This window comes from Notolabrus celidotus, chromosome 18, assembly GCF_009762535.1.
Source record: "Notolabrus celidotus isolate fNotCel1 chromosome 18, fNotCel1.pri, whole genome shotgun sequence".
Classification (NCBI taxonomy): Eukaryota; Metazoa; Chordata; class Actinopteri; order Labriformes; family Labridae; genus Notolabrus; species Notolabrus celidotus.
In genome coordinates this window covers 2,846,848-3,135,205 of record NC_048289.1, presented here as the reverse complement: position 1 = coordinate 3,135,205, position 288,358 = coordinate 2,846,848, and the positions used below count along the sequence as shown (strand labels likewise).

The following is a 288,358-nucleotide window of genomic DNA, read 5'->3' as shown; positions in this document are numbered from 1 at the left end:
TCGCCCGGACGGATGGAGCGGCAAAGCACTTTGTGTGTTAACATCCTGAACGTGTATTTTCGTAGGTGCTTGTTTAACACACGGAGATCCAGAATGGGGCGAAGTGATGTGCTCCCTTTCTTTGGGACGAGGAAGTAGCGGGAGTAAAACCCCTGTTGAGCTTCCACGTCCGGGACGGCTCTGATCGCTCGTTTGTTTAGCAGCGATGTTATTTCTTCCTCTAGGACCTGTGCCGCCTCCCCTCTGGCTACTGAAACTAACACACCGTTGAATCTGGGTGGTTTCATAGCGAATTGTAGTCTGTAACCCTTGGAAACGGTTGACAGGACCCAGGGATGTACTGCGCATGCGCGCCAGTGGTCTACCTGGGCAGAGAGTGCCGTCACCCCTGAGTCCTGACTCTGAGGGGAGACTACTCTTGGTGGAGCAGGAGCTCCCCCCAGAGGAATTAATGGGGAACAACATTGTTTTGTTTTTATTTTGTTTTTGTGGAGGCATTTCGCCCTTGGCTCTTGGCCTGGATGCAAGAATGCCCACTTTATTTTTGAACAGGGTGGAAGTGCTTGGTGACACTGAAAAACTGTTTGCCTCTGACTCTCCACTTCTAGAACTTGAGGGGAGAGAGAACAGGCAGGGACTCCTGGAGAACTTGGAAACACCAGGGTCTCTGAAACAAGAGCTCGGGGGCTCTGCTCCACCCTTCTTCGCTTTGATGGCGAGGGAGAAGCGAGGGACGTTAGGTCGCCCGTTTCTTCTTCCCTTCCCCAGGGTGGGAGGGGCGATTTTTCGCAGCCACTGCTGCAAAGGAGTGTTTGCCCCATGGACCTGGGTTTCCTGACCGGGGCTGCTGGTTAGACTGTGAGCCAGCTGTCTGCCTCTGTGGTCTGGCACCCATTGGTCTCCCCCTTGCTGCTGCAGAAGCAGCAAAGCCAGCCCTCTGAGCCTGAGGGGGGCGAGGGACTTGTTTCCTGGGCAGGCAGAGGTTGAAGGCTTCGCCTTCCTGCTTCCTGAGGGTACTGGTTTCCCTCATTTTTTCCAGAGCTGGGCCGAAGAGACCCTTGGAGGGGTCATATGCAGCATCCATAACCTCAATTTTCTGTGCGTCACCCAGGCCTGAGAGGCTCAGCCATAGAGCTCTCTCACCTGCAACAGCCAGTCCCATCACATGGCCACAACCTTGCACTGCGCCTCGTGAGGAGCGCAGGATGAGGTCATTAACAACACAGATCTCGTCCCAGAGAACCGGGTTAGGGGCTCCGGAGTCCAGCTGCCGGCCCATCTCCTCCAACATTTCTGCCTGGTATGCAGAGAGTAGAGTCTGAGCGTTCAGAGAGCAGACTGATTGTGCAGCATATCTGTACATTCTCTGCAAAACAGAGGCTGTGAGGCGCTCTGTTTTGCCTGGCAGAGAAATGCTGCTGGACGCTGACACAGAGCGGCGGTCAGGGTGAAGGTGAAAAGCCACTGAAGGCTCTACCTTTGGGGGTTCGGCCAGCCCCAATTCACCCATTCCTTTAATTTCCAGCTTAGAGTAACCTTTGGCAGGGAGTTTACTCTTAAATGGGCTGGACCAGTACCGGCTCATCTCCTTCATACAAGCAGGCACTGGTGGCAGGAGTTGTTTTGCTGCCGGCTGGGCTGGTGGCAGCCTCTTACCGTCATACAAATCTCTTTCTGCCCCCTCTGCGTCCTCAGCTGCAGGCCACTGGATACCCAGTTTTGCTGCAGCCCGTTTGCAGACCTCATAAAGGCTGCTGTCCACTTGGGGAGCAGCATCAGACGCACTTGGGGGTCTGGAGTGCTGAGTGGGGAATGTGGAGTCATCCTCCTCATCCTCCATCTCATTCAAATCAAGGAGGTCAGAGTTTGCATCGTCCTCTGCATCCTCCTCTCCACGCTCCAGGTCGAGGAGCTCCTCGAACAAAGGAGGCATAACTGGGGAGTCAGTCTCCATTATGGTCGCCCAGTCCATCTCAGCTCGCGGCTGATGGGTGCTGGTGCTGGCTTTAGGGGTGGCTCCAGACAGACATGGGTCCTGCCTGTTGGCAACCGCCACTCTCAGCCTCCTTTCCAGGATTTTCTCAGGCATGGACTCGCAGTGAGAACATGACTGAGGGTCCGCCAGCGATGCTCGAGCGTGTTTAGCGCCCATGCATGCTATGCACATCGGGTGAGGGTCCCTGCCTGAGATTGAAGACCCGCATGACGCGGGGTACAGGCGGGATACAGCCTCTTTGTCCTTCGGTTCCGGCCCTTTGGCTGGGGTCTCGGTAGAAGACATCGTGACTGGAAAGGGGAAAAAATATCCGCTGATATTTAGTCGGTATAAGGCGCGCCGTTACGCGTTAGCCTGATAAGAACGGTAGCAACAGGGGATTAGCCCGCGCTAAATATGTCCGCCTAACAGTGATGCTCGTCGTGACACGTTAGCAACACTCCGCGACTCAGCTAACAACTTAATGTCAACCGAATCCGACTCGCCGTTACGCGTTAGCCGAAAGGTACAAATCACACAGGCACCGGTACCTCGGTAAGTTAATACGAGGACCCGGTGGAACAGCTCGCCTTAACGCGGACACTGTCCCGGTAAAACCTATGTAATAATAAATCTACTTCGTATGAAGTACTTACTCAACAAATCCAGACCAAGCCCGGAACTGCGTTCGGCGACGTGATCCTTAACGGGGCGTCTAAGAACTGTTTAGCAGCTAACCAAGCTAGCCTAGATGCGCTGAGGGAGCTTGAATAGTGTTTTCTCACGGGAAGAAAGCAAGAATGACTTGGGAGGGTTGGGTCGGCTGTATTAATATGAGGGGCGGGGCCCTAGCACAGTCCGACCTGTCTGTCTCTGACAGACGTGGTGTCATTGGAGCTTCCATGGTAGGTCACGCACAAGCGATTCCCATAGTGAAACACCGAACGAAGTTAGAAAAAGAACCAACCTCCGGTCACAATTTCATTTATGCTCAGTTGAAGTAAACACAGAGTGTTTCAATACATGTATGTTTAGTGGATGCAGTCCTCCTGACATGGTGGGTGTGCGTGGACCGATGTAAACAACTCCAGCAGTAACTTGTCGACACCTCTAGCAAGCCAGCTAATGCTAGCTTAGTAATAACGTCTGTTTTCACAGTCTGACACTTTTATCCTGACAGTGTGGTGATAAAGTGTTCTTAGGTTAGTTAAGGAGAAGGTTCATATTTAGTGTTGAGGTTTGACAGTGAACTTTTGGGAGGGAGTGAAGGTTTTACAAGTCTGAATGAATGGAAGCCTCATGTAACTATGCTATTTTTTGCCCTCCAGGCTGTTGCAGGCTCAATATTCTGTCATTCACAAGGCCGTCTGAATAAGAAATAGAGGCGAATAATTGGACATGAGGTAGGCATGGAAGAGTATTATGTAGGTTAAAGCAAAAATAAAAAAAATGGTAAGTGACACGATAGGAGGAAAGTTATGCAACATGAGGTTTACAATTACAATTAATAGTGATAAAACTAAGGTTACAGTTTTTGGTTATTGGAAAACGGATGTAAGCAAATTTAAGTTTGAATGTGATGGAGAAATGTTAGAGATTGTACATGACTTTAAATACCTTGGTGTCATCATGAATTACAATGGTGCGTTTAAAAGTGCTGTTAAGGAGCTGCATAAGCAAGCTTCCCGAGCAATGTTTGCCATGTTTAGCAAATGCAGAAAGTTTTGACCTGCCTGTAGACGCCACTTTAGATTTATTTGACAAGCTTGTTATGCCGGTTATGTTGTATGCATGTGAAGTGTGGGGGTTTGAAAATATAGATCTGCTGGAAAAGTTACACCTTCCCGGCAATAACATGGTGTATGGGGAGCTGGGACGATACCCACTCTGTATTTCAGTTAACTAAAGAATGATTGGCTACTGGGGGAGGTTGATCACAGGTAAAGAAAGTAAGTTAAACCGTAGTATGTATAATTATCTGCTTAACCTGCACAACACAGGTGCTTATGCATCACCATGGGTTATAAAGGTTAAGCCAGGGGCGTCAAACTCATGTCATTTCAGGGGCCACATACAGCCCAAGTTGATCTGAAGTGGGCTGGACCAGTAAAATAATAACATAATAACCTATAGATAAAGAAAACTGCATATGTTTCCCTTTGTTTTAGTGCAAAAAAGTACAAGCACATTCTGTAAATGTTCACATTTAATGAACTGTCTTTCTACAAAGACAGCTGTTGTATTTTTCACCATGATGAGTCTCATAGTGGGCCGAATGTTTTACTCTTTAAGCCCTGAAACTCCCTGAAAGCTGTAGGTCCGCTCAAACTCTTACCTCTTCTAAACCAAAGATTAAGACTTTTTTATTTGCCACTGCCTTCCAATTTTACCTTATTTAAATTCACTTTAAATGCAAATTTTAAATTTACTTTTAATATATTTCTAATTATCCTTATCCTTTTATTATATTTGTCATTTTAATTATGTTATTTTATGCTTGTCTGAATGTTTCCAATAATTTTAATGTTTTAATGTAAAGCATGCCCTCGTGTATGATATGTGCTCTACAAATAAAGCTGCCTTGCCTTGCCTGAAACCTGCTGCGAACACACCAAACACACAGGTTACCCATTCACCTGACGCAGAGTGTAATGTTTACTGCAGAAGAACCGATAGATTATAATAATGAAGAAGGTAAACTTGATTATTTTGGACCCCTCAGCTCAAGCGTAGACAGTTCACTTGCTGGACAGTGTTGTATGCAGGGGTGTAGTGCTAGTATTGACGGAGCGCACCTGTAACAATGTTACAATGTTACAATGTCATTAAGCAGACACTTTTATCCAAAGCGACGTACATACAAGAACAAGAACAACACAAGCAAAGATCTAGACAAGAGGAAACAAGATCAGTAAGAGTAACGCATGCACATGTGTTGTAAGCATTCACACAATATGTGGCTCCTTTTGAAGATTGTGGATCCACTGCTTCTACTGTGACAAGTTTACATATATGTACACTTTAGTGCTAATTGGATTATCTTTTAGTGCTCTAGAAAGTCTTTATGAATCTCAACCGGATTCTGCAAACAGCAAGTAAACTATTTTCTCACTTTAAGAAAAAAAGTCCTGGAAAAAAAGTGCTGTTCAGGTGTGCTCCGTCAGCACTATGATTTTATGCGACCCCCAGAGGACAAATTTGAAATAGTAGTTACTTTTATTGAAAAATTACAGTTAATGTCTTTGTAATTTTCTCACTTTGCAAAGCCGTTCCGCGGGCCAGATTGAAACCTCCGGCGGGCCGGTTTTGGCCCAGGGGCCACATGTTTGACACCCCTGGGTTAAACAGATACTGGATGACTGTGGCCTGTCTTACCTCTGGATCACACAGCAGTGTAACAACATGAACTGGCTTAGATGAACTGTTAAACAGAGGCTTAACGATCAGTTTCTGCAAATGTGGCAAGGTGAACTGGATAAAATGACCTCATGTGATTTATATGTACAATTTATACGACATGTAAAACTAGAAAAATATTTGTTATTTGAAAAGCAGAAGTATAGACAGGCTATCTGTAATTTTAGAACGAATAACACCAGGATCCCTAAGGTTACTGGAAGGTATAAAGGCCTGGATAGAAAACTGAGGATTTTTCATCTCTGTAATGATGATCATGTAGGGGATGAGGACCATATTTTGTTTGAATGCAGGAACACAAGCATTCTGAATAATAGAGAGGTTCATACCCAGGTATTATTTCCAACGTCTCTGTGTTTAAATTAATTTTGCTTTTGCAATCAGATAAGCCAAAACTTATCTGTAAATTAGGAGCTTTTCTGAAGAATGTCCTTCCATTGTTTAAGTAAGATCTGTTATACTTCAAACATGCTGTGTGCCATCATTATATCGTTGTGTTATTAGGGCCCGAGCACCGCTGGTGGCGAAGGCCCTATTGTTACCCTAAGGGTTATTATTATAGGAGATTGCAGTTTTGGACCCCTGAACATGAATGAAAGCGCGGATATTTTTGCACACTCATCGGGTCTGGTGAAAATTGCAAGTTATTATAGGTCTCGCAAAAAAAAAAAACGTTGCGCCCCCTAGAGGTAAATATAACACGCTACACATCGAGTTTTTTGAGCTACATGCATGAAAAATCTTACACATATTTATGGCATCAGGACGCACAAAAAAGTCAGTGGCACCCATATTCAAAACTCAACAGGAAGAGCGCCACCTAGCTTTGAACATGAAAAATCGGGCCAAAATGGGTCTGTGCAAGGGTGCATACTTTTGCTCATTTTTCCTAGAGCTTTTCTCTGATTCAGTCCAAACTAAGCACATTCTATAGTAAACCCATTGACTATTAATACAAAGTAAAGGCATTCCGTTCAGACGAAAGTTGTGGGCCTGTCAGAGTTTGGGGCGGGGCATCAAAAAAAACCATCAGAAAATGGAATTTTGTGACTTTAAAATGCACGTAATTTCACCTCATCCAACACACTCATCAGTCCTCGGTAAAATTGTGACATTTTATGGGTTTCGCAAAAAAAGTAGAAAAAAATGTGCTCACTAGCGCCCCCTACAGTTTTCAAAAACCCCTTCCCATAAGGGTTATTTTGAGCTACATGCTTGAAAAATTTTACACATATTCATGGCATCAGGACGCATAAAAAAGCCTCTTGCATCCATATCCCAAACTCAACAGGAAGAGCGCCACCTAGCTTTGAAAATGAAAAGTGGCGTCAAAATAAGGGTGCATACTTTCGTTATCTTCTCCGAAGCCACTTCTCCGATTCATTCAAAACCAACGGCAACCTATAGTAGACACCTTTACGAGAAAAAATTATCAGAATAAATTTTGATCAGACAAAAATTGTGGGCGTGGCAGGTGTTGAGGCGGGGCATCAAACGCACATACAGCTTTGAATGTGAAGAATGACGCTCAGGGTGCATACTTTTGAGAGCTACTCCTAGAGTTTACATGTGGCAACGGCTCGCGTAGGCGGCGGCTGCTGGTGTGCGAGGGCCCGTTCATCGCCGCTTGTGGCTTTAATTTGTAATTTATGTTCTGTGGCTCCATACCATGTGATCATGGTCTGAGCATCAAATTAAAATGAATGAATGAATGAATGAATGAATGAATGAACATATAGGGATGAAGAAGCAGAAACATCTCAATGCATCAAGACAAGGACTGATGATTCTAGCTGACCTTTACAACAGCTAAGTGGACAGTTGTGTGCCTGAAGAGACAGTTCCTGCTGTTTCATGACAAAACTATGCTGAGGGTACAATTAACAACGTCTATATTCATAATGTCATCCTTGTTAGTAATGAATAGATGCCACACACAAACTTGGAAACACAGATATGACATTTAGAGGAGACTGTGGGGGAAGCTCGAATTAAAGACGAGAGAGAGGTGCTGTTCATCTCCTCCTCCATGTAAAATCATCACCATGTTGGAGGATTGATCATTTTGGAAGTCTTGGTCTCTCATCATAGTCACTGAAAAGTGTGATATTCATGATTTGGTAGGAAGTACAAGAGGTCAAAAACAAACCACGTCCATTGTCAATGCATGTGACTCAGAATTAAATTCACTACTAACAGAGAAACAGAGAGTCGTTTTAACAGAATGTGTAGGTTTGGGGTGTCCTGTCAGGAGTACATGCTCTGGTTGTTTACACTTCCTGATTGAAGTTAGCCAAAAGCAAAACCATAAATGTAAGACATGTGTGTCCCTCCACAGGATCCCCATCTTGCTATATGTTTGAACGGAGCTAAGTCAAGCCACACATCAACTAAGCAATTATATCACAATCATATGTAAAAATAATAACCTGGGATGATAAATCATACTACTGCTCTAATTGATGTTTCCCATTAATCATGGTTATCTCATGTCTCATTGATAAAGTCAGTAAAGTCTCCTGACTGTGTGATATCCTGGCTGTATTAAATTGGACTTCTGATCCACTGCGGTCCAGCTCCGTTCTCTCTCGTCTGTCAACACCCACCGGTTGTGTTTTCAGAACGCAGCACGGAGCAGGACCGTCGGACAGTTGGAGTCATGTGACCGAGGTTTTCCTGTGGTAATAATAATAATAATAATAATAATAATAATAATAATAATAATAATAATATAAATACATTTTATTTATAAAGGCGCTTTAAAAGATTCTCCAAGCGCTTTACAGGAACATAAGATAAAATTATACAATAGAAAAGCAAAAGGAAAACAGTGCAAAAAAAAAGCAAAGAAGAGCAAGGCAGCAAAATAAAACAAAACAAGAAAAAAATCAACCAATTATAGTTTAAAGGTGACATATCATGCAAAATTGACTTTTTAATGGTTCTCTACCTGAATTATGTTTCCCTGGCATGTCTACAAACCCCCCGAGAATGAAAAAAATCCATTCTGCCCCTGTTTTGATTTCTCCACCTTTCTGTAAATGTGTGTGAAACCAGCCGTTTCAGACTTCAGTGTTTTTGTTACGTAACAACAATATCCGGTCTGTCACGGAGTCAGAGCTCGGAGCTTGTTCAGCCCATAGACTGTATAAAATAATACTGAATCCCCCCTCCGTTTTTCATTACCTGCACACATGTGTGCTAACAAGGAGCTTAGGAGGGAGGCATGCTAGTTGTAGGCTGTCTTAATAAACACAAAGGTTGGTTTTACTCCCCACGTCTGCAGATTTGAAGATCTAGTGGATGATTTTTATTTGTCATGGATAAGTGCTAGCGCTAGTTAGCATAGCCACATAGCTATATGTTCATAGCTGTAGCTGTAGCTGTAGCTGTAGCTGTAGCTGTAGCTGTAGCTGTGCACCAAGACACACGTCTACATACTGACAAATAAAACAACAAGAAACACTAAATCTGTGACCAATCCTTCAGAAAAGGTCCTGCTGCCTTTCTGGCAGAGGTCGGTTTTACTCCCCACGTCTGCAGATTTGAAGATCTAGTGGATGATTTTTATTTATCATGGATAAGTGCTAGCGCTAGTTAGCATAGCCACATAGCTACATGTTCATAGCTGTGTACCAAGACACACGTCTACATACTGATAAATAAAACAACAAGAAACACTAAATCTGTGACCAATCGTTCAGAAAGGTCCTGCTACAGGCGCCTCTCCGTCAGGATCAGATTCAGAGGGTTGAAGTAACGTGATCTCTGAGCAGCCGTGTATATTCAGCCAACATGTAAACATTAGATCAACGTGCTGGAGAGCCGAGGCACATCCACTTCCGGAGGGGGCGTGGTCAGAGAGAAAACAGAGTGTTCTGATGAGGAATGAAGAAGAGGGTTTTTCAGGCAGACCAAAATCTGATTTCAAAGTGTTTTTTTGAGCATAAACTTTAAAGCCATGTTTTGGGGACCTCTTAGACCAACATATATTGATGAAAAAAGTGTGATATGTCCCCTTTAAAAGCCTTTGTAAAAAGGTGTGTTTTGAGTCCGGATTTGAATTTGGTGAGTGAGGGAGAGAATCTGAGGTGTTGGGGGAGAGAGTTCCAGAGGGTGGGGGCAGCGACAGAGAAGGCCCTGTACCCCCAGGTTCGGTGCTTGGATTTGGTGAGAGGGGTGAGGAGGTTGGCGTTAGTGGAGCGGAGGTTGCGGGAAGGATTGTATGGCTGCAGAAGGTCGGTGAGGTAGAAGGGAGCTAGATTGTGGAGGGCTTTGTAGGTGATAAGTAGGATCTTGTACTGGTATTCTGGAGGGGATGGGAAGCCAATGGAGGTTCTGGAGGACTGGGGTGATGTGGTCTCTGGAGAGGGAGTGAGTGAGGAGGCGTGCAGCTGAGTTTTGTATGTATTGTAATTTGTTGAGGAGGGTGTTGGGTGTACCGTAGAGGATGCTATTGCAATAATCGAGTCTTGAGGTGATGAAGGCGTGGATGAGAGTTTCAGCTGCAGTGAAGGAAAGGGAGGGGCGGAGACGGGCGATGTTTTTGAGGTGGAAGAAAGCGTTTTTTGAAATATTGTTAATGTGTTGTTTAAAGTTGAGTGACTGATCAAAAATGATACCAAGGTTACGGATGTGGGTGGATGCTGAAACAGTGGATTTATCAATAGTGAGTGAGAAGTCTGGGCAGGTGGAATCAATCACTGAATCAATGATTCTCCTCCTCCTCTCCTCATCCATGTTGTCTTTCTGGTCCTCTGAAAACCTCTGACCTGTTGACTCCAGGCCTGGCTCCGCTCATCATGACGGTTTGTTGTTGTAGTTAAGTGAAATACGATCTGGTGATAACATAGAGTGTTTTATTCTGAAAATTAACCGGATGTTTTCATTTTGTTTTGGTGAAACCTGACTTCCTGTCCCGCTCCATCCGCTCTGTTGAGATTGATGCGTCATGCTCCGGCATCCGGCAACAATAGAAGTCTTGTGTATCTGATCCGGAGGGCTCCGACCTGCCGGATCAGAGACGCAGCAGGAACACAACTGAGCAGATCCAGTGGAAGTTAACACATTGACTAGAATAGAAACCTATCAGATCTGGTGCTGTGACAGATCGGAGATGGATCTGGTGGCATCTGGCCGTTAGACGCTGAGTGATGGGACTTGCAGCAGGTCTGATCTTCTCGCCTGTTTGCAAACTCAGTGAGGGGGAAAGAGCTCTTTGGTGCCAGCATAAGTGAGTCAGAGTGTTAATATCCAAACAATTGGAGACAAATAGGGTAATGTATGATCTGTCTTTATGTGGTTAAGTTTGTTCTCTTAACCATTAACTATGAAAAACTAGTGATAGGCCACATCTGTGTGACCTTCAGGTGTATGGTTAGGTGTTCTCAAATCCTGAAGAGCTTCTTCTGTTTTTCCTGATTGAATAAAGCATAAAGATATTCAGGGAAGCAGATCCATTTTGGATTTTCCAATGAATGAAACAAGTCTCATGCTTTCTTTAAGGGCCTGAATAAAAAACAAAAATCCTGTTCTGTGATTTCTGAGCTATTTATCACATTTTGTAGAACCTTGCCTCCTCTTGTGTGCTGGATTCCCGGAGGGGAATCACATCTCTCACTCCAGCTGTATCTCTGCAAGCAACATGCAGTTTTTCTGTATTGATCTCTGAAGAAGGAAATGTAGTCCTCTGTTCATAAAAGGATCGGGCACACATTCATGGCCACGTCTGAATGTCCATGTGTCAGACTTTATTCCCTGTGGAGCTGCAGTCCTCTCAAACACGTTCCTTCTCATTTGCAGCTGCAGGAGAGTCATTCCCAAGACAGAGTGAAGTGTTTCAAGTGATTCTAATGGACATTAGTGTCTTCAAGTAAACATATGAGATGAGTGACAGGCTTCGGCCTCTGGTCTCACATGCCTCAGTGTGTGCTGGGTGCATGTCAGGGGCACACTCACTACCAGTGTTTGTCAAGCTATGTGAATGTCCCTGAGGAGCTCTCAGAAGCAGCAGAAAGTCTGGCCTGCATTGAGCCCTGAAAGGACATCTGCATGTCATCAAGATAATACAATCCTGCACGCATGAAAAAAGAATGAATGCTACTTCTTGTTATTTTTTGGGACCACCCAAAAACTTCATGAATTTCAAGGTATGTCCATTCTTATTACACAATAAGTATCATCAGAAGTATTGGCAGGCCAATATATCTTAAATACTTTCTTACTGATCTTCTGGTTGTGTAAGATGCTTGATTCTGATTGGTCAAAACCCCTTGACAGTTATTCACTTACATGAGCAACACCAGAGACAAACTGATCACATGTCATGTCAAATCAATCCACAGAAAGAGTTCAGACACATTTTGTTTCTGCTTGTTGACACCATAGACCGTAAGGTGAGAGGAAACCATTAGCTTCCGTGAGCATCAAAACAATTATTGTTTTGCTATTGTAGTGAATTAAAGGTATACAGAAGAGTCTGTGGTTTCCCCTCCAGCAGATACAATGTCAAAAGAGTAGGCTTCAAACTTTCCTTTTTGATAAAGGGTATAGTTAGAGCTGGATCAGGCTTGGACCAGCTCTTAGTTATGCTGCTATAGGCTATATTTCCCTCTCTCTCCTCTCTGTCTGCCTGTCTCTTTCTTTAACTCTCCCTGCCCCATTAAAGTTACTAACCATAGACCTTTCTGGAGTCCCTGAGCTCCCATGTCTCGTAAGTTCCTCTGGATCTCTGCTGCTGTGGACGTGCCAGACTCCAGCTGCTACAACTACTACTATCCATCTCACCTCTATCATCTCTCTACTACCCCTCTAGAACACTACGCTCCCAACATGCAGGCCTGCTCATTGTACCTAAAGTCTCCAAAAGTAGTATGGGAGGTAGAGCATTCAGCTATCAGGCAACTCTCCTTTGGAATCATCTACCAGTCAGGGTCCGGGAGGTAGACACCCTCTCTACTTTTCAGAGTAGGCTTCAAACTTTCCTTTTTTGATAAAGCTTATAGTTAGAGCTGGATCAGGCTTGGACCAGCTCTTAGTTATCCTGCTATAGGCTTAGACTGCCGGGGGAACTGGCACACTGGGATCCTGTCTTTCCCTCTCTCTCCTCTGTCTGCCTGTCTCTTACATTAACTCTTCCTGTTCCATTAAAGTTCCTAACCATAGACCTTTCTGGAGTCCCTGAGCTCCCTTGTCCCGTAGGTTCCTTTGGATCTCTGCTGCTGTGGATGTGCCAGACTCCAGCTGCTACAACTACTACTATCCGTCTCACCACTATCATCTCTCTCTCTCTCTTCATCTCCCTCTATCCCTCTCTCCAACACGGTCTCAGCAGATGTGTGTCTAACATGAGTCTGGTCCTGCTGGAGGTTTCTGCCTGTTAAAGGAAGTTTGTCCTTGCCACTGTAACTTGCTAAATGCTGCAAAGTGCTCTGCTCATGGTGGATTAAGATGAGACTGAGTCCTGTCTGTAAAATGGGACTGGATCTGATCCTGTCTTGATGTTGGGTCTTTGATAATAAGAGAACATAGAGTACGGTCTAGACCGGCTCTGTTTGGAAAGAGTCTGAGGAGAACATTTGTTGGGATTTGGTGCTTTATAAATAAAGATTGATTGATGACCTGTTTCTAGTTATATAGATAGATAGATAGATAGATAGATAGATAGATAGAAAGATAGATAGATAGATAGATAGATAGATAGATAGATAGAACAAGCATGTATGTATTTTTCACTGAACCATAAGAAAGCAATGATTTCTTTGCGTCCTCTGAGCAGATAACAAGAACATACAGAAACTTTGAAAGCAGTAATTTGCAGAGACCTGAAATAAATCATCCATCATAAAAGAGTGTGTCTCAAACACAGCGTCCAGTCTTCATCTCCTAACAAGGCCTCCTAACAAGCAGTGTGGCAGTGAGACAGATTATTTAGGAGGAAGGAGAGGCGCTGGCAGGGAAAGCCAATTAATTTACTGTAATTGGAACTGCAACAAATACAAAACTACACAGACAGAAAAACACATGTTGCGTGTAAGGGAATGAAACTGTGACCTGTGGTTGGCGGAGAATAAACGTAGGCAGAAAAATAATGAAGACAAACTGAAGAATAATCTGAGCTGAGGTTGATTTAAATTAGAACTGTTGTGCCGAGTGAGAGGAGGGTTATTGAAAATAAGGTTTGGGACACTGTGTCTGTCTGCAGATCATTTTTCAACAGTTTCTGACAGAACATATTACAGCAAGATGAAGATTTAACTTCAGTGGGGTGGTTCAGTCAGCCTCTCGTGACATTAGAAGATGGTGCATGTAACAGAATAATAAATGGAAACAGGTAGAAAAATATATCCCAGAACAAACGTCCAATATAAACAATCAGGTAGGGCAGAGAGGTATTTGCTTAAAGCCTCTGGAAATGTAAATGGAATATTTAAAATTCATATAGAATATCAAAATGTAATGTGTAATCAAGCTTCAACACAAATCTGAGTGAAACTAAACATCCACAACTCTGAAAAAACTCTGTTCAAAAACATCTTATTTTACAGGTCAGAGCATTTCTCAGGACTGTGTGGGCGTGGCCTAACTCTTTGATTGACAGGTCAAGAGAGAGTTCACAGCCTGCATGTTTGAGCCGTCTGACTCTGAATCTAAAGTCATCAAAACTCCAGAACCTGAAAATTATTCATTTACAATGGTCTCTGAGTGCTGAGTCACAAAATACTTCAGAATCAGGACTTCTATCATTTATTAGTTTATCACTCTGTAGTCTCCGGGGCATCAGGACCATGGGAAGCCCGGAGCAGAGGGGGCTGAAGTGTAGTATGTGGACGCAGAGGAGCTCGGCTCCGGGTGTCAGACAGAGCTGTTGGTCTACACTCTGGGCTGTTTGGGGAAAGTTAGTGGACCAGTCCTGGGGAAAATTAGTGGACCACTCCTGGGGAAAGTTAGTGGACCACTCCTGGGGAAAGTTAGTGGACCACTCCTGGGGATAGTTAGTGGACCACTCCTGGGGAAAGTTAGTGGACCACTCCTGGGGAAAGTTAGTGGACCAGTCCTGGGGAAAGTTAGTGGACCAGTCTTGGGGAAAGTTAGTGGACCACTCCTGGGGAACGTTAGTGAACCGGTCGTGAGGAAAGTTAGTGAACCGGTCCTGGGGAAAGTTAGTGAACCAGTCCTGGGGAGGGTTGGTGAACCGGTCCTCGGGAAAGTTAGTGAACCGGTCCTGGGGAAAGTTAGTGGACCACTCCTGGGGAAAGTTAGTGGACCACTCCTGGGGAAAGTTAGTGAACCACTCCTGGGGAAAGTTAGTGGACCAGTCCTGGGGAAAGTTAGTGGACCACTCCTGGGGAAAGTTAGTGGACCAGTCCTGGGGAAAGTTAGTGGACCACTCCTGGGGAAAGTTAGTGGACCACTCCTGGGGAAAGTTAGTGGACCACTCCTGGGGAAAGTTAGTGGACCACTCCTGGGGAAAGTTAGTGGACCACTCCTGGGGAAAGTTAGTGGACCAGTCCTGGGGAAAGTTAGTGGACCACTCCTGGGGAAAGTTAGTGGACCACTCCTGGGGAAAGTTAGTGGACCAGTCTTGGGGAAAGTTAGTGGACCACTCCTGGGGAACGTTAGTGAACCGGTCGTGAGGAAAGTTAGTGAACCGGTCCTGGGGAAAGTTAGTGAACCAGTCCTGGGGAGGGTTGGTGAACCGGTCCTCGGGAAAGTTAGTGAACCGGTCCTGGGGAAAGTTAGTGGACCACTCCTGGGGAAAGTTAGTGGACCACTCCTGGGGAAAGTTAGTGGACCACTCCTGGGGAAAGTTAGTGGACCAGTCCTGGGGAAAGTTAGTGGACCACTCCTGGGGAAAGTTAATGGACCACTCCTGGGAAAAGTTAGTGGACCACTCCTGGGGAAAGTTAGTGAACCGGTCGTGAGGAAAGTTAGTGAACCGGTCCTGGGGAGGGTTGGTGAACCGGTCCTGAGGAAAGTTAGTGAACCAGTCCTGGGGAGGGTTGGTGAACCGGTCCTCGGGAAAGTTAGTGAACCAGTCCTGGGGAAAGTTAGTGAGCAGGAGCGGAGTAATTTTGTTGAACATGTGTGCACGCGACTCAGTGTTTCATTTCTGATTGGTTGGATATTTATGACGTAATAAATATCAGGTTAAACCAGCCCCCTTAAAACACAGTGTGAAAACGTGTTAAAAAATGTAATAAGACATATTTGAAAATTGATCAAAGTTGAGTTCTAATATTTTTACATAGTTTTTAGTATTTACATATGGTCTGAAATATCATTGGTAGAACGTTTTTGTTGTTTGGGTTACCAGAGTCTTTAAATATTGCACTTGATGGGAAGTTTTTGCACATGAATGGCTTGCTTGTATTTGTGTTGTGATGGCTCTACAGGGAAGAAGCTCTCTCTGAGCCTGTATGATGCTGATCCCCTCATCTGCCCCCTGCCAGTAGACTAATACTGATTTTCAGCATTGTAAATTAGTTCCTTAATTGCTGCAATTTTTGACATACCAAGACATGCTGGGCAGTATTCACATCCATCAATCAATCAATCAATCAATCAATCAATCAATCAATCAATCAATCATCAGACTTTATTCATAAAGTGCTTTTCATACAATGACATTGTAACACAGTGTTGTACATGACTAGCATGGGAACATATTGGCTGCCACATGCGCCGCACAGCTGTAACGCGACGCTGCACATCCTGTGTAAATTGGGGGATAGATGAAGATCAGAACATGTTTTATGACCTATTTATGCAGAAAACAGTTCACATACTTTTTCTTGCAACTGTAAATCATGAGGGCATGAGCAACAGATATGATGTCTTTCAAAGAGCGCTGAGAGAGTAATGCATGTTTTTCAGACTGGTTGCTTACTTTTGAGAAGGCCTTTCCCAAAACTTCAACTATCTGGGACAGTGCGTCACAAGCTGAGCAAGATGCTTCCTCATCCCAGTGAGGTGAGGAGATGCATCTGTAACAATAGTAAGGTAAGGTGATGAAGTGCAAGGCAGCACAATGTTTCTGGAAGGTCTTTCTCAGAAGTGTTCTTTTCAGAGTAGAGCTACACCCTCAACTACAGCAGTACAATTATAAAAACAAAAGATTAGAAATGTAACATTTTAAAGCTCTGCCTTTGAGTAATCTCTGATGTAGAAAAGCAGAAGAAAAAAATCCATCTCACTTCATATTGTTTGGATAAATTCCTTGAACGACCTGTGAAATTCTCTGAAATGAAATGTCTAAATTTAGATTTTTTGATTCCTGAGGTTCTTCATTACAAGGATGACTCATTTGCCGGGAGCACAGAGTGATGTGGAGAAAGCAGCATCAGGGGCAGGTATGTGTTCTGTAATTAAAGCTCTGCTCTCACACCTGCAGCCCAAAGAGACAAGGTGAGGCTGAGGCGGCGAGTCTGAGAGTGAAAACACAGCGACAGGGAGATTCCTGCAGAGCGTGCTACTGAAAAATGCATGAAATTGAGTTTGGCCACAATCAGTGTGAAGAGAATTTTCTTCTTCTTTTGCCCTCTGTCTTTACAGATTATTAAAGTACACAGAAAATACTACAACAACCTAAATAATATAAGAGCTCTCTATAATTATGTGACAGTTTGTATGTGCTTCTATGAAGACCAATGCCGAGACCATCTCCGACTCCATGGCTAACGCAGGACTTTCAACAGATCCGTGTCCGTCTCTGATCCGCTGCAGTCTGGCTCCGTGCTCTGTCGTCGTCAACACCCACCGGTTGTGTTTTCAGAACGCAGCATGGAGCAGGACCTCTGGACAGCTGGAGTCATGTGGTGGGCTCAGTGGGTAGAGTCGCTCGTCTGTCAATCGGAAGGTTGGCGGTTCAATCCCAGCTCCGGCAGTCACAGTGTCCTTGAGCAACACACTGAACCCTGAATTGCTCCCTCTGTTGTTGTTGAATGTGTACAAATGAGTTTAGCTAACACTGATGGTCACCACATAGCAGCCTCTACCATCAGTGAGTGAATGGGTATGAATGGGTGAATGTGACTAGTAGTGTAAAAGCGCTTTGAGTGGTCAGAAAGACTAGAAAAGCGCTATATAAGTACAAGTCCATTTACCATTCACCGAGGTTTTCCCACGGTAATCACTGAATCAAGGATTCTCCTCCTCCTCTCCTCATCCATGTTGTCTTTCTGGTCCTCTGAAAACCTCTGACCTGTTGACTCCAGGCCTGGCTCCGCTCATCATGACTTTGGTTTGTTGTTGTAGTTAAGTGAAATACGATCTGGTGATAACACAGAGTGTTTTATTCTGAAAATTAACCGGATGTTTTCATTTTGTTTTGGTGAAACCTGACTTCCTGTCCCGCTCCATCTGCTCTGTTGAGACTGATGCGTTGTGCTCCGGCATCCGGCAAAAATAGAAGTCTTGTGTATCTGATCCGGAGGACTCCGACCTGCCGGATCAGAGACACAGCCGGAACACAACAGATTGGATCCAGTGGAAGTTAACACATTGACTAGAATAGAAACCTATCAGATCTGGTGCTTGTGAGGACCACATAGAATAGGCAAACAAATGGAAGTGGGCCGAGTACCAAGAGCTGGTGAAGCAGTGCATGAGTCAGTCAATCAATCAATCAATCAATCAATCAATCAATCAATCAATCAATCAATCAATCAATCAATCAATCAACCAATCAACCAATCAATCAATCAATCTTTATTTACAAAGCACCAAACCCCAACAAATGTTCTCCTCAGATTCTTTCCAAACAGAGCAGGTCTAGACCGTACTCTATGTTCTATTATTAACAAAGACCCAACATCAAGACAGGATGAGATCCAGTCCCATCTTACAGACAGGACTCAGTCTGATCTCATCTTAATCCACCATGAGCAGAGCACTTTGCAGCATTTAGCAAGTTACAGTGGCAAGTACAAACTTCCTTTAACAGGCAGAAACCTCCAGCAGGACCAGACTCATGTTAGACACACATCTGCTGAGACAGAGTGCAGGATGGAAGACTCGATGCGAGCCCATTGAAGTGGGGTGCAGAGGCTTTGCTGGTTGGACACTGCATATAGTCTATACGCTACTTGGGATCCCAGGGCTGCCAGGAGAAAAGCCATCAAGTCCACCATGGAGGTAGTGGAAAGCTGTGGCTCAGGAGAAGTGGGTCATGGGTCAGTCCTGCTGGGTCACCTGAATGAGGCTGTATGATGTTAAAAGACACAAAACACCAGATGACCTCAGGAACATCATTGATGATGTGTCCCAGGATGTTTCTTTGACTTTCAGAGAAGTTTGAAAACCTGTTTTTTTCATAAATAATAATCAGATACTGAATCTTTGTTTACAATGTTTACCGTCCAAAGAGCTGCAGATTTAACCACAGCTGCCATCACAGTCAGGATGTATGTTTGTTTAATGGATAAAGTCTAGTCCAAGAGCCTTTTTTCATTCATGCTGGTCTCATTATGGCCTCAAACTGAGCTTTGCATATGATTGGACAGACTAAGTATCTCCGTCTCACGTGTTTTGTTGACCTGTTTTTTTTTTTTTAAATAATGTAACCACAACGATGGAATGACAAGTTAAAAGAAAAAGTTTTAGATTGTTTCCAACTCGTCTGCGACCTGAAAACCCAAACAATATTTCTCATGCGTTATTGAAGTCTGCTGATAATTTTCCTGGACCAGTTTTGTTCAGGAGAATATGGTGGCAAAATAATTTGAATGGTCTGCAGCCAAGATAGTTAAAAACCTAATTAAAGGTGTTTCTGTCCACCAGGGAGCTGCAGGGACCATTTAAAGATAGTTCAGTATAAAGAGAAGTCATTAATCCTGAACCATAATAACTGCTCTCAGAACACCAGATATCTTACAGGACATTTAGATATGATACGTGAGAACATTCAGAGATGTAGAAACTACCCACATGGACAGATACCACTGGGACAATTGAAAACAAACATCACGCTCAAATTAAACAAGGGCAGAAAGGAATCTTCATCAATTTAAATCAAACAGGCTTCATATCAGTACCGTTACTGAATTAATAAAGAAAACAAATAAAGACATCATGTTGAGAATTATCAACAAGTGACTCAATAATTCAAATGTGCAAGATCATTTTCCTTCTGTACATTTTTCATATGCAAAATAAATAGATACATGAATAAATAAATACACAAATAAATGAATGAACAACTAACTAACTAATTAAAATAAGTAAAATAATGGATAAATGAAAAAAAACCAGATAAAAAGATTAATAAATAAACAAATTAATAAATAAACACAAATTAATAGATAATAAATAAACAAAGAAATAAATGAATGAGTAGCTCACAAAATTAATTAATTAAAAGATGAATAAACAAACAAATGAATACCTAACTAACTTATTAAATAAATAAAAAAAATAATTAAAAACAGATAAATAGAAAAATGAATAACTAAATAACTAACTATATGACTAGATAAATAAATAAGCAAATTAATAAATAAGTATCTAAATGGATGAATGAATAAATTAGTAAATCAACAAATACATAGATAAATAAACAAATATATAAGTACTTAAATTGATATATAAATAAATATAAAAAATAAATAACTAAAAAAACAAATAAACAAATGAATAGTTTAACAAATAAATAGATGAATAAACAAATGAATAACTAAATTAATGAATTAAAGCTAGGGTTGGTAGTCTCGGAAAACCAGCATGAATTTGAATGTAGCTTTTCCTCAGGACTCCGTCTAACCCCTCCCCTCCTCCCTCAGAGCTCCTCCAAAACAACGCCCCCCCCCCGCTCACATGCACGAGCGCCGCTGATTCTCGACCATATGATGGTGACTGATTCAAAACCGGTCCTCACAAAAACATTCTCATAGTGAAAGTTAAAAACACAAACAAACATGGCTGCTGTTAGTACTCACAACTATCATGCTAGCATTATCCAGTTGTACCAGTGACACGATATCAGGAGAAAAGTTATAACACATATATAATACTGTAACAGCTCTACTGTTTGTTAAACGTGTTCAGTGTAGATGTTCTTAATTCCTACAGTGTTGACGGTCAGTGAAGGCATCAGGAGAGGTGTAGAGTGTGTGAGCGGAAGAGAGGAGAGACAAGAGGAGAAGTTCTTCATTCATTCAAACATTGATTGTTGTTTTGTTGGTTGGTGTGATCACGGCCGACAGTGACCGGTTATTAAAACTCAACGTGTTCACGAATCGGCTCGTCACCCCTACAGCCTATATATTTTCTGTAGGACTTACTGAACGTCATTAATTATTCTGCTTGTTGTTGAGAGCTTTTTAGACTCTGATCCGGACTACAGTCCTGAGCAAAGCACCTCATCAGGTCAGAGGGGACAGGCCCGAGGTCGAGCGAGAGGGGCAGTAAATAGAGTCAGGGGAAGTAGAGGCAGGAGACGGGGACTCGGAGGAGTGCACGCCGGGGAAATGTACGCGCAGGAGGAGGGCAGAACGGCAGGACGGGATTTGATTGGTTTAAAATTTGGGGAGCCACAAAACGGTGATTGGTTGGTGTTTTCCCAGGCTTACTCCGGCTGTAGATAGCAGCTTTTTTTCACTCTTTTTTAAGAACACATCATGTATTGATTGCCATCAGGACATAAAGATCATTTTAACCAGTATGACAAAAAGTGTATCTAAATCTGACTACCAACCCCAGCTTTAACACACAACAGTGTTTTACAGCACACACACTGGGGGAAACAAAAACAATGAAAACAAAGTAAACAGAGGAAGAGAGAGAGAGAGTGGTGGCAGAGCAGTAGATGATGATGAAGCTGGATCTTTCCTCATGTGGCCATCTTTAAAGGTTTGGCTTCAGCCCTTGTTCTGTGTGGCAGCTTACTGGCTCTGTAAATTTGGAGAGCTCTCTTTGTGCCCCTCTGCCAACCTCAGCCACAGAATCATGGCTCCTGCACTCTGTGATGTTGACACTGTTACAATGTGGACAAAGCCTCATGTTTAGTCAGTGTGAAGTACGGAGGAGGAAGCCTGTGTGACTCAGCTTTGCACGTCAGCAGGCTGAGGCTTTGTAACTTCCTTTTGTCTGTTCTGAGATTTCTTTGGACTGCGTGGGATGGGTGACAGCAGGTGTTTCTCAAAGTGGGACATTTAGCACCCTTGCCTTGTTTTGCATGCTACAAATAAAACTGAGAAACAATCAGCTCAGACTGAACACCTGCTTGGAATATTTTGGGATATTAGCCAATACACCATAGTGAGAACATGTAAAATGCCTCATGCAATAATTCCCCATATTAGTGGAAGCTTGGAGGCTGCATGGGATGGAACTGTGTAGTGCCTGGTTCCTGCACTCTGTCCATATCTGCCTTCTGTTGCACTTTATCACCTTATCCCTCACAGTCCTCTTTTTCAATTTGTCCTCTTCCCATGGCCTTTAGCGTAACACCTCGCCCCTGCTCTTTTCCTGTTACTGTTCCATTTTATCTCCCTGGCTCATATCTGACCTCTGCAGACCTTGCCTTTATTGCTGTTGTACCTACTTGTTAAACATTAAGACTCGACTGTTTCAAATTACCACAGCTTTTGGCCTTGAGTGCTCTGTGTAATGTTTCCATGTCATGGAGTTTGACTGTCTTTATTAATCCTTTATCACGTTACCATCTTTCAAGCTGTCATGATGAGAGTTGTAAATTAAAGTTAAGTGCTGTAACCATAGAGGGCACAGAGGATGAGGTAAATTAAGGCTGATTTCTGTGTAACATTTCCTTTGGCAGATTTTCTGTTAGACAATAAAGACATTCAGATATAAGGTCTCCCCACATCGTCAACCAACCTGTTATTAATGAGGTGTCTTAATTAGCTAAGGTAATTGGTTGTTAGTTGCAATCTTTAGCTGTGTCATGCAGTCATCTGCAGCGCGGCCAGTTAGTTCTAGTGGCAGTGATAGAGGCAGATGACCTTTAAAAAACAGGTCTTTTGTCCCCAACACATCCATGTGAGCCTACATGATTATCACCTAGCGCTGGCCTCTAGTGTGTGTGAGCAGAAAGTGTCCCAATCAGTGTTCATTTAGTTAACGAAAATGATGATGATAAATGTTGGTCAACTAGTCATTTTTTTCAAGACGAAAACAAGACTATGACAAGCTAAAGTGAATCACTGATAATAAAACTCTGTATGTTTGGTTTTAAGCTGGGGAACAATGGTGTGGGTGGAGGAGGGGGAGAAAGAGAAAAAAGGGGAAGAAGGGGGGAGAAGAGAAGAGGAAGAAAAGGGAGAAAAAGAGAAAAGAGAAGAAAAATACAATTCTTTAGCCCCATGTTTAAAACTTAAGCTTTTGAAGTCTTTTTTTTTATTATTTTTCTTCTCTCTACTCTTGTCTGCATATATATTTCTGGTTTGTGTCATGTTTGTCACAAACTGTCAAATATTAATGCAATTTATTCTTGCAGCAAAAGAAAAGAAAGAAAACCTTTTTCTTCTGTGCTTGTGACTGTGTGCATGCAACCATCACCATCCCTCTTAGAACTCTGGCCTATCTTTTATTGACAGCTAATATCATGTTCTGTAAAAGAGGGCGTGCACACCTAGGTGGGCCAAAAAAAAATAAGAGAAAGTAAAAGAAAGATTACATAAGGATATACAAAGGGGCAGGGAAAGAGAAGGAGAGAGAGACCTAACACACTTAGATGGAGAGGGACCATCTCACCATGATGCCAAAAAAACTCTGTGCGGTGATACTAATGATTAAGCAACCCTTAGTGTCCACAATCATTACTGAAGCTTGGGTCGCAGAGGGTTGCTGCCGTGCTGTGTTCTATTTGTGTAACAAGACCACCACTGGTGCAGATGAAACCACCTGGGTCAGATCAGCCGAGCGGTTCGGCCCGGCACCCGGGCCGCGAGAGCAGTCAGACCGAAGGATCCAACGCGCCACGGGAGACCCAGGCCAGGGGACAAGCCAAGGACCCAGACAGGAAGCAAACAGGTACCGCCGGCGCACCCAGGGCGACCCCCTGGTCACCCAGCAGGAGGAAAGGGGGCGAGGGGGGAGAGATCCCGCAGCCCCCCCAAGGAACACCTCCACAACACCGCCCCCACAGCCCCCCAAGACAGAGCCAAAGGAGCCACCAGGGCCGAGGGGGCCCAGCACCAGGAGCAGACAGCCAGGCAGCCGGGCAGGACCAGGACCAGAGACCGCCAACCACCGCGCTGGAGTGGCGGGGCGGCAGGGCCAATCCCCCCGCCCCCCCAGCCACGCCCCCCACCCACGCCCCGCGACTGATGGAACAGGCCGCGGAGGCATGGAGGGACACCCCAATGGTTGCCGTAGTAACATCCCCCCAGCTGCGCGCCACCCCACCCCCCAAAAAGGACCGCGAGGGAACCCACGGGAAACCCGGCCCCGAGGGCGGCCGCGGACCAGGCCCCCGCAGGGGAGGGGACAGCAGGGGGACGGAGGGTGACAGGGACACCAGCCACCCACCCAGCCCGATGGACAGGGATTGGACAATTCTTTAGCCCCATGTTTAAAACTTAAGCGTTTCAAGTCTTTACAGGCTGAAGTTTTATCCTTAATGAAAATTATGTTTTTTTTTAAAATTGCTCTGCAGGGGGGGAAGATGACACGTTCATAGGGTTGGTGGATCTGCAACAAGATCCTGGATAAGAATGTTCAGGATGATATGTTGCATCTGTTTTTATAACTTTATTCAAGACTTGCTGAGTGAAGCATAATGTACTTCTAAAGAGTTTTATAATTTCTTTTTAATGATGTAATTTAGATTCTAAAAGCATCATGTGGTTATATCTAGCTGTGTATATTAATTGAAAAGTACCTGCAAAAATGAGTGTGAACATTAGTATTGATTAATATTTTGATTGTTATGGGCTGTTAGGCAGTCAAACATTTTCAAGAGGCACCTTCCTGGGCCTTTTAGAATTTTAGAATAAATGCAAAATGACCACTGCAAAGCATATGGCTTGCCAGTACCTACATTGTATTTTGAAATGCTTCATATCCCAAGAATATGTGCAACCCAAGCAAAATAAGTTATGCAGGCCATTAAATTAAATTGGTCAGAGATATTGAAATTGTGTCAAAAACAAGAAAATAGCCTAAAACATACAAATATATTAGAAATGCAGAAACATGAACAAAATATTCCTATACACTACATTTTATTTGAACACTGAACTTTATACGTTCTATTTTCAATGATGCAGTTCCCACATCGGTGATTTTGGCTAGAGGAATAAAATAAGAGCCACAACTACTTCTTTTTGATCGCTTGAAGCCATTCTTCTTCTGAGAGCGTCTCTGTTGAAGGGCAGTAAATGGTCCCTTTATACTGGCTGTGTCCTGTTTCAGCAGTCCTCTACTGGCCACACTTTCTACAGGTATTGCTCTACACTTTTTTTGTTCTTTCTTAATGAAAGTAATGTATCTGTTGTGGAAACAGAGTGAGTGGTAGATGGGACTTGTGGCAAGGGGTGCAGTGAAGGTACCGACAGAAAAGTGTTAAAAGATGGAAATATTGACGGTGAATTATTTTAAAGACAAAATGTTTTGACAAAAATAAAAGACAAAAATTGGACTACAACTAACAGGCATTTCATCTAAAGACTAACATGGGACTTCCAACAGATCAGTGTCCGATCCTTCTCTGATTTGCTGGTCCGGCTCTGTGCTCTCTCGTCCGTCAACACCCACCGGTTGTGTTTTCAGAATGCAGCACGGAGCAGGACCACCGGACAGCTGGAGTCATGTGACCGAGGTTTCCCTGCAGTAATTCCTGAATCAAGGATTCTCCTCCTCCTCTCCTCATGCATGTTGTCTTCATGGTCCTCTGAAAACCTTTGTTTTGGTGCCTGACTTCCTGTCCCGCTCCATCTGCTCTGTTGAGATTGATGCATCCCGCAGCCCGAACACAACAAAGTGGATCCAGTGGAAGTTAACAAATTGACTAGAATAGAAACCTATCAGATCCAGATCGGAGGCGGATCTGGTGGAATTTGGCCTTAAGACTGAATCTAAAATAGCTGCACAAATTAACACTGGTCCCATTAAGAAGCTCAATATCAGCAAGACTTAGGAGCTGGTGGTGAACTACCGGAGGAACAGGAGGCCCCCAGCCCCAGTCCTCATCCAGGGGGAGGAAGTGGAGAGGGTGGACTCATACATGTACCTTGGGGTCCAAATAAACAATAAACTGGACTGGTCCACCAACACTGATGCCATCTACAGGAAGGGACAGAGCTGACTGTTCTTCCTGAGGAGACTCAGGTCCTTCAGTGTCTGCAGCAGGCTTCTGAAGACCTTCTATCAGTCTGTGGTGGCCAGTGCTCTCTTCTTTGCTGTGGTGTGCTGGGGTGGAGGTATCAAGACGGGTGAGGCCAGCAAGCTCAACAAGCTGGTAAAGAAGGCCCGCTCTGTGGTTGGCCTAGAACTGGACAGTCTGGAGTCAGTGGCTGAGAGGAGGTTGATGGACAAACTGCAAGCCATCCTGGACAACCCCTCTCACCCTCTCCATAATGAGCTGTGGCTGATGGGGAGCTCGTTCAGTCAGCGCATCATTCCACCACGGTGCAAGACTGAACGCTTCAGGCGCTCCTTTGTGCCCACCGCCATGAACAGATCCATACCATCCCTGCTCTGTCGGTCACACTCCATCATCTTATCCCGAACTCTCTCTCTTGACTGCTGCTGACATTATAATGCATAATATACTGTATTATAATTATCTTGCCATATTATTATTATATTATGTTATCTTACATTATTATTCTAACTACAACTCATGGTCATATCACATACCCATATTATTTTTATTTATTGCTTAATCTGTCATTACCAACCATAATCACACCATGTCAGCCTGTCACTACTGACATTTTTATTGATTGTACTTATGTCTGGGTTGCTGTAACAACTGAATTTCCCCCCGGGGGATCAATAAAGTAATATCTTATCTTTTCTTAATATCTTATCTTATCTTATCTTAAGCTTATAAGGCTAAGTGACATCAACCTTCAAAAAGTTGATCTTTGTTTGAAAGCAATAAAACTACACCACCATGAAACCGTATCAGAGCAGCAGTCTGATACCTCTTTCAGCCTCTTATCTTGTCTCTCATGGAGCATTGACGCTTTACAAAGAAGTCTCATGTGCTTCACACCTGCAGCTCATATATAATTAACTCTGGTCTGCTGCCAGTCTTCACAGCTGCGTGTGATTTACAAATAGTCTGTGGTTATAGCAAAGAGAACGTTTTGAATGTAATTTTTCAGTTAAGGTTGTTTATTCTGTGATCCAGGCGTCCCTCTCTGAGATCTGTGCTCGCACGAGATGTTCATGATGATTTGCACGCCTGTTGATTCTTTGTTTGTCAGCGGCACACCACAGTTTCCTGCGTGTAAGCATGAACCTACATTTAGAAACCTGCAATAAACCCACCTGTTAGATTGAGCGTCTGCACTCAGGTTAGCGTTTCACTCTCACTGTGACAGCTTCAGGCTTCTTTGGAAACGTGAAAGCCTCCTTTGATTCATAGTCTTCAACTTTATCCAGGAATTAATCACCTTTCTTAAAAGTCCCTGAAGAGCATTTAATACGATCATTACCAGCCCTTATAAATACTTGCACCAACCCTCCCACACATACTTTAATTTGTGTTGCTGTTTGTAGCTTCAGGGATCAGCATGCTGCTTGTACAGAGGTTTTTTTTAAGGGGAGTGTGTCTCTCCATAAATCTAAGGTGTATACACATTCATCTCAGTTCTCCAGAGTTGCATCTTTGCATCCTTCACTTACATCCTTTCCTTGCATCTTAGTCCCCCCCCACCAGAGATCCATGGAGAGAGAGTGGCTGTTTTTGAAACGGCCTGCTACATACAGTACTACCTACTAATGTAGGAGACAGTAGGTACTGCTTACTCCATGCTTTTGAATTTAGTATGTAGTCTGACTGTTCTGTTGGATCTGTGTAGCAGGATGCTGGGCCAGACGTCACTGGATGAGAAACTGCTTCTTTAGAATCCACTTATGATTTAAAAAGTTAAGAAGTGGTTTATATGGCATTTAATAATTTTCACAGAGCCTAAAAACTGTGTCCCCCCCCATCAAAAAAATAAGAGAAAAGAAAAAGCGGAACCAGCACTGTGCATTGTGGGAAACAGTTCCTGAATCAGTAGACATCCGGGTAGTTTTGGCATGCTGCAGATTTTGCTCTAGTTCACATACTACATACTGAATTTTGGCCAAATCAGTACGTACTGCTAGTATAGTAGGCAGTTTCAAAAATAGCCACAGTTTGATGTGAGAGATATGAGACGTCCTTTCCTCTGGAGAGTCATGTGGAGAAACGTCTGTGTGTGATGAAGGTGTCAGATGATCAGCTGTCAGCTGGTTTCTTTTTTTAATGATTTACAAATGTATTACTTTTTGTAACATTCATACACAATACACAAAAAGAAGAGAATGAACCTATAGTCACATATCTGTCATCTCAAAAATAATGATAATAAATAAATAAATAAATAAATAAATAAATAAATAAATAAATAAATACAAAATTAATTAATTAATTAATTTATAAACACACTAATAAAAAAGAAAAGAAAAACAGATCAAAATACAATAACATACCCTTCCCTCCTCTCCTATGTATTGTACAGTGGTCATCTAATCATCTTTCTTGTAGCTTATTCCTGTTTACAATTTTATTTTAAATACATAAAAGAGCAGCTTTTCCCCGTCTCAATTTCAGGGCAGTTACATGCATGAAGATTTATAAAAACATTCACCCCCCATACAGTGTGTGCTGATAGAGAGATTAGTTATTCAGACATACATTCTTTTTTAACCAGGCTGTAAACATGTTTATTTCTGCTGTAAAGATCATCTTCTTTGAATGGGTGCACTGTAAAAATTAAAACTAAAAATTGTTGGCCTGAAAATGATTTTTTGGTTAAGTAAACAACAAATGTTTCATTTTGTTTCAAACTACATTAAAGTAGTTCTCTCAACTCCCTGTATGAAGTTTCTTGTGTAAAGTTGGTCTCATTTCATAAGTTAGGTTGGCAAAACTTGAAATGATGGGTTTGAGGCTCGGCTAAATTATCTGAGTCTGCTTCAGGCAAAGAACGGGGTCTCCAACTCAAATCTACAGGGGTCTTCATCCACACTTTCAATTCCCCACATGTGGCGCCATCTCTCCTGTCCTGTGTGGATTTGATCGCCCTAAAGGTGAGTGTTGTGTTTGAGTATTGTATTGAAACTCTAGCTTTACAGTTGGTCAGTTGATGGTGAGTTGATTACCAGTTAATGTCACTTTAATTTGTTTAGTTAGTTTAATAAGACATGGTCATTACCAATAGTTAGCCGCCTTGAACATAAGCTAGCTACCTTGTAAGTGTAAAAAGGGTGCAGTAACATGCAGTAACAAAGGGACATTTTCTGAACAAACAATAATAAGTTGGCACAACTTTCACTTCTTAGTATGTAGAACTCCAAACTTGAAGTTACACTACACATGAATGATAAGTTATCTCAACAAAAACTCATCAGTTGGATCAAATGTAAGATTTCTAGTTAGCCTCAAAACTCAAAAATCTAGTGCAGACAGTTGCATTGAAATTTTGAGTTTTCACAGCTTTTTCGTTTTAACAGGGTGTGTATGTGGTTACTGGTGTTTCTGCAGCCAGCCTCAAGTGGACGCTCGATGAACTGCAGTTTTTAGCGTTTCAGCATGGCTCCCCTTCTCATGGCCGGAGTTTGCAGCTTGATCCTCACGTATTGCTCCTCAATTTCCCTCCCCTCTCCTCAATCATTTTTCCTCCTCAGTCAGAGCTTGGGATGCAGGTTTGGGACGACTTTCAGTTCGACTGAGGACCAAGAAAATATCATTTTAGAGCACCGAGACTGGCCTCACATCTCATCAGTAATCCAACTTAAAGCAGACTCTGTTGAGGTAAAATGGTCTTAGCAGTTTAGGAGTGATGTTGTTGGGGTTGGCCGAGGCAGGTGACATTTAGGCGGCCCAAGGAGTTGATTAGCTGCGGCTGGCTAAGACTGACAGAGCTGGCAGAAGAATTGAAAGGGTGACGTCAGGCTGGGGTGATGTGGGCTGAAGAAATGATTTGGCAGAGAAACGGAGGATTGTAATCCTGAATCCCAGGCACAGGAGACGACGGTAGAACAGAATGAGGACAAAAGAAAGATTGATTACCACAGAACCAGATAGAATGATTTGGCAAGGACTGGATGGAGAGCAGGGTTCTTGTGATGCATTGTCATGAGAAGATTTGAGACGGGTTTGAAGATGAATTAGTGGCCAGGTATGGAAACATAGATAACTCAAAGATAAGACAGGGGAGGTGGAGGAAGAAGAAACACAGGATGGTGCCTGTGCTAGTTTTAAGGTCACATTTTGTATTCAATATCATTCATTAAGGAGCAGAAAGTTATCTCCCTTTGATACTGATCAGGAAGAAAACGGTGGTTAATTCTTCATTCAGGAAAGTTTTGGCTGATGCTTCAAGTTAAAGGACTTTCCATAGAGTTGGAGACACTGTGCTCAATGTTAGCCAGTGAACCAAAGTGCAAAGGAGGATCCTGGGGATAAACTGAGATGGATAATTATTACTGCATGGGTTGAGCATAGACCATTAAGCCAGGGAAAGAGCAGAACAGAGAGGATGAAAGGAGCAGAGCTGGATGCTGAATGTGCTGAGCAAAAGGGGAAAACTGAGCCAAACAGTGGTTCAGGGCAGATGACCAGGGTTGGTGAGGCCAGGGTTGAGAGAGGAGCAGATGGAGCCATGAGGACACTGGACAGGATAAGGCTGTGGGTGAATCAACAACGAGGAAACTAAAACAACAGCGCTGGAATGCAGAATTACTAATAAGTTAATACAATCTGCCAAGATGGGTGTTAATGAGCTGAGTGTCTACTTTACTCCGGCTACACGGAGAGGCAGAGAGAGGCTCAAAGTAAGTGTACTGCATCACCAGCAAAATCAGGCACAGTTCAATCAATCAATCAATCTTTATTTGTATAGCGCCAAATCACAACAAACGTTATCTCAAGACGCTTTTATAAACATAGGAGGTCTAGACCACTCTATGTCAAATTATGAACAGAGACCCAACTTCAAGACAGGGTAAGACTCAGTCTGACCCCACCTTAATCCATCATGAGCATTGCACATCGCAGTATTTAACTAGTTACAGTGGAGAGGAAAAACTTCCTTTAACAGGCAGAAACCTCGAGCAGAACCAGACTCATGTTAGACAGCCATCATGCCTCGACCGAGTTGGGTCTGGAAAGACAGATAGAGGGGAGTAAGAGAGAGAAGTGATAGTGATGAGACGAGTCGTAGAAGCTGTTGCCGCTGGAGTCCAGCACGTCCGTATTAGCTGGAGTCCAGATTGTCCGCAGCAGGAGGACGTCTACGGTAGCTCAGAGGAACCTACGAGACAATGGAGCTCAGGGACTCCAGAAAGGTCTATGGTTAGTAACATTAATGGGACAGGCAGAGTTAAAGTAAGTGATGAAGGGGTTGGGGGGAAGGGGGTGAGCTAGGATCCCAGTCTGTCAGTATGCCAGTTACCCCGGCAGTCTAGGCCTATAGCAGCATGACAAAAGCTGGTTAAAACCATCTGCAAATAAAGTCTACACCTATGACCGAGATGAAGTACACACAAACATTGTCTGTTCATTGTCTGCACATGCGCCAACCGTGCATGCAGCCTGTTGCAGTCGCTCCTCTTCGTTCATTCTTCTTTCTGATTTTTCTTCTCTTTCTTCATCATACTGGCAGTTTGTTGAAGTTGTGACCTCTATTGGCCTTCCATTGGTGAGAGTTGTGGACTGGCAGAGGAGGCATAGAGCTACGAGGGAGGAGAGCTGGTATAAGACAGAGGTTTATAGAAGCCATGTCTCTCCTCTCTCATCATGGGCAGCGTGAGATCTCTGGCTAATAAGATGGACGAGCTAACAGGACTAGCCAGGAGTCAGACAGAGTTTCAGGAATGTAGCATGGTGTGCTTCACAGAAACGTGGCTGCATCAGGATATTCCTGACCACAACGTCTCCATTGACGGCTTCAAGACTGTCCGGGCAGACCGGGATAGCATCAAGAGCGCTGTGGGCCTCCGACCATATTATCTGCACAGGGTAATCTCATGGTCTGGTAAACAGCTACCAGTATACTGGTAGCTGTTTAACTCCCCCTTCTGCCAACCTGCTTATTATTGTGTTTGTCTAACTTATTGTGTATAGAGCAACTGTAATTACTGAATTTCACTCCCTGGAATAAATAAAGTATTTCTGATTACGATTCTCCTCGTTGTCTGTCAATAGTTTATACATCTTTCTGCTTGATGATACAACTCGCAGCAGGTTGAGGCTTTTCTATAATTTCAAAACAACAAATGAAATAAATAAAAACCCACCCCAGAACAAACTGAGACCACCAGCTGCATCAGACCACAACACAGATCCCAAGAGAGGCTAGATCTGTTCTTTCAGTTTTTCAGCACTTTTGAATATTACACTCTTTAACCATGATCATCTGAGCAGTGGAAAGCTGTAAATAAACTATATTTAGGAAAGTGAGGATCCAGCTCTTGACTCTCATCTATACCGACTTCTAAAGTTGTCAGTGGCTGTAACCTTCGGTCCCATGGACGAATTCTTTTTGTCATTCCTCAAACTCTATTTTTGGTAAAAGTGCTTTTAATGTATTTGCTCCCTCACCCTGGTCTGAGCTACGAGGTCACATAAAACTGGATTGTTTAACTCGATTGGAGGATTTTAAAAACTAGAATAAAGGATCATCTGATCCTCTTTAACACTGCTTATTTATTAATTGACATAATAGTTACGTGTCACTGTTGTTTTGTCTTGTTCTCTATGAAACTTTTTATGCTGCTGTTTTGGACTCCCTCGTAAAAGAGACTCTATCTTGCTAAAAATAAAGGTTCATAAATAAATGAATATAAAAAGATCCAGTCCCATCTTACAGACAGGACTCAGTCTGATCTCATCTTAATCCACCATGAGCAGAGCACTTTGCACAGTAGTGGCAAGGACAAACTTATTTTAACTCTTAAAGACCTAGACCATTTCTGGGGGCACCAGACTCTCCTCAATTTATTTTGAATATGCTGAATGAGACAAATGTGGTATCAATGGAAAGATGAGAATGTACGCTGTAACTGAGTATTTAAAGCTTGTTAATAGGATTAGCAGTTCAAAAGTAATCAAACATTTAATAACAAGTAGCCGACGGCGGCTGTTTAGGTCTTTGATGGCTACCAGGCAGAAGCCTCCAGCAGGACCAGACTCATGTTAGACACATATCTGCTGAGACCGTGTTGGAGAGAGGGATAGAGGGAGATGAAGACAGAGAGAAGTGATAGTGGTGAGACGGTTAATTGCGCAGATAATTAATACGGTACAGATCCCCCCACACCAAAACTGAAATAAACCAACTGCAGAGCACCATAAAAACCCAACTCACCATTCACAGACAGAAAACCTGGAATACATTTTACAAAAAAACTCGACCAAGACACAAATCCCCAGACATTCTTTCAGAAAATCAAAAGTTTAAAAAGAGACAAGGACACAAACAACACACCACCCCTTAAATTTTCTTGATCCGTCAATAAGGACAATAAAGAAAAGGCCTCACTCTTCTGCAACCACCTGGAAAACAGCCACTCAACCCCAAACCATCCACACTTTGACAATACATGGAAAAAACTGGTAGATTCAGAAATAACCAAACAGGACCACAAGCAGACCAATACAGCCCATCCCACTGTAGAGTCCCACCCCCTCACAAACCCTGTCACAACCCAAGAAATCCAACTACACCTGAAAAAAACTGAAGAACAAAGCCCCCGGATAAGACGACATCCACACCATCCTCATTAAGCAAGTCCCAGTCACCTTCCTTCAGCACCTTGGACAGCTCTTCATCACCTGCCTCACAACCGGACACTTCCCCTCACCCTGGAAAACAGCAGTCATCACAATGATCCATAAACCCGGCAAAGACCCCCACAACCCCTCAAGTTACTGCCCCATCAGCCTCCTCAGCCACATTGGAAAACTGTTTGAACGCAAACTCACCTAACGACTCACCAACCACACAGAATCACTCGGACTACTCTCACTTCACCAAGCAGGATTCAGAAAGGCAGAACCACCAGGCAACCTCCTCTGCTTATTAGAAGTCATCCACAGAAACTTCAATAAAAAACACATCACCGTGGCACATAAAAAAAAAAAAGCATTTGACAAAGTATGGCTCATCTACAGACTTCTGGACAATAACCTCAAACTCCCAAAACCCACCCAAACCATCATCCCAAACTTTCTCTGAAAATCACAAATCAAGGTCAAAGTCTCCACCCCCTTCACCCCCCCAAGCCGGAGTCCCCCAAGGTTCAGTCCTCAGCCCCCTCCTTTTCCTCTTCTATATCTCCAACATTTACAACCCCCATCCACCATAGCCAAAGTTTCACAGTTCACAGATGATCTCTGCTACTGGTCCACATCCACATCCGAATCCCCACAGCTCGCCGCCTCCAAACTACAACAATGCATCCCTGAAATAGAAGACTGGTCAAACCTCTGGAGAATCATCCTCAACCCCGTCAAAACCCAATGTTCAACAGTATCAACCTCACACTTCACAACCAGACAGTAAACATCAGCAAACAGGCCACATTTCTCGGCAGCACCTTCCAAAGCAACATGACCTGGAACAAACACAGCAACGTGACTTTGCTCCCATCACTCTGCAGACCCTGCTCAGTACTGTGGCTCATATGCGTCCATCCTCCAGCTCCTGTTACATAATTCCCTCAAAATGTCTTAAATCCATTTTCCCTGTCTTAGCCCCTTGTCTGCTCCCCATTATTAATTACCCACTTACATCTGGCTCTGTGGACCTGCCAACATTCAACCACTTCTCAAAAAACCTTTGTTACATCCAGCTCAGTTTGCTAATTACCAGTCAATCTCAAAGCTCCCCTTTCTCTAAAAAATCCTGGAAAAACATGTTTCTGACCCACATTGAAAGCCATAACATCTCTGACAAATTCCAATCTGGTTTACGAAATAAACTCAGCACCGAGACAGCTCTACTCGAAGTAACTAATGACATCCTAATACACGCAGTAAAGGTCAAACCTCAATTCTCAATCTGCTAGATTTGACAGCCGCATTTGACACTATCGATCATGCCACGCTACTTAACAGACTGCATAACTGGGTTTTAGGGATGTAACGGTATTGTAAATATCGCGGTATTTCGGTATCAAAATTCTCACAATAATAACGTGGCGTGTGACGGTATCAAACAGGGACTCAGATTACTCCCGCTAGTGTAGTTTTTGGTAACACTTTACAATAAGGGTCCCTTAATTAGCATTAGTTAATGCATTATTAAGCATTTATTAACAGTTTAATAATAGTTTAATAATCGTTCTAATGTATTACCTAACATTAACTAACACATTAGTTAATGCATTAATAAGCAGTTAATTAATGTCCACTGCTCAGAGTTAATTAATACATTATTAAGCATTAATAAAAGTTACAAAACTTAATTAGTTAACCATTAGTGAATGCTTTCTGGACCCTTATTGTAAAGTGTAACACATGCATCACTTAAGTAACACATTATAAATGCTAAACTGCCTCATAAGCATCAGCATCAGCATAAGCGTGTGCATCACTTTTAAGTGTCCTCTGGAAACACTTCTGTTGTGTTGCTGTCTATTTGCAGCGTGTTTTTCTAATGTATTGTGTTGTGGTCTTTGCATCGCGTTTTCTAAATGCTGCGCATGTGTTGTCAAATTGATGAAGATGTTTTCTTAATTTTCTTGTGTTTTGTCTTTTTGCATGTGTTTTCTTAAGTTGCAGTGCTGTGAGCTCTCAGGGCCACCGTACTTCTCTGTGCCAGTTGAGATGTTATCTGTGATTATCAGTTTTATTCTAAATAAAATGTGTTGAATTCTTTATATGTGTTGCTTCAACTACATTTCAACTCATTTTGCTTCAGTGTATGTGTTACCTAAGGGATACATGTGTTACACTTTACAATAAGGGTCCAAAAAGCATTCACTAATGCTTAATTATGGTTAAGTAATGCTTATGAGGCAGTTTAGCATTTATAATGTGTTACTTAAGTGATGCACGTGTTACACTTTACAATAAGGGACCAGAAAGCATTCACTAATGGTTAACTAATTAAGTTTTGTAACTTTTATTAATGCTTAATAATGTATTAATTAACTCTGAGCAGTGGACATTAATGAACTGCTTATTAATGCACTAACTAATGTGTTAGTCAATGTTAGGTAATACATTATAACGATTATTAAACTATTATTAAACTGTTAATTAATGCTTAATAATGCATTAACTAAAGCTAATTAAGGGACCCTTATTGTAAAGTGTTACCTAGTTTTTTTCTGGCGCCATTGAGTGGGCCGGGCTGAGAAGCAAACATCATCTCCCATGATCCCCTGCGCAGTGAAGGAAGAGATGACGGAAAGCAGTAAACAAAGACGATCCAGCAGAAAACATGACGGACATGCAAAAAAAAAACAGTTTGCAGACACTGCCAGACCGCGATCATCTACGAGTCGGGGAATACAAGTAATATGAGAAGGCACTTGATGAATCATCCCCCTGCAGCCGTTTTCAGTGGTGGACAATGAGGGATTTAAAAGAGACTTTTTTTAATTTGCTTGTTACTTGAAACACTGGATGTGCCGGCACTGCTCATTGCACTTGAAAAGACCTGTTGGTAGTAGGGCTGTCAACGAATATTCTAAATTCGAATATAAAAAAAAACGGAGATTTGATTGTGAAAATTAATATTCAACTGTGGAAAAAAAACACATCAGCGACTGCTTTGAGAGTGTGCGCACTGCATGACGGGTCAGGGACAGGTCACAGGAGTCACACATGCACAGCGTGAAGCAGACTGTAGAGAGAAATCTTTCCATCCCCAGATCCTCAGTGCGCTCTGAACGCGTCTTTTCCTCCGCTGGGAACATAGTGAATAAAAAGAGATCTGGCCTCTTCACATGTGGACTGTCTTGTGCTTTTGACAAAGGCCTAAGACCCTACATTGACAGTGGACTAAAAGAGCCCGACAATCAGTGACACTGAGATAAAATGCAGTTTTTCCTCTTTTTTTATACAAGCGCCAAGAATGTAAGAGGACTACTTTTAGTTTTTAACTTTAACTTCAATTAATGTTAATAATTGCTTCAATCACTGAATGAAGCCTGCCTATATTAGGGACAAGAGTCAGGACCTTTAATTGCTCGCACAAGTCTTGTTCAGCACTCACTCAGCGCATTGCGCACAGAGAGGGGGGCGAGCGAGCGAGCGAGAGGTCTACGGTCTTAAAAGTGTTACGGTATAGACCATTAGGTCATTTACTTGTTTTGTTATGTGTAGGTATGTTTAAGGCATGTTAAATCTTAAATAAAAATACATATACAAGTAGTTATGTCTCCTTGTATTAGTTTGTCCACCTGTTATTGACATAATGCGCAATTATAGATATTCAAATGGTTCGAACCTCTGGGTTTTTTAGAGCGAATATTCGAACGTCATTTTGGAGCAATTTTTGACAGCCCTAGTTGGTAGTAATAAATGTGATTAGAACATTTGAGCATTATGTTTGTGTTCAATTACAGTAAGTGTGTTTATCCTTATCATTCCTGGCACTTAATTTTCCACACTATGACATTTTTTCCAAAGTCATCTTATTTTTTTGACAATACCGCAATAATACCGTACCGCGGCCTTAATACTGTGACGATACTGTACCGTGAGATTTTGATATCCTTGCATCCCTACTGGGTTTGGATTTCAGGTACTGGTTTCAGGCTTTACAAACACTGAGTAAATGCATTGAACAAATCAATGACTGGACGAGCCAGAACTTTCTTCAGTTAAACAAAGAAAAAACTGAAATGATTGTTTTTGGAGCCAAGGAAGAAAGGTTAAAGGTAACTGCTCAGCTCCAATCTGCAATGATGAAATGTTCAAACCAAGCCAGAAACCTTGGTGTAGTCATAGACTCAGACCTTAATTTCAGCAGCCACATTAAGACAATTACAAAGTCAGCCTATTATCACCTTAAGAATATATCAAGGATTAAAGGACTTATGTCTCAGCAGGATGCAGAAAAACTCCTCCATGCATTTATCTTTAGCAGACTAGACTACTGTAACGGGGTCTTTACAGGACTCCCTAAAAAGTCCATCAGACGGCTGCAGCTCATACAGAATGCTGCTGCTCGAGTCCTAACAAGGACCAAAAAAGTAGACCACATTACTCCAGTTCTTAGATCTCTACACTGGCTTCCTGTCAGTCAGAGAATAGACTTTAAAATCCTGCTCATGGTTTATAAAGCACTGAATGGTTTAGGCCCAAAATACATTGCTGATCTGCTGCTACTGTATGAACCACCTCGACCTCTGAGGTCATCAGGTACTGGTCTGCTTTCAGTTCCTAGAGTCAGAAGGAAACATGGTGAAGCAGCGTTTAGTCATTATGCACCACATATCTGGAACACACTCCCTGAAAGCTGCAGGTCTGCTCCAACTCTCACCTCTTTTAAATCAAAGATTAAGACTTTTTTATTTACCTCTGCCTTCCTATCTTAGATTATTTTAACCCACTTTAAATTAAAATTTTAATGTAATTTTTAATATAAATTCTAATTTTCCTTTTCTTTTCTGTTTTATCATATTTGTCATTTTAATTGTGTTCTTTTATGCCTGTCTGAATGTCTCCAATGCTTTTAATGTTTTAATGTAAAGCACATTGAGTTGCCCTCGTGTATGAAATGCGCTATACAAATAAAGCTGCCTTGCCTTGCCTTGCCTTGCCTTATTCAAGTGAAAGGTATTTCAATGTCTGCATCAACAATCATGTATCCTCCTCTGCCCCTCTGCTGTGTGGCATTCTCCATGGTTCTGTCATTGGTCCTCTCCCGTTCTCCCTTTACATGCTTCCACTCGGTCAGCTCTTCAGTCAATTCCCAGATGTTTCATACCACTGCTATGCCGACGACACCCACATATATTTTTCTGCTAAAACCAACAACCTGAATCAGTTGTCCTCCCTCCATAACTGTCTGACTGATGTTCAAGACTGGATGTCTTTAAACTTCCTCCATCTAATAAAACTGAAATACTGTTAATGAGACCTGACACCTTCACCACTGCACTTCAACAGTCCATTGGCCCATTAAAACTAAATATCAAACCCACTGCAATAAGTCTAGGAATCACTTTTGATCATCACATGACTTTTGACCATCATATCACCAAACTCACCCAATCCTGTCTCCTGCAGCCTAGAAATATAACCAAAATCAGACCAATGCTTTCTCTTTCTGACCTTAACACATTCATTCATACTTTCATTTTCTCCTGTTTAGATTATTTCAATTCCCTTTACACCTGCCTAAGTCAATCATCTCTACACTGCTTACCATTCATCCAAAATGCAGCTGCCAGATTACTAAACTCGTACCAGCCGTCAGTCCGTATCACCCCTGTTCTTGCATCACTCCACTGGCTTCCCGTTAGATGCAGAATTTCAAGATCCTTCTAACCACATATAAAGCTCTGCATGGTCTCACCCCTAGTTATGGGTCCTTATCTCATATTCCACCTCTTGTCCACTCAGATCAGCTAATCTCTGCCTACTATGCATCCCCCGCTCTTACTATAAAACAAAAGCCTAAAACAGCTTAACTAAGAGCTGGTCCAAGCCTGATCCAGCTCTAACTATAAGCTTTATCAAAAAGGAAAGTTTGAAGCCTACTCTTAAAAGTAGAGAGGGTGTCTGCCTCCCGGACCCTGACTGGTAGATGATTCCAAAGGAGAGGTGCCTGATAACTGAAGGTTCTACCTCCCATACTACTTTTAGAGACTTTGTTGGGAGTGTACTGTTCTAGAGGGGTGATAGGGCACTATGAGCTCTTTAAGATATGAAGGTGTCTGATCATTAAGAGCTTTGTAGGTCAGAAGAAGGATTTCAAATTCTAGTCTAGATTTTATGGGGAGCAAGTGTAGAGAAGCTAACACTGGAGATGTGCTCTCTCTTCCTAATTCAAGCTTTTTTAACTAGAAAAATGTTCCTGGTAAATTATTTTAGATTTTCAGCAGCAGTTAAGAGTGGATGTATTTATAAGAAATCTTAATCAGACAGTCGAAAATCATTATGGTGGAAAATCTATGTAAAGTTCATCAAAGCAGTGAAAAGTAGTATTGAATGTGTCTGACAGGCCTGGTGTCATGAGTCATGGAGCCCTCTCAGCACTCCATCACACACCAGTAAAAATAGAGACTAATGTATTCAGTCAGCCGGCCGGGGACACTCACTCTTCGTGACCTACCTGCTCTTTGGACGGCATAGTAAAAACATTTGGCTGCAGGCTGAAATACGACACTTCATGTGCAACCTTGCCATGACACTGATGTTGGCACGATTTATTTTAAGCCTCTTCTATTCTTGTATTCACTCTCTGCATGAATGTGGAGTTTTGCTTTTGTACTTTTTTTTTTTTGCATTTTTAAATGGAGCTCATGTTTTTAGCTTTGAAAAAACACTTCACATGTGATTGATGGAATATTATATTCAACAAAATGAGGAGGATGACATTTTCTGTTCATGTGTTACTAGCTTATAGAAAATGCCATCTCATTAGAGACTCCTGTGTGTGCATTAGCATTGCATATGTTTGTTTATAGGTCATAAACCAGATGACAGGTAATAGAAAGAGCTGCTGATGAAAATAGACATGCATATTGGCGAGGTGTGTTTTTTTTTAGTAGGCACTGCAGTGACCTACTGGGGGTCTGTGTCCAGCTGTGAGGGTCATAAAGGGGTCATGTAACTGCCACACAGCCATGATGACCTCAGACGACCCTGAATGGAGGAGCTTAGTTTTATGGTTCAGAGAAAGAGAGAGAGTGGAAGAGGCTGAAATGGGGACGTGAGCTCTGCACCATAACGTCATGGATAACTGGATGTTCAGACGACCGGCGGGTGTTAAAAGCCCTGAAGTCTGGAGGATCTGAAGTATAAACACTACATAAGCTAACATGTATGATATTCTGGATATTCTGAGACACACAAATAGTTTTATCTGGTATCAGAAGAATGTATAGTCTAAGCAAATACATCAAAGCAGTAAGATATGGGTGGTCATTTTCCCTTAAAGCAACAGAGCCGATCCTCTGCAGCCGAGAGAGGAGCTGGACAGGAAATAAATATATATATATATACAGTGGGGCAAAAAGTATTTAGTCATCCACTGATTTTGCAAGTTCTCCCACTTAGAAAGATGAGAGAGGTCTGTCATTTTGATCAGAGGTACACTTCAACTATGAGAGACAAAATGAGAAAAAAAATCCAGGAAATCACATTGTAGGATTTTTAAAGAATTTATTTGTAAATGATGGTGGAAAATAAGTATTTGGTCAATAACAAAAGTTCAACTCAATACTTTGTAACATAACCTTTGTTGTCAATGACAGAGGTCAAACTTTTCCTGTAAGTCTTCACCAGGTTTGCACACACTGTAGCTGGTATTTTGACCCATTCCTCCATGCAGATCTCCTCTAGAGCAGTGATGTTTTGGGGCTGTCGCTGGGCAACACGGACTTTCAACTCCCTCCACAAATTTTCTATGGGGTTGAGGTCTGGAGACTGGCTAGGCCACTCCAGGACCTTGGAATGCTTTTTACGGAGCCACTCCTTCGTTGCCCGAGCGGTGTGTTTGGGATCATTGTCATGCTGGAAGACCCAGCCACGTTCCATCTTCAATGCTCTCACTGATGGAAGGAGGTTTTGGCTTAAAATCTCACGATACATGGCCCCGTTCATTCTTCCCTTAACACGGATCAGTCGTCCTGTCCCCTTTGCAGAAAAACAGCCTCAAAGCATGAGGTTTCCACCCCCATGCTTCACAGTAGGTATGATGTTCTTGGGATGCAACTCAGCATTCTTCTTCCTCCAAACACGACGAGTTGAATTTTTACCAAAAAGTTCTATTGTGGTTTCATCTGCCCACATGATATTCTCCCAATCCTCTTCTGGATCATCCATATGCTCTCTGGCAAACTTCAGACGGGCCTGGACATGTACTGGCTTAAGCAGGGGGACACGCCTGGCGCTGCAGGATTTGAGTCCCTCTTGGCGTAGTGTGTTACTGATGGTAGCCTTTGTTACTTTGGTCCCAGCTCTCTGCAGGTCATTCATCAGGTCCCTCCGTGTAGTTCTGGGATTTTTGCTCACCGTTCTCATGATCATTTTGACCCCACGGGATGAGATCTTGCGTGGGGCCCCAGATCGAGGGAGATTATCAATGGTCTAGTATGTCTTCCATTTTCTTACAATTGCTCCCACAGTTGATTTATTTAGATTCACTCTTCCCAGCCTGGTGCAGGTCCACAATTTTCTTCCTGGTGTCCTTGGACAGCTCTTTGGTCTTGGCCATGGTTGAGTTTGGACTGTGACTGTTTGAGGCTGTGGACAGGTGTCTTTATACAGATAACCAGTTCAAACAGGTTCCATTAATACAGGTAACCAGTGGAGGACAGAAGAGCTTCTTAAAGAAGAAGTTACAGGTCTATGAGAGACAGACATCTGGCTTGTTTGTGGGTGACCAAATACTTATTTTCCACCATCATTTACAAATAATTTCTTTAAAAATCCTACAATGTGATTTCCTGCATTTTTTTTCTCATTTTGTCTCTCATAGTTGAAGTGTACATCTGATGAAAATGACAGACCTCTCTCATCTTTCTAAGTAGGAGAACTTTTTTGCCCCACTGTATATGTATATCCAACATCATAATAACACCGTCTGTTGAAGTATTAGATTCATATTATAGAAATTCAGATGATTATATTTACTATGGGTCGTTTGATATGGCTCAGAACTCGACTACATGCTGAAGATTGCCCTTTTGCAACATTTTCAACTAAGAGATCTTTTTAAAACATAAAGATTTAACTCTATTCTGAGAAAAAGATTTAACTGTTTCTGACATGATTTAGTAGTAATAATGATAATAATAATAATAATAATAATAAAAATAGTAATAATCTTTATTTATATAGCACTTTTCAAAATAAAAAGTTACAAAGTGCTTCACAAAAAAAAAAAAAAATACAATTTTTTGTTTTAAAAAGTACAAATTATCAGTATGCATAACAAGACATCAAGAGCAGAACATCAGATTTACACAGTTATAAAAGCCTTAATAAAAATAATGTTTCAAGAAGAGATTTAGAATCAGGGACAGATGTAGCATGCAAGATTTCAGTAGGTAGGTCATCCCAGTGTTTAGGAGCTCAGACTGCAAAAACCTGGAACCCCTTATGAGGCGTTCACACCAAACTGGAATAAAATCATTTGCGTGAATGAATTACGTGTAAAGTCAATGTGGAGACGCGAGTAGTGGTCTGGCGACACGAATGATGCAAATTATTCATGTGAATAGCGCAAATTCATCATCTTAACTCCCGTGAATCTATCATGGCGCGATAGCCATCAGCGTGCAGATCACCCGGTAACTCGAGGTGTGACGTATGGACCAGCAGAGATTCCCTCATCTGGAATATATGGGACACTTTGATTCTATATCTGAGCAGCTTCCTGAACTCTGTGACTCTACCTGTTTTTATGGGATCAGGAATAAACAGGAGCTCACTGTGAGGACAGAGAGGGAGGAGGATTATCTGCTGAGTTGAGAAAAACTTTGTCTGTCAGCTATCTGTTGTAGTAGGAAGTTAGCTCTACCCCTTTAGCATAACTGGCTTCACCATTTAATGTCCGTGAGCTCAACCTTGTTTGTGGGAACACCCTCTTGCGAAAATTTGCGTCTTGGGCCCTGGTGTACACGCGATTTTGGCGGCGAACAGAGTAAAGAGAAAGGATTTGGTGCATGTCTTCCCCACTGTGTCCCAAAAGTCCTGCCTTTCTAAAGTTGTCCTATCCAGTTAAGATTAAAATACCTCCTTGTTGCACCCAAGCTGCAACCTCTGGCTGCAAGAAATGAAGCAAATGTGGAAGTGTTAAAAACTGCAGTTCATCAAGTGTCCACTAGGGGCTGGTCGCAGAAGCACCAGAAACCACATAGACAAACCATTCAAAGAAGACGATCTTTACAGCAGATATAAACACGTTTACAGCCTGGTTCAAATTTGTATTTTATTTTTTCATAATGTGACAGTTTCGGAGATATTAAGATCACAAGTTTTCCATAATGAGAGGCACAGCTGACTTGATTGACGGGCGAGTCAATCAAGTACAGAAACCAACACAATTAACTAAAATGACGATAACCAAAGCAAGAGTTAAACACAAAGTCAAAGGCCTCAAAAGAAACCCTCCTTCCACTGAAGGCGTAGGCACAAGTCTCAGGAAGACGTCAAAGCACACACACAGCTGAAGACTGCTCCCTCTCTCCTGCTTTAACACCCTCTGTCACTGATTGAGAATCAGGTACAGGGTGCCCGATCACCAGCTGCTGCAGTGGGTTCTGGAGCACCTGTTGGAGGCACAGGGAGAGATAATCACCACAGAAACACAGAAAGAATTCATCCTCTAAGGCTGCTGTAGCACAGAAGATGTCTACCTATTGTACTACCAGGTAAACAAAGCAGCAGTTTCCAAGGTTTCCATACCAGACTGCTGCACTAACACATGCTTCTTCTACCTGGAGACATTATACAATCTGGTGAAACATACTTTTCTGTATACGCTGTTCTTATTACCCTCCTACAAACAGCCTCCTGACAATCAGAGCACCATTCACAGTGATTGCATTTCTGTGCTTCCTCTGCCTCCACATTGTCCAGCAGCACTTTGTAGCCCGTGTTATTCTGCTGCTGCATCAAAGAATGTTATTAGTGGTTAAGTCTGACGGTTCAGTCACAGGCAGAGTTGCCAAGGTTGTCATGAATCTATGTTATCTGCTCATCTGGAGTATTTCCTGGGTTAGAGACCTCAGACAATTACCAAAGGAAGCACAATGGGACTCGAGGACAGAAGCAGGGGGTTCCTCTGTGCTTCAGATAAGCCACACCACCAAATCAAAGCCCAGGAAACACAATCAATAGAGTACAGGAACAGGCACCAGGTTCTCTATGTCCCAATCTGTCAATGGGTTCCTTTTTTTCAGCTCATATTTGTCCGTCTGGCTGGGACCTGTCAAGATCTTGGACTGAGATCAGTGACCAGCTGATGAAAGATCCCCAGTGAGCCATGGGATTGAGTCGGGCCAAGTTTAGCACAGATTACACACATATGGTTTGAAGGATGAATGCATAAAGGAGGGTTTTTTTTTTATGTAGTTTTTACAGAATCACAGTTTGCTAATCAATCAGACTTTATTTGTAAAGCGCCCTTCAACATTGTAACACCAAGTGCTGTACATAAAACAACTTCAAGTAGAATACATTACAAATATTTAAAAAAATAATTAAAAAGACCCCCCATTCTAATCCCAACCCTAATGTTAAGAACACAATATGCAAAAGAATAAAAATTAAAAATATTAAAAATGATAAAATAAAATAAGTTAAATAATAAGAATAAGAAAAAATAAAATAATTCAATGAAAAATAAATAAGAAGTTGCTGAACGAACAGTGGACAGATTTTCATGGTATATTATTAGCTTGTGTTATCAGGAGTAAAAACCTACATGGTGGAATATACTAAAACAAAGTTAGACTGCATAAACAAGTGCTATCCAAGTGCACACCCTGCCCAATATTCTACAAATAACATGCCAGCATCTGCATTTTCTTACTATCAACCTTTCTGTCTAAATGAGCTTCAATCTTCTGCTTTAATACTGATCATTTCCCACACTTTGCTATGCCCAAGAGTCCCACACAGGATCAGCCCCTGGAGGGGACCCCACTTGCAAAAAGACTTGAATTCCTTGTACATTAACAGCGTGCCGCCTGCAAACCAGTTCTGGCAGACAATTCTAGCTGCACTGATTCATACTGACAGATCATCCTCTCTATCAGCTGAGCTCAACATCCTCTCATTTGGTGGTCTATATAAGCTACAAGACTTCCTGTCTCTGCCTCTGCTGCAGTGCTGCATGGAAACTTTCAACACCACCTCCTCCTCAGCATCCATCTGTAGGCCGCCTCTTTACTTCTCAATTTCTGCATATAAATTAATCTGCGAGGAGTAATCAGATTCAAATACTGTGTGCTGTATGATTAACTTCAGCTTAAAATGACATGAGTTGTCTGACTGAGCTATCACAAAAATACAAATTTGAAGAAAAGTTTTGCACATCAACTTCACAGGGCAGGTGCATAGGGGAGAAGTGAGAAGAAGCTCACAAAACTTGAGTGAAAACTGTCCAACTTGCATATAAAATAGTTCAATAATAATCAATACTTTAATCAATAAACACAGTAGGAACTTAATAACTTGTCACCCAAACTAGTAAATAAAAGATGCAAAAGCGTTTCTCAATTTTCTTTTTCCAAAAACATTTTCCCCCGCTTGGGTGACAAGTTATTCATTTCCTACTTTATACTTTGGATTTATTTATGAACCTCTTTTTTGTTTATTCAGTCGTTTAATTTACAATTTCTTGCTTGATTGCTTGTTTCCTCCAGTCAAAGGCTCATCCCCCTTTCTTCTACACTGAACAAAAATATAAACACAACACTTTTGTTCTTGCTCCCATTTTTCAGGAGCTGAACTCAAAGAGACAATCTGAGATAATCCATCCACCTCACAGGTGTGGCATATCAAGATGCTGATTAGACAGCATGATTATTGCACAGGTGTGTCTTTTTTTTTTTTTTTTTTTCTTGCTTTTTTTCTCTTTTTTTCTTTTTTTCTCGTCTGCATATATATTTCTGGTTTGTGTCATGTTTGTCACAAACTGTCAAGTATTAATGCAATTTATTCTTGCAGCAAAAGAAAAGAAAGAAAACCTTTTTCTTCTGTGCTTGTGACTGTGTGCATGAGACCATCACCATCCCTCTTAGAACTCTGACCTATCTTTTATTGGCAGCTAATATCATGTTCTGTAAAAGAGGGCGTGCACACCTAGGTGGGCCAAAAATAAAAATAAGAGAAAGTGAAAGAAAGATTACATAAGGATATACAAAGGGACAGGGAGAGAGAAGGAGAGAGAGACCTAACACACTTAGATGGAGAGGGACCATCACGCCATGATGCCAAAAAAAAAATCTGTGTGGTGATACTAATGATTAAGCAACCCTTAGTGTCCACAATCATTACTGAAGCTTGGGTCGCAGAGGGTTGCCGCCGTGCTGTGTTCTATTTGTGTAACAAGACCACCACTGGTGCAGATGAAACCACTTGGGTCAGATCAGCCGAGCGGTACGGCCCGGCACCCGGGCCGCGAGAGCCGTCAGACCGAAGGACCCAACCCGCCGCGGGAGACCCAGGCCAGGGGACAAGCCAAGGACCCAGAAGTGTGTGTCTTAAGACTATACTTCTGCGTCTCCCCTACGCAGCAGGGGCTGACGCGGACATGAGCCCCACATACTTGTGCGTCGGTGTGTCCGTGTCGCGCAGCAATTCTCCGCCGAAACCCTTGAGGGCAGTGCGGTCTCTCTGATAGCCGGCCGCCTGCTTCCGGTCCCGCTACGATCTCTGTTTCCTTTTCCACAGAGATTCAGAGCGTGTTCTGTTAATCTACAGCTGATACATGTTGCTGTTTATCATACAGACATGATTACATGAAGAATAGAGAGGAGGAGATGAAATACACGGCCGATGTGCGGCCGATGTCCGGGATCCCGGAAGTGTTGTAAATGCGGGAAAGACAAAGCCGCCGAGCGGACCAATCACAGAGCTTGCTGTCCACGTCGGCTCTACGGGGAGTTACATTTTGGAGGAGGTGCACGTCAGCTACATGCGTAGGCCATGGCGTAGGTACGGGAGCTATGCACCCCCGGCGTAGGGTACGCCGTTGATTCAACGCAGAAGTATAAATCAGCCTTTAGGCTGGCCTCAATAAAAGGACACTCTAACGTGCAGTTTTACTGTATTGGGGGGGTCCAGAGGGGTGTCAGAAAACCAGTCAGTATCTGGTGTGACCATACACTGTCGTATATGCCAATCCAGAGCATCCCAAACATGCTCAATGGGTGACATGTCACACCTACCATTGTCTGATGAGGCTAAGTGCTGCCTCCAAGGATGGATGGCATCCTCTCTGTATTTCCAGAAGGTGGTTAGCATTCAACAACTTTCAGCCAGGACTTCCTTTTCTGTCTGGCATCAACAACTGCATGTTAACATCATCATTGTCGGCCCTTCACACAGATGGAGAAGTGCACCTTAGGTAGGTCTCAGTTTCAGTTGAACAGTAGACAGCATCGCTACACAGACACTTTGCCCCTGCTTTCTCTTCATTGACTTACAATTAGCATCTTGACTTTGCCAAACTGACATCAAGATAAAGTTGTGCCAAAGTAAAACTGGAACTTTGTCAGTTCTGTCTTCAGGAGGTAAAGAAAGCAACTTTTTAATACCAAGACCAGCTGGAATGTGATTGGTCAGTACTACTCGGACCGCGTATGTACCACAAATGGAAACCAGAACACTTCTCACACTTAGAATCCAGACCTCTGAGGACTGATTCATGTTTTTAAATAGAGATTAGAGTACTAATGGAAAGATAACAAGTTGCTCTTGATTTTTATTTGGTTCCCATTCTCCCATCCACTTTCCCACAAGTTTCCGCGACCCCTGTGGTGACCCCCTCCAGAGGGTCATGGACCCCCACTTTGAAAACACAGGCTCACCCATATTTAAAGCCCCCGTCTATATTCAGTTCTCTCAGGCCTCTCTTATCTCTAACACTCTGATTGATGAGTTTTAACTGCCTGATCAAAGGGGTCTTGATTTACCACACTTAATGTTCTAACCCTAACCTCACTAACTGTTAGTGTCCTGTATTATAAATCCTTCCACTGCCACAAGTATTATAGACGCCCATACAGAAACTCCCAACGTGACAAGAAACAGGGCTGCACCATGTAATGAGAGCACAGAGTATCTTGTCTCTTTATTTTAAAATATGAAGCCCCTGCGGAAGTGCTAAAAACTGCAGTTCCTTGAGTGTCCACTTGAGGCTGGCTGCAGAAACACCAGAAACCACATACACACCCATTCAAAGAAGACGATCTTTACAGCAGAAATAAACATGTTTACAGCCTGGTTAAAAAATGATTTCAGTCTGGATAGCTCATTTCTTTATCAGCACACACTGCATGGAGGGTGAACTTTTTTATAACTCTGTATTTTTGAAGATATTAACTTACAAGTATTGCCCAAAAAAGGGCATGGCTGACTTGATTGACAGGCGAGCAGCTGTTAGTGAAAAGGGTAAACGCCTCTTTACGTCACACTAGCTCGACTGAAGTTAGGTTGAGTTCAATATTTCCAATTTGGCCCCCACCGATGATTGGCTGTTTCCGAAATGGCCTGCTACATACTACTTACTAATGTAGTAGGCAGTAGGTATTGCCTACTACATACTGCGTTTGAATTTAGTATGTAGTATGACTGTTCTGTTCGATCTGTCATGCAGCATCCTGAGACAGACGTCACTGGATTTCCGGTTTCGGAAAGCGGAAGTAAACAACGGCGAAGCCGATAAATAAAATGATTATTTAGCATCACTTATGATTTAAAAAGATAGTAAGTAGTTTATATGTAATTTGATAACTTTCACAGCACCCAAAAACAGATTTCCTCCCGTCAAAAAATAAGAAAAAAGAAAAAGCAGAACGAGCGCTGTGCATTATGGGAAACAGTATGCGAGGAAGACTGGTCTGATGCATGCTGTCAAATTTTCCCGAATCGGAGTTTTGGCTTACTGCAGATTTTGCGCTTGTTCACATACTACTTACTACATTCAGAGATTCCTCTGAGCTGCCGTAGACGTCCTCCTGCTGTGGACGATCTGGACTCCAGCTGATACAGACGTGCTGGACTCCAGCGGCAACAGCTTCTACGACTCGTCTCATCACTATCACCTCTCTCTCTTACTCCCCTCTATCTGTCTTTCCAGACCCAACTCAGTCGAGGCATGATGGCTGTCTAACATGAGTCTGGTCCTGCTCGAGGTTTCTGCCTGTTAAAAAGGAAGTTTTTCCTCTCCACTGTAACTAGCTAAATACTGCGATGTGCAATGCTCATGGTGGATTAAGGTGGGGTCAGACTGAGTCTTATCCTGTCTTGGTGTTGGGTCTCTGTTCATAATTTCACATAGTGTGGTCTAGATCTCCTATGTTTGTAAAAGCGTCTTGAGATAACGTTTGTTGTGATTTGGCGCTATACAAATAAAGATTGATTGATTGATACTGAATGTTGGACAAAGCAGTACGTACTGCTAGTATAGTAAGCGATTTCGGAAACAGCCATAGGCTTCAAAACAGCGCTTCAGAACAGATGGGTGATGTCACAGATACTACGTCCATTATTTATACAGACTATGGTTTCAGAAAGTGTTGACTTTGTTGCACCAGTCAAAACAGAGTCACTTATTCGCCTTAACTTGGCTTGGTTAAAAAACGGACCACCCTGTTAAAACAAAAAATCTGTGTAACAGGTTGAGTTAGGACCCACAAGCAGTATCGGAAGCCAAGAGATCAGTTGGTAATGACCTTTATTGAACGGTTCAATAGACACGGGCAACAGGTGAATTGTCCCTCTACCTCGAACACAGGTAGGGAATCGAGTCTCTCGGGGCTCGATGACAGCCTGACGAGTCAAGCACAGGTGACAGACAGATCCTGGAGGGAGTTAAAGAACAGACTCACTCGAACTCCACAGGAGGACAGGACACCAAACGGCCATGAGGACGGACAGGCAGAACCCCAGAAGGGCGAAGGCAGAACTCGTAGTCAGGGACAGAAGGCGTAGGTGTTTTCCTGGGAAGCGGCGAGGAGGGATGGTCACGGGCAGGCAGGGTCGGCAACGGGAGATCAGTCTGGAGAAGAACGCTGGAAAGTCTTGCATGAGGTCAAAGAACAATCTGGCAAGGAGTGGAGAGTGGCTGCTGCTTATAAACCGGCTTGATTGCAGATGAGGAGCAGGTGAGTGTGCAGGTGAACCGGGTTGCCTGATGAGGGGGCGTGGCTGGCCAGCAGAGTGGAGCAGAGGCAAGGAGAGTGGAAAATTACTGACAGAGGGGAGGAGGTGAGCAGACTGTGACAATCTGTGAAAACTCAAAATTTCAAGGCAACTGTCTGCACTAAAGTTTTGAGTTTTGAGGCTAACTAGAAATCTTACATTTGAGCCAACTGATGAGTTTTTGTTGAGATAACTTATCATTCATATGTAGTGTAACTTAAAGTTTGGAGTTCTACATACTAAGAAGTGAAAGTTGTGCCAACTTATTATTGTTTGTTCAGAAAATGTTCCTTTGTTACTGAACGTTAGTGCACCGTTTTCACACCTGCAAGGTAGCCAGCTAATGTTCAAGGCGGCTAACTATTGGTAATGACCGCGCCTTATTAAACTAACTAAATAAATTAAAGTGACAGTAACCGGTAATCAACTCACCATCAACTGACCAACTGTAAAGCTAGAGTTTCAATACAATAGTCAAACAAAAGACTCACCTTTAGGGCGATCAAACCCACACAGGACAGGAGAGATGGAACCACATGTGGTGAATTGAAAGTGTGGATGAAGACCTCTGTAGATTTGAGTTGGAGACCCCGTTCTTTGCCTGAAGCAGACTCAGATAATTTAGCCGAGCCTCAAACCCATCATTTCAAGTTTTGCCAACCTAACTTATGAAATGAGACCAACTTTACACAACACACTTAATGCAGGTAGTTGAGATAACTACTTTGATGTAGTTTGAAACAAAATTTACAGGCCAACAATTTTAAATACAATTTTTTAATGTGCAACATGTGCCACTGAAACAGCTTTACCTTTAGCTTGCTTCTACATGTCTCTGTAACTCTGCTGGAGCGTTGAATCACAGTATTCTAATGATGCTCTTGGAGAGCATCTTCTTACATGCTCACTGAAAATATCACAGGTGTTCAGTCGGAATAAATCGATGTCCGCTGGATCTTAAATCCATTGCATATGAAGCACATCATTTCCATACTTATTAAACCATCACATGGCACCTAGAGCCCGTTTGACAGGTGCCCTTCCTCCCTGAAGAGCCCACTTTCATCAGATGGGAATTTGACACAATATCCTGATGAATCGGAGTCACAGGGTCTGCTCAGCTCAGTTTAACACATGCTGCAGAGCAGGACTGTGTCAGTGTGACCGCCTGTGTGGGTGCATCATAATTGTCATGTGTTCCTCCATGAAACACACACATGTGAACATATATTCACACAGTGACAGTCTCTCCCTGCTCCTTTCATGATCGCGGAGCTGCTTCGGCCGTCTTTGTATTATATGTCTTTGACGTTAATAAATCCATGGTTGAAGTCCCCGGAGATCAGGAAGAGGGCACTCTGGTGGTCTGTCTGGAGATCAGGAAGAGGGCACTCTGGTGGTCTGTCTGGAGATCAGGAAGAGGGCACTCTGGTGGTCTGTCTGGAGATCAGGAAGAGGGCACTCTGGTGGTCTGTCTGGAGATCAGGAAGAGGGCACTCTGGTGGTCTGTCTGGAGATCAGGGAGAGGGCACTCTGGTGGTCTGTCTGGAGATCAGGAAGAGGGCACTCTGGTGGTCTGTCTGGAGATCAGGAAGAGGGCACTCTGGTGGTCTGTCTGGAGATCAGAAAGAGGACACTCTGGTGGTCTGTCTTGAGATCAGGAAGAGGGCACTCTGGTGGTCTGTCTGGAACTCAGGAAGAGGACACTATGGTGGTCTGTCTGGAGATCAGGAAGAGGGCACTCTGGTGGTCTGGCTGGAGATTAGGAAGAGGGCACTCTGGTGGTCAGTCTGTACATCAGGAAGAGGGCACTCTGGTGGTCTGTCTGGAGCTCAGGAAGAGGACACTATGGTGGTCTGTCTGGAGATCAGGAAGAGGGCACTCTGGTGGTCTGTCTGGAGATCAGGAAGAGGGCACTCTGGTGGTCTGTCTGGAGATCAGGAAGAGGACACTATGGTGGTCTGTCTGGAGATCAGGAAGAGGGCACTCTGGTGGTCTGTCTGGAGATCAGGAAGAGGGCACTCTGGTGGTCAGTCTGGAGATCAGGAAGAGGGCACTCTGGTGGTCAGTCTGGAGATCAGGAAGAGGGCACTCTGGTGGTCTGTCTGGAGATCAGGAAGAGGGCACTCTGGTGGTCTGTCTGGAGCTCAGGAAGGGGACACTATGGTTGTCTGTCTGGAGATCAGGAAGAGGGCACTCTGGTGGTCTGTCTGGAGATCAGGAAGAGGACACTATGGTGGTCTGTCTGGATATCAGGAAGAGGGCACTCTGGTGTTCTGTCTGGAGATCAGGAAGAGGGCACTCTGGTGGTCTGTCTGGAGATCAGAAAGAGGGCACTCTGGTGGTCAGTCTGGAGATCAGGAAGAGGGCACTCTGGTGGTCTGTCTGGAGATGAGAAAGAGGGCACTCTGGTGGTCTGTCTGGAGATCAGGAAGAGGGCACTCTGGTGGTCTGTCTGGAGATCACGAAGAGGGCACTCTGGTGGTCAGTCTGGAGATCAGAAAGAGGGCACTCTTGTGGTCTGTCTGGAGTCTGGCTATGGCAGCGTTGAGAACGTTGGACGCTGTAGTCTGGTTGACAGAGGGGGGATGTAAACAGCTACCAGTATGACATGTGAGATCTCCCTGTGCAGATAATATGGTTGGAGGCCCACAGCGCTCCCGCTGCAATGCCGGTCTGCCCGGACAGTCTGGAAGCCGTCAATGGAGACGTTGTGGTCGGGAATATCCTGATGCAGCCACGTTTCTGTGAAGCACACCATGCTACATTCCTGAAACTCCGTCTGACTCCTGGCTTAGACCATTAGGCCACCAGCGCCCCAAGGGAGTGAAGTTTTATTCAAATCCTAAAATGTTTTAATTGATGGGTGTTACTGAATCTTGAATGTAAATTCAGGATCACCAGAATCATAATGACTGTGGAGTTCCCTTTTCACTTTTCTTGGTGCATCAAGACAAGTTTCTACAGACTGACTGTGCATTAAGTGTGTGCCATTAGCATTTAGCTTTTGAGATTTTGATGCCGTGTCCAGTGACCCAATTTTTTATGTACTATTTTCTATTCAAACCTAAATGTGATTCAGCGTTTCTGCTCTCAGCGACCTCAACTCAAAAACACTGTTAGCATCAGCTGATTGTTGGTGCAGCACTCTCAGTTGAAGACAGTTCAACTTTTGGAACCGCCGTGCTCATCAATGTCAGCTCTCGATTGTTAACCAATCAGAATGAAAAAGTCGCGGGACTTCCGATATCAGCTTTGTTAACAACAATGGCGGTGGTCCGTACGTAACAGAAAGCCACCATGCTCATTTATTGGGGGTACAGGTTCCAAGTCGAGAGCTCCCACTAATGCTACTACACGGTTTTTATTTAGTCAGATTCAAGGAACAGAGCATCCATCACCACTCTGCAGTCTGTGTCGCAACACTCTTCATCTTTGCACTGAGACAATCTTTGGTGGCGTAAAGGTTTGAATTCTGTGTTACAGCTTCTCTTATATTAAACTGGCTTTTTTATTTTCCAGACAAGCCAAAGACCTCCTGCTCTGACACAAAGACTAATGAAAGTTTGGGTGATTGGTCAGTCATGAAATGTAAGATCTTCTTTTTGAAATCAGATTTCTGTCAGTGGAGTTTTTTTCTTTTAGTGACATACAAGTCAAACTTAAGATTGGTCACCTGTAACTTCAAACAGCAGTTTAAGAAGCATTAAGTTAAATCCTTGGACTGATGCCTATTTAAGGCTGTGCAAGTTTGTTCCCTCTAACACCATCAAAAAGCTGCTCAGCAGCTAATTTGTTTGCCCTAGCATGGGGAGGATTAACAAACTTGGCCTGCCTTGTTTGGTTTCTGAACCAGCCTTATGTGGATTAGCAGCCATCTAATCATGTGTTGGTAATTTATACACAGCCACATCCTCACTAATGACTTGTCTAAGGGCCACCTCTGGGTAGGGAGGCCAGTCATAGACTACTGTTGCTTTTTAATGTCAGTGGCTGACGGGCAGAACGGCTCTCAGGAGTCATGTCAGGAGACCACAGAGCACTCGTCAGTGATTAAAAGACATTTGATTGCAATAAATCACAGATGAAAACAGAATTAGTCTTATCTAGTAAACCGAGCTATCACTCACTGTGAAGGTTGAAACCTGCATATTAACACATGCATATAAAGAACATGCCGACAGCATCAATATTATCATATCAGTTAGCTTTAATGGCCCAATTTAATTCAACAAGAAGTTTTTACTAGGGGAGAGCCCGACTAAGGATTTGCTTAGTGGAATCTGATTCATCAGATTTTGCCCATAGTCGACGAATAGTCGAATGTTTGTTGTTTTTCCTTATTGACCCAAAGTCTGCATGATGGTGACCGCATGACAATATTACACATAACCCTTTACAATTAAGAGACTCATAGCTTAAAGTAAAAGGGACAACAGAATATTATAAGTATAAAACTTAGATTTTATTAATCTATATTGCAAAAACAACGAGGTGATGAAGAGAAAACTCAAATAAGACCACCATCCGTTAAACATGAAACAACGCGCCGTTATAGAATAATGAATCAGGAGATATTTAAACAGTGTTCACACAGCAGAGAGCAGCACTGTGGAGGGTAGTTTGTCCAACTTAAGACTAAACATTTGTATAATGTTCAAAATCAAACCTGAACCAGCTAAAGGGTTTTTAAATCTCTTAACAGAACCTTTTAAAACAGTCTTTCATCTCATCTTTGTCCACTTCAGTCTTTTCAAATTGTACGTGATGAAAACCATCGTGTGTACGGGCAGAAGTGCGCTCCTTGCTTTGTTGACTGTAAATCCTGTCTTTGAGAATATCCTCTCTGATGGTGTGGAGGTGGATGGGATGCTGTGGATTGTTTTTGAGGCTTCGGACAGTTTTGGGTATCCCTCCTCGTTCTTTTGGCCCCGTACAGTTTTTGTGTGGTCCGGTAATCCTTGATCTCACAGCCCTCTTCATGAAGCTGCTCCTCATCTTCATCACTAGTTTTTAGGATCATCTGAAGTTTTATTTCCTGACATTTTGAGCTGCCATGAACGTAGAAAGATTTAAAGGCCAGCTGAGGTACGTCTGCTCCACAGCTCCCGCTAAATGGGAGAGTCCACCTTTAATTACCAGGGGAGATTTAATTACCACTTTAAGGAGATTTAACACTTCAAGAGCTGTTCTCAGAATTACATTAAATAAGTCTATATTTATATCAAAATAGGATATATGAGACACTATTATTATTGGAAAAAGGAAGATAATGTAAAATTAGACATTGAGCACCCCCATGGGTTGAATGGAATGATCCACGTTTCATATGCAAATATTCGACTATGAGATTGGCAGTCGACTAAGGCTCGTTAGAACCAATCGTCGAATATTCAACTATTTGGGGTCACCCCTAGTTTTTACATAAACTTTTACTTTAAGCTTCTATGTTAAAGCTGGGGTTGGTAGTCAGATTTAGATCCACTTTTTGTTATACTGGTTAAAATGATCTTTATGTCCCGATGACATCAATACATAATGTGTTCTTAAAAAGGGGGGGGAAAAAAAGCTGCTATCAACAGCCGGAGTAAACCTGGGAAAACACCAACCAATCCCTGCCATCAGGAGCCAAATGATGAACCCAATCAAATCCTGTCCTGCCGTTCTGCCCGCCTCCTGCAAAGCGTACATTTCATGTTTGTTTGTGTTTTTAACTTTCACTATGAGAATGTTTTGGTGTTTTCTTACAGCTGAGTGAGACATGAGTTGACGTCGTGCAAAACACAAACCATGTGCTGAGGACCGGTTTTGAATCAGTCACCATCATATGGTCGTGAATCAGCGGCGCTCGTGCATGTGAGCGGGGGCGTCGTTTTGGAGGAGCTCCGAGGAGAGGGGGGAGGGGTTAGACAGAGTGCTACATTCAAAATCATGCTAGTTTTCTGTGACTACCAACCCTAGCTTTAAAGCATTAAATAAACAAATTAGTCACCCAACACTTTGCATACTGCATTTGTTACATGTTTATTTCTGCTGTAAAGATCGTCTTCTTTGAATGGGTGTGTATGTGGTTTCTGGTGTTTCTGCAGCCAGCCTCAAGTGGACACTCGATGAACTACAGTTTATAACACTTCTGCATGGGCCTCATATTTTGAGACTGGAGGTTGCCGTTTGATGCCGACAGGTACAAAACAGCTTAGGATTATAAAAAGAATATGTTCATTAAACTGACATTAAACACATCACAATCACATAATGTGAACCGTTAATGTTGACAGAGGAAGCAGGAACGAGCATTGGAACCTGTAACTTTACAGTCCTCTTGTGACAAAAACATGGCACATTTGGTGTGTCCATGTGATGAACTCTCTTTGATTGACTGTGCCATCAAGTTTGTTCTAGTCTAACTAGATTTGTGTTTTTTTCTGTGTCTTGTGTGGAACTAAAAACAGTGCACTGGACATAAAAATGGCATCATAAAAGGTTAAAGTTCTGCTATCAGGAAAAGTTTGGAGCCTTCTATTTCTAATAAATTTAATTAAATCAGGACAGAAAGGGTGAGCCTATTTGGAGAGGAAGTCCTTTTTAAATTCTACTTTCACAGAAAATAACCAAGGGTCTTTTTTAAGATAAGGTCCTGTTCTCATGATTAAAGCCTTCAGGGAACCAAGTTGGTTCAGGGGTGGACATCCATGAAAATCAGCCTCTGTGGTTTCATGTCAGTCTTAAATTCCCAGGTGTCGTTCAGCTTTGGGCCAGCCAGAGGAAAAATGCTGCTGCTGAGATATGATCTGTACTGCTGGCAAATTCATCAAACCCAGAGAGCTGAACAGCAGATGACAGGTTGAGAGTGTGTTAGGACATTTGACAGTGGAGGTCAGAAATATGAATGTGTCAGTGAAGTTTTTCTGAATAGTATTAAATGAGTTTAAGGTTCTGCAGGCTATCTGGACATGCATAAATCAGTTCTTTCAGTTTTTGTGGCTAGAAAAGTCAGCAATTAGGTTTCCTGCTGCTGCAGGAGGATAACATTCAGACTCAGATTCTCCCCGGGGACTTCTGAATAACACAAGTGCTAAAACATTTACGGTCTCTCACTGCACAGTGATGTTATATTAGCTGCTAGCTGCCTTTGAAATGTCCAAGCCTCTGTCTTTCTGCAGTCTGTGTGACAGCTCTCCCTCATGATTCATACATTCTTACCAAGATTTCATAATTGATCCTCATTAAAATAATAAAAAATAAGCCAAGAAATGGGGCACTGAGAGCTTTCTGATCAGGAAATAGCTTTTGGAAAGGACTAAGAAGTGATTCAGTTGATATGACTTTTAAAAAGCTCAAGTAGCTGCAGGGAAATGTCTGGGCAGAGAGACAACTGGCGACAGTTCAAGAGCTGTGATTGGCTGTTAAAGGAGGGGTAAAAGGTTTGTGAGTGTGAGAGTTGGTGGAGTTGTCACATGGAGAGAGACTCCTGCCACAGCTGACTCTCTGGGAGTGATGTCTTGTTTAGTCAGAGAGGATAAAAGACTGGAGGATGGAGAGGAAGTGATACTTTTCTTATTCATTTAAATATTATGTTCCAGTGTGATGCTGACTTCATTCAGACATGAACATGTGTTATTAAACAGATCAGTACACTCTGTGAAAGCCTCTGGGAACCCAGCCTCTTTACGTCACAATCGCTCGACAGAAGCAATATGGCTGCCGCCGACGATTGGCCTTAAAACATCACTTATTATACAGTCTATGGTTTTCACACTGGATTTTAAGGGGGCTGTTTTAACCTGATATTTATTATGTAATAAATATCTAACCAATCATAAATGAAACACTGAGTCACGTGCACACATGTTCAACAAAACTCCTCCGCTCCTGCTCAGACCGTCTCCTGACGTTTCAGCCACCTCCACTCAGTGTTGTCTTAGCAGTTAGCCTGTTTGCTAATCACGTACTGCCTGTAATCTGTCTGTATATCTGTCTGTCTGCTCTTTGTGCCCCTTTGCTCGTGTGTCCCTGTCTGCACATCCACCGCTGAAGATGACAGCTTGTTGTCATTCTTCTATTTTCTAACTGCAGAGGATTTGGGGAAACTTTGGGACACGGTTGAGTTGAGCCGTGGCCGAGTGGCTAAAGCAGTCCCGCACATACTCCACTAATTCCATCAGGACCAGTTCACTAACCGCCCCCAGGACCGGTCCACACTTACTTTCCCCAGGACTGGTCCACCAGCTTTCCCCGAGACCGGTTCACTCATACCCCTTTACGACCAAGGCAGTTTCAGGGCCGGTTCGGAGCCAGTACTCAATTGGGAACCGGTTTTTCGTGTTGCGATTGTGAGTGAACCGGCTCCCGGCCGGGGAAAACGGTTCCAGGAGTGGCTCTAACTCTTTGCTGGTCTAGAACCGCGAACCACGAACTGGGAACCGCGAACCGCGAACCGCGAACGTCAGGGGCATGGGTTGCTGTGATCAAAAACACAAATCAAACCTGTCCGCCATTGTCCTGCAGCGAAAAAATAAAAGAGACCAATGGATTCCAAGACAAAGCAGTGGTTGGCTGAGGAGACAAGCTGCCGATGTACGCCATTGTTGTTGTTGTGAGGAAAAGTTCGCGCTAGCGTTGCTGGGAAAAGCGGTCACGTAAATCTGACGTCATGACTTGCGTCTTCCACAGGCTGGAGTGGGCAGAAAAACAAACGGGTGCTGTGCTGGTTTGTGAGTTCATCCAGCTCCAAACCAAAAGAGGTGTAACTTTCCTCAGGACCGGTTCACTAACTTTCCTCAGGACCGGTTCACTAACGTTCCTCAGGACCGGTTCACTAACGTTCCTCAGGACCGGTTCACTAACTTTCCTCAGGACCGGTTCACTAACTTTCCTCAGGACCGGTTCATTAACTTTCCTCAGGACCGGTTCACTAACGTTCCTCAGGACCGGTTCACTATCTTTCCTCAGGACCGGTTCACTAACTTTCCTCAGGACCGGTTCACTAACTTTCCTCAGGACCGGTTCACTATCTTTCCTCAGGACCGGTTCACTAACTTTCCTCAGGACCGGTTCACTAACTTTCCTCAGGACCGGTTCACTATCTTTCCTCAGGACCACTTCACTATCTTTCCTCAGGACCGGTTCACTAACTTTCCCCGAACAGCTCAGAGTTTAGACAAACAGCTCCGTCTGACACCCCGAGCCGAGCTCCTGTGCGTTCACATACTACACTTCAGCCTCCTCTGCTGTGGCGTCCCATGGTCCTGATGCCCCGGAGACTACGGAGTGATAAAACTAATAAATGATAGAAGTCCTGATTCTAAAGTATTTTGTGACTCAGCACTCAGAGACCATTGTAAATGAATAATTTTCAGGTTCTGGAGTTTTGATGTCTTTAGATTCAGAGTCAGACGGCTCAAACATGCAGGCTGTGAACTCTCTCTTGACCTGTCAATCAAAGAGTTAGGCCACGCCCACACAGTCCTGAGAAATGCTCTGACCTGTAAAATAAGATGTTTATGAACAGAGTTTTTTCAGAGTTGTGGATGTTTATTTTCACTCATATATTTGTTGAAGCTTGATTACACATTTAATTTTGATATTCTATATGAATTTTAAATTGTCCATTTACATTCCCAGAGGCTTTAAATATTATGATCCAGTTTAATACTGACTTCATTCAGACATGAACATGTGTTATTAAACAGATCTGTAAACTCAGTTTGATGTCCGTGATAAAGTACAGGAAGAGACGACGGGCCGTGACTGCTCGTCTTTCCATAAATCTGCCAGCTCTGTGCTGGGCCATGAAAAAAAACCCTGACTCCTCATGACGGCGGCTCAGAGAGGAAGTCACATTTCACTGAGATCATTTAGCAGCTACAACTTCTCCAGCTGGCGGGCGGGATGGGACTGACATTTCAGGTGTGATTTAAGAAGGTTCTGATTTACAGGTCAGAGAGGAAAAGCTGTCTTCAAGAGGTCTTTGGCCCCGGAGCAGAGATCCTGAAGCAGGGTTCAGACTAGCACCAGAGACATGCTGTACTCTTCTGTCTGAGTGCTGTATGGAGACCAACAGTGTCCATCATGGAATCACTCTGAAGTGAAGACCCTTGTACGGACATGAACATTTTGTATTATTTGAACTCATCTCATTTTTAAAACATTTTATAATTGTTATGTATTTTTCCAATGACATGATTAGACTGAGTTTCAGCAACATTAAAGGTGACATATCATGCAAAATGGACTTTTTTATGGTTCTCTACCTGAAATATGTTTCCCTGGCATGTCTACAAACCCCCCGAGAATGAAAAGAATCCATTCTGCCCCTGTTCTGATTTCTCCACCTTTCTGTAAATGTGTGTGAAACGAGCTGTTTCAGTTTTCAGTGTTTTTCATACGTCACAACGCCATCCAGTCTGTAACAGGAAGTCAGAGCTCTGAGCTTGTTCAGCCCATAGACTGTATAAAATACAACTCAACTCCTCCTCTGTTTTTCATTCCCTGCACACATGTGTGCTAACAAGGAGCTTAGGAGGGAGGCATGCTAGTTTTACTCCCCACGTCTGCAGATTTGAAGATCTAGTGGTTGATTTTTATTTTTCATGGAAAAGTGCTAGCGCTAGTTAGCATAGCCACATAGCTACATGTTTGTAGCTGTAGCTGTAGCTGTGTACCAAGACACACATCGACATACTGCCAAATAAAACAACAAGAAACACTAAATCTGTGACCAATCCTTCAGAAAGGTCCTGCTGCCTTTCTGGCAGAGGTCGGTTTTACTCCCCACGTCTGCAGATTTGAAGATCTAGTGGATAATTTGTATTTTTCATGGAAAAGTGCTAGCGCTAGTTAGCATAGCCACATGGCTACATGTTCATCGCTGTGTACCAAGACACACGTCTACATACTGACAAATAAAACAACAAGAAACACTAAATCTGTGACCAATGGTTCAGAAAGGTCCTGCTGCAGGCGCCTCTCTGTCAGGATCAGATTCTGGATCAGATTCAGAGGGCTGAAGTAACGCGGGTCTGTGAGCAGCCGTGTATATTCAGCCAACATGTAAACATTAGATCAACGTGCTGGACAGCCGAGGCACATCCACTTCCTGAGGGGGCGTGGTCAGAGAGAAAACAGAGTGTTCTGAGGAGGACTGAAGAAGAGGGTTTTTTAGGCAGACCAAAATCTGATTTCAAAGTGTTTTTTTGAGCATAAACTTTAAAGACATGTTTTGGGGACCTCTTAGACCAATATATATATTGATGAAAAAAGCGTGATATGTCACCTTTAAACCTTTTAACAAATCCTGAACCAGAGTACAGTGCAAAGGACATTTTCAGCTGCATGTTACTATCGAGGAGAGTGTGTTCTCTTAAACCAAAGGATGGAGGTTGAGCTGTTCGATTCCCAGCTCCTGCAGTCTACATTAAAGTTCCTGTGGGTTCAACGTTAATTTTGGCAGCTACTTCAGATTTAGTCTTGTTTAGTCTTTTAGTCTAATTTTTTTAAACCTCCTACTGTACTAGCAGTACGTACTGATTTGGTCTAAATTCAGTATGTAGTATGTGAACAAAATCTGCAATATGACGGGGGCAAATATTAAATTCCATATAAACCACTTCCTAACTTTTTAAATCATAAGTGATGTTAAAGAAGCAGTTTATCTATCAGCTTGGTCGTTGTTTACTTCCGCTTTCTGAAAGAATCCAGAAATCCAGTGACGTCTGACCCAGCATCCTGCAGACCGGATCCAACAGAACAGTCATAGGCCTACTACATACTACCCATAAATGCAGAATGTAATATGTACTGGATACTGCATTTATGGGTAGTGTGTAGCGGGTGATTTCGATAACAGCCTTAGTCTTTAGATAAAATGCCCACTAATTTTGTCAAAACCTTTTCTCTCTTTAAGCTCATTCGTGTAGTCGATCAGATTTTGGTATCAGGGTTGTACCAAGTGTTATCATCTGCAAAATGTCTCTATTTTAACACTTTTGAGTGAAACCTTAAGTTAAATAATTTAGCCTAGACTCTCCCACCAAAGTGATGATGTCCCTGTTAATCTACTAGAGTAAAGAAACAGATAAAAGTGGTGATGTAGAACCCTGGTCCTCAGATTCTTTGTACAGTCATGGCCAAAAGTTTTGAGAATGACACAACTATTAATTTTCACAAAGTCTGCTGTTTCAGTTTTTATAATGGTAATTTGCATATACTCCAGAATGTTATGAGTGATCAGCTCAACTGCAATTCATTGCAAAGTCCCTCTTTGCCTTGAAAATGAACTTTATCACCAAAAACACATTTCCACTGCATTTCAGCCCTGCCACAAAAGGACCAGCTAACATCATTTCAATGACACACAGGTGTCACACACATTAACACAGGTGTGGGTGTTGATGAGGACAAGGCTGGCGATCAATCTGTCATGATTGAGTGACTGGACACTTTAAAAGGAAGATGGTGCATGACACCATTGTTCCTCATCTGTTAGCCATGGTTACCTGCAAGGAAACACGTGCAGCCATCATTGCATTGCACAAAAAGGGCCTAACAGGGAAGTTTATAGCAGCGAGTAAGATTGCACCTCAGTCAACCGTCTATCGAATTATCAAAAACTTCAAGGAGAGAGGTTCAATTGTTGCCAAACAGGCTCCAGGGCGCCCAAGAAAGTCCAGCAAGTGCCAGGACCGTCTCCTGAAGGTGTTACAGCTGCGGGATCGGGCCACCACCAGTGCAGAGCTTGCTCAGGAATGGCAGCAGGCAGGTGTGAGTGCATCTGCACGCACAGTGAGGCCAAGACTTTTGGAGGAAGGCCTGGTGTCAAGGAGGGCAGCAAAGAAGCCACTTCTCTCCAGTAAAAACATCAGGGACAGACTGATATTCTGCAGAAGGTACAGGGACTGGACTGCAGAGGACTGGGGTAAAGTCATTTTCTCTGATGAATCCCCTTTCCGATTGTTTGGGGCATCTGGAGGAAGGCTTGTTTGGAGAAGACGAGGTGAGCGCTACCATCAGTCCTGTCTCTTGCCAACAGTGAAGCATCCTGAGACCGTTCATGTGTGGGGTTGCTTTTCGGTCAAGGGAGTGGGCTCTCTCACAATCTTGCCTAAAAACACAGCCATGAATAAAGAATGGTACCAGAACGTCCTCCGAGAGCAACTTCTCCCAACCATCCAAGGGCAGTTTGGTGATGAAGAATGCCTTTTCCAGCATGATGGAGCACCTTGCCATAAAGCAAAAGTCATAACAAAATGGCTCGGGGAACAAAACATTAAGATTTTGGTCCCTTGGCCAGGAAACTCCCCAGATCTTAATCCCATTGAGAACTTGTGGTCAATCCTCAAGAGGCGGGTGGACCATCAAAAACCCACAAAGCATTGATTATGCAAGAATGGACTGCCATCAGTCAGGATTTGGTCCAGAAGTTGATTGACAGCATGCCAGGGAGAATTGCAGAGGTCTTGAAAAAAGAAGGGTCAACACTGCATATATTGACTTATTGCATGAATTCTGTGTAATTCTCAATAAAAGCTTTTGATACTTATGAAATGCTTCTAATTGTATTTCATTATACCATAGAAACATCTGACAAAAACACCTAAAAACCCTGAAGCAGCAGACTTTGTGAAAATGTAATAATTGTGTCATTCTCAAAACTTTTGGCCATGACTGTAAATTCACTCTTCAGAGGGTTCCTCTTCAGAGAAGTCTACGTCTGATTCATGATGTGTTCTTAAACTGCAGAACTTTTCTCACCTGTGTTCTTAAATTGATGAATGCCATGTCCTCGTAAGTTTGAAGCTCAAGCTCGATGTTCCTAATTAGCATAGATATATGCTCCTTAAATGCCCATATAAGGGCATGACACTGCAGGGCTACACACAGAAATCACAGGCTCGAGAGAGAGAGAGAGAGGAAGAGGAGACATCGGGAAAGCGCAAATTAGATTAAACTGATTGAACTGACAGTAAAAAGTTGATTTGTTTGATCTGAAACCGAGTTAGAGCAGCTTGAAGTGAAACATACATAATATTTTAACGACTCAGTAGTGAATATAAACTAATATATTCACTGATATCACTCGTTCAAAGATCGCCTTCATCAGAAACGCTGTAACCAGAAAAGAACACACAGCAGATGAAGTGAAATAAAACGTTTGATCTCAAATCTGAAGGAAAGTTTCCAGAGACAGACTTTCTCATCTTTAGTCCAATTATTGATCCAATTAGACTTAGTGACTTTATTCTGAAAGCTGTAAAATGATTGACATGTGACAGATCAGTCATTAAATACCTGTGTGTGAAGGTGAGTCATTGTTAGTGAGAATAAGTTTACCTTTCATCATATATTATTTAAACTGTAGTCTATATTATCGTCTCATGTCATCGTGTACATCGATTTATTTATTTATTTATTGCACATATAAAAGTACAAAACAAACATTGCATTATCAATAACATGAGCCAATATATAACAGATAAAATTCATTAATAAATGTAATCACTGTATCTTGTATGAGAAGGTGGGCTTGTCTTCCTTATACAACAGAAGAATGGAGCATTGGTATGTCATACTACAGGAGCTGCCGTCTTATTTATGCTCCTTATTGACTCCTAAAGTTGTCAGTGGCTGACATCTTCGGTCCCATGGACAAATTCTTTTTGTCATTCCTCGGGCTCGCTCTGTCTTTGGTAAAAGTGCTTTTAATGTCTTTGCTCCCTCATCTTGGTCTGAGCTTCAGGGTCGCCTGAAACTGGACTGTTTAATTCGATTGGAGGATTTCAAAACTAGGATAAAGGATGATCTGATCAGCTTGTGCTCATGTTTTAAAGCTTAAATGGGACATATCATGCTTTTTTCATCAATATATATTGGTCTAAGAGGTCCCCAAAACATGTCTTTAAAGTTTATGCTCAAAAAAACACTTTAAAATCAGATTTTGGTCTGCCTGAAAAGTCCTCTTCTTCAGTCCTCCTCAGAACACTCTGTTTTCCCTCTGACCACGCCCCCTCCGGAAGTGGATGTCCCTCGGCTCTCCAGCACGTTGATCTAATGTTTACATGTTGGCTGAATATACACGGCTGCTCAGAGATCGCGTTACTTCAACCCTCTGAATCTGATCCTGACGGAGAGGGGCCTGTAGCAGGACCTTTCTGAAGGATTGGTCACAGATTTAGTGTTTCTTGTTGTTTTATTTATCAGTATGTAGATGTGTGTCTTGGTACACAGCTACGAACATGTAGCTATGTGGCTATGCTAACTAGCGCTAGCACTTATCCATGATAAATAAACATCATCCACTAGATCTTCAAATCTGCAGACGTGGGGAGTAAAACCGACCTCTGCCAGAAAGGCAGCGGGACCTTTTCTGAAGGATTGGTCACAGATTTAGTGTTTCTTGTTGTTTTATTTGTCAGTATGTAGACGTGTGTCTTGGTACACAGCTACAGCTACAGCTATGAACATATAGCTATGTGGCTATGCTAATTAGCGCTAGCACTTATCCATGACAAATAAAAATCATCCACTAGATCTTCAAATCTGCAGACGTGGGGAGTAAAACCGACCTTTGTGTTTATTAAGACAGCCTACAACTAGCATGCCTCCCTCCTAAGCTCCTTGTTAGCACACATTTGTGCAGGTAATGAAAAACGGAGGAGGGATTCAGTATTATTTTATACAGTCTATGGACTGAACAAGCTCTGAGCTCTGACTCCGTGACAGACCGGATATTGTTGTTACGTAACAAAAACACGGAAGTCTGAAACGGCTCGTTTCACACACATTTACAGAAAGGTGTAGAATTCAAAACAGGGGCAGAATGGATTTTTTTCATTCCCAGGGGGTTTGTAGACATGCCAGGGACACATATTTCAGGTAAAGAACCATTAAAAAGTCAATTTTGCATGATATGTCACCTTTAACACTGCTAATTTATAAATCAATGTAATAGTTACTTGCTACTGTATGTTTTGTCCTGTTCTATTTGTGAAACTTTTTATGCTGCTGTCTTGGCCAGGACCCCCTTGAAAAAGAGACTTTGTATCTCAATGGGAATATTCCTGGTAAAATAAAGGTAAAATAAAAAAAAATAAAAAAAAACACTAACATGTTATGTGCAGGAGGAGCCAAAAAACCCTAACAGGCTTGTCGAGTGGCCCTCCATAGAAAAAATCAACACAAAGACAAAGTATCAATGTAGAAACAGAATATCTACATACAAAACAAAAAAAGATTAATAAGAGGGATTAATATTTAAAACAATGATGAAAAGAAGGGAAAGTTAAAACAACAAACAAAACACAAAAGAACAGAATGTTATTTTTAAGTTAGGAAAGTGGGGAGATTATGTGTTTGTAAATATGCATTAAAGTTGAATCAAGTTGCATTACTTAACTCACCTAATAGAAATGTTGTGGTTTGTTTCTTGAATGAGTTGAAATTTGTGTTACTTGTTATATGACCAGGTAAACTGTTCTAAAAATGAGGGCCTCTGTGTCTGATGGAAAACTGAGAAAAGGTTGTCCGAAAGAAAGCTGGATGGAGTTTATTTGCAGACCTTGTTTGGTAAAGATGGATCTGAGAGTTAAACTGAAGGAAATCCTGAAAGCTTACTCGGAACAAGTCATCAGGTTAAAATGTCATGTTTCATGTTTGTAGATCTATATCTGAACAGTAAAGCTCATTCTGATCTGATTCTGATATTTTAAAAATCTTACCTGATTGTTCATCACATATTCATAATTCAACATGTAGTAGTTTAAAATAAACAGTGAATGATTGAAATAAAAGTTGATTAAATCACGTTTTTATAAAAGTCTTAATTATATAAAAGGTGCTTACTCCAAGTCAAGTAAAAAAAAACAACAACATTCTTTATGTAGCCGCTTTGATCATATTTTGAGTCCTGTCTGTAAGATGGGACTGGATCCCATCCTGTCTGTTAGATGGGACTGGATCTCATCCTGTCTGTAAGATGGGACTGGATCTCATCCTGTCTGTAAGATGGGACTGGATCTCGTCCTGTCTGTAAGATGGGACTGGATCTCATCCTGTCTGTTAGATGGGACTGGATCTCATCCTGTCTGTAAGATGGGACTGGATCTCATCCTGTCTGTAAGATGGGACTGGATCTCATCCTGTCTGTTAGATGGGACTGGATCTCATCCTGTCTGTTAGATGGGACTGGATCTCATCCTGTCTGTAAGATGGGACTGGATCTCATCCTGTCTGTTAGATGGGACTGGATCTCATCCTGTCTGTTAGATGGGACTGGATCTCATCCTGTCTGTTAAATGGGACTGGATCTCATCCTGTCTGTAAGATGGGACTGGATCTCATCCTGTCTGTAAGATGGGACTGGATCTCACCCTGTCTGTTAGTTGGGACTGGATCTCATCCTGTCTGTAAGATGGGACTGGATCTCATCCTGTCTGTTAGATGGGACTGGATCTCATCCTGTCTGTTAGATGGGACTGGATGGGACCCTTGGAGGAAAAGCATTTTTCCTCTCCAAATTCAAAGTCTTTTCCACCAGGCTCCAGGGGCCACGTCCGGACTCACGCGGGGCCGAATATAAGGCACCGTGAGCGTGTAAAATACCTCCGTGATGACCCCTGGAGGAAAAGCGTTTTTCCTCTCCAAATTCAAAGTCTTTTCATCCAGGCTCCAGGAGCCACGTCCGGACTCGCGTGGCCGAATATTAGGCACCGTGAGCGGGTAAAATACCTCCGTGATGACCCCTGGAGGAAAAGCGTTTTTCCTCTCCAAATTCAAAGTCTTTTCCTCCAGGCTCCAGGGGCCACGTCCGGACTCAAGCGGCCGAATATAAGGCACCGTGAGAGGGTAAAATACCTCCGTGATGACCCCTGGAGGAAAAGCGTTTTTCCTCTCCAAATTCAAAGTCTTTTCCACCAGGCTCCAGGGGCCACGTCCGGACTCACACGGCCGAATATAAGGCACCATGAGCGTGTAAAATACCTCCGTGATGACCCCTGGAGGAAAAGCGTTTTTCCTCTCCAAATTCAAAGTCTTTTCATCCAGGCTCCAGGAGCCACGTCCGGACTCGCGTGGCCGAATATTAGGCACCGTGAGCGGGTAAAATACCTCCGTGATGACCCCTGGAGGAAAAGCGTTTTTCCAGGCTCGAGGGGGCCACATCCGGACTCACACGGCCAAGAATGAGGTCAACCTATTGTTCAGTATGTTCAAGTTGAATATGTTCATGTTCAGTCTTGTGCAGACATAATTTTGGAAAAAATAAAATGGTTCCTTTTGGTGCGGAAGACTGTAGAACTAATTTTTTTCCCATCAAAAAAATACTCAGGAATCGTTTGATTCGAATTGAATTGATCAACAGAATCGACAATGGCATTGACATTGATAAAATCTTATAAATTCCCACCCCTAGTCTAGGCCTGCTCAGTTTGGAAAGAGCCTGAGGATAACATTTGTTGTGATTTGGCGCTTAATGAATAAAGATTGATTGATTGAAAATCACACACGAAACAAAAGCATGAGTGGAAGTGTTTAAATGTGTGCATGGCTGTCTGCAATCAAAGAACAATTGTCACAGTGGGAAATACGAGGAAGAGGACCTGAGTGCAGATTGGAAGATAAGGTTTTACTAAACTAAAATAGACTAAATCAAAGTCCAAGGAGAAAAGAAATCACAAGGGTATCACGAGGAACAGGAGAAGACGTCACAGGGAACACGACACAACAGATCACCATGAACCGGCAAAGAAGGAAACTCAGGAAACTGTTCACACACAGGGAATACAACACAAGGCATGAAAAACTCAAACCACAAGGAAGACATGAGGTTAACAAACACAGAATACACACAGGGAGGAAACAAGACTGAAACACAACACGGTACATCTAGAGAGAAGAACAGGTAATCAATGACAGAATACAAAACAAGGAAAAAACAATCTGTCATGAGTTGATGTTTAGTTTAGTTTTGTCCTTGTATTTCATGCCTCTGTTCCTCCCCGTGTTTACTCTGTGTTAGTTATCCTTTGTCTCTCTTGTGTGTTTAGTGATCCATGTCTCTTGTTGTGTTTTCTTAGTCTCTTCATTTTGTAGATCTTGATCCTTGTGTCTGCACTTTAGTTCTACTTTCTGTTCTTATGTGTTTCCCTCCTTCTTGATTCCCCTGATTAGTTTCACCTGTGTCCTGTGTTGCTTACTCTCTGTATTTAGTTCCTCTGTTTTTGAAATGCACATTAACATCAGTAAAGTAGAGGTCAAGTGGGAGAGATGCAGCACAATCATCCAAGAGTGGCAAGAAAGGTGGGAGGCATCTACACAAATTACAGAAAGGGGTCAGGGTTACACAGGGAGTGGACTTAGGAGAGAGGAGATACTAATGACTAGATTAAGGTTAGGACATTGTGCATTTAATAGGACATTGAAAATGATAGGGAAACATGAGACAGGTTTATGTGAGGGATTTCAATAGGAGGAGGAATCTGCAGAGCATGTTATTTTGAGGTGTAGGGAGTATGGGACACAGTGAGAGAGGATGAAGAGGGAACTAGGGGAAAGTATAAACGTGTGTTTTTTAGAGTGTAAGTTCACTGACGCATACTCCGGAGCAGAAGGTGGCAGCAGTGTTGCTTTCGTCAACGATGACGATGACATTTACATCTGACTCCGGTTCAAACATATAAGGCCGGACAGTGCTGTCTCCTGCAGCCTTGTTTTGCCACACACACACAAGTTGCTTTGGTAAAACGACACTTTTTTAGTGTTGGCACACCTCTCATTTAGAGCTGGTTCAAAACCTCCTCTGGAGCTTGGTTTACATAATATTTTGACTTTAACATGGTGAGGATGTTTCATTTAGAGAACAGGGGACTGTATTAAATTGTTGAAAAGGAGCATGAGATGTCACCTTTAATTAGGACTGGGCAATATTGAAAATTATGTTATCACGATAAAATATTTCATATCAGTCGATATCGATAATTATCATGATAAATATGAAATCATTATATCATTTAAATTGAAATGCAGATTTTTGCTCCTGAGTGAAATAGTGATGGGAATTCCGGCTCTTTTTAAACAGCTGGTTCTTTTGGATCGGCTCACTACAAAGAGCCGGATCTTTCGGCTCCCAAGTGGCTCCTCAGATTTTTTTGTGTTTAAATGAATGTATTACCTAAAATAATGTAAAATTATATATAAAATGAGTAACTAATGTAAAAAACATACATTATATCAAATGTGTATTACTCAACACAGAGCAGAGTGCTACAAAAATGTATTATAAAGTACAAAAACAAGACCCATCACAATTAGACAAATAGATCCAATCTCTGATTGTATGTTTATTATTTATAAACTTTTCAACACCTTCATTAACAGCAGGTTCCCTTCACTGTCTTTATTCTTCACTTATTGCACTGATGGATAAACAGTTCTAATGTCCATGACCTGGATGACTGAGATCCTTCACAGACACTTCTAATGTGCCTTTGCAGGTTTTTTGTGGATCCTGATTGATGACATATTTTCACCTTGCACAGTCAACACTCTGCCTTTAAACTGTCTATGCCATTTCAATGTGTCTAAAGTTTACTGTGTTTCCTGCAGTCACTCGTTTTCTTACCTTTCCAGTGCGTTCTCTGTCTGTCGCGCACGTTCTCCCTCTCGTCTCCCTCCTGTTGGTGTGATCACTGTGCTGTGTGTGTCTGTAACCCCTCCCCTCCCCGTTCTGCTCAATGTAGACACGTGATTGGTCAAGACGCCACCATATGTTTTGGCCAATCATGTGAGGCTTCAATAGAAAAAACAAGAAAAAAAACAAACAAAAACGTCTCCCAGTCAGGAGCCGGCTCCCGTCGTTCACTTCAAAGAGCCGGCTCTTAGAGCTGGATCGTTCGCGACCGACACATCACTAGAGTGAAAGTTGAAGACAGTTTGTTAGTTTGTATCTGTATTTAGTTTTCTGATGAACTTCTTAAATCCACTTTTTCTGACGGTGCTAACAGGAAGCAGGTCTTTAATGTAAGATGAGATTTTTATGAAGTTTTAGTTTGTAGATTCTTATTTTTCTCAGGTTGAGGTTATTTCCATAATTTGATTTACATTTACAACAAAGATATATCAAATTGTAAACTGTGTATCAGTTTGTAGATCATGTTTTGAGTTGTGCTCTCTCCTTTAAGGTTACTAAGGGTTACGGGCAGAGGTATTTTTTCCCACAGTGCAGTGAATGCATCACGATTATTCAGTGTTGCGGTGGACATTTAACGTGTTAGAAATGCACAGCAGAAGTTGTCTCTGTGCTCTTCCTTTGCCCACATCCTGAAAGTATATTTAATGAAGTGTGTTAAGTTAATAGTTAACACAGAGTCACTCAGTGTCAGACTAACGACTCTGCTTTGAGCTGGTAGGTTTTGAGTTTCCTTCCGTGCCACTGTCCCTCGTCTCAGCTGTGTTTACATTCAGCTCCCAGCACCCCTCTCACCCCACGACATGATTGGCTGTTCAATGTCTCTTCTTCTTCTGTCAAATGTTGGGCGGCAACTAGCGTTTAAGGCTCATCAGCGCCCCCTCCATTGTAAGTGGCTGTGGGGTGTAATAACATGTTTATTTATATCGAATTTTTAACGAAAATGTTTTATATTTATATCAAGAAAAATTATATCGCGATAATTATCGTTATCGAATTATCGCCCAGCACTACCTTTAATGATCATCAACAAATGATGTATACTTTAGTGCTGATGCTCTGTAATCTATCATGGCCGTCAGGGACGCCAACACAAAACAATTTCCAGAAAGGAGGACACAACCAACGTCTGAAAAGAATGCATGAACTAAAACCCAGTCCCTTAACACCTCATGGTACGTGTGTCTGTCCTCACTTTAAAGTCCAAACTGCTTCAATATGAATATATGATCAGAGATTGTACAAACTTCAGAGCCTACAATAAAAACATGATGAGTCTGGCTGACCACATGGTCTCTAACTCTAACCAGGCTCCTAACAGTTATTATGAACTCTCACCATCAGACCTGAGATACAGGTTTTAATAAGGTCAGACTGGAGCACACATGAACCTGATCCTGAAATAGAAGAAGAAGAAGAAGCTGAACCTCAGATCAGAAGAATGTGGGAAGCCTCTGAATATGCTTTTTGATGTTTGAAAGGTTGTTTCTAACTCTGTGCATCTTTGAGTCTCGTCTGCTAAGTTGTAAATAGAGATGCTGTGATGCAAGACACACTTCAGACTCTGACAGTACAGAAATATCATCATCATCATCATCATCATCATCATCATCACTGCAAATACATAAAATATTTTGTGTCAGAATCACACGATTGCAGAAACTATTTTGAAATCCAAACTCAGCTGAGTCTACCATGAGAACCAAAGTGCTCCGGGTCTGAAGGAGTGCTTGTTGGCACAGTTTGTAATTCACACTGAATGAATTATTTAAAGGGGAAAGTTGTTTAGTTTGACGAAAGAGGGTAGTGTTGAAATTATGATGATGAAGTTATTTCTGATAACTAGCAGGCAGATTTAAAGGTGACATATCATGCAAAATTGACTTTATAATGGTTCTTTACCTGAAATATGTGTCCCTGGCATGTCTACAAACCCCCCCGAGAATGAAAAAAATCCATTCTGCCCCTGTTCTGATTTCTCCACCTTTCTGTAAATGTGTGTGAAACGAGCCGTTTCAGACTTCAGTGTTTTTGTTACGTAACAACAATATCCGGTCTGTCACGGAGTCAGAGCTCGGAGCTTGTTCAGCCCATAGACTGTATAAAATAATACTGAATCCCTCCTCTGTTTTTCATTACCTGCACAAATGTGTGCTAACAAGGAGCTTAGGAGGGAGGCATGCTAGTTGTAGGCTGTCTTAATAAACACAAAGGTCGGTTTTACTCCCCACGTCTGCAGATTTGAAGATATAGTGGATGGTTTTTATTTGTCATGGATAAGTGCTCGCGCTAATTAGCATAGCCACATAGCTATATGTTCGTAGCTGTAGCTGTAGCTGTAGCTGTAGCTGTGTACCAAGACACACGTCTACATACTGACAAATAAAACAACAAGAAACACTAAATCTGTGACCAATCCTTCAGAAAGGTCCTGCTGCCTTTCTGGCAGAGGTTGGTTTTACTCCCCACGTCTGCAGATTTTTTGAAGATCTAGTGGATGATTTTTATTTATCATGGATAAGTGCTAGCGCTAGTTAGCATAGCCACATAGCTACATGTTAGTAGCTGTGTACCAAGACACGTCTACATACTGATAAATAAAACAACAAGAAACACTAAATCTGTGACCAATGGTTCAGAAAGGTCCTGCTGCAGGCGCCTCTCCGTCAGGATCAGATTCAGAGGGTTGAAGTAACGCGATCTCTGAGCAGCCGTGTATATTCAGCCAACATGTAAACATTAGATCAACGTGCTGGAGAGCCGAGGCACATCCACTTCCTGAGGGGGCGTGGTCAGAGGGAAAACAGAGTGTTCTGATGAGGAATGAAGAAGAGGACTTTTCAGGCATGCCAAAATCTGATTTCAAAGTGTTTTTTTGAGCATAAACTTTAAAGACATGTTTTGGGGACCTCTTAGACCAATATATATTAATGAAAAAAGCGTGATATGTCCCCTTTAAAGCTAGTCCAGCCTGGACTTTGACACTGGGGAGGCTGTTGTTGTATTTGTGTTGGACTTTTCTTCCTGTCTTTAGAGTCGAGTTGTTTCTGGTGCGCCATGCTGAGTGTTTCCACCCTGTTGCATTATCCCTAACAGAAACATCAAGGCCCAGGACGTGTCGTGATTATATTGCCAGACCTGCTTTAAAACACACAGACTGTTTTTACATCCTTGGATCTGAAAAAAAATGGAACCAAAACAGTCTGATGAGAAACAGCAGAGAAATATTGAATCAGGATCTGCAGCCAGACATCACTGTTGTTCTCAATATATAGACTCAGACACATTTAAAAGATGGAGGCAACAACCTTCAGCTCTAATCCATTCAGAAATAAATAGGCATTCCAAACACGGGTCTGAATGTTGTTCATAGACTGTATAATAAATGGACGTAGTATCTGTGATGTCACCTATCTGTTTCTAAAGCGATGTTTTGAAGGCAATCATCAGTGGGTGCCATATTGGAAATGTTGAATTCAACCTAACTTCTGTCGAGCTAATAATAATAATAACTGGTATTTATATAGCGCCTTTCAAGAAACCCCAGGTGGCTTCACAGGGTCAGGTAGGGGGTCTTGGAGGTAGGTAGGGATAACACAAGCTACCGGGGAAAGGCCTTGAGGAAAAGGTGCGTTTTGACTGATTTTTTAAAAGTGTCCAGGGTTGGGGTGCTGCGGATGTCAGAAGGGAGAGAGTTCCACAGAGTGGGGGCTGCCACACTGAAGGCTCTGTCTCCAAAAGTCTGCAGCTTAGTCCGAGGGATGGAGAGTAAATCAGGTCTGAAGACCTTAGGTTCCGGGATGGAGTGTGTTAGTGGAGGAGGTCGGCCGGTTATTGGGGGGGCGAGGGCATGCAGGGATTTGTAAGTGAAGAGGAGTTTATAGGAGATGTGGTACTTAACAGGGAGCCAGTGGAGGTGCATGAGAGTAGGGGTGATGTGCTGCCAGGGCTTAGTATGCGTGAGAACCCTGGCAGCTGAGTTCTGCACACATTGGAGCCTGTCCAGGGAATTGCTGGGTACCCCAAACAGGACTCCATTGCAGTAATCCAGCCGGGAGGTTATGAATGCATAGATGAGGGTCTCAGCAACTGACTCAGAAAGAGATGGACGCAGAAGGGAGAAGTTATTCAGGTGGTAGAAGGCAGACTTGGTGACAGATTTGATGTGTGACTGGAAGGAGAGGGTGGAGTCAAGAATGACACCCAGGTGACGGATTTCAGGGAATGGGGAGATGGAACGGCCATTCACATGGAGGAGGAGATCTCCAACCTTCCTGAGCAGTGGCTTGGGGGCCACAACCATGAGCTCTGCCTTTTTACTGTTGAGTTTGAGGAGTTTGGTTGTAATCCAGGTTTTAATGGCATGGAGGCAGTTGACCAGAGACTGAGCTAGTGTGAGGTAAAGAGGCGGGCCTTTAGCCTTTTCGCTAACAGCCACAGTGTTCCAGCCTGTCAGTCAAGTCAGCCATGTCCTTATTTGGGCAAAACTTGTAAGTTAAATATCCTCTGTCTCTCTTGGTGTTTAGTGATCCATGTCTCTTGTTGTATTTTCTTGTGGTTCTTTGTCTTGCATTGTGTTTACTGTTTTATTTTGTAGTTCTTCATCCCTGTGTTTCCAGTTAAGTTTTACTTCCTGTCCTTGTGTGTTTCCCTCCTTTTTGATTAACCAGATTATTTCACCTGTGTCCTGAAACGGAGTATTGAGGAAATGCTACATTCAAATTCATGATAGTTTTCTGCACTATTAATAGTGGCTCAGGGTTAATGCATACTTCATTTCAAACAGTCTTTAAAGCCAAACCAAAACAAACATATCACCATACAGCAGAACTATGAGCAATAAGATACAAGCTGAACTGTGTCTTGAACAGATGCCTTATGTGTTATTCTTAAATTAACCAACTTGAAGTTGTTACTCAATTTTGAAACAAGTTTTGTTTTGATGAGACTTTAGGTGAGACAACCAATATATCTTATTTTAACATTCATTCACTCAGTTTAAGATTTCCAGACTAATTGAAACAAAAAAAGACATGTTCATAATCAGTTTAAGATTCAACCATACATACAAAGTGAAAAACAAGTAAATAACTCTAAAAACAAGCTCATTCATCTAACATGTCTCAATCTAAGAATTCAAATCTTGGCAAGTGACAAATTATTTGCAGTGTGCACATCACTCCCTTAATACATACTGCTGTAATACTGTGTGCATGTAGTTTGAGGATGTATGTTTTTATCTGATTTAGATTAACAGTGCCTGAAAACTGTAACTTGTCCATAAAAAAACAACTTGTCTTTCTTTTATCAATGGAGCTGTGTTCTGATAGATTCTCCAATAAAATGCATTTACTTAAATCAAGTAAAGGGTTTGTCTTAAATCAAGATTATCCATCTTCTACAAATAAGATCTCAGCTTGAAAAATGTCTGAAATGTAAAATAAACCTTGTTTCTTCTAAATTACAACTCAAAACAAGATCATTTCAAGATTGTTTGACTTAACAAGATATTTAAGGTACATTGTCTTAAAACAAGTCCCTCTATCTTGCTCAAATGTTACTTGTTAAGTAGATGTATCTTAAATCAAGTGGGAGAAGACATTTTGACTAAAAATTAGACAATTTCACTGGGTAAGATTTTGAGTTTTGCAGTGCAGTGTGGACATTTCCCTCACAAACAACCTGTTCAAGCGGTCAACATGAGGCCAGGCATCATTAATCCACCAGGTGAGGACAGCTTCCACCCAATGTGTTCTTTCTGCCACCATCACCAGCACATATTACTATTTACTGTTTGTTTTCAGTGGACTACACAAAGCAGACTGAGGAGAAACTAATGTCTCTTTTCTTCCACAGAGCCAACCCGAGCAGTGTGTGACAGCTATAGCGCTGACTCGCCGCCCCTGTGTTCACGCTGCCTGTATGTTGACTGCAGCACTAGAGCAGAGCGGGGATGCCAGCCCTGTCTTCTGTCGTGAGGAGACTTATGTTTTGTTTCATTTCATGCCTTTGTGCACATCATTTAGAATTATTTGTGCAGAACTCAGCAGCAAAGCTTTTTTACCAGAACCAAACAACACAAAGATATCTCTCCTGCTTCAGCGTCTTTACTCTGGCTCCCTGTATGTTTCAGAATTTTAAGATTTTACTGATTTAAAGACTCTGGTAACACAAATCAAAAACAACGTTCTACCTATGATATTTCAGACCATATGTAAATACTAAAAACTATGTAAAAATGTTAGAGCTCAACTTCGATCAATTTTTCAAATATGTTCAATGACGTTTTTTAACACGTTTTCACACTGGGTTTTAAAGGGGGCTGGTTTAACCTGATATTTAGTACGTCATAAATATCCAACCAATCAGAAATGAATTCCTCCATTTTCCTGACTGTGTTGATTTGGGAAAACTTTGGGACGTGGTTGAGTGGCCGAGTGGCTAAAGCAGTCCTGCACATGCTCAGCACATTTCCCTCAAGACCAGTTCACTAACTTTCCCCAAACAGCTCAGAGTTTAGTCAAACAGCTCCGTCTGACACCCGGAGCCAAGCTCCTCTGCGTGCACATACCACACTTCAGCCTCCGCTGCTCTGAGCGTCCCATGGTCCTAATAAGATAAGGTAAGATAATCCTTTATTCGTCCCACAACGGGGAAATTCACGGAGTTACAGCAGCAAACATAAAGATGTACAGTACAAGATTTTCAACAAGAATATATATAGAAAAGAAATGTTCGTCAGAGACGACAGCTTGGCCATAATTCTCCTGTCAGCCACCACCTCCACAGGGTCCAGGACTGAGCTGGCCTTCTTCACCAGTGTGTTCAGTCTTGCTCTCCTGTATCCTGTCCGCCCACAGCAGGTGAAATCCTTCCAATGTGGCGTTCATGTCCGCTGTTAGCTCTGTTAGCATGATGCTACTCTGCCAGTATTCCCTCTGGTGCTGGGTTAGCTCGTCCACCTTATCGTAGATAGATCTTACATTCCCCATAACGGTGGGTGGAAGGACATCTTTTCTTAGCTTGCACACCGGAGACTACAGAGTGATAAAACTAATAAATGATAGAAGTCCTGATTCTGAAGTATTTTGTGACTCAGCACTCAGAACATTGTAAATGAATCATTTTCAGATTCTGGAGTTTTGATGTCTTTAGATTCAGAGTCAGACGGCTCAAACATGCAGGCTGTGAACTCTCTCTTGACCTGTCAATCAAAGAGTTAGGCCACGCCCACACAGTCCTGAGAAATGCCCTGTAAAATAAGATGTTTTTGAACAGAGTTTTTTCAGAGTGTGGATGATTATTTTCACTCTTTTTGTTGAAGCTTGATTACGCATTACATTTTGATACTGTATGTGAATTTTAAATATTCGATTTATGTTTCCAGAGGCTTTAAAGTATGGGGCGCTGTCAAGCGGCAACCTCCGGTCTAAAAATATGAGTCAATGCGGAAGTGTTAAAAGCTGCAGTTCTTCGAGGATCCGCTTGAGGCTGGCTCCAGAAGTACCGGAAGTCACATACACATGAATGGGGAAAAGACGATCTTTGCAGCATTAATAAACATGTTTACAGCCTGGTACAAAAGATGAGTGTAGTCTGAATAGCTCATTTCTCGATGTCCTCTCACTGTGAGGGGGGTGAATTTTTTTCTAATTCGGCAATTTCGAAGATATTGAGATTACTAGTCTTCCAATGAGAGGCACAGCTGCCTGCAGGAACACTGCAGCTGTTGGCTAGGAGGCTCAAAGCCCGCCTCTTTACGTCACACTGGCTCGACAGAAGCAATATGGCTGCCGCAGCCGATTGGCTTCAAAACAGCGTTCAGAAACAGATGGGTGACGGCACGGATACTACGTCCATATTTTATACAGTCTATGGGCACTGTTTGTAAAGTTGTGCACACCCAAAAAATAACAACAACATTTCTCCATATTTAGCTCCAAAACATAATAAGAGCTTCATAAAGCGATACAGATTTGGAGGCTATAAAGAGATTTTTCAATGCTCAGAGACAGAACTGACCCAGTCTATGGTATGGACAAGCTAAGTTGCTATTGCTAAGTCTGTATCACTTTTTGGAGCTTTTATTTTGGTATTTCCGCTAGGCGGCAGTGAATCTGCGTATCAGCTAAATATTTAGGATCAAAGAGCAACATTTAGATTTAACATTTAAGATTTGGATTTATATTTAGCATTTATATTTATATTCAACATTTAGATTTAACATTTATATTTACATTTAGCATTTATATTTAACATTTATATTTACAATTAGCATTTATATTTAACATTTAGATTTACATTTAACATTTAGATTTATATTTAATATTTAGATTTACATATTAACATTTATATTTAACATTTATATTTATATTTTGCATTTAGATTTACATTTAACATTTAGATTTATATTTAACATTTATATTTATATTTTGCATTTGGATTTAAATTATTTTAAAGGTGACATCACGCTTTTTTCATCAATATATATTAGTCTAAGAGGTCCCCAAAACATGTCTTTAAAGTTTATGCTCAAAAAAACACTTTGGAATCAGATTTTGGTCTGCCTGAAAAGCCCTCTTCTTCAGTCCTCCTCAGAACACTCTGTTTTCTCTCTGACCACGCCCCCTCAGGAAGTGGATGTGCCTCGGCTGTCCAGCACGTTGATCTAATGTTTACATGTTGGCTGAATATACACGGCTGCTCAGAGATCGCGTTACTTTAACCCTCTGAATCTGATCCAGAATCTGATCCTGATGGAGAGGCGCCTGTAGCAGGACCTTTCTGAAGGATTGGTCATAGATTTAGTGTTTCTTGTTGTTTTATTTATCAGTATGTAGACGTGTGTCTTGGTACACAGCTACGAACATGTAGCTATGTGGCTATGCTAACTAGCGCTAGCACTTATCCATGATAAATAAAAATCATCCACTAGATCTTCAAATCTGCAGACGTGGGGAGTAAAACCGATCTCTGCCAGAAAGGCAGCAGGACCTTTTATGAAGGATTGGTCACAGATTTAGTGTTTCTTGTTGTTTTATTTGTCAGTATGTCGACGTGTGTCTTGGTACACAGCTACAGCTACAGCTATGAACATGTAGCTATGTGGCTATGCTAATTAGCGCTAGCACTTATCCATGATAAGTAAAAATCATCCACTAGATCTTCAAATCTGCAGACGTGGGGAGTCAAACCGACCATTGTGTTTATTAAGACAGCCTACAACTAGCATGCCTCCCTCCTAAGCTCCTTGTTAGCACACATTTGTGCAGGTAATGAAAAACGGAGGGGGGATTCAGTATTATTTTATACAGTCTATGGGCTGAACAAGCTCCGAGCTCTGACTCCGTGACAGACCGGATATTGTTGTTACGTAACAAAAACACTGAAGTCTGAAACGGCTGGTTTCACACACATTTACAGAAAGGTGGAGAAATCAGAACAGGGGCAGAATGGATTTTTTTCATTCTCGGGGGGTTTGTAGACATGCCAGGGAAACATATTTCAGGTAAAGAACCATTAAAAAGTCAATTTTGCATGATATGTCACCTTTAACTTAACATATTTTTCCCAACAAAATTAAATGTGAAGAAGACAAATATTCCTCAAAATGTGATTTAAAAAAGTGACTTTTAAAAATGTACTCTACATTTTTATGACGTTTTGGAGTTAAATGTGGAGAAATGGTGCTGATATTTTCGGTTTACACAACTTTACAACCGGGCCCCATATTAAAGCTCTCCACAGACTTTCTCCAAGCTACATAGCAGGCATTTTAATGGCATACAAGCTGACACATTGAGATCCTCAGTTACAGACTGAACTTCTACTTTGTATATATCCTAAAAAGAATCAACCTAAAAAGATGAAGACTCAAATTGCATGATACACACTGAAAGATTCCTCACACTGCTCATGCTCTGTAACGCAGCAGGAAGACTTTTGTCAGTTCAGTGAACAAGAACAAGAGTTATTCACTCTGTGCAGAACAATCGCTGTTAAATTGGACTTTTGTTGACGCTACGTGACTTTGATCTTCTGAAATACGTCTGCTTTCAGAAAGATATACTTTCTCTGGTTTGTTTTTCACTCTCTTCAGAGCCAATTTTGTTGCCCTTAATTGCTCAATCTTTGTCACAATCTGTGATGTTTACTCATTTAATATTTTTGCTCTGGTTCTCAGTGCATGCTCTCCTCACTCGTAAACAACTCAGGCTTATGTTTCTTAAAGTTCTGGAAGAAAAAAACTTTTTTCTAATTCAAAGCAAAATGTGTGTATGCATATGAGGACTGCTGAATGAATTACCAGGCTTACAATTTTTCCTCTCTGCCGTTTCAAAGCCATTTTTGCACACACGAGTGAATTCCAGTGAGGTAGGTAAATACATCGTGTGTCCTCGCACCACAGTGTGGATTATTTCTGGAAGATTTGTGGTGTCATTTGCAAGATGTGGTGAGGTATGCTGTGGTTGGTGGACCTGAATTCACAGGGCCATGAGAATGAGGTTTCTTCTGCATTGGACTTTGTTACTTTGTTACCCCAAGCAACACTAGAAGAAAATAAAACCTTAGTAGATGCTGACAGATCTGCCTAATTCTTCTTACTAACAAGGTTTAAAAACAAAAACTAAACAGAAAGTCACCTGCAGCTTATATAGCACCAACTCCCAACGAAGACTCTTTCCAAACAGAGCAGGTCTAGACTGTACTCTATGTTCTATTATTAACAAAGACCCAACATCAAGACAGGGTAAGATCCAGTCCCATCTTACAGACAGGACTCAGATGGTATTTCACTTAACTACAACAACAAACCGTCATGATGAGCGGAGCCAGGCCTGGAGTCAACAGGTCAGAGGTTTTCAGAGGACCAGAAAGACAACATGAGGAGAGGAGGAGGAGAATCCTTGATTCAGTGATTACTGTGGGAAAACCTCGGTCACACGACTCCAGCTGTCCGGAGGTCCTGGTGGAAGTCCGATGTCAGTCTGATCTCATCTTAATCCACCATGAGCAGAACACTTTGCAGCATTTAGCAAGTTACAGTGGCAAGGACAAACTTCCTGACTCCAGACTCATGTTAGACACACATCTGCTGAGACCGTGTTGGAGAGAGGGATAGAGGGAGATGAAGAAAGAGAGAGATGATAGTCGTGAGACGGATAGTAGTAGTTGTAGCAGCTGGAGTCTGGCACATCCACAGCAGCAGGTCGTCTAAAGCACTTTGCAGCTTTTAGCTAGTTACAGCGACATGGGCAAACTCTGTTTAACAGGCAGAAACCTCCAGCAGGACCAGACTCATGTTAGTCAGACATCTGCCTTGACTGTGTTGGGGTTAGAAAGAGGGATAGAGGGAGATGAAGAGAGAGAGGGATGATAGTGGTGAGACTGATAGTAGTAGTTGTAGCAGCTGGAGTCTGGCATGTCCACAACAGCAGAGATCCAGAGGAACCTACGAGACAAGGGAGCTCAGGGACTCCAGAAAGGTCTAAGGTTAGTTACTTTAATGGGACAGGAAGAGTTAAAGTTAGAGATAGTGGGGGGAAAAGGAGAGAGAGGGTATCTCAGTGTGTCAGTCTAAGTCTATAGCAGCATAACTAAGAGCTGGTCCAAGCCTGAGCCAGAAAGTTTGAAGATAAAAGTAGATCACTTTTCATATTTTCATATATATCCCCTGGCTCTAGGTCTCATATCCAAGAACAAAAAGATAGACACATAATATTATAATACAATCATAACCTTCTGTTTCAGGTCCTCAATACCTGGTCTCTGCAGTCCAGCTGAGTCCCTTGACCTCGTCCTTAGGTTCAGTTCAGAAAAACGTTGTCCATCCCCGGGGGGTCGATTCTATATGTCTGATCACTGCCGTTTCGCTAATCCAAGGACAGACAATATTTGGAGATCATTAGACTCGTGTGTTTGCCAGCAGTCAGCTGTGCACTGAGCAAAGAAACGCAGATAAGATCGTACCCTTGGGAGCTCCTGAGTCAGAGAGGGTGATGTCAGGGACGCGATTATTCAGGCTGGCACATGAAGTCGAAAGATAAGGTAATCCTGGAGACAAGCAGGGTTAGAACTGTGAAGGTAAACAAGACTTTCAGTGGGGTGAAACAAGCTCCCACTCACTCTCCCCAGCTCTTAAAGGAGCTGCTGTCACAATCTGAAGGGAGGATACTCAGACAGACTTTAGAAAAACAGTCTGGTGTGAGGGAGCATGATTAAATCTTTCTCAAAAGTCCTGATTCTCATGATTTCTTTATTGATTATTTTCATTTCTGTGTTAGTCATCGGGGTGAGAAGAGTCGCGCCCTGTTTCTGGGAAACTGTGCACATTTGTTTGTCATGTAATTTGTTTATTTAACCATAAATTAAGGAAGCCCTTATCATGTCAACCTGACTCTGTTCAAGAGAAGAACATCAATCAATCTTTATTTATAAAGCACCAAATCACAACAGACACTATCCTCAGACTCTTTCCAAACAGAGCAGGTCTAGACCATACTCTATGTTCTATTATCAACAAAGACCCAACATCAAGACAGGATAAGATCCAGTTCCATCTGGAGAGGTAAAGTAAGAGACAGGCAGAGAGAGGAGAGAGAGGGAAGGACAGGATACCAGTGTGTCAGTCTAAGCCAAGCGGCAAACTCCGGTCTCAAACGATGAAGCCAATGCGGAAGTGATATAAACTGCAATACATCGAAAATCCGCTTGAGGCTGGCTGCAGAAACACCGGAAACCACATAGATATGAATGGGAAAAAGACGATCTTTGCAGCATTAATAAACATGTTGACAGCCTGGTTCAAAAAACGGCTTGGCCCTATGAAGCTAATCTCTCTAATGGCACACACTGTACGGGGGGTGAATTTTTTTCTAACGTGACGGTTAAGAAGATATTAAGATTATGAGTTTTGCCCAAATAAGGACATGACTGACGTGACTCCCGGTCGGGAACACACAGCCATTGGCTAAGAGGCTCACACTACGTCACACTCTGCCTAGTTGAGTTCCGCATTACCAATATGGCTGCTGCCGTCGATTTGCTTCAAAACAGCTCTCAGGAACAGATGGGTGACGTCACGGATACTACGTCCATATTTTATACAGTCTATGGTCTAAGCCTATAGCAGCATAACTAAGAGCTGGTCCAAGCCTGATCCAGCTTTAACTATAAGCTTTATCAAAAAGGAAAGTTTGAAGCCTACTCTTAAAAGTGGAGAGGGTGTCTGCCTCCTTGACTCTGACTAGTAGATGATTCCAAAGGAGAGGGGCCTGATAACTGAAGGCTCTACCTCCCATACTACTTTTAGAGACTTTCGGTACGATGAGCAGGCCTGCATGTTGGGAGCGTATTGTTCTAGAGGGGTAATAGGGCACGATGAGCTCTTTAAGATACTCTTCCTCGTTCTAGTCAGTACTCGAGCAGCAGTGTTTTGGACCGGCTGAATAGTCTTTAGAGATTTATAAGTGCAGCCTGATGAAAGGGAGTTACAGTAATCTAACCTGGAGGTAACAAATGCATGGACTAGTTTTTCTGCATCGCTCTGAGACAGGATGTGTATTGAACTATTTTTATGAATACAAACCACATTTATAAAAAAAGATTTATCTACAATTCATGTTATTTATATTTACATTGTATTACACATGTTGATGATTTGCCAACTTATAAACCCAACTGAAGCGTTTGACTCAAGGTTTTCTGAGCTGGGCAGCTCAAAATTGTGTCTGTGGGCCAAAGTAATCTGAATGCTGTTAAGTAAACTGAGACAGTGGTTCAACTTACTCTGCCACTGTGCACTGAAGTCCTGTTAAATCTCTAAAGCACAAAACTGAGTATGAGACCCCTTGTTTGGTTTATCTTATATTTAGATTTTGACCATCTTACCCTGACTTTTGGTAACTTTGAAACAAAAAACAAACAAATTTGTAACTTGCTAAATGCTGCAAAGTGCTCTGCTCATGGTGGATTAAGATGAGATCAGACGGAGTCCTGTCTGTAAGATGGGACTGGATCTGATCCTGTCTTGATGTTGGGTCTTTGTTAATAATAGAACATAGAGTACGGTCTAGACCTGCTCTGTTTGGAAAGAGTCTGAGGAGAACATTTGTTGTGATTTATAAATAAAGATTGATTGATAATGTTACATATTTTCCGTACGTGTTATTGTTGCAGTTAGCAGTAAGGCAGGAGAACACTCTTCATCAGAATATTTCTCTTTATTATTTGTTTATAAAGAACATTTCAACAACAAGGCAACTCAAAGTTTTAACACAACATGAAGAGAATCGAAAACAGACTGAAATACAAACTTTAAAAATCACTTCTTATTAACAACATGTGATTTGATTGAACAACATCAAGCTCTCCCTCCTGATCCCACATGTCCCCCTTCTCTATGAGGACTCAGCAGGTGTCGGTTCTCTTCATGCAAATGAAAGGTCTTGAAGTACTGCAGACGCCGTTGGTCCAGCCCGCTGCAAGACAAATGTCCAGCCATTATTACAAACCCTCTACTTTACAGGGTCAGTATGAAGACCTTTACAGGGTCAGTATGAAGACCTTTACAGGGTCAGTATAAAGACCTTTACAGGGTCAGTATGAAGACCTTTACAGGGTCAGTATAAAGACCTTTACAGGGTCAGTATGAAGACCTTTACAGGGTCAGTATGAAGACCTTTACAGGGTCAGTATAAAGACCTTTACAGGGTCAGTATGAAGACCTTTACAGGGTCAGTATAAAGACCTTTACAGGGTCAGTATGAAGACCTTTACAGGGTCAGTATGAAGACCTTTACAGGGTCAGTATGAAGACCTTTACAGGGTCAGTATGAAGACATTTACAGGGTCAGTATGAAGACCTTTACAGGGTCAGTATGAAGACCTTTACAGGGTCAGTATAAAGACCTTTACAGGGTCAGTATGAAGACCTTTACAGGGTCAGTATGAAGACCTTTACAGGGTCAGTATGAAGACCTTTACAGGGTCAGTATGAAGACATTTACAGGGTCAGTATGAAGACCTTTACAGGGTCAGTATGAAGACCTTTACAGGGCAGTATGAAGACCTTTGCAGGGTCAGTATGAAGACCTTTACAGGGTCAGTTTGAAGTTGATCGTTTTTGAGCCCAAACTAAAGATGTGAGTCGTACTCTGACATCCTGAATCATCATGTTTCATGAAAACTGTGTTTGAGTGGAGGTGTTGTGACTCACCTCTGGACTGCAGGTAGACGCACGGGTAGCTGGTGGCGCTGTTCAGAGAGGAGTAGCTGAAGTAGGTGAAGCGGCTCTGGTCCAGCCACCTCCAGGTCTGCACGAGGACACACAGAGAGTTTAACACCCGGCACACGTCTCAAAGGTTGACCTTCAGCGGTCAGACACACAGACACAGTTGTCTTTTAAAAACGAGTGGAGCTCTCTAACCTGGAAGTAGAACCCTCCGGTCCAGGCCGTGCTGCCTCCTGCTTGTCTGATGAGCGACTGCAGGAAACTGTATTCAAACACATCGTGGAAAGTAGCCAACGAGGCTCCCTGCCTGGCACAGTGGGTCTGAAGGACACACACACACATGCTTTCTTAACCTTCCTTTTTTCTGTCACTTTCTTACCAATGAAGCATTGATGACGTTAGCTTACCTCAGCACCGCTCCAGGACAAAGAGCTCATGTATAAATAGCAGCCGGTCTTGTATCGGACCCAACCGGAGGGACAGACGAACATACGATCTGAGAGAGACGAGCAGATCATCACTGAGCGAGAGGACGCAGAGTCACAGAGTCAACGCACAAACTGAATACAAGAAGAAAGGAAACCTGTATCTGGTGCATCCTGGGCTGCTGCAGCAAACATGGCCGCTTCCTCTTCTGAACTGAGAGAGAGAGAGAGAGAGAGAGAGAGAGAGAGAGAGAGAGAGAGAGAGAGAGAGAGAGACATTCAGAGCTGATAGGAGACTCACGATGAGGAGACTCATTACTACAGCTAGCTTAACTTCTTACCTTCAGGGAAAGGAACTTCATCTTCAAGCACTGAGACAGAAACAGAAAACACAAGCTCAGTAAGGCACACACACACACACACACACACATAAACACACACACACACACACACACACACACACACACACACACACACACACACACACACACACACACACACACAGAGTACAACAGGTGTTTTCTGTGTGAGAGAAACTTACACTGTTTCTCCTCCTGCAGCTCGGGCACTACATCTGCAACACCTGCAGCGTCTGCAACTTCTGCAGCATCTGCAACCTTTGCAACATCTGTAAAACATGCAACAACTTCAGTGTCTGCAACATCTGCAACAGCTGCTACGTCTGCAACATCTGCAATGTCTGCAACAACTTCAACGTCTGCACAGACTTGTAGAAGTCTGTGTTCACACTCAGAGTTCTCCAGAAGCGAACCGTTACACTTCCTGCTTCATGAATGTGTGTGTTAGGGCCTCAGCGTACTCGTTCTTGATCGACCAACAAGGTGTGAAAATATCAAAACAAACTGACCTGCTGCTGCCGAGAGAACGAGAAGAGAGAGGAGCAGGAGAGCCTTCATGATGAAGATGTGGAGGATGATGAAGAGTGACTGAAGGTGACTGAAGGCCTGCTGGGAGTCAGACAGTCTGTTAGAGGACATGATAATACAGAGAGAGAGAGAGAGAGACAGAGAGAGAGAGAGAGAGAGAGAGAGAGAAGCAGTCTTACCTGTGAGGTGAATATCAGCTGATGCTTGAGTATCAGGTGAGTGATGAAGAGGAAGCTGTCCTGCTCTTTATATACACACTCCTGGACATGAACATTGACCTGCGGCTGAACAACAGTGTGTTTGTGCCAAAAACAACGTGACCCAGTTTGAGGCCAATAAGGAAGCACTGATAGACCTGACCAAATGCTCCACTCAGGTTTATAAGTAGGCAAATCATCAACATGTAGAATACAAAGTAAATAATATTGATTATAGCTGAAATATTCTTATAATACCAACCACTTCTCCCATGTTAGCTCTTCCTGTCCCATTAAACCTTTCTGGAGTCCCTGAGCTCCCTTGTCTCGTAGGTTCCTCTGGATCTCTGCTGCTGTGGACGTGCCAGACTCCAGCTGCTACAACTACTACTATCCATCTCACCACTATCATCTCTCTCTCTCTTCATCCCCCTCTATCCCTCTCTCCAACACTGTCTCAGCAGATGTGTGTCTAACATGAGTCTGGTCCTGCTGGAGGTCTCTGCCTGTTAAAGGAAGTTTGTCCTTGCCACTGTAACTTGCTAAACGCTGCAAAGTGCTGAGATCAGACTGAGTCCTGGTTTGAAGAAGTGAACAAACAGAGGTCATGTCAGACTCCGAGGCCCGAGGGAGGGTTTGTTTAATGATTTAATAATCTCTATCAGAGCTGATAACACACAGGATGTAAGTCAGGGTTAAATTCTCCTCTTTTGTTCAGCTTTTAGTTTCATCCTTTCATTTTTAACCCTTCGTGTATCTGGGTCAGTGGCTCAGGTTCGGTCTGACAGCCTGTTAGCTAGCTTCCTTTAGACTCTGTAGGAGTCGTGGTCCACCTGACTCTTTGAGTTAGTATTATTATGAGTGTGATCAGAGGATTGTTTGATGAAGGATGATCACAGACCGATGGAAGTTAAATCAGGGTACCGAAGCATTAATAAAACATGTCGTCCTGCAGGGTCAAGTGAAGCCGGTCAGTTTGTTTATGAAGTATGAAGTTTAAATGATCACCACATTCAGTCATGTCATTAAAGAAAGGTTTACTCCATAAACTCACAGTCTACGGTGGCCCAGAGTGGTCAAACTGGGCCGTCACTCAGCCCGATGACCTTCTATCTCTCCACACTGTTCTCAGAGACATTTGAAACATGTGAGTGCTCAAACATGTTTTCACCAACAACACAACAATTCATTGAATCCTGATAACATCAGATCTCCTTATCACTGTGATAACATTTATATCAACCACTAATGGAGGCCAAGGTCTCACATAAACACACGCACGCAAGTGCCCATACACACGCACACACACACCCACACGCACACACACACCCACGTACGTTCCATTATCATACCATACCATACCATACCATACGATGCCATGCGATATGATACGATACAACACAATACCATGCCATGCCATGCGATACAATACAATACCATACCATGCCATGCCATGCCATGCGATACGATACAATACCATACCATGCCATACCATGCCATGCGATACGATACAATACAATACCATACCATGCCATGCCATGCGATACGATACAATACCATACCATGCCATACCATGCCATGCGATACGATACAATACCATACCATGCCATGCCATGCGATACGATACAATACCATACCATGCCATGCCATGCCATGCGATACGATACCATACCATACCATGCCATGCCATGCGATACGATACAATACCATACCATGCCATGCCATGCCATGCGATACGATACCATACCATACCATACCATGCCATGCCATGCGATACGATACAATACCATACCATGCCATGCCATGCCATGCGATACCATACCATACCATACCATGCCATGCCATGCGATACGATACAATACCATACCATGCCATGCCATGCGATACGATACAATACCATACCATACCATACCATACCATGCCATGCCATGCGATTCGATACAATACAATAACATACCATGCCATGCCATGCGATATAATACAATACCGTACCATGCCATGCCATGCCATGCGATACGATACAATACCATACCATACGATGCGATACGATACAATACTATATTATACCATACCATGCCATGCTATGCCATGCGAGACGATACAATACCATACCATACCATACCATACGATGCGATACGATACAATACAATACCATGCCATACCATACAATACCATACCATACCATATGATGCGATGCGATACAATACCATACCATACCATACCATACCATACCATACCATACCATATGATGCTATGCGATACAATACCATACAATACCATACCATACCATACCATACCATACCATACCATACCATATGATGCTATGCGATATGATACCATACCGTACTATACCATACCATACGATATGATGCAATATGATACCATACCATACGATGCGATATGATACAATACAATACAATACCATATCATACCATGCCATGCCATGCCATGCCATGCGATACCATACCATACCATACCATACCATACCATACCATACGATGCGATACGATACAATACAATACAATACCATGCCATACCATACAATACCATACCATAACATACGATGCGATACGATACAATACAATACCATACCATACCATACCATGCAATACCATACCATACCATATGATGTGATGCGATACCATACCATACCATACCATACAATACAATACCATACCATATGATGCGATGCAATACCTTACCATACCATACCATACCATATGATGCTATGCGATATGATACCATACCGTACTATACCATACCATACGATATGATGCAATATGATACCATACCATACCATACGATGCGATATGATACAATACAATACAATACCATATCATACCATACCATGCCATGCCATGCCATGCGATACCATACCATACCATACCATACCATACGATGCGATACGATACAATACAATACCATGCCATACCATACCATACGATGCGATACGATACAATACAATACCATACCATACCATACCATACCATACCATATGATGCGATGTGATACCATACCATACCATACCATACCATACCATACCATACCATACCATACCATATGATGCTATGTGATATGATACCATACCGTACTATACCATACCATACGATATGATGCAATATGATACCATACCATACGATGCGATATGATACAATATGATTCAGTACAATGCGATGGGATGCAATATGATGGGATACAATGCAATGCGATACATATGATACATTACAATACAATGTGTAGAAATACGATACAATGCAATGCAATACGATACAATACGTCTTGATACGATACGATACACTTGATACAGTACAATACGGTTCAATAAGAAACAATATGATATGATACAATACAATAGGATATGATAGGATACGACTTGATACAATACAATGCAATACGATACAATGCTAATTGATTCAATACAATATGGTTCAATAGGATACGATACAATATGATATGATACCATACAATACGGTTCAATAGGATACGATACAATACGATATGATATGATACAATACGATACAATGTTGGGGTTGGAATTGATAAGATTTTATCAATGCCATTGTCGATTCTACTTATCAATCCAATTATTTATCAATTCTCCTAACGATTCATGAGTATTATTTTGAGGGGGAAAGAAGTAGTTCTACACAGTCTTTCGCACCAAAAGGAACCATTTTATTTTTTCCAAAATTATGTCTGCACAACAATGAACTTGAACATACTGAACAATAGGTTGACCTTATTCTTGGACGCTTGAGACCAGACTTGGCCCCTTGAGCCTGGAGGAAAATACTTTGAATTTGGAGAGGAAAATGCTTTTTCTCCGGGGGTCTTTTTGTGTCTCATGTAGGATGTTTGGTAAACTCATGACACATGACACATTTGTGAGAACTGTTTTCACTAACTGGAAAAAAAACTCTGGATCTCCCTGCCCAAAAAATGTGTGTGTGTGTGTGTGTGAGGAAGGGGATATAGTAAGGGGCCTGTGCCCTAGTAGAGCTTTATGCCTAGCAATGCCCCTGGGATACAATATGTTATGATGGGATACGATATGATACGATACAATACTATATGTTGCGATTAAATCAATACGATAAGATACAACACCCTGAGAAGTGAAACAAAATAATAGGATATAAAAAGGTTTGATGGATCGTAATACGTGAGGTTAAGAAACGTCCCAATATACGATACGTCCCGATACAATACATCAAGTTATGATACATCTCATTACGTTACAAAATTGCCAAAAGTATTGGTTCACCTGCCATGACTCGCATATGAACTTAAGTGACCTCCCATTCTTAATCCATAGAGGTTAATATGACGTCGGTCCACCCTTTGCAGCTATAACAGCTTCAACTCTACTGGGAAGGCTTTCCACAAGGTTTAGGAGTGTTTATGGGAATTTTTGACCATTCTTCCAGGAGCACATTTGTGAGGTCACACACTGATGTTGGACGGGAAGGCCTGGCTCTCAGTCTCCGCTCTAATTCATCCCAAAGGTGTTCTATCTGTTGGGGTCAGGACTCTGTACAGGCCAGACAAGTCCATCCACACCAAACTCTCTCACCATGTCTTCATGGACCCTGCTTTGTGCTCTGGTGCTCAGTCATGTTGGAACAGGAAGGGGCCATCCCCAAACTTTACTCTTATTTTTATTTTTCTGTAAAGCCACTTTAAAAGTGCCATAAAAATCCTATCAGTTATTATTGTTGTTATTATCAGAGGTCAGAGTCTGCTCACATCCATCGTAAACATTCATGAGCTCCATATTTTCACATCAGCGATAAATCAGGTCTATCAGTGCTTCCTTATTGGCCTCAAACTGGGTCACCTTGTTTTGGACACAAACACACTCTCGTTCAGCCGCAGGTCAAAGTTCATGTCCAGGTGTGTGTATATAAAGAGCAGGACAGCCTCCTCTTCATCACTCACCTGATACTCAAGCATCAGCTGATATTCACCTCACAGGTAAGACTGCTTCTCTCTCTCTCTCTCTCTCTCTCTCTTCAGTCACCTTCATCACTCTTCATCATCCTCCACATCTTCATCATGAAGGCTCTCCTGCTCCTCTCTCTTCTCGTTCTCTCGGCGGCAGCAGGTCAGTTTGTTTTGATATTTTCACACCTTGTTGGTCGATGAAGAACGAGTACACTGAGGCCCTAACACACACATTCATGAAGCAGGAAGTGTAACGGTTCGCTTCTGGAAAACTCTGAGTGTGAACACAGACTGCTACAAGTCTGTGCAGACGTTGAGGTTGTTGCATACACTGAAGTTGTTGCATGTTTTACAGATGTTGCAAAGGTTGCAGATGCTGCAGAAGTTGCAGAGACTGCAGGTGTTGCAGATGTAGTGCCGGAGCTGCAGGAGGAGAAACAGTGTAAGTTTCTCTCACACAGAAAACACCTGTTGTACTCTGTGTGTGTGTGTGTGTGTGTGTGTGTGTGTGTGTGTGTGTGTGTGTGTGTGTGTGTGTGTGTGTGTGTGCGTGTGCCTTACTGAGCTTGTGTTTTCTGTTTCTGTCTCAGTGCTTGAAGATGAAGTTCCTTTCCCTGAAGGTAAGAAGTTAAGCTAGCTGTAGTAATGAGTCTCCTCATCGTCAGTCTCCTATCAACTCTGAACGTCTCTCTCTCTCTCTGTCTCTCTCTCTCTCTCTCTCTCTCTCTCTCTCTCTCTCTCTCTCCTTTCAGAAGAGGAAGCGGCCATGTTTGCTGCAGCAGCCCAGGGTGCACCAGATACAGGTTTCCTTTCTTCTTGTATTCAGTTTGTGCGTTGACTCTGTGACTCTGTGTCCTCTTGATCAGTGACGATCTGCTCGTCTCTCTCAGATCGTATGTTCGTCTGTCCCTCCGGTTGGGTCCGATACAAGACCGGCTGCTATTTATACATGAGCTCTTTGTCCTGGAGCGGTGCTGAGGTAAGCTAACGTCATCAATGCTTCATTGGTAAGAAAGTGACATAAAAAAGGAAGGTTTGGAAAGCATGTGTGTGTGTGTCCTTCAGGCCCACTGTGCCAGGCAGGGAGCCTCGTTGGCTACTTTCCACGATGTGTTTGAATACAGTTTCCTGCAGTCGCTCATCAGACAAGCAGGAGCCAGCACGGCCTGGGTCGGAGGGTTCTACTTCCAGGTTAGAGAGCTCCACTCGTTTTAATAAGAAACCTGTGTCTGTGTGTCTGACCGCTGAAGGTCAACCTTTGAGACGTGTGCCGGGTGTTAACCTCTCTGTGTGTCCTCATGCAGACCTGGAGGTGGCTGGACCAGAGCCGCTTCACCTACTTCAGCTACTCCTCACTGAACAGCGCCACCAGCTACCCGTGCGTCTACCTGCAGTCCAGAGGTGAGTCACAACACTTCCACTCGAAAACTGTTTTCATGAAACATGATGATTCAGGATGTTAGAGTACGACTCACATCTTTAGTTTGGGCTCAAAAACGATCAACTTCATACTGACCCTGTAAAGGTCTTCATACTGACCCTGTAAAGGTCTTCATACTGACCCTGTAAAGGTCTTCATACTGACCCTGTAAAGGTCTTCATACTGACCCTGTAAAGGTCTTCATTCTGACCCTGTAAAGGTCTTCATACTGATCCTGTAAAGGTTTTCATACTGACCCTGTAAAGGTCTTTATACTGATCCTGTAAAGGTCTTCATACTGACCCTGTAAAGGTCTTTATACTGACCCTGTAAAGGTCTTCATACTGACCCTGTAAAGGTCTTCATACTGACCCTGTAAAGGTCATTATACTGACCCTGTAATGGTCTTCATACTGACCCTGCAAAGGTCTTCATACTGACCCTGTAAAGGTCTTCATACTGACCCTGCAAAGGTCTTCATACTGACCCTGTAAAGGTCTTCATACTGACCCTGTAAAGGTCTTCATACTGATCCTGTAAAGGTCTTCATACTGACCCTGTAAAGGTCTCCATACTGACCCTGCAAAGGTCTTCATACTGACCCTGTAAAGGTCTTCATACTGACCCTGTAAAGGTCTTCATACTGACCCTGTAAAGGTCTTCATACTGACTCTGTAAGGTCTTTATACTGACCCTGTAAAGGTCTTCATACTGACCCTGTAAAGGTCTTCATACTGACCCTGTAAAGGTCTTCATACTGACCCTGTAAAGGTCTTCATACTGACCCTGTAAAGGTCTTTATACTGACCCTGTAAAGGTCTTCATACTGACCCTGTAAAGGTCTTCATACTGACCCTGTAAAGGTCTTTATACTGACCCTGTAAAGGTCTTCATACTGACCCTGTAAAGGTCTTTATACTGACCCTGTAAAGGTCTTTATACTGACCCTGTAAAGGTCTTCATACTGACCCTGTAAAGGTCTTCATACTGACCCTGTAAAGGTCTTCATACTGACTCTGTAAGGTCTTTATACTGACCCTGTAAAGGTCTTCATACTGACCCTGTAAAGGTCTTCATACTGACCCTGTAAAGGTCTTCATACTGACCCTGTAAAGGTCTTCATACTGACCCTGTAAAGGTCTTTATACTGACCCTGTAAAGGTCTTCATACTGACCCTGTAAAGGTCTTCATACTGACCCTGTAAAGGTCTTTATACTGACCCTGTAAAGGTCTTCATACTGACCCTGTAAAGGTCTTTATACTGACCCTGTAAAGGTCTTCATTCTGACCCTGTAAAGGTCTTCATACTGACCCTGTAAAGTAGAGGGTTCGTAATAATGGCTGGACATTTGTCTTGCAGCGGGCTGGACCAACGGCGTCTGCAGTACTTCAAGACCTTTCATTTGCATGAAGAGAACCGACACCTGCTGAGTCCTCATAGAGACGGGGGACATGTCGGATCAGGAGGGAGAGCTTGATGTTGTTCAATCAAATCACATGTTGTTAATAAGAAGTGATTTTTAAAGTTTGTATTTCAGTCTGTTTTCGATTCTCTTCATGTTGTGTTAAACTCTTTGAGTTGCCTTGTTGTTGAAATGTTCTTTATAAACAAATAATAATAAAGAAAAATATTCTGATGAAGAGTGTTCTCCTGCCTCACTGCTAACTGCAACAATAACACGTACGGAAAAGATGTAACATTATCAATCAATCTTTATTTATAAATCACAACAAATGTTCTCCTCAGACTCTTTCCAAACAGAGCAGGTCTAGACCGTACTCTATGTTCTATTATTAACAAAGACCCAACATCAAGACAGGATCAGATCCAGTCCCATCTAGACACACATCTGCTGAGACTGTGTTGGAGAGAGGGGTAGAGGGAGATGAAGAGAGAGAGAGATGATAGTGGTGAGATGGATAGTAGTAGTTGTAGCAGCTGGAGTCTGGCACGTCCACAGCAGCAGAGATCCAGAGGAACCTACGAGACAAGGGAGCTCATTGTTTGTTCTGCGACACCTTGGTTTTTCTATATGTAGTATATTACCTTTTCTACCTACCTGTCTTGGTTGGATGGAGTAGAAGGTGCACAGTGTCTCCTTTAGGGGCAGATCTAGGGTCAAATGATGCCTCCGATTTATTAGATCATAAGCTGAGCCTGAAAAAGTACGATGGCGTATTAAGGCAAATGTTAAAAAAATGAAAATTAGAAAGGAGAAATATTCCATGATTAAAGTCGCAAATTTGTATGACTTTAAAGTTACCTTATGCCGGAGTAAGGCGGTCAGAGTAAAAAAACTAAACGTAAGATAAACCAAACAAGGGGTCTCATTCTTTATGAAAACAGTTGTGTTTTGTGCTTTAGAGATTTAACTGGACTTCAGTGCACAGTGGCAGAGCAAGTTGAACCACTGTCTCAGTTTACTTCACAGTATGAACACAATAAACAATAAACATCCACCCAGCCTCACAACAATGGTACACCTCATCTCACATATGTACACACTGGACACTTATATGCACATCGTACACCTATAAACACACCGTACACATATATGCACACCGGACACATATAACACACCGGACACATTACAATGGCATTTTATTTAGCAGTGCAATGGCCGATGGGACAAAGCTTCTGCCAAACTGGGCTCGCCTACAGTATGGGGATCTGTATCAGCGACTAGAACAAGGTAGAGTATCTTAAAGAGCTCATAGTGCCCTATTACCCCTCTAGAACACTACACTCTCAACATGCAGGCCTGCTGGTCGTACCTAAAGTCTCTAAAAGTTGTATGGGAGGTAGAACCTTCAGTTATCAGGCCCCTCTCCTTTGGAATCATCTACCAGTCAGAGTAAAGGAGGCAGACACCCTCTCTACTTTTAAGAGTAGGCTTCAAACTTTCCTTTTTGATAAAGCTTATAGTTAGAGCTGGATCAGGCTTGGACCAGCTCTTAGTTATGCTGCTATTGGCTTAGACTGACACACTGGGATCCTGTCTTTCCCTCTCTCTCCTCTCTCTGCCTGTCTCTTACTTTAACTCTTCCTGTCCCATTAAAGTTACTAACCGTAGACCTTTCTGGAGTCCCTGAGCTCCCTTGTCTCGTAGGTTCCTCTGGATCTCTGCTGCTGTGGACGTGCCAGACTCCAGCTGCTACAACTACTACTATCTGTCTCACCACTATCATCTCTCTCTCTCTTCATCTCCCTCTATCCCTCTCTCCAACACAGTCTCAGCAGATGTGTGTCTAACATGAGTCTGGTCCTGCTGGAGGTTTCTGCCTGTTAAAGGAAGTTTGTCCTTGCCACTGTAACTTGCTAAATGCTGCAAAGTGCTCTGCTCATGGTGGATTAAGATGAGATCAGACTGAGTCCTGTCTGTAAGATGAGACTGGATCTGATCCTGTCTTGATGTTGGGTCTTTGTTAATAATAGAACATAGAGTACGGTCTAGACCTGCTCTGTTTGGAAAGAGTCTGAGGAGAACATTTGTTTGGATTTGGTGCTTTATAAATAAAGATTGATTGATTGATTGATTGATTGATTGATTGATTGATTGATTGATTGATCGATTGATCGATTGATCGATTGATCGATTGATTGGTCGATTGATTGATTGATTGATTGAACAAAAATATACGTTTGTTGGTTCATATATTTATTTACCTCTATATGTATTTTCAGTTCCAAACTCAAAGGAGAGCAGGGATCATTTCTTAAAGCCTCTTTGCCCCTCCGCTCAGAATCTCTTCAATCCTCAGTCTTCCACTTTGACCCAAACTTAAAGGTGACAAACATAAAGTGAATATCCTCATCCGTCTTTCAGAGCCACAGTCGTCTGGTATTTCTGGTGGCGCCGTTTCTTCAAACACTTCAAAGTTACAAGCGTTGATCAAAGACATCTTGACAGCAGCGACTGAGGGAGGAGGATGACTTGTCGTTTATTCTGTCTTCCAACAAAAGCTCCATGCGTGGGTTGTTTGGCCCAAATGTACCTGCAAGTCTACCTCCATGTTCCTGCGTAGAGTCAGGATTATATGTGCAGATTATATGAGTACTGAAGTTACAGATTTGTTGGAGCAGACTGGAGGTCTGGACATTTTGTTTCCTGGCACAGACGATGTGGTCTCTGGATGTAAAGCAGCTCATTAAGGCTGGAGCTGAACAGTTTCTGGTTTCCACTCGGGATCTGCATGAACAATCATTAAAATAATCTCTTTTTAGGTTTTATAAAAAGATTGAATGTAATTTAAATCAAAAATCTTCATTCGCATATATAAAGTGAAAACTTAACCCTCAGTGAATATTTACATTTTGAAGCAGGGAATTAATTAACAACATTGTGTCTCTGTTTCCTGTTTTTGTGCTTTTTCCTTTAGGTATGCTAATTGTCCAGGACAGCGTGTGTTGTACTGAGCTGCTGATCAGCAGTGGATCTCCTGGGACTCTGTTTCAGACTGCACTCAGCTCACAGAGAGCACTCAGCTCCTGGCACCGTAAAGTTTAGCACACGTTGCTCGATGCTGATGTTGAGCTGCTGGGTTTTGTTTCGCTTATGCCTCAAAAACTAAAAGTGAAATGCTTGATCAGTGTCTGCTGCCAGGACTTTCCATATTAATTGTGTCTTTACTTTATGCTGTGTAGTTTTTCCACTCATCAGCATATATGTAAGGGATAATGTATGGTTTGCTGGTGGTTATGGGAAATAGAATCCAGACAGGGTTATTACCCGGCTACTAACTTAAGATACAAACACGTTGTTAAAAACATTGATTAAAGATGATTTTATTGATTTAAATGATTTATGTTTACAGTTTTTAAAAATAGTCCCAGTGATTCCTCGTCAGTGATCGTTCCATGGTGATGGATTCTTCTCGGCCTGTTGTGGTGGATTGAACATGAACCTGTCCTCATTCAGCTCTCCTTCTTCTCTGAGCTCTGTGGTTCACACACCTTTACAAAGAAACTAATGTCACAACTTTGAACCCTGCTGCTATCATCACCACTGCTCATGGTTTAAGTTTCTTTGTAGAAGTTTCTCTCATCTGCTCCGCTCCTTCATCATATTGATTCAATATGAAAAAGTCTGTAGCCTGCTGATTTAGCATGCTAACCAAACTGTATTTTCCAATATAATGCTAACAATCTAGTCAGTTGTGCTACTCACAATCAAAAACTTGTAGTCTTAATATCTTCAAAATTGATGCGTTCTGAAAGAATTCACCCCCGTACACTGTGTGCCATTCGAGAAATAAGCTATCCAGATTACACTCATCTTTTGCACATCAGTGTGCAATCAGAATGATCTCAATAACTGCACACTACATTGACACTGATTGGACGTTTGCATCTGTAGTTCTGCATATTTCTTAATGTGTGACAGTGGTATCCTTTGAAAAATAAAGATAAAAGTAAACATTGATTTTCACAGAATCAGCACTTTAAAGCTGTCTCCTACGTCTGAGTCATGGCTTCAGACACAGTGCAGTGCAGCATGTATTTGAATAATGAATCTAAAAGTCAGGATCATAAAGAACATTTTGTTAAATTAATTCGATCTACAGATCAAACCCTGGTAAGACTGACTATATAGCGTTAATGCAGACTTGAAAACTGTCTCTAAATCCAAATGAATTTAATTTTAAATATAAAAATGCAAAGTCGCCCTGACAGCCATCCGAGGAAGTATAATTCAATAATGACAAAAATTGATTTCTTCTGTAGGGGACACAGAGACATTGATTTATATTTTTTTAAGGATTGCACATATTTTAGATCAGGCAGACTGTTTCCAAAAGCAGAAGAAACTCCTCATGACTTGAGCTAACGGACTCTACCTGTGATCTCTTATTTTATCACAATACAAGCTAATATAGCATTTGTAGAATCACAGTGTACAGAAAGTGTTTTCAGCCACAGTTTAAAACCACAAACAAGATTTATGTTCTGTTCGCCTCCAAACACACAGAGCAGCCTAATGATTTTCATTGCTTTGAGTCGACGTATAGCCATACATGGATTTTCAAATAACCTGGCTGTGCATTTTTATTTGAGACGTTTTGGCTCAGAGCCTCGTATAGATGGAATTCAGCTATAAAAAAAGGTTTCAGCATGAAGAGCCAAGACCTCTACTACTCTCTGCTGCAGTCTGCTGCACCATTCTCAATGCTTTCATTTGTTATTCCATTTTAAATATGTGGGGGATGTTGTTCACTCAGATATACACTACCAGTCAAAAGTTTGGCTTCTCATTCAATGGTTTGTATTTATTTTAGTTATTTTCAACATTGTAGATTGTACAATGTAGAATCTGGTTTTGTCTTAATTTGGATTATAACAGTAGTCAAATAGAGCTATCCATTGTGTACTAACCCTACCTCTGAACAACACAACTGATGGTCTCAAACACATTAAGAAGGCAAGTCATTCTACAAATGAACTCTTGACGAGGCTCATGTTCATTAGAAACCATTCCAGGAGACCACTTCATGAAGCAGACTGAGAGAATACCAAGAGTGTGCAAAGCTGTCATGAAGGAAAAAGGGGGCTACTTTACAGAATCTAAAATATAAAACATATTCTGCTTTATTTATCAATCAATCAATCAATCAATCTTTATTTGTATAGCGCCAAATCACAACAAACGTTATCTCAAGACGCTTTTACAAACATAGCAGGTCTAGACCACACTATGTCAAATTATGAACAGAGACCCAACTTCAAGACAGGGTAAGACTCAGTCTGACCCCACCTTAATCCATCATGAGCATTGCACATCGCAGTATTTAGCTAGTTACAGTGGTGAGGAAAAACTTCCTTTTAACAGGCAGAAACCTCGAGCAGAACCAGACTCATGTTAGACAGCCATCATGCCTCGACTGAGTTGGGTCTGGAAAGACAGATAGAGGGGAGTAAGAGAGAGAGGTGATAGTGATGAGACGAGTCGTAGAAGCTGTTGCCGCTGGAGTCCAGCACGTCCGTATCAGCTGGAGTCCAGATCGTCCGCAGCAGGAGGACGTTTTTAAAGGTGACATATCATGCAAAATGGACTTTTTAATGGTTCTCTACCTGAAATATGTTTCCCTGGCATGTCTACAAACCCCCCGAGAATGAAAAAAATCCATTCTGCCCCTGTTCTGATTTCTCCACCTTTCTGTAAATGTGTGTGAAACGAGCCGTTTCAGACTTCCGTGTTTTTGTTACGTAACAACAATATCCGGTCTGTCACGGAGTCAGAGCTCGGAGCTTGTTCAGCCCATAGACTGTATAAAATAATACTGAATCCCTCCTCCGTTTTTCATTACCTGCACAAATGTGTGCTAACAAGGAGCTTAGGAGGGAGGCATGCTAGTTGTAGGCTGTCTTAATAAACACAAAGGTCGATTTTACTCCCCACGTCTGCAGATTTGAAGATCTAGTGGATGATTTTTATTTATCATTGATAAGTGCTAGCGCTAGTTAGCATAGCCACATAGCTACATGTCGTAGCTGTAGCTGTGTACCAAGACACACGTCTACATACTGACAAATAAAACAACAAGAAACACTAAATCTGTGACCAATCCTTCAGAAAAGGTCCTGCTGCCTTTCTGGCAGAGGTCGGTTTTACTCCCCACGTCTGCAGATTTGAAGATCTAGTGGATGATTTTTATTTGTCATGGATAAGTGCTAGCGCTAATAAGCATACCCACATAGCTACATGTTCATAGCTGTAGCTGTGTACCAAGACACACGTCTACATACTGATAAATAAAACAACAAGAAACACTAAATCCGTGACCAATGGTTCAGAAAGGTCCTGCTACAGGCGCCTCTCCGTCAGGATCAGATTCAGGATCAGATTCAGAGGGTTGAAGTAACGTGATCTCTGAGCAGCCGTGTATATTCAGCCAAAATGTAAACATTAGATCAACGTGCTGGAGAGCCGAGGCACATCCACTTCCTGAGGGGGCGTGGTCAGAGAGAAAACAGAGTGTTCTGAGGAGGACTGAAGAAGAGGGTTTTTCAGGCATGCCAAAATCTGATTTCAAAGTGTTTTTTTGAGCATAAACTTTAAAGACATGTTTTGGGGACCTCTTAGACCAATATATATTGATGAAAAAAGCGTGATATGTCACCTTTAACACGTTTTTGTTTATTCAATAATTCCATATATGTTCTTTCATAGTTTTGATGTCTCCAGTATTAATCTAGTGTTAACAATAATTTAAATTAATACAAACCTTTGAATAAGAAGGTGTTTACAAACTTTTGACTGGTAGTGTATCTGTGGGGTTTATTATTCACGGGCCATGTTAAACCAAATCTGATTAACTCATGGTTTCTCCTGGTAGTGACCATTCAGTCCGTTTTGAATTGCTGTAGATGCTCAATATTTGCTTTTAGTAAAGAAAAAGTCAAAACAATCCAAAAGAATTTAGCCATAAACCCTATTAGTACAGGATTAGTATTACCTGGGGACCTCTGGTGATTTGTAATAATTGTGAAGGACGTCTATTTTAAATCCATTTTGAATCAACCATGTCTGTAAAAGTAAAAATTCCAGGGCAAATTACCGACCACATTTCAGGACACAAAGATGTCCTCTGATAATATTAATCCAGTCTGAATCATAGACTGTATAAATAATGGACGTAGTATATGTGACGTCACCCATCTGTTTCTGAAGCGCTGTTTTGAGGCCAATCATCGGCGGCAGCCATATTGCTGCTGTCGAGCGAGTGTGACGTAAAGAGGCGGGCTTTCAGCCTCCTAGCCAACAGCTACAGTGTTCCCACCTGTCAATCAAGTCAGCTGTGCCTCTCATTGGAAGACTTGTAATCCAGACTACACTTGTCTTCTGTACCAGGCTGTAAACATGTTTATTTCTGCTGTTAAGATCGGCTTCTTTGAATTGGCGTGTATGTGGTTTAAGGGCATGGCTAACTTGATTGGCAGGCAGGAAGACTGTAGCTGCCAACAATTGGCTTCAAAACAGCGCTTCAGGGACAGATGGGTGACGTCATAAACACTACGTCCATTTATTATACAGTCTATGGCTCAAACTGAGATAACCATAATGAAACCATGAAGTGGAATGGTCCTTTAATAATTATATACTGTACCAATAAGTAGACATAGATGTAACAAGTGTTGAAATTATACGGCTGTCTGCCTCACACCTCTGAGCCCTGCTCTCCTTTCTGTGCCTGAAGCTTTGGATCCCTCTGCATCCACTGCAGACAAAGAGGTTATTATTGGTTTGTCATTACAATGCAAATTTTAGTTATGAGAGTCTGAGGTGAAATATAAAATCCCACTTTCAAGTGACGGAAGTTTACGTGCAAGCTTTAAAAACAGCAACACTCACTTTAACTTGCTTATGAAAATGCAGACGATGGGGAGCAGCTCTATTATACACATTCCTGTCATAATTTCCTTTTCTCATATTCCAAGTAATCTTGTGCTCAGTCAAAGGGGACAGAAAGCAACCAAACCTTTTCATGCTGTTGGCTGACAGACAGTTCTATCTGTTGCCAGTAAATTGGTTTATTTATGACATCGGAGACTGAAGCACAGGGTATGAATTCTGGCTTCCCTCGACTGCTCGCACATTGGCCAGCATTGATTACTCAAGAGTACATGAGAACAAAGGTAGGAGCAACAAATCAAAAAAATCCCCAGATCCCAAAGAAGTGAGAGCTGTGGACAAATGTCTTACATATTCTCGACTCCCGCGTGTGAAACCTCCCAGATCGAAGAACAATATTTCTTCTGAGGATAGTCTGGTTAAATATGCATCACACAGGCGGTGTTCAGCTGCTCTTGGAGTCAAATCAATAGAGATGTGACAGACTGTATCCTACCTGAGACTCTGCTTACACACAATCTTTGTTTCTTTTTTTAATAAAAAAAGAAGAAGAAGAAAAAGAAGCCTTAGTGTGATCAGCTGGTCTGGGATTATAACAGCGTCCAGCCATCTCACAGATCTAAGAGACTCTGTACAAAAGCTCTCTTGCTTTGTAGTCTTTTGTACGGTGGCCCTGAAGGACAAAACACATTTTACAAAAGATGAAACACTTTTACAAAGTTGGAGACAAATTCACATTTTGGATTTTCTTTTTACATTTTATAAAACAAAATTACGTCAGCAACACACTTTTACCAAGGCCAAAACAAATTGACATTTAAGAAAACAAATTTACATTTAAGAAAACAAATTTACAAAAGATGAAACACTTTTACCATTTCTGAAACAAATTAACATTTCATTTTTATGGAAAGGGAATGTACCAAATACCAGAAGTGATGGAGTGAGGGGTCATTTAGTTTGTTTTGATGGAGAGAAACCAAACAGAGATGGACATGGTTTACGTATTAGGACTTCCTGGGGTCTCAGAGTGATGCGTCAGACCACAGCTGAAAAAGCATCATGTCTCGGTAAAAGCTCCATCATATCTCCGCAAAACCTTCATCATGTGTCAGAATTCAGACGAAACGGCCTCAGACCACATAGCCTCAGGTAAAACGGAGTCAAGCTAAAAGGAGTCAGACTTAAAGGTGACATATCATGCAAAATCGACTTTTTAATGGTTCTCTACCTGAAATATGTTTCCCTGGCATGTCTACAAACCCCCCGAGAATGAAAAAAATCCATTCTGCCCCTGTTCTGATTTCTCCACCTTTCTGTAAATGTGTCTGAAACGAGCCGTTTCAGACTTCCGTGTTTTTGTTACGTAACAACAATATCCGGTCTGTCATGGAGTCAGAGCTCGGAGCTTGTTCAGCCCATAGACTGTATAAAACACAACTCAACCCCTCCTCCGTTTTTCATTACCTGCACACATGTGTGCTAACAAGGAGCTTAGGAGGAAGGCATGCTAGTTGTAGGCTGTCTTAATAAACACAAAGGTCGGTTTTACTCCCCACGTCTGCAGATTTGAAGATCTAGTGGATGATTTTTATTTTCCATTGAAAAGTGCTAGCGCTAGTTAGCATAGCTACATGTCGTAGCTGTAGCTGTAGCTGTGTACCACTTCAGAAAGGTCCTGCTGCCTTTCTGGCAGAGGTCGGTTTTACTCCCCACGTCTGCAGATTTGAAGATCTAGTGGATGATTTTTATTTATCATGGAGAAGTGCTAGCTCTAGTTAGCATAGCCAAATAGCTACATGTTGGTAGCTGTGTACCAAGACACACGTCGACATACTGATAAATAAAACAACAAGAAACACTAAATCTGTGACCTATCCTTCAGAAAGGTCCTGCTGCAGGCGCCTCTCCATCAGGATCAGATTCTGGATCAGATTCAGAGGGTTGAAGTAACGCGGTACTGTGAGCAGCCGTGTATATTCAGCCAACATGTAAACATTAGATCAACGCGCTGGAGAGCCGAGGCCACATCCACTTCCTGAGGGGGCGTGGTCAGAGAGAAAACAGAGTGTTCTGAGGAGGACTGAAGAAGAGGGTTTTTCAGGCATGCCAAAATCTGATTTCAAAGTGTTTTTTTGAGCATAAACTTTAAAGACATGTTTTGGGGACCTCTTAGACCAATATATATTGATGAAAAAAGCGTGATATGTCACCTTTAATGGTGTTCCGTCGTTTGTAAAATTGTCTCCAACTTTTTAAAAGTGTTTCATCTTTTGTAAATTTGTTTTCTTAAATGTAAATTTGTTTTGGCCTTGGTAAAAGTGTTTTGCTGATGTAATTTTGTTTTATAAAATGTAAAAATGTGTATGTATGTGTGTATGTGTATGTGTGTGTGTGTATGTGTATGTATGTATGTATATATATATATATATATATGTATGTGTGTATGTGTGTGTACGTATATGTAAGTGTATGTATATATATGTGTGTAACTGGTTATTATCTGAAAAGATCATTCAGTTTTGCAATCCTTTTTAAGTATTTACTGTGTTCCTGCTATTAAAAATGTGTGTCCGTAAATAGTAGTCATGTTAATAATTTAAGACCAAAGTTTACAGTACAGAAGCCTGTGGCTGCATTTTTTAGAACTGTTTACACACGGCACCAGGCCACACTTTTGTTTGTTATACCACTACTTAATGTATGTTGGGCTGTTCCTTGTACTCCCTGATTTAATATGTGGCCAAAATGTTATCTGGTCAGGATTGTACATTTCTTGTGAATTTTTTATGTCTTTGTCAGGAGAGGAGAGGGGGGAAGTTTGAAGGATCTTGAAAAAAAAATTTAAAAAAAAGTGCTGTTTTTGTCTAAACAAAAGTCAAGTTTGACTTCAAAGTATACCTGTTGTAAGGAATAATAATGTAAATTGAAATGTGAAGAATGTTGTTTTTGCAACACTCTGAAAAAAAATAAAAATAAATGTAAAAAATTTTTTCAATATGTAAATTTGTCTCCAACTTTGTAAAAGTGTTTCATACTTTGTAACTTTGTTTTGTCCTTCAGGGCCACCGTACTTTTGTGATAAATAGAAACATTGCACAGCAGCATTCGGTAACAGACGTGCAAAAGAAACTCACTTTTTACAACATGGAATACTGTACAACATGTGAAATACATCAGCATTGTTTTTAACAGGGAAAGAACTCTCAGACGTTCCCTTCTTCTTGTTTTATAAAGGAGGATTAGAGGCGCATTAAGGAGGGGAAACATTTACATTTTGAGATTTTACCAGGAGAAGTGAATTTACGAGAATAAAGATTGAAAAAGAAAAAAGTCAGACAGTAGTGAGTTCTCTTTTAAATTTAAAAGAATGAACGTAAACATTTATAAGATTAAAGTCACAATACGATGAGAAAGAAGTTGTACATTTTTAAGATTAAAGTAGAAATCTATGAGAATAAAGTCGTAATCTTAGGACTACAAAGTTTCAGCTTTATGAGAAACAAGTTGACATGATGGACTATGTTTAATCTATCTCTAGGTTCAAACACTATCATCTCTCTCTCTCTCTCTCTCTCTCTCTCTCTCTCTCTCTCTCTCTCTCTCTCTCTCTCTCTCTCTCTCTTCATCTCCCTCTATCCCTCTCTCCAACACGGTCTCAGCAGATGTGTGTCTAACATGAGTCTGGTCCTGCTGGAGGTTTCTGCCTGTTAAAGGAAGTTTGTCCTTGCCACTGTAACTTGCTAAATGCTGCAAAGTGCTCTGCTCATGGTGGATTAAGTCCATCTTTGTGTTCTTGGATATGAGACCTAGAGCCAGGGGATATATATGAAAATATAAAAAGTGATCTACTTTTCTCTTTAAATGTCCTTTTTGATAAAACTTAGAGTTAAAGCTGGCTAAAGCTTGGACCAGCTCTTAGTTATGCTGCTATAGGCATTGACTGCCAGGGGAACTGGCACACTGACACAGTGGGATCCCCTCTCTCTCCTCTCTATGCCTGTCTCTTACTTTAACTCTTCCTGTCCCATTAAAGTTACTAACCATAGACCTTTCTGGAGTCCCTGAGCTCCCTTGTCTCGTAGGTTCCTCTGGATCTCTGCTGCTGTGGACATGCCAGACTCCAGCTGCTACAACTACTACTATCTGTCTCACCACTATCATCTCTCTCTCTCTCTTCATCTCCCTCTATCCCTCTCTCCAACACGGTCTCAGCAGATGTGTGTCTAACATGAGTCTGGTCCTGCTGGAGGTTTCTGCCTGTTAAAGGAAGTTTGTCCTTGCCACTGTAACTTGCTAAATGCTGCAAAGTGCTCTGCTCATGGTGGATTAAGATGAGATCAGACTGAGTCCTGTCTGTAAAATGGGACTGGATCTTATCCTGTCTTGATGTTGGGTCTTTGTTAATAATAGAACATAGAGAACGGTCTAGACCTGCTCTGTTTGGAAAGAGTCTGAGGAGAACATTTGTTGTGATTTGGCGCTTTATAGATAAAGATTGATTGATTGAAACATGTGATATCGGGTGATGTTAGAAGAGAAGCCCTCTGCCTTTGTTTACATGAAGAGCATGGATTATCTTGTGAAGTTAAACAGAACCGGTTGCAGAAGCCGCCCCTCTAAATAAACACCTGATTCTGTGGTGCTGGTGCTCTAAAAGATCTGGTATTGAATTACTTGTGAAACCTATACTAAAGTATAATTTCACAAGATGCTCCACATTGCTCTTATAATCTGTCCTTTCAAAATAAAATAAAGGTTAACAATAGACTGAAATTTTGACTTTATTCTCGTACATTTATTGCTTTAATCTCGAAATCTCCATTTGTTTCTTTACAAGGTGTCCCCAACACTCCTTCATGCTTTTTAAATTATTTTCAGAGTTAACTATGAATCATACATGAATCTTTATACAATTTATCTTCAAAATGTCAGATGCCGTGACGGATCAGAGACAGACCGGACACGGATCTGGTGAAAGTTGGCCGTTACATACGTGGAACCACACACCTTTAGTATCTGACTGAATGACATCACATGAAGTTGGACACATTCCCCTCCTCTATCACACGCAGTTTCATTTCTGCTCAGAGATGTAGTGGTCCCATTCAAATCAATACAGTGACCGTGTTTCCACATGCTGCTGCTGCTCTCAGTCTGACCCTGGGATGTCCTCCAGAACTGAAGCCTTTCATGCATTTTTTCAGATTTAAATATTAACATACCAGACATCTTTTTTTTTTCCAGCATCAGTAACATCACGACACATCCCCCCCCCCCTTTAGTTTTTAAATCAAACCACTGATGCTTTAATGATGTTATCCTTTCCTAACCTGTGCATCAGCAGTCTCAACCTGTCACCGTGAACACCACTCCTGTCAATCACTGTGGGAGAAACCTTCACATCTCAATGTGACAGAATACATCAGGAGGTGAAGAGACAGTAAAGAAAGGGAGAGGACTTAGAAATGTCTTTTTGTTTTTTACAGAGTCTTTAAAGCAGCAAACAGTCTCGTTCAGTTCTTGCTGTTGCTCATGCAACACTTTTGTGTCCAACTGCAGAAACAAAATGTAAAACTTCTTCATCCTCCTTCAGCGGTGGTGATGTGGACTTTTTGGACCGTCTCCAACAGGTTCTGTCCTTTCTTCCTCTTCCAGTGTTGCTCAGTCAGATCTATGAGGGAGAGAAGGGACAGGCTATTAATACTGGGGTTGTAAATACTCTGAGCACACACACACACACACACACAAAGAAACACACTGTTAGCATAACATGTTCCCTGTGGAAGCGGCATGCTGATAAAAATAGCAATGAAGCACTGATCGGCTCCTGTGTGCATTCAGAAAGGTAGGCAGGGCTGTTTTATGAATGCCTGAGATATGAAGCAGGAATATACAGTACAGATTCAAACTCAGTCACAATAACAGGATCAAGAGAGCGTAGCTAACAGGATCGCCTGTTATTATCCGCTCTGCTATGAGCAGTGTGAATACAGTCAACTGTGTCTCTGATTTCACCACCATTATCCATCAGGTGTCATTTTATACAAACAGAAAGCAGTCATGTAGTTTGCATGACATCACCAACTGGTTTCATACAGAAGAGGATTAGGGTCAGGGAAAAAAAGACTCACTCGGAGAGCAGGGGATTAAAAAATTGTATTACAGTGTTTAAAAAAAAAAATCTCCTGAAATTCAGACTTTAACCTCAGAATTCTGAGTTTGCCCGCCTGTCAGTCATATATCAGCCACGCCCCTAATTAAACAATACATGTAACCTTAGTATCTGTACAGTGTGTGAGGATCAAGCGGCAACCTCCGGTCTAAAAATATGAGTCAATGCGGAAGTGTTAAAGCTGCAGTTCATCGAGGATCCGCTTGAGGCTGGCTCCGGAAGTACCGGAAGTCACATACACATGAATGGGGAAAAGACGATCTTTGCAGCATTAATAAACATGTTTACAGCCTGGTACAAAAGATGAGTGTAGTCTGAATAGCTCATTTCTTGATGTCCTCTCACTGTGAGGGGGGTGAATTTTTTTCTAATTCGGTAATTTAGAAGATATTGAGATTACTAGTCTTCCAATGAGAGGCACAGCTGCCTGCAGGAACACTGCAGCTGTTGGCTAGGAGGCTCAAACTCCGCCTCTTTACGTCACACTGGCTCGACAGAAGCAATATGGCTGCCGCAGCCGATTGGACTCAAAACAGCCACGGCTTTTTGAGTTCAAAAGGATTTTAAAGCCGTGTTGAAATGTCTTTACTACTCGCGCTTATCTCCTCTCACGTGTTGATTCAGTGAATCCATCTGTGATGAAATATAGCACCATCTAAAACAGCACCAGCTGAGTCTCTTCATGCTAACATGCTAACTGTTGTGTTGCTCATAATGATACCTGCTTGTCCGTCTGCTTCTATGGTGTCATCTGTGATGAATGGCATTCCTCTTTGTTTTACTGCCCTCTACTGGTCTGGTGGTCTTGAGGGTAAAGGAGTTCTGGGTAAAGTAGTTCTGGGGGCTAAAAGACCCCGGAACTCTTGGTCGAAATGCACCTTTAGTCTCCCAGAGTTCTCTTCTAGTAATTACTTATTAGCCAAAGTCAGCCAAAGCAGTTTTTGGGCTCTAAAAGTATTCTTTCCACCCCACACTAAAAAAAAAAAAAAACAAAGCCCTCATGGACCCATTCTGTCTTTAAGAAGAAGACAAGGAAGGAAGACAAGGTCCATGCTTTATGACGAAGCACATACAGATCATTTCAAACCACCATGGTAAACAGTTTTATCTCATAGACTTCACTGAAACCTGAGACAGTATGCTTACAAAATATGAATATAGATAATCATGTACATTAGCCACATATAGCTGCACTGCTCCCCCACACTGTTTACATCAAAGAGCACAAACAGGAAGGTCTTATCTCTTATCTCATGTGTAATGTCTCCATGTTCTGTGCAGACTTATCATCTACATTGTAACCATTCATGCCTCTATTACAGGTTATGCAAGCTCGTCTGTTAAAAGCATCCTGCTGCCTGAAGTGTTAATCTGTACAACATCTTTAAATGTCTTTAACAGCTCACTTTAACACTGCGTCTGCGTATTACAACTCCACCTCCCTATATATTCACTACCAAGCAAGTGGGTCAAGATGCAAATCCATTCATCCAAGCACCATTCATATAACTCGGGGTTTATCTCAGTCACTCAAATAGTATAAACAGTTACCATGAATACACACACACATATGTCTAATCATAGCACAGTACGGTAAATACTTGCTGGATCTGTGAGAAAGCAGCAGGCATAATCTGTTTCTGTGCAGAAGGAAAAACAGCTCAGATTGCAGAAAGGTTTCATCAAGATGAATCTGATATAGATACAGTTTGTGAAAGCAGGCACATCACAGATCACAGGTACATTTCTCTTTCTCTGGATGGCTCTTTGTGACGATGATCGGTTACATGTGACATCACTTTATATCAATCTTCGTTCTTTTCTTTGACCTACTGTTTCAGTCTGTGATGAACGGTTCAGAGTCGGCACATTATGCCAAGCTCAATGTTTCTGACAATAGGAACTATCTTGTCATGTTCGGTTAGTTCTACGTTTTTTTTTTAGTGCCTTTTGTTTCATGCTTTGGTGTTATATTTAGTGTTGTTTTTATGTTCTCCTTCTTTTTTGTTACCCTCATGCCTGTGTGTTCCTTTAGTCTGTAGTATTCCCTGTTTATTTTGCAGTTCTTGCCCCCTGCACTGCAAAAACTCAAAATCTTACCAAGTGAAATTGTCTCATTTTTAGTCAAAATGTCTTCTCCGACAATTTAAGATGAATTTACTTGACAAGTAACATTTGAGCAAGATAGAGGGTCTTGTTTTAAGACATCTTAAATATCTTGTTAAGTCAAACAATCTTGAAATGATCTTGTTTTGAGTTTTAATTTAGAAGAAACAAGGTTTATTTTACATATCATACATTTTTCAAGCTGAGATCTTATTTGTAGAAGAAGGATAATCTTGATTTAAGACAAACACTTTACTTTACATTTTATTGGAGAATCTATCAGAAAACAGCTCCATTGATAAAAGAAAGAAAGAAAGAGAGAAAGATAAGTTGTTGTTTGTAAGGGTGGGTTACAGTTTTCAGGCACTGTTTCTTCTAAATCAGATAAAAATATTCATCCTCAAACTACATGCACACAATGAAACACCTGCTTTAGAGCATAGCTCTAAAAAACAACATGACTGAATATTACGGTGCAAGACTGAACGCTTCAGGCGCTCCTTTGTGCCCACTGCCATCAGACTGTTGAACAGTAATGGAGGCCACAGACTGCACCATGCTGACCACTGACCACCCCCCCCCCCCCCCCCCCCCCACCCCCCCCACCCCCCTCCATCATCCCATCCCGAACTCTCTCTCTTGACTGCTGCTGGCATTATAATGTATAATATACTGTATTATATATTTATCTTGCTATATTATATTTTGTTATATTACATTACTATTCTAACTACAACCCATGGTCATATTACATACAAATATTATTTCTATTTATTGCTTAATTTGTCATTACCAACCATAATCACACCATGTCAACCTGTCACTACTGAAACATTTTTTAATACTGCCTGTAATTACTTCTATTTAATTTAAATTCCATTTGTAACATTGTATATATCTAAATTGTACTCTAGCTTTATTTATCTATTTTATTTTATTTATTTTTATTTTTATTTTATTTTTTAAAATTTTATTTTATGTTATTTTGTTTTATTTTTGTTTTATTTTTATTTTGTACTTATTGAAACTTCTTTCTTGATTGTACTTATGTCTGGGTTGCTGTAGCAACTGAATTTCCCCCCCGGGGGATCAATAAAGTAATATCTTATCTTATCTTATCTTATCTTATCTTAGTATATGCAGCTCACTATGAGAAGACATTATATCTCAAAATGCTCAAATTAAACTTTGTCATCTCATTTCAAGTACAAGATGGTCTTAAACCTAGAGAAGTGCCGCTATAATACAACTCAAATGAAGCTGAATATATCTCAAATGAAGACGTTGACATGAAATGTGTTCATGCAAAAATATTTTTTGAGTGAAAAAATACTAATTGTTATCATTCCTGGCTTATTCTGAGACACTAAGCTTTAAAAAACTGGTAAAATATTGCTTAAAAATAAGTTTTCCCTGCTAATTTTAAGATCACAGTTTTCTAAATATTACGTCTTATTTTAAGAAACCCTATCAAGCAAATTTCACTTGTTCTATTGGCAGATTGTTTTGTTTATTTCAAGGTAAAAGTACCTTTAAATAAGTTCATTTTTCTTGTTTTTTGGAGGGGCATTTTTCCAGTGTATCTGGATTAGTTTACCTGCCCTAATGTTTCCCTCCACTTTGATTGCACCCTCATTAGTTCCACCTGTGTCTCGTTGTCTCACCTGTGTCTGATTGCCCCGTCAGTATTTAGTCACTGAGGCTGTTTTCAAACCTCCTACTGTACTAGCAGTACATACTGATCTGGTCTAAATTCAGTAGTATGTGAACAAGAGCAAAATCTGGTGTATACCAAAACTACCCGGATGTCGTACTGATTCAGGAACATGTCTCAGTCTGCATTGGAGCAGTCTCCCTCACATACTGTTTCCCACAATGCAAAGCGCTACTTGTTTTTTAGCTGCTTTACCGCCACCTGTTGGGGCAGTATCAAAACGCTAATAAACGCTGGTGAATCTTGTAACTTCCAGTAATTACAGAGTCGATAAACATCTCACAGCTAACTCTTCATCCATCTATCATCTTGACCACTATCCTGTGTGGGGTTGTGGGCGGCTTGAACCAATCCCAGCTGACATTGGGTGGAAGGCAGGGTACACCCTGGACAGGTCACCAACCTATCACAGGGCAAACATGGAGAGACAGACAACCATTCATGCACACATTCACACCTACGGGCAATTTAGAGTGACCAATGATTCCTTCAGAGCATGTTTCTGGACTGTGGGAGGAAGCTGGAGTACCCAGAGAGAACCATAGACTGTATAAATAATGGACGTAGTCTCTGTCACGTCACCCATCTGTTTCTGAGCGCTGTTTTGAAGCCGATCGTCAGCGGTAGCCATATTGGAAATGCCGAAAGAGGCGGGGTTTGAGCCTCCTAGCCAACAGCTATGTGTTCCCGCCTGCCAGTCAAGTCAGTCATGTCCTTAAATGGGCAAAAACTTGTAATTTTAATATTTTCTGAACCATCACGTTAGAAAAAAATTCACCTCCTTCACAGTGTGTGCCGATAGAGAGATTAGCTATGTAGACCCAAGCTGTTTTTTGAACCAGGCTGTAAACATGTTTATTTCTGCTGTAAAGATTGTCTTCTTTGAATGGGTGTGTATGTGGTTTCCTGTGTTTCTGCAGCCAGCCTCAAGTGGACGCTCGATGAACTGCAGTTTATAACACTTCCTCAATGGGCTTCATATTTTGAGACCGGAGGTTGCAGCTTGGTCATACTAAATACAACCTACGAATGCAGTATTCAGTATGTACTGCATAGTACATTCATAGGTAGTATGTAGCAGGTGGTTTTGATAACAGCCCCTGTGTGTCAGTTCATTGTCCAGTCTTACTTGTGTGTTAAAACGTCTTCCTGTGTTCAGTGCGCTCATGTTTTCTGTTGATTTGTATTTAGTGAGTTTTATTTTCTCTCCTGATGTTTTTTCTAAACCTTTCTTTTAGTCTGCATTTTTGATCCTCCTCTTTTTTGATCCCCTTGAACTGTGACATATCTGCTCCTTATTCCACTTCAAAATGTTGGCTTCTGTATGCCGCAGCCACATCTCAAAACACCACGTTTTATATTCTGTGTCTACATCAGCATTCATTATCCTTTCCAAGTAAAGACAAGAATTAAAAATGCAACTGAGGAAATGAACTCTTGGCTGCACGGTGATGGAGGAGCACATGAATTAAAAAGGTTGCATCTGTGATATCTGCAACGAAAGATGATGAAGATTTAATCTGTACTCCTTCAGGCCATAAAGGAACCACAGAGACTTGAGTGACAGAGCTGATCACGATGATATAACAAAGAGCAGTAACTGAATATTAGGATCCCTGATCTAATATTGATTGCTGGATTTCATCACCCCATTTAAATGATTCTCACAGAGTTGGAAAAAATAAATAAAGCATCCTTCACCATGAAACTACAAAACTCAAAGGGGAATTTTATCTGAAGGAAGTAACAACATTTAAATTAATTAAGTTGTGTTTTGCAGGGTTCCCACTCTTTTCCAGAGATCATTTTCCAGGACATTTCCAGGACATTTTCAGTGATGATCAAGCTGGTATGACAGTCTAAATTTAGTTCCTAAATAGTCTAATATGTTCCTCTCAGTGGAAGTCTACATTGAAGACATGCAGTCTATGGCTATCGATGAAATCATCTCTTACATGCTTAAAAATGATGGCAAATTGATTATAGAATAATGTAACCGCAGATGTACAGCACTTCACTTTATTAGTGCATACAAGCAACAATGATGGGCAACATCTCAGCTTTCTCTTTTCTCAAAAAAAATTAAATTAGCAAAGTAAAAAACAAAAGAGCCTGCAAAGGACTTTGGAAGCTGCCTTGGTGAAATAAATAAATAATAATAATAATAATCAGAGGATCAGTGCATAAAATGACCTAAATAGATCTGAATGACAAAAATGGCCACAAATGTTGAATGGGGATGTGTTTTTTTTTTAATTTGTCAGGTCACACACAGTCATGTTGGAATAATTTTCCAGGACAATCTGTGATTTTCCAGGACATTTTACTTTTTCTCCCATTTTCCAGGTGTTTTCAAGTACTTGAAAACTGGTCAACTGTTTTCCAGGTTTTCCAGTTTTTCCAGGACGCGTGGGAACCCTGGTTTTGGATGGTTGTTTTAGTTAATGCATCATCTCATTACAGCTGTCCTGACTCCCTCTACTCACACTGTGTTACTCTGCATTCAGTTCTGGGCACATCTATTCAAATCCTTCCATCAGTAATATCATAATACAGCATGGTTTCATTTTAACTCAGGCATTCTTCAGTGCTATGCTTATTCACTTTACTTCAAAGCCTTGAAAGGGGAAACTAATATGTGGTGCAGACAGCAACAACTTAGCTTAACTTGGTGCCAAGAGTGAAAACAACTCTCTGTCTACCTGCTCCTTCTCAGCTCACCTCTTAAGATTACAGAATTGGATACAGGACTCAAAGACGGTGCCAACTTTCCAAACACTTTCACTGAAGCGTCCAGCACACAGATATGAGAGCGCTAATGTGGGAGCCTTATTAGTGAAGGAACAGAATAAACACTTACACAAACATGCATACACACACACAACTTGGCAGACGACACAGGCGCTGAAAGACTCTCAACACATTTCTGTAACTGAGTTTATTTGATGATCACTGCCAAAATCAGAGTGAAGGGATTCATTCCATGTTCTCTGGAGTTCATTGATTACTTCACTGATTAAATCAACAGAGTAACTCAGGCCAAAGCCAGCTTTTCTGATTCATCAGTGTTTGAATATTAGTACCGTATGCTACAATTAGCTCTAAAAACAGCACGTGCATGGGGACAGTAGTTGCCCACACACAGTCACAGTAATGCACCCAGAGCATTGCTTTGTAAAGTGATACTGTATGACCCAATGCAAGCTGCAGTAGGTAATGTGCTGAGCATCACTGTACCAGCTGTATTAATGTCTACACGGGAAGTTAAGCTCACTTTTGTCTCAGAGAGAATGAATGTGGATGATAATATTTCTCTCTTTTGATCCAATGTTCATCTGATTTGGGTTCTGACCAATAACTGAAACACAAATACAACCCTCCTCCTGCACAGCTCCAGTGAAGTGTTATCAGCAGTAATTAGCATGCTTTCCAATCGAACTTAAATGGTGAGCGTGGCAAAATCTTCTTCAGAGCATCAGTATGTTTCCATTGTCATTTCTAAGCATGTTAGCACTGTTGATTTTGACAGCTGTGTCAGATTCCTTCCTATGTCTCAGTCTTTAGTTTCAGACACTTTTTTACCCTCTGTAGTTTTATAATGTAGCTTTCCATTTTTATGCTGATGACACGCAACTTTAACTTTATTTACACTACCGTTCAAAAGTTTGGGGTCACTTAGAAATGTCCTTATTTTTTAAAGAAAAGCACTGTTTTTTTCTTTGAAGATAACATTAAATGAATCAGAAATACACTCTATACATTGTTAATGTGGTAAATGACTATTCTAGCTGCAAACGTCTGGTTTTTAATGGAATATCTACATAGGTGTATAGAGGCTCATTTCCAGCAACCATCACTCCAGTGTTCTAATGGTACATTGTGTTTGCTAATCGCTTTAGAAAGCTAATGGATGATTAGACACATCTTGAAAACCCTTGTGCAATCATGTTAGCACAGCTGAAAACGGTTTTGCTGGTTAGAGAAGCTGTAAAACTGGCCTTTCTTTGAGCTAGTTGAGTATCTGGAGCATCACATTTGTGGGTTCGATTATACTCTCAGAATGGCCAGAAAAAGAGAACTTTCATATGAAACTCCACAGTCTATTCTTGTTCTTAGAAATGAAGGCTATTCCATGCGAGAAATTTCCAAGAAACTGAACATTTCCTACAAAGATGTGTACTACTCCCTTCAGAGAACAGCACAAACAGGCTCTAACCAGAGTAGAAAGAGAAGTGGGAGGCCCCGGTGCACAACTGAGCAAGAAGACAAGTACAGTAGAGTCTCTAGTTTAAGGAAATAGACACCTCACAGGTCCTGAACTGGCAGCTTCATTAAATGGTACCCGCAAAACGCCAGTGTCAAAGTCTACAGTGAAGAGGCGACTCCGGGATGCTGGCCTTCTAGGCAGAGTGGCAAAGAAAAAGCCATATCTGAGACTGGCCAATAAAATGAAAAGATTAATATGTGCAAAAGAACACAGACATTGGACAGAGGAAGATTGGAAAAAAGTGTTATGGACGGACGAATCAAAGTTTGAGGTGTTTGGATCACACAGAAGAAGATTAGTGAGATGCAGAACAAGTGGAAAGATGCTGGAAGAGTGCCTGACGCCATCTGTTAAGCATGGTGGAGGTAATGTGATGGTCTGGAGCTGCTTTGGTGCAGGTAAAGTGGGAGATTTGTAAAAAATAAAAGGGATTTTGAGTAATGAAGGCTATCACTCAATTTTGCAACGCCATGCCATACCCTGTGGACAGCGCTTGATTGGAGCCAATTTCCTCCTACAACAGGACAATGACCCAAAGCACACTTCCAGATTATGCAAGAACTATTTAGGGAAGAAGCAGGCAGCTGGTATTCTGTCTGTAATGGAGTGGACAGCGCAGTCACCAGATCTCAACCCCATTGAGCTGTTGTGGGAGCAGCTTGACCGTATGGTACGCAAGAAGTGTCCATCAAGCCAATCCAACTTGTGGGAGGTGCTTCAGGAGGCGAGGGGTGAAATGTCTTCAGATTCCCTCAACAACTTAACAGCTAGAATGCCAAAGGTCTGCAATGTTGTAATTGCTGCAAAGGGAGCATTCTTTGATGAAAGCAAAGTTTGAAGGACAAAATTATGATTTCAACTAAAAATCATTATTTCTATTCATTTTGTAACTCATTTGATAAATAAAAGTGGGAGTTTTCCTGAAAAACACAAAAATGTCTGGGTGACCCCAAACTTTTGAACGGTAGTGTAAGTTTATTTTTAAATTATTATTATTATCATTATTATTATTATTATTATTATTATTATTATTATTATTATTATTATTATTATTATTATTTCATTGAATTCATTTATTTCTCTTTTTGAAATTATTATTCTTTTTTAAATTATTATAATTGTATTATTATTATTATTATTATTATTATTATTAGCCCAATTTAAGTCAAAGCCAACTCAAAATAATTTAGTCTATTTTTAGTTATCAATTATCCATGACATGTTCGTCATTACTCCCAGTCAAAATGTTTTCTCTCTTTAAACTCATCCAATGAATTGATCAGTGATTGATATTAAGATTGTCCCAAGTTCTGAATCTACAGAAACCTTTCCCTCTCTGAACACTTCCCTTTTCTCATTCTTGACCATGTTTGATCATTTCACCTCCACTCACCCATCAAAGCTGCTGATCTGTCCCTGCTGATAGACTGCAGTAAGGAAAGGTCACATAGAGGAGTGGTCCTTAGTCCAAACATTCTTTCTTCGACCTCTATGGCTTTATTTCTTTTCTTGGACTTCAGACGGAGTGTGATGAAAGCAGATAGTGTGTTTATGGAAAGGGCTGTACCTTTAAGACAGTCCATATATGGGCCTGTGGGGAGAGTGTGCTGGAGAGACATTAAACTCTCTCTCATCTGTATTATCATCCCTGATGATTTATATTTGATCATTTGATGTGATATGTGGAACTAAATCTGCTCTCTAATGTATGTCTTAACCAGGATGATTCCAGGCTTTGACAGAGCCATCAAAGTTAACAGCTCAGAGCAAACTTCAGATATTAACCTGTCTTGTCTGGTGTCTAGTTATACTTTGTCACTGACATTGGGAAAAATGTCATCAATGAAAAAAGAAAAGATCCTTGGAAGGAGAGAAGGAAGCAGTTTAGTTTAACTTCCTGTCTTTGTGTGTTTCCCTCCTTTTTGATGAACCTGATTAGCTTCACCTGTGTCCTGTGTTCACACCTGTGCTGATTACTCTGTGTATGAAATGTCCAAGAACTAAATCTAGAAGGAAACACTGAAAAAGGAAAACCCTGGGCCCAACCTCAATGTCCACCCTGAACCCTGAACCCTGAACCCTGAACCCTGAACCCTGAACCCTGAACCCTTCTTGACTTCATTGACATCACCTGTAAAGTGATTGAGGGCAGGAGGCTGTAAGGGCTCTAAACTGTAGAACTGGGAATGGGAAAGCACTTTGAGACATCTCACGTAACCTGCATGACGTCATGTAGCTCGCCTAAGCATGACGTCATGTAGCTCACCTTAGCATGACGTCATGTATCTCACCTTAGCATGGCGTCATGTATCTCACCTTGGCATGACGTCATGTAGCTCGCCTAAGCATGACGTCATGTAGCTCACCTTAGCATGACGTCATGTATCTCACCTTAGCATGGCGTCATGTATCTCACCTTGGCATGACGTCATGTAGCTCACCTTAGCATGACGTCATGTAGCTTACCTTAGCATGACGTCATGTATCTCACCTTAGCATGACGTCATGTAGCTCACCTTAGCATGACGTCATGTAGTTCACCTTAGCATGACGTCATGTAGCTCACATTAGCATGACGTCATGTAGCTCACATTAGCATGACGTCATGTAGCTCACCTAAGCATTACGTCATGTAGCTCACCTAAGCATGACGTCATGTAGCTCACCTTAGCATGACGTCATGTATCTCACCTTAGCATGGCGTCATGTATCTCACCTTGGCATGACGTCATGTAGCTCATCTTAGCATGACGTCATGTAGCTCACCTTGGCATGACGTCATGTAGCTCACCTTAGCATGACGTCATGTATCTCACCTTAGCATGGCGTCTTGTATCTCACCTAAGCATTACGTCATGTAGCTCACCTAAGCATAACGTCATGTAGCTCACCTTAGCATGACGTCATGTATCTCACCTTAGCATGGCGTCATGTATCTCACCTTGGCATGACACCATGTAGCTCACCTAAGCATTACGTTATGTAGCTCACCTAAGCATGACGTCATGTAGCTCACCTTAGCATGACGTCATGTATCTCACCTTAGCATGACGTCATGTAGCTCACCTTAGCATGACTTCTTGTAGCTCACCTTAGCATGACGTCATACAGCTCACCTTAGCATGACGTCATGTAGTTCACCTTAGCATGACATAATGTAGCTCACCTTAATATGATGTCATGTAGCTCACCTTAGCATGAGGTCATGTAGCTCACCTTAGCATGACGTCATGTAGCTCACCTTAGCATGACTTCATGTAGCTCACCTAAGCATGATGTCATGTAGCTCACCTAAGCATGGCGTCATGTATCTCACCTTAGCATGACGTCATGTATCTCACCTTAGCATGGCGTCATGTATCTCACCTTGGCATGACGTCATGTAGCTCATCTTAGCATGACGTCATGTAGCTCACCTTAGCATGACATCATGTAGCTCACCTTAGCATGACGTCATGTAGCTCACCTTAGCATGACGTCATGTAGCTCACATTAGCATGACGTCATGTAGCTCACATTAGCATGACGACATGTAGCTCATCTAAGCATTACGTCATGTAGCTCACATTAGCATGACGTCATATAGCTCACCTTAGCATGACGTCATGTATCTCACCTTAGCATGGCGTCATGTAGCTCACCTTGGCATGACGTCATGTAGCTCATCTTAGCATGACGTCATGTAGCTCACCTTAGCATGACGTCATGTAGCTCACATTAGCATGACGACATGTAGCTCACCTAAGCATTACGTCATGTAGCTCACATTAGCATGACGTCATGTAGCTCACCTTAGCATGACGTCATGTAGCTCATCTTAGCATGACGTCATGTAGCTCACCTTAGCATCACATCATGTAGCTCATCTAAGCATGACATAATGTAGCTCACCTTAATATGATGTCATGTACCTCACCTTAGCATGAGGTCATGTAGCTCACCTTAGCATGACGTCATGTAGCTCACCTTAGCATGACTTCATGTAGCTCACCTTAGCATGACGTCATATAGCTCACCTTAGCATGACGTCATGTAGCTCACCTTAGCATGTCACTTGAATCCAGCTATGGCTTGTAGTAGGAAGTTAGCTCCGCCCCCTTTAGCATAACCGACTTCCCCATTCAATGTCTGCGAGCTCAACCTTGTTTGATAACAACAGACTGGTGTGGCGTGGGAACCCCCCCTCCTCTCGCGAAAAATTTGAGTCCATGGGATATATTCTTGCGTTTGTATTCGAGCCAATAGCGCGACCATTCGTGTCTGGTGTGAACGCGACATAAGACCTCACGGACTGATCGGAATGCGTCTCAAAGTCAGTGAGTGTGGACATTGAGATTGGGCCACAGAGAACACAAAGAAGATGAACAATGATCCGACACAGGACAGGAGAAACAGAGGAACTAAACACACAGAGTGATTAACACAGGTGTGAACACAGGACACAGGTGAAACTAATCAGGTTCATCAACAAAGAGGGAAACACACAAGGACAGGAAGTAACACTAAACTGGAAACACAGGGATCAAGAACTACAAAATAAAACAGGAAACACAAGACTAGACTAAGAAACACAAGAAAATACAACAAGAGACATGGATCACATAACACTCAAGAGAGACAAATGATAACATCATGGTCATGTCTACTGTTTGTATCTATGAGCTTTCCTCACAGCTGCTTTTCCCAAAAGAATTATGATTTTTTATAGGATTGAAATAAAGTTTGAAGCAGCTTTAAGTTGAGCTCTAACTGCAAGCTGAGTTCCCGGTTGGATGGTTGGCTTCACTTGCTCATTGCCTCAGATAGCTGACTTACCCTCCTCCTCTTCCCCTGTGAAGAACAAAATCTCCTGCCAGGTCCCGCAGGGCAGACAGAAAAGAAAATGAATCCTCTCTTCCTTTTCTCAACAGCAATTGGGACTTGGATGTGGGGCTATTTCATGATAGTATGCTCATTCAGGCGTGCAAGAGTGTATATATATATGTGTGTGATTATCTTCCTCTGGAGGCTGTGGCCTATCGTTTTAAACCTTTGAGGGGATGAAGTTGCTGACTGTCTTCCTTGTTTCAAAAGCCTAACAGCGATACAGACATGAGCTTCTGCTGTTTGAGAGAACAGAAACCTGAATAACTCTGCTCCCCAGCCCTCAGTCCAGCTGTCCATTCCTCACCTTAGACGGTTTTTGACCAGAGGAACTTTACCCCGGAACTATGTGCATTTCGACCGGAGGATACAGGGTCTAAATTTAGTTCAGGGGTACATAATGTCTCCCCCTGAAAAGCCCTTGCTTGGTGGGTAGTACTTTTCAAAGGTGTTTTTATTCCGCCCTCCGTCCACAATAACATCACACACATCTGTGATTCTCTTGATTTCTCCTTCTTTCATTAGTTTTTATTTGTTCTATCTTTTTTGTATGTGTGTGTACTTTTCAAAAGAAGAAGCTGTAACAGTAGTCTTCTCTCAGCCCACCGTGAATGCGTCTCTCCCGGTGTTCCGGTTTTAAAAGTGACCCTGTAAACTGGAGACCTTCAGCTGAACGTGTCAGTGTTTGTGGAGTTTACACAGCTGTTGAAACACAGAGGGAGTTCCTGGGAATGCAAACTAGTTTAGTTTTTATTAAGATTTCAAAATATCCTCATCAGATATTTAATGATCGTCTAAAGACGTTTATGAGGGATGCATCCGGCTGAAAGTCTCCAGTTAACTGGGTCGCTGTTTAAACCAAAACACCGGCCGATCTCTGCCACGGCTTTTTGAGTTCAAAAGGATTTTAAAGCCGTGTTGAAAAGTCTTTGCTACTCGCGCTTATCTCCTCTCACGTGTTGATTCAGTGAATCCATCTGTGATGAAATATAGCACCATCTAAAACAGACCAGCTGAGTCTCTTCATGCTAACAGGCTAACTGTTGTGTTGCTCATAATGATACCTGCCTGTCAGTATGCTTCTATGGTGTCATCTGTGATGAACGGCATTCATCTTTGTTTTACTGCCCTCTACTGGTCTGGTGGTGTAGTGCAGTGGTTCCCAGTGTGTGGGTCAGGACCCCCTGGGGGTTCACAAGACAAAAATGGGGGGTTGTGAGATGTCTACCAGAATGGGGTTTGTTTAAGTTTTTCTAAAATGAGTACATTTTACCCATTATAGTGAAAAATATTGACAAAAATAGTAGCTAAACTTGAAATAAAACCTTGAAAATAGAAAATGTAATGAGTTTTCTGTCTTTCTTTGTTGCCAGATGACTCCTAAGTTTAGGGTTAGTGAACAGTTAATTATAGGTCATTTAGGTATATAGGTAGGGTCATTTTCTGCAGACCAGCTAAATGAAGCCACATTAAATCGCTCTGAGGGACAGTGGGGGTTTGCAAGTCTCTGGCATCAATATGCCCCAGGCTGAAACGTTTGGGAACCCCTGGTGTAGTGCATTTACTTTGTTTTTCTCCATACGTCACTGGCCTGATTCGCACAATCTACCCTGGACTTCAGCCCGCGGTCAAAACGCAGACCACAAAGATGGCCCAGGAACCATTTAGCTCAGGGGAAAGTAGTTCTGGGGACTAAAAGACCCCGGAACTCTTGAGCGAAATGCACCTCTTTTGACTTAATTGCGACGTTGAGCCCTTCAACTGATGTCTTTCCTTCATTACCTCCTTCCCTTATCATCGCCCCTTCTTTCCTGCTCCACCAGGCCTCCTTTGCTGGCTCAGTAGCAGCCAAACCACCACATGGCCCACTTGGCAGCAGCAGCAGCAGTCAGACGGCGAGGTGCATATTTGCCCCTCTCTGCCAAAGCTCCATCATCAAAAGCTCATCACAGACCATAAGTGGATCTCAATATGCTGAGGAAGGAAGGGCTCATTGACGGGGAGTGGTTGCTTCTGCTGTTTCCTGTAACCCTGCAGACATAAATTATTCAGCCGGGTCAAAAAAGAGGCAACCTAAAGCGTACTAAATGCTGCATTCTTGTTTTTACTTATATTTTAAAAATGTTGGAAAGGCTCTTAAATACTTGCTGATTTTAGTGACTGCAAAGTGAGCAGAGCAGGGGGAAGAATCTCCTCCACAGCAGTGCCAGGAAACACATTTGCAAGGTAATTATTATGCTTATCAGAGCTGTTATGGTAATGTCCTTCTCACACCCTTGACCACATTTAACCTTGGCATACAGCCAGTTTAAATCTGGAAAAGATTACTCCTCTTCCGGGTGAAAAGTGCCTTGAGAGATGCAGCAAGATAAATGAACGTGCGCATGTGTGTGTGCATGTGTGTGCGTGTGTGTGTGTGTGGCCCTGGGTGTGATGTTTGCTGAATGTCTGGGTACAAGCTGAGTATGTGTTCCACTCTCTGCACCACGAAGGCTTGTGAGTTAGTGCTGCTGGTTTTCACGCTGCTGCAGCTTCTGCTTCTTGCTGGCAGGACACACAGATCTGGCTTATCCCGCCTGGCTTAACCCACTGCACACTGGCTGCTTCTTATCTTAGCCTTGCAGTCCTGAGGGGACTCATCCTCACATGCAATTACACCGGCAGACACAGACCACTAATAATGACAGCATGTTGATATTGTGTGTGCTCACATTCTCTGCCATTCAAACGAGAGCTGTTATTCTGAGACATTTACTCTCATTATCATTTTTCATATTCTGCATGAATACCTCAGAGCCGGTGGTGAACGACTTTATTACATCATGTTATTGTAAGATACTCACAGGAAATGACTGTAAATCCTGATCATTTTAATGTTACTGATATTCTTTTAGTAACATTTTTTGGCGTGCAAGATGCAGTTGCATGAAAAAGTATGTGAATTTGGAATTACCTGATTTCTTTATATATATATATATATATATTAATGTTGTTGCTCCCTCTTCTTGGTCTGAGCTTCAGGGTCGCCTGAAACTGGACTGTTTAATTCGATTTGAGGATTTCAAAACTAGGATAAAGGATGATCTGATCAGCTTGTGCACATGTTTTAAAGCTTAACACTGCTAATTTATAAATCAATGTAATAGTTACTTGCCACTGTATGTTTTGTCCTGTTCTATTTGTGAAACTTTTTATGCTGCTGTCTTGGCCAGGACTCCCTTGAAAAAGAGACTTTGTATCTCAACGGGACTATTCCTGGTAAAATAAAGGTAAAATAAAAATAAAATAAAATAGATAAATACATAAAAGAAAGAAAAAAATATATATATAAATCGTACTTCCGTTAGTAATAATAATAATAATTATAAAGACAGCAATCATCAGGAATTATCACTACCATCACATACAAATTAAATAATAATAATAATAATGATAATAATAATAATAATAATTATTATTATTATTATAATAATAATAATAATAATATTGATAGTAATAAGAGTAGTTATAATAATAGCAATTAGTTCGATTAAATACAAATAAAAAATAAATAGAAAAACAAATAATTGTTTGTTTGTTTTTGTCTTTTGTTTCGTGCTTTGTTTTTCCCCTCAGATTTGTAGGGTTCCTGTTACTCTAATTATCATAGTATGGTGATACAGAATTACCTGATTTCTACATACAAATGTCATGAAATGTGTTCTGATCTTCATCTAAGTCCCAACAATAGACAAACAGTCTGCTTAAACTAAAACCACAAAATTATATGTGTAAACATTCACAGTGCAGGGTGGGAAAAGTATGTGAACCCTTGGGTTTAATAACTGGTTGACCCTCCTTTGGCAGCAAAAACCTGAACTTAATGTTTCCTGTAGATCAGATCAGACCTGCACAACGCTCAGGAGGAATTCTGGACCACTACTCTTTAGATAGACTTTATTTGTTTTTCTCACATTCTTATTCATATATACTCAATTGAATGATCATGGAATAATTGGACCCCCCCCCCCCCCATCAGGATGTAAAGTCAGGGTTCAAAATATATCACTGAAATCAAAAACAACAGTACCAACCTCATCTAGAGGCAGGTACCCCCTTATCCATATCAACATATATCTGCCTGCACAGACATGCACAAGCACAGGCACGTCCACACAAGTGCACACATATACATGCCCGCAGAAACACACAAGCATACATACATATACATCTAAACGGGCGCACACATTGACCCACATGTCAAAATACACACCAACAATACAAAATTGACCAAACACAATTGGAGGGGAGGCCGCTATACAGTCATGGCCAAAAGTTTTGAGAATGACACAACTATTAATTTTCACAAAGTCTGCTGTTTCAGTTTTTAAAATGGCAATTTGCATATACTCCAGAATGTTATGAGGAGTGATCAGCTCAACTGCAATTCATTGCAAAGTCCCTCTTTGCCTTGAAAATGAACTTTATCACCAAAAACACATTTCCACTGCATTTCAGCCCTGCCACAAAAGGACCAGCTAACATCATTTCAATGACACACAGGTGTCACACACATTAACACAGGTGTGGGTGTTGATGAGGACAAGGCTGGCGATCAATCTGTCATGATTGAGTGACTGGACACTTTAAAAGGAAGATGGTGCATGACACCATTGTTCCTCATCTGTTAGCCATGGTTACCTGCAAGGAAACACGTGCAGCCATCATTGCATTGCACAAAAAGGGCCTAACAGGGAAGTTTATAGCAGCGAGTAAGATTGCACCTCAGTCAACTGTCTATCCAATTACCAAGAACTTCAAGGAGAGAGGTTCAATTGTTGCCAAACAGGCTCCAGGGCGCCCAAGAAAGTCCAGCAAGCGCCAGGACCGTCTCCTGAAGGTGTTACAGCTGCGGGATCGGGCCACCACCAGTGCAGAGCTTGCTCAGGAATGGCAGCAGGCAGGTGTGAGTGCATCTGCACGCACTGTGAGGGGAAGACTTTTGGAGGAAGGCCTGGTGTCAAGGAGGGCAGCAAAGAAGCCACTTCTCTCCAGTAAAAACATCAGGGACAGACTGATATTCTGCAGAAGGTACAGGGACTGGACTGCTGAGGACTGGGGTAAAGTCATGTTCTCTGATGAATCCCCTTTCCCATTGTTTGGGGCATCTGGAGGAAGGCTTGTTCGGAGAAGACGAGGTGAGCGCTACCATCGGTCCTGTCTCTTGCCAACAGTGAAGCATCCTGAGACCATTCATGTGTGGGGTTGCTTTTCAGTCAAGGGAGTGGGCTCTCTCACAATCTTGCCTAAAAACACAGCCATGAATAAAGAATGGTACCAGAACGTCCTCCGAGAGCAACTTCTCCCAACCATCCAAGGGCAGTTTGGTGATGAAGAATGCCTTTTCCAGCATGATGGAGCACCTTGCCATAAAGCAAAAGTCATAACAAAATGGCTCGGGGAACAAAACATTAAGATTTTGGGCCCTTGGCCAGGAAACTCCCCAGATCTTAATCCCATTGAGAACTTGTGGTCAATCCTCAAGAGGCGGGTGGACAATCAAAAACCCACAAATTCTGACAAACTCCAAGCATTGATTATGCAAGAATGGACTGCCATCAGTCAGGATTTGGTCCAGAAGTTGATTGACAGCATGCCAGGGAGAATTGCAGAGGTCTTGAAAAAGAAGGGTCAACACTGCAAATATTGACTTATTGCATGAATTCTGTGTAATTCTCAATAAAAGCTTTTGATACTTATGAAATGCTTCTAATTGTATTTCATTATACCATAGAAACATCTGACAAAAACACCTAAAAACCCTGAAGCAGCAGACTTTGTGAAAATGTAATATTTGTGTTATTCTCAAAACTTTTGGCCATGACTGTACACAAACTTCTGTCGAGTCAACACAACGTCATGAAAAGGTGATCAAAATGTTACAGCACGCAGTCTCTTACTGTTACTGATGCAATACACAGCTACATAAGAACAAAAATAGCCACACCCCTTATGGTAAACCATATGGACCACTACTCTTAACAAAACTTTTCAGGTCAGGAATGTTCATGGGATGTCTGGTGTGAATCTCTCTCTTGAGGTCATGCCACAGCATCTCAATCGGGTTGAGGTCAGGACTCTGACAGAGCCGCTACAGAAGGTGGATTTTCATCTGTTGAAGCCATTCTGAAGTTGGTTGACTTCTGTGCTTTGGGTCGTTGTCCTGTTGTATCCCCCATCTTCTGTAGAGCATCAGTTGATGAATCGATGGCCTTAAGTTCTCCTGCAGTATGTCTTGATAAACTTGGGAATTTATTGTCCGTCGATGATAGCAATCCGTCAAGACCCTGAGGCAGCAGAGCAGACCCAAACCATGATGCCCCCTCCACCATCCTTCACAGTTGGGATGGGGTTTTGATGTTGGTGTGCTGTGCCTTTATTTCTCCACACATACTGTTGTGTGTTCCTTCCAAACAACTCAACTTTGGTTTCATCTGTCCACAGAATATTATTCAGTAGTGCTGTGGAACATCCAGGTTCTCTTTTGCAAACTTCAAACCTGCAGCAGTAATTCATGTGGACAGCAGTGGATACTCCGTGGTGTCCTCCCATGAACTCCATTCTTGTTCAGTGTTTAACGTATCGTAGATTCATCAACAGAGATGTTAGCATGTGCCAGAGATTTGACTAAGTCTTTATCTAACACTCTAGGATTCTTCTTCACCTCATTGAGCATTCTGCGCTGTGCTCTTGCAGTCATCCTTACAGGACGGCCACTATAGGAAGAGTAGTAACCGTGCTGAACTGTCTCCATTTATAGATCAGTTGTCTGACTGTAGATGATGAACTTCAAGGCTTTTAGATATACTCATGTAACCCTTTCCAGCTTCATGCAAGTCAACAAGTCTTAATCGTAGGTCTTCTGAGAGCTCTTTTGTGCGAGGCACGGTTCACATCAGGCAATGCTTCTTGAAAATAACAAACTCAAAACGTTTTAAAGTGCAGGGCAGCTTTAACCAACACCACCAATCTCTTCTTATTGATTGGACACCAGGTAGGCAGACTTCAGACTCAAATTAGATCTTAGAGAAGTCCTTAGCCTCTGGGTTCGCATACTTTCTTCACCCTGCACTGTGAATGTTTACATAGTGTGGTCAATAAAAACATGAAAACATATATTTTTTTGTGGTATTAGTTTAAGCAGACTGTGTTTGTCTATTGTTGGGACTTAGATGAAGATCAGAACACATTTTATCACCAATTTATACAGAAATCAGGTAACTCCAAAGGGTTCACATACTTTTTCTTGCAACTGTATTTTGTAGCAAACAGCTCCAGCTTTATACCCCCTTATAAGTCTAGAGGAGTAAATGTAACAGTAAGCACTGAAACCTGAGTGTGCAGGCATGTCTTGTTTCACTGCTCGGGGTTAATGGAGTAACACCTGTAGGCTAGTTCAGCCTGGCACTGCACTGACTTCACAGCTGGCGTGCATCATTCTCACAATCACCTGACAAACGTATCCAATTTAGCGGTCTATTTCAGCTGCAGGATTTCAGTCTCTCTCTCTCTCTGCCCTGCACCAGGACTGAGCTTTCACTCTTAAGCCCCACCACCTCCCCAGCATCCACCTGCAGGCTCTGACTCGGGGGTTCAAGATATTAGAGTATTTCTGCATGTAAAGTAAATCTGCAAGGAGCGGTGAGGCTGCGGCCTGAACACCAAACACAATGTTCTCCTACTGCAATAAACGTCTCAGACCATTACAAATGTGCTGCCTGATGCCTGATGTTAGTATTTACAAGGCTGACTTACAATTTAGACTGAATCAAATTGAACCTGACACATGATTTCAGCAACTCAACAGTTCTTAGTCTCCTTTATGAGAGAGAGAGAGAGAGAGAGAGAGAGAGAGAGAGAGAGAAAGAGAGAGAGAGAGAGAGAGAGAGAGAGAGAAAGAAATGCTTTGACCTGCTTATCAAACCGCCATAGCAAAGCACCCGCTTCAATTTAAATGATAGACTTTCATCAGCACAACTCTAACCAGTCGTTTGACTGTTAATGAAATCCTGAAACACACACTCATAAATGACAGAAACAGCTGAAGGAAGGCAGAGCTCTGGCAGTAGACACAGGAATCATTACATCATACTTCATGATGGTCTTAAGTACGGTGGCTTGGAAGAGTAATTCAAATTTACTAAATCAGAAACACTTTTAAAGAGACGGAACATTTCTACCAGTCCTGAAACAATTTTACAAACGGCAGATTCTACCGGAAAAGGAACGCACCAAATACAGGAAGTGATTGAGTTTGTTTTAGCGGATAGACATATAAAGAGTAGACGCCGTATTGGCTGCTGGGGCGCAAGAAATACGGCCGCCATCTTTGTGCGGTCGTCCCACCCATGATCCTACCTGTAAACGTTTACTGAAGCAGCAGAGACTTCAAGATGCCAGAGCACTGTGCAGCAAAATACCTATCATACATCACATATATCACATACCAGAATATTCTACTACTGTTAAGCCCACTATGAATATTAAAATACGCCGAACCATGTGTCCTTCATCATACCTACATGTAGAAGAAAAACCCTGCATGAAATCAATTTAGTATTCAGCAAGTTATGATTGATTAATTGCGCCTGCCAAACAGATTACACTGAGTGGAGCGGGTGACTGGACCAAGATGGCAGCCCCACAGCTCGCCAACGCCAATAGGTAGTGGCGGTCGATGCGGCGTCTACTCTTTATATGTCTGTATGGGAGCAGTCCGGCCAATCACAGGTCATTCTGATGTGTCCTTTCAAAATAAAATCCAAACGAAATTTGAAAAAACTGTAGTAATTCTGGATATTTTCATTTTCATTCATTCATTCATTTTAATTTGACGCTCAGACCATGATCACACGGTATTGAGCCATAGACAGAACATAAATTAAAAATACATAAAAAATATATAATGATGGCACACAGCATGGCTGAAGTACAACAGATCTTATTTCAACAATGGAAGGACATTCTTCAGAAAAGCCCCTAATCTTGGCTTATCTGATTGCAACAATATAATTAATTTAAACACAGAGAGACGTTGGAAATAATACCTGGGTATGAACCTCTCTCTATTATTCAGAATGCTTGTATTCCTGCATTCAAAGAAAATATGGTCCTCATCCCCTACACGATCATCATTACAGAGATTACAAATCCTCAGTTTTCTATCCAGGCCTTTATACCTTCCAGTAACCTTAGGGATCCTGGTGTTATTCATTCTAAAATTACAGATAACCTGTCTATACTTCTGCTTTTCAAATAAAAAATATTTTTCTAGTTGTATATCTTGTTTAAATTGTACATATAAATCACATGATGTCATTTTATCCAGTTCACCTTGCCACTTTTGCAAAAACTGATCTTTAAGCCTCTGTTCAACAGTTCATCTAAGCCAGTTAATGTTGTTACACTGCTGTGTTGATCCAGAGGTAAGACAGGCCACAGTCATCCAGTATCTGTTTAACCTTTAAAGCCCATGGTGCCACAGATAGTTATACATTACTCGGTTTAACTTTACCTGTGATCAACCTCCCCCAGTGGCCAATAATTATTTAGTTAACTGACATACAGAGTGGGTATGTTCCCAGCATGCCATACACCAGGGGTGTCAAACTCATTTCAGTTCAGGGGCCACACACAGCCCAAATTGATCTGAAGTGGGCCGGACCAGTAAAATCAGAACATAATATGTTTGTATGGTCTTTTTTGCCATGATGAGTCTCACAGTGGGCTTTTGCTCTTTAAGCGCTGAGACCTGCTGCGAACACACCAAACACACAAGTTATCCATTCACCTGACACCGAATTTAATGTTTACTGCAAAAGAACAGATAGATTATAATAATGAAGAAGGTAAAGTTGACTATTTTGGACTCCTCAGTTCCAGCATGAACAGTTTGCTTGCTGGACAGTGTTGTACGCAGCAGTGTAGTGCTAGTGTTAGTAGTTAGTGGATCATCTTATAGTGCCCAAAAAAATCTTTATGAATCTCAAAACAGCAAGTCATTTATTTTATCACTTTAAGAAAAAAAGTCCTGAAAAAAAAAATGCTTTTCAGCTTCTGGTTCACTCAGTCAGCACCATAGACTGTATACAATATGCTGCTCGACTGCTGTCAAGCTATTGTGATGTAAAGAGGCTGGCTGACTAGCCAACAACTACAGTGTTCCCGCCTGTCAGTCAAGTCAGCTGTGCCTCTCAGTGGAAGACTCATAATCTCAATATCTTCCAAATTGCTGCATTAGAAAAAAACTCAACCCCTACAGTGTGTGCCGATAGAGAAATGAGCTATCCAGACTACACTTGTCTTTTGTACCAGGCTGTAAACATGTTTATTTCTACTGTAAAGATCGTCTTGAGCCAGCCTCAAGCGGATCCTCAATGAACTGCAGTTTTTAGCACTTCCACATTGGACTCATATTTTATAGACCAGAGGTTGCCGCCTGATCTCAACTGAATTTTGCAAATAGCAAGTAATCTATCTTCTCACTTTAAGAAAAAAAGCATTGTTCAGGTTTTGGTTTACTCCTATGATTTTATGTGACCCCCCCAGAGGACAAATCTGAAATAGTAGTTACTTTCATGGAAAAATTCCAGTCAATGTGTTCTCTGTAATTTCTTCACTTTGCAAAGTGGTTCCGCGGGCCGGATTTGAACCCATGTCTGACACCCCTGCCATACACCATGTTATTGCAGGTTGTCATTATAACTTTTAGGGTATACTTCAGGATTTTAAGGTGTAATTTTTCCAGTAAATCTATATTTTCAAACCCCCACACTTCACATGCATACAACATAACCGGCATTACAAGCTTGTCAAATAAATCTAATGTGGCGTCTACAGGCAGGTCAAAACTTTCTGCATTTACTAAACATAGATTCAATCAGAGATTAGGAACAAATCTCAGTTTTCACTGAGCAGTGTTCCACTATTAGTTTGAACTACAATGAGAGAGTAAAAACTATGATTTTTTTATTCATAATCTCTGATTGAAAATATCCAGAATTATCAGATAGATAGATAGATAGATAGATAGATAGATAGATAGATAGATAGATAGATAGATAGATAGATAGATAGATAGATAGATAGATAGATAGATAGATCTTTATTTGTCCTTAATAAGGAGATTTGTTGCCACCGTCTGTACAGGAATACATGTATGAACACAATAACCATAACCATCCACCCAGCCTCACAGCAATGGTGCCCCGCATCCCACAAATATACACACCAGACACATATGCACACACTGGGCACATATAAAACACACCGAACACATATGAACACACTGGACACATATATGCACACCGGACACATATAAACACACCGAACACATTACAGTGGCATTCTGTTTAGCAGTGCTATGGCCGATGGGACGAAGCTTCTGCCAAACCGGGCTCGCCTACAGTAAGGGGATCTGTACCTGCGACCGGAGGGGAGTAGTGTGAAGACCGAGTAGAGGGGGTGTTGGGGGTCCAGTGTTATAGTGCGTGCTCTGCGTGTGATGGCTCTGTTGTTGAGGTCAGACAGGTTGGGTGTGGGGAGGCAGATGATTTTGGTGTATTTTTCAAATTCTGTTTGGCTTTTATTTTGAAAGGACACATCAGAATTACCTGTGATTGGCTGTATAGCTTGTTTCTCTCGGCCGAAACAAACCACTCACTTGATCACTTCTGTATCACTTCCTGTATTTGGTACATTCCTTTTCCGGTAGAATCTGTGTTTTGTAAATTTGTTTCTGGTAAAAATGTTCCGTCTCTTTAAAAGTGTTTATGATGTAGTAAATTAGTTTTCTTAAATGTAAATTAGTTTCGTTCTTGGTAAAATGTTTTCCAAAATGTAAATTTGTCTCCAAACTTTGTAAAAGTGTTTAATCCATAGACTGTAAAAAAATATGGACGTAGTATCTGTGACGTCACCCATCTGTTTCTGAAGAGCTGTTTTGAGACCAATCGGCTGTGGCAGCCATATTGCTTCTGTTGAGCCAGTGTGACGTAAAGAGGCGGGCTTTGAGCCTCCTAGCCAACAGCTGCAGTGTTCCTGCAGGCAGCTGTGCCTCTCATTGGAAGACTGGTAATCTCAATATCTTTGAAATTGCCAAATTAGAAAAAAATTCACCCCCCTCACAGTGAGAGGACATCGAGAAATGAGCTATTCAGACTACACTCATCTTTTGTACCAGGCTGTAAACATGTTTATTAATGCTGCAAAGATCGTCTTTTCCCCATTCATGTGTATGTGACTTCCTGTACTTCCGGAGCCAGCCTCAAGTGGATCCTCGATGAACTGCAGCTTTTAACACTTCCGCATTGACTCATATTTTTAGACCGGAGGTTGCCGCTTGGTTTAATCCTTTGTAAATTTGCATTTCACACCCCAGCCACCATCTTAATGTTCAGGGAGCTACGAGGAAGAATCCTCTCAGAAAGCTTGGACTGTGTAAACTTGTGGACGTATTAGTAGCTGCATAGATTCAGCTCTCAGCAGAGGCCTCATCACAGAGGACACTTTGTTGTCTGTTTCAAAAACCCTGAAAATGTTCAGTTTTTTTGGACTGCTAATTTCTAGGGGACTGATTTGCTTCCATAGCAATGCCAGCCCCACAATAAAGCACTGGCATGTTTTCGTTGTTGTAATTACCCTAAGTGTTGTCTAAGCACACTAAGTGAGACGGGGAACAAGTGCTCACGTCGGTTCTAAGAGGTTCTGAGAGTTGCCAAAAGTAGCTGAGCGCTGTGTTTCTCAGCAGCAGATGTCAGATTTACGGCACTTGGCATGCACTCAGCGCGGCTAAAGCTGCAGTACTGCTGAGGCCAACTATGGAGAACATTTGAAGGAGTGTCATGAATAAATCAGTCCAGATTGTGATGGGAAATCTCATATTTATGAATACTGCATGTATGTGTTTGGTTTTACAGACGTATAGTTTTGAGAATGGAGAATATTCAACTATTTGTGTTTGGTGTTTCATTTTAAGGGATGTTCACTATGTCTCACCACTCAATCATCCAGCAGACTTTCCCTGTGAAATGGTATTGGTTTTTTAGAATCAGAGCCTTTAGCCAAATATTCAGAATTTTTTTTTTAGTAATCTGTGTTCCTCAGTTTTCAGAGCAGGGTAGCAGCTAACAGGTGTCAAAATGTGCAGCCTCAATTTTGTACTGTTAAGTTTTGCTCAAAGACTCTCACACCTCAGACTTTCATTCTTAAAATACAAAATGTTTTAGTCAGGACCATATCATCAAAATCATGTATCATTTTCATGCAATAAGTTATATTTGGAGGTATGTCTCTGTTCGTGGAGCTCCTTGCCCTTCCATGGAATTCCAAAGCCTGAGGTGGGGAGAGCACACTTCACATCTCTTTCATGTGCAAACCAAGCGGCAACATTCGGTCTAAAAATATGAGTCCAAGTGCTAAAAACTGCAGTTCATTGAGGATCTGCTTGAGGCTGGATCCGGAAGTACTGGAAACCACATACACATCAATTCAAAGAGGACGATCTTTTCAGCAGAGATAAACATGTTTACAGTTTGGTTCAAAAGATGAGTGAAGTCTGGATAGCTCATTTCTCGATTGACACACACTCTATGGGGGGTTGAATTTTTTCATAACACAGTCATTTCAAAGTTATTGAGGTTACGAGTCTTCCTAACAAGAGGCACAGCTGACTTGATTGACAGGCGGGAACACTGTAACTGTTAGCCAGGAGGCTCAAAGCCCGCCTCTTTACGTCACAATCGCTTGGCAACAGCAACATGGCTGCCGCCGATGATTGGCTTCAAAACAGCGCTTCAGAAACAGATGGGTGACGTCATGGATACTACGTCCATTATTTATACAGTCAATGGTACAAACATGAAAAGCCAAGGCAGGGAGAGCATCAGCAAAGAAACCTTCGGAGTACAGAACAGAGCGAGCATCAGTGACGATACATATCACACTGGTGAAATCAGACACAGCAGAAAGAAGGAGGAGGAGCTGAGGTGGAGGAGGGTTGTGAAGAGGTTTGCAGGGGGAGCAGGAAGAGAAGGCAGGCAGAGCAGTTTAAATAGAACGCACATTTTACTGGTACAGCTTGAATTTAAAGGTGACATATTACACTTTTTTCATCAATATATATTGGTCTAAGAGGTCCCAAAACATGTCTTTAAAGTTTATGCTCAAAAAAACACTTGGGCATGTCTGAAAAACCCTCTTCTTCAGTCCTCCCCAGAACACTCTGTTTTCTCTCTGACCACGCCCCCTCAGGAAGTGGATGTGCCTCGGCTCTCCAGCACGTTGATCTAATGTTTACATGTTGGCTGAATATACACGGCTGCTCAGAGATCACGTTACTTCAACCCTCTGAATCTGATCCAGAATCTGATCCTGACAGAGAGGCGCCTGCAGCAGGACCTTTCTGAACCATTGGTCACAGATTTAGTGTTTCTTGTTGTTTTATTTATCAGTATGTCGACGTGTGTCTTGGTACACAGCTACGAACATGTAGCTATGTGGCTATGCTAACTAGCGCTAGCACTTATCCATGATAAATAAAAATCATCCACTAGATCTTCAAATCTGCAGACGTGGGGAGTAAAACCGACCTCTGCCAGAAAGGCAGCAGGACCTTTCTGAAGGATTGGTCACAGATTTAGTGTTTCTTGTTGTTTTATTTGTCGGTATGTAGACGTGTGTCTTGGTACACAGCTACAGCTACGACATGTAGCTATGTAGCTATGCTAACTAGCGCTAGCACTTATCCATGATAAATAAAAATCATCCACTAGATCTTCAAATCTGCAGACGTGGGGAGTAAAACCGACCTTTGTGTTTATTAAGACAGCCTACAACTAGCATGCCTCCCTCCTAAGCTCCTTGTTAGCACACATGTGTGCAGGTAATGAAAAACGGGGGAGGGATTCAGTATTATTTTATACAGTCTATGGGCTGAACAAGCTCCGAGCTCTGACTCCGTGACAGACCGGATATTGTTGTTACGTAACAAAAACACTGAAGTCTGAAACGGCTGGTTTCACACACATTTACAGAAAGGTGGAGAAATCAAAACAGGGGCAGAATGGATTTTTTTCATTCTCGGGGGTTTGTAGACATGCCAGGGACACATATTTCAGGTAGAGAACCATTAAAAAGTCAATTTTGCATGATATGTCACCTTTAAGTGGTAAACATATACCAATATAGGGTTTCTTGTATTTAAACTGTATATCTTCTTGCTTCTATAGGAGCATATAACCGTGTAGTTTGGGAAATGTCAGTGATCCAAAGGTAGAGGTCAAAACAGAGGAGACTTCATCAAAAACGAGACGCTAGGTGCAGCTGAAAAATGAATGAATGTGAGCTAGTTATTATTTTTATTGGACTGTGAGTTCATACTTTACATTTTTGAAGTACGAACCTGAGCTAGTCCATTTCAATCTGAGTGGACTAAACTTTAAACTAGCTTTATTTAAGTGTGAACTCAAGTGTGCACAACAAAAATGACCTCTGGCCCAAATCCACTGATGTTACCACCAGTCACAGGTGTTTTGGTTGAAAGTGTGACCATGGGAACTGGTGACATAATGGCTACGTTTAGATGAGACTTTTAATTCAGAATAAAAATCAAATCCTCTTTAAAAAGATTAAAAATGACCTTGTAAACATCTAATCCCGAATGAAAATGACCATTATGAATTAAACTTAAATCCAAAGTAAGTGTCTGGTTTATTCTGATTTTAAATCCGATTAAATAATTCCTCGATCATGTATACGTTCATTCTGCTTTAAATTAGTTCCGGTCGTTCTGTGCATGCTTGTTTCCTTGTCCTGTCGCGATGATGCACATATTCCGCGCTGGCTGGCACATATTCCTGGATGGCCGCTTGAACCAAGCGCTGGACTCAAGTCGAGACTATTTATTTAAAAGGAGCCTTAGAAGATGTGGCAGGATGTGTCAGTGGGCTGAGTTAGAGCAGCCGTTCCATTAACTGTTGGCTTTGATTCGCCAAAGTACGGTCTTCCACCTCCCTCCCTTCTCCGGTCCTCTATCTCTCTTCTCCTCCTCAGCTGATGAAAGTGAAGCAGTATGTTTGTGTCGAGCTACTTATTCAAAACTATAATCAAAATCAAAGTGAAAATTGTACTTATTGTGTGGTCTTCCATGTTGTAACCAAAAATGAAAGAAGCAGGAACTGGAGTCTGTTTTCTTCTGGTAGACATAAATACATCACGTCCACCCCTGTCCAATCAGAACCCTTCCCAACCCCCAGACCTTAAGCAGAATTGAATAAAGTCGATTCCACATGTTTTCAATGTAAACCTCAATTCTGAATTACTATTTCCATGTAAACACAAAGGAAAATACTTTAATTCAGAATTATTTAATTCTGAATTAAAGTATTCATATCTTCTTGAATGCAAATCCAAAGACAGGATCGAACCCAGTTTGATTTTCAAGATAGACATAACAATGATTGGCCAACTAAAATATGCACAGTGCCTGCAGGGTTATGGCTGCCGGCACCACCCGATTAAATCCCCAAACCTTGAGCTTTGTGAAGAGCCTGAGGGGAACCACGGTGTTGTATGCATGCTTGTTGTCAATGAACGTCAATCTTAGACAGCTCCCTTTCTGATTGTGAAACTTCACATGTAAATGAAAAATGCATATTGAATAAGACCAGTAACAATCATAGACTGTATAATACATGGACGAAGTATCCCTGACGTCAACAATCTGTTCCTGAAGAGCTGTTTTGAAGCCAGTCATCATATTGGAAATGCTGAACTCAAGCTAACTTCTGTCGAGGTAAGCTTTTGAGGACATTTGTCGCTACATAAGATCACCCTATTGGCAGGAATATGTATGGAAAATCAATGTAGGGTATTTTAGAACACCATCTATCATATCAAAATATGCACAAAACAGTGCCAGTTGCTGGAGAGAATGTGGAGGAAATAATGCAGACCACACACATATTTTTTTTGCATGCAGGAAAATTCAAACTTATTGGTCCCATGTACTAAGTGAAATGAAACAGATGTTCGGCAAAAGTAGCAATGTAGGAAAACAAAATATACTCCTGGGAGCTCGTCCTACAGCAGGGGTTCCCAAAGTGTGGGTCGGGACCCCCCTGGGGGGTTGCAAGACACAAATGGGCGATGCCTTCCAGAAATTTTTTTTTGATTTTAAGTTATCTAAAAATAGTACATTTTACCCATTAAAGTGAAAAATATTGACAAAAATAGTAGCTAAATTTGAAATAAAACCTTGAAAATAGAAAATGTAATGAGATTTCTGTCTTTCTTTCTGTCAGATGACTCCTAAGTCATATAGGTAGGCTAATTTTCTGCAGACCAGCTAAATGAAGCCACATTAAATCACTTTGAGGGACAGTGGGGGTCACGAGTCTTTGTCACCTATGTTTTGGGGGTCAAAAGTTTGGGAACCACTTTCCTAAAAGACTAAAAAGTGAGTTATACCTCTTCTGGATATTGAGAATAACAGCACTCAAGCAAATCCCAAGAAACTGGGAAAAAAAAGAAATCTCAAAATGTATACAAGTGGTTAGAAACAGTAGATAACTTTTACTCGATGGAAAAAGGAACTTTCAGAATATAAAAAAGTGAAAAGCTGTTTGAAAAAAGATGGGTTTCTTTCAAAGCAAAGAGACGATATGAATAATTGTAATGTTATGTATCTGTATAAGTATATTAAAATAGAGAAGCCTGTTTTTTGGGGGGTTATTTATAAGTTTATTTATGTATTTTTCAATCTTAGCTTTGATTATTATTATATACCCTTCTGATTTTGTATGGTTGGATGGTCACAAAATGTCAATCAAAATGTTGTGTTAAAGGTGACATATCATGCAAAATGGACTTTTTAATGGTTCTCTATCTGAAATATGTGTCCCTGGCATGTCTACAAACCCCCCGAGAATGAAAAAAATCCATTCTGCCCCTGTTCTGATTTCTCCACCTTTCTGTAAATGTGTGTGAAACCAGCCGTTTCAGACTTCCGTGTTTTTGTTACGTCACAACAATATCCGGTCTGTCACGGAGTCAGAGCTCGGAGCTTGTTCAGCTCATAGACTGTATAAAATAATACCGAATCCCTCCTCAGTTTTTCATTACCTGCACAAATGTGTGCTAACAAGGAGCTTAGGAGGGAGGCATGCTAGTTGTAGGCTGTCTTAATAAACACAAAGGTCGGTTTGACTCCCCACGTCTGCAGATTTTAAGATCTAGTGGATGATTTTTATTTGTCATGGATAAGTGCTAGCGCTAGTTAGCATAGCCACATAGCTACATGTTCGTCGCTGTGTACCAAGACACACGTCTACATAATGATAAATAAAACAACAAGAAACACTAAATCTGTGACCAATCCTTCAGAAAGGTCCTGCTACAGGCGCCTCTCCGTCAGGATCAGATTCTGGATCAGATTCAGAGGGTTGAAGTAACGCGATCTCTGAGCAGCCATGTATATTCAGCCAACATGTAAACATTAGATCAACGTACTGGAGAGCCGAGGCACATCCACTTCCTGAGGGGGCGTGGTCAGAGAGAAAACAGAGTGATCTGAGGAGGACTGAAGAAGAGGGTTTTTCAGGCAGACCAAAATCGGATTTCAAAGTGTTTTTTTGAGCATAAACTTTAAAGACATGTTTTGGGGACCTCTTAGACCAATATATATTGATGAAAGAAGTGTGATATGTCACCTTTAAAAAGGTTTAAACCTGTAAGAGATGTATCTCATGTATGCATAATATTGACGCAATAAAGTATATAAAAAAAGATAATAATAACTTCTGTGGAGCTAGTGTGAGGTAAAGAGGTGGGCCTTTAGCTTTTCGCTATCAGCTACTGTGTGCCCACCTGTCAATCAAGTCAGTCATGTCCTTATTTGGGCAAAACTTTTAAGTTTAATATCTTCGAAAATAACAAGTTCTAATAATTCCTCCCTGTACAGTGTGTGCGGATAGAGAAATGAGCTATCCGGACTTTGTACCAGGCTGTAAACATGTTTATTTCTGCTGTAAATATCGTCTTCTTTGAATGGGTGTGTATGTGGTTTCTGGTGTTTCTGCAGCCAGCCTCAAGTGGACACTCGAGGGACTGCAGTTTGTAACACTTCTGCATTGGCTTCATATTTTGAGATTGGAGATTGCCGCTTGGTAACAAATCAGTCACTGACAGAACTAGTGCACCGAGGTGAGGCATACAGATAAAAGAAGACAACACAGCCTGGTTTAAAGGCCCGCTATGACTGATATACGTTGATTTGTTGTATTTTGATAATAAAAGATCGGGTATGTTGTTATTCAATTAAAAGACACATCAGAATGAGCTGCATATAATCATGGGTAGTAGTTTTATACTTATTACAGTGTTGAGCTGTTTGTGTTGTTTTGATCAATCTTAAAATTTCTGTCATTCCAAGAAAATATCTCTGTGCAGCAACATGTGCCGATTTGAGTGCCTGTGCTCTACGTCACTAACCAAGAGTGACATTAGAAAGCACTCATCCGTCTCTTCCTCATCCTGTGCAGCGCCTGTAAAAGCAGGAAAGATCAGAAGAATCTTTTTATGTATCTGTATCCTCTGGATGCTCTTACGGGGTGAAGAGTACTGCTCAGGGTTTGTTCTAGAGGAGAACAAAGAGAGGTAAGAAAGGTCACCGCAAAAGCTTTTAAATGGAGGATAGAAAGACGATTGTAATGATGCCTTCATCACGGGGAGATGGGACAGAACTGAGAGCTGTTGGCTCCAGGGAGACGCCAAAGAGGATCCCTTGACGTAGCAACAGGCGCACACTTTGATCCCATCCCATATGTTTGAGTCAGTTCATCAAACTCTAACACTTCAGAGAGATTCCTCATCACATTTGTCTGTGTGTTCAGACATAGTGCTTCCAGTGTACGACGTCTCCCAGGGATGTGATGATGAGGTTCCTCACGGTGCTGTTTCTGCTCTTAATCATGTCAATGTTATTTTATGTAAATTTAGAACTGAGCAATACAAAAACCTTCAAGCATTCAGAGTTGAAGTGAGGTTATGTTCCTTGAAGTGAAAAGTTGTCAGTGTGGCAAGCAATTCATGGGTCCAATTTAGGGTTGCAAAATTCAAGGAAGTTTCAAAGTTGGAAACTTTCCATGGGAATTAACGGGAATTAACGGGAATAAACGGGAATTTATGGGAATAAACAGGAATAAACCAGGAATTTACTAAATTGAAGGTTGGCTCTTAATAGGGAACTTAAATATAGTTGGGGAAAATATATTTTAGCATAATCCTGACTAAAACAACCAGATTTCATTCAAGTACAGTTGAATGTATATGCTATTCCTCAATCACATGCACATAGCACACTGCTTAATGCAGGGCTATTGAGACCACGCCCCCTACATGCATCAACCTCATCAGGCAGTCTGCCTGATGAGGTTGTTTCCTTTAAGAGTGATGAAGTAAAATGAGGTGAGTGATTAATAGTGAAGTTATTGGGGCCCGAGCACCAATGGTGGCGAAGGCCCTATTGTACACTAAGGATTGATTTTTATCCTTTGTCGGGCGACTTCAAACACATTTTTGGACCCCTGAACGTGAATGAGAGCGCAGATATTTTTGCACACTCATCAGGCCTGGTAAAAAATTTACTAATTTATGGGTCTCGCAAAAAAATGTGCAAAAATGTGCTTGCTAGCGCCCCCTAAAATTTTCAAAAAAGCCCCCGTATTGGGGTTATTTTGAGCTACATGCTTGAAAATTTTCATGCATATTTATGGCATCAGGACGCACAAAGAAACCTCTTGCACCCATATCCGAAACTCGACAGGAAGAGCGCCACCTATTTTTGAAAATTAAAAATGGCTCCAAAAAGTGTCCAAAAACGTCCAAATAAGGGTGCATACTTTTGCTATTATCTCCTAGGGCTTTCCTCCGATTCAGTCCAAACCAAGGTCAACCTACAGTAGACCCATAGATGAGAAAAAAATGATCAGAACAAATTCCGTTCAGACGAAAGTTGTGGGCGTGGCAGACTTTGGGGCAGGGCATCAAAAATAAATGTCGGAAAATGGATTTTTGGGACTTTAAAATGCACGTAATCTCACCTCATACAACACACTCATCAGTCCTTGGGAAAATTGCGACATTTTATGGGTGTCACAAAAAAAGTCGAAAAAATGTGCTCACTAGCGCCCCCTACAGTTTTCAAAAAACCCTCCCCATAGAGGTTATTCTGAGCTACATGCTTGAAAATTTGTACGCATATTCATGGCATCAAGCGGTGCATCAAACACACATACAGCTTTGAATGTGAAGAATGACGCCCAAATAAGGGTGCATACTTTTGAGAGCTCCTCCTAGAGTTTTTCTCCAATTCAGTCCAAACAAGGCACATTCTATAGCAGACATATTGACAATTCCAAATCTTTCGAGGCATACCATTCAGATTAAAATTGTGGGCATGGCAGACTCTGAAGTGTGAGGTTTTCTTGGCAATCTGCCAATAACTTGGAACATTTGCACCACCCAAGGGGCACAGGTGGTATATACTCTCAGATCTTGCTTTCACATCATGTGGTGGCTTATATCGGCGATGGTTTACATGTGGCGGTGGCTCACGTAGGCGGCAGCTGCAGGTGTGCGAGGGCCCGTTCATTTATTATACGCCACTTCAGAACATGACAACAGATGACTGATGAGCTGACTGAGCCAATCAATCTTTATTTATATATCCAAATCACAACAAAACGTTATCCTTAGACTCTTTCCAAACAGAGCAGGTCTAGACCGTACTCTATGTTCTATTATTAACAAAGACACAACATCAAGACAGGATCAGATCCAGTCCCATCTTACAGACAGGACTCAGTCTGATCTCATCTTGATATCCTAAACTTCGTCTTATTTCTGGTAATGCCCGAAACGTTGTATATTTTCATGCCTTTTAAAGTCTATTAAAAACCCTGTGTGTGCCTCCACCCCTTAAAAATCTGAGACATGTCCTCTGGTGCACCAACATCTTTCCTCACACACATGCTTTCTCAGGATTTGTAGAAGTCATGCAGCAGGCGGCGAGGGTAAATCTCAGATTATCCCTTCCCTTTAAAGTCTTGGATGGAATATCAACTCAAAGCTCTTGACCTCGTGACAACCTTGTTTGAACTTACGGTAGCACTGACAAGCATCGTCCTCCCTTCACCATAACATAATGCGATTCTACCTGTTTCTTTGTTTCAATCTGATAAGATATTATTCATATCCCTACACCTGATCAAAGCAAGCCAACAGCTGCAAAGTCCTCCCTCCTCTCGTCTGCCAGCAAACCCACATGTTACTCGTCTTTTTCATTAACTGTTCTTTCTGTCTCCTGGTCCACACCTGTTGAACAACTGCTCTTTAGATTTGTAACTTCACATTGGGAAGATTAGAGGCTGGGTTTATTGCTTCTCTTTGATCCTCTCTCCCTTGTACCTCCGCGTGTGCCTTCATTTCATGACTTTCCCCTTGGCTATTCGTGTCAAGGTGGAAGAATATAGCCGGGATATCTTTATATCCATGTGTCACATTTCACTTGACCCTTGGAAGGCTCTTCCCAGCACAGCACTTTAGACAGCGTGATCACCTTTCAAAACATAGTGGGCTTCATTTCCAGTTATCTCTCCGTCTCCGTCTTAACTCTCTCGATCACAGTCTTTATGATACTTATCTCAAGGTGTTTGTTGACTCAGTTATAATGTTTGAGTGACTTTAGGTTTTAACACTGGGAATGTTCTGGAGTATTGGCAGTGTTGGGCAAAGTAAACCACTTAAATTAAGTCAAAGTATAGATGCTCCTGGTCAAACATTACTCCAAAACAAGTGAAAGTTGTTACTTGAATTAAAGTCCTGGAGTACTTGCTTTTGAAAATACTAAAGTATACAAAGTACTTTTTAAAATATCTCAAAATGCATTTTCACAAAGCATGGGAGCAGTCAAGAATGCATGGGTGTACATTCTGCTATGTTCTGTTTATCTGGAGGTGCATTTCGACCAAGAGTTCCAGGGTCTTTTAGCCCCCAGAACTACTTTACCCTGGAACCAAAAGGTTCCTGTGCGGAGATACAAGCTATTTAGACCAATTTGAACTAGGCTGTAAACATGTTCCTCTTTGCTGTTAATATGAGCTTTTGAAGGGGTGTTTATAGGTGCAGTTCCACCTCTAGAAGTTGTGGGGTCTTTTAGCCCCCAGAACTACTCCTTCAGAAACGAAAGAGTTCCTTTACCACCATTGTTGTCTGCATTTCTACCGTGGGCTGAAGATTGTGCAAATCAGGCTAGTGACTTGTGGAGAAATAAAAAGTAAATGCACTACACCACCAGACCAGTAGAGGGCAGTAAAATAAAGACGAAGGACATTTATCACAGATGACACCATAGAAGCAGACAGACAGGCAGGTATCATTATGAGCAACACAACAGTTAGCCTGTTAGCATGAAGAGACTCAGCTGGTCTGTTTTAGATGGTGCTATATTTCATCACAGATGGATTCACTGAATCAACACGTGAGAGGAGATAAGCGCGAGTAGCAAAGACGTTTCAACACGCCTTTAAAATCCTTTTGAACTCAAAAAGCCGTGGCAGAGATCGACCGGTGTTTTGGTTTAAACAGCGACCCTGTTAACTGGAGACTTTCAGCCGGATGCATCCCTCATAAACGTCTTTAGACGATCATTAAATATCTGATGAGGATATTTTGAAATCTTAATAAAAACTAAACTAGTTTGCATTCCCAGGAACTCCCTCTGTGTTTCAACAGCTGTGTAAACTCCACAAACACTGACACGTTCAGCCGAAGGTCTCCAGTTTACAGGGTCACTTTTAAAACTGTAACACCGGGAGAGACACATTCACGGTGGGCTGAGAGAAGACTACTGTTACAAGCTGCTAAATCAAGAGAATCACAGCTTCTTCTTTTGAAAAGTACACACACATACAAAAAAGATAGAACAAATCAAAACTAATGAAAGAAAGAGAAATCAAGTGAATCACAGATGTGTGTGATTTTATTGTGGATGGAGGGTGGAATAAAAACACTGCGGTTAATCTACCAATCAGACACGTTCAGCATTGCAGGCCCCGCGCCCGAAAGACCTGGGACCTTTGAAAAGTAGTACCCCCCTAGCAGGGGCTTTTTAGGGGGCAGATTATCTACCCCTGAACTAAATTTAGACCCTGGTTCCTGCGGTCGAAAAACGCCTTTAAAAACATGATTTCATATCTAAAAAGTCTACCATGAAATCTAAACTAAGTTACTACAAGCACAGACAAGTTTACAATGTTCCTCTGGAATCAAAGCAGTGTGTTAGCTCCAGACCTCCACATGCTGTCTCAGGTTAGATGCTGATGTTTTGGAGGCTGTGATGAAGTTTGTGTGGTAAACAGATCAGAGATTTACAACAATACAAACAATCATTCTTTATTTCAAAACCTCAAACGTGGGTTTAAAATATGACCGTGGTGCTCAGGTAGAGAATCATCATCCTTCTCAGTCATAGCCATCATCACCACAACTAAATGAACGACTGATCTGAAGAACGTTTGATCTACGCTCAACCCAGGTACGACTACACCACTGAGAAAAACTAAACACAAGTACACAAGTCTTTGGGATCTGATTTCAGAAAAGAAGATTCATCAGCTGACTTCAAAGATAAAGTAGAGAGTAACTAGAGCACTGATAGAAATGTTGTGGAGTCAAAAGGATGATATTTGTCTTTAAATGGAGTCAAAGTAATAAGTTCCCCAAAAATAATACTCAAGTGAAGTACAGATACTCAAAACATGTACTTTGTTACTGTCCACCACTGTGTATTGGTGACAAAAACAGCTCCTTGGAGACAGTGGGATTATTAGTAATATAAAAAACACCTGGATGCAGGAGATATACAGAAAACATTCAGGATCTATGATTGAGTTTGTATCTATGAAATTGTACGGGCTCTTTCAGATTCCTGGTGGTTGAACAATAGCCCATAATTCCTCAGAGGAATTAGTCCGATCTTTAGTTCTGATTTAACAGCTCACATGTGGTTTTGAGTTGTCTGATAATTGTATTAAGGACTCATTTAGACTGGCTTCATTCTGTGATTGATTTTTGAGGTGAACGAGCGGTGTCCTTGGAGAACTATCTTTGAACAGAGCGAATGCTGTGTACTAAAACGACTCTCAGCCTGAGTGAAGTGCTTTCATTATCCAGAGTTCTGAGATTCAAATCTCTCTTTAATTCAAACAGTACCTCCGTTCTTTTCATGTTACGATGTTTTTAGCGGAATTAAAATTGGCCGAGGACAAATCTGCCTTTTGTCCACCACTCAGCAGTCGGGCTTTACTGCATTGTGCTCAATGAATGAGAGTGTTTATCACTCTTAGTGTCCGGAGTGCTGCTGCCTCTGCTGTACGGCTGTAATGGAACAAAGCTGTTGGGCTGATATTTTCCATTACTCTGTCACAAAACTATTTCAAACACTTTTTAACCCCTATAACTGTTTTTGTCTTGGCTGCTGAAATATCCAATGCATGTTTCTCTTACTGAAGCTAGAGCTAGTGTTGTAGTAATAGAGACCGGTTTTGGTCTTGAGACTGTTTATTTAGGGTCTCGGTCACGTCTCGGTCTCGAAAGCATTTTCACTCGGTCTTGTCTTGGTCTTGGACTGGGCAAACTCCGTATTTTTTATCAAGACCGGTCGAGACCACCACTGATCGTCTCATCACTATCACCTCTCTCTCTTACTCCCCTCTATCTGTCTTTCCAGACCCAACTCAGTCGAGGCATGATGGCTGTCTAACATGAGTCTGGTCCTGCTCGAGGTTTCTGCCTGTTAAAAGGAAGTTTTTCCTCACCACTGTAACTAGCTAAATACTGCGATGTGCAATGCTCATGATGGATTAAGGTGGGGTCAGACTGAGTTTTACCCTGTCTTGGTGTTGGGTCTCTGTTCATAATTTGACATAGTGTGGTCTAGACCTCCTATGTTTGTAAAAGCGTCTTGAGATAACGTTTGTTGTGATTTGGCGCTATACAAATAAAGATTGATTGATTGATTGATTGATTGATGCACTCTGTGTCCCTGTCATTACTGTGATAAGACAGAACCCCCCCTCTATCTCAATTCGTTCATTTTTTCCTCACCTGTTACTGCCGCGACTTTCAAGGTGCTACGTTGACTGACACGCCCCCTGCACTCATGAGTTAATGAATGGAGACAGACAACAGGAGAAGAGACTGCGACCAGAGATGTCTGCTAAAACGTTTGATAAAGCAATGAATAGACATTCAATAACAAACTCTGGAGGCACAGCTAAATACCTGCCACAGGATCACCACAGTCAACACCTATAACCCATCAGATAAAAACACTACAAATATCAACTAAAGAAAATATAAAATGTGATACTAATGAGAAAATAAAGGCTTTACAAAATAATCCTGCGCAGCAACAACCTCCTACCTCGCCTGAGATCACAGTAAACAGGAAACATAGTTTTACTTCTAGTCTAAAGTGAAAGTTAAACTAATGACGATGAAAACCAAAACTTAAAGCTGGGGTTGGTAGTCAGATTTAGATCCACTTTTTGTTATACTGGTTAAAATGATCTTTCTGTCCTGATGGTAATCAATACATAATGTGTTCTTAAGAAAGAGGTAAAAAAAGCTGCTATCTACAGCCGGAGTAAACCTGGGAAAACACCAACCAATCCCTGCCATCAGGAGCCAAATGATGAAACCAATCAAATCCCGTCCTGCCGTTCTGCCCGCCTCCTGCAAAGCGTACATTTCATGTTTGTTTGTGTTTTTAACTTTCACTATGAGAATGTGTTGGTGTTTTCTTACCTCTGAGTGAGACATGAGTTGACGTAGTGCAAAACCAAGCGGCAACCTCCGGTTTCAAAATATGAAGCCCATGCTGAAGTGTTACAAACTGCAATTCATCGAGAATCCACTAGAGGCTAGCTGCAGAAACACTAGAAACCACATACACACCCATTCAAAGAAGATGATCTTTGCAGCAGAAATAAACATGTTTACAGCCTGGTTCAAAAAACAGCTTGGGTCTACGTAGCTAATTTCATTATCGGCACACACTGTACGAGGGGGGGGGGGGGGGGGGATTTTTTTCTAGCGTGACGGTTCAGAAGATATTAAGATTATGATGTTTTGCCCAAAAAGGACATGACTGACTGGACTCCCGGACGGGAACACATAGCTGTTGGCTAGGAGGCTCAAACTCCGCCCCTTTACGTCACACTTTGACTGGTTGAGTTCCGCATTTCCAACATGGCTACCGCCGATGATCGGCTTCAAAACAGCGCTCAGGAACAGATGCATGATGTCACTGATACTATGTCCATAATTTAAACAGTCTATTGGCAAAACACAAACCATGCGCTCAGGACCGGTTTTGAATCAGTCACGATCATATGGTCGCGAATCAGCGGCGCTCGTGCATGTGAGCGGGGGCGTCGTTTTGGAGGAGCTCTGAGGGAGGAGGGGAGGGGTTAGACGGAGTCCTGAGGAAATGCTACTTTCAAATTCATGCTGATTTCCCATGACTACCAGGTGTCAAAAGAAAAGCAACAAAGACGAAACCAAACCTTGTTTGTTGCTTTCAATTCTATTTTGAAGCAAGCTTAAATTAAATAAACAGAAGTCTTTTATTCTCTTAACTCTCATGATGATTTTTCACTGATATATATGGTCTTGGTCTTGTTTCGGTCTCTCCCTGCCTTGGTTTTGGTTTGGTCTCGATCCCTAATGGTCTTGGTCTTATCTTGGTCTCGGTGCACTCTGGTCTCAAACATGTCTTGGTCTCGGTTGATGTTGCCTTGACTACAACACAAGCTAGAGCTATAGCAATTACTACTTAACCATATGTTACTATTTGTGAAGTGTTTTCCTTGAAGTGGAAATACATGAAAGTTTGAGCTTAAATCCAGTTCAAGTTAAATCAAAGTAAAGTAGCCTCACAATCAATAGCAATCCCATTTCCTGTCTGAGCACTACCTGCACCTCAGGGGATCTGTGAATTACCCCCTGATGTTAGTGTTTGGTGTGACACATTCCTACTATATAAGTGAAGTCTGTAAAGTTGAGGTACTACGCAGTCTCCAGGCCAGAACCAGCATGCTGAGGGACAGTTTTATCCACCAGGCAGTCAGGATGCTGAAATCTCTCCCTGTTTTGCCCCCTCAACTCAACTCAACTCAACTTTATTTATAAAGCACTTTAAGAACAACAGAAGTTGGACACAAAGTGCTGTACAGAAACATAATGGATAAAAACAAACAATAAAATCATAAAATCAATAAGAACAATAAGATAAAATAAAGTTGAAAAATAAAAATAAAAAGGCACTGAAACAAGAGCAGGGTCTCATGCTGAGTCGAAAGCCAGGGAATAAAAATGGGTTTTAAGACGAGTTTTAAAAGTGGACAGTGAGGGGGCTTGTCTGACGGCTAAAGGAAGATCGTTCCACAGTTTGGGAGCAGCGACAGAAAAAGCCCTATCCCCCCTGAGCTTCCGCTTGGACCTCGGTACCTCCAGGAGCAGCTGATCAGCTGACCTGAGGCACCAAGCAGGGGCGTAGACATGGATCAGCTCAGAGAGGTAGGGCGGGGCGAGACCATTTAAAGATTTAAAAACAAATAAAAGAATCTTAAAATGGACTCTAAAATGCACAGGCAACCAGTGGAGGGAGGCTAAAAGGGGCGTTATGTGCTCCCTTTTACGTGCTCCAATTAAAAGGCGAGCGGCTGCATTCTGGACCAACTTGAGACGTGCGAGGGAGGACTGACTGATTCCTAAATAAAGTGCATTGCAGTAATCCAGCCGGGATGTGACAAAGGCATGGATTACTGTTTCAAAGTGCTGTCGTGCAAGGAAAGGCTTCACCTTTGCCAGCTGCCTAATGTAAAAAAAAATGGACTTTACCCTCTTCCCATAGTGCCCCCTTCACAGACATAGCCCGGTCTTTGCTAGGGTCTGAGAGAGAAACATAATATCAAATCCTCAGTATGTCTGGTACATACTGCAGTTTTTGACAATAAAGAAGACTTTGACTTTTGACTTTTGATTTTTGACTTTGACATCCACCCTGCCTCTGGGGGCAGCATCACGCTCTACAGCATACAGCCTGCTGAACATTCATGAAAAGAAGAAGACGTCCACATTTGGTAAACTTCAACTAAGAACACACGTTAAAGAGTAACTAAACCCCTACACCACCTTTCTTTAGGTTGTGACAGGGCCACAGAATTCAACGTGTCAACTACCTTAATTCAAGTGGAAGACAAAGGGCATTAATATTCAAAAGAAACTGAATGTGTGTTTCGTGTTTATTCATGAATTATTAATGTTGGGAAATGTAAAGGTTCCACTGTCATTTGAGAGGTATGTGGCGTTTATTGTCATTGTTTTGTGTTTGTTTTGAGTGATATACTATAAGTGATATAAGGATGATGTGAAGTAGGGGAAGAGGAGGTGCAGAGGACTCCGCGAAAAACAGGGTAGTAGCGCCAGGCTCGACTGCAGCTTACTGAATACACAGAATGTTTAATGAGGAAATAATTGTATAGATTCATGACGTTAAACGAGAATGTGTGGATACCTGAAGAAAAAGTGGATTGACGTAGATCTCCACTGGGATACCTCACGAGGTCACACGCCATGCTACCAGAGCTGGAACAAAGACGTGTCTTTGAAAGGGATTTATGGTCATTGGATTTGGTGAGACCATATCACCAGTAAGTGATTGATCACATTTCTTTTGGAGAACTTCTCTCGTTTTTTCTTGAAGAACTGGGGGAACTTTTGTTTGTGGTTTGGCGGAGGACAGCAGCATCGGCGGAGGTTGAACACTTGCAAAGGACTTTAATAGGACTTAAAACACAGATCAGAGTTAACTGTCGTCTTGTGAGAATTATATTTCGTTTGATTTGGACTTGAAGTCTGTTTTGAATCCATAAAAGTTGAATTCAAATTGTTTTGTTTGACATAATTAAATTGTTCATCTGCCGTGCTGAGTGTGTTCAAGTGTCATTTAAGTTCCCGCAGACATAATAATAATCACTAGGTGCAGGGAATTCACTAAAACATGCATTTCTATTAAGTATGAAAGAAAGTATGTTAGGCTTAATTTATTATATGGCTAGAACATGTGAAATGACCCCTGATCAGCTGATTAGTTGTCTGAGGGTTCTGTGAGTGAGATCATTCCCCCTTTCGTATTCTCCTCTATCCCTCTTTCCAGAACCAACACGGTCTAGGCAGATGTGTGTCTAACATGAGTCTGGTTCTGCTCGAGGTTTCTGCCTGTTAAAGGAAGTTTGTCCTCTCCGCTGTAACTAGCTAAATATTGCAAGGTGCAATGCTCATGGTGGATTAAGGTGGGGTCAGACTGAGTCTTACCCTGTCATGAAGTTGGGTCTCTGTTCATAATTTGACATAGAGTGGTCTAGACTTGCTCTGTTTGTAAAAGCATCTTCAGATAACGTTTACTGGGATTTGGCGCTATACAAATAAAGATTGATTGATTGATTGATTGATTGATTGATTGATTGATCATTCGTTGTCTTTTACAACATATGGACAGTAAGCCGACCCTGTCCTGTTTATTTCTGTCTCATTTTTTAATTGACAGTAAGGACTCAATTTAGGGCATGATAGCTTGTTAGCATTAGCATCAGATTTTAAATCTGTGTGTTCACAGTGATAAAGGCTGGGGGGAAAGGATTGTCTTCCACCTCATGGAGCCCTGACCCCAACTCTGATGCGACACTGACTGTATCTATGAGAAAGATTAACCTAATAATAAAGGTATTTAGGAAAGAAGGGATAAGCGAACAGCAAACTAACTACCTGGTGGTCAGCAGCAGTAAGGGAAGTTAGAAATATCATCAATCAATCAGTCTTTATTTGTATAGCGCCAAATCACAACAAACGTTATCTCAAGACGCTTTTACAAACATAGGAGGTCTAGACCACTCTATGTCAAATTATGAACAGAGACCCAACTTCAAGACAGGGTAAGACTCAGTCTGACCCCACCTTAATCCATCATGAGCATTGCACCTCGCAGTATTTAGCTAGTTACAGTGGAGAGGAAAAACTTCCTTTAACAGGCAGAAACCTCAGGCAGAACCAGACTCATGTTAGACAGCCATCATGCCTCGACCGAGTTGGGTCTGGAAAGACAGATAGAGGGGAGTAAGAGAGAGAAGTGATAGTGATGAGACGAGTCGTAGAGGCTGTTGCCGCTGGAGTCCAGCACGTCTGTATCAGCTGGAGTCCAGATCGTCCGCAGCAGGAGGACGTCTACGGCAGCTCAGAGGAATCTACGAGACAAGGGAGCTCAGGGACTCCAGAAAGGTCTATGGTTAGTAACTTAAATGGGACAGGCAGAGTTAAAGTAAGTGATGAGGGGGTTGGGGGGAAGGGGGTGAGCTAGGATCCCAGTGTCAGTGTGCCAGTTCCCCCGGCAGTCTAGGCCTATAGCAGCATGACAAAAGCTGGTCCAAGCCTGATCCAGCTCTAAATATAAGCTTAAAATAGGGTTGTAAAACATCTAAAAATGTATTTTTAGAGAAAGTTGTTTAGCGTTTTGATTGAACTCTAGAAACAACCTCTGGAAAGTGTCATGTTTGAACCCCAGAAGTGAAGTCTAGATATTTCCAGCAGACCTTTTTTTCTGTCTAATTTTGTGACAAACCTGCTGAAGATCAGGTTTCATCCACATTACTGATTATTAATATGAGTAGAAATGTACTGATGACAGATAGATAGGTTCATGGTCCTCATCACTGAGGCTCTGGCCTCACCATCAACCTGTTGTTTCTAATCAAAAGACCCATCCTGTATCCCCCCCCCGGTGCTGAGCAACAAAGTCTGTGATCAATGCAGTTCCGTGTGTCGCTATAAACCCTCACGAGTAATTGCATCCCCTTGTTTACTGCTTCTTTCATCAGTCCAGAACAGGTTGTAATCATCGTGTAATATTAAGGCTCTTCTCACAACAGCCCTGAAGCATTTACTTTGTACACTTGTTTAGAGGCGTCCTATCATCCTGCTCCTTTCATTAATGCTTCCCGTCTCCATCTTGATTGTAGGGAGGAGAAAATCCATGTTTCCACTCAATCCTTCTTCTTGTTATTTATCCCTGCGGGAGAGTTTCTCCCTGCTGCCATGTTTGTGTGATTTTCTCACCTCAGGTCATCAAGCGCATAATTGTTACAGTTCCCCCCCCAAAAAAGAGCAAACATGTGAACCGTTTCCATTGTTTAGGTTTCTGTAAGTAATTGAAAAAATGTTCAAGACCTCTGCAAGCTCCGGCAACATGAAAGATGACATTTTGCACATGAACCGATGGCATTTCAAATTAATTATACCAGCACAGCGGAGTGTGTGGTGTGTATCGCCTACATGTCCTGGTGTGTCTGCAGAGATGCAACCCTCATTAAGATCTACGAAGACCTGGTTCTTGTTTAAAATGTTCCGCTGTAATATCCTCCTAGCACACCAGTTGTGCAACTGACAATTTAAATGCTTCTCTAAAAAAACATGCAGCAGGGAAGCCATTACTCTGAGGTAAATACCAGCGATGTTTAAAGACAGACACCTGATAACATAATTCATGATTTAAAGCCTCTGGAAACGTAAATGGAATATTTAAAATTCATATAGAATATCAAAATGTAAATCAAGCTTCAACACAAATCTGAGTGAAAGAAAACATCCACAACTCTGAAAAAACTCTGTTCAAAAACATCTCATTTTACAGGTCAGAGCATTTCTCAGGACTGTGTGGGCGTGGCCTAACTCTTTGATTGACAGGTCAAGAGAGAGTTCACAGCCTGCATGTTTGAGCCGTCTGACTCTGAATCTAAAGACATCAAAACTCCAGAACCTGAAAATTATTCATTTACCATGGTCTCTGAGTGCTGAGTCACTAAATACTTCAGAATCAGGACTTCTATCATTTATTAGTGTTATCACTCCGTAGTCTCTGGGGCATCAGGACCATGGGACGCCTGGAGCAGAGGAGGCTGAAGTGTAGCATGTTCACGCAGAGGAGCTCGGCTCAGGGTGTCAGACAGAGCTGTTTGTCTAAACTCTGAGGGAAAGTTAGTGAACCGGTCCTGGGGAAAGTTAGTGAACCAGTCCTTGGGAGAGTTTGTGAGCTGGTCCTAGGTGCAGGACTGCTTTTGTCACTCAGGCCCCAGCTCACCCGCCTCCCAAAGTTTCCCTAAATCACCGCAGTTAGAAAATAGAAGAATGACAACAAGCTGTCATCTTCAGCGGTGGATGTGCAGACAGGGACATACGAGCACAGCGGCTCAAAGAGCAGAGAGACAGCTATACAGACAGATTACAGGCAGTACGTGATTAGCAAACAAGCTAACAGCTAAGACAACACTGAGGGGAGCTGGCTGAGACGTCAGGAGACGGTCTGAGCAGGAGCGGAGGAGTTTTGTTGAACATGTGTGCACGTGACTCAGTGTTTCATTTCTGATTGGTTGGATATTTATGATGTAATAAATATCAGGCTAAACCAGCCCCCTTAAAACCCAGTGTGAAAATGTGTTAAAAAACGTAATTGAACATATTTGAAAAATGGATCGAAGTTGAGTTCTAATATTTTTACATAGTTTTTAGTATTTACATATGGTCTGAAATATCATAGGTAGAACGTTTTTGATGATTTTGGTTCCCAGGGCCTTTAATGTTTAGTCCGACCCTGAGATTCTTCCATTTACTTTTTAACCTCCACAGTTTCCAAGGATCACGATACATTAGAGTATAAATATATTTTCTTGCGCTCAGCTGAACATCGCTAATGAAACAGACACATCTGCATGCCGCATTAGTCCCCAGAAGAAAGGCAGTGATAGAACATAAACATGCCTCGTTAATAAAAGATAAACCCTGCTGTCATTGAACTCAGCGTCTTTGAAGTGGCTGACTGTGCAAATGAAGACTGTCTCACTTGCTGGTGAGACTCCGCGATGTATTCAGCAAACAACATGCCTCCGGGTTTCTAAAAGGCCTTCACTGTCTGAAACGGTGTTACAAGTAGTGATAACAGAGGAAACAGAAGCTGTCCTGACAGGAAGCAGCTACAGAACGTCACCAGATCAATGCAGAGGCACCGTGGACGACCTCACCAAACACACGGGGAGGAGATTACCTCTGACACTTCCTGTAGTACAAAGTGTAACCTTAACTTCCTTTACTTCACAACTCTATGGACCGTACACTACAGACATTAATACATGCACTATCACTCTTACAGTTTTCTGTGGCTACCTTAACTCACTCCTTTCTCTCTGCCTGAAAGCAACGATGTGACAGGAAGAGAGAGCACATCTCAAAATCCTTCTTCTGACCTGCAAAGCTCTCAATGGTCTGACACCTTTGTATCTTAAAGAGCTCATAGTGCCCTATTACCCCTCTAGAAAACTACGCTCCCAACATGCAGGCTTGCTGGTTGTACCTAAAGTCTCTAAAAGTAGTATGGGAGGTAGAACCTTCAGTTGTTATGAATTGTCCTTTAATCGTATCGGTAACCACAAATCTTGATATGAATCAAGTTGTTGCTAAAAAGAATCGCTTGTTACCCTAGTAAACAGGTAACAAGCAGGCTAGTTAGCTGGTGGCTATGCCAAGCAGGAACTGACAGGGTGGACAAGACCCAGACATTAACTGCACATTACTCCTTTCATGAATCCTGCGTCTGCTCCAACCTTCTTCCCACAGCCGGCTGAATTCACAGAGGCATATGTCTCCAATTAGCCACGTATGGCCCCTAGCATCCTCCCTACAGGGTTGAGCATCCATTCATCTCACCACACACACAGGAGCGTTTTTAAAATTAGCTACATTTCCCACGGTACTTGAACAAATCACAGCATAGGCTATTCCAGCAGTACTGAACACACATATTGGGAATACTTATTGAGACGTGGTAGCATTTTGACTGCATCGGTTATGTCATAGAAAGGCAGGGAAGTGAACTGAAACTGAAGGTAGCTGAAATAACAATCATGTGTGCCAAACTGTATTTAGACAAGGTGGAGATGTCAGCTGACCGGGGTAGTATTGGTTAGTTAATGGTTAATGAAAACAAAGGTGTGTTTCCTAGATTAAAGCTCCTGTGAGGGATATTAGTTCCTGTGTCCCCTGTAGAGAAGCAGCTCCTCTTATTACTTAAGATGATCTTGTCTGGTACATACAGAGTTCACTCATCAAGAGGCTTTTAGCTGAAAGCTTGCACTCTCATGCTGACAACCTAACATCACTGCGATAAGACACGTTCAGGATCTGTTGAGACATGAGAAGACTATCCATTCAATCTGAAACATTTCATCCATTAAATATTCCATCTCTCTCATTTCATCATAGTGTGCTCAGTCAGAAACGAACAGCTTTCCAAAACGAAGGCCTGATTCTCTCAGAAGGGTGCATTCAGGGTCTCCTAGTTATCTCTGAGACTTCGCTGTTCCTACTTTAACAAGACTAACAAATTACCTCCAATCCTGATTAATGTTCAGAGTTGATTAAGAGATTGAGTTCAACACAGTGGGAAGGGAATCAGGGATATACTGTTTGATTAAAGGATTTCCTCTCTGCCTATAGACGGTAGACGGGGAGGTAAAAACTTGAAGATGTGATGAAGAAATATATGAGGACCGTAACAGGTATTAATGAATCTGCAGAGGGCACGAGGGTCACTGAACGGTTTCATGAATATGAAAATGGCATGAATCATATTGACCTGTAATGTCACTGAATTTAAAGCAGATTAATGAGTGAGTTTCTCGATGTGTTCATCCCTCCAGTATGACTTCTACAGCAGTGTTAATTTTGGCGACTATTTTAGATTTAGTCTTAGTCTTCAGAGGAAAATCCCTGTTTTAGTTAAATTTTAGTCTTTTCAGCCCTTTATAGTTTTAGTCGAGTTTTACTCAAAACATTCTAGTCTTTGATATTTGCCGAAACATCTTCACTCTTTAAATAATTCATGTAGTTGATCAGATATCGGTATCAGGGTTATACAAAGTGTTAAAATCGTCAACATTTCACTCCTTTAACACTTTTGCTTGTGTAATATCTTAAGTTAAATAATTCAGCCTGGCCCTGCTGAAAAGTCAAAAGAAAACATTCTTGATGTGACCACTGCGACTGTTTTTTGATTCTTTTGATTTACAGAAAAATGCCATGAAAGGACTGTATTGCACATTTACGACGGTCCCTGAATGCACCTCGCAGCGACAGTGGCACTGGACAGACAGTCAGTTCACGGCACTCTGAAATGCATCTGCATCTTTGATGACAAGGAGTTGATCAAACTTACTAAATGTGTCTGATGTTTCACCAAACTGGAACAAATCAAACTCTAGACGCGGAGCTTTTTACAGTAATGGTGGTAAAAACGTCAAATGTCAAATATTAAACAGACGTCCCCTGGTTGTGTCTTTGTCGCTAACACACACGGGGGGTAAAAATCATCAATGAAGATGAGACAGATACATGGAGGTGAGGAGAGCTGGTTCATAAAGCACACCTGCTGCAGGTAGAGACCAAGCTAACACTGAGCCCCTCAGATAATAACTGTAGAATTTAAAAATAACAACGTTGTCATGGTCACTTGTCCTGCCTGCTGTCCTCGCTCTTCACCCGTTCTCTGTGCGTGTTTTACTGTTGAAAAGTGCCGATCAAGTGAGGACTTACGTTTATGTTCCAAGGAAGTGAAATTGATGATGAAAACAATGACATACAGGGGCTGAGATTAAGGTAATTGGTCAAATTTGCAGGAAGTTGCAGTGATTGTATAAAATTGCAAGGCCGCGCAAAAATCGCGCTGATTGGTTGAATTTGTGTTGATAGTTGCGATTGCGAAAACACAACTTCCTGGAAGGACTGATTGGAGAGTCCTCCAGAGGGCACTTCTTTATGTTTTTTACATTTGAAGGTCATCCAGGGCGTACTTTTTTTTAACGGTTTTAACATTTGAGGGGCATCCAGAGGGAACTTTCTTTACTTTAATACATTATATGTTGCCCTTGGTTTGGAATGGATCGGAGAAGTGCCTTCGGAGAAGATAACGAAAGTATGCACCCTTATTTTGACCCCGTTTTTCATGTTAAAAGCTAGGTGGCGCTCTTCCTGTTGAGTTTGGGATATGGGTGCAAGAGTTTGGTAACACTTTACAATAAGGGTCCCTTAATTAGCGTTAGTTAATGCATTATTAAGCATTAATTAACAGTTTAATAATAGTATAATAATCGTTATAATGTATTACCTAACATTAACTAACACATTAGCTAATGCATTAATAAGCAGTTAATTAATGTCCACTGCTCAGAGTTAATTAATACATTATTAAGCATTAATAAAAGTTACAAAACTTAATTAGTTAACCATTAGTGAATGCTTTCTGGACCCTTATTGTAAAGTGTAACACATGCATCACTTAAGTAACACATTATAAATGCTAAACTGCCTCATAAGCATTACTTAACCATAATTAAGCATTAGTGAATGCTTTTTGGACCCTTATTGTAAAGTGTAACACATGTATCTCTTAGGTAACACATACTCTGAAGCAAAATGAGTTGAAATGTAGTTGAAGCAACACATGTAAAGAATTCAACACATTTTTATTTAGAATAAAACAGATAATCACAGATAACATCTAAACTGGCACAGAGAAGTACGGTGGCCCTGAGAGCTCACAGCACTGCAACTTAAGAAAACACATGCAAAAAGACAAAACACAAGCAAATTAAGAAAACATCTTCATCAATTTGACAACACATGCGCAGCATTTAGAAAACGCGATGCAAAGACAACAGCACTACAAATTAAAAAAAGCGCTGCAAATAGACAGCAACACAACACAAGTGTTTCCAGAGGACACTTAAAAGTGATGCACACGCGTATGCTTATGCTTATGAGGCAGTTTAGCATTTATAATGTGTTACCTAAGTGATGCATGTGTTACACTTTACAATAAGGGTCCAGAAAGCATTCACTAATGGTTAACTAATTAAGTTTTGTAACTTTTATTAATGCTTTATAATGTATTAACTCTGAGCAGTGGACATTAATTAACTGCTTATTAATACATTAACTAATGTGTTAGTTAATGTTAGGTAATACAGAATAACGGTTATTAAACTATTATTAAACTGTTAATTAATGCTTAATAATGCATTTACTAACGCTAATTAAGGGACCCTTATTGTAAAGTGTTACAGAGTTTTTTTTGTGCGTCCTGATGCCATAAATATGTGTAAAATTTTTCAAGCATGTAGCTCAAAATAACCCCTATGGGGAGGGGTTTTTGAAAACTGTAGGGGGCGCTAGTGAGCACATTTTTTTTGACTTTTTTTGCGAAACCCATAAAATGTCGCAATTTTTCCCAGCACTGATGAGTGTGTTGGATGAGGTGAGATTACATGCATTTTAATGTTTGTCAGTTTTTATTATCAGTGATGCACTTTAGCTCATCATAGTCTCGTTTTCGTCATGAAAACATGAGTTGTTGATGAACATTTATCGTCATAATTTCGTTAACGAAATGAACACTGTTCTATAGACGGTTTGATGACTCTTAACAAACCCTGTCTGCTCAAGAGGCTCACGCAATGCAGTATGTATGTGTACAGTACATGAGATCATAACTCAGTCTGAACCTTTGCCAACATTGACCTGTAACCCCTACAATGACATGCATTCTCCTTATAACACTCAAACAGTGGCACTCGGTCATTTTAGTTGTTCATAAGCTGGATATATAAAAGTGACATGAAATCAATTCTTTATTTATAAAGCACCAAATCCCACCAAATGTTCTCCTCAGACTCTTTCCAAACAGGGCGGGTCTGGACCATACTCTATGTTCTATTATTAACAAAGACCCAACATCAAGACAGGATCAGATCCAGTCCCATCTTACAGACAGGACTCAGTCTGATCTCATCTTAATCCACCATGAGCAGAGCACTTTGCAGCATTTAGCAAGTTACAGTGGCAAGGACAAACTTCCTTTAACAGGCAGAAACCTCCAGCAGGACCAGACTCATGTTAGACACACATCTGCTGAGACCGTGTTGTGGCTTGATGTGACATGTTTCATCTGCTTGTCTCTGTTGTTGCTCTTATTATTGAGGATTAATCCCCATTGTCACAGGGTTTGTCATGGAACCCACCAGAATCAAGTATTTATCACTGGAATAAGTCACAGCCAAATTCCACCAGATCCGTGTCCGGTCTGTGTCCGGACAGCTGGAGTCATGTGACCGAGGTTTTCCCTCTGCAAACACTGAATCAAGGATTCTCCTCCTCCTCCTCTCCTCATCCATGTTGTCTTTCTGGTCTTCTGAAAACCTCTGACCTGTTGACTCCAGGCCTGGCTCCGCTCATCATGACTTTGGTTTGTTGTTGTAGTTAAGTGAAATACGATCTGGTGATAACACAGAGTGTTTGATTCTGAAAATTAACCGGATGTTTTCATTTTGTTTTGGTGAAACCTGACTTCCTGACCCGCTCCATCTGCTCTGTTGAGATTGATGCAATATATAATTATATATTGATGGAATATATAAGTGATCTCAGTTTCACATGTTAAAAGTTTTTGTCCACATAATGTTGTGTAGCCGGTTTCCTTTAAGCATCTTGAGTCTGCCTCCTACTCACCCTTAAACCTTTAGACTGCTCTCTCTTCCATTAAAGTAAGATGTATGCATGATCAGGTAAGAGGCTGATTTGAATGACCAGGTGCCACGCAGCAAGGCTCAGACCTCAACCCTCTTTGGAGGTATCTTGATTAGCTGGAGGTCAGTTGAAGTCAGGCATTTCCAACAGCGTCTGCTGTCTTTGGGATTTTTAAAGCCTCTTCAGGAACCAACAGGCCACGTCACTGAGACCACATCAATGTTTCATAGTCTTTAAACAAAGAGCATAGAGCGGCAGGGCTGTTAGAGAGAGCGAGGAACAGAGCTGCACACTGCATGAATGAACAAAGCAGAGTGGCAGACAAAGCTTTTACTTTAGCTTCATTCAAACTAAATGCTCATGTAGAAGTGAGCATGCTTATTTGGGCTTCAGAAATAAAGAAGTTATATTAGATTTTTCACATCTGTTCTCTGTGGACCCCAGCTGCTCTCCATTTGATTGTTGAGGCAGACGGAGGGACCAACTTTGTTTGCTAACAAACAGCAAATGAAAAATCCTGCTCATGATACCATCTGTGGTGTGTTCCTGCTGGTGTGTGTGTTTGGTGCCATGTTAAAGTAATCTCTTACAGAGGTGTGGATTGTTCTCATTAAGGTAACTGTGATGTCCGCTCCACCTTTGCCTGATGTGTGTTTGTAACAGGCCTTGCATCTGTCTGCCATCCACCTCCCCCCCGAGCCACCTCCTTCTGCTCTCTTCAAGTTTCAATAAGCCGAGTCCACCTTGCACATTTGTTGCCATCACGATAACAGCTTTGAATCTAAACTCAATTCCGATGGATAATCTGTTTACCCGTGAAAGATGAAGACTGGCAGCGTGTTTATGAGATTTTGCAATGCCTGGGTTGACGACAAGAATGTGAGGTTCTGGTGAAGCATCTGCACAGCTATAATTGAGATGCAACATGCTGTGCATCAAGATTATTAAGAACCTAAATGCAAATTTCTGAGGCACACGGGCCGAGTCTTATGGAGAGTAATCAGGCCCCATAAAGACTTTTAATCTCCTGAGGACTTGAACTCTGAAGGGTTCTGCTGGCTCAGCAGGGGAAGATGTGCAAGGAGTACTTGAAACGTCCTCTCACTTATGGCTCAGTCTGTGTTGAAGTCTCTTTCACTGCCTGCCCCTTGTTGCTGTAAACTATTTATCAAATAACGGGAAAGAAGACGTTCCTGAAAATATATGATAAGGGCCGCAAAGAGCAGACATCTTTTTAAAAGCAAACTCAAGACCGACCTTTTTAGTCTCACTTTTAACTGAGTTGAATTCTTATAAATGTTTTATTTCACCCCTACTTTATTTATTTATTATCTAGTTCAAATTTCAGTCCCTTTTTATTTATCTATTTATTTATTTGAAGTATAGCATCTTATTTTCTTTTAATGGTTTAACATTTTAGTGTTTTATTAGCTTAGAAATTTGGAGTGTAACGATTCATCTACTACATCTGTGCATTGATTTATATTCCTATGATCCGACTACATCGATCTGTGCTCGGCAAGTTGGCCTTCCAGACGACATATATGGATCAAACATCGTTTTAAAAGGTAATAAATGGATTGTATCCATACTAGGAAATAACACATTGGATTTAAGCACGGCAAACTTTATATGGATGTGTTTTTTTTTTACACTTTTAATGATAAAGATGTTAAACGTTACTCAATTCAGGCTGCCTGTCTGTGATGTCATCGCCACGCGCCAGCAGACAACAAAACATAGCATGGTGGACGGCAGAGGAGAAGCCGGCGAGCCAGAAATGATCAAGCCACCATTGTGGACGGAGATGTTCTAAATAAGTCGCTCGGTGTTTGTAGGATATGTAAAGGTCAAGTAAAGTTACCACGGCAACACCACAAATCTATCCAACCACCTACTAAGGCGCCATGGGATTCCACACAACGCCATCCGTCCAGGTACCTCTTGCAGCGTTCCAAGGTAACATCAGCTCTGCAGAAGCCTCAGGCCTCGCCAGCAGGTTTAGTCAGAGACGAGGACAAAACTCGGCTCGGGCCAAAAACATCACAACAACAAGTGCCAAGTTTATCTGCAAAGACGTGCAACCCCACAAAGGAAAATCAGGGGTTTCTGTTGCTGAATTGATTTCAAGTCACTGAATCGTTTCGGATCAGATCATTCTAAATGAACCAATATCTTCCTTCAATCGTATCGGCAACCACGAATCATGATACGAATCGAATCGTTGTTAAAAAGAATCGTTACACCCCTATTAGAAATGTATTTTATTTTGGTGAGTTTAATTTCCTGTGTTGAGTTTTAACATCTTATTTTACCTCCAGTTTTTCCTCATTAAGATAACATGAGAGCGTTTCCTCTATTCATTCAGCAACTTCTTTTTTCTTTTTTCATTTATGTGTATTATTTTCAATGTTATTATTATTGTTGCATATATTGTGTTCTTAACCTTAGGATTGTGAGGTGGGTTTGGGGTCTGGGCTGGGGTTGGGGTTAGGATGGGGGGGTCTTTTTAATTTTATATATCTCTCTCTTTTTATGTATTCTATTTTAAGTTGTTTATATGTACAGCACTTTGTTTCACAATGTCATTGTATGAAAAGCACATTATAAATAAAGTCTGATTGATTGATTGATTGATTGATTGATTGATTGATTGATTGATTGATTGATTGATTGATTGATTGATTGATTGATTGATAACATAGTGAGGACTCTTCTTAACATCTTATTTTACCTCCAGTTTTTCCTCATTAAGATATCATGAGAGTGTTTCCTCTATTCATTCAGCAACTTCTTTTTTATTCATTTATTTTGTATTGATTTATTTATTTTATTTTCATTTTTATTCTTATTATTGTTGCATAATGTGTTCTTAACCTTAGGATTGTGGGGTGGGTTTGGGGTCTGGACTGGGGTTGGGATTAGAAAGGGGATCTTTTTATTTTTATATATCTCTCTTTTTTAATATTCTATTTTAAGTTGTTTTCATGTACAGCACTTTGTGTCACAATGTCATTGTGTGAAAAGTGCTTTATAAATAAAGTCTGATTGATTGATTGATTGATTGATTGATTGATTGATTGATTGATTGATTGATTGATTGATTGATTGATTGATTGATTGATTGATTGATAACATAGTGAGGACTCTTCTCCAGCACACATTTAAAGAGTCTGATGCTTTGGGGCGCCGGTTTACGGGCATGTTCAAAATCACGACTCTCTCACAGCTCTGTATTTGTTCATGGCTGTATCTTTAGGAAGCAGTGGCTTATAAAAATGACTCTTCGTCTCACTCTGGAAACTTAATTGTAGAAGAGTTTAGAAGAAAGAAAATCTGCTGCTGAGAGTTTTATTTTCTCCTTTGCTCTTACTAACGTCAGAGCTGATGTCATTGCACTGAAAGGAGCCTTTAGTCCACTGAGAGAGGGATAAAAACATATTCTTAGTTAGAACAAACTGACACAGCCTTTGATTAAATTGAACAGCAGGATGGAGTCATGAAATCCAGCAGTAAGTGGCTTATTGCAACAGTCTGGGGAGTAACACTCTGCTGTCAGAAACCATAAGATAAGAGTCTGAGATGACGTCATCTGGTGGTTCTATAAATAATAAACTTCCTTGGAGAAATGTTGTTGTTCACTTAACTTTGTGTCTTGTATCAACAGCAAATCCAAAAAGTTATTTAGTAAAACACATCCAGTGATGACCCCACTGTCAAGAGTCTGTGGTTATCAAGTATCAGCCTACAGGCTATGGCAAAATACTAAATCTAGTTAAATACAGGCTACTAGATATTAGCATGTTAGCACTGGTGAGCGTCGCAGACTGCCGCCCTGTCTGATCTGCTGGTTCATCTTAGTTTGGTTTGTCGGTGTTAGCTCACAGTTTACACACCTGCACCGACAGGTAACTCTGGATCTCTCCTGCTCTCCAGTTTAACTCTGAAGTTTCTCCTCTTTTTTCCTCCGGTGCATTGAATCACCTTTTCCTCTGTAAAGCTCATAAAGGTGTCCATGTGTGTCCGCAGTAAACGGCATGACATCGGCGTGGTCAGAATCCCTCATTATTAAGTTTAGTTGTATTTTATCACTTTGAAGCTGCAGACCTGAACAGCTGATCAGTGCACTGCAGGCAGAGGAGCACGTCTGTGTTACGTCCCATAATAGTGGAAAAGAAATAAACAGGCTTCCTGATGTCAAAGTGAAGTGCTGAAAAAATCCCAGTAGAGTATACACCTAAACTGAGGTGAGTGCTTGGAGTCAGAGTCTTTCAAAATTAGCTAGAGTACGAGGCGGACTCGGACCCTTAAAACTGTAGCCTAGCTTGCTGCTGTTTCTCCTGTAGTTTCTCATTAAAGGGGCCGAGCTGAGCGGCATCCATTGTTACTCGTACAATTAAATCTCATACAACCACACTTCAAAAACACTGAAATATCCCTTTAATGTGAACATTTTTCAGATGTGAACGTAACTTGCAGAAGGATGGTGTATTTGGGATTAAGCCATATCAGAGGAATAGTGAGAAAATAGCTAGGAAGAGAATCTAGGCTATCAACCTTTGCAGACGAGGCCGCTACCAAGTAATTTAGCTAATCTTGAGGAAGTCCTACAAAATCATCATTCTCCTCTGTTACTTCTTTTCAATTGAGGTAGTTTTAGGGCCTGTTCGGAGCCGGCGCCTTACGTCAGGGACGAGCGACAAGGGGTAGGGTTTTCCATGATCAAAAACACAAACCAAACGTGTTTCCTCCATTGTCCTGCCGCGGAAAAATTAACAAGACTGGTGGATTCCAAGGCAAAGCAGTGGTCGGCCGAGGAGACAAGCTGCTGTAGTCCGCCTTCATTGTTGTTGTGAGGGAAAGTTCGTGCTAGCGCTCCTGAGAAAAGCGGTCATGTAAATCTGACGTCATGACGTGCCTCTTCCTCGGGCTCGAGCGGGGGGGAAAAACAAACGGGTGCCGTGTTGGTTCGCAAGTTCAACCAGCTCCAAACCATCGCAAGCACCAGCCCAGAAATACAAGTAGTCAGATTTAGATCCACTTTTTGTCATACTGGTTAAAATTATCTTTATGTCTCCATGGCAATCAATACATAATGTGTTCTTAAAAAAGAGTGAAAAAGCCGCTATCTGCAGCCGGAGTAAACCTGGGAAAACACCAACCAATCCCTGCCATCAGGAGCCAAATGATGAAACCAATCATGTGCTGAGGACCGGTTTTGAATCAGTCAACATCGTATGGTCGCAAACCAGCGGCGCTCGTGCATGTGAGCAGGGGCGTCGTTTTGGAGGAGCTCCAAGGGGAGGGGGGAGAGTTTAGACGGAGTCCTGAGGAAATGCAACATTCAAATTCATGCTACTTTTCCATGACTACCAACTCTAGCTTTAAAGGTGACATATCACGCTTTTTTCATCAACATATATTGGTCTAAGAGGTCCCCAAAACATGTCTTTAAAGTTTATGCTCAAAAAAACACTTTGAAATCAGATTTTGGTCTGCCTGAAAAACCCTCTTCTTCAGTCCTCCTCAGAACACTCTGTTTTCTCTCTGACCACGCCCCCTCAGGAAGTGGATGTGCCTCGGCTGTCCAGCACGTTGATCTAATGTTTACATGTTGGCTGAATATACACGGCTGCTCAGAGATCACGTTACTTCAACCCTCTGAATCTGATCCAGAATCTGATCCTGACAGAGAGGCGCCTGTAGCAGGACCTTTCTGAAGGATTGGTCACAGATTTAGTGTTTCTTGTTGTTTTATTTGTCAGTATGTCGACGTGTGTCTTGGTACACAGCTACGAACATGTAGCTATGTAGCTATGCTAACTAGCGCTAGCACTTATCTATGATAAATAAAAATCATCCACTAGATCTTCAAATCTGCAGACGTGGGGAGTAAAACCGACCTTTGTGTTTATTAAGACAGCCTACAACTAGCATGCCTCCCTCCTAAGCTCCTTGTTAGCACACATGTGTGCAGGTAATGAAAAACAGAGGGGGGATTCAGTATTATTTTATACAGTCTATGGGCTGAACAAACTCCGAGCTCTGACTCCGTGACAGACCGGATATTGTTGTTACGTAACAAAAACACTGAAGTCTGAAACGGCTCGTTTCACACACATTTACAGAAAGGTGGAGAAATCAGAACAGGGGCAGAATGGATTTTTTTCATTCTCGGGGGGTTTGTAGACATGCCAGGGACACATATTTCAGGTAGAGAACCATTAAAAAGTCCATTTTGCATGATATGTCACCTTTAAAGTTACTAACCATAGACCTTTCTGAAGTCCCTGAGCTTCCTTGTCTTGTGGACGTTCCTCTGAGCTGCCTTAGACATCCAGCGGCAACAGCTACTACTACTACTCGTCTCATCACTATCACCACTCCCTCTCTCTGATTCTCCTCTATCCCTCTTTCCAGACCCAACTCGGTCGAGGCAGATAGCTGTCTAACATGAGTCTGGTTCTGCTTGAGGTTTCTGCAAGGTGCAATGTTCATCGTGGATTAAGGTGGGGTATAGGCTGATTTACACTTCTGCGTCGCCCCTACATAGCAGGGGCTGATGTGGACATCAGCACCACATACTTGTGCGTCGATGTATCCGTGTCACGCAGCAATTCTCCACGAAACGCTTGAGGGCAGTGCGGTCTCTCTGACAGTCGGTCGCCTGCTTCCGGCCCCGCTACGATCTCTGTTTACTTTTCCACAGAGATTCAGAGCGTGTTATGTTAATCTACAGCTGATACATGTTGCTGTTTATCATACAGACAGGATTACATGAAGAATAGAGAGGAGGAGATGAAATACACGGCTGAAGAGCGGGGATCCCGGAAATGCTGTTAATGCAGGGAATACAAGCGGACCAATCACAGGGCTTGCGGTCCGCGTTGATTCTACAAGTTACTTTTTGGAGGAGGTGTGCGTAGGCCTCTGCGTAGGTACGGGAGCTATGCGGACCTCCAGGGTAGGCTAAGCCGTCTATTCAACGCAGAAGTATAAATCAGCCTTAACACGAGTCTGGTTCTGCTTGAGGTTTCTGCCTGTTAAAGGAAGTTTTTCCTCTCTGCTGTAACTAGCTAAATACTGTGAGGTGTAATGCTCAGGGTGGATTAAGGCTGGGTCAGACTGGGTCTTATTCTGTCTTGGTGTTGGGTCTCTGTTCATAATTTAACATAGAGTGGTCTAGACCTGCTCTGTTTGTAAAAGCGTCTTGAGATAACATTTGTTGTAATTTGGCGCTATACAAATAAAGATTGATTGATTGGTTGGAGCTGGTACACGTCTTTGTGCCAAGAATCAGAAACACTCATTCATTAACTGAGATCACATTCTCACAAACGTGGATGTTTTGTGTTTTAACAGGGAGAGACCTAATGAAGGGACACATTCTTAACTGAGTCTTCACTTCTACATTTCTCAGCGTGCTCAGATGTTTTCTGAAGTACATTTCTACAAAAGACAATTTATCAAAGCGACCTACTTAATCTGATCGTTACTGAAAAGATTAAGCTCACTTCTTCCTAATCTTCAGGGAAACTGCTCCATAAAAAAGCTGTATGAGGAGAACAGTTTCCTCCCCTTGGGGATAGAAGTCTGGTTTGTTGTTTCTTGTTTTCATATCATCAAATGGACTAATGATGGGATTTAAGATTAGCTTATTTGAGATTTCTGATTTGTGTGTGTTTGTTTGTGTGTTTCTCGTACGACACAAGCCATTCACTCTGGTTCCTGGAGGCCCTTTTGTTTGTATTGGTAGTCGTTGCACACTAATTGAAGCCCTCGCTCTCTCAGAGCAACTGAGTCTCTCAGTACAAAATCTCTGTGAGAACCATCAGTACCCGACATTGAGTCCAGTATTTGAATGAATGCTAACATAAAATATTCACTCTTCACCTGATATAACCCTGTTAGCCTCCTTCAGGCCTCACAGAAGAAAGCAACATGCAGGTTACAGGTTCAAGCCTCTCCGCCAAACGTCCTTATTTCACTCGTCACTATAGATGTTGTTTCTCTTTCACTCTGTCTCTCACTCTTATGTCCTTCCTCCGTCTCTCTCTCTGTACTCTGCTGGCTTGTTTGTGTTATGTGAGGTTAAGATAGCTCGGCGAGAGGTTGCGTTCCACAAAGACATAATTTGTCTTTTCTCAGATTGGTCGAAACTCCATCCATCATCGTTGCCTAATGGAGCTCCTAATGTCAAAAACACCAGAGTGTGTAAAAGAGAGTATGTGCTACCTGATCTTATACTTTCAAGAGACTGAAACTCAGGAGAGGTTCTGTTTGCAGGAACCCTGCGCAACCTCTGTGCGCTCACACATCCACCATGTATACAGTGTTTATAACCAGACCTTCGATCACACCGTTACAACACATCCACCCTGAACTCATATTCACCTTGATAGAACTTCATTAAAACTTCTTGATGTGGTGGGGTTCCTGGGACGCCAATGTCAGCTGTGGGTTGTGCTGCGAGTTAAGAGAAATTTCACCACTATTACACAGACCACCAAGGAACGTATCAATGCAACCTCTCTGGAGTAAAATAACTTTATTGGCTTCGGCGGTCATCTTCAGGTTTCTAACATTACATTTGATTAAATCTGTAATATGATGAAGAGATGAGACCACAGAGAAACATTAAAGCTGCTGCAAGGAGTTTTTTAAATAGTTATCAAACAGACTGAAATTAACACAAATGTTTCTTCATGACCAAAACAAGCAAACAAGACTATCAGAAACGAGACTGACTATTTCTATATTGTAATTTCTAATGTCTGAGAACGCAGTGAGGGGGAGCTGTCAGACAGGGCTTTTTTTGACCGCAGGAACTTTACCCCAGAACCAGGGACTTTACCCCTGAACTAAGAGTGTTTCGTCCAGAGGAACCAGGGTCTAAATCTAGTTCAGGGGTAGATACTACTACTACTAATACTATACTTTTCAAAAGGTCCGGGACTTTCAGGGCAATAATATCACACACATCTGTGATTCTCTTGATTTCTCTTTCTTTCATTAGTTTTTATTTGTTCTATCTTTTTTGTATGTGTGTGTACTTTTCAAAAGAAGAAGCTGTGATTCTCTTGATTTAGCAGCTTGTAACAGTAATAATAATAATAATAATAATAATAATAATAATAATAATAATAATAATAATAATAATAATAACAATTTGTTTTATTTATAGGCGCCTTTCTGGACACTCAAAGTCACCTTACAACATAGCAATAATAAAAACAACACTCAACAGTAAATATATACATATATTAGACTAAAGATACAATACTAGAAAAATGAAAGGGGAGGGGTAAGTCATTCCAGTCCCCAAGAGACAGATTAGAGTCTTCTCTAAACCTACCGTGAATGCGTCTCTCCCGGTGTTCTGGTTTTAAAAGTGACCCAGTAAACTGGAGACCTTCAGCTGAACGTGTCAGTGTTCGTGGAGTTTACACAGCTGTTGAAACACAGAGGGAGTTCCTGGGAATGTAAACTAGTTTAGTTTTTATTAAGATTTCAAAATATCCTCATCAGATATTTAATGATCGTCTAAAGACGTTTATGAGGGATGCATCCGGCTGAAGGTCTCCAGTTAACAGAGTCGCTGTTTAAACCAAAACACCGGTCGATCTCTGCCACGGCTTTTTGAGTTCAAAAGGATTTTAAAGCCGTGTTGAAACGTCTTTGCTACTCGCGCTTATCTCCGATCTCCTAAGTCCGATGTTACGGGTCTTCTATGGGGCGCCGTTTGTAAAGTTGTGCACACCGAAAATAAGGAATATTTGTGATCTTCTTCACATTTAATTTTGTTGTGAAAAATATATTAAGTTAAAGTAATTGTTAAATCCAAATGCTAAATCTAAATCTAAATGTTAAATGCAAATCTAAATATTAAATCTAAATCTAAATTTTAAATATAAATGTAAATGTTAAATGTAAATCCAAATGCTAAATATAAATATAAATGTTAAATGCAAATCTAAATATTAAATCTAAATGCTAAATGCTAAATATAAATCTAAATGCTAAATATAAATCTAAATGTTAAATGCAAATCTAAATATTAAATCTAAATCTAAATTTTAAATATAAATCTAAATGCTAAATATAAATCTAAATGTTAAATGTTAAATCTAAATGTTGCTCTGCGATCCAAAATATTTAGCTGATATGCAAATTCACACTGCCGCCTAGTGGAAATACCAAAATAAAAGCTTCAGAAAGAGCTACAGACTTAGCAATAGCAACTTAGCTTGTTCGTACTATAGACTGGGTTAATCATTTTTATGGTGGGCAGTCCGGCTAGTAACCCGTAGGAGTCATACTGACAGACTATGGTTGGGATATATGTATCGCTTTATGAAGCTTTTATTTTGGTACTTCCGCCGGGCGGCAGTGTGAATTTGTATAGGGCACTGTTAGTTCCAAAATAAAAGCTTCATAAAGTGATACAGATATCCTAACTATAGTCTGTCAGTATGACTCCTACAGGTTGAAGCCGGACTGCCCGCTGTAAAATGCTGGATAGGCAGTTTTGGAGGTGAAAAAAGAGATTTCTCAACGCTCAGAGACATGACTAACCCAGTCTATGGTACGGACAAGCTAAGTTGCTATTGCTAAGTCTGTAGCTCTTTCTGAAGCTTTTATTTTGGTATTTCCGCTAGGCGGCAGTGTGAATTTGCATATCAGCTAAATATTTTGGATCGCAGAGCAACATTTAGATTTAACATTTAACATTTAGATTTAGATTTAGATTTAGCATTTAGATTTAGATTTAACATTTAGATGTATATTTAGCATTTAGCATTTAGATTTAATATTTAGATTTGCATTTAACATTTATATTTATATTTAGCATTTGGATTTACATTTAAGATTTAGATTTAGATTGAAAAAATTAAATTAAAATAACAATTACTTTAACTTAATATATTTTTCACAACAAAATTAAATGTGAAGAAGATCACAAATATTCTTCTAAAGGTGATAAAAAAGTGACTTTTGAAAATTCACTCTACATTTTTATGACGTTTTGGAGCTAAATGTGGAGAAATGTTGCTGTTATTTTCAGTGTGCACAACTTTACAAACGGCGCCCCATAGTCTTCTGCAAGAAACAACTGCAATAACGCAATAACTTCTTTTTGTGACTTGGAATTTTTCATTTAATATCTATTTATTTCATGTCAAAGTATCACTGGTGCATATCCTTGAACTTTGAATAAGTATTCATCAGCTGCAATAAACTCAGACCAATATGAAAGCATTTTCAATGCACATCACATATTTTAGTCTGTTTGTAAATGTCCCTCAGTGAACACAGATCAAACTTGAGGTTATTCTGAAACAATGTGGGCAACAAGCTTGTATACAGACTGCAGTTCCTCCAGGAAGTGATGTCATAATCCTACAGGGACTGACATTAACAGCATAACATTACTCCCACTGCAATAAGCTTTATTACTAACCATGTTTGCATTAATGAATGCATTAATTACCATTAATATATTATCTCCTTTCTGTCTGTGTGCGATACTCTCCCTCACTTGGTCATGGTAAAAAGCAGTCCACCCACAGACAGGTTCTGCTTCTCTTATTAAAGTTTATTTCATTTTAGTCTTGCCATTACATTATTAAGGTGCATTGCATTTGGACAAATACTACAAACAGCCACAACAGATTTTCTTGAAAAACTAATGGCATTAGAAAGATTTGGAGCAGATGTCATGTCCTTACGCTTCCTGTTTGCACGGCTCTGACCTCAGGGACATTGATCAGGAGTGCAGATAACGCTGTACAGTACACTCAGCAGTCACTAATTAGACGCACATACTAATTTATTCACAGCTTGAATGCTCAGACCGTGACTCATCCATAAATAAGGCATGAGTATGAGAAATGCAGGCCGGGTGAGGCGGAGTGAGGCTTGGATCAATGTTTTCAGTTGATTTTGGCAAACTCAGAGTTAAAGAATTGGACCCGGATTTTGGCATGACTCAAGTTTACTGATTTTCTGAAGCAGAAATCTTCTCACAGGGAGGAGAGAGCGGAGGAGGGTGAGAGGTTATCCTGTTAGATCAATATTATTTTGAAAGACTCGCGGTCTGTAGTGTTTTATTCCATTGAGGTATTGTCAAACCTCTGCGCTTGGCTCTAACTTTAACCATGTCAGTGCTTAATCCTGCACAAAATAATTCATTACACCGTGTGAAACTGAATGAAAGTAAGAACAGTGCCGACCTGCAGTGTAAAAACCAACACAGACTTTGTTCTGATTCAGCTGTAGCACCCATCCCCATCAGCAGACCCGCACAGAGTAAGGTCTCAGTTCTCTGAGGCTCGTTAAAAAGTATCTGGACTCGTGCACGGATGAGGACAGAGAGTCCACCCTCACAGTGCTTTCTGTTTTAAGAACGACCATGAAGGAGAGGAAGATGCAGTTTTAAAAAAGGACCAGGATGTTCATAGTTTTTTAGGTTTTTGGAATACATCATAAAGTACATTCTTCTTCTTCTTCTTCTTCTTCTGCACAAAGTCAGAGCAGCTCCATCACACAGATGAGGCACAGTCGCTGGGTAATCAACGCCCAGTGGGAGAGATATAATGAGAGGGTGAATGGTTGGCTCCTCTGGTTTAAGTTAGGATGATAAAAATAGAGCCAGTGATGGTACTTCGTGTTTTAAAGTTCACGTTCCAGTAATTGCCATTAGCCAATTTTCCTGTTATGAACAAGGTCTTTCCTTTTCCTTTAAATCTGACAGTGAACACAGAAACACAGCCCCTTGTGGTCTAAATAAAATGTCTATACCATACTTTAGTTCAAACATAATATGGATCAAGCACCAGAGGAGGTTTTGGACCTAAACAGCTGTCCCCAGAACAGTTATTTTGGAGTATATCTCTTTAAATGCAAACAAACTCCCTCTCACACGCCCCTCTCTTCAGCAGGGGGAGAAGGAGCTCGAAAAAAGACGGCGGACTTCCTGGAAGTTAATCTTGCAGGGGGGACTGGTGAGGGGGGAGATACCAGGTGAGGGGGCGGGTCTGTTTACAATGACTCTGTGATGTTACCATAGACTGTGTAAATAATGGATGTAGTATCAGTGACGTCACCCATCTGTTTCTGAAGCGCCAATGGTCGGCAGGAGCCATATTGGAAATGCTTAAGTCAACATAAGCTGTTGAGCGACTGTGAGGTAAAGAGGCGGGCTTTGAGCCTCCTCGCCAACAGCTACAGCATTCCCGCCTGTCAATCAAGTCAGCTGTGCCTCTCATAATGGAGGACTTGTAATCTAAATATCTTTGAAATTACCACGTTATGAAATAATTCGCCCCCCGTACAGTGTGTGCCGATGGAGAAATGAGCTATCCAGACTACACTTATTTTTTGAACCAGGCTGTAAACATGTTTATTTCTGCTGTAAAGATTGGTTCTTTTCAATTTGTGTGTATGTGGTTTCTGGTACTTCCGGAGCCAGCCTCAAGCAGACAGTCAATGAAGTGCAGTTTTTTTTTTTTTACACTTCTGCTTTAGCTTTAATTCTCACGGCCGGAGGTTGCTGCATGGATGTGACATGGAGGGCAGATATCGATTGGACTGACACAGATTGTGTTTTCAGACATAGACGGACCGCAAGCAAAGGACTGAGGTTATATTTTGTAAGTCAGTGGAAAAAAGTTGGTGCTATGTAAGGGATAATGTGGTATTATGGGAAATAGAGTCCTGACAGGGTGAGACAAGGCTTGTCCACACTGAAGGGATTCTATTTCCCATAACAACCTGCTAACCATACATTACCCCGCTTATTACCCGGCTACTAACTTAAGAAACAAACACGTTGTTAAAAACATTGATTACAGATGATTTGATTGATTTAAATGATTTATGTTTACAGTTTTTAAAAATAGTCCCAGTGATTCCTCGTCAGTGATCGTTCCATGGTGATGGATTCTTCTCTGTCTGTTGTGGTGGATTGAACATGAAACTGTCCTCATTCAGCTCTCCTTCTTCTCTGAGCTCTGTGGTTCACACACCTTTACAAAGAAACTAATGTCACAACTTTGAACCCTGCTGCTATCATCACCATGCTATCCTAAAGTTTCTCTCACCTGCTGCGCTCCTTCATCATATTGATGGACAGGATCCAACATGAAAATGACCGTAACCTGTTGATTTAGCATGCTAACTGAAGCTAACGGTTTCCCCTCACCTTACGGTCTATGGTGTCAACCAGCAGAAGCTAAATGTGTCTGAACTCTTTTCTGTGGATTGATTTGACATGACTTGTGATCAGTTTGTCTCTGGTGTTGCTCATGTCAGTGAAAGTTAATAACCGTCGTCAAGGGGTTTTGACCAATCAGAATCAAACATCTTACACAGCCAGAAGATCAGTAAGAAAGCTGGGTTATAAAAGAGTTATAATTACATATGGAGCAGACTGTGTTGTCAGCACAGAGCCCTTGTGTTACTGTCCCAACCCTCATCTGCCCTCAGGTGACCAGGCAATCAAAATGTACCAGACGATACTCACAAGGTTACCTGTTTGGCTGTTAGGACCCAGAAGCTATTAAAATAACATCAGCTCTGTAAACTGTCTGCACACGTCACCAGAGGGCTTCAACTGAAGAATGCAGAATCTCACAGAGCTTTAAAAATCACCTCTGAAATCTAGATTAAAGAGAGTGAAGTGGAAATATACCGTTTAACGCAGAGGACTGACAATATTGGATGTTTGCAGCTAATGGAACACTTCATCCGTTTAAATGTTGACTTTTGGTGACACCACAAGGATGACGCCATATTTGTATTCTGTCTCAGTGGTGTAAACACACAGCCATACTGGAGGATTAGAGCTTAGTCAGCTTTGGTAGATTGCAGCATGATTTGAAGGATGTCAATAAGGGAGGGATGAGGAAGGTCAGACACATAGGAGGAGTAATAAAGCTTTAGGATAGGATGACTTTTAAAGGCGAGGGATGGAGGATGTTTTTATTTTATTTAATCTAATTACAGATTCAATTATGTATTGTACAAATAAAGTAAAAAAGTCAGTTATAACACAATAAAAATAATGATTTTATTTACATAGTGTGGGAATATTGTTGATTTTCAAAGTCTTTATCTTTGGCATTTCATAAGTAGAATATATCAGAATGGAATATAATAGAAAAGGATAGAACAGAGTGGAGTGGAGTAGAATAGAGTGAGGTGGAGTAGAGTGGAATAGGGTAGAGTGGAGTAGAGTGGAATAGAGCGGTGTAGAGTAGAGTAGAGTAGAGTAGAGTAGAGTAGAATAGAATGGATTAGAGCAGAGTACAATGGAGTGGAGTAGAGTAGAGTGGAATAGAGTAGAGTAGAATGGAATAGAGTAGAGTGGAATAGAGTGGAGTAGAGTAGAGTGGAATACAGTAGAGTGGAATAGAGTAGAGTGGAGTAGAGTAGAGTGGAATAGAGTAGAGTAGAGTAGAGCGGAATAGAGTAGAGTGGAGTAGAGTAGAGTGGAGTAGAGTAGAGTAGAGTAGAGTAGATTAGAATGGATTAGAGCAGAGTACAATGGAGTGGAGTAGAGTAGAGTGGAATAGAGTAGAGTAGAATGGAATAGAGTAGAGTGGAATAGAGTGGAGTAGAGTAGAGTGGAATACAGTAGAGTGGAATACAGTAGAGTGGAGTAGAGTGGAGTAGAGTAGAGTAGAATGGATTAGAGCAGAGTACAATGGAGTGGAGTGGAGTAGAGTAGGGTGGAATAGAGTAGAGTAGAATGGAATAGAGTAGAGTGGAATAGAGTGGAGTAGAGTAGAGTGGAATACAGTAGAGTGGAATAGAGTAGAGTGGAGTAGAGTAGAGTAGAATGGATTAGAGCAGAGTACAATGGAGTGGAGTAGAGTGGAGTGGAATACAGTAGAGTAGAGTAGAGTGAAATACAGTAGAGTGGAATAGAGTAGAGTGGAGTAGAGTAGAGTGGAATAAAGTAGAGAGGAATAGAGTAGAGTGGAATATAGTAGAGAGGAATAGAGTAGAGTTGAATAGAGTGGAGTATAGAGAGGTAGAGTGGAATAGAGTAGAATTGAGCAGAGTAGAGTAGAGTGGAATAGAGTAGAGAGGAATAGAGTAGAGTGGAATAGAGTAGAGTGGAATAGAGTGGAGTAGAGAGAGGTAGAGTGGAATAGAGTGGAGTATAGAGAGGTAGAGTGGAATAGAGTAGAATTGAGTAGAGTAGAGTAGAGTGGAGTAGAGTAGAGTAGAGTGGAATAGAGTAGAGCAGAGCAGAGTAGAGTAGAGTAGAATAGATATTTATATTTTTAAAGTCCATAGTTTGGTGCTTCGACGGAGCAGCTTTTTCTATGTTTATTTGGTGAATTCCATTGCATGTTAAGGGTTGCTCATGCTAATGTAACTGACTGTTCTGTGTTTGGTATATGTTTTTGCCTTTTTGAACCACGTCCCTGGAGAGTTACTGTAGGCTGCCATAAATCAAACATCAGGAAGTCCTCTTTAACAGAGCTTAAGGTTGATTCAAGATTCAAGATTCAAGATTCAAGATTCAAGATTCAAGATTCAAGATTCAAGAAAGCTTTATTGCCAGCTGAGCTCGCACACACAAGGAATTTGACGTGGTGAATGGAACACTGGTACTTAACAACAAGACCGTGAGGGCACAACAAGACAGTAAGGGCAATAAATATATAAACCTAAACACAAATCCAAAGATTCTAAATAAAAATAAAAATACTATTTTTACAAAGAAAGGTATAGAAGTACTTTTAAAGACATGAAATAAGTTCAAATTAGCCTAAGCCAGAGTGCACATGTAGTAGATGAATCTAATAATAAGATATGTTATGGAATAATTTACAATATTGCACATGGTTATGAGGTATTGCACTGGAAATCAAGCATTGCACATGTATGTGATGTATCACAGGAGTCTTTAGTGGTTTACAGTTTGATTGTTCATGAGGGATACGGCCTGAGGGAAGAAGCTGCTCCGGTGCCCGGATGTTCTGGAGCTCAGAGTTCTGAAGCGCCAGCCAGAGGGCAGCAGGTCAAGGAGGTGGTGACACACGTGAGAGGGGTCTGTGAGGATTTTCCCTGCCCTTTTCCTCATCCTTGAGGAGTACAGGTCCTGGAGGGAAGGCAGGAGGGGCGCCGATGATCCTCTCTACAGTCCTGACTGTCCACTGCAGTCTCCTCATGTCTGATTTGGTAGCAGAACCGAACCAGACAGTGAGGGAAGAGCTAAGGACAGACTCAATGACTGCAGAGTAGAACTGTTTCAGCAGCTCCTGTGGCAGGTTGAACTTCTTCAGCTGGCGGAGGAAGTTCAGTCTCTGCTGGGCCTTTTTCACCACAGAGTCTATATGGGTCTCTCACTTCAGGTCCCAGGAGATGATAGCGAGGAACCTGAGGGACTCCACAGCGGCCACAGTGCTGTTTAGGATGGTGAGGGGGGAAGGCGCAGGGGAGAGTTCCTCCTAAAGTCCACTTGTCGTCTCAACTGTCTTGAGCCTGTTAATCTCCAAGTTGTTTTGACTGCACCAGCCAGCCAGCTGCTCCACCTCCTGTCTGTTAGCAGACTCGTCACCATCTCTGATGAGTCCGATGACAGTGGTGTCGTCTGCGAACTTCAGGAGCTTCACAGAGAGGTGTGAGGAGATGCAGTCATTGGTGATGTTGTTTATGGAGCATTAGAGGAAACAAAAATTAAACCTGAATGGATCTCTCTCTCTTTTCTTTGCTCGTTCACTGACGGAGACTGCGTATGTGCACACATGGGAACATAGACGATGAAGGTGACCCACACACAGGCAGGTGGTTCTCGTGCCTACTATGAAATATAATCCTGCTGAGCCACTGCAGGTGGATACTTTCCATTTAATCTGTGTTTGGATATTAAAATTCTAACCTTGAAAATATAAAGAAATAACATGGTTGAATTACTATTGGTCTCTTCCTCCGCAAAATGCATTTATGTTGAATTTATTTACAACCTCCATGCATAACCTTTTTATTTGTAGTGCAGTAATTGAAAGTCTCACGTTCCTGTGCTGGATTCAGTAACATAAGCACAAGATTTTCACATGGAAACAATGCATGTATCCAGTGTAACTGTTTGTAATTTAACTCATATTGCTCTCAGTGATGAGAAAGAGTGGAGGACGAGTCTAACACAGCTCCCTAGTTCATCATGACTTTCTGTTTTTTGGTGAAAGCAAGAAAAGTCCTGTTCGCTCAAATGTATCTTATCTATAGCTGTCTGCATACTTTTGTCCATGTGGTGTTAAAGCCTCTGGAAACGTAAATGGAATATTTAAAATTCACATAGAATATCAAAATGTAATGTGTAATCAAGCTTCAACAACATCTGAGTGAAAATAAAAATCTATAAATCTGAAGTCACTCTGTTCAAAAACATCTTATTTTACAGGTCAGAGCATTTCTCAGGACTGTGTGGGCGTGGCCTAACTCTTTGATTGACAGGTCAAGAGAGAGTTCACAGCCTGCATGTTTGAGCCGTCTGACTCTGAATCTAAAGATATCTCCAGAACTCCAGAATCTGAAAATGATTCATTTACAATGGTCTCTGAGTGCTGAGTCACAAAATACTTCAGAATCAGGACTTCTATCATTTATTAGTTTTATCACTCCGTAGTCTCCGGGGCATCAGGACCATGGGACGCCCGGAGCAGAGGAGGCTGAAGTGTAGTATGTTCACGCAGAGGAGCTCGGCTCCGGGTGTCAGACGGAGCTGTTTGTCTAAACTCTGAGCTGTTTGGGGAAAGTTAGTGAACCGGTCCTGAGGAAAGTTAGTGGACTGGTCCTGGGGAAAGTTAGTGAACCGGTCCTGAGGAAAGTTAGTGAACCGGTCCTGAGGAAAGTTAGTGAACCGGTCCTGAGGAAAGTTAGTGAACCGGTCCTGGGGAAAGTTAGTGAAGCCGTCCTGGGGAAAGTTAGTGAAGCCGTCCTGGGGAAAGTTAGTGAACCGGTCCTGGGGATAGTTAGTGAACCGGTCCTGAGGAAAGTTAGTGAACCGGTCCTGGGGAAAGTTAGTGAAGCCGTCCTGGTGAAAGTTAGTGAACCGGTCCTGAGGAAAGTTAGTGAACCGGTCCTGAGGAAAGTTAGTGGACCGGTCCTGGGGAAAATTAGTGAACCGGTCCTGGGGAAAGTTAGTGAACCGGTCCTGGGGAAAGTTAGTGAACCGGTCCTGGGGAAAGTTAGTGAACCGGTCCTGAGGAAAGTTAGTGAACCGGTCCTGGGGAAAGTTAGTGAAGCCGTCCTGGTGAAAGTTAGTGGACCGGTCCTGGGGAAAGTTAGTGAACCGGTCCTGGGGAAAGTCAGTAAACCGGTCCTGGGGAAAGTAAGTGAACCGGTCCTGGGGAAATGAGCCGAGCATATGCGGTACTGCTTTAGCCCGCTGGCTGCGGCTCAACCAAACCGCTGCCCACTGTTTCCCCAAAAAATTATAATTACTATTATTATTTTATTTGTAGAGCACCTTTCAAAAGCCAAGTTACAAAGTGCTTTATATTGGCAGCAAAATAAAACAAGCAGTTTATAAAAACACACAAGTCAAGACAAAGAAATACAACATAGTTTAAAAGATATAAAATTCCCCTAAAAGAACTCTAAAGGAATACAATTATTTTAAAATATATTTCTTAAGACACTTTAAATAAAAGAAAAGAAAATTCAGATAAAATCCAAGAAGGCTCTGTCATATTAGTTTGTTTTCAAATCCACCTCAGTTATAAAATAGAAGAATGGCAACAAGCTGTCATCTTCAGCGGTGGATGTGCTGACAGGGACACACGAGCACAGCGGCTCAAAGAGCAGAGAGACAGCTATACAGACAGATTACAGGCAGTACGTGATTAGCAAACAAGCTAACAGCTAAGACAACACTGAGGGGAGCTGGCTGAGACATCAGGAGACGGTCTAAGCAGGAGAAGAGGAGTTTTGTTGAACATGTGTGCACGTGACTCAGTGTTTCATTTCTGATTGGTAAGATATTGATGTCGTCATAAATATCTAAGTTAACCCCGCCTTCTTAACCCTATAACAACTTAACCGATAATACTTCAAAAATGGATTAAAGTTCAGTTCCAATATTTTAGATATATAATAGTATGTACATGTGACTATAAATATCATAGGTAGAACGTTTTTGTTGATTTGGGTTACCAGAGGCTTTAAAGTTGGAGACAGAGAGGAAGCTGCAGATACAGATTACACTCTGTGAGGCTGTTCTGTGAGCACACATCCAGACATCCTATGATTGTATCAGCGTTTTATGACTTCTCTATGACTGTGATCTATTTCAGGAGATTAGCCCATGCAGAGTGCGGGCCCCTCAGCAAACAACCACACACATGCAAATACAACGTAGTTCACGGTAATGGAAAACCTCTACGTTCCCATTTCAATCTTCCTCCAGTGATTAGGGCGAGGACGAACACATGTGAATGGAGCTTCTGGGTATTCGTGTTCACCCGTCCTTCAATGAGCCTGATTAATTTTCTGTGTTTGGACAAGAAGATGGAGTCTCCCAAGATAGGCATCAGCACCACAAGAGAGATAGAGACGTAGAGTGATAGATAAAAGAAGATAGGAATTCAAAACCCACCCGGCAGAAGGTGAAGGGAATCTGGGGAAGGAAACAGGGAGCACTTTGTTTCAGGTCTGTTTAAATAATGCAGGCTCCTCATTTGGAGTCTTCCCGGTGTCATGATCAAACACGCTCCTGCAGTGTGCCGAGGGATGGAGGTATCAGGTAGTCACCCTGCCTGGCCTTGGGGAGGCCATTACGGCAGAATGCTCTCGATTCAGAAGAAACCTTTTTCCATAATAAATAATGCATCCATTCTGACATGATCACTGTGAAACTTCAAAATCCTGGTCCTGAGCCAGCTGCGTGATATCTCCGGAGCAGAGTCTCCTGAGGAATCGTTCCTTCTGGACAATACTGCAGTCAATTTATTTTCAAGGACAAGGACATATTTTCCCTGGCCTTTCATCATCAAAGCAGGAAAAGCAGAGGGATAACTAATCATATTAAGACTGCTGTGCTCCAGGTGTAGACGTGATGGAATCTGTTAGAGGGGCCCAGACTTCAACAGCACGAAGCCACCCTTAATGGTGTTGTTGAACCTGTACCTTCTCTGTTATAACCAGTATGACAGATGATCAGGGTTATATGAACCATCCAGCTACCCTCAAATTTACTAACATATTTTATCCTTGGGTCAATTTGACCCCAGCAATTTAAACCTTCAGAAACTAATTGTTACCCAGGTTTATGTGTCAGGTACTTTATGTTTCTTTGTTCACTACCTAAATAGCCTTTAAATAAAATATATTTTAAGCATAAACAGAATTAAACAGTTAGAAGGACTTTATTTGTACAACAGAACAACAAACTGCTGTGAGTTTGTCATGCTCTCGTCGGCCCTGCCTTAATTCTATGTTATCAAAACGTATGACACAGGACTCATCATTGAATGTCTTTAGAGACATGGAGGCTGGAAATATTATATCTCAACCTAAAGGTGGTTCGATCCCAGCTCCTGCAGTCACATGTGGAAGTGTCCTTGGTCATTGTGACCTCAATATCATCAAAAACAAACAAAACAAATGTGTGTAAAATGTTGATAATTCTTATGTTATATACAGCTAAAACAGCCTGGGGTCAAATTGAACCCAAGGAACACCAATGTGTACATTTTTTTTTACTGGAAATTGGAAAATATCAACATTTTAATTTTATGTTTTCCCAGTTGTTCCCATTAAAGCTGCTGTGAGGAACTTTTGTTTTGTATCGATTCTGGCGCCCCCCTGGTGGACAAAAGTGATACCTCTTATTTCTTGTCCTATAACAGTCCCTCCAGGATTTCGCGGGATTTTTTGTGTGATTGTTGCGGCCCAAAAAGCCTGAATTTGCGACAGCTTTTTGAAAAAATTGCGGTGAAAGTTGCGATTTTTTTTTTTTGCTTTTTTCCCCCCCAATAACATCTCAGGGGCAAGTAAATACGCTAAAGTACAGTTGTTTTTAGAAAACATTCTTGATGTGGCCACTGACTGTATTTTGATCCTCTTGATTCACAGAGAAATGCCATGAAGGGCTATATAGCACATTTACGACGGTCCCTGAATGCACCTCGCAGTGACAGAGGCACAGACAGTCAGTTCACGGCACTCTGAACTTAATCTGCATCTTTGATGACTATGAGTTGATCCAAACTTATTAAATGTGTCTGATGTTTCACTAAACTGGAATAAATCAAGCTGTAGACGCGGATCTTTTTACGGTAATGGCAGCAACAACATCAAACATCAAATAGTAAACAGACGTCCCCCGGTTGTGTCTTTGTCACTAACGCACACCGGGGGTTAAAATCATCAATGAAGAAGAGACAGATGCATGGAGGTGAGGAGAACTGGTTCATAAAGCACACCTGCTGCAGGTAGAGACCAAGCGAACACTGAGCCCCTCAATCTATAAATAACAACGTTGTCATGGTCACTTGTCCTGCCTGCTGTCCCCTCTTTTCACCCGTTCTCTGTGCGTGTTTTGTTGTTGAAAAGTGCCGATCAAGTGAGGACTTATGGTTATGTTCCAAGGAAGTGAAATTGATGATGAAACCGATGGCGTACAGGGGCTGAGATTGAGGTAATTGGTCAAATTTGCGGGAAAGTTGCGGTGATTGGTTGAATTTGCGTTGATAGTTGCGATCGCGAAATCGCAACTTCCTGGAGGGACTGCTATACATGCAAAAGTAGTGTTTTTACCAAAAGCCTCATCCTGTTGTCTTCCACAGTCAATTTTATCAGGCAATGTTATTATTGTCCATGAAAACAGTCAAATAAAGGCTGTTTCTGAAGCGAGATGTCCATCATGTGGTCTGACACCTACCCCCTCAGGGCGGTTTCAGGCATTAAAAATTACAACAGAGAAGGTGTCAGTGTTCCTGCTGATGGACTTGTTTGCTATTGAAGGTCATAAAGAGGCACCAGTATCATTTTCAGTCTGTTTCTCAGCCAGTTCAAAACTCCTCACAGGGCCTTTAAATTAGGAAGAGTCATGAAATACGAAGCCACAAAAAATGATCTTAGTCATTAATTTAGAGACGTTAAACATCGAATGGGGTCCAATTGAGGATTATAGGAGGGTTAAGGAGGAAAACGTTATTTTTAATTTAACAATAAAGTCGTAAATTAACAAGATTTAAGTCAGGGGTGTCAAACATGCGGCCCGCGGGCCAAAACCGGCCCGCCAGAGGTTGCAATCCGGCCCACGGAACGACTTTGCAAAGTGAAAAAATTACAGATTAGACATTAACTGCAAATTTTCAATAAAAGTAACTACTATTTTAAATTTGTCCTCTGAGGGTCGCATACAATCATAGTGCTGATGGAGCGCACCTGAACAGCACTTTTTCCTGGGACTTTTTTCTCAAAGTGAGAAAATAGATGACTTGCTGTTTGCATAATCCGGTTGAGATTCATTAAGTCTTTTTAGAGCACTATTAAGATGATCCATTAACTACTAACACTAGCACAACACCCCTGCATACAACACTGTCCAGCAAGTAAACAGTTCCTTTCGGAGCTGAGGGGTTCAGGATAGCCAACTTTACCTTCTTCATTATTATAATCTCTCTGTTCTTTTGCAGTAAAAATGACACTCTGTGTCAGGTGAATTGATAACTTGTTTGGTGTGTTTGCAGCAGGTTTCAGTGCTTAAAGAGTAAAATGTTCTGCCCCACTATGAGACTCATCATGGAGAACTGTTTTTGTAGAAAGATAGTTGATTACATTTTCAGCACATACTTGTACTATTTTGCACTAAAACAAAGGGAAAAATGTAAAGTTGTCGTTATTTATAGGTTATTATGTTATTTTACTGGCCCACTTCAGATCAACTTGGGCTGTGTGTGGCCCATTAACTGAAATGAGTTTGACACCCCTGATTTAAGTCGTGATATTCAGAGGAAAACTATTTAAATGTAAGGACTAAAGTTAAAAATGTAAGAGAACAAACTTGAATTCTCACTTTTTTTCTGTAAGGTGACCCTGTAAACTCAGTCATAGAAAAGTTATTACGTCTGCTCTAAAAATGTCTGTCTCTGAAAGAAAGGGTAAGAAAAGCTCTGAAGGTTGCTGACTCGTCCTTCATGACAAACTGTAGCAGCAGTTTTCATATTCTGAGGGCTGCCTCCAAACTGTGATGTGAGAAAGGCAACAGGGTGACTGAGGACGACGCTTCAGGCTAAAATAATGTGTAAAAGCATGAGGGGAATATTTCTCTGAGTGTATGTACGTGATAAATCAAATGGTAACACTGTTAAAACAACAGCAATAATACTTAACTAAGAAAACATAATAATAATAATAATAATAATACATTTTATTTATATAGCGCTTTTCACAGAACTCAAAGACACTTTACAAATAGCACACAATAAAAGACTCAATAAAAGAAACAAGTTAGAAACACAGTGGAAATAAAAACATAAACAATTAAAGGCAGTTCTGAAGAGGTGAGTTTTGAGGTGGGGTTTGAATGTTTGGAGGTCAGTGGAGTTGCGTATGTGTTTTGGGAGGGAGTTCCAGAGGGCAGGGGCAGCAATAGGAGTAAGCCCTGTCGCCCCAGGTTCAGTGCTTGGTCCTACAGGGTGGGGAGAGGAGGTTTTCATCAGAGGAGCAGAGAGCACCGGAGGGGTTGTGAGGGTGAAGCAGGTCAGTGAGATAGGAGGGGGCCAGGTGATGGAGGGCTTTGTAAGTCAGGAGGAGGAGTTTGAAGTGAATGCGTTGGGGGACAGGAAGCCAGTGGAGGTTTTGGAGGACAGGGGTGATGTGATCACGGGAACGGGAGTGAGTGAGTAGACGGGCAGCTGAGTTCTGGATGTACTGGAGTTTATTGAGGACTTTGGATGATGAACCGTATAAGATGCTGTTACAGTAGTCAATTCTGGAGGTGATGAAAGCATGGATCAGGGTTTCAGCTGCAGCGAAGGAGAGTAGTGGGCGGAGTCAGGCGATGTTTTTCAGGTGAAAGAAGGCGGTTTTGGTGATGCTAGTGACATGTTTTACAAAGGTGAGGTTGGTGTCAAAAATTATACCGAGGTTTCTATGGAGTTGATGGAGTCAGAGTGGTGTTATCAAATGTGAGGGAGAAGTTTTGGGTGGTTGTGGTGAGGGATTTGGGGCCGATGATGATGACATCTGATAACAGGCAAAGAGAAGTTATCAGCTGGCTTAAATTGGAAAAATCTAACAACCAAACTATCATTCTGAATTCCAGAAACTCACAGCTCTAAAATAAACACTGAAACAATCAGTACTGACCGAATAATCCAACCACTGAAGTCACAGTCAATATCAGTCCATGTTATTCCCACAAAGTTCACTTCACTCCTCCCAGTTTACCCACCCTGATGAAGAGTGTCGGTGTCAGACACGTGTGCCGAATACGTCACAACATACCCAGTCACCTGTAGAGGGCAGCGTCTACACACATTTTTAACAGGATTTGAGGATTCTTGATACTTTATATCTGTTTAGTTCTCTTTGTATTTGGAGCCTGTCATGTCTTGTAATGACAAATTTCTTGGCCATGGACACCACACTGGTTCCGTTTGCAGTGGTGTTTTTACTATTTTTGTTCCTGTGTGTGTCCGGAGATCCCGCGTGTATCCATGGTAACAGTGTTTACATAATAAATCAGCTGTTAGCAGCCCATAGCATGTTGATGCTAAATGATACTAGGCCCGATGTTCCCTGTGAGCTGAGGAGAAGGAGGCAAGGACGGCGTGCTGGTACTGAGGCGCAAGCTAAGAAAAGACAACATGGACCTGTCCTTCCACCCACCGTTATGGGGAATGTAAGATCTATCTACGATAAGGTGGACGAGCTAACCCAGCACCAGAGGGAATACTGGCAGAGTAGCATCATGCTAACAGAGCTAACACCGGACACGAACGCCACATTGGAAGGATTTCACCTGCTGTGGGCGGACAGGATACAGGAGAGCAAGACTGAACACAGTGGTGAAGAAGGCCAGCTCAGTCCTGGACCCTGTGGAGGTGGTGGCTGACAGGAGAATTATGGCCAAGCTGTCCTCTCTCATGAACATTTCTTTTTTTTAGATATATATTCTGATAGATTAGATATATATTGACATAGAGTGGTCTAGACCTCCTATGTTTGTAAAAGAGTCTTGAGATAACGTTTGTTGTGATTTGGCGCTATACAAATAAAGATAGATTGATTGATTGATTGATTGATTGATTGATTGATTGATTGATTGATTGATTGATTGATTGATTGATTGATTGATGCTGCACGGTGGTGCAGTGGGTAGCGCTGTTGCCTCACAGCTAGAAGGTTCCTGGTTCGAATCCCCGGCCGGGCGGGTGCCTTTCTGTGTGGAGTTTGCATGTTCTCCCTGTGCATGCGTGGGTTCTCTCCGGGTACTCCGGCTTCCTCCCACAATCCAAAAACATGCTCAGGTTGATTGATCACTCTAAATTGCCCGTAGGTGTGAGTGTGTGCATGAATGGTTGTCTGTCTCTCTGTGTTAGCCCTGTGATAGGTTGGCGACCTGTCCAGGGTGTACCCTGCCTTCCGCCCGAAGCCAGCTGGTATAGGCTCCAGCCCCCCGTGACCCCTAACGGGATAAGCGGTCAAGATAATGGAAGGCTGGATGGATGATTGATTGATACTGAACTGCAGGGATCAAGACCCAAATTCCCAAACTTACTTTAACTCTGCCTGTCCCATTAAAGTTACTAACCATAGACCTTTCTGGAGTCCCTGAACTCCCTTGTCTCGTAGGTTCCTCTGAGCTGCCGTAGACATCCTCCTGCTGTGGACGTTCCAGACTCCAGCTGATAACAGCTACTACTACTCGTCTCATCACTATCACCGCTCCCTCTCTCTCTTATTCTCCTCTATCCCTCTTTCCAGACCCAACTCGGTCTCAGCAGATGTGTGTCTAACATGAGTCTGGTTCTGCTCGAGGTTTCTGCCTGTTAAAGGAAGTTTTTCCTCACCACTGTAACTAGCTAAATACTGTAAGGTGCAATGCTCATGGTGGATTAAGGTGGGGTAAGACTGAGTCTTATCCTGTCTTGGGTCTCTGTTCATGATTTGACATAGAGTACAGTCTACCTTTTGTTTTTTCTTCAACCAAAATCAAAATAATTTCAATCCCCTGTTTTATATTTCTTTTCATTATCTCTCTTTTTTTTGCAGACTCCTTCTTTCTGTTGGTGTTTGGCCAGAGGGTTAAGAAACATAGCTGCATGCTGTAAATGTTCACCATCAGGGACCGCACCACTGCCCAATCAATCAGATTCAGTTGTTTTAACAGGTATATCGCTCATTTCACAAGGTCAGCATCCATCCCAGGACACCAGCCTGAACACGCCTGGAAACTGATGGCCCTGCAGTTCCATTTCCTGCTGCTGTGAGTGCAACAATATTTCATATTGATTGACACCACGGCAGCAAAAACCCCTTCCTGTTCGACTCACAAATTCAGTTTAGACTTCAGAAAGTAAATGTTCAAAATGAATTCTTCTGTCACAGTTCTGTGCATCTGAATGTTATGCAAAATATCCCACTGTGCTGTATTATCCTCCTCTTCTATGAAAATACACACTTCCATTATCAGAATAAGACAGGAGCACAAAGGGAAACAGCAGGAGGGGGAAGAAGACAACAAAAGCAAGCTGCAGGATTTAGATGCATTCAATGCAGAGCGGCTGGACTGAAACAACTGAGTACATGGCTGATTTTTAATGTCTTGGCGTTGCTTGTGTAAGTGCTTGAACGCCCCTCCTCCAGATCGGGATGCCAAATCGTTCACAGATGCCAGACACTTTAGTCCAGGGTCAGCAGATAAGTATTTACAAGCAAGTGTGCAGGCGAGAACTTGTGGTCTATAAACACACACACCTGTCCTGGGTCAATCACACATGTTGCTCTACAGACACACACACACACACACACACACACACACACACACACACTGATTAAGAATAAAACACAAACCTGATCTATATTTCTCTTCATCCCTCAGAAGCGTCTCTCTCTTCTAAGTGTATGTCTTTTTTCTTCACCGACACAGAAATCCCATCTCTTTTCATGTCCTCTCACTCAACATATATTCTTCCTCATCTCTTCTCTTTACACCATTCTTTCTTATGAAACAAGACCAGTTAAAAAAAAAAAGAAGCTGCTCTCACCTTTGCTCTCAAGTTTATATCTACGTCTCCAAGCTCTTTTTTCTTCCCTGAAAAAAGTCAGCATTCGAGGTCTGACCCTCTACATTGCTTTAACCCACACTGTACCAATACTGTCACACTGCAGCAAGTTTCCCATTAACTTTCAGTATGGTCTGTAGAGCACAGTGAATACACTGCACACACATACATGACTGTCACCAGTTTATCAACACTGAGCTGATGATTGGCTGAAGTGGACAACCGCCTACTAGCCAACAGGAATCCCAAAATGTACGTCTGAGCAGGTAATCCATTGGTAGTGCATAATTTGGTTAGATGTAAATTCTTCAGGGGTTAGGCATACTGAAATACAGAAGCAGGCATGGAAAGATCCTGCAATACTTCCTTGTTTTGCAATGTTTTGTAAAGGTGTTTCTTATGAAGACCCTCAATCTCAAAAGATAATTCAATTAATTTCTTTTATTTTATTGTATTTTTAAAAATTTCATTTGACTTGAATTGATATTTTATTTTATTTTTATCCATGTATTAAGTAATTAATTTTCTTTATTCTACTTTTTTTGACGAATTTACTTGACTTGATTTTCTTTTTATTTCATTTCAATTTATCTCTTTTATCGTATTGTATTTTTGTATTTAACTTGACTTGATTTTCTTTTCTTTATCATTTATTTTTATTATCATTTAATTTCATTGCATTGTATTTTCTATGTGACTTGAATTGACTTTATTATTTTTCTTTTATGTCATTACAATTCATTTATTTTATTTTATTGTATTTTATTTTTTTATTTAACTTGATTTAATTAATAAATGATACTATTATTTTAATTATTGACTTTACTTGATTTGATTTGATTTTTATTTTACTTCATTTCAGTTTATTTTCATCTATATCATTTTATTGGGTTGTATTTTTTTATTTAACTTGACTTAATTTTCTTTTTTTTTCTATTTCATTTCAATTTATTTTATTGTAATGTGTTTTATCCTCTTTTTTTTTACTTACACTACCGTTCAAAAGTTTGGGGTCACTTAGAAATGTCCTTATTTTTGAAAGAAAAGCACTGTTTTTTTCAATGAAGATAACATTAAATGAATCAGAAATACACTCCATACATTGTTAATGTGGTAAATGACTATTCTAGCTGCAAACGTCTGGTTTTTAATGGAATATCTACATACATAGGTGTATAGAGGCTCATTTCCAGCAACCATCACTCCAGTGTTCTAATGGTACATTGTGTTTGCTAATCGCATTAGAAAGCTAATGGATGATTAGAAACATCTTGAAAACCCTTGTGCAGTTACGTTAGCACAGCTGAAAACGGTTTTGCTGGTTAGAGAAGCTGTAAAACTGGCCTTTCTTTGAGCTAGTTGAGTATCTGGAGCATCACATTTGTGGGTTCGATTATACTCTCAAAATTGCCAGAAAAAGAGAACTTTCATATGAAACTCCACAGTCTATTCTTGTTCTTAGAAATGAAGGCTATTCCATGCGAGAAATTTCCAAGAAACTGAACATTTCCTACAACGATGTGTACTACTCCCTTCAGAGAACAGCACAAACAGGCTCTAACCAGAGTAGAAAGAGAAGTGGGAGGCCCCGGTGCACAACTGAGCAAGAGGACGAGTACAGTAGAGTCTCTAGTTTGAGAAATAGACGCCTCACAGGTCCTGAACTGGCAGCTTCATTAAATGGTACCCGCAAAACGCCAGTGTCAACGTCTACAGTGAAGAGGCGACTCCGGGATGCTGGCCTTCTAGGCAGAGTGGCAAAGAAAAAGCTATATCTGAGACTGGCCAATAAAAGGAAAAGATTAATATGTGCAAAAGAACACAGACATTGGACAGAGGAAGATTGAAAAAAAGTGTTATGGACAGACGAATCGAAGTTTGAGGTGTTTGGATCACACAGAAGAAGATTAGTGAGATACAGAACAAGTGAAAAGATGCTGGAAGAGTGCCTGACACCATCTGTTAAGCATGGTGGAGGTAATGTGATGTTCTGGGGTTGCTTTGGTGCAGGTAAAGTGGGAGATTTGTAAAAAATAAAAGGGATTTTGAATAATGAAGGCTATCACTCAATTTTGCAACATGCCATGCCATACCCTGTGGACAGCGCTTGATTGGAGCCAATTTCCTCCTACAACAGGACAATGACCCAAAGCACACTTCCAGATTATGCAAGAACTATTTAGGGAAGAAGCAGGCAGCTGGTATTCTGTCTGTAATGGAGTGGACAGCGTAGTCACCAGATCTCAATCGAGCCAATCCAACTTGTGGGAGTTGCTTCAGGAGGCGAGGGGTGAAATTTCTTCAGATTCCCTCAACAACTTAACAGCTAGAATGCCAAAGGTCTGCAATGCTGTAATTGCTGCAAAGGGAGCATTCTTTGATGAAAGCAAAGTTTGAAGGACAAAATTATGATTTCAACTAAAAATCATTATTTCTAACATTCTCAATGTCTTGACTATATTTTCTATTCATTTTGTAACTCATTTGATAAATAAAAGTGTGAGTTTTCATGAAAAACACAAAATTGTCTGGGTGACCCCAAACTTTTGAACGGTAGTGTAAGTTTATTTTCTTTTTATTTATTATAGAATATGGTGCATTTTCTTTGAGAGTTGAATTCAAATAATTGTTCTATTGTTGCTTTTCAGATCATAGGAAAAAAGGATTCAAATACAAGTTCAATAAAATAATTAATTAAAAATAAAAACTGAATGAAGGAAAATTCCTTTGAGGAGTTATCATTGTAAAACATGATGGACATCAAGCAGAGTTTCACAAACTAAAGTGTACCAGAAAACAGAGAAAAATAATGTATAAAGTCAATTTTGCCAAAAGTCTCTATTCAAAGCCAACATGTTTTCACAAGATGAGTGTGATGAGTGCGATCACTTCCTCAAGCACCACTCCTTAATTCTGTCAGAAGATTTAACAGAGCAGGCAATCCCTTTCATATTCATCATATCCTATAAAGTGATTTCACGATTTGAATCCATCCCACACTCACTCGTCTTCTTGGTTTAACTCTCTAAGGCACTCCTTTAAGTTCTCCACTGTGTTTTATCCTTTTTTATTTGACTTAAGTTTATTTTCTTTTTAATTATTCATTCATTTATTTTTTGTTTATTTTAAATTTAGTTTTTATCTGATGAATTTAATTTAGTTGATTTTCTTTTCTTTTGATTTCATTTCAATTTATTTCATTTATATATATATATACACTACTGTTCAAAAGTTTGGGGTCACCCAGACAATTGTGTGTTTTTCATGAAAACTCACACTTTTATTTATCAAATGAGTTACAAAATGAATAGAAAATATAGTCAAGACATTAAGAATGTTAGAAATAATGATTTTTAGTTGAAATAATAATTTTGTCCTTCAAACTTTGCTTTCATCAAAGAATGCTCCCTTTGCAGCAATTACAACATTGCAGACCTTTGTCATTCTAGCTGTTAAGTTGTTGAGGGAATCTGAAGAAATTTCACCCCTCGCCTCCTGAAGCACCTCCCACAAGTTGGATTGGCTTGATGGACACTTTGCGTACCATACGGTCAAGCTGCTCCCACAACAGCTCAATGGGGTTGAGATCTGGTGACTGCGCTGTCCACTCCATTACAGACAGAATACCAGCTGCCCGCTTCTTCCCTAAACAGTTCTTGCATAATCTGGAAGTGTGCTTTGGGTCATTGTCCTGTTGTAGGAGGAAATTGGCTCCAATCAAGCGCTGTCCACAGGGTATGGCATGTTGCAAAATTGAGTGATAGCCTTCATTATTCAAAATCCCTTTTATTGTTTACAAATCTCCCACTTTACCAGCACCAAAGCAGCCCCAGACCATCACATTACCTCCACCATGCTTAACAGATGGTGTCAGGCACTCTTCCAGCATCTTTTCACTTGTCTAATCTAATCTTCTTCTGTGTGATCCAAACACCTCAAACTTTGATTCGTCTGTCCGTGCTTTTTTCCAATCTTCCTCTGTCCAGTGTCTGTGTTCTTTTGCACATATTAATCTTTTCCTTTTATTGGCCAGTCTCAGATATGGCTTTTTCTTTGCCACTCTGCCTAGAAGGCCAGCATCCCAGAGTCACCTCTTCACTGTAGATGTTCACACTGGCGTTTTGCAGGTACCATTTAATGAAGCTGCCAGTTCAGGACCTGTGAGGCGTCTATTTCTCAAACTAGAGACTCTACTGTACTTGTCTTCTTGTTCAGTTGTGCACCGGGGCCTCCCACTTCTCTTTCTACTCTGGTTAGAGCCTGTTTGTGCTGTTCTCTGAAGGGAGTAGTACACATCGTTGTAGGAAATGTTCAGTTTCTTGGAAATTTCTCGCATGGAATATCCTTCATTTCTAAGAACAAGAATAGACTGTGGAGTTTCATATGAAAGTTCTCTTCTTCTGGTCATTCTGAGAGTATAATCGAACCCACAAATGTGATGCTCCAGATACTCAACTAGCTCAAAGAAAGGTCAGTTTTACAGATTCTCTAACCAGCAAAACCGTTTTCAGCTGTGCTAACGTAACTGCACAAGGGTTTTCAAGATGTTTCTAATCATCCATTAGCTTTCTAAAGCGATTAGCAAACACAATGTACCATTAGAACACTGGAGTGATGGTTGCTGGAAATGAGCCTCTATACACCTATGTAGATATTCCATTAAAAACCAGACGTTTGCAGCTAGAATAGTCATTTACCACATTAACAATGTATAAGGTGTATTTCTGATTAATTGAATGTTATCTTCAAAGAAAAAAACAGTGCTTTTCTTTCAAAAATAAGGACATTTCTAAGTGACCCCAAACTTTTGAACAGTAGTGTATATTGACTTTACTTGATTTTCTTTCTATTTATTTATTTACTATTTTTGTTTTATTTGATCTGATTTTTTATTTGACAAATTTCCTTGACATGATTTTATTTTTCTTTCTTTTCTTTTAATTAAATTCAATTAAGTTAAATTAATTTGTATTTAATTCTATTTTATTTTATTTTATTTGGAACATGAGGAACATGTGTTTGCATGATGCATTGAATAATAGAGATGTATCATTAGTGGCTTGACACCAAACTTAGACCCTCCCTAACCTTTAAGCACATTGAAAGGGTACCTCAAACATTGGCTATGCTGGGTTGGAAAAGGACTAAAGACTTACACTCACACTTAATATATTCAATTTCTACCTTTCACTGACAAGTAAAGAGATGCAGGAAATTGCCACCTTTGGGTTTTATGACACTGACATCTTTAAAATGTGAGAAGTGTAGATCTGTTTAAAAATGCTGAGCTATCCATGAGTTGAAGTGCTGCGTTCACAAACAGGAAACTGACATTGAAAGGTCTTACAGTCTGTACTGTACACTCTATCTTGTGAGAATAAAGGAGTATGATCCTGAGAAAGGGAACAATTTGTCATACGTGTACATTCATCAAGTTAAAAAAAAGCCCATGTTTCATCTTAAGACCTTTCCAAATGAAGGATGGAAAGAGCATGAACTCTGATAAAGAGGCTCTCAATCAATCCTAGTCTCTATAATCTGGTAGAACAGCAGTGGAGGATGAGTGCAGGTGCTTATTGATCACAGTGGGGACATTTCTAGACAATACAGTCTATAGTTATTACAGGCAAAGCTTCCTATCACCTGAGAGGATGAAAGGAGAACAGCAATTCCAGTTTCCAATTCCCAAAATGAGCCCAGTCAATGTAATCAGCTTTGAGATATTTGGCTGGGAGATCAATACTCCTTTTACCGTCCTGACAGAAAGAGAATGACTTAGTGCTGATCTCTCTTGACCTCTTTGAAGGTGACCTCTGCTTCATTCTGCCAAGAGACCCTCAAACCAGGAGCCATTTCATTTGGCAGCTGAGATGGAAGCTCCATGGGAAATAGCCTATGAAATGATAACCAAACTAATGAATCCTCCATCAATATTTCTATAACATGCTCTGACACAGCTTGTGACAGATTAGGATGGCTTCAAAGTGGGGCTAACGTGTGCAGCCCAAGACGTGGAATTAAAGCAATTATAATTAAAGATGGGGCACGTCTGGTCTGTGAGGCTATGATTATTTCATGCTGACTCTAATAGCGGTCAGAGCTGCTTTTCTTTGATCTCATGGAGGTTATGGGGCAAGATTTGTGCATCACTACTTGTGAATGCTGTGAATGCTGTGAATATACAAAGCTATGATTTGATAGTCTGGGTGATTTCTGTCCGACACCAAACATTCATACTTTCCTTGATGCTTATTAAACTTTGACATCAGACGAAATCATGATTTGAATAGAGTCAACAACATGATGAAAGCTCTGTGAGGCTGAACTATGGCACAGTGTTGCTTTGAGCTTCTGCTGACGTGTTCTCAGTGACAGTGTTCACACGCTTTAGAGAGGCAGTCTTATGAAAATGTACGCATTTATTGGAAATGGACTGCATTTATTACCCAGCTCTCTTACTGATCTTTCAGCTGTGTAAGATGCTTGATTCTGATTGGTCAAAACCTCTGGACAACAGTTATTAACTTTCACTAACATGAGCAACACCAGAGGCAAACTGATCACACGTCATGTCAAATCAACAAGCGGCAACCTCTGGTCTAAAAATATGAGTCCAATGTGGAAGTGCTAAAAACTGCAGTTCATCGAGGATCTGCTTGAGGCTGGCTCCTGAAGTACCAGAAACCACATACACACCAATTCAAAGAAGACGATCTTTACAGCAGAAATAAACATGTTTACAGCCTGGTTCAAAAGATGAGTGTAGTCTGGATAGCTCATTTCTCTATCAGCACACACTGTACGGGGGGGGGGATTTTTTTAACAAGCTGTAATTTTAAAGATTTTAGATTACAAGTCTTCCATTGAGAGGCACAGCTGACTTGATTGACAGGCGGGAACATTGTAGCTGTTGGCTAGGAGGCTCAAAGCCCGCCTCTTTACCTCACAATCGCTCAACAGCAGTTAGGTTGAGTTCAGCATTTCCAATATAGCTGCCGCTGACGACTGGCTTCAAAACAGATGGGTGACGTCATGTATAATCCGTCCATTATTAATACAGTTTATGGTCAAAACCTCTTGACGACGGTTATTAACTTTCACTAACATGAGCAACACCAGAGACAAACTGATCACACGTCATGTCAAATCAATCCACAGAAAAGAGTTCAGACATATTTAGCTTCTGCTTGTTGACACCACAGACTGTAAGGTGAGGTAGTTTAGGGAACAGCTGTTAAAGTTATTTTTTGTACATTTATGAGGCTAAATCATTTCTGCCATAACTTAAATGATGCAATGATGTATGACCTTAGTTGTAGAGGCTGAACCATGCATACAGGCAACCTCATACTGGACTGATCACAGACACAACATTTAGACTCAACAGGTATTAGTCTCTCAAGTTTTTTATATTTATTATAACCCAGCTCTCATAGTGATTTTCCAGATGTGTAAGATGCTTGATTCTGATTGGTCAAAATCCCTTGACAATGGTTATTAACTTTCTCTAACATGAGCAACACCAGAGACAAACTGATCACACGTCATGTCAAATCAATCCACAGAAAAGAGTTCAGACACATTTAGCTTCTGCTTGTTGACACCACAGACCGTAAGGTGTGGTAAAAACGTTAGCTTCAGTTAGCATCAAAACACTGGGCTAAAACGTTAGCTTCAGTTAGCATCAAAACAATGTGGCTAAAACGTAAGCTTCAATTAGCATGCTAAATCAGCAGGCTACAGACATTTTCATATTGGATCCTGTCCATCAGTATGATGAAGGAGTGGAGCAGGTGAGAGAAACTTTAGGTTAGTGATCTCTACAAAGAAAGTTAAACCATGAGCGGTGGTGATGATAGCAGCAGGGTTCAAAGTTGTGACATTAGTTTCTTTTTAAAGGTGTGTGAACCACAGAGCTCAGAGAAGAAGGAGAGCTGAATGAGGACAGTTTCATGTTCAATCCACCGCAACAGGCAGAGAAGAATCCATCACCATGGAACGATCACTGACGAGGAATCACTGGGACTATTTTTAAAAACTGTAAACATAAATCATTTAAATCAATCAAATCATCTTTAATCAATGTTTTTAACAATGTGTTTGTATCTTAAGTTAGAAGCTGGGTAATAAGTGGGATAATGTATGGTTAGCAGGTTGTTATGGGAAATAGAATCCAAACAGGGTGAGACAAGCCCACAACACGAAGGGATTCTATTTCCAATTACTACCTGCTAACCATACATTATCCTTTCCATACTTACACAGTAACTGATGTGTCTTACTTATGTGGTGCCTTTCTCATTTTCAAACCACTCAAAGTGCCTCACATTGCATTTCACACACACCCACATCCATGATAGAATGACTGCAAAGCACCAACCTGCCAATCAGGGTCCAATCTAGCTAACTGACACACGGTCAAACAAACTGCTGGTTATGCAGTCAGGAGCAATTTGGAGTTCAGTGTCTTGCCCAAGGACATTCACCATGAAGCCTGCAGGAGCCAAATATGCAACTGTCAGTCACCCTATCAGAGGTAGGGTGTGTGTATTGAATCAACATTTCAGTCAAATAGAAATAAGATTGGACTCGGTATTGATCGATGCTTAGATTAGAAAAAGGACCTGAAAGATAACCTGAGCAGGACGTCCTCAGAATAACACTTAGTCATGTTTTAAGAAGAGGACTGTGTTGTGAAGTTACATGTACTTGTCTGTGGGTATATACCAAGTATCAACCTCTGATTTAAAAGTATAAGTCCAATGCGATAGTGCTAAAAACTGCAGTTCATCAAGGATCCGCTTGAGGCTGGCTCCGAAAGTACCGGAAACCACATACACACCAATTCAAAGAAGACGATCTTTACAGCAGAAATAAGCATGTTTACAGTCTGGTTCAAAAGATGAGTGTAGTCTGATAGCTCATATCTCTATCAGCACACACTGTACGGGGGGTGAATTATTTCATAACACGGTGATTTCAAAGATATTGAGATTATGAGTTTTCCAATGAGAGGCACAGCTGACTTGACTGACAGGCAGGAACACTGTAGCTGTTGGTGAGGAGGCTCAAAGCCCGCCTCTTTACCTCACACTTGCTCGACAGCAGCAATATGGCTCCACCTGACAATTGGCCTCAAAAACAGATGGGTCACGTCACGCATACAACGTCCATTATTTATACTAGTGGTGAGCCCGACTAAGGATTTGCTTAGTGGAATCTGATTCATCAGATTTTGCCCATAGTCGACTAATAGTGGAATGTTTGTTGTTTTTCCTTATTGACCCAAAGTCTGCATGATGGTGACCGCATGACAATATTACACATAACCATTTACAATTAAGAGACTCATAGCTTAAAGTAAAAGGGACAACAGAATATTATAAGTATAAAACTTAGATTTTATAAATCTATATTGCAAAAACAACGAGGTGATGAAGGAGAGAAAACTCAAATAAGGCCACCATCCGTTAAACATGGAACAACGCTCCACTATAGAATAAGGAATCAGGAGATATTTAAACAGTGTTCACACAGCAGAGAGCAGCACTGTGGAGGGTAGTCTGTCCAACTTAAGACTAAATATTTGTATAATGTTCAAAATCAAACCTGAACCAGCTAAAGGGCTTTTAAATCTCTTAAAAGAACCTTTTAAAACAGTCTTTCATCTCGTCTTTGTCCGCTTGAGTCTTTTCAAATTGTACGTGAGGAAAACCATCGTGTGTACGGGCAGAAGTGCGCTCCTTACTTTGTTGACTGTAAATCCTGTCTTTGAGAATATCCTCTCTGATGGCGTGGAGGTGGATGGGATGCTGTGGATTGTTTCTGAGGCTTCAGACAGCTTTGGGTATCCCTCCTGGTTCTTTTGACCCCGTACAGTTTTTGTGTGGTCCTGTAATCCTTGATCTCACAGCCCTCTTCATGAAGCTGCTCCTCATCTTCATCACTAGTTTTTAGGATCAACTGAAGTTTTATTTCCTGACATTTTGAGCTGCCATGAACGTAGAAAGATTTAAAGGCCAGCTGAGTTACGTCTGCTCCACAGGTCCCGCTAAATGGGAGAGTCCACCTTTAATTACCAGGGGAGATTTAATTACCACTTTAAGGAGATTTAACACTTCAAGAGCTGTTCTCAGAATTACATTAAATAAGTCTATATTTATATCAAAATAGGATATATGAGACACTATTATTTACGGGAAACAGGAAAATAATGTAAAATTAGACATTGAGCACCCCCATGGTTTGAATGGAATGATCCACGTTTCATATGCAAATATTCAACTATGAGATTGGCAGTCGACTAAGGCTCGTTAAAACGAATCGTCCAATATTCGACTATTTGGGGTCACCCTAATTTATACAGTCTATGGCAGGGGTTCCAAGACTTTTCAACCCATGACCCCAGAAATATAGGTGCCAAAGACTCGCTACCCCCATTGTTCCTCAAAGTGATTTAATGTGGCTTCATTTAGCTGGTCTGCAGAAAATTAGCCTACCTATATGAGCATGTGACTGTTTCAACTCATTACATTTTCTAGTTTCAAGGTTTTATTTCAAATGTAGCTACAATTTTTGACCATATTTTTTACTGTAACGGGTAAAATTTACTATTTTTAGATAACTTTAAAAAAAAACATTCTGGAAGATATCTCACAACCCCCCCATTTATGTCTTGTAACCCCCCAGGGGGCACCGACCATAGACTGTACATTAAATCGACGTTATTTTGCTCGGCTCGAAGTGAGTCACACACAAAAACTGCTCCCCCTAGTGGCTGGCTGCAGTATAGGTCAAAAACTCTGTCTCCCCCATTCATTTGAATGAGGCTGGGGTAAAACTTTAAAAGATAAATACACGTGGTACGAATGTTTCTCCCATCCGTATGCTGTGGTGATATGTAGTTAGTATTTGACTGTTTTGTGTTCAAGGCCTCTTTTTTTCTGAAAAGTTTCTTTTTCGTTCTTAGAGGTTAAAAAACAGGGTTTCACATCCGGTTCACTTTGATTGACAGCCGCTGTAGAGAGAAACTCTGTGATGGGATGCTGTAGGGCGGAGCTTGTTACCATGGAAACACACAAATTCCCTACTGAGCAGATTCTGGGACCGTACAATGGGAAAAGGCGGAACGATGCTGTCCATGATATGAACAGTCTGTTGTCTCTTCCCACACTGTGGTAAGCCCTGGTCTATGGTATATATGTACGTCTCTGCACCAGAAACAGCCTTTAAATGGTGTGTGCACAATGAGCTCTAAGAATAAAAGCTTTGACCTTGACGGTGCTGCAAGGATAGATCAGTTTAAGAGTCTGCAGGTTTCCTCCTTTGTCATGTTAAACATGTTATGACAAACCATTTCATGTATGTTGAGAGATTTCAGTCATGAGCTTAGTGATAGACTTGGCATTGGGATAAAAATCTCATTCGTGTAACTATGCCTCGAGCAGAGCTGCACTTTCAAACAGCAGCAGATATGTGAACCTTGAGTTTCTCTTTGTCCTTTGGTTTATTATTGTTGAAACTCTTCTATAGCACTCTTTCTTTTCCTCTCTCTTCTGTTCTTTAAAGCCCTCAGCTACAGAAAAGCACAATCAACATTTTGCTACAAAACCCAGCGAGACAAACTTTAAGTCACCGATTAATATACTGTATTTGGGTATGTACAAGCTGCAGTTTGTTTAGAGTCTCGTATGAATTATTTATGTTTCTACCCTGGCATCGTTGGAACACAGAGACCTGTTCCTAACCTCAGCTCATATTTTCTTCTATTACGTTTCCTTCTTCCTCTGCTGACTGATTTCCTCCGCTTATCTGGGAGGAAAGGGGGTAAGCGTTTAGACCTGTCGCTGCAACAATGAAAATGGAAGATAGATGGCTGTATTTTGTGAACATTTATGTGCAGTACTTCATCATTCATAAATGTTTCTACATGGATTGTGTGACTGCACTTTTCTGTCAGTTATGATAGAAAGCACAGGGTAGAGTTTCAATCAAGGTCCAGCTGCTGCTGTTTATTTGTTTTTGGTGATAAAGCTGCAAAAAGTTTTCTCCAATCTACTCTTCTGGGACTCTGTATTCAGGGCAGTCTGGGACCTGTGCAGGAGGGGAATAAAGCTTATAGTTAGAGCTATCTCAGGCTTGGACCAGCTCTTAGTTATGCTGCCATAGGCTAACACGGGACTTCCAGCAGATCTGTGTCTGGTCCGTCTCCGATACGCTGCAGTCCGGCTCCGTGCTCTCTCGTCCGTCAACACCCACCGGTTGTGTTTTCAGAACGCAGCATGGAGCAGGACTGCCGGACAGCTGGAGTCATGTGACCGAGGTTTTCCCGCAGTAATTCCTGAATCAAGGACTCTCCTCCTCCTCTCCTCATCAATGTTGTCTTTCTGGTCCTCTGAAAACCTCTGACCTGTTGACTCCAGGCCTGGCTCCGCTCATCATGACTTTGGTTTGTTGTTGTAGTTAAGTGAAATACGATCTGATGATAACACAGAGTGTTTGATTCTGAAAATGAACCAGATGTTTTCATTTTGTTTTGGTGCCGGATTTCCTGTCCCGCTCCATCTGCTCTGTTGAGATTGGTGCGTTGTGCCCAAGCGTCCGGCAAAAATAAAAGTCTTGCGTCTCTCATCAGGAGGACTCCGACCTGCTGGATCAGAGACGCAGCCGGAACACAACGGATCCAGTGGAAAATAACACATTGACTAGAATAGAAACCTATCAGATCCAGTGCTTTGACGGATCAGAGACGAATCTAGTGGAATTTGACCGTAAGACTGCCAGGGGAACTGGCCCACTGATACACTGGGATCCTATCTCACCCCTTTCCCCCCAACCCCCTCATCACTTACTTTAACTCTACCTGTCCCATTAAAGTTACTAACCATAGACCTTTCTGGAGTCCCTGAGCTCCATTGTCTCGTAGGTTCCTCTGAGCTACAGTAGACGTCCTCCTGCTGTGGACGTTCCAGACTCCAGCTGATACGGACGTGCTGGACTCCAGCAGCAACAGCTACTCCTACCCGTCTCATCCCTATCACCGCTCCCTCTCTCTCTTATTCTCCTCTATCCCTCTTTCCAGACTCAACTCGGTCGAGGCAGATGGCTGTCTAACATGAGTCTGGTTCTGCTGGAGGTTTCTGCCTGTTAAAGGAAGTTTTTCCTCTCCACTGTAACTAGCTAAATACTGCGAGGTGCAATGCTCATGGTGGATTAAGGTGGGGTCAGACTGAGTCTTATCCTGTCTTGGTGTTGGGTCTCTGTTCATAATTTGACATAGAGTGGTCTAGACCTGCTCTGTTTGTAAAAGAGTCTTGAGATAATGTTTGTTGTGATTGATGCTATACAAACAAAGATTGATCATCTGATTGATTGATTGATTGATTGATTGATTGATTGATTGATTGATTGATTGATTGATTGATTGATTGAATATTCATTCTCTTGATATATGGAATGATTGATCTCGTCCACATGCCCTTGCCGATGAAGTGAACATTAAACCCCAGTCCTCCCAAACTGCAATAAACACTCTGTTTTTTTTTCATGATGGATGCTATAATTGCCAGATTTTCCATTTCCTGTCTCCACCGGCTGCTTCCTGGTGCAGCCTGCGTTGCAGTAAACATTTACTGCTATCAAAATACAGGCAGACTTCAGGTAAATTCCAATACGTTTACAGGCAGCCCTGCCATGTGGTTCCATGTGTGTAGCCTGCAGTTTTTTATTGAGGAAACATTTATGGGTCACTTTACAACTTAGCACTAAACTCTCATTAGCCTGCGCTGATGCATTGTCAAGGGACTCATTTACAAACATCCTTTTTGGCATCGCATGACCAGTGTGGAAACAAGTGTGAAATGATTGTTAAGAGAGGAGACTGAAAGTAAATTTGAAACCATGTTTATGACCAACTGAATTTTCCATTAGTCTCTAAATTCAAAAGATGTAGTCTGTCGCAAAATGTGAGCCACCCTCTTCAGATTCCTTCAGTGGACTAAAGAAAGCTGAGCCAAGTGGAAAGCTGCTTTTGAGGAAGGGGAGGAGGGTCTACTGCGATGTAATTATCAAGATATTAAAGATGAATGAAATGTAGGTGTTAAAATAGAGAAAAATTAGTTCTGCTGTTTTACATTTTATGAGTCAGCTCAACGTTTATCAGTCACACAGAGATAAAACCTTCTTTTCTTTGCAGAGAAAGAAAAACGATATAACAGAGATTTCAGAGATTTCAGTCTTCCCCTCTCGGCTGTCCCCCGGAGGTCACCTCACTGCTGTGGCTGTGATTCCTCTGCAGGATAATATAAAATCAATCTTTACTCTCATTGTGATTAAGTCCTCCTTGTTTAGCCTCTCATGTCCCCGTCCATTAAAGGAAGAGAGAGGATTTTGTTAGATTGGTAGCTTGATAGGTTTGTGACAGCTGTAAAACCACACTGTGTATATAACTTGTTTATATGTGAAACCAATGAAAAGCTTGTACAGTTTAAAAGCCGTTTTTCGACCGGAGAGACTTTACCACGGAACTACGTGTGTTTTGACCGGTGGACCCAGGGTCTAAATTTAGCTCAGGGGTAGATAATCTCCCCCCTGAAAAGCCCCTGCTAGGGAGGTTGTGCTTTTCAAAGGTCCCGGGACTTTCAGGAGGCAGGGCCTGCAATGCTGAGCGTGTCTGATTGGTAGATTAAGATTAGTTTTTATCCCGCCCGCCGTCCACAATACCATCACACACATCTGTGATTCTCTTGATTTCTCTTTCTTTCATTAGTTTTTATTTGTTCTATCTTTTTTGTATGTGTGTGTACTTTTCAAAAGAAGAAGCTGTGATTCTCTTGATTTAGCAGCTTGTAACAGTAGTCTTCTCTCAGCCCACCGTGAATGCGTCTCTCCCGGTGTTACGGTTTTAAAAGTGACCCTGTAAACTGGAGACCTTCAGCTGAACGTGTCAGTGTTTGTGGAGTTTACACAGCTGTTGAAACACAGAGGGAGTTCCTGGGAATGCAAACTAGTTTAGTTTTTATTAAGATTTCAAAATATCCTCATCAGATATTCAATGATCATCTTTGTTACTCTTACTGATCTTGTTTCCTCTTGTCTCGATCTTTGTTTGTTATGTTCTTGTTCTCATATGTACGTCGCTTTGGATAAAAGCGTCTGCTAAATGACATTGTAACATTGTCTAAGGACGTTTATGAGGGATGCATCCGGCTGAGAGTCTCCAGTTAACAGGGTCGCTGTTTAAACCAAAACACCGGCCGATCTCTGCCACGGCTTTTTGAGTTCAAAAGGATTTTAAAGCCGTGTTGAAACGTCTTTGCTACTCGCGCTTATCTCCTCTCACGTGTTGATTCAGTGAAACCATCTGTGATGAAATATAGCACCATCTAAAACAGCACCAGCTGAGTCTCTTCATGCTAACAGGCTAACTGTTGTGTTGCTCATAATGATACCTGCCTGTCCGTCTGCTTCTATGGTGTCATCTGTGATGAATGGCATTGGTCTTTATTTTACTGCCCTCTACTGGTCTGGTGGTGTAGTGCATTTACTTTTTTTTTTCTCCATAAGTCACTGGCCTGATTTGCACAATCTACACAGGACTTCAGCCCGCGGTCGAAACGCAGACAACAATGGATGCACAGGAACCTTTTAGTTCCGGGTATAGCAGTTCTGGGGGCTAAAAGACCCCGGAACTGGGGCGCTGGTGGCCTAGCGGTCTAAGCGCCCCACATACAGAGGCTATAGTCCTCGTCGCAGGGGTTGCCGGTTCGATTCCCGGCCGGTCAACCATTTCCTGCATGTCGTCCCCCTCTCTCTGCTCCCCCCATTTCCTGTCTCTCTTCAGCTGTCCTCTCAAATAAAGGCAAAAGGCCAAAAATATAAAAAAAAAAAAAAAAAAAAAGACCCCGGAACTCTTGGTCAAAATGCTTCTCATATTACACATCAATCAAACAGCAATTGACGATGACTCCTCTCTTAATTGTTTAAATGAAAGCACATTAGTCCAGTCAGCATTTTCCCAGAGGAGACACTGAGTGTGTAATGACCTTCACGGTGGCTCATGAGCTAAACATAGCTGGGCCTCCATGTGTGCTGCAGGTATGCTGCTTATCTGCTTCACATTTGATTGATGACTCAAAAAGACATTTTGAAAAATGTTATTTATTATATTTTCTATAAAACTTAAGGTAGATTATTTGTTCTCCAGCATTTAAATTTTTTATTTGTACATTACTTTTCTTTTTGTAGCTTCACTCTGTGAAAGACGCCAATAAATATTTCATGTGCTGTTGGTGAACACACAGCGATCAATATAATAACGGGATTAAAGATAACGTCAAACTGACAAACATGAGAGTATTCATAAATAATCTTTGACACACTTTTGGGGGCAGGGCTTTAAAGGCACACTGTGTGTTTGAGTGTGAGTGTGTCCATGTGGTCAGGGTCACATGTGCGGTCATATTCTCTGCTCGTGTGAATTATTGCAGGTGTCACTCAGCACATTGTTTTCCGAGGAAGAGAGTGGTAATAAATGACTGGCTGCTCCTCAGTCCCTGCAGGCAGCCTTGGACACACACCGCCAAAGTAATCAAGGGTAAAGCTCTGCCAACATATACACTGATTGAAAAAGTTATGAGCAGAATTGTAAATATTGGATCTTTACTAGTTTTCTGTTTGGGGTATTAGATAAATTAAAATGAAATACAGTGAAACTTCAGAAGTCTTTTAGATCCAATATTTCCTGAGGAGGGAGAAACAGCTCAACTTCAATATCCTCATGTTTCTATCTGGACAATATAACATACATTATATTTCTCTTTTTTTCTTTCTTTGTTTCTTCTTTTTGTATGTCTTTGTTTCTTCATGTCTTTTTTTCTTTGTTACTGTATGTCTTTCTTTATTTCTTTCTATTTGTATGTCTTTCTTTGTTTCTTTGTTTGTTTGTTTCTTTCTTTCTTTCTTTCTATTTGTATGTCTTTCTTTGTTTCTTTGTTTGTTTGTTTCTTTCTTTCTATCTGTACGTCTTTCTTTGTTACTGTATGTCTTTCTTTCTTTCTTTCTGTATGTCTTTCTTTGTTACTGTATGTCTTTCTTTCTTTGTTTCTTTCTTTCTGTATGTCTTTCTTCGTTACTGTATATCTTTCTTTGTTTCTTTCTTTCTGTATGTCTTTCTTTGTTTCTTTCTTTCTGTATGTCTTTCTTCATTACTGTATGTCTTTCTTTCTTTGTTTCTTTCTGTATGTCTTTCTTCGTTACTGTATATCTTTCTTTGTTTCTTTCTTTCTGTATGTCTTTCTTCGTTACTGTATGTCTTTCTTTGTTTCTTTCTTTCTGTATGTCTTTCTTTGTTACTGTATGTCTTTGTTTGTTTCTTTCTTTCTTTCTGTATGTCTTTCTTTGTTTGTTTGTTTCTTTCTTTCTTTCTTTCTGTATGTCTTTCTTTGTTTGTTTGTTTCTTTCTGTATGTCTTTCTTTGTTTGTTTGTTTCTTTCTTTCTTTCTGTATGTCTTTCTTTGTTTGTTTGTTTCTTTCTGTATGTCTTTCTTTGTTTGTTTCTTTCTGTATGTCTTTCTTTGTTACTGTATGTCTTTCTTTGTTTCTTTCTGTATGTCTTTCTTTGTTTCTTTGTTACTGTATGTCTTTCTTTGTTTGTTTGTTTCTTTCTGTATGTCTTTCTTTGTTTCTTTGTTACTGTATGTCTTTCTTTGTTTGTTTCTTTCTGTATGTCTTTCTTTGTTACTGTGTGTCTTTCTTTGATTCTTTCTTTCTTTCTGTATGTCTTTCTTTGTTTCTTTCTGTATGTCTTTCTTTGTTACTGTATGTCTTTCTTTGTTTCTATCTGTATTTCTTTCTTTGTTTCTTTCTTTCTGTATGTGTTTCTATGTGCATGTCTTTGTTTCCTTCGGTCTGTTTCTTTCTTTTTTCGTTCTATCTTTCTTTCTATATTTTTCTTTGTGTGTCTCTGTTTCTTTCTCTCCTTCTGTCTGTTTCTTTCTTTTTTCGTTCTATCTTTCTTTCTATATTTTTCTTTGTGTGTCTCTGTTTCTTTCTCTCCTTCTGTCTGTTTCTTTCTTGTTTTATTCTATCTTTCTTTCTGTATGTGTTTCTATGTGCATGTCTTTGTTTCCTTCACTCTGTTTCTTTCTTTTTTCGTTCTATCTTTCTTTCTTTGTTTTTCTTTGTGTGTGTCTTTGTTTCTTTCTCTCCTTCTCTGTTTGTTTCTTTGATTCTTTCCTTGATTCCTCATTTCTTTGTTTCTTTCTTAGTTTCTTTAGGTATGTCTTTGTTTGTTTCTTAAGGTATGTCTTTGTTTGTTTCTCTGTTTGTTTGTTTCTTTAGGCATGTCTTTGTTTCTTTATTTGATTCTTTGTTTGTTTGTTTCTGTATGTCTTTGTTTCTTTCTTTGCTTGTTTGTTTCTGTGTGTCTTTGTTTCTTTCTTTCTTTCTTTGTTTCTGTATGTCTTTGTTTCAGTATGTCTTTGTTTCTTTGTTTGTTTGTTTGTTTCTGTATGTCTTTGTTTCTTTCTTTGTTTCTTTGTTTTTGTATGTCTTTGTTTCTTTCTTTGTTTCTGTATGTCTTTGTTTCTTTCTTTGTTTCTTTGTTTTTGTATGTCTTTGTTTCTTTCTTTGTTTCTGTATGTCTTTGTTTCTTTCTTTGTTTCTGTATGTCTTTGTTTCTTTCTTTGATTCTTTGTTTCTTTATCTCTGTAAGTATGTCTTTTCTTTCTGCATTTCATTCTTTCTTTTTCTCTGTGCGTATGTAAATAAATGGTGGGGTAATCCTTACAGAGCTGCTCAAATAAGTACCAGAACTTACCAGAATAAGGTAAATCTGTACACTTTCCCACTACAACCATGTGTTCTTAATCACACACACACACACACACACACACACACACAGATAGATAGAGAGAGAGAGAGAGAGAGAGAGAGAGAGAGAGAGAGAGAGAGAGAGAGAGACCATGACGTGACATGCATGAAGTCAGCACAGTTTCCATCACCTCATGTGTGAATGTAAAGTTTTTATTGGTTCAGCTTCTCTTCTGTCTGAGAGTGTTTGAAAATAAATCGATCAATAGAAGCGTTAGAGTCTTGTGAACTGTGAGGCTAATGAACCTTTACTACGACAGTCTGTTAAAGTAACAGCTCGCTGTTAACAAAGTGATGGGGCGTTCTCATGAGAGTGACGTGACGGGTAATACTGTGAAGCCTGACAGCTGCTGATCCCAGGACAGTGACACACATTGAATATTAATGTGGATACTGAATGACAGATCTACCTTTGAACTCAGATCAGTGTGAGATATATTCTGCAACACTACACTACATATGTGGAGATGCTGTTGGATCAGGACAGCTGTAACGTGCTAGCTCATTTGATTTGTGGTTCCATGGTGGCGCTAAGGTGGAGCTATTAAAGTACACATGAGCATGGACAACAGTATTTGGACTCTCTCTGTGTGTGAATGTGTGCCCGTTCATTCTGTAGAGTGTTCATGAGCTCAGGCTCTGATGTTGGACGAGAAGGCCTCGCTCACCATTTCCATTCAGTTCACCCCAAAAGTGCTGGATGGGTTGAGGTCAGCACTGGGTTTCACCAGCTGTGTGTTAGTCCAAACGTAGCCTAGATTGAACATCATTTCTAAATTAGGATGGAGTTGAAACACTCCTAACATTTTGGGGCGTTGCACCAGCTGAGATAGTTCCAACATTAGCATAGGTTACATCTTAAGTTTGACAGCTCGCTCTGAGTCGGTGTAAAGTCCTCCATAACAGACCGGCTGTCATGGCGCACTGTTTTCAAAGATGGGATCATTTGAAGGATGAGGAGAAGCAGAGAGTTCATCCAACCAACCAAAACAACACCAACAAATGGAAAAAAAAAGGACCAACAAAAGAACCAATGAACGAACCAATGAACAAACCAACAAATTAACAAACCAACGAAAGAGTAAACCAACGAACCAACGAACCAACAAACCAGCAAACCAACTAACTGACAAACCAACAAACCAACGAACCAACAAACCAGCAAACCAACAAAACAGCAAACCAACTAACCAGCAAACCAACAAACCAACAAAACAGCAAACCAACTAACCAACAAACCAACAAACCAATGAACCAACAAACCAACAAAACAGCAAACCAACTAACCAACAAACCAACAAACCAATGAACCAACAAACCAACAAACCAGCAAACCAACAAACCAACAAAACAGCAAACCAACTAACCAACAAACCAACAAACCAACTAACTGACAAACCAACCAACCAACAAACCAACAAACCAGCAAACCAACTAACTGACAAACCAACAAACCAATGAACCAACAAACCAACAAACCAGCAAACCAACTAACCAACAAACCAATGAACCAACAAACCAGCAAACCAACTAACTGACAAACCAACTAACCAACAAACCAACAAACCAGCAAACCAACTAACTGACAAACCAACTAACTGATGAACCAACAAACCAGCAAACCAACAAAACAGCAAACCAACTAACCAACAAACCAACAAACCAATGAACCAACAAACCAGCAAACCAACTAACTGACAAACCAACTAACCAACAAACCAGAAAATCAACGAAACAACAAACCAACAAACCAGCAAACCAGGAAACCAACAAACCAGCAAACCAACAAACTAAAAAACCAACAAACCAATGAACCAACAAACCAGCAAACCAACTAACCAACAAACCAGCAAATCAACTAAAAAAACAGCAAACCAGCAAACCAACTAACTAACTAACAAACCAGCAAACCAACTAACTAACAAACCAGCAAACCAACTAACTAACAAACCAGCAAACCAAATAACTAACAAACCAGCAAACCAACAGACCAGGAAACCAACTAACTAAAAAAACAACTAACCAACAAACCAGAAAATCAACGAAACAACAAACCAGTGAACCAACTAACCAACAAACCAGCAAACCAGTGAACCAACTAACCAACAAACCAGCAAACCAACAAACCAGCAAACCAACAAACCAACTAACCAACAAACCAGCAAACCAACTAACCAACAAACCAGAAAATCAACAAACCAACTAACCAACAAACCAGCAAACCAACAAACCAACTAACCAACAAACCAGCAAACCAACTAACCAACAAACCAGAAAATCAACGAACCAACAAACCAGCAAACCAACTAACTAACAAACCAGCAAACCAACTAACCAACAAACCAGAAAATCAACACACCAACAAACCAATTAACGAACAAACCAGAAAATCAACAAACCAACAAACCAACAAACCAGAAAATCAACGAACCAACAAACCAGCAAACCAACTAACCAACAAACCAACAAACCAGCAAACCAGCAAACCAACTAACCAACAAACCAGCAAACCAACTAACCAACAAACCAGAAAATCAACTAACCAACAAACCAACTAACCAACAAACCAACAAACCAGCAAACCAGCAAACCAACTAACCAACAAACTAGAAAATCAACTAACCAACAAACCAACAAACCAACAAACCAGTGAACCAACGAATGAACCAATGAACAAACCAATGAACCACCCATCTAACTAAATACAAATGATAAGTTGAGTGCTGGCTGGCTTTCCCCTTCTGTGGCATTTATATTGCTCTGCTCCACAAGTGGCAGGCTGGTGGCGAGTCTGTGCTTCTGCCTGTGTCCCTGTGTGATGACACATCCCTCTCCCATTGCCCTTCTCTCCAGCCTCTGTTCCTCTCTGCTGCACTTTGATTTCCTTCATCATTTTCTTCTGCAAGGAGTATTTGTGACCTAAATCTAAAATCCATGTATTGTATCAAAGACTGATGCTGACTGGCAAACACATACATAAATCCATACGAAATATTTATGTGTTGCAAGAAGTGGGGCACCTGGCAGTCGTGCAAAGCCGAGCTATATCCAGAACCAAACAAGAGCTGCCATACATACATAAACAAAGTGATGGATTGATGGGAAATGAGCTAATGAAGAATCTGACGGTCAAAGATGATAAGGAAGGAGAACCTTCAGGAAAAGAGAAAGAATAAACTGTGAAAGTAAAGAAAGGAGATTTTTGAGAATTTAATAACTGAGTGGAAAAGTTGAGCTTGAAAAGCTGATTTGCATATGACTGTAAATTTTGAATGAAGTGGTGGATGAAAGATGCATGTTGTTGTTTTTCTGAACTAGAACTATTCAGATGTCTATCAAAGCAGTCTTTGTAGAAACACACTCAGCAGGACATCAGAGCAGTTTAGGGAACAGCTGTTAAAGTTATTTTTTCTACATTTATGAGGCTAAATCATTTCTGCCATAACTTAAATGATGCAATGATTTATGACCTTAGTTGTAAAGGCTGAACCATGCATACAGGCAACCTCATACTGGACTGATCACAGACACAACATTTAGACTCGAAAGGTATTAGTCTCTCAAGTTTTTTATATTTATCTATTATAACCCGGCTCTCATAGTGATTTTACAGATGTGTAAGATGCTTGATTCTGATTGGTCAAAATCCCTTGACAATGGTTATTTACTTTCACTAACATGAGCAACACCAGAGACAAACTGATCACACGTCATGTCAAATCAATCCACAGAAAAGAGTTCAGACGCATTTAGCTTCTGCTTGTTGACACCATAGACCGTAAGGTGAGGTAAAACCGTTAGCTTCAGTTAGCATCAAAACAATGTGGCTAAGACGTTAGCTTCAGTTAGCATGCTAAATCGGCAGGTTACGGTCATTTTCATATAGGATCCTGTCCATCAATATGATGAAGGAGTGGAGCAGGTGAGAGAAACTTTATGTTAGTGATCTCTACAAAGAAAGTTAAACCATGAGCGGTGGTGATGATAGCAGCAGGGTTCAAAGTTGTGACATTAGTTTCTTTTTAAAGGTGTGTGAACCACAGAGCTCAGAGAAGAAGGAGAGCTGAATGAGGACAGTTTCATGTTCAATCCACCACAACAGGCAGAGAAGAATCCATCACCATGGAACGATCACTGACTTGGAATCACTGGGACTATTTTTAAAAACTGTAAACATAAATCATTTAAATCAATAAAATCATCTTTAATCAATGTTTTTAACAACGTGTTTGTATTTCAAGTTAGTAGCGGGTAATAAGTGGGATGATGTACGGTTAGCAGGGGGTTATGGAAAATAGGATCTTGACAGGGTGAGACCATAGACTGTATAAAATATGGACGTAGTATCCGTGACGTCACTCATCTGTTTCTGAAGTGCTGTTTTGAGGCCAATCGTTGCTGCTGTCGAGTGATTGTGACGTAAAGAGGCGGGCTTTGAGCCTCCTCGCCAACAGCTACAGTGTTCCCACCTGTCAATCAAGTCAACTGGGCCTCTCATTGGAAGACTTGTAATCTAAATATCTTTGAAATTACCACATTATGAAAAAATTCACCCCCGTACAGTAGTGTTAATTTTGGCGGCTATTTTAGATTTAGTCTTAGGCATTTTCTTCTAAAGACTAAGACTGTTGGTTTCAGTCTAGTTTTAGTTGGCGGAAACTCAAAACATTTTAGTCTATGATTTTTGCCAAAACATCTTCACTCTTTAAATAATTCATGTAGTTGATCAGATATCGGGATATCAGGGTTATACAAAGTGTTAAAATGATCAACACTCCTTTAACCCTTTTGCTTGGGTAATATCTTAAGTTAAATAATTCAGCCTGGCCCTGCTAAAAAGTCAAAAGAAAACATTCTTGATTCACAGAAAAATGCCATGAAAGGACTGTATTACACATTTACGACGGTCCTTGAATGCACCTGCCATGACAGGCGCACTGGACAGACAGTCAGTTCACGGCACTCTAAAATGCATCTGCATCTTTGATGACAAGGAGTTGATCAAAACTTACTAAATATGTCTGATGTTTCACCAAACTGGATTAAATCAAGCTGAAGATGCAGAGCTTTTCACGGTGGACACGGCAACAACGTCAAACATCCAATATTAAACAGACGTCCCCCGGTTGTGTCTTTGTCACTAACACACACCGGGGGTAAAAATCATCAATGAAGATGAGACAGATGCATGGAGGTGAGGAGAGCTGGTTCATGAAGCACACCTGCTGCAGGTAGAGACCAAGCTAACACTGAGCCCCTCAGATAATAACTCAGCCTGTCACAGGAAGTCATCACGCCATCTTTAAAGATTAGACGCACAGCGAGTTTTTATTACCAGTGATGCACTTTAGCTCGTCGTAATCTCGTTTGCATCATCAAAAAATGAGTCGACAAATATTTATTGTCATCATTTCATTGACGAAATTAACACCCCCCGTACAGTGTGTGCCAATCAAGAAATGAGCTATCCAGACTACACTTGTTTTTTGTACCAGGCTGTTAACATGTTTATTTTTGCTGTAAAAATCGTCTTTTTTGAATTGGTGTGTATGTGGTTTTTGGTACTCCTGTAGCCAGCCTCAAGTGGATCCTTGATGAACTGCAGTTTTTAGCACTTCCCCATTGGACTCATGTTTTTAGACCGCATGTTGCCGCATGGTTGAGACAAGACCCCAAAGCACAGCGACTCATCTAATTAAGTGTCCCTTACATAACACTTAATTAATGGAACATTGAGTAAATTCAAAATTTTCATTTTTGTGTAATTCATCACTCATGAAGGCTTACGTTTAAAAAAAATCTGGACATTTTTTTGTCATAAAATAATCAAAACTTTGAGTTTCAAATCTGATTTGTTGTGTTTGCATTAGTCAATCAAATATAAAGCTGAAATAAACGTATACGCCTCATAAAACATATTCTTTATAATCAAACACAGGAAATGTTAAATATTTATTTTGAACTCTCCCAAATTACATGATCTACAAGTCTCATTCATTCATACATGTATGCCCTTTGATGAAGGAGAGTCCAGATCTGGTTGACACACACACACACACACACACACACACACACACACACACACACACACACACACACCGTTTTAATCAGGATTCATGTTTCTGTTATGAAACTCAATAAAGTTCAGAAGCCATTCAATATTCACAACACCCCATTGAAAGCACCAGCTGTCCCACATTGGCATGTTCACCTCACATACCAGGAAGTCTGAATCCAAACACACATTTTGAAAGGTACAGAAATCAAGTCCATCTGAAATCACAAAACCCTGAAAGACCTGTCCTTCATCCTGAACTCCAGCAAACGTACCCGCTCAAAAGCAACCACATCATGCTGCTCTAAGCTGTGTCATGGGAAAGTCTCATGATGTTGTCTTTCTTTTGGTTTTCTTATCAGAATTCCCAAATCACAAACATCAGTCAGAAAGTCAGCTCCTACCTTACAAGCTGCTGTTTTGTGCTCGCAGGGAGGCCGTGTGCGTAAGCATGAAGCTCTCTGTGCACTGCTGACTGCTGGAAGACGGCGACCTGCGCGGCGAACGCTGAAACCGACTCCTCCTGTTGAAGTAGCTGCCAGCCGTCCAGGACCGGTTGTGCTTTCTCAGGTACTCCTTGTAGTTCTTGGTGAGCAGCGTGTACAGGAAAGGGTTAATGCAGCTGTTGGAATACGTCAGGCATGTGGTCAGGTAGTTGATGTTTCGCTTGACTTTGGAGGACAGGGGCATCGAGGGGTGGAACTGACTCAGCAGCTGCCAGATCCAGAAGGGCAGGAAGCATGCCCAGAAGAGGAGGACGATGGTGAAGATCAGGTACAGCACCTTGAGGGGTTCGAGGCAACAGAGAACATCACAATGTGATCACGTCAAAAGGCAGACAAAATGTTGACATCTGGGAGAACCAAGTTGGTTTTGACATTGGTTTTGTTGCTTTTGTTGACATCAATCAATCAATCTTTATTTATAAAGCACCAAATCCCAACAAATGTTATATGAAGACCCTTTCCAAACAGAGCAGGTCTAGACCGTAATCTATGTTCTATCATTAACAAAGACCCAACATCAAGACAGGATCAGATCCAGTCCCATCTTGCAAACAGGACTCAAGTTCAAATTCCACCAGTGCAAAGTGCTCTGCTCATGGTGGATTAAGACGAGATCAGGCTTCCACCAGATCCGCTGCAGTCCGGCTCCGTGCTCTCTCGTCCGTCAACACCCACCGGTTGTGTTTTCAGAACACTGTCCGGAGGTCCTGCTCTGTGCTGCAATCTGAAAACACAACCGGTGGGTGTTCACGGACGAGAGAGCACGGAGCTGGACTGCAGCGGATCTGGTGGAAGCCTTATCTCATCTTAATCCACCATGAGCAGAGCACTTTGCAGCATTTAGCAAGTTACAGTGGCAAGGACAAACTTCCTTTAACAGGCAGAAACCTCCAGCAGGACCAGACTCATGTTAGACACACATCTGCTGAGACCATGGTAGTGCACACAGGGTGACTCTTGGCTTGTATAGCAGTCAACCAGTCCTACAGTAATAATGGTTTATGTCTCCTACTATGTGAACAAAGCTGGAACCTTTCAGTGTGGCACTAATGGTTCTGGGCACTTAACTTACACTGAACATTAGTATGTAGATGGTATTTCATCAGAGGCACAGGTCTAGCTGGGTCATATCCATTACACCATTATGCTCACCCTCTAGCTGTGGGTTGAGCCCGAAGCATTTTTCTCCAATGATCTTCAAAATGTTCTACGAAAGCCAAGAAGGGCCTCGCAAACCCTGCCTTCCTCGCCCTCAGGGAAATCACAGCAAGTGATCCACCAACACACACAGCGCAGAGAGAGAGATTAATTATTCCTGCACCAAGCACAGGAACTTCAGAAACTTGGTCAGTCTGTATTCTCCCTTGCATTGAGCTACAAGTAAATTCTGTGTTCAGCTGTAATGCAACTGAAGGGCAGCATTCGTCACATAGTTTATCACACTGATAAGAAACATGAAGCGCTCTTAATCCCTGCTAGGAAGCAAATTGGAAAAGGTTTTTCTCTGCGTGAGCACAAAGCAAAGAGGAAATGGAGTATAAGGAAACCTGCAGCAATAGAAGGAGGACGAATAATGCTTCGCTTTAGCAGCAAAGCAGTCTTCCATGGAGACAGTGTTGTTGTCCTAGTCCAAACAGAGAGTCATACAATGTTTGTGAGACAGAATGGCCTCTACCTCAGGAGTCAGTACAGTCTCCATGAGGAGGATAACTGAATTAACAGCCCTGGAGATAAATGTCTGTGAATGTCTGACTCTCTGTCCATACATCAGCTTCCACCTGATGGATGTGTCGCCATTAACCACCAGCTGAGCTGCAGACCTGGTAGGACATGAGGGACCGGATTTGGGGAAAAGCTGCCTGCCATGAGGTGAATTAGGAAGTGGGAGTTTTTTTTGAGAGACTGATATCCCTCCACAAAGTCAACAGAGGGAGAGGGTTTTGGAAACCTGTATGTCTTGAGACTAATGAGGTCTAGCATCCTGTACTAGAAGTTATTTTCACCCAGGCATCATCTTCCCCTCACCTTAAACAAGAGTTTTTTAATGTGCTACAACTATCAACTCTCTCTTTCTCTCTCTCTCTCTCTCTCTCTCTCTCTCTCTCTCTCTCTCTCTCTCTCTCTCTCTAACTCGGGCTCAGATGTGTGTCTAACATGAGTCTGGTCCTGCTGGAGGTTTCCGTCTGTTAAAGTGCGAGGGCAAGGAAGGCAGGGTTTGCGAGGCCATCCTTGGCTTTCATGGAACATTTTGAAGATCATTGGAGAAAAATGCTTCGGGCTCAACCCACAGCTAGAGGGTGAGCATAATGGTGTAATGGATATGACCCAGCTAGACCTGTGCCTCTGATGAAATACCATCTACATACTAATGTTCAGTGTAAGTTAAGTGCCCAGAACCATTAGTGCCACACTGAAAGGTTCCAGCTTTGTTCACATAGTAAGAGACATAAACCAATATTACTGCTCTTAGTTATGATGCCATAGGCTAACACTGGATTTCCAGCAGATCTGTGTCTGGTCCGTCTCCGATGCACTGCAGTCCGGCTCCATGCTCTCTCGTCCGTGAACAGCCACCGGTTGCGTTTTCAGAACGCAGCACGGAGCAGGACCTCCGGACAGCTGGAGTCATGTGACCGAGGTTTTACCACAGTAATCACTGAATGAAGGATTCTCCTCCTCCTCTCCTCATCCATGTTGTCTTTCTGGTCCTCTGAAAACCTCTGACCTGTTGACTCCAGGCCTGGCTCCGCTCATCATGACGGTTTGTTGTTGTAGTTAAGTGAAATACGATCTGGTGATAACACAGAGTGTTTTATTCTGAAAATTAATCGGATGTTTTCATTTTGTTTTGGTGCCTGACTTCCTGTCCCGCTCCATCTGCTCTGTTGAGATTGATGCGTCGTGCTCCAGCATCCGGCAAAAATAGAAGTCTTGTGTACCTGCTGGATCAGGGACGCACCCGGAACACAATGGAGTGGATCCAGCGGCAGTTAACACATTGACTAGAATAGAAACCTATCAGTTCAGGTGCTGTGATGGACCGGAGACGGACTGGACACGGATCTGGTGGAATTTGTCCATGAGTCCTGTCTGTAAGATCTGATCCTGTCTTGATGTTGGGTCTTTGTTAATAATAGAACATAGAGTACGGTCTACACCGGCTCTGTTTTGGAGAGAGTCTGAGGATAACATTTGTTGGGATTTGGTGCTATATGAATACAAATTGATTGATTGATGGTGTGAGGCCAACAAAAGCTTCATGGTTTATTCCAACCATGCAAACTTTAGCTTTGGAAAGCATGGACTCTTAATGTTACGTATAAGGATGTCCACTTGACTAATTAAGTCACACACATCCACATATTCACTGTGTAAGTTTTAAAGTACACCATGCTGTTATGCACTGACCTTTTGATTGGGAAGTTTCTTGGTCTGCTTGAATGTCTCCGTCTGTGAAACCCAATAAGTACGAGCGAGTTGGATGTAGAGATAGCCGATGATCAGTCCTGGAGCGACGATGCTTGTGCAAAACAGGAAGGTGATGTACACTTTGTAGGAGAGTGGGGACAAGGTGGGTTGGCACATGGCTTTGTTTCCCACCGTCATCAGTTGGATCCTCACTATCATCGGCAGGGTCAAGATGAGAGACGCCGCCCACACCAGCAGAGCGATAGCCTTCCGGTAACTTTTAGAGCGCTTGACTGTATCGAGCGGTTTCAGCACAGCAAAGTAGCGCTCAGTACTCATGACTGTCAGCGTGAAGATGCTAGCATGCATGGTCAGGAAGTCCATGCTGATCAGAATTCGACACCCAGCATCTCCAAAGTACCACCCCTGAAGAAAGTGAGTGCAGACCACAAACGGTATGGTGAGAAGATAGAGCAGATCTGCCAACGCTAAGTTTATGATGTAGATGTACATGGAGGCGGCAGTCCTCATGGAGTGGCACATGACCACCAAGGTGTAGATGTTCCCTGAGACTCCAACGAAGCACATGATGGAGAGGATTGTTCCGATGGTGAAGGTGGCAGCTGTGTCCTCATGTGAGGTCAGAGGGGGGTCAGTGGAATTGGCACCCCTTTCCACGAGGACTCCTACCGGCTCCATGGACTCTGTGGTCATATCTGGAAAAGAAACACAAACGGGTGAGTGTTGGAAACTGTAATCACCCTTTGTCTTTAGGCTTAGATTGGTCCTTCGGTGATCACTACACATACTGGGATTTCTCTGGACTGCTGAGTATCATATCCAGGGTAACTACAGGAGCTAATTTAACATAATTCAAAGTCTTCATTGTCAGGGAATATCTCACCACTGAGGGATTTCATGAGCTTGCTTTCAATGCAAAGCTTCTTCTCAGGCACCATTTCAAGTTTAACCTAATCTGCATCTTTCATTTGAAGTGGCTTTGGCTGCTCGCACGTGACCAACTTTCTCATAACAGGAAATTGAAATCCCTGATGACTTGTGGCTTAAAAAATATGCCCTGAAAGAGTCTTTGAACTTATGCCAGTGCAGTTCCATTTATTATTAGTTTTATTTTGGGCATTTTGCATTTCTTTGACGGGAAAGCTGAAGAGAGAGAGTAAACGTGGGGAGCAGAGAGAGGGGGAGGACACGCAGCAAATGGTCAGACCCGTACGGTGGCTGGGAAGTACAATTACAAAGTTGGAGACAAATTAACATTTTGGAAAACATTTTTACATTTGAGAAAACAAGATGACATGAAACAATTTTACCAAGGATGGAACAAATTTATAAAATCAGAAACACATCTACAAACAACAGATTCTAGTGGAAATAAAAATGAACCAAATACAGGAAGTGGTCGAGTTTTCACACAGAGAAACGGACTGTCCTGCCAATCACAGGTCATTCTGATGTGTCCTTTCAAAACAAAAGCCAAACAAAATTTGAAAAAATAGCAATAATTCTGGATATTATTAATCAGAGATCATGAACAGAGAATCTCATTTTGCACTGACTCATTAATGGTCAGACCAATAGTGGACAACCTCATAATGTAATCCAGCCAATCACAGCTTGATCTGATGTGTTAATTTAAAAATCTGGCATTTGAAATTTGAAAAAATAGCGATAATTCTGGATATTTTCAATCAGAGATTATGAACGAAATCCCATTGAAAATATCCAGAATTATCGCTATTGTTTCTTTTTTTTTAAGTTATATTTTTGGGCTCTTGCACCTTTATTCATAGAGGAGAGGACAGTGGATAGTGTAGGAAATGTGGAAAAAGTCGGGGAATGACATGCTGGATTTGAACGCCGGCCAACTGCTACATGGGCACGCAACTTAACCATTAGGCTAAGTCCGTGCCCAATTATTGCTATTTATAAGAAATTTCCTTTGGCTTTTATTTTGAAAGGACACATCAGAATGACCTATGATTGGCACTACAGTAAGTTTCTCTCCGCCAAAACAAAACACTCACTTGATCACTTCCTGTATTTGGTTCATTCCTTTTCAGTAGAATCTGCTGTTTGTAAATTTGTTTCTGGTAAAAATGTTCTGTCTCTTTAAAAGTGTTTCTGATTTAATACATTTGTTTTCTTAATGTAAATTTGTTTGGTTCTTGGTAAAAGTGTTTCATGTCATTTTGTTTTATAACATGTAAAAATGTTTTCCTAAATGTAAACTTGTCCTTGGATGCACTTCCCAGCCACTGTAAACCCACGACCACTGTCACCAGGACTACAGCCCCTTGCACATGGAACATGCGCCGAAACCACCAGGCCAAGACCACCCCACAGCTCAGTTGATGGAGTAAGCAACGTGTGTGAAATGTCCAAATATAAAGTACATGAAGTGTTTTGGATGGAGCCTCTTAAAATGAGCTAAATCCTGTGGTAGAGTGACCCCATCTGCAGCGGTTGAAGTCCGAGCTTCTGTTCCAGTTCTGCATTCAGTTTCTCAACAAAAAGGCTGAAATGAAATAGTTCCCCTGTGAGTTATATCCTTTTAAGTGTATCACTTAAACCAGGGGCGTCAAACTCATTTCAGTTCAGGGGCCACATACAGCCCAAGTTGATCCAAAGTGGGCCGGACCAGTAAAATCACAACATAACAACCTATAAATAATAACAACTCTAAACTTTCCCTTTGTTTTAGTGCAAAAAAGTACAAGCACATTCTGAAAATGTTCACATTTAATGAATTATCTTTCTACAAAAACTCTTGTATTTTCTGCCATGATGAGTCTCATGATAGTGGGCCGAATATTTGACTCTTTAAGCCCTGAAACCTGCTGCGAACACACCAAACACAGGTTACCCATTCACCTGATACCGAATGTAATGTTTACTGCAAAAGAACAGATAGATTATAATAATGAAGAAGATAAAGTTGACTATTTAGTGGATCATCTTATAGTGCTCTAAAAAGTCTTTATGAATCTCAACCGGATTATGCAAACAGCAAGTAGCCTAATCTATTTCCTCACTTTAAGAAAAAAGTCCCAGGAAAAAAAAGCGCCTTTCAGGTGCGCTCCATCAACAATATAATTTAATGCGACCCCTAGAGGACAAATCTGAAATCGCAGTTACTTTTAATGAAAAATTGCAGTCTTAATGTCTTCTATGTAACCCTTTCATTTAGCAAATTATTCCACGGGCCGGATTGGAACATCTGGTGGGCCAGTTTTGGCCCGCGGGCCGCATGTTTGACACCCCTGACTTAAACCAATATGCAAATGGGCAATTTTTTACTTTTATATTATGAAACATTTATGGTTAATTATGCATAATGAAATATTGGTTATTTATATTTAATATCTTAAGTAATAAAAGCTACAGAGCCCCTGACGTCCCAAAACTTCTTTTTTTTTGTGCAAACAAGATTATAATGTTTGCACAAGATAAAAACAAATACTCTTTGTACTTCATGGGCTCTGTGAAAATCAGAAAATTATCAAGCTGTTACAAATGTTGTTGACCTGGGCTAAACTGCTGTCACATGAGAGGAAGTTGTAGAAATAAAAAAGGATACAAAGGAAGCACCACATCAGATTTCATTCAAACAGAAGTGAAGTCAATTTAATGAGTAACATTCCTTCACTTCAGCCGTCGAGACTGAATGAATTGTCTGATAAAAATACACTCTGATGGTCACTTTTTATTTCCTGTTGGTAAAACTGAAAATATATTTTTGTGAAGAAGAGCCACGACAGACTTGAGAGTTCTGCTGAGCGATTTGTATTCTGAGAGACGTCTAATGTTGAAGTGCATCCCATCCTTCATGAGAGTAAAGGCACGTTTGTGTTTGTTAGAATAAAGGTCTGAATGTATCACGGTTCATGACGCTCTTTAAGGACCGCAGAGTCATTTGTGACCACCTGTCCAGCCAATTACCAAGCTTTAAAGATCTGCGATTAACTGAGAAACTAATCAACCTTTCTGACTCAAAGTCATCACATTCAGGTGAGACCGGTTCTATATGCTCCATAAAGCACCACAAAGCTCATCACATGCCTGTTAATGCATCGTTATGAATAATTACAAATGTCTCAGAGCATGCAAATCAATCCTGATACTCTTACCTGAGCTGCCTCTCCTGACAGAGCGCTTCAACACTCTGCTCTTGTTCCATCAGCCATGCTTTGTTTCACTTTGCCCTCCCAAACTTCACACTTACTGCAAAAATTTCACACTCCATAAAAGTCCCAACGGTCCTACAGAGTATCTGAGAGGTGACACACGCAGATGGAACAAAAGGAAAGAAAGTCTATATCCTGACGTCTCAAGGGGAGAAACAACCCAAATGAGTCATCCACTACAACAAGAATCCTTCCATCGCAGACTCTGAACAGCAATCCAATCCAAAGTGATTTCAAGACAGAGAAGTGAAAGGTGCCTTGATAGCAGCCTTAAAAGTTCTCCACCATAACCTCCACCCTTTAAACCTGAGCAGCTTACACACACTTGAAGTCAGCTGAACAGAAGAGGAATTGAACCTGCAGAGAAATAACGCAGGAGAACATCAATGTAAGGATGGTAAAAATGACGACCACATTAAGCTACAGCTGGTTACGGAGATTTCCCCTCTCTGACTGAGAGAGTGGAGCAGAAAGAGAGAGAGAGAGAGAGAGAGAGAGAGAGAGAGAGAGAGAGAGAGAGAGAGAGTCAGAGGTAGAGGGAGCATAGAGAGATAGAGCGAGGGTGAGACAGGAGCACGCTGTGAGCGAAGGCACTCTCATTTCGAAGCCCTAAGTGGGAGGGAGAGGAGGGAACGGGCAGGAGAGGTATGCAGGAAATGTGTGCACTCTCTCTCTCCCTCTCTCTCTCTCTCTCTCTCTCTCTCTCTCTCTCTCTCTCTCTCTCTCTCTCTCTCTCTCTCTCTCTCTCAATCTGCTTTAACCTCTGTGCCATCTATTTCCATGCAACACGGTTGTATGCCGTGAGACACATTGCACACTGGCAGAACGACCCACTGACACAGACACACATGCATTATGAATCAATAGAAGAAAAGACAGCACACACTGCCCGTTTGCTCCAGTGTCTAACATCCAGGATCTGTTTCTCTAAAGGTGCATTTGGAGCAAGAGTTCCGGGGTCTTTTATCCCCCAGAACTACTTTACCCTGAATTAAAAGGTTCCTGTACCCCCGTTGTTGTCTGCGTTTCGACCGCGGGCTGAAGTCCCGGGTTGTGCAAATCAGGACAGTGACGTATGGAGAAAAAAAATGTAAATGCACTACACCACCAGACCAGTAGAGGGCAGTAAAACAAAGAGGAATGCTATTTATTACAGACGACACCATAGAAGCAGACAGACAGGCAGGTATACGTTCTGTTTATCTACAGGTGCATTTCGTCCAAGAGTTCCGGGGTCTTTTAGCCCCCAAAACTAATTTACCCTGGAACCAAAAAGTTCAAATTGGTCAAGCTATTTAGACCAATTTGAACTAGGCTGTAAACATGTTCCTCTTTGCTGTTAATATGAGCTTTTGAAGGGGTGTGTTTCGGTGCAGTTCCACCAGAAGTTGTGAGGTCTTTTAGCCCCCAGAACTACTCCTTCAGAAACGAAAAAGTTCCTTTGCCCCCATTGTTGTCTGTATTTCGACCGCGGGCTGAAGTCCTGGAGGATTGTGCAAATCAGGCCAGTGACGTATGGAGAAAAAAAATGTAAATGCACTACACAACTAGACCAGTAGAGGTCAGTAAAACAAAGAGGAATGCTATTTATTACAGTCGACACCATAGAAGCAGACAGACAGGCAGGTATACGTTCTGTTTATCTACAGGTGCATTTCGTCCAAGAGTTCCGGGGTCTTTTAGCCCCCAAAACTACTTTACCCTGGAACCAAAAAGTTCAAATTGGTCAAGCTATTTAGACCAATTTGAACTAGGCTGTAAACATGTTCCTCTTTGCTGTTAATATGAGCTTTTGAAGGGGTGTGTAAAGGTGCAGTTCCACCAGAAGTTGTGGGGTCTTTTAGCCCCCAGAACTACTCCTTCAGAAACGAAAAAGTTCCTTTGCCCCCATTGTTGTCTGTATTTCGACCGCGGGCTGAAGTCCTGGAGGATTGTGCAAATCAGGCCAGTGACGTATGGAGAAAAAAAATGTAAATGCACTACACCACCAGACCAGTAGAGGGCAGTAAAACAAAGAGGAATGCTATTCATCACAGATGACACCATAGAAGCAGACGGACAGGCAGGTATCATTATGAGCAACACAACAGTTAGCCTGTTAGCATGAAGAGACTCAGCTGGTCTGTTTTAGATGGTGCTATATTTCATCACAGATGGATTCACTGAATCAACACGTGAGAGGAGTAGCAAAGACGTTTCAACACGGCTTTAAAATCCTTTTGAACTCAACTCTTAGTGTCTTAGGTCTCTCTCCTTCTCTTTCCCTGTCCCTTTGTATATCCTTATGTAATCTTTCTTTTACTTTCTCTTATTTTTTTTGGCCCACCTAGGTGTGCACGCCCTCTTTTACAGAACATGATATTAGCTGTCAATAAAAGATAGGCCAGAGTTCTAAGAGGGATGGTGATGGTTGTATGCACACAGTCACAAGCACAGAAGAAAAAGGTTTTCTTTCTTTTCTTTTGCTGCAAGAATAAATTGCATTAATATTTGACAGTTTGTGACAAACATGACACAAACCAGAAATATATATGCAGACAAGAGGAAAGAAGAAAAAAGAGACGAAAAGAAAAAGAAAAAAGAAAAAAGAAAAAAAAAATCCTTTTGAACTCAAAAAGCCGTGGCAGAGATCGGCCGGTGTTTTGGTTTAAACAGCGACCCTGTTAACTGGAGACTTTCAGCCGGATGCATCCCTCATAAACATCTTTAGACCATCATTAAATATCTGATGAGGATATTTTGAAATCTTAATAAAAACTAAACTAGTTTGCATTCCCAGGAACTCCCTCTGTGTTTCAACAGCTGTGTAAACTCCACAAACACTGACACGTTCAGCTGAAGGTCTCCAGTTTACAGGGTCACTCCTGCTGTACATTTATAAAAATGCTTGAAGCTGAGTTGGAGCTCATTTGTTCATTTGGTGCCCTTCCTCGTTGTACGCCTTTTAAATAAAATCAGTAAAAATGTATCTCTCAAGTCTTTCATGGACGTTTTTTTTTCCATTTTGAGAAGAAAGCTTTTAACATTTCACGTCTAAACTATCATGTCATTGATGAATGCTGTATTTTTAGCTCTTTGTATTTACACCTACCAGTTACCTTTCTTTGTCATGTGCTCAGCTTGAAATATGCCATATGTTTAGTGGTTTCAACTGGACTGGAAAGCATGGTGGTGTTGCGGCTGCCTGGGCACTGCAGCTGCTGAGCTCATTACGTGACGCCTCAAGAGCTGACAGTTTTAGGGATCCAGTGGAGGCGTTTTTGGCATATGTCCCCAATCAGCATCTCTCACAGGAGGGATAAGGGGGAAACCTCTCGATGCAGTTTCCAGTTATCCTTTCTTCATGTGCTGTGCACCTTCCCCTTCACGTCTATTTAAGGAAATGATGAATGCCCTTTCAAACCATAATGAGAAGAACAACAAAAATGCACATCCTGTATCAAGCATGAGTAGGATCAGTTTTTATCCTGCAGTGTACAGCTGATTCAAGTGCTCTCCATTCATTTAATGTCTGTGACCAGCTGGAATCAGAAGCAAGGTGAAACCATAGACTGTATAGATAATGGACGTAGTATCCGTGGCATCTCCCACTTCTGTGGAGCTAATGTGAGCTAAAGAGGTGGGCCTTTGAGCCTCTTCACTAACAGCTACAGGGTGTTCGCCTGTCCATCAAGTTAGCTGTGCCTCTTAATCTTAATATCTTCGAAGTTGCCGCGCTGTGAAAAAATTCACGCCCGTACACTAGGTCTGAATAGCTCATTTCTCCATCGGCACAAAAACTGTTTTTCGGGGGGGGGGGGTTAAGTTACATTTTTGGTCTTTTGCCTTTATTTTATAGGACAGTTGAAGAGAGACAGGAAATGTGGGGAGTAGAGAGTGAGGGAGGACATGCAGGAAATGGTCGACCTGCCGGGAATTGAACCGGCGACCCCTGCGACGAGGATTGAAGCCTCTGTATGTGGGGCGCTTAGACCGCTAGGCCACCAGCGCCCCAAACTTTTTTTGAACCAGGCATGTTTATTTCTGCTGCAAAGATCGTCTTGTGGTTTCTGGTGTTTCTGCAGCCAGCCTCAAGTGGACACTTGATGAACTGCAGTTTTTAACACTTCAGGCTGATTTATACTTCTGCGTTGAATCGACGGCGTACCCTACGCCGGGGGTCCGCGTAGCTCCCGTACCTACGCCGAGGCCTACGCACGTAGCTGACAAGCTCTGTGATTGGTCCGCTCGACGGCTTTGTCTTTCCCGCATTTACAACACTTCCGGGATCCCAGACATCGGCCACATATCGGCCGTGTATTTCATCTCCTCCTCTCTATTCTTCATGTAATCATGTCTGTATGATAAACAGCAACATGTATCAGCTGTAGATTAACAGAACACGCTCTGAATCTCTGTGGAAAAGTAAACAGAGATCGTAGCGGGACCGGAAGCAGGCGGACGGCTATCAGAGAGACCACACTGCCCTCAGGCGTTTCGGCGGAGAATTGCCGCGCGACACAGACACACCGACGCACAAGTATGTGGGGCTCATGTCTGCGTCAGCCCCTGCTGCGTAGGGGAGACGCAGAAGTATAAATCAGCCTTTAAGCATTGGCTTCAATTCTCCCGGCCAGAGGTTGCTGCTTGGACCAAAGGTAGAAATTGAAATGCTTGATAAACACAAATGAAGTCCGGTAGCCAACAATGGCTACGTTTACATGAGACTTTTAATTCAGAATAAAAGTTGAATCCATTTTAAAAAGATTAAAAATGACCTTGTAAACACCTAATTTCGAATGAAAATTACCATTCCGAATTAAACTTACATCCAAAGTAAGTGTCTGGTTTATTCTGATTTTAAATCTAAATTGAATAATTCCTCGATCATGTATACGTTCATTCCGCTTTAAATTAATTCTGGTCGTTCTGCACATGCTCGTTCCCTTGTCCTGTTGCGATGACGCACATATTCCGTGCTGGCAGGCACATATTCCAGGATGGCCGCCAGAAGCAGGCATTGGACTCGAGCCGAGACTATTAATTTAATAGGAGCCTTAGAAGAAATGGATATCATGAAAAAAGTTAATGGACGGAAGCATAAAAATGTGGACTTCTGTCAGGAGGTTTCCCTGACAGAGACGCCACCCAGGTAAAAAAAACAAGTGGAAATTGTTGAAGCAGGAGTACAACAAAGCAAAGGCACACAAGAACAAAAGCGGCTCGGGCCCAAAATTGTACTTATTGTGTGGTCTTCCATGTTGGAACCGAAAATAAAAGAAGAAGGAGTCTGTTTTCTTCTGGTAGACGTAAATACATCAAGCCCGCCCCTGTCCAATCAGAACCCTTCCCAACCCCCAGACCTTAAGCAGAATTGAATAAGGACGATTAATGGTGTTTTCAATGTAAACCTCAATTCAGAATCACTATTTCAATGTAAACGTGAAGGAGAATACTTTAATTCAGAATTATTTAACTCTGAATAATTAATTCAGAATTAAAAAACATCATGTAACCATGGCCAAAGAGTTAGAGTTGAGTTAATTTAACTTACATAAGTTACTCATTACATTTGTTCCCAGCCACTGTGTCTGGTAGCTTTCAAAGTTACTAGCCAATAAGCATTTTCACTAGCCACACTTGTGTTGTTTGGAAATTACACTTTCTATGATCACATTTGAATACCCCGTGCTAAGATTTAATTTACTGAGATGTACAAACCTTTCAAAATGTGAAGAGCCACTGTGCAGACCCAAATCAGGACTGCATAAAAAAATCTTCAGGTCATGATCAGATATTTAGCTCGCTAGCTAATGTTGTGAGCGAATCTACTTTTTTATGAAAAAAACATGCAGTCTGTTAAGACAAAGACATAAAAAGAGTAGCTTCTTATTGCACATAATAAAAGTGGTAAAAGATATGAACTAAACTAAAAAAAAAAATTAAAAAATAATGGTTTCAATCTTTATAATCAAAAGTAAACACTGTCTTACAGTCACCTCTCCATAAGTAAGGGATAATGTTTGGTTAGCAGGTGGTTATGGGAAATAGAACCCTGACAGGGTGAGACAAGACCCCGACACAAAGCGGAGGGGTCTTGACCAGCCTGTCTCGGTTCTGTTTCCCTTAACTACCTGCTAACCATACATTATCCCACTTATTACCTGGCTAATAACTTAAGATACAAACACGTTGTTAAAAACATTGATTAAAGATGATTTCATTGATTTAAATGATTGATGTTTACAGATTTTAAAAATAGTTCCAGTGATTCCTCGTCAGTGATCGTTCCATGGTGATGGATTCTTCTCTGCCTGTTGTGGTGGATTGAACATGAAACTGTCCTCATTCAGCTCTCCTTCTTCTCTGAGCTCTGTGGTTCACACACCTTTAAAAAGAAACTAATGTCACAACTTTGAACCCTGCTGCTATCATCACCACCGCTCATGGTTTAACTTTCTTTGTAGAGATCTCTAACCTAAAGTTTCTCTCACCTGCTCCACTCCTTCATCATATTGCTGGACAGGATCCAACATGAAAATGTACCTAACCTGCTGATTAAGCATGCTAACAGAAGCTAACATTTTTTTCTATGTTGTCAACAAGCAGAAGCTAAATGCGCCGGTTTCATGGGTCTATGTTTAGTTTAGTTTTGTCCTTGTGTTTCTTGCCATGCTTCATCCACTTGTTTATTCTTTATTAGTTGTCCTTTGTGTCCCCTTGTGTGTTTAATGATCCATGTCTCTTCTTGTACTGTCTTGTGTTTCTTAGTCTTGTCTTGTGTTCTCTGTTTTGTAGTTCTGAAACCCTGTGTTTCCATTTTATTTTTACTTCCTGTCCTTGTGTGTTTCTCTCCTCTTGTGATTCCCCTCATTAGTTTCACCTGTGTCCTGTGTTCACACCTGTGTTGATCACTCTGTGTATTTAGTTCCTCTGTTTCTCCTGTCCATTGTTGGATCATTGTCCGTCTCTCCTGTGTTCTGTGTCTCTGTGTTTCCCCAGCATTTCCTATTGGATTTAGTGTTTGGACGCTTTTAGTAATTTTCGTTGGTACCTTTGTTTATTAAAAGCTTTTTATTTTAAAGCTGCACTTTGGTCCTCCTTCAGTTTTTCCACGCCGTGACAGCCGGAACTCTTTTCCGTGGATTGATTTGACATGACGTGTGATCAGTCTGTCTCTGGTGTTGCTCATGTTAGTGAAAGTTAATAACTGTTGTCAAAGGGTTTGGACCAATCTGTGAAATTACTGCTGTCATTATGTCATAATCAGGGCTCAAACCCACTTTTTTTCATTTAACACACAGTTGAAACTGGGATCAAAATGACACTCATTATTTATTTGCAGTCATCCTGTGATTGAGCTGAGGTTGGACACAGTCAACATGTTTCATAGCTCACAGCCGTAGATGCCCTCTGTGTTTCGGTGTAAAAGGTGACCCTGCTAACGCTCTCTTGTTGTGTGAAATCATCTGTGTTCACTGTGTTGGTAATTTTGAGCTCATCATCATCATCATAAAATAATATGCCAGTGGGCGGGAAATCAAATCCACTCCCACATTATTACCTGTGGGAGAGTAACATGAATAGTCTTTCCCAGAGGGCAGCTTGCAGTTTTAGTGGACTCAGCTCAATGTGACTGTAGCTTCATGCCCCCCCTCCCCTCCTCCCCTCCTCCCCTTCTATCTGTGGTTTTCCACTTATCTAATCAGAGCTGCCCTCCAGGCACAGTCGAGTTTACAGACACTCAGATGGGCCCTTTCATGCTGCTGTATTTACTGCTCTAACCTTTTAACCTCACAGGTCAGAGCTCCATTCAACACAAAATAACCTTTCTTTGTGGCGAGTCAATATGTTAAGCCACTCCAATATGGAGCGCTGTTTGTAAAGTTGTGCACACCAAAAATAGCAGCAACATTTCTCCACATTTAGCTCCAACCGTCTTTGAAAATATCACAGCACGTTTTTCAGTTACGTTTGTATCACATTAAGAGCAGTATTTGTAAACGTTATCACATTTATTTATCTCGCTACAAATGTATTAAAGATAATAATACTGTTACATCTAAATGTTAAATCTAAATCTAAATGTTCAACTTTAAATCTAAATGTTAAATATAAATCTAAATGTTAAATATAAATATAAATGCTAAATATAAATATAAATGTTCAACGTGAAATCTCAATGTTAAATATAATCTAAATGTTAAATCTAATTGTTAAATCTAAATGTTTAATATAAATCTAAATGTTAACTATAAATCTAAATGTTAACTATAAATCAAAATGTTCAACGTGAAATCTCAATGTTAAATATAATATAAATGTTAAATATAAATGTTAAGTATAAATGTTTAATATAATTCTAAATGTTAGCTATGAATCTGAATTTGAAATATAGATCTAAATGTTAAATATAAATGTTAATATAAATGTTATATATAAATATAAATGTTAAATAAAACTCAATGTTTTTGTAAAAAATTCAATGTTAAATCTAAATGTTAAATCTAAATGTTTAATATAAATCTAAATGTTAACTATAAATCTAAATGTTAAATCTAAATGTTTAATATAAATCTAAATGTTAACTATAAATCTAAATGTTAAATATATATCTAAATGTCAAATATAAATGTTTAATATAAATCTAAATGTTAACTATAAATCTGAATTTTAAATCTAAATGTTAAATATAAATGTAAATATAAATGTTATATATAAATATAAATGTTAAATAAAACTCAATGTTTAATATAAATGTTTGACATTGAATCTAAATGTTCAATATAAATGTTTAATTTAAATATAAATATTCAGCGTTAAATCTAAATGTTAAATCTAAATGTTCAACATTAAATCTAAATGTTAAATCTAAATCTAAATGATTAATGTAAATCTAAATGTTCAACATTAAATCTAAATGTTAAATATAAATCTTAATGTTTACTATAAATCTAAATGTTCAACATTAAATCTAAATGATAAATATAAATGTTCAACGTTAAATCAAATGTTAAATATAAATCTAAATGTGAAATGTAAATCTAAATGCTAAATATAAATCTAAATGTTCAACGTGAAATCTCAATGTTAAATATAATCTAAATGTTAAATCTAAATGTTTAATATAAATCTAAATGTTAACTATAAATCTAAATGTTCAATGTGAAATCTCAATGTTAACTATAAATCTAAATGTTAAATATATATCTAAATGTCAGATATAAATGTTTAATATAAATCTAAATGTTAACTATAAATCTGAATTTTAAATATAAATATAAATGTTAAATATAAATGTAAATATAAATGTTATATATAAATATAAATGTTAAATAAAACTCAATGTTTAATATAAATGTTTGACATTGAATCTAAATGTTCAATCTAAATGTTTAATTTAAATATAAATATTCAACGTTAAATCTAAATTTTAAATCTAAATGTTAAACCTAAATCTAAATGCTTAATATAAATCTAAATGTTCAACATTAAATCTAAATGTTAAATATAAATGCTAAATCTAAATCTAAATGATTGATATAAATATAAATGTTCAACATTAAATATAAATGCTAAATCTAAATCTAAATGATTGATATAAATATAAATGTTCAACATTAAATATAAATGTTAAATATAAATCTTAATGTTTACTATAAATATAAATGTTCAACATTAAATGTAAATGATAAATATAAATGTTAAATCTAAATTTTTAATATAAATCTAAATGTTAAGTATAAATGTCAATTATAAATATGAAATCTTAACCATTTAGATTCAAATTTAACATTTAGATTTATATTTAACATGTAGATTTATATTTAACATTTAGATTTATATTAAGCATTTGGATTTGACAGTGATTTTAACTTAATATATTTTTCACAACAAAGTTAAATGTGAAGAAGATCACATATATTCCTCTAAATGTGATAAAAAAAAGTGACTTTTAAAATTCACTCTACATTTTTATGACATTTTGGAGCTGAATGTGGAGAAATGTTGCTGTTATTTTCAGTGAGCACAACTTTTCAAACGGTGCCCCATACTCCAGGAGCTAATAAACTGGTACAGTTTCGACCACAACAAGAGCAGAAGTCATATTGTATTCATGAATCTAGACATGAGTATCTATGGGGGGGCGCAGGATTGAAATGATAAATGGTTGCTGGAAAAGACACTTGGATGCACAAGAGAGGCATACATCTTTCTGACAACACACATTCACTTTTATGGCCGTAATAAATGTCAACAATTCTCCTATCAGAGCTGAGCAGGTACGGCTGGATGTAAATATGTCAGCGGACAAGCAAGCAGGCTTATTCTCTGCGTTCTTTACAAACCATCAGAAACAAATCAGCCGCTCTTATTTAATACTCTGCGTGTGGGAATGCATGTGTATGCATGTCCGAGGATTTACACGGGCTGAAGCTGGAATTTAAAGAGCTGTTTGTGAGATCTTTTCACAGCAGGGGTTAAATTGCCTCTGCATAATGTGCATGTATGTCAGTGTGGAGGTCATCCTTATAAAATTGGAGACTATCTGTAAGGAGGCGCTGACGAGCAGCTCCAGAGACCAGTGAATGGAAAATCTGCTGCTTAGACATTAAATGATGCAAAGCAAACACCTGTCACAGATTTCTCCAATCACTAGAGGCCTGACAAGATGACATCCACCTCCACCTCATTAGCCATCTCACATTCACAAACACACTCAAGCACAAACATGCACACAGGGACACATGCAGAATGAAGCAGAGCAAGAAGGGGAACAGACGGACAGTTGCAGATAATCACCTGAACTAAGCTGGCAGCTATATGTCTGCATGTGTTAGTATGTGGATTCTTGTTTAGCATATCAAATGCCAGGCCAGTCGCTGAGAGGCAGCTGCTCAGAAAATCACACACTTTATCGTATTAGCCTCGAGCCAGTGGAAACGCCGATTGAGTTGATGCATAAATGCAACAACAAAGTACGCTCTGTTATGTCGGGATAATGTGCAAGGTCTGCGTGTAGTTGCGAAAGGCTCGGTGTGGGATGTTAGACGAGCAAACAACACACATTATGTATCCTCGCTCTGAAATACATGCAACAACGCTGTGTGTGCTGCTGCATGCTCTTCATCTGATAGGAGGAGGAAAGGATGAAGTTTGTGAATGCAGCACAAATAAGAGGAGAGGAGGGAATAGATCACAAAATACAAATTAGGCAGGTTTCAGGATAAATAACCAAAAACAAAAACATGAAAAAGAGATGAGCAAAATTCTGAAGACGTCAAGAACTTTGTGAGACATTGTGTGTTTGTGCTTTGTCTGGAGGGTTCAGATCAGTGACTGAAGAAGAAGTGACAACATCATAAAATCAGAGTTCATTCTAGCATCTATTCAGATTTAGTCTCCTTTATCCTCTGCAGTTTTTCGCCCGGAGGAACCAGGGTCTAAATTTAGTTCAGGGGTAGTTAATCTCCCCCCTAAAAAGCCCCTGCTAGGGGGGTGGTACTTTTCAAAGGTCCCGGGACTTTCGGGGGGCAGGGCCTGCAATGCTGAACGTGTCTGATTGGTAGATTAACCGCAGTGTTTTTATTCTGCCCGTCGTCCACAATAACATCACACACATCTGTGATTCACTTGATTTCTCTTTCTTTCATTAGTTTTTATTTGTTCTATCTTTTTTGTATGTGTGTGTACTTTTCAAAAGAAGAAGCTGTGATTCTCTTGATTTAGCAGCTTGTAACAGTAGTCTTCTCTCAGCCCACCGTGAATGCGTCTCTCCTGGTGTTACGGTTTTAAAAGTGACCCTGTAAACTGGAGACCTTCAGCTGAACGTGTCAGTGTTTGTGGAGTTTCCACAGCTGTTGAAACACAGAGGGAGTTCCTGGGAATGCAAACTAGTTTAGTTTTTATTAAGATTTCTGAATATCCTCATCAGATATTTAATGATCGTCTAAAGACGTTTATGAGGGATGCATCCGGCTGAGAGTCTCCAGTTAACAGGGTCGCCGTTTAAACCAAAACACCGGCCGATCTCTGCCACGGCTTTTTGAGTTCAAAAGGATTTTAAAGCCGTGTTGAAACGTCTTTGCTACTCGCGTTTATCTCCTCTCATGTGTTGATTCAGTGAATCCATCTGTGATGAAATATAGCACCATCTAAAACAGCGCCAGCTGAGTCTCTTCATGCTAACAGGCTAACTGTTGTGTTGCTCATAATGATACCTGCCTGTCCGTCTGCTTCTATGGTGTCATCTGTGATGAATGGCATTCCTCTTTGTTTTACTGCCCTCTACTGGTCTGGTGGTGTAGTGCATTTAATTTTTTTTTCAGCCCACGGTCGGAATACAGACAACAATGGGGGCACAGGAACCTTTTAGTTCAGGGGAAAGTAGATCTGGGGGCTAAAAGAACCCGGAACTCTTGGTCGAAATGCACCTTTGGTATCAAGGTTATACCAAGTGTCAATGTTTGGAACCAAACCATTAACAAAAAAAGGTTTAATTAACAAAAATAACAAGAGGAAACACAAAAACATACTCAACAAATCCACGGAAAACAGGAAGACGTATCACTGAGTTTAGATTGAACATAACACATCACAGATCACACAACACAAACAATGAACAGACCCAGAAGGAAGGAAACACAGAGACTATATACACACAGGAGTTATCACATAGGTGAGACAAATGAGACACAGGTGGGAGCACTCAGAACACAATGGAGGGAAAACACAGGAAGTAAAACTAAACTTAACACACAGGAAGAAATAACTACAAATTAAAAACAGGAAACAAACACACAAGGAATACAACACAAGGAAGAAAGAGAACAAGGAAAATACAACACAAAAGCTAAGCAACTCATGACACTAAGGGCCCGATCTACTAAAGGTTTGCGTGTATAAAAACGTGCAAACTTGATAGCGCACGCAAAGCTGACGTACTAACCGGGAGCACCGAGGATTGCGTCTGTCAAATGAGCAAAATAGCACTCGCTATCCATTTAGCGTGTTTACCTTCATGAATATGCAGAATACATGTAGATCATCAGAACACACAAAATACTGGGAGGAGGAGATGCAAATGTAATCATTTAGCACATGCAGTGTGATTTATCAAACCTGAAGCATATAGCAGGCGCTGTTTTTGCGTCTATATTTAGCACGTTTGAAAGGCAGGTGCAAACTGGCACAGCGTTACGCACACATGGCAGTCACAAAAAGGAGCCATGCCATATCACCTTTGGAGAAACTCCTTGCAACACTGCATTTTCTTGTAATAATAATAATAATAAAACAAAACAAATTCAAAGCAGTTCAGCACCACGGATAGCGACCGCTTCATTCTGACACCCACTTTAACTTTTTCAACTAATGAGAGCACAGTAGGCTGAACTGTATCTACTGTATCAATAGCTATTAAGTTTAGTCAAATTGGCACAGCGGCCCACATCTTCACATACAAACAAAAAATCAATATGAAGTACTCGGCCTACTCACCACTGTTTAAAGGAGCCTTAAGCTCTGCGGACTTGTCCACAATGCGCTGTATGTCCATTTTCTTTGCTCTGTCATTCTCAATGGACAACCTTTTCGCAGGCATCCCACAAACGCTGAGATGTCACGGCTGGAGTTCATTGATGTGCTTATTTGAGTCCTCCACTAAAACCTCCATCTCCATGGCTTCAAACTTCATTTTCGTTTACGGCCACTCTGCTCTCCAAAACTCTCCATGGTGACAGTCGATAGCACACGCAAAATCCTCATTTAAGGGCGGTCCGTTCCACTTTTGCACTTTTTATCATTTGCGCACGCAATCATAGTAGATCACCCGCAACACGCCCAGAAATAGCACGTGCAATTTTTTAGTTTGCACACCCAATATAGCACTCGTTATTTGAGATCTTAGTAGATCAGGCCCCAAGTGTTTAAACCTGCAACATTTCCCTCTTTTAACAGTTTTGCTAGTGAAATATGTTGGTTGAATAATTTAGCCTGAACTCTATCACTAATGTAAAGCTGCTGTGCTGTCCCTGCTGATTACTAGAGTAAGGAAAGTGCACACAGATGAAAGTGGTTACATAGGAGAGTGTTCTTTACTCCAAGTCAGGTAAAGAGTAAACCCTCTTTCTGTGGACACTATGACTGTATTTAGAGTCTCTGGATTCTTCTTCAGAGAATCAAGAGATGGACAGTTTCTACATAGTAGACAAATACAGTTTATTCCATTCTAATTCAAGTGCTATAAGCACACAATACAAGACTGTACTGCACCTTAATGACAGTGGGTCTTATATTAGTGTATACTTGTAATGAATGTTGGGTTATTTTGCCTCCCTACCTTGTATGGTGCTGTTCTCCTTTGTGTGTGCTCTTTAGTTTTCTTTCTCCTGTGCTGCAGGCATAAATGGAGGTGGTTTCCATGACGTCACCCATCTGTTTCTGAAGCCCAGGATTGAAGCAGATTGTTGGTTGGAGCCATATTAGAAATGCTGAACTCAACCTAACTTCTGTCGAGCTAGTGTGAGGTAAAGAGGCGGGCCTTTAGCCTTTTCGCTAACAGCTACAGTGTGCTTGCCTATCAATCAAGTCAGTCATGTCCTTATTTGGGCAAAACTTGTCTGTTTAATATCTTTGAAAATACAGAGTTATGAATAAATCACCCCGTACAGTGTGTGCCGATAGAGAAATTAGATATTCAGAACTAAATTGTTTTTTGAACCAGCTTGTAAACATGTTTATTTCTGCTGTAAAGATCCTCATCTTTGAATGGGTGTGTATGTGGGTTCTGGTGTTTCTGCAGCCAGCCTCAAGTGGACGCTCAATGAACTGCAGTTGTAGTACTTCCACTTTTGAAGCGGATCATCGGCGGGTGCCATATTGAAAATGCATAACTCAACCTTGCTTCATCCAAACTAGTGTGAGGTAAAGAGGCGGGCTTTGAGCCTCCTCATTAACAGCTACAGCTGTTCCCGCCTGTCCTTCAAGTCAGCTGTGCCCTTATTATGAGGAAAACTCGTAAGTTTAATATCTTCAAAAATAACAAGTTATGAATAACTCACCCCCGTACAGTGTGTGCTGATAGAGAAATTAACTATCCAGACTACACTCGTCTTTTGAACCAGGCTGTGAACATGTTTAATTCTGCTGTAAAGATCGTCTTCTTTGAATGGGTGTGTATGTGGTTTCTAGTGTTTCTGCAGTGGCTTCTCAATGAACTGCAGTTTATAACACTACTGCATGGGCTTCATATTTTCAGACCGGGAGGTTGCCACTTGGTTTTAAGAGTGGAACTGTTACGGGTGTGAGGGTGAACCCAAAAGCAGCACACTGGAGCCCGGAGGAAACAGCAGGTAACAGTCTTCACTAACCCGGTCACACAATGTCTGTTGAGACGCTGGTTTCGCTGTGTGGAGGATCAGGCTGGAAACAGACGAGGAGCAGGCAAATCTCTTGGTCGGGGACAGAAGGCTGAGGTAGTTACCAGGGCAGAAACGAGGAAGGAAGGTCGGGGACAGGCAGGGTGCTGGAGAGTCTTGCATTTGCAGTGAGAACAATCTGGCACTGAGTGAGCTGAAACCGGGACTTAAATACTGGCAGCAGGTAATGAGAAACAGGTGATTTGTGTTGGCTTAATGAGGAGAGTGTGGCTCAGGTAAACGAAGGGGAGTGGAAATGTAGTGGGCTGAGAGGCTGAGCAGGTGTGGCAGGTGATAACTGTGACAGGAACGCTGAACAACTCTTCGACCTTCCTTCCTCAATTCGAACACTGCAGTGCAGTGCAGTTTGAGTGGTACATTTTAGTGAATGGCGACCTGTTTTTGTCTAGTTCTGTTAACTAAACAGTCCCTCCAGGATTTCGCGGGATTTCTTTGTGATTGTTGCGGCCCAAAAAGCCTGAATTTGCGACAGCTTTTTGAAAAAATTGCGGTGAAAGTTGCAATTTTTTTTTCTTTTTTCCCCCAATAACATCTCAGGGGCAATTACATATGCTAAATTACGGTTGTTTTTAGAAAACATTCTTTTTTTTTTTTTTTTTTTTTGCCAAATGTTTAGAAAACATTCTTGATGTGACCACTGTGACTGTATTTTGATTCTCTTGATTCTCAGAAAATTGCCATGAAAGGACTGTATTGCACATTTACGACGGTCCCTGAATGCACCTCGCAGTGACAGAGGCACAGACAGTCAGTTCACGGCACTCTGAAACGAATCTGCATCTTTGATGACAAGGAGTTGATCAAAACTTACTAAATGTGTCTGATGTTTCACCAAACTGGATTAAATCAAGCTGTAGATGCAGAGCTTTTTACGGCAATAGCGGCAACAAAGTCAAACCTCAAATAGTAAACAGACGTCCCCCGGTCGTGTCTTTGTCACTAACACACCGGGGGTAAAAATCCTCAATGAAGATGAGACAGATGCATGGAGGTGAGGAGAGCTGGTCCATAAGGCACACCTGCTGCAGGTAGAGACCAAGCTAACACTGTGCCCCTCAAATAATTACTCTAGTATCTATAAATAGCAAAGTTGTCATGGTCACTTGTCCTGCCTGCTGTCCTCTCTCTTCACCCGTGCTCTGTGCGTGTTTTGTTGTTGAAAAGTGCCGATCAAGTGAGGACTTATGTTTATGTGCCAATGAAGTAAAATTGATGACAAAACTGATGACATACAGGGGCTGAGATTAAGGTAATTGGTCAAATCTGCAGGAAAGTTGCGGTGATTGTATAAAATTGCAAGGCCGCGAAAAAATCGCGCTGATTGGTTGAATTTGCGTTGATAGTTGCGATCGCGAAATCGCAACTTCCTGGAGGGACTGATTAAAGCGTTCCTAGCATAGAGATAGGGGAGAGTTGCCTTTTCTTTTATGTATTTGTTTTCTGCTGTTTTTCAGTTAGGGTGGAAGGTAAGGCTTTTCTATTGGTTATTACCAAGCGGCAACCTCTGGTCTAAAATTATGAGTCCAATGCTGAAGTGCTTAAAACTGCAGTTCATCGAGGATCCGCTTGAGGCTGGCTCTGGAAGTACCGGAAACCACATACACACCAATTCAAAGAAGACGATCTTTACAGCAGAAATAAACATGTTGACAGCCTGGTTCAAAAAACAAGTGTAGTCTGGATAGCTCATTTCTCCATCGGCACAAACTGTACAGGGGGTGAATTTTTTTATAATGTGGCAATTTCAAAGATATTGAGATTACGAGTCTTCCAATGAGAGGCACAGCTGACTTGATTGACAGGTGGGAACACTGTAGCTGTTGGCTAGGAGGCTCAAAGCCCGCCTCTTTACCTCACAATCGCTCGAACACAGCACACACACATTGGCCTCAAAACAGTGCTTCAGAAACAGATGGATGACGTCATGGATACTATGTCCATTATTTATACAGTCTATGGTTATTACCCTGAGGTAAAGTAAAATGCCTAACAGGGAGATGTTCTGTTTATTTGTATAGCCTTGATTCTCCCTGAATTTTTGTTAGTTGATGTTGAATTTCACAATAAATTTACACTTTTTCGAGTGTAGAGATTTGTTTTTTCATCCTTGGGAGTGAGGAAGGAGAGGGACATTTTATGTTACAATCATAAATAGTGGGCCTGTCCGTTTTTTAATTGCTATTTTTCCTTTCAGATATGTTTGGTGAGTTGCTTCTTTTTTTAATTTCCTCTACATTCCTGGTTGGCAGGTTTTGAGGTAATGGAATAAAATCTTACTTTAGAGCAACTGATTAAAAGTAAAAAGGATCATTTGTTTTCATGTTTATTGATCTTTATTGCTGTCCTGTTTGAAGTGCATGTGCCCTTAAAGTACAAAAAGGATGAGCTGAGACAGCATGTGAGGGAAAAACTGGGAAGAGGGAATGAGGTCGGCAACATCAGACTTCCACCAAATCCGTCTCTGATAGGCTGCGGTCTGGCTCCTTGCTCTTTCATCCATCAACACCCACGGTTGTGTTTTCAGAACTTCCAGACAGCTGGAGTCATGTGACCAAGGTTTTCCTGCAGTAATCACTGAATCAAGGATTCTCCTCCTCCTCTCCTCATCCATGCTGTCTTTCTGGTCCTCTGAAAACCTCTGACCTGTTGACTCCAGGCCTGGCTCCGCTCATCATGACGGTTTGTTGTTCTAGTTAAGTGAAATACGATCTGGTGATAACACTGTGACGGATCGGGGACGGACCGGACATGGATCTGATGGAATTGTGCCATTACTCTTCCATCAAGTCACAGCTGCTATATTTGGGGAGGTGTCCTTCAATCACATGGTTTGCTGTTGTCCTTGGACGAGACACAGAACCCAATACTGCTCCTGGTGGCACAGCCAGCCGTGTGTGAATGTGTGTGATTAAGATTAATACAGATGAACATCGTCTGCCATCAGTGAGTGAATGTAGTGAGAACGGGTAAATGTGACATGTGTAAAAGCACCATGAGCGGTCAGAGGACTAAAAAGTGTTAGACATAAATCATTTCCACTCACAGTGTCTGGACATGTTAAAGTCTTTGTTCATCTGTTTGATCTAGGAGCTATGACGTTTTTCCACTGCAGGAACTTTACCCCAAAACTGTGTGCTTTTTAAACGGAGGAATCAGGGTCTAAATTTAGTTCAGGGGTAGTTAATCTCCTCCCTGAAAAGACCATGCTTGGGGGGGAAGTACAGATTACTGCAATCACCACCTGCATTTAAGTCCTGCAGTGAGGCTTCTCCAGTGCCAGATTATTCTTGCATCTGAGTGGTAGTTTGGCCTGTTTCCTAGAGTTCTCTCATGAGTTTTCAATTGGTCGAGCTTTCCAGCTTCGTGTGTTTTTACCAGTGACTAACTCTGCTGTCCGCCATTCTTCCAGTGCCTCCACGAGAGCCCCCAGTGATACCGCCCAATCACTGCCGCGCTGCCACACTCTCTCCCTGGATTCCCTCACCAGCCTCCTCCTCAAGCCCTCACGTCTCCAGCCTTCACCTCCCCTCGGTTTCCCTCCTCATGCCTTGGACCCTGGATCCCTTCCCTCCACCATTTATACACTTCAATAAATGCACTCAACACCATCATCTGCTTCTGGTTGTGCTTTTGGGTCCACACTTAAACACCTGGGCCCGTATGCAGGTCCAGCCATTACACAAACGGGACCATTAGTCTTAACGTACCGTTATGGAACAGCCCATTTGGTCGAAGCGTTAGCCGCATGCACAACTGCAAATAATTGGCCAATTAACTAATTGCACCATGAAAGTGAGGCTGGTGCAAAACGTCATATGTCCAGGGAACCTCCTGGAAAACCCTGATCCAACAAATTCAAACTGCGCATGCCTACTACACATAAACAACAATAAACATGGTGAGTGGTACCGGTGTGACTGAGAGAAGATCAAGAAGAAATGGACATTTGATTAGAAGAATCTAGAATGAACAAACAGCTGTTATCAGCAAGTCAATCCTCAAAGATAACAAACAAGGAGAAAGGGAAAGTTTGGATTCAGATCTTGAACCGGGTAAATGCATGTGGTGTTTCTGAGCGCACAGTAGAAGACCTACAAAATAAAACCAGCAACATGAAAGAGGCTTTGAGCAACAAGCACCTCCACCAACGTTGTCCAGGTGGAGGACCACCTGTCCCCCCCATTGAAGGATGAGGACTTGTTAACAGAGTTGTTTGGGAAGGATTCACTTCACGGTGTTGCTGGTAGGTTACCTAAGAATGATGTTGTGTCTCCTAAATCTAAATTTGCTGTATATTTCTACATCATTGTACTTTTCTAAAGGATTTGTTTGATCCCTAAATATCCGTTGTCTTTGCATATTTTGTCTTAAACGGTAACACATAAGCACGATGTCCTCCATCCTTTAATCAGCCTAACAGGTGGAGTAATCCTGCTGTTAGCACCTGTAGTGGTGGGTCTACAACCATTAAATATAATGCTTTGTTGGAGCGTTAACCTGGCTCATGCAGACTGCTAATCGTTTTTTTTTTATTCAGCATTAGTGAAAAGCGTCTGTTTTCATCTCTAATGGCTGGACCTTTATACAGGCCCTGGTTTTCTAACCACCACACTATAGATGCTAACAGGGGGCAGGCTGTCTTTGTGTCAGCACTGAAAGGACTAAAGCTCTTAGATCGTAAGTGAAGCAGAGTAAAAATAGAAAAGTTCCATAAAACATGGTGAAACTTAAATTCAATAGAGTCCAATTAAAACACAGAATGCAGTGTGAACCACAGGCCATCGAATAATGAACACTGTTTTAATAAAAGGTCAACGCCATGCCTCCAGTAAGATCCCCCGTTAATGTTTCATCCTGATTGCATCCTGGCTGGCCCGCCTCACTTTGTGGGTAGGGTATTACAGACAACTCTTCATGAGTGGATCTGACTTATTGGCGACATCGAAGCTGCATTCAGCACAAAACGACGAGGGAGAACTCTGAGAGCACACGTAAAAAAAAGCTGGAGTTGTGTAAGTGCCAGTGTGCCGTAAAAACAGTCATTACAGTTCATTCATTACGCTGACAGACAATCAGAGTCAATCCTCCCACACACACACTATTCCCACACACATCTAAATCCCTGTTGTCTCTTATTGACAGTCTTTAAATCATTCCTCCAGGTTGGGAAGGGATTTGAGCTAAACTCCAAACATCTCTTTGTTCTCTGGTGGGTTTGGACTCACACTGAAGCCCATCGCTGTGCAATTCATTACTCCACCACAGAGTCGACAAGCAGAGGGCTCCTTTGAAATGCAAAGAGAGTCATAACATGGTGTATCATTTTCATACTTTATATCACTGCAGCTGGAAGCATCCTGCAGTGCCAGGACACATTCAGAGATGGATCTGAGTGCAAAAAAATATATTGCCTACAAATCTTCAAGCAATCTTTGCAGTCTGGGCCCGACCCTTCAGAGATAAGAGAGGAGTATACTTTAAAAAAGCAACAGAGGTTTGAACCTTTTTGTGCAAATGTCTTGTCAGTGATGTGATTTAAAGAACTCATCGTGTTAATTTATGTGTTTTAATTTAGGGAACAAAGCTCAGTGTGAGAGATGGTTTTTAGTTCTCTGGATGCTTTAAGGTGCTGCTAAGGTTGTCTCAGAAACCTGATCCTCCCTCCATGGACTGAATTGTGGGTCTGCTTTCTGCAATTTCATCAGCTGTACTTGACAAACCATCCTACATTTGTAATCTCTTCAAACAGTGATTGGTCAGGTGTGTGGATGTTGGCAGAGTGTATCATCATGACTTTCTTGTGACAGTCAAAGGCTGCTCCTTGTCTCTGTCTGTGGGTGCTTTTTGACCGCAGGAACTTTCCAAAGGAACCAGGGACTTTTTGAGGAACTATAGGCGTTTTTGGAGTGCAGTTACTTTTTTTTTCTTTTCACCACACGTCACTGGTTTGATTTGTATAATCTTCAGGGGACTTCAGGCCTTGGTGGAAACGCAGACAACATTGGAACCCTTTAGCTCCTGGAACTAACATTTCCCGGAACTTCTGGTCAAAAAAGCACAGTTTGACTGTACAGTCATGGCCAAAAATTTTGAGAATGACACAACTATTAATTTTCACAAAGTCTGCTGTTTCAGTTTTTATAATGGCAGTTTGCATATACTCCAGAATGTTATGAGGAGTGATCAGCTCAACTGCAATTAATTGCAAAGTCCCTCTTTGCCTTGAAAATGAACTTTATCACCAAAAACACATTTCCACTGCATTTCAGCCCTGCCACAAAAGGACCAGCTAACATCATTTCAATGACACACAGGTGTCACACACATTAACACAGGTGTGGGTGTTGATGAGGACAAGGCTGGCGATCAATCTGTCATGATTGAGTGACTGGACACTTTAAAAGGAAGATGGTGCATGACACCATTGTTCCTCATCTGTTAGCCATGGTTACCTGCAAGGAAACACGTGCAGCCATCATTGCATTGCACAAAAAGGGCCTAACAGGGAAGTTTATAGCAGCCAGTAAGATTGCACCTCAGTCAACCGTCTATCGAATTATCAAGAACTTCAAGGAGAGGTTCAATTGTTGCCAAACAGGCTCCAGGGCGCCCAAGAAAGTCCAGCAAGCGCCAGGACCGTCTCGTGAAGGTGTTACAGCTGCGGGATCGGGCCACCACCAGTGCAGAGCTTGCTCAGGAATGGCAGCAGGCAGGTGTGAGTGCATCTGCACGCACAGTGAGGCGAAGACCTTTGGAGGAAGGCCTGGGTTTTTTCTGTGTAATTCTCAATAAAAGCTTTTGATACTTATGAAATGCTTGTAATTGTATTTCATTATACCATAGAAACATCTGACAAAAACACCTAAAAACCCTGAAGCAGCAGACTTTGTGAAAATGTAATATTTGTGTCATTCTCAAAACTTTTGGCCATGACTGTAGGTTATCCATACTACTTCCTTAGAAGTTTTGACCCAGTTCATTGTACAATCAAGTTTTTCCCTTCAGTCTCATCAGGGACAGATACGTTGTGTCACTCATGCCAATATCGATGCAAAGGTGATGCCTGAAAAGGAGGCAACAGAAAATAATTTCTGAATTGAATTTATGGAAAAGGTGTTTCATAAAAAAAAAGTATGAACCAAGACAAATGCCTCGGCAGGAGAAAACAGTTAATGTGAACTTCTTCCATGAGGTCAGACCCTGTTTGTAATTATTTAGTTTTAATGCTGCAGGAAAACACAACTACACCTGAGCCAGGTGGTAGACCTGTGTGGAATATGGTCCTGATAAAACAAACGATTACCCCAGGTGGAGGAGTTTAAGTATCTTGGGGTTTTGTTCACGAGTGAGGGTAAGAGGGAGCGGGAGATTGACAGACGGATCGGGGCGGCGTCTGCAGTGATGTGGACGCTGTACCGGTTTGTTGTGGTGAAGAGAGAGCTGAGCCAGAAGGCAAAGCTCTCAATTTACCAGTCAATCTACGTTCCAACCCTCACCTATGGTCACGAGCTGTGGGTAGTGACCAAGGGAGAGGTTCCGATGGCTGGTGGTGAGGCTTTCAGCAGTGTGACTGCCCCCTGGTGGCTGGCTGCAGTATAGGTCAAAAGTTCCGTCTCTCCCATTCATTTGAATGGGGGAGCAGTCAAACTTTCAAAAATAAATACACGTCGTACGAATGTTTGTCACATCCGTATGCTGTGGTGATATGTAGTTAGTATTTGACTGTTTTGTGTTCAAGGCCTCTTTTTCCTGAAAAGTTTCTTTTTCGTTAGTTATTAGAGTTTAAAAAACGGGGTTTTACTTCCTGTTTCCTTTGATTCACAGCCGCCGTGGAGAGAAACTTCAAAGGATACACAGCGTCTTGTGACGCTACGCTGCAGGGCGGAGCTTATTACAGTGGCTTTACAGGCTCTGGCTCAAGCGGCAAACTCCGGTCTCAAACGATGAAGCCAATGCGGAAGTGCTATAAGCAGCAGTACATCGAGAATCCTCTTGAGGCTGGCTGCAGAAACACCGGAAACTACATAGATATGAATGGGAAAAAGACGATCTTTGCAGCATTAATAAACATGTTTACAGCCTGGTTCAAAAAACGGCTTGGCCCTATGAAGCTAATCTCTCTAATGGCACACACTGTACGGGGGTTGATTTTTTTTCTGACGTGACGGTTCAGAAGATATTAAGATTATGAGTTTTGCCCAAATAAGGACATGACTGACGTGACTCCCGGTCGGGAACACACAGCCATTGGCTAAGGGGCTCACACTACGTCACACTCTGCCTGGTTGAGTTCCGCATTACCAATATGGCTGCTGCCGTCGATTTGCTTCAAAACAGCTCTCAGGAACAGATGGGTGACATCACGGATACTAAGTCCATATTTTATACAGTCTATGCTCTGGCTGCACAATGGCGGCGCCCAGGAGAGGGATTTTTTTAGCTTCAGAACAGTACAACAGGAAGAGGCGGAGCAATGCTGTCCATTTTTATTTACAGTCTATGGTAGTGACCGAAAGAACAAGATAACGATCACAAGAGGCCAAAATGAGCTTTCTCCGCAGGGTGTCTGGGCTCAGCCTCAGAGATATGGTCAGGAGCTAAGACTCAAAGTAGAGCTGCTGCTCCTCTGCATCAAGAGGAGCCAAATGAGGTGGTTCGGACATCTGATAAGGATGCCTCCCGGGTGTCTCCCTGGGGAGGTGTTTCGAGCATGTCCGCCTGGGAGGAGGCCACAGGGAAGACCCAGGACACGCTGGTGAGATTATATCTCTTAGCTGGCCTAGGAACGCCTCAGTATCCTCCCAGAAGAGCTGGTGGAAGTGGCCAGGGAGAGGAGTGTGTGGGCTTCCCTGCTGAGACTGCTGCCCCCGCGACCCGGACTTGGGTAAGCGGAGGAAGATGGATGGATAGTAATATCTCTGTGCCTGTAGTTCAATATCCCTCATGCATATCCTTACATACTTCTATTTGGAGGCTTAGCCGTCCTCTCACTCCACTTATAGTTTGTTTTCCAGTTGAATGAAAATAATCTTATAAGGGAATACAATATGTGTCTGGTTTAACAATCTAACATTTTGTGGTTTTATAAACTGAGTTTTTCTACATGCCATTGCTGGATGGTGTGTAACACACAGTTGTCACTTGCAGACTGCAGTGATGAAGGCCCGTTGTGTGATTTTACTTCTATCATTTGAAAGGCGAGTGCTTTCAGGTGAAAGCAAAGGGATGAAACAGAGAGCAGAGCCAGAAGAGATCCATTAGTCTGGACTTTCACACCTATACACAGAGCAGAGCGCAGCAGGAAGTCCAGCTGATGAGTTGAGCTGGAGCACGAGGTGGGTGAACAACGTTTGTCTGTGAGAGAGGTGTCATCCATTTCTGTGCAAGGTCAAGCTTAGATTACATTACAATGTTGGTGTTTTAAGTGTGTGTGTGTGTGTGTGTATGTGTGTGTGCGTGCACATACAGATATGACCACAATCTAAACACTCTGTGTTGCATTGTTTGTTAGAGTCCAACCCCTCTGAGTTGCTCCTTGTGTGATTCTCAACTCACACAAACAGAAGTTAGATAAACCCCCTGCTGGGTGTCTATGTGTTAGACAGTTCATGTGGTATAATATAATAACCCTAATTTATTTTTTTATTTCCAATGTTACTTTTAATTTCCTCTGACTCGTTCTGATGGGGGGCAGAAGGAGAGGTTGAAGAAACGGGGTCTCGGTCAGAGCTCATAAATTAATTCTGGAAGACTAAACAAGCTCAGGATGATCTTTCTTTCTCCTCAGAAACTTGCAGCCTCAGCATATTTTACTAAATCTGTCAAAATCACTTCATTTGACAGACGGAGTGAAAGCTGACACACCTTGACTTCAAGTGCTGTGATGCTTTTATTCCACAGTTTTAAATCAGCACACAGCAGTGAAATATGAAAAGGATAATCTGATTATTATCTTTTGTTTCTTATTTTGACTCAAATTAACTTTTCTGTTTCTCATTTTACTGTAATGTATGAGTTAAAGCCTCTGGAAACGTGAATGGAATATTTGAAATTCATATAGAGTAGAAAAATGAAAAGTGTAATGAAGCATCAGGAAGAATCTGAGTGAAAATAAACATCCATAACTCTGAAAAAACATACATGTTAAAAAACAGCTTCTTTTACAGGTCAGAGCATTTCTCAGGACTGTGTGGGCGTGGCCTAACTCTTTGATTGACAGGTCAAGAGAGAGTTCACAGCATGCATGTTTCATTTATTCAATTACAATGGTCTCTGAGTGCTGAGTCACAAAATACTTCATAATCAGAACTTATATAATGTATCACTTTAATTACTTTGTAATAGTTCCAGGCTGGTGCTCAAGCTGGTTTGGATCTGGTTCAACTTGTGAACAAACTCGACACTAGTTTGTTTTTCCACCCACTCGAGCCCATGGAAGAGCCACGTTGTGACGTCACTTCTACGTGACCGCTTTTCCCAGCAGCATTGGCGTGAACTTTCCCTTGCAATAACAACAATGGCGGACAGCATAGCATGCTTGCTGGTGTTGCTCCTTGCTTTTCGTCATCACATGGGGTTCCAAAGAGAACTTATCCAACTTTACCAACACTTCTGTGCTACTCATCGTGCTTCACATGGACGGTGACTTCATCTGAGAAGAAAGGTAATGATTTTTATTCTTAATAAGTCTGAACGTAAACTGTTGTTAGCCTCTCTGCTAGCCCGCTAGCTCAATTTAGCTGTTTGTTTAGCATCGACTAAACTGGTGTCTATTTAACAAATCAGTAATCAGTACTTTGATTTCTTTCTTTATAGATCTTTATAGATAGTCTTCAAGATGATGGGGAGGTGGAGGTCGCCTGTTGTCTGGGCACGATATCACCACTGGTGGGACACCATTGTTCTGGATTTCAACCGGGGGGGGGACACCAATTACCGTTTGAGTGTGCAATCGCCCTTTGGAAGCTCGCCACCGGCAGTGAGTACCTGACCATCAGCCATCTTTTTGGGGTCATCCTAAGTAGGCTACTGTCTTCAACTGTGTCCAGGAATTTTACAACACAGTCATCAGAGTGCTGCTTCCTGCACACACTAAACTTCCCAATGCAGAGAAGTTGGTGGAGAGTACCACAGTGTTTTGGTGCTATAGATGGAAGCCACATCCCAATAATTGCACCGGAGGAGTATCCTAGAGACTACTACAACTGGAAAGGCTGGCATTCTGTTGTTCTCCATTCTGTTGTGGATGGCAAGGGAATATTCTGGGACGTGTGTGTGGGCTTTCCAGGGAGTGTACACGACGCCAGAGTCCTGAAACACTCCAGTCTGTGGGATGTCCTCAGTTGCTGGGTCAAAACGAAGTGACCATCTCCGGCTGTGATGTTGGACATTGCTTGATCAGATCCTCCTCCTCCATCCACCTCACTGTCCCCCCTGCTCGCCTTGTTACCATGGGGAGCAGAGCCTTCAGCCGCTCTGCTCCCCAGCTCTGGAACTCTCTCCCACCTGACCTCCGTAACACTGACTCACTCCCACATTTTAAATCCAAACTCAAAACCCATCTGTTTAAACTGGCTTATTCCATCTGACCACAACTCCTCTGTCCATTCACTTCAAACTTTTTAAATTGTGTTTTATTTACTGTTTGCTATTTAAACTCTGTTTCTTTTTAATGTTGTAAGGTGACCTTGAGTGCCAAGAAAGGCGCCTATAAATAAAATGCATTATTATTATTATTATAACCCAGCACATCCATTGCAAGATTGGCTCATGAAGCCATTTTCAGACACTGGAAGACTGACCCCTGAATAACTCACCTACAACTACCAGCTGAGCAGTGCAAGGTCGGTTGTGGAGATGGCTTTTGGGAGGCTAAAGGGACGATGGAGGTGCCTTCTCAAAAGAAACGACTGCAAGCTGGAGCTCAGCAAGACAGTAACACTGGCCTGTTGTGTACTTCACAACATTTGTGAAGAACATGGTGACAACTTTAGCGAGGAGCACCCAGACAGGCGTGTGGTAATACAGCCTCCTGATCATGCCTTACCCGAGCATGGTGCTCCAGAGGGAACGGACGAGGAGGGACGAGTGACATTTTTTATTTTTCCAAAATCACACTCCTACTAGCAATATTGTCATTGTTCATCTATTGAATAAAAATCCACTGAATCACAGACAGTTCACTTGTTTAATTTGTTTAAAGACAACTTTTATTTAGCTTTATATAGTTGCTTTGTCTTTGTTATTTTTGAGCTGCAGGAAAATGGCAGAAACTTGTTTGGTTTGTCATTTTGGTCATGGCAGATAAGAATCCATCACCATGGACCGCTAACTGACTTGGAATCTTGGGACTATTTTTAAAAACTGTAAACATAAATCATTTAAATCAATAAAATAATCTTTAATCAATGTTTTTAAAAACGTGTTTGGATTTGAAGTTAGTAGCCGGGTAAAAAGTGTGTCCCGATTAGGGATGGGCAATGATTTTCGAATATTTGAATATTTGTTCACTTAGTATAAATGGAAAAAATAATGTTGAATATTTTCTCATTTTAAAAGTACAATTTTTCATTGTTTTTACCGCTGCCTGGTTGTAATACGGTATTCCCGCCAGACGGTTGCTATAGAGCGTCAAAAAACTGTTTGTTAACCACATTAAAGGTGACATATCACGCTTTTTTCATCAATATATATTGGTCTAAGAGGTCCCCAATACATGTCTTTAAAGTTTGTGCTCAAAAAAACACTTTGAAATCAGATTTTGGCATGCCTGAAAAACCCTCTTCTTCAGTCCTCCTCAGAACACTCTGTTTTCTCTCTGACCACGCCCCCTCAGGAAGTGGATGTGCCTCGGCTCTCCAGCACGTTGATCTAATGTTTACATGTTGGCTGAATATACACGGCTGCTCAGAGATCGCGTTACTTCAACCCTCTGAATCTGATCCAGAATCTGATCCTGACGGAGAGGCGCCTGTAGCAGGACCTTTCTGAACCATTGGTCACAGATTTAGTGTTTCTTGTTGTTTTATTTGTCAGTATGTCGACGTGTGTCTTGGTACACAGCTATGAACATGTAGCTATGTGGCTATGCTAACTAGCGCTAGCACTTATCCATGACAAATAAAAATCATCCACTAGATCTTCAAATCTGCAGACGTGGGGAGTAAAACTGACCTTTGTGTTTATTAAGACAGCGTACAACTAGCATGCCTCCCTCCTAAGCTCCTTGTTAGCACACATTTGTGCAGGTAATGAAAAACGGAGGAGGGATTCAGTATTATTTTATACAGTCTATGGGCTGAACAAGCTCCGAGCTCTGACTCCATGACAGACCGGATATTGTTGTGACGTAACAAAAACACTGAAGTCTGAAACGGCTGGTTTCAGCACACATTTACAGAAAGGTGGAGAAATCAGAACAGGGGCAGAATGGATTTTTTTCATTCTCAGGGGGTTTGTAGACATGCCAGGGACACATATTTCAGGTAGAGAACCATTAAAATGTCAATTTTGCATGATATGTCACCTTTAAGTAACAGAAGAAGAAGAATGCTAACTGCATTAAATAGCAAAAACAGAAGAAAACATTTGTGACAGTTGCTGCGATTGTCTTGTTTCTGAATCTCATGAAATAGCTTTGAATAATGACTTTGACTTTTAATCCACTGTTGCAAAGTTAAACCCTTTAGTGATAGTAAAGTTGGATATGAGCTGACACAAGCTTAAAAGTTAAAGGAATAGGTTAATACAATTCTGTGGCACAATGTGAATATTATATCTGTTGATATAAATTGAAAAACCGAAGAGCAATTTCAAACGTTCCCGCTTTTAGGATCTCTGTGCTGAATCTGGTTTTAGGAAGATCCCAGGAGATTTATCAAGTTTGACCCCTTCAGTGAATCCTGCCTCCATCATCATTTTAATCTCGCAGTGTAAGTAATCTGGATGAGGTTTGGTTGATAAGACTTTAGATCGTTCATCTGGATATGAAATCACTGATCTGCCAAACACACATTTGAATATTCCTCCAGGAAGGTGTGGATGTCGAGGTATTTATTCAGATAGTTGAGATAAAGTCAGCTTTTGGACTTTTGCATCATGTTTTTGTTGTGAACGTACCAATAATATGATGAATATGGACGTACAGCCAAGTGAAACAACGCCATGTTGATGAATGTTAGTGCATTCATCAAAGTAAATGAGATTAATGTTACACCAACATTGCCAGAGTTTGGTCCGCTGGTTATCCATGCAGTTAATTTATTGCAGTGGTTTTGTCTTTCTTGGCATCTTCAGTGCATCAGTGTGCTTTTACAGGTGGAACAGCTGGACTGTGTTTTACTCACATTAAAATGCTGCAAGCGCTGCCATGAGAGATTACACTATCATGTAAATCTTCAGTTGATGATATAAAAATAATAACCTTCATAATGAATGAAAAACTAAGGGATCAAAAGGTTGACAAGTTAATCTTCTAAAACAGCATAACCTCTCGGACACGGGCACCACAGATTTATTTCCCTCGCATAGTTGAGAAAACACCTTCTTCTAAGTCTAAAGGATCAAGACTAACATTATAACCCCTGATGAGAACATCAGTCTGAATCCACTGTGGGAGCGCTGGGAGAGCTCTACATTTACAACAAAAAGTCTGTGAAGCAAACTTAGGTCTTGGAATTTAAAGACATGAGGTTTTCCTGGCAGAGAGGGTCCACTGAAAGATGCTCTCAAACTACGTTAGAGGAAATGTAAAATACAGTATTTGCAGCTTGAAGCATTATGGTCTGTGTCAGTGTTCCACATCTGCAGACTGAATTCCCTCCATTAACAGCAGATTGCACAGCTTCAACTGTTCCTCTTCATCATCATTTTACTGGATCCAAACTATTTATTTTAGAATTGTTTGTGAGAGAGTATGATTGTGCATGTAAGAGTGTATAGTAGTGTTTGTTAGAGAGTATGATTGTGCATGTAAGAGTGTATAGTAGTGTTTGTTAGAGAGTATGATTGTGCATGTAAGAGGGTATAGTAGTGTTTGTTAGAGAGTATGATTGTGCATGTAAGAGGGTATTGTAGTGTGTCTGTGAGAGTCTGATAGAGTGTGTACTACAAAGTATGAAATACTGCCTAAACGGCCTCTCATATAAAAACAGGAATAGCATCCCTTTTAAGACCCTTTAATTCCTTAAGCTTTCGCCAGCAGAAATGCCGCCCCCATGTTGACTCGTTTGTCCTCTCTCTTTATCCATCGCTTTTCAGGCATCTATTTTGCCCCTTTTCAGCTGTCGCTTTTCATAACAGTGATCCTCCTCTTGCTCTGTGTAGCAGAACTCAAAAGCAGATGTGTGGCTAAAAACTTTCCTCTGACCTGATGAGGTGCTTTGCTCATTTGCTCAGGACTGTAGTCCGGATCAGAGTCTAAAAAGCTCTCACCACGGGGGCTCTGACAAGCAGAAGAATGAATGACATCTAGTAAGTCCTACAGAAAATGTAGATGTACTGTAGCGTCAGTCCGGACGCTGTAGGGATGACGAGCCGATTCGTGAACACGTTGAGTTTTAATAACCGTGATCGGCCGTGATCACGCCAACCAACAAAACAACAATCAATGTTTGAATGAATGAAGAACTTCTCCTCTTGTCTCTCCTCTCTCCAGCTCACACACTCTACACCTCTCCTGATGCCTTCACTGACTGTCAACACTGTAGGAATTAAGAACATCTACACTGAACACGTTTAACAAACAGTAGAGCTGTTACAGTATTATATGTGTGTTATAACTTTTCTCCTGATATCGTGTCACTGGTGGTACTGGTATAATGCTAGAATGACAGTTATAAGTACTAACAGCAGCCATGTTTGTTTGTGTTTTTAACTTTCACTATGAGAATGTTTTGGTGAGGAACGGTTTTGAATCAGTCAACATCATATGGTCGCAAGTCAGCGGCACTCGGGGGGGCGGCAGCGTTTTGCAGGAGCTCTGAGGGAGGAGGGGAGGGGTCCTGAGGAAATGCTACATTCAAATTCATGCTAGTTTTCCGAGACTGCCAACCCCAGCTTTAAACATGAATATGCAGTTTTGTGCTCTCTGAGTGTAGGCCTAATAATAAAAATGTCCTCCATATTGATTACTGAAGTGATCAGAAACCAACATTTTACCACACTGTCAGCAGAAAGAGATGGAAACATAAACTTTATTAATGTGCTCCACTTGATTTGATATGATGTGTGATACAGTTGTCCCTGGTGTCTCTTTTGCTATAAAACTAATAATATGTATGGGGATTTGACCAATCAGAATCAAGTACTGAACATACAATTACCATTATTATTGGTTATTCGAAAGCAAGGTAATAAGTCATGATTGTATTTGCACATTAATGTAGGAAAACACAACCTGCCTGAAATTGCTCAATATGATGATGGGAAAAAAAGAGATTTACATGAAGTGATAAATGAACTGTCCAACTGGTTTATTTCACAGTCACAATATAAGGCAGACACATGCTAACAACATGCTAACAACCATGTTTTCAATCTCAATCAGAATAGTTCTTTTTGTTTTAGTTGCCATGACACCATGAATGTGTCCATGTTCCTGACATCACATTCTGACTCACAAAGGAGCTTTGTGATGTCACAAAGGTCTGACAGGACTGAATAAATCTTACTTGGCTATATTTAAACCAGTTTGGCATTTTCACTCATCATTACGGCGGACAACCACAACTTTTCGAGTCATGGCATCCAGATCGTACAAATCGAACAACACTGTTCAATGCTCAGCGAGCACAAAGAGACACTCTGAGGAGAGTCTTGAAAGACCCAGCAAGAAGAGCAGGACAAGTCCATCAAGTCCCTCTGACAGCTGCAGTCTGAAGACTTGGCCAACATCTTGTGCCGGCTCAGTTAGCAGTAGACTTTGGACAGATACTGGGGAGAGTACGAACAGTTCGAAAAGGAAGTCCACTGCTGATGAGACCGAAGAGGGGCCAAGGAAGAGGAGCAGAGTGACCCCCATTCTTGCTGAATACCACAGCGAGACCTTCTGTGGCTCTTCCCACAATGAGGACGCTCAACCTTCAAGCGATCTTGAAGACCATGACGTCCCATTGCTTAGCCCTCTCCTTAAAGCCATTAAAGGTATGTTGGCTAAGAAATTATATTTTTTTATATTCACATTGGAAATCAGATTGATTGATTGATATGAATGAAGCTAACTGAAACATGTAGAATCAATAACAGGACAAAGAATGTTAAATCCAACTGTTTTCTTTTTGTAGATGCCTACGAAGAGAAGTATGTGGAGCAAGAACTCCTCGGTAGAGGAGGCTTCGGGGCAGTCTTTGCTGGCTACAGGAGACGGGACAATTTGCCAGTAAGTTTAATAAATGTCCCACACTGTACACATTTACTCATGTACACACACACACACACACACACACACACACACACCTGCATCTCTACTTTATGCATAGTAAAACCTAACCACATTTCTCTCGTCTGTAGGTTGCCATCAAGCACATTCATCTGATAGCAGCTAAGATCATCAAGGTGGTAAGACATGTTTGTTCTTGTTCCATTATTTGAATGTGTAAAACATCACCTGACATTTTATTTTCGTACAGAGCGCAAGAAAACCTAAGCATGTGTTCTTTGACGTAAATCTTAAAGTTGAAACGCTGTCTAAGCTTTGAATGCACAACTCTTTGCTTAATCTTTTTCCCTCTTTCTCTATGTATAAAGCCTTGGGGTTCAGGAAAACGCGAAGTCCCTCTGGAGGTTGCACTGCTTCAGCAAGCAAAGCCACTAGAATCAGGACCTAGTGCAGTCGTGGGCCTGCTCAACTGGTACATTGTGGGGCAAGAACTAATTCTTGTTCTGGAGCGACCAGTCCCCTGCATGGAACTCTGCGATTATTTTGAAACAGGACAGCGTCCTATGCTGGAGCATGAGGTGAAAGTAAGTACTTGCAAACATGTGTTTAGCATTGTTTCTCTGTTTTCAGTGTCCATAAAACATGTCATTTAACCTCTGTGCGTCTTCCTGTCTGCCTCAGATCATAGGAAAGCAGTTGGTGGACGCCTTCATAGAAATCCACTCCAGAGGCGTTTTCCACAGGGACATCAAGATGGAGAACATCCTTATTGAAACCGGCTCTGATGTCCCTCGTGTGCGCATCATAGATTTTGGATGTGGCACATTTGTCACTGAGGAGGGATACACTTCAGGACCAGGTACGCCGTCCCTCACTGAAAAGAATCCTTGTCTTAGAACTCACCAAACGTAGTTGCTTTCTCAGTCCTCTACATCTGACCTTCACCTCTAACCTGTGTTTCTCTGTCTGTGTGAATTGTAGGAACCCCTATGTACCAATCCCCTGAGTGGATAACCAACAGGGGATACAAAGCTGAACCAGCCACAGTATGGCAGCTAGGTGTCTTGCTTTATACAATGGTTCATGGAGATTTCCCCTTTAACTACCCCGATAAGAAAGTCTTTGGGAACCTGTATGTCAGCAAGAATCTCTCCAACAGTAAGTCACTCACATTCATAAAATGAAGCACAGTTAGACCCACATTAAGTACAGTGTTTGTATTTAACCATGATTCCTGTTTTGTCTATCCAGACTGCCAGAATTTTCTCCAGAGCTGTCTTCTCATGACCCCAGAGGACAGAGCTACCCTGGAGGCCCTGAAGAACCACCCTTGGCTGGTTTAACCAGGACAACAGGGCCCTTCTTCCCCAAAGACTAATGCCACAATCCCATCGTCCTCATGAAATGAAAAAATGAAAAAATTGAAAAAGACCTTTAACTACTCCAAAAATAAAGTCTTTGGGAACCTGTATGTCAGCAAGAATCTCTCCAACAGTAAGTCACTCACATCCATAAATGAAGCACAGTTAGACCCACACTAAGTACAGTGTTTGTATTTAACCATGATTCCTGTTTTGTCTATCCAGACTGCCAGAATTTTCTCCAGAGCTGTCTTCTCATGACCCCAGAGGACAGAGCTACCCTGGAGGCCCTGAAGAACCACCCTTGGCTGGTTTAACCAGGACAACAGGGGCCCTTCTTCCCTAAAGACTAATGCCACAATCCCATTGTCCCCATAAAATGAAAAAATGAAAAAATTGAAAAAGAACGTTAACTACCCCAAAAATAAAGTCTTTGGGAACCTGTATATCAGCAAGAATCTCTCCAACAGTAAGTCACTCACATACATAAAATGAAGCACAGTTAGACTCACATTAAGTACAGTGTTTGTATTTAACCATGATTTCTCTTTTGTCTATCCAGACTGCCTGCATTTTCTCCAGAGCTGTCTTCTCATGACCCCAGAGGACAGAGCTACCCTGGAGACCCTGAAGGACCACCCTTGGCTGGTTTAACCAGGACAACAGGGGCCCTTCTTCCCTAAAGAATAATGCCACAATCCCATCGTCCCCATGAAATGAATAAAATGAAAAAGACCTTTAACTACTCCAAAAATAAAGTCTTTGGGAACCTGTATGTCAGCAAGAATCTCTCCAACAGTAAGTCACTCACATTCATTAAATGAAGCACAGTTAGACTCACATTAAGTACAGTGTTTGTATTTAACCATGATTTCTCTTTTGTCTATCCAGACTGCCAGAATTTTCTCCAGAGCTGTCTTCTCATGACCCCAGAGGACAGAGCTACCCTGGAGGCCCTGAAGGACCACCCTTGGCTGGTTTAACCAGGACAACAGGGGCCCTTCTTCCCAAAGAGTAATGCCACAATCCCATCGTCCCCATGAAATGAAAAATGTAAAAAGACTTTGTCCTTAAGACTACAACAGCTCATAAAAACACCCAGCTGTCCGTGGTCTTGTTGATAGATCCTGAGTCATTATATACATGGGACAACAAAGAAAGTCTGTCTTTGTAGTCCAGATCCAGAGTCTTATTGGATGGACTGAAAACTGAAAAAATACATGCCAAAAAAATAAAAAAATAAAATATATTTGGCAAAAAAGATGAAATGAAGCTTGTGTCATAATGTCAAAAAATGTGTTTTATGTATCCAAGGTTCAAGGTTCACTTTATTGTCATTCAGTCACATTTAAAAACATGAAGGAACGAAACACATTACCCAGGTCCAGCAGCATACAGCAAATATAAAAATGAGTTTAAAACCAGTGAGAAAGTGCATTAATGTGTGCATGAAGTCCCAGCTACATCCTACATAATAATAATAATAATAATAATAATAATAATAATAATAATAATAATAATAATAATAATACATTTTATTTATAAAAGCGCTTTAAAAGATTCTCCAAGCGCTCTATCAATTATAAGTTAAAAGCCTTTGTAAAAAGGTGTGTTTTGAGTCCGGATTTGAATTTGGTGAGTGAGGGAGAGAATCTGAGGTGTTGGGGGAGAGAGTTCCAGAGGGTGGGGGCAGCGACAGAGAAGGCCCTGTCCCCCCAGGTTCGGTGCTTGGATTTGGTGAGAGGGGTGAGGAGGTTGGTGTTGGTGGAGCGGAGGTTGCGGGAGGGATTGTATGGCTGCAGAAGGTCAGTGAGGTAGAAGGGAGCTAGACTGTGGAGGGCTTTGTAGGTGATGAGTAGGATCTTCTACTGGTATTCTGGAGGGGATGGGAAGCCAATGGAGGTTCTGGAGGACTGGGATGATGTGGTCTCTGGAGCAGGAGTGAGTGAGGAGGCGTGCAGCTGAGTTTTGTATGTATTGTTATTTGTTGAGGAGAGTGTTGGGTGAACCGTAGAGGATGCTATTGCAATAATCGAGTCTTGAGGTGATGAAGGCGTGGATGAGAGTTTCAGCTGCAGTGAAGCAATCAAGCATTACTTTTCTTGACCATCTACATGGACTGTCTATAAATACATACTACAGTTTTTTATTGTTCAGAGAGTTCGTTGAGCACAAAGACTCAAAAGTGCACTTAATTGATATTGTTGAAGTGTCCAGTAGGGTGTAGCCAAGCAGCAACCTCCAGCAGCGAGAATTGAAGCCAATGCAGAAGTGTTACAAACTGCAGTTCTTTGAGTGTCCGCTTGAGGCTGGCTCCAGAAGTACCGGAAACCACATAAACACCAATTCAAAAGAGCTGGGGTCTCATTTATAAACATTGCTTATGCACAAAACAGGGCCTGAAGTTCACACCAAGTTTGTGATTTCTAAAAACAAACTTGAAGAGAAAATGTGCTCACCGGTGAGCAACTTCTGACCCATGTGTACGCTCGTTTTAGAGGCAGGTGAAATTTGCGATTCAGGTGGTGAGAGGGAGAACTGAAGTCTGATTATATTTTAATGCCTTTCACACATTTTCATTTCATTGAATAACAACATATTAACAGACCCGGATAAGCTGCCATTAAAAGATAAAAGCATGTCTTAAAGTTCATCAAATATTTAATCAGCTTTGTCTCACCGTCACATTTCTCCAAAGTGTAGAGGAACAAAACGGACTGTGTCCTTGCGTGTTCATCGGGAGGTAAAACCAAAGTAACATCAGAAGACGTAAAACAACCACGGACCAAAGAGACAGTCATTTTTTCAATGTTTCTATGTCAGAGTCACTATGTGTAGTTATACCTTTAATTAAGACTGCTGTACGACGCACACAGAGCGCAGAGACACGGTGACGGCACTACACACACTCTCATCACAACTTCATCACCTCCAAGTGCTCCCGTCTTAATTAGAAAAGTGTGGAACTAAAGCCATGACCTGCTCTCAGTTATTATCATACATATCCTCACAGTCAGTCAAAGCGCAGGCCAAGCTGTCCACAATAAAACCAACACTTCTATCCAGGGATCAAACTTCTGTCAGATAAGATCAGAGAGAGGGAGATTAAAAGTTTTCAAGAGATAAAAGACCAATACAGTCTAACGAATCTGGATCAATACAGGTACATGCAGTTAAGGCATTATCTAGAGCAAACAATAAGAGGATCCATTGAGGGGAGCGGGTTGGAAATCATTAAGATGTTCATTTCAGCATATGAATCAAAACTGGGGAAAAAGCTAATTTCAAAATTATATAAGGGAGTGGAAGACTTAAAGGGAAATGACACTTTATATATAAAAAATAGGTGGGAGAGGGAGGCAAACCTTGTCATATCAGGGGATGAATGGGAAGAGATAAATGAACAGCAGTGGAGGACAACTTGCTCCCTATCATGGAGAGAACACGGGTGGAAGAACATCACAAGATTCTTTAGAACACCAGCGCAAACAAAGTATCATGACACAAAGTGTTGGAGATTATGTGGAGTTGATAAAGCCGACCATTTCCACGTGTTCTGGGGTTGTCCCTCCATTGATAGCTACTGGCAGGAGCTTAAGAAGTGTATGGATAAAATACTGAAGGTAAACCTTCCACATACATTTGAGGTATTATACTTGGGGAAATTGGACATCAATTTTACAAGATTTGGGGATAGATATATTTATAGAATAATGCTGATTGCAAGCAAAAAAGCAATTACTAGAAAATGGAGGACGAATAAAGCACCCAAGGTTGAGGACTGGGTTGAGGTAATACACAATATATATTTGATGGAAAAATTAACTTTTTCTTTGAGACTGGAGGCGGATAAATTTAAAAGAATTTGGGAAAACTGGATGGAGTACATAAAACCAATTAGGTCAGATTTTATCTGAGATGTCAATTGTGGAAAAGAAACCCTAGTTCATAGCTACAGAAGTTGGAATGTTTTGTTTCTTTTGAGTTTATTTATTTATTTCAATAACCTTTTACTATATTCTCTACACTGTTATCATAGTGAAATTCTGTAAGCCGAACTGGCTAAAATACATGGCTGAATGTAAATACCCACTATGTCCTGGGCATAATTTTATTTGTGTACATGGAAAGGTACGGCCATTTTAATTTGATTTAAAGTAAAATACTGAGGAAGTCATGTTTAAGCTAAAGATAATGCATTTGTAAAAGAAGATAGAATAAAAAACACAGTCATTGTGTACCAACTAGAATATATGGTATAATGTTCAATAAAAAGAAAATTAAAAAAAAAAAAAAAAAAGATCAGAGAGAGGAGATCTCTGAAGGACGTGAGCTCTCTGTAATGTGAAATTAAAAGTGTGTGTCCTGTAAACATAAAACACTGCAGTGAGACCAATTCCTGTCAGCTGACTCTGTGGTGGAACAAAACCATCACTGTTTATCAATATAAGGATTTGTGAACTCTGCAATCTGAGAAAGTGGAATATGGAAGGAAAAAAAAAGAGCACTTCCCATAAAACATGGGACGAGGTTGTTCAGGTATATGAGACTGAGGTAGTTGTCTGCCTGCCCACTCTTGGTTTTAGTTTCTGAAAACAGAGCTCATACCAAAGCACCTTCTCCAAGCGAGACCCTGATGGCCTTAATTTAAAGTCTTCTTACTAAAATGATGCTTGAAAACTGAATTTTGTATCTTCAGTTATAATCCATTCACTTTCCAGCCGATGAGCACAAAAAAAATTGTCCTCACATGAAGGGTCTACTTCACATCCTGTGTTTTGTTTCTATGTTCTATGATCTCCTGGGAGGAACTTTTGGTAGATTGTGGTGCCCCCAGTGGACGAACTCCTCTCTGGTTTTGTCCTGTGTTGTTTATGTTGTCTCTATTAATCCTGATGTCTTGTACCAGTCAAATGTACCATCAATAGTTTTGGTTATGCCAAATGTAAACAAAGTTTGTGGTAGTGTCAGGCAAGTGATTCAGCTAAAGGGATCTGATCTTATGACCGTAGGAAGATGTGACAGGTGACATTTCAAAAGCAGCAGAAAACTCCTCACAGGAAATGATCACATTCGATCCTGTAACCCTCTAAGAGTTGTCATTACACATAAGAACCATAATCCCACTTCTGGACTGTTATATGGTAACAGTGAAATCTGGTGAAAGGCTAATGCCACAATCCCATCGTCCTCATGAAATGAAAAATTGAAAAAATTGACCTTTAACTACTCCAAAAATAAAGTCTTTGGGAACCTGTATGTCAGCAAGAATCTCTCCAACAGTAAGTCACTCACATCCATAAATGAAGCACAGTTAGACTCACATTAAGTACAGTGTTTGTATTTAACCATGATTTCTGTTTTGTCTATCCAGACTGCCAGAATTTTCTCCAGAGCTGTCTTCTCATGACCCCAGAGGACAGAGCTACCCTGGAGGCCCTGAAGGACCACCCTTGGCTGGTTTAACCAGGACAACAGGGGCCCTTCTTCCCCAAAGACTAATGCCACCATCCAATCGTCCCCATGAAATGAAAAATGTAAAAAGACTTTGTCCTTAAGACTACAACAGCTCATAAAAACACCCAGCTGTCCGTGGTGAGGGGATCTCTCTTTGAATTGCCTCCCCCAAGGTTTCTTCTGTTTTCAGGAGTTTTTCCTTGTCTTCTTAGAGAGCTAGGGCTTGGTGGAGCTTGTTGATAGATCCTGAGTCATTATATACATGGGACAACAAAGAAAGTCTGTCTTTGTAGTCCAGATCCAGAGTCTTATTGGATGGACTGAAAACTGAAAAAAAGACATGCCAAAAAATAAATAAATATATATATATTTGGCAAAAAAGATGAAATGAAGCTTGTGTCATAATGTCAAAAAATGTGTTTTATGTATCCAAGGTTCAAGGTTCACTTTATTGTCATTCAGTCACATTTAAAAATATGAAGGAACGAAACACATTACCCAGGTCCAGCAGCATACAGCAAATATAAAAATGAGTTTAAAACCAGTGAGAAAGTGCATTAATGTGTGCATGAAGTCCCAGCTACATCCTACATAATAATAATAATAACCAGTGAGAAAGTGCATTTCAAAAGCAGCAGAAAACTCCTCACAGGAAATGATCACATCCAATCCTGTAACCCTCTTAGAGTTGTCATTACACATAAGAACCATAATCCCACTTCTGGACTGTTTTATGGTAACAGTGAAATCTGGTTTGTGTCTTTGACGGAGGATTTCAAGTTTGATAAAACAGACGAGCACTGAGAGTCATGGCCTCCCGGGCGAGGAGCACAGGAGCAGAGACAGATGGAGGAATACAGAGAGAGGGCATGCGAGGAGAAGATCTGATCTAAAAATGGATCAGATCATCAATTCCAACTCAGACTTTCATTTCATTGTGATGAAGTCTGATAACAGAGGAGGATCTTTTAAAGACCTTGGATATAAGTTTTGGCCAGAAGGGTTAACATGAAAAATGAGATCAGAAGAAGAAAATGAACAACACACACTGCAGGGAACGGTTAGTGGAATTCTTATTCAGGATTTCACCACAAAAAGGCCGGTTAGTAAGCCACTGCAATACTACCCTTATCAAGGTGGGGATTAAAAAGTACACCATGTTCCAATGAAACCAGGAGTAAACAAAAACAAAGCATTAGAATACAAAGGCTCAGTGTGCCCGTGGAGAGGAGAGAACAGAGAACTGTTGAACTTCAGCCAGAACCTATAAACCTGGGAACATTACAAGAATGGTTCCAGATTACAACAATCTACAACCTGCAGGAGAAACAGCAAACCAGAACCATGAAAAACCTCAAGATGACACCAGAGGGTCATACTAAGTAGAGGGGTAGAGGGGTAGACTACAACAGGGGTTCACTCCTTACCAGGGTAGCTAACCTTGGCTACTTATAGGAACTCCTAACGTGCTCCACAGCTGGATCAGAATCAGAAATACTTTATTTATCCAGGGGGGATTCAGTCATTACAGTTGCTCCATACACAATAAGTAAGAATATCAGAATATTTATAGAGAATAGTAATTAAATAAGATATAAAAACAAATACACTAAAATAAACAAACCGTCATGATGAGCGGAGCCAGGCCTGGAGTCAACAGGTCAGAGGTTTTCAGAGGACCAGAAAGACAACATGGATGAGGAGAGGAGGAGGAGAATCCTTGATTCAGTGATTACTGCGGGGAAACCTCGGTCACATGACTCCAGCTGTCCGGAGGTCCTGCTCCATGCTGTGTTCTGAAAACACAACCAGTGGGTGTTGACGGACAAGAGAGCACAGAACCGGACCAGACATAGATCTGGTGGAAGTCCGATGTTACTGGGGGGGAAAGGGCCCCTGTAGTAAACCTCAACCCCTTAATGTTGTGGACGCTGTCACTCTGGACTTCCCCACTGCAGTCCAAGAATCCCACTGTAATTCTTTATATTTCTCAAAACAATAAACTAAATTCTCAAAGATAATAATAATAATAATAATAATAATAATAATACCTAAGTTTTATATAGCGCTTTTAAATAACTCAGACGCTTTACAAATAAATAAATAAATACAAATAAAGACATACAAGACAAACAGACGACAAGGGAAGAGGTGGAAAAATTAATGTGAGGGGAATGCCTGTTTGAAAAGGTAAGTTTTTAACTGTTTCTTAAATGAAAGAAGTGAGTCAGAAGCACGGATGTGTGGGGGGAGAGAGTTCCAGAGGGTGGGGGCGGCTATGGCAAAGGCCCGGTCCCCCAAGGTACGGTGCTTGGATTTAGTGATGGGAGTGAGGAGGTTGGAGTCAGAGGATCGGAGACGGCGTGAGGGGTGGTAGTACTGGAGAAGGTCGGTGAGGTATGGGGGGGCCAGGTTATTGAGGGATAACATCCTAACAGCCAGTCTATGCTGCCGGGGATCAGCATGCCCAGGTCTGACCGCGAACCTGCCTCCTACGCACCCAACCTCCATGCCTACCCCTGCGAGTGGTGGGCTGAGTTTCTTCTGAAGGGTGTCTGGGCTCAGCATTAGAGAGAGGGTCAGGAGCTCAGACATCCAGAGGGGGGTTGGAGTAGAGCTGCTGCTCCTTCACATCGAAAAGAGTCAGCTGAGGGGGTTCGAGCATTTGATAAGGATGCCTCTCGGACGCCTCCCTTTAGAGGGGTTCCGGGCACGTCCAACTGGGAGAAGGCCCCAGGAGGAGCTGGAAAGTGTTGTTGGGGAGAGGGATGTCTGGGTCAATTTGCTTGGACTGCTGACTCTGCGACCCAACCCCGGATAAGCAGAAGAAAATGGATGGATGGATGGAAATTCTCAGAGAAAGCCGGGGTATGTTGAGCTCCTCTGTGATACAGCCCACAGATATTTACTGTGATCTCTTGTTGGTTATCTATTAAAAATAAAAGCTAAATATGTTGTCTTATCATTACTCGTTAGCATTTTGGGAAACACATTCTTCATTTGGTCCTAAAATAAGGACAAAAAAATAAATAAACATGGTATTAAAGTTTTAAATGTCAAAATGAACATTTAATGAGTTACAGAGTTTTTAAAGTGGAGTCAAAAGGTAGTTATGTGACCCTGTTGATCAGAATGAACTTCTTTACTAAAAATAAAAACTCTGGATAAACTCTGCCTTTCAATTTTTCAGTTTATTTATTTATCCTTTTTCTGTCCTCCTCTTGGCCAAGTCTACTTGCTCTGACCTTTAGTAACGGCTGATGTAACTTCTTTGCAAGATTGCTGCAACATGCAGTGATGTACAAGTCTAAACTACACATGATGGGTCCTCCAAGGGCAAAGAGAAATAATATCACACGTTAAGCTCCATAAAGGCACAGAGGAAGGCATGGCATGACTAAGCTCCTGAGGTTCAGTGTCTGTAGGTCACACAGACATTTTTGAATTCCACTTTGCTTTCACTCATCCCTGCATAGGTTTTCCAGACTACCTCCTCAAGACCAAAAGACATGCTGGATTCTTTGGTAGCTAATTTGCCCTGCAGCTGGTCTCCTGGAGAGGCAAGGGACTGTATACATGTAATCTACAAACATAATTACCAAACGAAATCCCCCCTTATGTCTCTAAAGTCAAGCAGCACTCATAATCACTACTACATAATCACGCACTCACAAGCTCCGTACCAAATAAGGGGATTGACACGTTAGAGTCAAGCCGCAACCTCCTGTCTTAAAATATGAAGCCCATGCTGAAGTGTTATAAACTGCAGTTCTTTGAGCGTCCACTTGAGGCTGGCTGCAGAAACACCAGAAACCACATACACACATTTAAAGAAGACTATCTTTACAGCAGAAATAAACATGTTTACAGCCTGGTTCAAAAAACTGTTATCAGACTTTATTTATAAAGCACTTTTCATACAATGACATTGTAACACAAAGTGCTGTACATGAAAGCAACTTAAAATAGAACAAATTAATATATATATATATATATATATATATATATATATATAAAAATATAAAGACCCCCCATCCTAGTCCCACCCCCGACCCCAAATGCAATATGCGACAATAATAAAAATTAAAAAATTAAAAATAAAAAGTTGCTGAACGAACTGAGGAAACACTCTCATGATATCTTAAAGGTGACATATCACGTTTTTTCATCAATATATATTGGTCTAAGAGGTCCCCAAAACATGTCTTTAAAGTTTATGCTCAAAAAAACACTTTGAAATCAGATTTTGGTCTGCCTGAAAAACCCTCTTCAGTCCTCAGAACAGTCTGTTTTCTCTCTGACCACGCCCCCTCAGGAAGTGGATGTGCCCTCGGCTCTCCAGCACGTTGATCTAATGTTTACATGTTGGCTGAATATACACGGCTGCTCAGAGGTCACGTTACTTCAACCCTCTGAATCTGATCCAGAATCTGATCCTGACGGAGAGGCGCCTGTAGCAGGACCTTTCTGAACCATTGGTCACAGATTTAGTGTTTCTTGTTTTATTTATCAGTATGTCGACGTGTGTCTTGGTACACAGCTACAGCTACGAACATGTAGCTATGTGGCTATGCTAATTAGCGCTAGCACTTATCCATGAAAAATAAAAATCATCCACTAGATCTTCAAATCTGCAGACGTGGGGAGTAAACCCGACCTCTACCAGAAAGGCAGCGGGACATTTTCTGAAGGATTGGTCACAGATTGTGTTTCTTGTTTTATTTGTCAGTATGTAGACGTGTGTCTTGGTACACAGCTACAACATGTAGCTATGCTAACTAGCACTAGCACTTATCCATAATAAATAAAAAGCATCCACTAGATCTTCAAATCTGCAGATGTGGGGAGTAAAACTGACCTTTGTGTTTATTAAGACAGCCTACAACTAGCATGCCTCCCTCCTAAGCTCCTTGTTAGCACACGTGTGCAGGTAATGAAAAACGGAGGAGGGATTCAGTATTATTTTATACAGTCTATGGGCTGAACAAGCTCCGAGCTCTGACTCCATGACAGACCGGATATTGTTGTTACGTAACAAAAACACGGAAGTCTGAAACGGCTCGTTTCACACACATTTACAGAAAGGTGGAGAAATCAGAACAGGGGCAGAATGGATTTTTTTTCATTCTTGGGGGGTTTGTAGACATGCCAGGGACACATATTTCAGGTAGAGAACCATTAAAAAGTCAATTTTGCATGATATGTCACCTTTAATACTCAACGGGGCGCTGGTGGCCTAGCGGTCTAAGCGCCCCATGTTTAGAGGCTATAGTCCTCGTTGCAGAAGTTGCTAGTTCGATTCCCGGCTGGTTGACCATTTACTGCATGTCTTCCCCCACTCTCTACTCCCCACATTTCCTGTCTCTCTTCAGCTGTCCTGTACATTAAAGGCCAAAAAAAACATAACTTTAAAAACTCAACACAGGAAATTAAACTCACCAAAATAAAATACATTTCTAAGATAATAAAACACTAAAATATTAAACCATTAAATGAACATAAGATGCTATACTTCAAATAAATAAATTTAAAAAAAAAAAGGGACTAAAATTTGAACTCGATAATAAATAAATTAAATGAAGTAAGGTGAAATAAAACTAAAAAGGTCGGCCTTGTAACGGGTTGAGTTAGGACCCACAAGCAGTATCGGAAGCCAAGAGATCAGTTGGTAATGACCTTTATTGAACAGTTCAATGGACACGAGCAACAGGTGAATAGTCTCTCTACCTCGAACACAGGTAGGGAATCAAGTCTCTCGGGGCTCGATGACAGCCTGACGAATCAAGCACCGGTGACAGACAGATCCTGTAGGGAGTTGAAGAACAGACTCACTCGTACTCCGCAGGAGGACAGGACACCAAACGGCCACGAGGACAGACAGGCAGAACCCCAGAAGGGCGAAGGCAGAACTCGTAGTCAGGGACAGAAGGCGTAGGTGTTTTCCTGGGAAGCGGCGAGGAGGGATGGTCACGGGCAGGCAGGGTCGGCAACGGGAGATCAGTCCGGAGAAGAACGCTGGAAAGTCTTGCATGAGGTCAAAGAACAATCTGGCAAGGAGTGGAGAGTGGCTGCTGCTTATAAACCGGCTTGATTGCAGATGAGGAGCAGGTGAGTGTGCAGGTGAACCGGGTTGCCTGATGAGGGGGCGTGGCTGGCCAGCAGAGTGGAGCAGAGGCAAGGAGAGTGGAAAATTACTGACAGAGGGGAGGAGGTGAGCAGACTGTGACAGGCCTTGAGTTTGTTTTTAAAAATGTTGATGCGCTGTGCGGCCCTCAGATCTTCAGGTCGTTCCTCAGGCGTGGGCGGTGATGATAAAAGTCCACTACCTGAAGACCTGAGGGCTCTCACAGGCTCATATGATAAATCTGCTGAATAAGAAGGAGCAAGACCATTAAGAGATTTAAAAACCAATAAAATCATCCTTAAATCTACTTTAAAAGGTAAGGTCTGAATAGCTCATTTCTCTATCAGCCCACACTGTTGCTGCTGTAACTTTCTAAATGCTGCAAAGTGCTCTGCTCATGGTGGATTAAGATGAGATCAAACTGAGTCCTGTTGTTAATAATAGAACATGGAGTACGGTCTAAACCTGCTCTGTTTGGAAAGAGTCTGAGGAGAACATTTGTTGGGATTTGGTGCTTTATAAATAAAGATTGATTGATATACATGCATAGTCGCGGCCCTCAGTGTCACATAAAGACAAAGAAGGGACCTTTCAGTGTGTGCTGAGTACACAACAGGCTTCATTACAAATATTATGAAGTAAATCCAGCTGAAGAAAAGTTACAGGCCCAAAAACAAATGTTGTTAGTGGCATCCAAAAAAGACAGAGACAGTCGGACAGTGTTGGCTGTTGTGGACAATAACAGGGTACTAAAGCTCCAGCCCAGAGCGTTGAGTGATTATTAATCTATGCTGAATGATGTTTTTCTTTCTCTAAACCGGTCATACTGTGTGAATTGGTCCCAATTCTGACCCAATGTTTGAGTCACACAACTGCTGTAGAAGTCGGCTGTATTTCAGGAAAGTTGTGCCTCTTCTTCTGTGCAGAGTACAGGGGGTCATAAGAACCAACCACGGCCAAATGACCGGTAGGATGAATGTCTAGTAGGGTGAATTTCTGGCATGCCAGCCGATTCTCCAACTCCAGGGCTCTTTTATTCTGATGACACATGAGTAAAAATGGCAGGCAGCCTCTGAAGCAGCTTGGCAGCACACTTGGTGATGTAGACAGCAGGGATTCACATCAATACACTGCAGCAATAACAGCACAGGGGCAGTTTGGACTTAATGTCTGGAGGTTCAGAGTGATGCAACACTGTGAGAATTATACCTTACACTGTAAAATCAATAAAAAGCAGATACAGATCCTCAGCTGTCAAGGTTCTCCAGAGATGAGCCATGTGGTCGATGTTAAAACAAGAAAGGCTCTCAGGAAATCATCACAGTAGAAGCTCAGGGCGCAAAGAGACTGAGCCTTTGTGTCACTGTACACACACACACACACACACACACACACACACACTGATCACAGTATGAGTTATATCACTGCATGCAGTGTTGTTATATCTACAGGAACAATCACAAAGCACTGCGTACACAATCTATGACTTTTCCCTCTGTAGGCCTTAGTCCATTTTTGGTCATCCAATTTTCCACTGTTGTTTTTTTGTTTTTGTCTAACCTAGGGGCATGATATCAAAAACAGTGGAGTTCTTTGGGTCAACTTACATCATTATTACACATATGATATGATAGGTCTATTGCCATCCAGTGTGCACAATTTACTCACGTTGATGGTATTAGGACAAAAATGGCAGCATTGAAATCTCATAAACACATTTTTTGATCCTGTAATTACTTACTACATCAGAAAGAAGTCCTGAGTTACTAATTAATGTGCACCAAACCACAGGGACCTAAAATTTTTACCATTGAAAAATTCTGTTTTTCAATCCATTTTTAATGTTTTTTCATCCCCTAAATTCCCCTCTATGGCACATTAACTCATGGTAATTAATAGGGGTGAGCCCGACTAAGGATTTGCTTAGTGGAATCTGATTCATCAGATTTTGCCCATAGTCGATGAATAGTGGAATGTTTGTTTTTCCTTATTGACCCAAAGTCTGCATGATGGTGACCGCATGACAATATTACACATAACCCTTTACAATTAAGAGACTCATAGCTTAAAGTAAAAGGGACAACAGAATATTATAAGTATAAAACTTAGATTTTTTAAATCTATATTACAAAAACAACAAGGTGATGAAGGAGAGAAAACTCAAATAAGGCCACCATCTGTTAAACATGGAACAACGCTCCACTATAGAATAATGAATCAGGAGATATTTAAACAGTGTTCACACAGAGGAGAGCAGCACTGCAGAGGGTAGTTTGTCCAACTTAAGACTAAACATTTGTATAATGTTCAAAATCAAACCTGAACCAGCTAAAGGGTTTTTAAATCTCTTAACAGAACCTTTTAAAACAGTCTTTCATCACGTCTTTGTCCGCTTGAGTCTTTTCAAAATGTACGTGAGGAAAACCATCGTGTGTACGGGCAGAAGTGCGCTCCTTGCTTTGTTGACTGTAAATCCTGTCTTTGAGAATATCCTCTCTGATGGTGTGGAGGTGGATGGGATGCTGTGGATTGTTTTTGAGGCTTCAGACAGCTTTGGGTATCCCTCCTCGTTCTTTTGGCCCCGTACAGTTTTTGTGTGGTCCGGTAATCCTTGATCTCACAGCCCTCTTCATGAAGCTGCTCCTCATCTTCATCACTAGTTTTTACTGAAGTTTTATTTCCTGACATTTTGAGCTGCCATGAACGTAGAAAGATTTAAAGACCAGCTGAGGTACGTCTGCTCCACAGGTCCCCCGCTAAATGGGAGAGTCCACCTTTAATTACCAGGGGAGATTTAATTACCACTTTAAGGAGATTTAACACTTCAAGAGCTGTTCTCAGAATTACATTAAATAAGTCTGTATTTATATCAAAATAGGCTAAATGAGACACTATTTTTACGGGAAACAGGAAAATAATGTAAAATTAGACATTGAGCACCCCCATGGTTTGAATGGAATGATCCACATTTCATATGCAAATATTCGACTATGAGATTGACAGTCGACTAAGGCTTGTTAGAACGAATCGTCAAATATTCGACTATTTGGGGTCACCCCTAGTTATTAAAGGCTTAATTAAAATATTAGTGAATATTCAGTATGTCTCATTAATACTGGCTTTAATTAAAAGAAAATTGGAACGTTTCATTACTTTATATCTGGTTGAAGCAATGCCCATTTTTGGTCGGCTTAAGGCCTTTAACGTGACTTTTTTTTAGAAATATGGCATTCCATGAAAAATAGTCAGGTCATGAAAATCATTGTTGTTGTAAGTTATCAACATATGTCAGCCTGTGTTGATTCAAATATTAACAAAAAAAAGTTAATTCATAATGAAGTAGATTATCAATTTTTCATGTTTTTTGACACCATGAATTTCCTCTCTCTTGAACTTTAAAGGTAACATATCATGCAAAATTGACTTTCTAATGGTTCTTTACCTGAAATATGTGTCCCTGGCATGTCTACAAACCCCCCGAGAATGAAAAAAATCCATTCTGCCCCTGTTTTGATTTCTCCACCTTTCTGTAAATGTGTGTGAAACCAGCCGTTTCAGACTTCTGTGTTTTTGTTACGTAACAACAATATCCGGTCTGTCACGGAGTCAGAGCTCGGAGCTTGTTCAGCCCATAGACTGTATAAAATAATACTGAATCCCTCCTCTGTTTTTCATTACCTGCACAAATGTGTGCTAACAAGGAGCTTAGGAGGGAGGCATGCTAGTTGTAGGCTGTCTTAATAAACACAAAGGTCGGTTTTACTCCCCACGTCTGCAGATTTGAAGATCTAGTGGATGATTTTTATTTATCATGGATAAGTGCTAGCTCTAATTAGCATAGCCACATAGCTACATGTTCATAGCTGTAGCTGTAGCTGTAGCTGTGTACCAAGACACACGTCGACATACTGACAAATAAAACAACAAGAAACACTAAATCTGTGACCAATCCTTCAGAAAGGTCCTGCTGCCTTTCTGGCAGAGGTCGGTTTTACTCCCCACGTCTGCAGATTTGAAGATCTAGTGGATGATTTTTATTTATCATGGATAAGTGCTAGCGCTAGTTAGCATAGCCACATAGCTACATGTTCGTAGCTGTGTACCAAGACACACGTCTACATACTGATAAATAAAACAACAAGAAACACTAAATCTGTGACCAATCCTTCAGAAAGGTCCTGCTACAGGCGCCTCTCCGTCAGGATCAGATTCAACATGTAAACATTAGATCAACGTGCTGGAGAGCCGGGGCACATCCACTTCCGGACGGGGCGTGGTCAGAGGGAAAACAGAGTGTTCTGAGGAGGACTGAAGAAAATGACTTTTCTGGCATGCCAAAATCTGATTTCAAAGTGTTTTTTTGAGCATAAACTTTAAAGACATGTTTTGGGGACCTCTTAGACCAATATATATTGATGAAAAAAGCGTGATATGTCACCTTTTAACTAGTGGTAATTAAAGCATCAATTATAATATGAGTTAATATTTAGTTTTTCTAATGACATATTTATATCAGGTTGAAGCAATGCCCATTTTTGGTCTTTAACATTACTTTTTCTTAAGGCTTACAGAGGGTTAAATTAAAGAGAAGATACTGTAGAAGATACAGCAGACTGAAAGTATGCTGGAGCCGTGCACCGGTCTACAAGCGGAGATACTCTGGAAAGTTTCCACACTGCCAGGAGCACAAGAGCAGCCACTGATTACCATCAACTAGGTGCAGCTGTGAGAGAGCCCAGTGTCTCAGTGCCACGCCCACCAGCCTGCACACAGGTGAAAGAAAAAACACAACATTCTATGAGGAACAGAGTCCTTGGAAACACCAAAAAAAAACCATCAAAAACCAAACCATGACATAAAAAACCCTCCTGTATTTCAGGCCTTGGCTGTAACGTTTTCTGCCAAATCAACCCATCATAAAAAAAAAAACATCTGGTACTATTGATCTCTGTATGACACAACTTCAAAAGTGCAACATTTAGCCTGCATTATTTTACTAACACTAAAGGCTGATTTATACTTCTGCGTCGCCTCTACGCAGCAGGGGCTGACGCGGACATGAGCCCCACATACTTGTGCGTCGGTGTGTCCGTGTCGCGCAGCAATTCTCCTCTGAAACGCTTGAGGGCAGTGTGGTCTCTCTGATAGCCGGTCGCCTGCTTCCGGTCCCGCTACGATCTCTGTTTACTTTTCCACAGAGATTCAGAGCGTGTTCTGTTAATCTACAGCTGATACATGTTGCTGTTTATCATACAGACATGATTACATGAAGAATAGAGAGGAGGAGATGAAATACACGACCGATGTGTGGCCGATGTCCGGGATCCCGGAAGTGCTGTGAATGCGGGAAAGACAAAGCCGTCTAGCGGACCAATCACAGAGCTTGCGGTCCGCGTCGGCTCTACGCGTAGTTACATTTTGGAGGAGGTGCACGTCGGCTACGTGCGTAGGCCTCCGCGTAGGTACGGGAGCTACGCGGACCTACGGCGTAGGCTACGCCGTCGATTCGACGCAGAAGTATAAATCAGCCTTAACTGTGCCAGTTTGTACCTGCCTTTCAAACGTGCTAAATATAGACACAAAAACACCGCCCGCTATCTGCTTCAGGTTTGATAAATCACATTGCGTGTGCTAAATGATTACATTTGCATCTCCTCCTCCCAGTATTTTGCGCGTTCTGATGATCTACATGTATTCTGCATATTAATGAAGGCAAACACGTTAAATGGATTGCGCGTGCTATTTTGCTCATTTGACAGACGCCATCCTCGGTGCTCCTGGTTAGTACATTAGCTTTGCACGTGTTTTTATACATGCAAACCTTTAGTAGATCAGGCCCACAGATGTCATAGCTCTCCATGCATGTCATCAACTGTGAAATGGTGGCTTCATCTCCTTAGAGCTGTGATTGTTACCACCTGAGGAGTAATCAAGTGCTGTCTTATCATTTACAGGGACAGAGAAAATAACAGCGGAGCTGATTAAGCTCTGCACAGAGAATGAAGGTCTCTTCTGTGGGAAGAGACACACAGCCAAGAAGGCCTGGACGTGAGCCGTCAGTTTTGGTGTATCATGTTATCATGCTGACCGTCAGAAACACCTGAGCACAATCATCAATGCTCTGTAGAGATATAGTTTTCTTTGTATGTTGTGGTATATTCTTTTATTTTCAGTCATAAATCCCCTGTGACTGACATTAAACTCATATTTTGGCTGACAGTCCAAAGGACGAAATAGACAGAACTAATACTCTTGCCCTACAGTGACATTATCAGGCTTCTTGGCCTGGAGGGGCACTTAACAGTGAACCGGGTGTCCAAGAAATGGGACAACCTGAAAAGGAAATACAAGGTAAGACAGTTCAATGTTCATGCATTCAGTATAGTTCAGATGTTGGTGAATCTTTGTGTGTCTCAATGAAACACGTAGAACTTTCAGCGTGTCTTCATCTCACAGACTTGTCCTTTTTCTTACTGGAGCTGAGGAAGCCCCCTGCATGAGGCCGTCGGGGCGTGGCCCAGCATTGATCCGTCGGCCGCCCGTCCTGATGGACTCGTGTGTGGGGGAAAGCCATGAGCCTGATGCTGCCGCGGCCTCCTCAGCCAGCTCATCATCTGCTGATGGATCTGCAGCTTGTGGCCGGGCTCGCGAAGAGGAGAATGATGAACAGCCCAGCACAAGCTGTGGATCCAGCAGACAGGCAGATGATGGGCAATCAACCTCCTACTCCCAGCCCCCCTCGGAGGGGGGGATCTCCTCCAATTTCTTGGAGAGGAGAGCAGGAAAGAAGACATACGCTTTGGAGCAGCACAGGAGAATTCACCAAAAATTAAATCACTGTTAAAAGATTTAGTTGAAAAGTTATATTTCATTAAGTTGATTTAATTTCCTACTTTTTGCGTGCGTACACATATGTATAACCTTATTTTGTTTTGATAGAGAGTTTGTGAAAGACTACTCCTTAGTGGGCAAAATGGATCCAACCAAGGTGAAAAGGAAGTGGAAAAACCTCAAACAGAAGTACAAGGTAAGTATAACAAAGTAATTGTAGTTGCCCTCTAGTGATAGCTAAACAAGCTCTTTGAGGGATGTGTTTGTGTCATATGAGAACTGAAGACGCCAAGGACTGGCGTCAGTATGGAGGGAGGAAAGGCCACTGCTGCATCCTGGAAGTGGTATACACTGATGGACGAGGTACTTGGTCAGCAGCCAAGTATCACACCTCCAGTCACCATTGACTCCGACAACCACGATGTAGTGGTGGTCACTCCTCCCTCCACTGTAGCAGGCGAGGCGAGAAAGAAGAAGAAAGAGGAGCCAGAGTCGGTCAAGATTTTGAGGCAGGTGACGGAGAGGGATGAAGAGAGGGAGAGGATCTGTACGGAGAGGGAGCACAGGAGGGAGAGGGAAGCACTGGAGAGAGAGAGAGGAGAGGAAGAAGAAGGAGCAGCTGGAGAGAGAGGAGAAGAGGGAGCGAGAGCAGCTGGAGAGAGAGGAGAAGAGAGTGGAGAGAGTGGTTAGAGAGGAGGGAGAGAGAGAATGTGGAAAGGGAGAACAGAAGGCAGAGAGAGTGGATGGATGCCCGAGAGAGAGTTCTGAAATAAATTGTAAATTTTTTATGAAAGAAAAAAAAGTTGTTAAATAAAGTTCAACGTTCAAAGCAATGTCAGATTCAACTTTTTTTGTGTGTCATTGGTAAGGTCATATAAACACCATCTACAGTTTGAGTGATTTTAAACAGCTGATAATCATAAGACATTTTATTAGTGCACTTAAAATCTAAAGGAAATATCAAGGTGCTGCTCGACAGATCATAGAAGCAACAGAGTAAAAAAAGGGGAGTCAAAAAATATAGAATTCAACCAATTAAAATTGGAGCAAATTGATTTTAAAAGAATGCAATTTAACAACACAGGAATTCAAAGAATACATGAAACTTCAAAAGCAAGACATTAAATCCATAGTTGTGGTCCTGCAGTGCAGGAATGGCACCAGCAGGAGCAGAAACCTCTGCAGCCAGCCTCTGCCTCAAATTTTCCCCTGGCACTTGACCCTCAGGGTTGGGCTGGTCATCAACCTCACCAGGGATGGCTGGCTCCACCAGATCCCCATTGGAGATGGAGAGGTTGTGGAGGAAGGCGCAGGTGGACACCACCGCTGGCACAAAGGTGGGCTTAACCTATGGAGATAAACATCATTTTAATGCAATGACATCATGTCAATAAACTTAAAGAAATGTAGTCTGAATAACTAGTCCATCATTTGTTACCTCCAGGTTAGATTACTGTAACTCCCTCTTATCAGGTTGCACTAATAAGTCTCTAAAGACTCTTCAGCTAGTTCAAAACGCTGCAGCTCGAGTATTGACTAGAACTAGGAAGAGAGAGCACATCTCTCCAGTATTAGCTTCTCTACACTGACTCCCAATAAAATATAGAATAGAATTTAAAATCCTTCTTTTAACCTACAAAGCCCTTAAAAATCAGGCACCCTTGTATCTTAAAGAGCTCATAGTGCCCTATTACCCCTCTAGAACACTACACTCCCAACATGCAGGCCTGCTGGTCGTACCTAAAATCTCTAAAAGTAGTATGGGAGGTAGAACTTTCAGTTATCAGGCCCCTCTCCTTTGGAATCATCTACCAGTCAGGGCCCGGGAGGCAGACACCCTCTCTACTTTTAAGAGTAGGCTTCAAACTTTCCTTTTTGATAAAGCTTATAGTTAGAGCTGGATCAGGCTTGGACCAGCTTTTGTTATGCTGCTATAGGCCTAGACTGCCGGGGGAACTGGCGCACTGACACACTGGGATCCTAGCTCACCCCCTTCCCCCCAACCCCTTCATCACTTACTTTAACTCTGCCTGTCCCATTAAAGTTACTAACCATAGACCTTTCTGGAGTCCCTGAGCTCCATTGTCTCAGATTCCTCTGAGCTGCCCTAGACGTCCTCCTGCTGCGGACGTTCTGGACTCCAGCTGATACTGACGTGCTGGACTTCAGCGGCAACAGCTACTACTACTCGTCTCATCACTATCACCGCTCCCTCTCTCTCTTACTCCCCTCTATCTGTCTTTCCAGACCCAACTCGGTTGAGTTATGATGTCTGTCTAACATGAGTCTGGTTCTGCTCGAGGTTTCTGCCTGTTAAGGAAGTTTTTCCTCACCACTGTAACTAGCTAAATACTGCAAGGTGCATTGCTCATGATGGATTAAGGTGGGGTCAGACTGAGTCTTATCCTGTCTTGAAGTTGGGTCTCTGTTCATAATTTGACATAGAGTGGTCTAGACCTCTTATGTTTGTAAAAGCGTCCTGAGAGAACGTTTGCTGGGATTTGGCGCTATACAAGTAAAGGTTGATTGATTGATTGATTGAACGTTGCACTGTTACCGTTACCCTTACAATGCATTCTCTATAATTCAGTATAAATGTGGAGGTGGGGATATCGAAGGCCTCTGACACCACCCGATATGAGGTGGCACTGGCCAGCCAATATAAATAAATCCCCACCTCCAAGTCTTTCCCCCAGCCATGGTCCTTGATGTACCCCAGACAGCTCACCAAGTTATTGACCGTCTGCCTCGACAGACGGAAATTCTTTTTCAGCTCTGCATCGCCAAGGTAGAGGCGGACAATGGCACTGTTATGATCCTCGTATCAGCCCATGCTGCAAGAGTAGGGACAGTTGCTTAAATTAGTGCTAAATTTATGAAATAAGTTGTACTGTAAGTGTAAGTACTGTTTCTGAATTGTTGTTTTCCTTGATGTGATGTTACTGTTCTCTTAAATCACTGAACTATTTCATTTTGAGTGTTTAGTTCAGCTTTCAGAAAATAAAGTGGCTCCCCAGAATAATAATATTTTTCAAAGAAAATGATTTATCTGATAGTTTCAAACTAATGTGACAGGTCAGGAGCCAACATAAATTTCCTTGGTTGACCTGAGAGAACACTTAATAAACTTAGACATGGGCTACTTACATCATATTCATTTTGCAGTAGGATGGTCAGAAGGTCCCTCCTTCTGGCAGCTTGCAGTCTTATTCTTCTTCTTCTTCTTTCCACATTATGAGCATGGATCATCGACATCAAGGACATTTTGACTCTCCTGTTATCTACCATCCCAACACCACATTCCTTGATTCTCCTCCTGTTTATATCAGCACAATTCACATCACAGCTAGACAGTCATCTGTAATCAGTTGGGTCCCTATTGAATTATTACTATAGTATTCAAAGCTAAGTAAACGATTGCCCTTAATGTTTCAAGATTAAGATACAGCACATTATCAAGTCGATACCCACTCAGGTTGTTGGAAAATAAATGACAGAAGACGAGAACATTCTTGACTATTTTTTATTTTAATTATGCGGCAATCATTACAGGGGAAGTAATGACAACAACACCAAACAACACAAAAATATATTCAAACATTAACATTTAAGAAAAGGCACATCCTTTAATTAAGGCAGGATAACAATGATAACGTAATGTGATGCCAAATTAATGCATGGAAACAACCTCCAACTCTGTTACATATAAAGTGATGTGAATCAAACACCGCCTAATTTAGTTCCTTATAGGCACAACACATTTCACAGGTTCATTTTCATCCCTTTGACACTTACGAAAATCTTAATGAAATACTTTTCTTTTTTTTTTCTCAGACCGTAAGTGTATGCTGCGGCATAGCGGTGTCACCAGCTGGGCACTACATGCTACTATCGCACGCAGTATGTAGTAGGCAGTACCTACACTTCAGTGTAGTAGGTACTGCCTACTACATACTACATCAGTAAGTAGTATGTAGCAAGCGGTTTCGGAAACAGCCATTGACTAGAATAGAAACCGGTCACATCCGGTGCCGTGACAGATCGGAGACGGACCAGACACGGATCTGGTGGAATTTGGCCGTCAGGCGTCGCTGGATTTCCGGTTTCAGAAAGCAGAAGTAAACAACGACCAAGCTGATAGATAAACTGGTTCTTTAGCATCACTTATGATTTAAAAAGTTAAGAAGTTGTTTATATGGAGTTTAAAATTTACACCGCAGCTAAAAACTGAGTGACCCCGTCATATACGGAAAAAAAAAGAAGAGCGTTAGCGCTGTGCATTGTGGGAAACAGTACGGGAGGGAGACTGGTCCTCTGCATTCTGTGATCTTCATATGTTACTCTGATCTTAACAGCCAAATTATGGATGTGTCACATAAAAAAAGTAAAAGCCCTTTTTTATTATTTTGTTTTTGTCACTGTAGGAGTCTAAATACAATTCATAATGTTGAAATAATTTAAGTTCATGTGCAAGATAATAATTGACAGAGATAGTTCATTTTTAAGGATTAGCATAAATATACACATTTATAGAGAGATGGTAAAAGGTTAAAGTTCATTATGCTGTAAGTATTTTCTCATTATATAAAAAAGGTATATTTGTGACATAGAATGTCATGTGTTGGAAGGGTGGCTGAATCATGCATGCTGTAACTCCGCCCCCTTGTTAAGGTTCATTAAGGTTCATTGATCTCCGTAGAAGATTAGTTGTTTTTTTTTATTAAAGAGGTGGCAGTTAGGCAAGGAGAGAAAGGAGAGAAAGGAGCCACTCGTTTTTTGACCTCTCTTTTTCTCTCACTCTTTTTTGTTTCTTTAAGGATTTGTGGATAAAAACATGGAAAATTGACACTTTTCTGTATGTGTTTTATTTTTTATTTAAGTAGGCAGCTTAAACTTTTATTGCGTGGTACTGTTGAGTTCTTTGTTTGAGGGAAATTCAAGAAAGGGATTTTTGAGAGCATCAAAACTAAGGCTTCATTCAGTGGAACCCACAGTCACTATGGCTAAAAACAAAGGAATAAGTTCAAAGATTTATCAACCAAAGATTGAAAAAATCCAAGAACTATCCAAAAGAAACACAAGAGGAGCACAAGAACACTGGAGACGCAGGGATCCAACACCGAGACTAAATACTGTCAGGAGCAATCAGATCCATGTAAGACAACGAGACACAGGTGGAACCAATCAGCACACAATCAGCAGGGAGGGAAGACAGACAAAGACAGGAAGTAAGACGAGAGCAGATACACTAAGAGCAAGAACTACAAAATAAAACAGGAAACAGTTCACACGCAAGGAGTACAGGAACACAAAGGTTAGAAATAAAATAACATAAGAAATGATGACTGGAGAACAACTCAGGGAGGACAGATAAGGAGACAAGGGAATAAATATATTATATAAAACACAAAGGGCCTGATCTACTAAGATCCCAAATAACGAGCGCTAATTTGCGTGTGCAAATAATAATTTTGCACGTGTTATTTCTGGGCGTGTTGCGGGTGATCTACTAAGACTGCGTGCGCAAATGATAACGAGTGCAAAAGTGGTGTGGACCGCCCTATTTTAATGAGGATTTTGCGTGTGCTATCGGCTGTCACCTTGTAGAGTTTGAGAGAACAGAGTGGTCTTAAGCGATAAATGAAGTTTGAAGACATGGAGTTGGAGGTTTTAGTGGAGGAGGGAAATAAACACATCGGTGAACTCCAGCAGAGACATCTCAGCGTTAGAAACACGATTTGGGAGGCAATCTGTGAAAAGGTGAATGATGTGAGAAAAAACAGCATGATGAAATAAACACATCTACTCTACTCCAAAACACAATCAGTGTTTTGATGGAGTTTAGAGAGCGATTTGATGAGGCTTAGTCTGCCAGTCTTGCTCTAGAAAAGTTAGGCGTCACTTGGATGAAGACAGTCGCCTCACTGTCCCAGGGAGCAACTTTCAGGTGAACGTTTTCAATGCCTGATATCATCATCCAGCAACTGTCCCAAAGATTCACCAGCTTAAATGGAACTGGGAACATGTTTGAGTCAATTCACCCCAACACACTGCTGCAAGCACGAGATGAGGAGTTACGCAGAGCTGCCTGGTGCAGCTCAGTGAGCGCTCATTCTCCAAGTTAAAACTAACTAAAAACCCCTTGATGAGCACGATGGGACAGAATAGACTGAGTGGACATGTCATGATATCTATTGTGAATGACAGATCAAAGAAAATGGACATACAGTGCATCGTGGACAAGTCCGCGGAGCTTAAGGCTCGTCCAAACAGTGGTGAGTAGGCCGAGTACTTCATATTGTTTTTTGTTTGTATGTGAACATGTGGGCCGCTGTGCCAATTTGACTAAACTTTATATCTGTTGATACAGTGACCTACTGTGCTCTCATTATATGAAAAAGTTAAAGTGGGTGTCAGAATGATGCGGTCGCTATCCGTGGTGCTGAACTGCTTTGAATTTGTGTTGTTTTATTATTATTATTTTGTTCTCTTGGTTTGATTGACTAAAACATTTAGTAATGCTTGTAAGCCCAGCTTTTGCGGGCATGTTGTAAAGCGATGTTATGATGAGCTTTACAGTGACCGCAGCCATGTGTGCGTAACGCTGTGCCAGTTTGCACCTGCCTTTCAAACGTGCTAAATATAGACACAAATACAGCGCCCGCTATCTGCTTCAGGTTTGATAGATCACATTGCATGTGCTAAATGTTTACATTTGCATCTCCTCCTCCCAGTATTTTGCGCGTTCTGATGATCTACATGTATTCTGCATATTCATGAAGGCAAACACGCTAAATGTTTTGCGAGTGCTATTTTGCTCATTTGACAGACGCAATCCCCGGTGCTCCCAGTTAGTACGTCAGCTTTGCACGCGCTATCAAGTTTGCACGTGTTTTTATACACGCAAACCTTTAGTAGATCGGGCCCAAAGTGGTTTCAAAACTGAACAAGGGTGATCCAGGACAGTTTTAAGTGTTTTATTCATGTAAAGAAGCAACCTTTCTATAAATCAGGTCATTTTCATCTGCAGCAGAAAATGTCAAACTCAGCCCTACAGACCATCAATCATCATCATATACAGCAGCCAGTCCTCTCTCAAGATTCAAAACAAGTCACAATAAAACTTTCACAGAAAAAAGTGTGGAGGCCTCGTATGAGACGTACGGCTGACAGGCTGAATCAGCCTTTAATTACCCGACTTACTCCTGGACTGAATTAGCTACAGGTGTTCTGCTGATTAGACATGAGTCCCCCTCTCCTCTGAGAATGCAGTCCCACTATGTTCATCCTCCGTAATTACTTGTTCACACGATGCTGTGGGAATGTGAGGAAAGTGTTCTCAGGCTGTACATGTGCTTTAACGTTTTCATTCACAACAGTGAGGCGTTTACATCCTGATTCATGATCACTGTGCACATCCTTCACTCTCCTGGTGTGCTAATCCATCTCAGCATGTTAACAGTTGTTGTGGAATTTTCATAGTCTTATATATATGTATGTAAGAATGTTTAACTATTGTATTCTTTCAGTCTAAATGTCATGTTTAGAGTAACTTGTTTCCTATGTCGTCTGTGACGGGCGAGATAGTGTCAGGGTAGTAGTCAAGGTCTCTCCCCCTGCTCCCATCTTTATCTATGTGTTATGGCCGACTTACTGTCTCCAGAACTGGAGCACAGGTCTTCTTCTTACTTGTTGTGTTCCTATAGTCCAAACATGGTTATCTAACTTTAGTGTCGTCTTCAGAGGGAATAAATACCATGCCATGGGTTTTGTCTGACAGAACTGACTTGGCATTGCACTGCACTCTCCTGCCTGTGTACTGTTATGTTATTTCTCCTTGATCAAGTTCTACATAAACTATTTCAACGTAAGCCGTCCGAGTCTCCTGAGTCTTCTGTGTCCAGTTTGTTGCTGAATTCCATCACAACAGTGATCTGTTCATCAGCTGAATGGATGACTTTTGGTATACGGTGGTATTGATTATGCTATAGGTTTAGAGTTGCACATAAATATTGGCAGGAGGGAGATTAGAAACCTGGGTTTTGATCAAGCGACAACCTCTGGTCTTAAAATATGAGGCCAATGCGGAAGTGCTAAAAACTGCAGTTCATCATGGATCCGCTTGAGGCTGGATCCTGAAGTACCGGAAACCACATACACACCAATTCAAAGAAGACGATCCTTACAGCAGAAATAAACATGTTTACAGCCTGGTTCAAAAAACGGGTGATTATTTTCACAACGCGGCAATTTCCAAGATATTGAGATTATGAGTCTTCCAATGAGAGGCCAGCTGACTTGATTGACAGGTGGGAACATTGTAGCTGTTGGTGAGGGGGCTCAAAGCCCGCCTCTTTACCTCACACTCGCTTTATTCAGAATCAAATGGCTGACGTCACGGATACTACGTCCATTATTTATACAGACTATGGTTTTGATGCAGTGTTCATTTCGCTGACAAAATTTATGACGATAAATATTCGTCAATGACCCTTTTTTTTCATGACGATGACAAGATAAAATACATCACTGACAAGGGGAACACTGATGAGTGTATGTTTTGTTTTTGTTAATGAGATGATGAGTCAAAGATGTTAGTGATAGACTGCCGGACATTCAGAATCTATGATATTTCCCCCACTGTGCTTCACATGCTGTGGATGGACAGGATACAGGAGAGCGAGACTGAACTAACTGGTGAAGAAGGCCAGCTCAGACCTGGACCCTGTGGAGGTGGTGGCTGACAGGAGAATTATGGCCAAGCTGTCGCCTGTTGGACATTTATATGTATATATAAATTTATATATATATATATATATATATAAATCGTAGCTGCATACCTGCAGTATGTTAGTTTATTACCCTGCAGTCAGTTATGTCGGTTTGGTCTCATCCTTCCATTCCCCTCACCTGACCTTTCTGAATCAGCTGTGCAGAATGTCGTACAGTTATCAATCAAGCAGTGACAGTTAGGAGGAAGATATTATTTAAGTAATAAGACAAAGATCAACAGTGAATAACTTGAGGAATACAAGAATCCATGAACACTTATTTATGTACGTGTATGTACTGTGTTTCCCTCTTTCATACGACCATGTGTGCCCACTGTGTGTGTGTGTGTGTGTGTGTGTGTGTGTGTGTGTGTGTGTGTGTGTGTGTGTGTGTGTGTGTGTGTGTGTGTGTGTGTGCAGGCCTACTTTACAAGCTGAGGAAACACAGACCCTTGTTTTTTTCCTTGGTTCAGAATCAAAGGAAATACCAGGACTGCTACTGTTTAGTGAGACTGCTGACGGCTGAATAAACTCTGGGGTGGGTGGATGATGAAGCTGCACCAGCAGTCTTCTCAGACTCTGACACAGACTGAGACTTATTTTAGTTTCTTGAGTCCCCTAAAGTGGATCTGATGCCAGAACCATCTTACAGGAGGCAGAGTGTAACCAGTCCTCTGTTACGCTGCTGCAGAGTCATCATGATGCTTTCAGACACGAACACACAGGGTGAGTTTAGGGTCAATGGTCGCTAATGATCTGCTTTATACAGTGCTAATCACAGCTCAATCACATCAAGTGTGAAGCATATCCTGTATATAAAATGGATGTAGTCTCTGTGACGTCACCCATCTGTTCCTGAGGTGGGTGCCATATTTCGAAATGCTGAACACAACCAAACCGCTGTCGAGCTATTGTGAGGTAAAGAGGCAGGCTTTGAGCCTCACAGCTACAGTGTTGCCACCTTTCAATCAAGCCAGCCATGTCCTTATTTGGACAAAACTCGTTCAATATCTTCAAAAATATTTTTTGAACCAGGCTGTAAACATGTTTATACCTGCTGTGAAGACCATCTTCTTTAAATGGGTGTGTATGTGGTTTCCGGTGTTTCTGCAGCCAGCCTCCAGTGGACACTCGATGAATTGCAGTTTTCAGAACTTCTGCATGGGCTTCATATTTTAAGACCCGAGTTTGTCGCTTGGGGTGCATTTCCACCAAGAGTTCTGGGATCTTTTAGCCCCCAGATCTTCTTTCCCCTGAACTAAAAGGTTCCTGTGCCCCCATTGTTGTCTGCATTTCGACCGCGGGCTGAAGTCCCGGGTAGATTGTGTAAATCAGGCCAGTGACGTATGGAGAGAAGAAAAGTAAATGCACTACACTACCAGACCAGTAGAGGGCAGTAAAACAAAGAGGAATGCCATTCATCACAGATGACACCATAGAAGCAGACGGACAGGCAGGTATCATTATGAGCAGCACAACAGTTAGCCTGTTAGCATGAAGAGACTCAGCTGGCTCTGTTTTAGATGGTGCTATATTTCATCACAGATGGATTCACTGAATCAACACGTGAGAGGAGATAAGCGCGAGTAGCAAAGACGTTTCAACACGGCTTTAAAATCCTTTTGAACTCAAAAAGCCGTGGCAGAGATCGACCGGTGTTTTGGTTTAAACAGCGACCCTGTTAACTGGAGACTTTCAGCCGGATGCATCCCTCATAAACGTCTTTAGACGATCATTAAATATCTGATGAGGATATTTTGAAATCTTAATAAAAACTAAACTAGTTTGCATTCCCAGGAACTCCCTCTGTGTTTCAACAGCTGTGTAAACTCCACAAACACTGACACGTGCAGCTGAAGGTCTCCAGTTTACAGGGTCACTTTTAAAACCGTAACACCGGGAGAGACGCATTCACGGAGGGCTGAGAGAAGACTACTGTTACAAGCTGCTAAATCAAGAGAATCACAGCTTCTTCTTTTGAAAAGTACACACACATACAAAAAAGATAGAACAAATAAAAACTAATGAAAGAAAGAGAAATCAAGTGAATCACAGATGTGTGTGATGTTATTGTGGACGGCGGGAGGAATAAAAACACTGCGGTTAATCTACCAATCAGACACGTTCAGCATTGCAGGCCCTGCACCCCGAAAGCCCTGGGACCTTTGAAAAGTACCACCCCCCTAGCAGGGGCTTTTTAGGGGGGAGATTAACCATCCCTGAACTAAATTTAGACCCTGGGTCCACCGGTCAAAACACACGTAGTTCAGGGGTAGTGTTCCTGCTGTCGAAAAACACCTTTGGTGTTAGGGCATCTTTTAGACAACCAGGGGACATCCCATAATGCTCAGGGCTCCTTTCTTCAACTCTCTGCATTTCTGCGGTCGTCCCATCTGTTTGTGCTTTAGCTTTGCGTTGCCTCACCAGCTCTTCCTTCATTATCTCATAGATTCCTCATTCCACTGTTGGTGAGCTCGGTTCCCTCTCCTACTGTCTTCATTATCACTCATATTTCATCATTATTATTATTATAGTAACTGTTGCCATAGAGGGAGTTTTCAGACTCTTGGATGCAGAGATATATTTACAGTTTATCAGAATCCTTTGAGGAGATTACAGTGAAAGGATTCCTGCTACATGGCAGGCAAAGGGCCAGAGGTCACCTCTCTGTCTCAGCTTCTCTGCTTCCCTGAAGGTGTTATTGACTGATTTGTTGCCACCTGCTCAGCTAGTCTCCACTGGTGTCATTGATCACTCCTCAGAGTAGCTTGTTTAAGAGATGACTGATGGCACTGGGATGGCAGCCATGTCTGCTCCTGTAAAGTCTACACAGTCTGGTTGTGTTTACGGTTGTGGTGGAAGGTTTAGAGCAAGGTAAGTTGAAGTACCCCCTACATCTTTGTCCAGAACTTTCTTCAGTTAAACAAAGAAAAAACTGAAATGATTGTTTTGGGAGTCAAGGAAGAAAGGTTAAAGGTTACTGCTCAGCTCCAATCTGCACAGATGAAATGTTCAAACCAAGCCAGAAACCTTGGTGTAGTCTTAGACTCAGACCTTAA

The 288,358-nt window shown here is 41.5% G+C and overlaps 5 protein-coding genes and 1 long non-coding RNA gene across 11 annotated transcripts in view; 3 read left to right on the top strand and 3 right to left on the bottom strand.

The window, feature by feature from the left end:
- The window catches only part of LOC117830473, a 3,859-nt gene extending 1,578 nt beyond the window's left edge, over positions 1–2,281 (bottom strand). The window contains exons 1-2 of the mRNA XM_034708613.1: positions 840–2,281; positions 1–417 (exon numbers count right to left, since the gene is read on the bottom strand). The exon at positions 1–417 is cut by the window's left edge and continues 1,578 nt beyond it. Of these exons, the coding sequence (XP_034564504.1) occupies positions 1–417; positions 840–2,281 (1,859 nt within the window). The remainder of the gene's footprint in view (positions 418–839) is intronic.
- Positions 2,282–85,548: 83,267 nt separating this feature from the next.
- Positions 85,549–88,290, bottom strand: LOC117830222 (rheacalcin-1-like). Of its 2 annotated transcripts, none has more exons than XM_034708255.1 (9): positions 88,019–88,290; positions 87,821–87,920; positions 87,494–87,580; positions 87,294–87,323; positions 87,111–87,161; positions 86,935–87,023; positions 86,723–86,848; positions 86,513–86,609; positions 85,549–85,775 (listed from the first exon to the last, which is right to left on the bottom strand). In XM_034708255.1, exons 2-9 carry the CDS (start codon positions 87,867–87,869, stop codon positions 85,705–85,707), a joined length of 600 nt encoding a protein of 199 aa, XP_034564146.1. In that variant the 5' UTR covers positions 87,870–87,920; positions 88,019–88,290; the 3' UTR covers positions 85,549–85,704. The 2 variants fall into 2 exon arrangements, with proteins under 2 accessions (XP_034564146.1, XP_034564147.1); XM_034708256.1 differs by having other exon boundaries at positions 87,821–87,917.
- A 4,806-nt stretch (positions 88,291–93,096) lies between these two features.
- On the top strand, positions 93,097–96,039 carry LOC117830223 (ladderlectin-like). The gene is made up of 8 exons (XM_034708257.1): positions 93,097–93,140; positions 93,336–93,422; positions 93,571–93,600; positions 93,733–93,783; positions 93,871–93,959; positions 94,046–94,171; positions 94,285–94,381; positions 95,762–96,039. Exons 4-8 carry the CDS (start codon positions 93,747–93,749, stop codon positions 95,830–95,832), a joined length of 420 nt encoding a protein of 139 aa, XP_034564148.1. The 5' UTR covers positions 93,097–93,140; positions 93,336–93,422; positions 93,571–93,600; positions 93,733–93,746; the 3' UTR covers positions 95,833–96,039.
- Positions 96,040–108,547: 12,508 nt separating this feature from the next.
- LOC117830221 (urotensin-2 receptor) lies at positions 108,548–238,393 on the bottom strand. 4 transcript variants are annotated; one of them, XM_034708251.1, is made up of 4 exons: positions 227,058–227,144; positions 219,755–220,470; positions 216,245–216,623; positions 108,548–109,425 (listed from the first exon to the last, which is right to left on the bottom strand). In XM_034708251.1, the coding sequence occupies exons 1-3, from the start codon at positions 227,068–227,070 to the stop codon at positions 216,246–216,248; spliced, it is 1,107 nt and encodes a 368-aa protein (XP_034564142.1). In that variant the 5' UTR covers positions 227,071–227,144; the 3' UTR covers positions 108,548–109,425; position 216,245. The 4 variants fall into 4 exon arrangements, with proteins under 4 accessions (XP_034564142.1, XP_034564144.1, XP_034564143.1 ...); XM_034708253.1 differs by lacking the exons at positions 108,548–109,425; positions 227,058–227,144 and adding an exon at positions 238,280–238,393 and having other exon boundaries at positions 215,639–216,623; XM_034708252.1 differs by lacking the exons at positions 108,548–109,425; positions 227,058–227,144 and adding an exon at positions 230,610–230,743 and having other exon boundaries at positions 215,639–216,623.
- Positions 238,394–255,999: 17,606 nt separating this feature from the next.
- LOC117829693 (serine/threonine-protein kinase pim-1-like) lies at positions 256,000–259,375 on the top strand. 2 transcript variants are annotated; one of them, XM_034707317.1, is made up of 10 exons: positions 256,000–256,520; positions 256,661–256,755; positions 256,887–256,934; positions 257,124–257,339; positions 257,437–257,614; positions 257,737–257,913; positions 258,007–258,249; positions 258,342–258,585; positions 258,679–258,914; positions 259,008–259,375. In XM_034707317.1, exons 1-7 carry the CDS (start codon positions 256,118–256,120, stop codon positions 258,096–258,098), a joined length of 1,209 nt encoding a protein of 402 aa, XP_034563208.1. In that variant the 5' UTR covers positions 256,000–256,117; the 3' UTR covers positions 258,099–258,249; positions 258,342–258,585; positions 258,679–258,914; positions 259,008–259,375. The 2 variants fall into 2 exon arrangements, with proteins under 2 accessions (XP_034563208.1, XP_034563209.1); XM_034707318.1 differs by lacking the exon at positions 258,679–258,914.
- Positions 259,376–263,333: 3,958 nt separating this feature from the next.
- On the top strand, positions 263,334–263,924 carry LOC117829694. Its single transcript, XR_004634672.1, has 2 exons — positions 263,334–263,398; positions 263,491–263,924. It is a non-coding gene; the product is annotated as an uncharacterized LOC117829694 (long non-coding RNA).
- Positions 263,925–288,358: the final 24,434 nt, after the last annotated feature.

What these genes read in the sequence shown, in the direction of transcription:
- LOC117830221 (XM_034708251.1), bottom strand. An exon ending in AGAAACTTCCCAATCAAAAG is followed by an intron (nt 216,624 to 219,754) that starts GTCAGTGCATAA and finishes GAACCCCTCAAG; the next exon opens with GTGCTGTACCTGATCTTCAC.
- LOC117830223 (XM_034708257.1), top strand. Translation starts at nt 93,747, where the DNA reads ATGTTTGCTGCAGCAGCCCAGGGTGCACCAGATACAG. An exon ending in TGTCCTGGAGCGGTGCTGAG is followed by an intron (nt 93,960 to 94,045) that starts GTAAGCTAACGT and finishes TGTGTCCTTCAG; the next exon opens with GCCCACTGTGCCAGGCAGGG. An exon ending in TCGGAGGGTTCTACTTCCAG is followed by an intron (nt 94,172 to 94,284) that starts GTTAGAGAGCTC and finishes GTCCTCATGCAG; the next exon opens with ACCTGGAGGTGGCTGGACCA.
- LOC117830222 (XM_034708255.1), bottom strand. Translation starts at nt 87,869, where the DNA reads ATGAAGGCTCTCCTGCTCCTCTCTCTTCTCGTTCTCTCGGCAGCAGCA. An exon ending in TGTCCTGGAGCGGTGCTGAG is followed by an intron (nt 86,849 to 86,934) that starts GTAAGCTAACGT and finishes TGTGTCCTTCAG; the next exon opens with ACCCACTGTGCCAGGCAGGG. An exon ending in CGTCTACCTGCAGTCCAGAG is followed by an intron (nt 85,776 to 86,512) that starts GTGAGTCACAAC and finishes TTTGTCTTGCAG; the next exon opens with CGGGCTGGACCAACGGCGTC.
- LOC117829693 (XM_034707318.1), top strand. Translation starts at nt 256,118, where the DNA reads ATGGCATCCAGATCGTACAAATCGAACAACACTGTTCAATGCTCAGCG. An exon ending in TCTCCTTAAAGCCATTAAAG is followed by an intron (nt 256,521 to 256,660) that starts GTATGTTGGCTA and finishes TTCTTTTTGTAG; the next exon opens with ATGCCTACGAAGAGAAGTAT. An exon ending in GGAGACGGGACAATTTGCCA is followed by an intron (nt 256,756 to 256,886) that starts GTAAGTTTAATA and finishes TCTCGTCTGTAG; the next exon opens with GTTGCCATCAAGCACATTCA.